The sequence below is a fragment of the Furipterus horrens genome, unplaced genomic scaffold (assembly GCF_987537825.1).
Source record: "Furipterus horrens unplaced genomic scaffold, mFurHor1.1.pri manual_scaffold_2, whole genome shotgun sequence".
In the NCBI taxonomy this organism is placed as follows: Eukaryota; Metazoa; Chordata; class Mammalia; order Chiroptera; family Furipteridae; genus Furipterus; species Furipterus horrens.
The window spans coordinates 214,267,824-214,551,845 of NW_028327172.1; the positions used below are offsets into that span (position 1 = coordinate 214,267,824).

At 54.3% G+C, this 284,022-nt stretch overlaps 2 protein-coding genes and 2 long non-coding RNA genes across 5 annotated transcripts; 2 read left to right on the top strand and 2 right to left on the bottom strand.

Moving 5' to 3' along the window:
• Nucleotides 1-3,964: 3,964 nt before the first annotated feature.
• On the bottom strand, nt 3,965-6,929 carry LOC150020366 (uncharacterized). The gene is made up of 3 exons (XR_016509355.1): nt 6,352-6,929; nt 5,131-5,415; nt 3,965-4,037 (listed from the first exon to the last, which is right to left on the bottom strand). It is a non-coding gene; the product is annotated as an uncharacterized LOC150020366 (long non-coding RNA).
• Nucleotides 6,930-7,631: 702 nt separating this feature from the next.
• Nucleotides 7,632-29,854, top strand: NSG1 (neuronal vesicle trafficking associated 1). The gene is made up of 5 exons (XM_090267086.1): nt 7,632-7,745; nt 8,095-8,249; nt 11,634-11,750; nt 22,662-22,772; nt 28,659-29,854. The coding sequence occupies exons 2-5, from the start codon at nt 8,121-8,123 to the stop codon at nt 28,857-28,859; spliced, it is 558 nt and encodes a 185-aa protein (XP_090123212.1). The 5' UTR covers nt 7,632-7,745; nt 8,095-8,120; the 3' UTR covers nt 28,860-29,854.
• A 339-nt stretch (nt 29,855-30,193) lies between these two features.
• On the bottom strand, nt 30,194-126,334 carry STX18 (syntaxin 18). 2 transcript variants are annotated; one of them, XM_090267085.1, is made up of 11 exons: nt 126,141-126,334; nt 59,760-59,827; nt 53,213-53,328; nt 51,527-51,604; nt 51,294-51,360; nt 41,202-41,317; nt 39,423-39,511; nt 33,802-33,860; nt 33,208-33,277; nt 31,334-31,414; nt 30,194-30,902 (listed from the first exon to the last, which is right to left on the bottom strand). In XM_090267085.1, the coding sequence occupies exons 1-11, from the start codon at nt 126,306-126,308 to the stop codon at nt 30,807-30,809; spliced, it is 1,008 nt and encodes a 335-aa protein (XP_090123211.1). In that variant the 5' UTR covers nt 126,309-126,334; the 3' UTR covers nt 30,194-30,806. The 2 variants fall into 2 exon arrangements, with proteins under 2 accessions (XP_090123211.1, XP_090123210.1); XM_090267084.1 differs by having other exon boundaries at nt 39,423-39,514.
• A 4,723-nt stretch (nt 126,335-131,057) lies between these two features.
• Nucleotides 131,058-134,088, top strand: LOC150020369 (uncharacterized). The gene is made up of 3 exons (XR_016509356.1): nt 131,058-131,164; nt 132,072-132,171; nt 133,176-134,088. It is a non-coding gene; the product is annotated as an uncharacterized LOC150020369 (long non-coding RNA).
• The last annotated feature ends 149,934 nt before the right edge of the window (nt 134,089-284,022 follow it).

Below are 284,022 nucleotides of genomic sequence, written 5' to 3' on the forward strand. Positions count from 1 at the left end.
CGGGCGCATCAGGAAAGGGAGGGACGCGTCTCACCCTGGCAGGGTGGCGATTTCCCAGAGGAACGGTGCCTCTGGCTGCACTTGAGTTTCAGTCAGGAGGGGCCGGCCTGGGAGGGCTTCCACTGGTCCCAGACCCCTGGCTCTGCCCATTTCACCCAGACCCCTGGCTCTGCCCATTTCACCCTTCAGCGCAGGCTGACTCCCTGGGGCGCCTTCCTTCTCAGCCTGGCTCCGTCCCCGCAGGGAGACCACCCCCCTGAACCAGGAGCTGGGCAGCCTCCCTGTGTCCTCTCTCTGTCTCATGAGAGCACCAGTCATTGGATTTGAGGCTCATCCTAAACCCAGGGTGATTTCATCCCAAGATCCTCCACCAATGATATCTTCAAAGACCCTGTTCCTAAAGTTACCGTCTGAGGTTCCAGATGGACATGAATCCTTCGGGGACACTATTCAACTCCCTACAGCCTCGTTACTTCTCCGCCTCCTCCTCCTCCGCCTCCTCCTCCCCCTCCTCTTCCTCCTCTTCCTCCTTTTTATGTCATTCTAATAAATTTGGCAGTCTGGATTCTCTGCTCACAGCAAATTGGAAAGAGCTGATGCAGGGCATGGCAAGGCCCCAGTAGCAGCCCTGACCAGGACGGAGGTCACAGAAATACCAACACAAGCCCAGCGAGCTCTAACCAAGCCTGGGATTCTGGGGACACTCAGCATGTGCGGGTCCCCAGCCTTCTGCCCCTGGTCTGCCTCTGTGTTTAAAGCTGACCCGATTCTTCGCAACGGCCTCTGTTTTGAAAGGCAGGGCAACATGCCTTGCATGTTAGAGCGACTCTGGTCCAAAAGTAGGAAAATGAGACCCCAAGAGGTAAAAATTCAATCTTGAGAAAATCTGTCCATGAGAAACCCACCCCTCCTCCCCAGCTGGACCCGAGAAGCAGGAAGACTGCCAACAGGGAAAAGGTTAGCCGGTGGCACTGGCTGAACGAGAACCACGCCGGCCGCCAGAAGTCCTAGGTCAGCACAGAGCGTGTGGATGAGCCACGTGCTGACTTCACCCCGCTGTCTCCCAAAGCCCCAGCCTCAGCGGTGGGAACAGAGGCATGACAGACAGAAAAGCCCCGTTAGGTCACTGTGGAGCTGCCTGCAATGCAGGCCAGCCCTTGCGTGGAGGCCCCCACCCCCACCCCAGCAGCCCCGAGGACCCTGTGAATTTCAGCCACTCTCCCAGGGACCCTGGCTCCGCAGAGCGTGCAATGAATTGCGCTCATCCATCTGTGGGCTTTTAAAAAATCCAATAATTAATTCAAGCATACAGTGCTGTGACTGTTATTAGGATTTGGCCTTTCTGTGGTTCTTTCCTTTGGCAAAGTGAATTTATAATCATTTACCAGCTAAAGAATTTAATACAAGTTATTGCTACACGCTGGAAACCTGGTGTTCAGCTGGCGCGGGCGGCACTGGGGACCTGTGAGGGGGAAGGGCTGAAGGAGGTTACCCGAAGGGCCCCGGGGATTTCTTCCCTAGGTCGTGGCCAACCCTGGCCAATCCCTTGCTTGACCTCCACGTAGCCTTCGTCCTTGGGATCTGATTCACCCGGGGCTCCGTTCTTGTCGTGGTGAGAGGACCAGATCAGAGGGGCACTGTTCACCGGAGGGGGGGTGGGGGAGACTACATTCCAGCAGCCCAACCCCTCATCTCACAGAAGGGGAAACGGAGGCCCAGGGGGGCCGTGCTCTGCCCAAGGCCACAGTGCTAGCGTGACTCTAGCTGATGAGAAGGGCCTGCCTGAACTCAGCAAGGGGGTGGGGCTAACAGCCAAGTTTAGGGTATCGTCTCTGCCCTGTTTGGGGGCCAACAGCCACCTTGGGGTCCTGAAGGGGGAACCGGAGGCCCAGGGGGTTCCCCAGCAGAGGCCGTCAGCCTCGGGGGCAGAGCTGGACTGGAGCAGAGGGAAGGGGCTGCGTTTTTGGTTGGGACTCTAGCCTGTGACTAGGTCCCGAAGTGCCTGATGTTCTGCAACCTTCTGTGCGCCAGGAGGTCTCAGCGGGCAGCCCCGCGGGCGCCCCGGAGGCGGCGAGGGTCCTGGAAGGCTACTGCGGCGAGGTGGTCCGGCAGGCTCTGCCTCTGCCTCTGCAGAGTGACCGATGCCAGTGCACCCCGGTCCTCGCTGGTCTCACTCTGTGGCGGGGCTGTGGAACCCGAAGATTACCAACCTCTGAGAAACCCTTGACCCTCAGATAAATTTTCGCTCCATTTGTATTTCCTCCCGGGCAAAACCGGCGCTTTTTCTTTGGTATTTGACCCCCTTCTGCCCCTAAGAAAGGGTAACTACTCCCCCAGGAGACCCCGACTAGCCTCTAGTGGGGGGGGGGGGGGCGGGTGCTTCTCCCCTCCCTCCCTGCCCGGGCCACTAGACACCCTTTCAGGTTCCTTCAGCCAGATAGCCACAGTGGTCCTTGCGTGCCTGCCTGTCACCCAGGGGCAATGCTCTGACCTCGCATCTCAGCGTGGGGCTCAGATGGGAGCATCATAAAAATCATCTTTTCTTACAGCTCAGATCTTGGAGCTGAAAAACAGAACACCTTTGTGATCCCTCCCCGGCAGCTGCAGATGGGGAAACTGAGGTGTGGGGGCCGCAGCTCCAGCCACCTTGTTCCTGCTCACCTCCCCCTCCCCCTGCCAGCCCAGGTGCAGGGCCTCACAGCCAGAGCCAGGCTGACCCTAGAAACCTCTGGGGGAAATCAGGGAGTGCTGAGTGGCTCCTTAAGGCCACACAGGCAAAAACAAACACCTGCCCTCCCCCCAAAAAACCTAAACCCCAAACAAACACAGTGTTCTGTTTAAATACATAACAGGTCACCACAGGGTCTGGGGTCCCCTAATACTGTTCATGCATTGTCTGCAAGCACGGAGAAAAGTATCGTTCATTTCTTAGCCGTTTACTGAGGACCTAGCATGTGTCACGTGATGAGGAATATAAAAGTAAATAAAACAGCCCCGGCTGGCGTGGCTCAGCGGACTGAGCACCGGCCTGTGAACCAAAGGTCGCCGGTTTGATCCCCGGTCAGGGCACAGGCCGGGGTTGTGGGCTGGGTCCCAGGTTTGGGGCCCGTGAGAGGCTACCACACATGCATGTTTCTCTCCCTCTCTTTCTCTCTCCCTCCCCCTTCTCTAAAAACAAATAAATAAAATATTTTAAAAAGAAGAGCACTAGGAACTGCATTTATAATTTTGTCTATGTGTTATTTTTTTATTTCATTTTTTAAAAAAAGATTTTATTTGTTTATCCATCATGATCTAGAAAAAGGTACAACTACTTAAACTCGGGACGAGAAGCATAAAAAAGACCAGTTAAGGCTTCAAGGAAGAGGCAGCATTTATCTGGGCTTCGAGGGATGTGTATGAGTTTGTCAGACGGGCAAGGGAGTGGCGGCTGCGTCGCAGGCAGAGGGAAGGGCTTGGCTGAGGCCTGGGTGCAGGCCCTCGGGGGACGAAAGCTTAGCGTGGCTTAGGGTTCAAGGAGACATGGAAGGGAGCCGGGCTGATGCTTCCCACGGGGACCCGGAGTCCCCGTGTCCCTCTGAGTCCGCATCGAGGGCACTGAGGACCTCTGGGACCGGAGTGGTGGGCGGAGACGGGGAGCCCCGCTGCAAAGGCGGGCGTGTGCAGAAGAGGAAGCCACGGTCGGCCGGTCGGCGGGGCTTAGCGTCCCCGCCCCACGCACCAGAGGCGGCGGCCGCGTTCCCCCAGCTTCTGGGGCTCACCGCTTCGTGTTTGTCGGGGCCAGACCGTCCCGTTGGACACCTTAAACTTCCACAGCGCCATGTGTCAGTTCCATCTCAACAAAGCTAACGAATTTTAAGCTACTGTCTTGGCGGTGACGAAATAAAGCAGTCGTTCCGAGGGGCAGGGGGAGAGGGGGACGGGGAGGGCGTGTTAAGGGCACTCGGCTTCTGTCTGTGGCGACGAACGCGCTCCGGGGCCGGTGCTGATGTCTATGCCGCGTGTGAACGAACGGAAAACCTAAACGAGGCGTGCGTCTGAAGCGGAGAAATGCGTGGTTGGTGCATTACATCTCAGTTTTAAAAATAACGAAACAAGTGGGTGAAGCCCCCCTGGAAGAGGCTGCGGGAGAGGGGGCCGGAGCCTCCGGACGGCATGGGGCGGCCGTCCCCCGAGCGGCGGACCGGCTGCGGGGCGAGCCCGGAGCCTGCCTCCCGGCCCGGCTCTCTGGCGCCTGGGCCTCAGCCTTGGCTTCTCTGAGCTACGGAACGACTCATCAGGACCGGAGGACAGAGTCTCCTCAGTCACTCAGCACTGACCCTGCCCATGACAAGTGGCGACCAGCTCGTCCTGGTTCTGACCTAAGCCACCAAGAACAGAGAGCACAGGGGTACTGAATTAGAGGCCAAAGCCATAACCGTAGCCAAAGCAGGCGCTGTTTGTTCTTTAAGATATAATCATGGCTCATCTGATTCTCGTGACACCACGACGTCTGAGGTACCGGCGGCAGCTGCATTTTCTATGTGGGGACACTGAGACACAGAGGAGTTAAGCAACTCGTGTGAAGTCACACAGCTAGGAAGTGGGAGAGTCGGGGTTAGAGGTCAGACTGTCAACCTGCCTCCGGCTCCAGCAGTCTGGGCTTCAACCAGAGGGACAAGGGAAGTCGGCGACAGGCTTGGACTTGGAAATGACAGGGTCCTGAGTGCTGGGGGGCCAGCAGTGGGCTGCCCAGTGGCGGGTGCACCTGCCCAAGCTGCGATGGGTCCGGCCCTGGGATGAGTAACCCTAGAAGTGTCCCTAAGAGTCATTTAGAAAAGCCAAATGCATGTCAAAAACCCTGCGAGGCACTTGGGTCATAGAATTTGGTGCTTAAGCAAAACTGGGGTCCAGGGGGCAACCAGGTCCTGCTGGCTTTACTGTGTGCACAGCCACCATCACAGCTGCCACTGTCCCCATTTCTGTGACCCTGGGCCCTTCAGCCTAACATCTTGCCAAGATTCTGCCCTTCTCAGAACCATCTGCAACCGAGACTTCCCCAAATCACCGCGCCCTTGAAGGCTTGGTGCCTGTAACGAACCTAATGGTGCCCCCCCCCCGAAACGCCCACATCTGATCCCCGAGACCTACCTGTAACCATATCCTATTGGCAAAAGATGTGATTCAATCAAGGATTCTGAGAGAAGAACCTTATTCTGGATTATCTGAGTGGGCCCCAAATTCCAAGTGCCTTTGTAAGAGTCCCAGAGAAAGAGGCAGTGTGCCCACAAAGGCAGAGATGGAAGCGATGCGGCCAGAAGCCAAGGAGCGCTGGAGCCACCAGGATCCGGAGGAGGCAGGAATAGGTTCTCCCTCCAGGCTCTCCAGGGAGTGTGGCCCGCTGACACCTGGATTTTGGACGTCTAGCCTCCAGAACTGTGAGACAATACATTTCTGTTGTTTTCAGCCACCGAGTTTGTGGCCCTGCCTTGCACCTCCTGTCCCCCTACCCGGAATGCCTTCTTCCCTGCACACCAGGTCTGATCTGCCAGCCCTCAGGCTCCCTCATAGACTCCATCCGTTACCCACAGCCCCGGCAGTGGAGGGGGCCCCCCACCCCCGCCCCGTGGGCTCACTGCTTCCCTCCAAGCCTGGCCGGTTCAGTTCCCTCCCCTGTAAGCTCCTGGTGAGCGGCCGTACGCGGTGCCTTCGCGTCACCTGTGTGTGACCGTTACAGAGTCTGGCGCAGCTTGGACACCCGCAAAACCTCACGCAGGACAAAGCTGCAAAGGCCCAGTGACCACACCGGTCAAAACCCAGGACAGCCGCTGTCCGTGGTTATTACTGGTACAACCATGAGTCCTTCTTGTCTTCGTGGTCCTCAGGGACAGACACTTCGAAGGGGGAGAGGGCCCTAGCAACCTGTGGGGATTCTGACCATAGTGTGCGCGCACACGTTCTGGTGGCCTGTGTTGGGGTCTGTAAACCGCCGGCACCTGAGAGGGGGACAAAACCACTTTCTCTCTGGAGCCCACGGGGTGTCTACTGACCCCTGACCTTAGGATGCTAGGAAACCACTCCAGCATGGCACCTGCGCGGCTCTAAACTACTCTCTGCACCTGTTCCTGGGTTCCACGTGAGAAACCTGAACGACACAGGGAGATGCCTTGTCCCTGCGTGAGTCCTGGTTCAAGGGACCGTTGACAAAAGGATGCTGGGGCCAGGCCCCAGGGCCGGCGGCAGAGGTCAGCTTCTGGGACACCCGCCCTCCCTGGGCTGCCCAGAGTCTGGACCTTGTCGATCTGCCCTGCAGGCGAAGGCCCACTGGGACCCTGCTGGGGACCTGAGGTGACTAGAGAGGAAGCCAGTTACCTCCTCTGTAAGAGGGGCGGGGCCGGCCACGCGACCCGCCCTGGCTCTGGGCTCGGCACAGCAGGCCCTGGCTTGTTACCGCTTTCTCCCGGTTTACTGTGTGGGGTTTCTCCTGGTTCTCAGTGGCTGATGGAAAACGCTGGGCCCGGGGACACAGCCAGGCAGAGGGGGAACCCGGGCAAGGTTGTGAACTGAGACTCTGGGGGCCACCCACTCTGTGCGGCGCAGAGCGGCACCGGTGCCTGGGGAGGCGGTTTCCGCAGCGGCAGCCTCCCTCCCCGGTCCTTCCTCTGGCTCCTACAAGCCGGCAGCTTCGCACCTGGGGGTCCTGCAGCCGGGGCCGGTTGGAGTCTGCAACATGGGGCCTTACTGTGGGCAGCTGCGACAGTGGCCCCGCTGGGGGTGAGGAGGGGGCGAGCGAGGCCGGCTAGAACCCCTTCCTTCATTTCAGGTCGTGCCTCCGCTAGAGGCGCCCGGGATGCTGGGGGCTGCGGTTGCGGAGAGGAGGCCTCTGCTTTCTCCTCCGACCAGACCAGAGAAGCCTTTCCCTCTCCCTCCGACGCGGCGCGTGAAGCGCGCTCTCTTTGCCTAGAATACCCTCCTTCCCACCACCCCGTGGCGTCCGGCCCCCGCCCCGACCCCGGGCACCGTCCCCAGCTCTGGAGAGCGCCTCCCCCACATCCCGCATCACCTAACATCGCCCACCTCCTCTCCCGTCTGTGCCCCCTTTATACAGGGACGCGCCCTCTTTTTGTTGCCCCCTCTCCAACCCAGCTGCGCACTAAGGGAACGCTCCAGTCCCTGTCACCTCCCACCGCTTCCTGGAACCGCCACCACCCAAGCCCTTCACCATCCTTCAAGACCCCAGGTCCGAGCGACTGCAGGCGGGGCACCCTCCCCCACTTGCGAGGGTCACTCCATCCCTAAGACATTCCCCTTTTTCACTACGACTCGCCTTGCGCCCCGGCCGCCGCCCCAGCGTTGCGCAGCCCTCTTCCCACTTCCCGCATCCCCGGCCTCTAGGCCCTGGGCGCCTTCCGCCGCCGCGACCCCCCATTCGGGGCGCGCTCCCATCCCCCTCCAGTTTGCGGCGCGGGGTCCCGCGGGAGCGCCCCCTCCCGCCCGCCGCGAGCTCCTTTGTGCACCGCGCGCGCGCGCTGCGTCAAGGCGGGGGCGCCGCGGCCACACGCGCGCACTCACCCGCGCACAATTAGCCCCCGGGAGCGGCAGAAAGGGAGGCGGGCGGGGAGCGGGAGGGGGAGGGGGCCGCCGCCGAGCCCGAGCGCTCGCTCCCGCCCCGGTCGCGCGGCGCCGCCTTCGCCATTGCTGCGAGCAGAGCCCGGACGCGGAGGCTCGGAGCGCGTCGGAGCCCAGACCTGCCGGAGCCGGGCGCGGTGAGTGCGGGCGGCCGCGGGGCCGGCGCCGGGCCCTGCCCGCCGGGAGCGGGCTCCGGGGCGCTAGTCTCTCCGGGCGGGAGGGACGGGGGTCTCGGGGTGCAGCGGCGCCAGGACCAGGGACGCGTGTAGACACGCCGGGGCAGGCGCAGCTCCCCCTCGCCCGCCCGCGGGGCGCCCCTGCGCTTTCTTCCAGCCGGACCAGAGTCTATAAAGACACAGCACCCCCCGCCCCGGGCGGTGACCGCCGCGTCCTCACGACCCCTCCCCAGAGATGAGGCGGCTGGCGAGTTAGGGACAGCGGGCGGGTCTTGCTCGCGGTGACTTCCACCCGGCCCTCCCAACACAGGCGGCAGCCTCGGGTCTCCCGGAACCATGGTGAAGTTGGGGAACAATTTCGCGGAGAAGGGCACCAAGCAGGCGCTGCTGGAGGATGGCTTCGACACCATCCCCCTGATGACGCCCCTCGATGTCAATCAGCTGCAGTTCCCGCCCCCGGATAAGGTGAGAGGCCCCTCACCCCGCGCTGCCGGTGCGCACCCCCAAATCTCGGGCGGCGGCCGCAACAAAAGGAACCCACCGCGTGCTCTGGGGACGCGAAGTGGGGCGGGCTCGGGCGTGCTGGGGGAGCGCCCCTCCCCCCAGGACAGCGTCCCCGCGTGGCCTTCTGGATCTGATGATCCGGGGACCTGAGACTACAGCTTCGTGCAGACAACGGACCGCGCGCGGCCGGAAGGGCCCCTTCTTGATTTTTGTGGGGATCCTCCGGGAGAGATGTCCCTGGCCCCCCAGCTGCGCCCCAGCCGTGCTCCTCCCCGTTCCTGCCTCCTCGTCCCAGGGAGCCCTGGGTCTGGGGTGCCTCCGTGCCTTCGCAGGGGGTTCAGTTTCAGCCCGATTTGCCCCATTGCGGAGGGGGGGCCCCGTCCCCTGGTCCAAGTGGCCCCTCCTAGGCCTGAATCCCCTCTTCACCCGCTGCGCCCGCCCCTCCCAGGCTGGCGGTGGGTGCTGCAGGCTGGGCGCCCTCACGTGCAGCCTTCTTCTTTGTTCTTTTGTGAAATCTCCAAATACGTGCTCCTGCTGCTCAGTGTTGGTGTAACTGGGGACTCCCCACCCCCCAAGCGGCAGAGCGTTTTCCTTTTTTTCCCCTGAATTTAAAGAATCCTGTCTTTTGTTGAATACAGCATCCAATCAAGTGGTTTGTGTTCATTAGGGATACTGTGTTCTGGAGTTAACAGTTAAAATGGTAAACACGATGCTTAGAAGTCCACACAATTGTACTGCAAAACACAAACCTAAAATAATAAACCTGGGTCCCTTCTCACCCCCTCGCTGCTGCTTAGAAGCCGCCTGGGTCCCGGTCCCGGCCCCGGCCCCGGGCAGGCACATTCTGTCCCCGGAGTGAAGCCCATTTGCATTTATTGTGTCATGAGTCCCTGGCGAGGAGGTTCTGACTCAGGCTTGGTTGTTTATTTGGGCTCGTTGGTGACCGCTGGCCACGGGGATGGCGGGATATTCCTGGGGTGGGTCCTTCCCTTCTAGGTGATTCCTTTCCTGCCAGGGTGGGCCCTCTGACAGGTTCACTCAGCCCTCCGGAGTGGGCTGCTCCCCAGCTGCCTTTTCTGTGTTGATGTGGGCACAGGTGCTTCAGGTTAGGCTAGGAGGATCGGCCGGTCCCCAGGCACCCTGGGCTGTGGTTGGAGCCGCTCGGGGAACTGATGGTCCACAGGAGGCTGCTCAGGAGGGCCTTCTAGGCATCACACCTGCCCGGTTAGTACCGCCTGGCCCTCCAGCCTCACCCCAGTGTGGTGGTGGCCTGAGCCAGGAATGACATGTCTTGTCAGGTGACTCCCTCCATCCTGACCCTCCTCTTCTGCGCTCTGTCCTGTTCCAGGATGGTCTGGTGCACAGGCTTCTGTGAGGCAGGTAGGAAGTCCTGGCTGGCCAGGGGGGCTCTGAAAGGTCATGCGTCTCCCGTCTCTGGGGGTGTTCAAACAAAGGGAGCAGCTGGCAGGGACTGAGGGGTGGCGTCGAAGATTTCTGAGGTCACAGATGAGGAAACCGAGTCTCAGTTATGTGCAGGGCAGGAGGGGTCCAAGGTCACTGGGCTAAAGGCTCCTGTCCTCCGGAATGCATAGCTTCGCCCTGCAAGAGCTGGATGTCTCAGACAAGACCCCTCTGACCCAAACAGCAGCAGCACGCTGCTCACGGCCGGGGTTCAGGGAGACGATGTCACCTGTCACATGTGACAGTGTCCGAGGGCTGATGACGTGGTGAGGGTTGTCAGTGGAATCTGTTCTGAGAGCGTGTGCCGAGTGCTGAGGTTCTGGGGGTGTGACAGCGATGGCAGTCACAGAGCGGGCGGCAGGGTCAAGGCCACGTCCCCTGATGTTTGTTGACCGTGTCTTATGCACCAGGCACTGGGCTGTGGGCTTCACAGATTTGAATCCCTCGGCTCTGCTGATGTTACCAGGTGACCACCATTATCAGACCATGTGACAGGTGTGGAAGTTTAAGGGGCTTGCCCAAGGTCACCTCGCCTGTTAGTGGCAGTTGTAGACTGAACCCAGGCCGAAGGAATACTGACCGGTCCCTGCTGGCTGAGGTTCTGTGCAATCCCTCACCTCACGGAAGCCCATCGAGACAGGCCTCACTCCCGTTCCCCAGGCAGGGACGCTGAGGTTCTGCGTGGCCAAGTGTGTGCTCAAGGTCACACGGCTAGTCAGGCTCAGCTGGAATTGAGGATTGATGGCAGGGTGGCACCCAAGTATTGCCCTCAGATGGGTGCCTTCTGGGGTGGGATGCACACTGTCCTCATGCTGGGCACACCCTCCCTCTGCAGAGAGGGGTTGGTTTATAGGGACGTGGCCCTGGGGGTCATTTTCAGTGACACCTGCCATGGGCCCCTTTCTCCCGGAGATGAGTCCAGGGTCACAACTCAGCTGCCTGCCTGGGGGTGACTGTTCTCCTTCTACCCTGGGTCCCACCATCATGGAGAGCAGGGATCACCCCCAAACTATGGGCCGCCCAGGGAAGGGGCATTGTCACGGGGGAGGGCGAGCAGGGGCCAGGGCTCTCTCGGCCAATGCACATCTTTCCTGGCTCCTGCTCTGGGATCGGGGGCTTGGGGATTAGAGACGTGTGACCCCCGGGCGACGCTCCTGGATGCCTGCTTGTGCGGTGGGGACAGAAGTAAACAGTCCCCCGGGCGCAGGATGTGATGAGGGCAGTGAAGGTGAGGAGGCTAGAAGGGGGGCGGGCCAGGGCTTCCTCTGAGGCCAGGTTGGGGGCGGGGAAGGGCTTGTGTAGGACGAAGCAGGGCGGGCATCCTGGTGGGAGAGGCGCCCCCACCTCACAACGGAGAGCAGAGGGGGGGTGCTGGGCTGACAGACAGACAGACAGACAGACCCACGCTCACTTCCCTTGAAGGCTGATGCCTGGTTCTCCCAATGCTGGAGGGAAACAGCACCCTCAGACCGTCTCCTTCACCCATGGCTCCTTCCGGAGACCTGTGTCAGCCGAAGGCACCCTGTGCCCTCTGGCCAGGGAAGGGGTCCGGTCAGCGGATGGAGGACGCAGGTATCCTGCTGTCCCCTTAGCCAGCCGCCTACTAGCTGTGTGGCCTGGGCCTGTGAGCTTAACCTCTCTGCCCCTGAACGGTCACAGCCGCCCCGGGGGCTGTTGTCAGGGTCATTGGTGAGCAGTGCTCTGAAGGTCCTGGCACGGGGGATCGCTAAGTGGTGGCTGTCCTGGTTCTGTTCGGTGAACTACTTCCTGGTGACAGGGTGACCTTGAATACGGGCGAACTCCCACCGTCCCCCTCCGGCAGCTGTGTTGAAAGGCACCCGGCTGCCCCACTGACCACGCGTCTGCTTCTGTTTCCTGGACAAGGTGGTTGTGAAAACGAAGACCGAGTATGAGCCTGAGCGCAAGAAAGGCAAGGGGCGTGCCCACAGAATAGCAGAGTTCACCGTCAGCCTCACCGAGGGCATGTCTGAGAGGTTCAAGGTGAGCAGCCTCGGGGGCGGCACCCCGGGAGGGTGACCTGGGGCGGGACGGGACAGGATGGGACCCCGCTGGCCTGGGCTGGTCCCAACTGGGCAAACCGCCTTGCAGCTTAAAAAAGTTCTTCCTTTCTTCATCTTCCCAAATGATCACGTGTTACTGTGTTTTAATAATGGGGGAAACCCACCCCTAAACTTTCTTTTAGATAAAGATCATAATAAACACGTGCAAAACCGCTCAGCAAACATGAAAATCTCGCCCTAAGAGCTGCAGGAAGAAAAGAGTAACCGGAGGGTGACTCGCACGTCTCACCTGCAGGGCGCAGATCGGGGCCCCTCCCCGGGGGCTGGGTCATCTGCGCGCCCTCCCGCCAGGGCGGGGCGGTCGGGATAACGCATTCTGCAGATGGGGCAGCGGAGGCACGGAGCGGGGGCAGCCCCCCGTGGCGGGGCCAGGGGCCAGGGCGCTGTTGCCCACCTGTCCTGGGCACCCCGGCATGGTGTGGAGGGTGAGGCTTGGCTGGCCCTCAGACACAGGCTGCCGGACGCGCTCCTGCGGGGGGCGGAAGCCCCGCTCTGGGCGGTTTCCCGGAGAGGCGCAGCTGCTGAACGGGGTGGGTCCCTCCAGGCCTGGGGGTTTTGGGGGTGCCCATAGCTGTGTTGGTTGAGGAACAACTTAGGATATTGATCTTCTGGAAACTTGCTCTTGGGGAAACGTGAGAGACGGTGGGGGGTGGCCCCGCCCAGGCTCCTCGGGTGATGTTGGGGTCGCCAGGCCTTGAAGAGTGGCCTTGGCCAGCTCTCTGTGGACGTATGTGCACTTTGCTTGCGCAGGGGTGCAGGGCGCTCACACAGCGCACCCCTGCAGTGCCCCCAGAGCTCGCCCTCGGGGTCCTGCCCCAGCCCTGACAAAGCTGGGCGAGGGTTAGCGGGCAGAGGCGCAGCCTGGAGGTGAGGGCCGTTTTGGGGCGCTGGGCGAAGCCAGGGCGTGATCCTGAGTCCCTCCCCTCCCCATCGTCCCCCCGCTGCCTCGCTGGGCGGGAGGCACACCCTGGAGAGGCCCGCCTGGCCCCTGAGCGCAGGGGCAGGCGTTTCCCTATGTCAGCTCCCTCAGCCCCCCCCCCCCCCCCCCCCCCCCCCCGCAGCCTCCGCAGAGGCGAGTGCGGCTCGTGCAGCCCATTCTGCAGACGGAGGAGTCGGGGCAGCGGCGCCTGCCAGTGGTCTGAGGAGGGCGTCGCGGCCGATGCTCTTCCGACAGCTGCGGCCCGGCTGTGGGGTCCTGGCCGGGCCGGGTCGCGCTGAGCCGAGGTCAGAACCTCCCTTGCACGCCAGCTTAGCCTCGCGCTGCCTGCCGCGTCTGTGCCCTGGGATCATCCCCCAGGCGAGGGGAAGTCACCTGGGTTAGAGGGTCATGGTGGCATCGCTCGCATGGTGGGGCAGCACCGAGAGCCCTGGCCGTCCCGGCTTGACCTTGGCCCACAGGCACGGTGTGGCACTGAATGGCAGTCCCGTCATTTGGAGAGTGTCACTGGGTGCCAGGCTTTGTCCCCCCACCGCTGCGGTCCTTCTTTGTGCTTCTCCCGCACGCCCCCTGGTGCAGGCCCCCATGTCCCTTGTCGAGGGCGTGGGTGGTGCTCCGGCCACCGGGGCTCTCGGCAGCCACAGCGGGGCCTCTGGGTGGTTGCCTGGCTCCCGTTGCCCGGGGCCTGGGCCCAGAGGATCTGTGTCTGTCCCTGGGGACCAGCTGTGGCGGCAGCGCCCTGCGTGGCTGCTGCTCCCACCCCCTGGGAGTGCCTCGGTGATGCGTAGCTGTCCCTTGGTACCTCACATGGGTAGTGAGCCTGCTTCCCTGCCCTAAATGACGCAGGCCAGGCGCGTTCGAGTGCTCAGCTCCTGGGGCCGTTGTGACTGGTGCACAGTCCCCCTGAAGGGGTCATCAGCAGCCCCTTTTACAGATGAAGCTGTTGAATCCCAGGTGGTCACTGGTGGGGAGCTGGGCTGCTCCCCACGACTCCCTGCCTGTGGGGCGGGGGTCTTCCCACCAACCTCTTACCACACACACCTCCCCACGGGCCTCACATTCCAGCTCCCTCACCCCACACCCCACCCACCTCCAGTGCCAGCTCAGAGAGCACCTCCCCCAGGAAGCCCCCGGGATTCACCTCACCCTTCTGGTGTCCCCCTGCCCTCTGTGAGGGGCATTGGCAGCACCTAGCACTATGGTGGGTTCCCACGGGCCACGCTCTGGGTCCTGCATGTGACATGTATCATCTCACTTAGTATGAAAATTTCATGAAGAATGCACCGTGATTGTCTCCATCGTACAGTTACGGGGAGACTGAGGCAGAGGGAACGAACCCAGGCAGCCTGCCCTCAGCTGTGACACCCGAGGTCACCAGTTTGCCTGGGGCTTCTCACACCAGGCCGCCCGCTGGGCTGATGGTTGTGCTTCTAGGGACCCTTCCGACCATGAACCACACAAAGCCTGGCCCCGCTCGTCCGTGGCCATCAGAGGGGTGGCCGGCCCCCGCACCCTGAGCCCTCCCGTGTAAGCGTTCATCCTCCTCTCGCCTCTTTCATCGCGGGTTCCCCGCCGCCCCGCGCTGCCTGCTTCGAGGGGCTGTTCCTGGCCCAGGGCCCTCTCCTGGTGTGCAGCCTGTGAGCGGGGGCCCAGGGAGCAAGGGCCTCTCGCCCTCAGTGAGTGACCTGGGAGAGGGAGTCGGGGCCTGTCAGCCCGAGACCTGGTCAGCCGGAAGTGAAGGGGCTCCTGCTGCAGACCTGTCACCAGCCCCGCGGGGCCAGGCCGGGTGAGAGCGGCCAAGCCTGTCCCCTCGCTGGTGCTGAGTACGTGCAGAGACCCAGCCCGGTGATCGGTGGGTGACCAACAGGACGTGCCGGGGAGAGGGCACTTGGTGAGCTGTCCAGGGCCTGCCCGCGGGGGCGGTGACCGCCTAGGGACACACAGCCAGTGAGGTGGCAGCAGCCCCTGACCCTGGGCGGCCCGTGGGGGAAGCGCCTGCATCCTGAGAGGTACTGCCTGCCTCTGCGCCAGATCCCCCTGAAGAGGGACGGAGGTTTGGTTACCTGCTGTGGGGTGCCCTTCACAGCGGGGCCGGCCCTGGGACTGTGCGCGGTAACGAGCTCCCTAGGTGACCCCTGTGGATGGGGGGGTGTGTTCTAGCAGCAGGGCAGGGCAGGCTCAGGAGGGCCGTGCCTTCTGGGAATCCTGAGTGCTCAGCCTTCTGGAACGTTCTCTTGGCCTTTTGTGCTGTCCTGTTTCTGGCATCCCTGAAGGCGTCCCATGGGAGGTGTCAGCGGGTCCGGGGTGGGGACGCTGTCTTTGAACCCAGGGGCCGACTGCCTTCCACATCACCCTGGGGACGCGGCCGCGCCATGTCTGTCCCCGGCCCAGCCAGCTGCTCAGTTCTTCCTGTCGCCTCCCGTGTGCGACTCTCAGGGACGAGACGGGGCCTTTGTGCCGTTGGAGCAACGTGTAAATAGCGTCTCCTTTGTCTCTAAATCTGCGGTTCAGGAGCGAGGCGCCGCCGCGCGGAGCCGGTCTTTGTGTTCCTTTGGATGGCGTCCTCGAGACGGGCTGCCTTTCTGGCTGTTACTTTATGGTGACCGCGCGGGGATTAATCTCTTGGCCACAAGGTTGCTAGGCTGGTTGCTAGGTAACTGCTGAGTGGGGACAGGGCTTTCTAAGCCGCAGCCACTCTGAGATGGCAGGGCGCATCCCCCAGCAGCGGGCAGACACCTAGGCTTCTGAAGACATTCACGTCCACGAGAAAAGCCATTGTTTCATTAATCGGAGGTGTATTTATGCCGAGAATAAACATCTTTAATTGCACGTTCGGGCTCACCCACGCAGGGCTGAGTGGCAGGACCGCAGGGACTGCCGGTCACAGCCCTCGCCCAGCTTGGGCGATGACAGGCCGCACCTGGCAGAGGAAGGAGGGTCCCAGCAGGGCTCTGCCGACCCCTCTGTGCTGGGACGGAGCTGCTGACGCTCCTGCGGTCCGCACGCCCTCCCTCGGGAAGTTGGGGGTGTGGGGGAGCAGACCGCACCTCCACAGCCCCGCCATGTTGCCTTCTGGGCTTTCATGAGGTCCCAAGGTCGGCCTTGCGTGTGAGTCTTTCACGGTCAGCTCAGAGCTGGGAGGGCCCGACAAGGAGAGACCACGGTCGTGCGAGGGGTCCCCGTCGCGGACACAGGATCCTGTCACCCGCGGGTCTGTGGGTGGTTTGCGCCTTTTCCTCACGCCCTGAATGACCTTGAGCAGACTCCCCAGGAACCCCCGGGTGCGTTTCAAGACGCATTTGTTAAGTATTTATGAACAGCAGCAGCAACTCCGTGGCAGTCAGCGGTGGGGGTCTTCGCGTGGTGGCCTTGTAGCTCCGAGAGGGGCCTCTGGTCACCCCTACCCCCCGCCGAGCATCCGTGGGGTTCGGCCGCCCGGTTCTGAGGGTGCAGAGCCCAAGCTGTCTGGCCCAGCTGGCGGGGGGGCGGGGGCTTGCCCAGCATCGGGTAATGAGTGGGTTGAATCACCTTGGGGGTGGGCGGGTGTCTGTGTGTTCATTTTGGGTGGGTTACCAAAAATATCTAGTGCTGTAGACACTGGACAATGTCAGGATCATCTTATTTTCCCAAGATGTTTTTTACTGCGTTACTCAGCGGGAATGCACTTTTCTCCCCCCTCCCCGAGGGCGGGAGGACAGCGACTGGAAGAAGAACCACCCAGCCGCCCTCGGCACAGCGCCCCGTGGGTCCCCCGCTTCACGAGGACTGTTTTTCAGTCTTAGTGACAGTCTTGAGGGTGGCGCTTGCGGTCCTGGTGTTGTGTGTGTGACATCAGAGAGGTTAAGGAGCAGACTCAAGGTCACCCAGGTCGGCAGGGGTGGGAAGACACGCCTCGCCCCGGTGCCAAGCCCACCGGGCTCTGTCTCCTGCACCTGCGGCTGCGCGGGCTCTGCGGGGCGACGCCGTCCTGCTGCAGACACCAGAGTCCCCACCCCAGCGGGACAATCACTCCCGGGAGGCCCCAGCAGGGGAGGAGACCCCGGGCCGGGAAGAGCAGAGGGGAACATGGCACAGGCCAACGCCACGCCAGTCCCTCATGTGTGCTGTGACTGCTTCCCGAGCCCCAGCTCTCAGCGACCATTCAGAGAGCTGGTTCGTGGGCCAGGCAGGGCCCACCCTGGGCCCCTTGTGCGTGATAGTGGGGTGCCGGGCAGGGCTGTCTCTAGCCCCTTCCTTACAAACTCCATGTCAAGTTCACCCCAAGGCCTGTACCCTGTTTGCTCTCCATTCCTGGCTGTTCTTTCCAGAAAACACCCGAGACCCCTCTTGCCCCTGGCAGGGCGGCTCTAGCGTGGGCTCCCCATCTTGTCCTGACCCTGCCTCAGCCTGCGCCAGCCAGCCTCCCGCCTCCCACCCATCTTTAAAAATGGTGGTAAAATATACATCACGTACAACGTCCCGTTTAAAAGCGTTCAATTCAGTGACCGTCAGTACATTTGCAGTGCTGTCCAGCCGTCACCGCTGTGTAGTTCCGGAACACGTCCGTCACCCCCAGAAGAGAGCCCATCCCGTTGGCGGCCCCTCCCAGCTCCCCCTCCCCCAGCCCTAAGCCACCTCTAATCAGCTTTGTGCCTCTGGAGTTCCCTGTTCTGGACGTTTCATAGGAACGGACCATATGCACAACACGTGGCCTTTTGTGGCCGCTTCCCTCCCTGCACATCCTGTTCTCAGGGTCCGTCCCCGTTGTAGCAGCTGCCAGAGCTTTGTTCCTTTTCATGGCCGAGTAATATTCCACAGCACGGACGGGCCGCCGAGGGTGGTGAGCATCCTTCTGGCTGGTGTGAACACTCACGGACGAGTTCTTGCTTGGGTGCCCATTTTTGGTGGCTCTGGGGACGTCCCTGGGGGTGGGAGTGGTCCTTCACGTGGCGATTTCAGGTTTAACACGTCGAGGAACATGGAGGAAGCCTTCCAGCATCTCTGCGTCCTCGAGTGCGCTGCCGACTTACCCGTCTGTTTCCTTACGGCCACATGAGGGCGAGCTCACTGGGCTGATGATTTTCTCGTCCCTAACGGCCGACGGCGGCGGGCGTCTCTCCTGTGGCTGCTGGCCATGTGGTCTCTGCAGAAATGTCTGCTCACCCTTGACCCTCATTCACTGGGCCGTCTGACGCCGAGCGGTTGAGCTGTAGGGGCTGCTCAGACGTGCCGGGTCCTGGGTCCTTCTCCAGCGGCAGGCGTTTTCTCCCGTTCTGTGGGCTGTTTTTTCACGTTCTTGCTAGCATTCTTTAATGTGCAAAATGGTTTAGTTTTGCTGAAGTGCAGTTTATTCCTTTTGTTGCTTGTGCTCTTGGGGCCGTTATCTAAGCCACCATTGCCAAATCCAAAGTCATGAAGATTTAACTCTCACGTCCTTTTCTAAGAGCTTTATGGCTTTAGCTTCTAGACTGGGGTCTTTATTCCATTTTGAGTTAGTTTTGGTACGTGGTGTGAGGTGAGGGCCCCGCTGCGTCCCTGCGCACGTGGCTGTCCAGCTGTCCCAACCCCGTTTGCCGAGGACACTGTGCTGGCCCCACCAAGTGGCCCTGGCGCCCGTTCTGAAAAGCCATTTGCCCACGGACACGTGGTTTTATTTCTGGACTCTGTTCTACGCCACTGCCTTATATGGCTGTTTTTAATGTCTGTACCATACTGTTTTGATGACCGTAGTTTTGTAGTAAGTTCTGAAATTGGGAAGGGCGAGTCTTCCAGACTGTTCTGTGTTTGCAAGATGGCTTTGGCCATTCAGGACCCCCTGCAATTTCCATTTCTGAAAAAAAAAAAAAAGAGCCTCTGGGATTTTGATCGGGATGGCACTGACTCTGGGGCTGGTCTGGAAGTGTTTCCATCTTTGGGTTCCTTTGGGCGCATTTCCCAGCTCGTCCTGTACACGTCCTTCTGCTTCTCCTGCAGCCAGTGAGCTCGGGGGTGCCAGGCCTGCCTGTGACTGTCACCAGCACAGGTCACAGGTGTCTTCTGTCACATGGCAGTTCTTGGTAAGATCTGGGGACGTGTTTACCATCCTCGTTGCTTTGAAGACACAGTATTTACAGGCTCTTGTTTGGCGTGTTAATAAAAAAGCACACGCGATATAGATCCCAGAGGTCCAGTTCTGCATTCTTTTGGTAACAGCATTTCAGTGTAGTTAGTCCTGTGTGCGGTGTTCCGTGCATTCTGAGCAGGATTCTGAGGACTGATAGGCTTCACCTGGTGGGCAAAGAGGTCACTGTCACCAGCACAGTGGCATCCCCTGCCCACCACTGTCCGGGAAGGGCCACGGCCCACGGCAGTGCCGTCTGGTCCACCGAGGGCCACATGCCAGGGGACATGTGGCAGCGAAGACAGACCCCTGCAGCATAACTGTCATCTCATCCCGTGTCTCCTGCCTTAGGGTGTCACTGACAGGTGCACAAAGGTGACGCCGATTTAGGGAGGACGTGGGACCTGCCCCGACAGCCATCGGTGGCACACGGCGGCCCTTCTGCCCACCGGCGGAACCTCCCAGCACTGCGAGAAACGCTGATTTGTCACACAGGGGCAGCTGCCGCCAGATCCTGCAGTGCCCAGGACGGTCTGGGTTCCCACTCGCTGGTGTGGCCCATAGGGACCTTTGTCACCCGGGTTGTCCCCTCCTGGAGGACGTGTGATGCTCCAGGACACACTGTGTCCTTTGAGGCCTGAGGGCTTTGGCGCAGCCCTTTCTCGCTCTGAAAATGCCCTCTCTCTGCCCTTGCTGGACGCCCCCTCCTGGAAGCCCCCCTCCACAGCTGGGGCCCTGCCTCTGCGGCCCTGCCTTTCCTTTCCAGGTGCTCGCCCTGCGCTGTGGCGAGTTCATGCCCCTGGCAGAGACCAGGGCTGACACTGTGGCGCCAAGGACACTCCAAGGTGACCATGGTCACCCCCCCGAGAACGTCCACTAGCCTTTGCGGACCCCTTCCTCTTTAACAAACAAACAAACGAACAGACATCTTATGTGGAAGGCCCAGGCCGGGTTCCAGGAGGAGTGGCCCGAGGAAGGGGCGCCCTGCAGCCCGGCGGACAGCACCGGGGGCTCTTTTTAACCCTAAACAGATGAGGAACTCTGAGCCAGACTCTGACGAAACTTCCGCATCCAAGGGACCGGTTCAGGATGCCCCCTCTCCAGGACCGGACGTCAGATTCTTCTTTATTGAGCTACTACGGACACAGAGCGCTGATATCGGCCAGGCGTGAAACAGAACGGTGCGGTATCTGTGCATTCTGTGAAACGGCCACCCCGGGAAGCCTAGGTAACACCCATCACCCCGCGGTTATACGTGGGTTTTCCTGTGACGAGAACGTCTGAGTTCTGCTGTCCTAGCAACGGGCAAGTGCGCAGCACAGTGCTGTTCCTATAGTAACCGTGGGCACATCACACTCCCGGGACCCACACCAGCTCCCCCGCAGTCCAGAAGCAGAGGTTCCTTGGAAGCCTTCCCTGAGCGGAAACACGGCGTAAAGCAAAGCAGCCGGGGCTTTTCGTGTACGTGGAAAACTGAGTGTCGTCCCCAGACCCCACGTTCCGGGCCCGCGGGCTGACGTTACGTCCCTCACCACGAGTGACATGCCTCATTCCATCCCATTTCACGCCAGACACAACAGCCTACGAGCGCGCGTGGGCGGGCCCGGGACCCCAGACATGCCTTGCTCCTGGTGCCCGACGGAGAAGCCCAGGGGCTCACGGACCCGGTTCACGGCTCCGAAGGCCGGATGCCGAGGCGCTGAGTGTGGCTCTGGGGAAGGATCCCGGGGGTTCGGGGGGGGGGGTGCACTGCACAACCCACGTGCCTTTCACCTTTGTTTTCATAGAACTGAAAAGTCCTCTTCAAGTCTCTCTCGGTTGGTGAGGGCAGGCACCAGCGTAGGTCTTTCCTAAGAGCGAGGTGGCGTCAAGTGAACGTCCGTAAAGTTGGGGGTACCTGTGCCCGGAAGCTGGCGCCCTTTGATCCCCACTCATCTCACCCCGCCGTGTCCTGCCGTGTGACTGAATTGCTGCTTCGGTCGCACGGTTTCTGGGTGGCATCGTCATAGTCGTCTGTACACGATGCTGTCTGCAAAGAGTGACAGTCCCCCGCTTCCTTCCCAGCGTGGACGCCCTGTGTTTCGTTTTCCTGCCTGATGGCTGAGGCGAGGACTCCAATGCTGTGCTGAGTGGGGGTGGTGAGGGCGGGCAGCCTTGTCTTGTCCCTGATCTTGGAGGAAAAGCGTCCCGTTTTTCACCGTGGAGGACGATGTTACCCGTGGGTTGTCCTATACGGCCTTCGTTATGTCGAGATAGGTCCCCTCCACGTCGCTGAGATTTTATCACAGATGGATGTTGAATTTATCAAGTGTTTCTTTTTCTGCAGCCACTGGGATATCATTTAGTTTTCCCCCTTGATTTCCTGAGTGTCCTGTGTCACATGGGCTGACTGGTGGGTGTTGAGCCCGCCTTGCATCCCCAGAATGAATCCCACTTGATCGTGGTGTGAGCCCCTTTGAATGGGCTGCTGAACTCACGTTGCTCGTGCGGCGCTGAGGTCCTCGTCTAACGGGGCTTAACCGCCGCAACCACGGACCTCTTCTTGTAAGAGTGCTCACTGACGCCCAAAGGGACGTCAAAGGGTGCGAAGGGGGCGCCCGTATTAAATGCTGCTCTCCCGGCAGGGCCCTGCGCGGCATCCCTGAAGCTGCCCTCATGGCCCCGGGGAGCGGCCAGCAGGCGGCGGGGCCCCAGGCAGGGGTGAGGGTGGCGGGGAGTAAGGGTGGGGTGCAGGCTCCTGGGGGACAGGGGGCGGGCTTGGGGGAGGCTGTGCGGCCTGGGCTGAGCCAGCTCTGACCCAGGCGGGTGAGGGGACCGCAGTGGTGACAGCTGCAGCCTCAGGGCAAGTGCTCCCTCCCGCAGCCGCCACCGCGCCCCGGTGCCATCCTCGCCTGTGCGGCACTGCACTGCGTGCGGAGCCTTCCCGCTGGCCCCAGAGCCGGGTCCTCTCACCGCCACGGGCAGGCGGGAGCCCGGGCCAGGAGGAGCTGCCGGGTGACGCAGCGCCTGGCTGCAGGGGCTGCGTGGGGACCTCGCTGCTCCCGCCCCTCCCGCCCCCCCCCAGCCCCGGGCCAGCAGCGCGCCCGCTCTCGTTGGGAATCCCTGCACCTGCGGAAATGCGCCCTCCGATGCCATGTGCCCCTGGGGCCCCTCGACCTCCCGTGTCACTACCTGGACCCCACCACCTCCTGCGTCACTACCGAGCCTCACACGCAGCTCCCTTGGCCGCCTGGAGCCAGGTGGTTGCGTCTCTGCCACCAGAACTGGATGGCACCTTCCCCGTCGGCACGTAGGGCGCCGGGCGCTCGGCCTGGCAGGGAAGAGGCCCTCTGTGGCGGGGCCAGACGCTAACCAAGCACCGGGCACGGTCAGGTCTGCCTTTCCTGCTCAGCGGGTCCCAGCTTGAGGGCAGGGCCGGCGGCCAGGTCTCAGGAGACACTGTGGGCGGCCGATTAGCTGGTGGCCGCTGTGTCACCTTGGTGACTGGCGGCGGTCAGACGGGCAGTCGCCGGCCACGTGCCCCAGTGCCCAGGAGTTGGTCACATTTGTACCTGGAGCTCTCGACAAAGGGCTGGGACGCTGACGACGGCTCGCTTATAACATCAGGGTGACGTATGGCTTGGGGGGGGGATGAAGGTAAGTCGTCTGGGGAAAGTGGGCTCCACTGACATCTCCGGGGCCTCCCGGGTGCCTGGTTTCTGTGCCTCCTGCGGAGCCTCTGCACGCGCGGAGCACACGTGTGTCTGCGTGTGCGTCTGTGCCTGTGTGCGCGCAGACTGCCCGTCGGCCCGCCCTGACGCCCCCTCCGCCCGCAGGTGTCCGTGCTCGTCCTCGTCGCCCTGGCCTTCCTCACCTGCGTGGTCTTCCTGGTCGTCTACAAGGTGTACAAGTACGAACGGCTCTGCCCTGACGGGTTCATCCTCCAGGTAAAGCCCGTGTGCCCCCCATCCCCCCGGTGCTCTGTGCCTGCCCGTGCGGGAGCCCACCTTTGCGAGGCTCCCTGACGTTCTCCGAAGACACGGGACGTCACCCTCATACCAAGCTAGAGGGCCGTGAGCGCGGGACAGCGGAAAAGCAAAGCCGGACTGGGGACGGCTCCTAGACGGCGGTCACGTGTGAGGAAGGCTTAGAGGAGGCCCGGAGGGAGCCGTGCAGGGCCCTGGGGAAGCCCCTCCCTTCACAAGGTGTCCCTGCCCCGGGCTGGGGCTGGGCTCCCTGCCTGCAGGCTCGGGGCCTCCGTGGTGTGAAGGGGCCGACCCGGAGGCTCGCGGGTGAGGAGGGGAGGCCGGCCTAGAACCGGCGAGCAGGGGAGCAGGCACTGCAGGGCCCAGGGCTGAGCGGGGTGGCGGGGGCAGCAGCGCAGGCAGGAGACCACAGGACGGTGCAGGGCACGGGGGCTGGGCCGGGTGGCGAGAGGCGGTGAGACGAGCCGGCTGTGGCCACACGGGACTGCCAGGCAGACTTCCTGGAGGAGGCGAGGTGGCAGGTCACTCGGGCCTGGGGAGGCTGCGGGTTGGAGCCGACCGGCAAGGCAGCAAGATGACCCGGGGGGATGAGGGTCTGGACTGTCGGGCGCTGGGCACAGAGAGGGGAGACTCATGCAACTTCGTCCTGGAAGGGAAGCTGGGTGCAGGGGAGGGTCAAGTGGACCCGACCCGGAGCTGGGTGACCCAGAGGGGCTGATGTCACAGAGAGGGGGCCAGGCATTCCCAGGAGTGCTGACCCAACGGGAACCTGGTACACAGAGGACAGCCTCCCCCGAGGGGGTTGAAGTCCCCGTCCAGACAGACTGCTCAGTGATCACAGCAGGGCTGCGCTTCCTTCCGGCTCATTCTCTCTGGGCCTGGGACCCACTCCCAGCCTGAGCCCGCCTTCCTCACCCTCCAAGGCCAAGGTCAGCTGGTGCCCTGGCCTTGGGAATGGCGCGTCCCTGACAGACTGTTCTGCAGCCGCGTCTCTGGGGACTGGCATTTCCCACCAGCATCTAACGGGGCGGGTGTGCGTGTGCGTGTCCCGCAGAGCACAGCTGCAGGGGGAAGCCGGGAGCTGCGGGTGCCTCCCCTGCCCTTGGCTAAGCCGGAGGACGGAAGGTGTGAGTGCACGTGCATGTGTCACACGCCGAGGCCAGGCGTGCCGGGGCCTTCATCCTGAGATGCCTGAGTGCTGACGGACGTGCTTTGGCACGCCCTGGTCCCATCCCGGGCCCCCCGCACGTCCAGCTTGCTCCCCAGTGCCACCCCGAGCTGGACTGGGGATGGAGTGCTGGGCGGGGTCAGGGCCCGGCCCAAGGAGGTGAGGAGCACGCAGACAGGCACCCGGGCGGCCGGGAAACTGCCAAGTGCGGGGAGGAGCCTGGGGCACCTCCTCCCCGGGGACACAGGGCTCCTCGGGGCTGGGGTCTGGGAGCAGCTCGCTGAAGCAGCCGGACTGGTGAGGACACCCTGACGCCAGAGCTTCTGGGGTGCTGAGGGGCAGGGACCCCCGAGGGCAGGCACGTGAGGGAGGGCTCCTGCTGGGCAGCCTCTCTGAGGGCCACTCCTAGGTAGCCCCGAGCCAGGTGTCATGCGGGGATTTAAAATGGAAGGAGGAGGCTGGGAGGGTATGAGGCGCCTGCATTTTTCCAAAAGGAGTTCTATGAATAGGTTTATTTTTTTAAGTATACTTTCTTGATTATGCTGTTAACAGTTGTCCCAATGTTTCCCTCTTTGCCCCCCTTTGCCTGGTACTCCCCCTTCCCTCCAGCAGTCCCGCCCCTTAGTTCATGTCCACAGGTCACGTGTGTAAGTCCTTTGGCTTCTCCATTTCCTACACTATTCATAACGTCCCCTTATTTTGTACCAACCAGTTATGCTCCTTAGTCCCTGCACCGTTTCCCCATTTCTCCCCCTCCCCCCTCCCAGCTGATAACCCTCCAAATGATCCCCATCTCTATGATTCTGTTCCTGTTCTGGTGGTTTGCTTAGTTTGTTTTTTAGATTCAGTTGATAGTTGTGAGTTTGGTGTCATTTTAAGGTTCATAGTTTTGATCTTTTTCTTAGGTCCGTTTGACATTTCATATAATAATGGCTTAGGTGATGATGAGCTCCTTTAGCTTCACCTTGTCTGGGAAGCACTTCCTCTGCCCTTCCATTCCAAATGATAGCCTTGCTGGACAGAGTAATCCTGGTTGTAGGTCCTTGCTTTTCATCACTTTGAATACTTCTTGCCAGTCCCTTCCTGCCTGAAAGGTTTCTTTTGAGAAATCAGCTGACAGTCCTATAGGCACCTCTTTGTAGGTAACGCTCTGCTTTTTCTTGCTGCTTTTAAAATTCTCCCTTTATCTTGAACCTTTGGCATTTTAATTATGATGTGTCTTGGTGTGGGCCCCTCTGGGTCTAGCTTGTTTGGGACTCTCTCTGCTTCCTGAACTTGTATGCCTATTTTCTTCATCAAACCAGGGAAATTTTCTTTCATTATTTTTTCAAATAAGCTTTCAACTTCTTGCTCTTCCTCTTCTCCTTCTGGCATCCCTATGATTCAGATGTTGGTACATTTAAAATCATCCCAGAGGTTCCTACGCTTATCCTTGTTTGTTTTGCATTCTTGTTTCTTCCTTCTGTTCTGGTTGAGTGTTAATTTCTTCCTTTTGTTCCAAATCGTTGATTTGAATCCTGGCTTCCTTTCCTTCACTCTTGGTTCACTGTGGAGTTTTATTTCATTTAGTGTAATCTTCATTTCTCCCTTTGTTTTTGTGGTACTCAGTGAGTTCTCTGAGCATCCCGATCATCAGTGTTTTGAACTCTGCACCTGTTAGGTTGCTTAACTACATTTTATCTTTTTCTGGGATTTTGTTCTGTTCTTTCGTTTGGGCCATATTTCTTTGCCTCCTCAGTTTGGCAGTCTCCCTGCATTTGTTTCTGCCTTAGGTAGAGCTGCTTTGACTCCCCATGTAGTAACATGGTCTATATAGCAAAGGCACCTGTAAAGTATGTAGGGTGGAGCCTTAGGTAACTGCCAGGGTGGGGCAACCCACTGAACTGCTTTGTGGCTCTGTTTCTGGTGGGGGGGGGCTTAGAGAGGTGACAGTGCTGCTGCCTGGCTTCTGGCAATTTGCCCAGCTCTCACCCCATTTCTAATCACTTCAACCATTTCCCGTATGTGAGCGGCACCCTTCCAGCTGCTGCCCTGGGGTTTGCGTATGTTCTAAGACCATGCGGGCCCTTTAAGAGGCGAAAATCTGGCAGTTTCTTCCACGGCCCCCACCCCCACCATTTTTACAGCCAGAGGTCATGGGGGTCTATCTTCCCAGTGCTGGCACCCTGGGCTGTGCAGTCTGGCCTGGGGCTGCGGTTGCTCACTCCCAGGGTATCCCTCCCGACTTTTATCCACCGCTGCCGCCTGCCTGAGCCACACCACCTCTCCGCCTGTCTCTGTGATTGCCCCTCTTCCCTGTTTGGATGAATGTGGTCTCTTTAAATTCTTGGTTGTCAGGCTTCGGTATAGCTCCGTTTTCTGACTGTTCTGGTTGTTTTTGAGATCTGGTCCTAATTCTGTGGTTGTGCAAGGAGGCAAAGCGTGTCCACCTACACTTCCATCTTGACCAGAGGTCTGTTTTAAAACAGAAAGGGAGAAGGTGCCCCACACAGTTTCATATAGACAGACCAGTCCATGGGCACGCTTCCATTCTTTGGGTGTGAGGAACTAACCATCAGAGACACACGTGTGCCGGAGCTGTTGGGAACACGCTTTCTTGGGTGACCTCACCTGTCCCAATATCCTTTCAGACTGCCGCGGAGGGAGGAGGCGCAGGCCTGGGCGATGCTCTCCTCAAGCCCACCCGCAGGTGACATGGGGCTGTTAGATTCTGCCTTTGTGATGGCTGGAAGGGGCCAAGATGCAGCTTCCTGGGGAGCCTCCCCCCATCTCTTTTCATGCAGCTCTGGGAACCCTCTGGAGCCCCCCTCACCCTGGGGTTCTGGCTCCCAGAATTTTCACCTCACAGCCCTGTGGGTCGTGTGGGCTGCATCCTAACGTCTGTGCGGGTCCCCGTCCTGGGTACCTGGCAGCCCCATCCCGCTCACTGCCCAGCAGGTGCTGACTTCCTCGGGCGTCCTGTAGGACCTCGTGCTGGCTCGTGGCAGGTGAAGGTATGGAGCGAGGGGCCGGGGGCAGTGCAGGCTGGGGCCCGTGAGAGCCATCCCTGGGCTGGTCAGGAAGGCCGTGCTGCAGGCTCGGGGGGCCGTCTGCAGAGCGCCCTGCACTTCCCGATGCCCGTGGCCGGGGCCAGGACGCCGGCAGGGAGAGGGCTTCACCTCGGCGGTGTGCCCTGCGGCATTTCCCCTCTTCTGCCCACTGCGACCTTGGACGTGCCCTGGCTCCGGACCCGAGCTCCCGTACGCTGACTGTAGCCCTCACAGCAGCAGCCTGGTGACTCAGTCCCGTGTTACAGAGGAGGAAACTGAGGCTCAGAGGGAAAGGACGTGAGCTCCCAGGAACTCGGCCCCGCAGCGCCCCCAGCTGGTGCCTTCTGCCAGTGGCTGTGTGCTCACGGGGCGCGGCAGGCCCCCCCCCCCCGAGCCTGGCATCGCAGGGCGCAGTGCGCTGGTGGGAGGACCCGCTCTCACGGGGCCGAGGGGAGGGCAGGTTTCCATCTGCGCTGACCGGGTGGCAGGAGACGCAGGAAGTGGCTCTGGCAACCTCAGCAGGGACACGGCCACGCCGCGCCCGGGCCCTGGTGGGGCGATAAGAGGCACGGGGCCGCCACCAGCATCGCCTGACTTACAGACCTCTGCAAGGTACCGGGGCCTGGCGCCCCCTCCTCCACACCGCGACCCACCCTTCACCCACCCACCGCCTCCCCAGACCCAGGGGCGATGAGCTCGCAGCCTGTGGGCCAGCCTGGAGCCCCAGACCCGGCCAGCGCCCGAGAGCTGTGGGCTGACGCCCCAGATAATGCCCAAACAGCATCTCCCACGTAACCCTAGGGCCTTCCCACCCTGGCCTCTGGCCTCGTCCCCACTGGGGGACACTTGCCCATGACAGCCCCCCCCCACCGCCTCACTCGGGTGTCCTCTTGAGGCCCTCAGTGCCTTCCTGCTCTGCTTGGACCGCAAGGCCACACTCGCGGCTCCCCGCAGACCCCTGCAGGCAGTGTGGCCTGGCCCTCGGCCCCTCCCCTCAGGTCCCAGCCCCTCCTCACTGTCCCAGCAGCCGCGGCCTTCCGGCCTCCCTTGCCCACAGGCTTCTCCTTTGCCTGGTGCTTGCCCCCCTCCGCCCCCCCCCCACACCTGGTAAGGCCTGCCAGGGACCCGGCGCACGGGAAGCCTTCCTTCCCTCCCCTCACTGTTTGAACGTGTTATTTCTGATGGACACATGTGATTTCTGCCCTGGCTGGTGGGGCTCAGTGGATTGAGCACCGGCCTGTGAACCAAAGGGTCGCCGGTTCGGTTCCCAGTCAGGGCACAGGCCTGGGCTGCGGGCCGGGTCCCCAGTTGGGGGCGTGGGAGAGGCAACCGATTGATGTTTCTCTCCCTCTTTCTCCTTCCCTCCCCCTCTTTAAGAATTAAAATCTTAAAAAATAGTTTCACTGTTTTCTAGATGTAACACAACTAGTGTAAGATCCTTCCTGAAGCAGGAAGGCGCATGCTCTGTGATACAGGCCCTGGGAGCCCCACGCAGCTCCATCGTGCCTTCTTAAGGACGGGCTGCGTCACCGGGCCGCGCCCAGGGCAGAAGCCACACCTGCCCCTGCTGAGCGCTGCTGCCCCCCGAGCTCAGGGCAGGTGCACCCCTCCCGCCTCGCCCACGTGCCTCGGTGGCCCCTTGTCTTTCAGAATGCTCAGTGCATCCCCAACGGCTTGGCGGCCTACTACGCGGAGCAAGACCCCCACTCCCCGGACAAATTCTACGCCGTCGTGAACCACTACAACGTGGCCAAGCAGAGCATCGCCCGCTCCGTGTCGCCGTGGATGTCTGTGCTGTCCGAAGAGAAGCTGTCGGAGCAGGAGACGGAAGCCGCTGAGAAGTCTGCTTAGCGAGACACGCACGCTCCTCGGTGTGTCACCGGAAGGTAACAAAGCGACCTTGAGGGACATTTCATTAAGTATAACCACCGATAATTTAGAGGTTACTCATTTATGGTGCAACCGCTTCTGTTCGCTAACGCCGCTTCGCAAATAAAACGCTGCAGACCGCCCCCGGGCGCCGGCTCCGTGCGCATCGGCGCTGCCTAACGGGCTGGCACCCCATCTCCCGTTCTGGGATCTTAATTCGGCTCCTTTGCTGGGACTTACTGGATGTTGTCAGAAAGTAAATTCGCACTGGCTACGCAAGGGGTTCGGGTCTCGGGTAAGGGGTGCGTTTGTGGAAATGATTCCTAAACTGCCTTGCTGTGGGCAGGCTCGCGCCCCAGCCACACCCAGCATGACCCCTGCCTCGCTCAGAGCGAGAGCCGCAGTCCCCGTGCCCGCCGACCGCCCGGACTCCCCGCGGTGAGCAGTGGGGAGCGGGGACAGATGCCTGCCATCAGGTCATTGTCGGGCCGTGGGCTGCTGGAGTGCATGTCAGCTGTGTCAGAGCATGTGGGCTGCGGGAACCCTGGAGAGAGAGGACCCTGGGCCTGGGACGCAGAACGCGCCTCCTCGCAGGGAGCCGTCCGCGCGGTGTGGTGCTGGTGAACAGGAAAGCCACCCGCTGGCCCTTCTGTTCACTTCTGTTCTGAATAAATTGGCACCAACGGCCCCGTTAGCGAGTCAGTTTTTAAAAATTAGCTGGGTGGGGAAAGTGAAAATGTCATTGCTGGTAAGCCAAGGCTACTTTCATTTGAATTCTGTGACGCAGATGTAACTCCTTTGATGCAAGAAGCAGGCAGGGAAGGCCGGGGCAGGGCGGGTGCGGCACCTCTGACATCTCAGCTCCCAGCCTTTGTAAGAAAATTGTTTCAACCTGAATCTTGACATTAAAGTGTATGTTTACAAAATTGCCAGCTAGATAAACTAAGTGTGTAAGACAATTAAATGGAACAAAGTTATTCGGACATTTCCTTCCATGTTATTTGAATGTGTTGTTTCTGGTGGACGTGTCAAGTTTCCGTTTTTAAGTAGATCAAAAATAAACGGCGTAGTGCAAGACCTGTTGCGGACAGCATGGTGACCGCGGGCAGCCCCGTCGCCCTCCTGAAGTGTGCTTCTGAAACAGACTGTGTCCTTATCGAGGGCGCCGGGACAGCGACCGTGACCGCAGGGTGACCGCAGGCGTGGGTGGGCATGTGCCGTGGAGCCGTGCAGAGGGCACACGCAGTGGCACCTACGTGTGACACGGCCTGCCGCACCCCGCCACCTGGGGAATTCAGTGCCAGGGCCAGCCCATGTGTTTTCTGGTAGACAGGTCCTTTATTGACTCACTTCACTCCCATGTAACTCTCGCCCTGGTCTCTGTGCAAGTAAAGGGCACAAGGGTCCCGGGGGGGCCGTCAGCGCAGCATGCGCTTCCTGAGGAGCCGCGCAGGGCTGTCCACACCCAGGCTGAGGTGCCCCGTGGCCACCAGCACGCTCTGCACGCGTGGCTCTGGGTGTCTCGGGCTGCCACCACGAACAGGTGGCCCCATTGCATTTCCTTGAGGACCAGACACACAGGCCAAGCGCAGCAGGCCGGTTCTTCAGCGGCCTCTCCTCCTCTGGACAAAGCTCCGTGGCCCAGAAGCCGGACGCTGCGCCTCCCTGGGCGGCCCCTGCCCCGTGGCCTGCAGTCGGACACAGGAACGACCCCTCCCGCTCCTCCCACCGTGCCGCGTGCTCCCACACTGACCACCTGGATCTGTTCATCGTTTTCATTTTCAGCCAATAAGGGGCTTAAAACCACAGGCGTGGCTGTCCTTTTTGTGGATGTGCGCTCGTCTGCCTCAGGCCCCCTCCCCACCGAACGGCTCTGTCGTAGCGTCTGGTCCCAAGCCCACGCTGCGCCGACGCCGGGACGCGGGGTGCTCAGCTGTCGTACCAGTCGAGGAAGAGCAGGGAGAAGGAGCACATGACCAGGAAGAAGAGCACCCACACTCGGAAGCCCGCGTTGTTTTTAATGGCCTGCGGACAGAGCACAGGTGTCTGCACTGGGGCCTGGTGCAGCCATGGGGGTTCCACGGACGGGCAGTGCCCCACCCCGGCTGTCACTGTCACTGCACTCTGTGCTTCCCTCGACAGATGGGCAATTATTAAGCAAAACCCAAACGTCGGTTTAAAAACCACGAGGACACAGGGGTGGCTTTACCGTCCCCACCAGCCACCACTGGGGGCCCCTGCACGGCTCTCCCGGGATCCCCGACACCCCGGAGACGGGTCCCTCTGTGCAAGGGTGGCAACAGCCCGCAGACACTGCGCACGGTGGTGGCCTGGGCCGGTGTCCCTGCCGATGCAATGCGGTGGCCCAGGGACAGCCCCATGTCCGCCCAAACCCCAGAACCACACTCAGGAGACAGGCCCCCCATCCACAGCAGCGAGGCCCGGAGGGCACCCACCTCTCTGATGTCCTCGTTGCCCTCCTTGATGTTCTCCGTCGCGCCCACCACCAGCTGGTGGATGCTGTCGATGTCGGCTTCCTGAGCAAGGACGGGGCCAAGGACGGCAGGTGAGCACCGGCCCGCCCCCCACCCCGCGCCCAGCCTGGCAGACGGCAGCTGCAGGTCACCAGGGGCCTGTTGGCTCATCGGACCCCGGGAATGCACAGCACCCCGAGAGGTGGGCAACACCCACATTTTACAAAAGGGAAGCCTGAGGCTCAGAGTTGCTTAGTAAGTTGTCCAAAGTCAAAGCTGCCGAGCGGCAGGCCTGGGATGGGCCCGCAGGGCGCGCGCTCCCCACCCCCGCCAGGTAAACGCAGGAGAGCGGCCGATGGCAGCGTGGCCGCCACAGCAGAGGCACCCCCCCACCCCCCTCACTGGTGTTTTGTGAAACCCAGAGAAGCAAGCCTCAGACGCGGGCGCTTTCACACACACGCAGCCCAGCTTCAAAAAGCGCTGTCTCGGCAGAGGGTCTAAGAAACAGGCTAGAACTTAAAAAGACCAAAGTGGGAGGCAGGGGTTTGCAGCACAGTGACCTCAAACGCCTGGGAAGCGTCAAAGCTGGAGCCTGGTCTGCCCCTGGGACGCCCCGCTGATCAGCGCTCAGCACCCCCAGGCAGGGGCAGGGCCGGGGCCCAGGGCGGCAGCGGCTCCTCCCTTCAGGCGAGGGGGAGAGAGTGTGTGTGTGTGTGTGTGTGTGTATGTAAGGGTGTGTGTGTCTCTGGGGAGAACCCCAGTGGTCCGGTGCTTCAGTGGGCAGGGCAGGGGCGGCCGCCTGGGCAGGGAGAGGGGGCTTCCGGGCTGGGAGCCACCTGTCAGGCGCCGGCTCCCCGTGATGGCAGCGGTGGCAGAGGTACAATGCCTGGGACCGCGGTGGCCGCCCACCACACAGCGCTCCCTGGCACGAGATGAGCTGGGTAGAGGGCCCGTTGCCAGCAGCTGCGGCTGTGCCAGGAACACAGGGCACGGCCCGGGTCTGTCGCAGCCGCACCGAAGAGCAGAGGCTCCCACGCTGAGGCCCCGCGCACCGGGGCGGTCAGACACTTCCCCTCCACGGGCTCCACAGGCGGGCGTCAGCCCCGGCCAGCAGGGCACGTATGGACCCGCCGGGACCCACCGTGGGGCTGCCCCTGGCCCGCGCTCCCCCACCAGGCCGAGCAGACTCGACACGAGTAGTGAGCTCTGAGAGGGGCTTCGGCGGTCACTGAGTGGGTGCCAGGGGGCAGGCCGGGGACGGCTGGGCCACACCTGCTTGCACAGGCCCTTCAGAGCGCCGCGCAAGGGCAGCTCGGGGCGCCCGGACGTGCGAACTGCTGTCTGACGGGACGGGCCTCCCTGCGGTCTGGCTCAGGCCGCGCGGCTTCGGGGGGGTCCTGCGGGGAGGGTCTCCGGTCCACCAGCCCAGGGTGACACCATGGGAGACACGCTTTTGTCTTTCAAAGCCTTCCAGTCTGCGGAGGCTGAGAACCAAAGGGCAGACCTATCAGGGTGCAAAGATTCTGCTGGCCACTGGCTGGAAGAATTTCAGAACTGCAGGGAGACACACCATGGGGACCCACGGCGCGGACAATCGCAATTCCTGTGAGGGCCGCACGCGGGGTGGCAGGGACCCGCTGTCTCGGGGGGCGCTGAGCCTGGGCTCTGGTATCGCTTCTAAGTACCAAGCTATCACCCACGCTGGTCCCCAGCCCATGGGGCTGTGTGCAGTGCAGCCCCCAGGGCGGAGGCGGCCCCGGGCGCCGGGGGCTCCCCATGTGCGCACTGGCCACTGGCACCGGCCCAGAACGTTCCTCTCTTAAGCTCAAACTTCAAACAGCTATTGTTATTCTTACCTGTTGTAAAACCTTTTCTGTAAATATCTCTTGGAGTCTGGAAATTTCAACCACTTTCCCTTCAATTTGCCTTCGTAAAAAAATGTTACATATTAACAATTAGTACCTGGTCATCTTAAAAGGAGCGTTACACATTTCAAAAGAACTCTCTTAAGTGAAGGGGTAAGAGAGGGAGGGGCGCCATGGCATGGGTGGGGGGTGGGTACCAGCAGGAGCCGTGGCAGGAAGAGCGAGGGGAGCCAGAGCCGCCGTCTCAGGGCAGGACAAGGACAGCCGCCCACAGGGACCCGCTGGAAGAGCCTGGGCGGCGGGCGGGGGCAGCTGCACTCGGCCTCCAGGGCAGGGTGGGCGCGTCTGAGAGGGACTGAGTGCAAACAGCCCCTGAGTGGCGTGGCCACTGTGCTGGGTCCCCTCTGCAGTCACTCACTGACCCTCTGGGGAGCAGCAGGTCCACGGCTGAGGGGAGCCAGTGAATTCTGGGGCCACACCAGGCCCAGGGGCTGCAATGTGCCCGAGAGCCACATGGGGACGCCCAGGCAGCAGCGCGGGGAAGCGGGGAACGAGGCCACGGGCCACAGGCCACGGCACACACACCTCACTTCGTCGGACAGGCTGTTCATTTCACCGATGAGGCGCTGGTTTTCTTGTTCAAACTGCAAGGAAACAAACACGCTAAGAATGACATCGTACTGAACTCACGTCTCAGAAGCGACGCAGCCGGAGGCACAGACAGGGCCAGCACACGCCTGCACCGGAGCCCCTGGCCCCTCCCTGGTCACCACGCAGCCATCCCAGCCGAGCGGCCTCGCTGGAAGCCCCTGGGCGCTACGTGAGAGCACCCGCTTCAGCCAGTGTACACGCGCACCAGGAGGTCCGGCTGCCACCCGCTCACCGGAGCGCGGGCGCACGGCCGACAGAGAGCAGAGGGGCCCGCCCGCTGCCCTGCGCACGCTCCTCGGGCTCCGGGCCCTTGCCGCCTGCCCCTGGGGCCGCTCCTTTAAGTGGAGCAGTGAGCGGCCTTGCCGAGAGCCAGGACGCGGCAGAGCTGAACGGGGACACAGTGATTTCAGAGCTGCCCGTGGCCGAGCTGCCGCGCCCGGGACAGAGCAGCCCAGAAGCCAGAGAAGCCGCAGTCCTGGGGCTCAGCCTGCGGCCGGCTCCGGGCTCTGTCTGGGGGTGCACAGCCACCTCAAGAGGATCCCTGGAGCCACTCAGCACAGGGGCAGCTGCTCTCCGGCCGTCCTCGCCAACAGACAGAGGCCCTGAAGCACCCCACGGAGCGGGCCCCAACATCTCCGCCCTCGTGTGCCCACGCAACTCCCCGAACATGCAGGCAGCCAGAGACCGGCTCGGCTCCGCTCCCACGTCCCACAGACCCAGCTCAGACGCCACCTTCTCTGCAACACCCTCTGAGCGGGGCTCTTAGGACAGGAACGTCCTGCCCTGCGCCACGCTGTGCCTGTCCCTGCCTCCGGGGAGCCTCCCACACGGCCCCGCACCCCCACGGCCTCCCCAGGCTGCTCTGTGCCCGGCACAGTGTGGGGACGGGACAGCATCCTCGCTGCTGCCTCAAGGTCTGGTCGCTGTGTGCTCAGCAAGGCGCCCGTGGAGGGCGATCCTGGCGCAGAGACCAGGGACGACCAGCAGCCCGGCCCCTCTACACCTGCCCTGTGCACCTGGCCCAGGCCTCTGTGCCCCGCACGCTGGCAGTGGTCTCCCCTTCCCTGTGGTCTCAGCTCCACCCTTAGTCTCCCTCCTTCGACCTGTCCTCCACTCCCTGGTCAAAGTGACCTGCATGCCACCCATGCCACACTGCCCAACGCTGGCCCTGGCCCTTCGCCCCGCAGCTCGGATCTGAGCTGCCATGTCATCTGCGATCCGGCCCCCGCCCACCGCCCCAGGGCACCTCCTGCGCACCTCGCCTCACGTGGGCACGTGCTGGCTGCCAGCCTGGCACGGGGTCACGCTCTGGCGGGTACTTCAGGGCTCCCTCAGACCCGGTGAGGCACCTCTTCCTGATCAGACACAGTCACTGCCTCTCGCCCGCTCTCTCCCTGAAAGGCTCCCCTGCCCACAGCTCTCACTTGCTCGGGACCTGCCTTCCCTCCCGGGGCCGGGGTCCATCTTCCCTGGACCCTGAGCCCAGCCCAGACCCTCACCCACTGGGCCAGAAAGCGGGCGGCTGGCAGAGCTCCGGGGAGGGCGCGGGGCACCTGCAGGGCCGGGCACCCACAGCCGGCTGCTGCACAGGCTGCCACGGCCTCTAACGTGCAGCAAACAAAGGCCATTTGAGGGAATGAAAATTTCACTTTTGAGTTTGAAAGGATCAGCTCTGTTCATTGTCAACGGTGACTTAGAGCCCAGTGTGGAAAAACACAATTATTTAAGCCTGTAGGTGCTAATTTACTCGGGCTAATCCACTCAGGTGCTACTCAGGTGCTGGTGTTTCTTTTGGCAGGGGCATGTCCTTTGAATTGGTCTAATGACAAAATAGGGCCCTGCCCTTTTAAATCTAGTCCTTTCCTGCTTTTAAACGGTTCCCAAGCAGAATTAACTAGGGCTTTGAGGTGATTAAGGGCTGGAATGTTCCTTGGGAACAAAGCCTCTCTGTCTCCTGCCCAGCGGAGGGCCTGCGGCCCCACCCTGCACTTCCCTCCCTCCCAGGGTCAGGGCTACTCCCAGGCCGCCGGAGCGAGCTCAGAGCGGGTGGGACTCGGCTCCATTTCCTTCCTCGGCACCTGAGAAACAGGGGTCCCCTAGGAAGTGGGAGAAACGAACGCCTGAGGGACCCCACAGCGGGGGGGCAGAGAGAGGTCTGCGGGGGCGGCAGCTGTGCGGAGAGCGAGCCGGGCTGGTGCAGCCCCGTGCGAGGCTCAGGCAGCGCAGGGGTCCCCTGGCGCTGGGTTGCAGGATGGCTTCCCAGGTCTCCGGGGCAGAGCCGGACACCTCTCCTCTGGCCTCTGGCCTCTGAGTAGTGCCGGGAGCAGCCAGATGCCAGGGGCCTCTTGACCTCCTTGGGTGACAATGGGCCAGTCACCGGCCTTCTCTGTGGCCTGTCAGCCTCTCTTTGTGAGATGTGATGACTCTTGTCCTTTCCTGCCTGACCCTGAGGGTGGGGAGGGATGGCTCCTTCACCTTCTAAGCTGTGTGGCTTTAGGCAGGTGACTGAACCTCTCTGTGCCTGTCTTCAGCACTAGGATGGAGATAATAATAGTACTCAGTGAATGCACTTGTTCGGAGGAAGACCTGGGCTCACACGCGTGAGCTGCTGACCACAGCGCCACCGGCAGGAAGCCCTCCCACACGTCCTGACTCTCTCTGCGAGCCCCTAAATGCTCAGAAGACCCCTTCCACGCCTCTGGTTTCAAATTCTAGAGGGCCGTGGTGACTCCGGGTGGCCCTCTCTCTCCGCACAGGAGACGCGCCTCGTCTCCGGGGGCCCCAGGGCAGCTGCAGGTTTCTCCCTGCAGCAGGGGCAGCGCCCAGTGCGAGGCCTGGGCCCCATGGCTGGCACTGGGGTGGGGTGCCTACAGGCACTGGGAAGACAAAGCCTGGTCTCTGAAACACTGCATCCACTGGGAGTCTCTGACAGGGGGCGAGAGGCCTCAGAGCGGGGCAAAGGGAGTGGCAGGGCCCCCAGCAGGACAGCAGGACGGCAGCCTGCCCACGGCGGTGGGCTCCCCGCACGGCCCATTCCGCTCTACGCGGGAGTCACATCACAGAGTACAAGCTCCCCCTCAGGGCAGATGGACGCCCAGCCCAGGGCGGCATCGCGGGTGAGTGCGCAGGACTAGGGTGTGTCCTGTGCGTGACGGGGCCAGCGCTGGCCCCTGGCCCACAGCGTGTGTGCCGTGAGTGCTGGGCAACGGAAGGGAGCCTTTCAACGGGGCCTGCTAAAGGGTCCACAGTGTGGCGTGAAGGACACAGGCCCACACTGTCAAGGCAGTTACAGAAATCCTCCCATAACGGCAGCCTCTTCCCCGCAGGTTTGAGAAGAAAATCACTCCTACAAAGGCCTTTGAGGGTAAGGTGAGGCCAGGAGAAGGATTTGCATTGCCAGGAGCCAGGAGCAGCCACTGAAGGAAAGAGGGGAGACCCACAGGGGCCTCCCTGGGCTCTTCCTGTGCCAAACACCTGCCCGCCTGCGGCTCTGCGACCCTGACCTTGATCCCCACCGGTGCCCCCGGGAACGCGGAACCTCTCCAGGGTCTGCACCCCAGCTCTCCCCCACGTGGCGCCCGTTTCTACCAACAATGCCTGTGTTCTCCATGTGTGGGCTGAACCTGGTCACAGAGCACACGCCCTGCCAGCTGGTCACCTGGCGCTTCCGGGGCCACCTCAGGGCACAGGGGCTAGGGACACCTTTCATGCAGATTTAAGAACAGGATTCATATTCATGTCCTTAAGAACTATCGCAAGAAATGGACCAATACAGCTGGTTTCACCTGAGACAGGTACGGTGGCCACGGGCACAGAGGAGGACGCGCCTTCCCAGGGCCGCCCCAGGACACGGCTCGTTGCCCCGGCCGGACCGCACGCCGCGCACGGGTTCACGGCCAGTATAAGGCGGCATATTCCCGGGGCACGGGCGTCAGCGGGAACTCACTGCGGAAATGACGGTGCTGTGCAAGGCCCCTGGCCCGCGTACCAGCTGCTCCTCTGGGTGAAATGACAAATCCCACTGCCATTATAGGGCCAAGGTCATTATCTCACCCCGAGGAAAACTTCCAAAGCAGCGATTATGAACGATGACCACAGTCTGCTACAACACTTCGCAATTTAAAACCAATACTGTCGTATTTCTTTCTTCTCGTTTTCAGAGTTAGGCCTGTGAATAAGACTTGGGTGCTTGGTCCGTCTCTGAGATACGGTGCTCGGCCATTTTCCCCAATTAGGACGTGAACTGACCATGAAGTAGCTTGTCGTGAAAGTCCCGAGCACCACGGCCTCTGCCCAGGCCCCGGCAGTGACACAGCACAGGTTAGGGGCCTTGCTGGCTCAGCCACTCTTGTCACCGACACAGCAAGAAGGCGGCAGGAGCTGGCACTCGTGGGCGTGGGCAGAGGCGTGCTCCCCACGATGGCTCTGCTGGGGCAGGACAATGAGACGCTGCATGACAGTCACGGAGGAAAGAAGAGCCCGAGGACGCAGGCACTTTCTTCATGGGCGTGAGCTGAGCCCTGTGCGCACACACGCAGCGCTGACCGCAGCACAGCACGCCCGCCACAGGGCTCCCGGGGGAGGAGCCGGCCTGCGCTGAGCAGCCGTGCCCTGCGCTCCGCCGGGGGCTCGTACACCAGTCCTGCGTTGCCAGCGAGTCCGTGAGGCTGTGTGTCCTCACCAAATTCCAGTTCAGTGAGGCCCGTCTTCTTCCCCCGAACTACACAGACAGGGAGTGACAGCGGACTCATAACCCAACTCTGTCTAGTCTCACATCTCTCAGGGGACCGCGCACCAGGGTCCCAGATGCCCTTCTCCAGGTGGCCCTCCTCCACGCTCCCACCCAGAGGCGCCAAAGACATGTGACTGCGCAAGTTAACAAACCGCTGCTGCTTGCCGCTGCCCCTGGAGACAGGCCAGACCTGCTGGCGAACACCTGACTGCTGTTACTGGGCGTGCTTCCTTTAGGAAGACAGTGCAGTGTGTTAAACAGCCCTAAACAGCCCGGCTGGTGTGGCTCAGCGGACTGAGCACCGGCCTGCGAACCAAAGGGTCGCCAGTTCGATCCCCAGTCAGGGCACAGGCCTGGGTTGTGGGCCAGGTCCCTGGTTGGGGGCATATGAGAGGCAACCACACATTCATGTTTCTCTCCCTCTCTTTCTCCCTCTCTTCAATAAATAAAATCTTAAAAAAAAAAAAAAGCCGTACACAGGTCAATTCTTCTTAAACATAAACATGCTCTTTCCTAATGAAGCGATTATAAAAGACCATTTAGTCTTGAAGACATTTTACTGCCGCTGAAAAGATACCTAATATTAGTAAAACTACTCCAAGGCAATTTCTTCTCTCATTATGCTACTATAAATTTAAAATACATGAAAAGCATACTAAGACTTAGAAAATCCAGTGGACAAATTGTATCTAAAGTGCTTATTTATAATTTTTAAAACTCAGTATAAAAACCAGGCAAGGGTATTTAGGACCTCCTTCCTACTCCATGAATAGTCTCATTAGAACTAGTTAAACATACGCGATTAGGCAGAGAATAGCATTACCATTTGTATTTCTTCTGGGGATAATTCATCTTCACCTTTGCCATCTCCCCAGGTGCTCAGCTCGGGCTGTGCTCCGGTCGGAATCTTATCTGCTAAAAAAAATTAATAATAAATAGAAGGCAAAATATTCATTTAAGAACAAGCAGACATATGCAAAGTATGGGAGAGAACAAAACCTTAACAGTCTGCCATCTGGCCAGTATTCAGGCTCAGCAGTGTGAGTTTTCCACAGTGTTCAGGCCTGTGTGCATGCGTGTGTGTTTGTGCATACGTGTGCGTGCGTGCGTGTGGGGGCGGGGCGTTGAGGGGACCTGTGCAGAGTTTCAGTACTGCACTGACCTCAGCAATGGCTGCAAACAGTCTTCCCATGTATTTTACTTCAACAGACACACACACCTCCCTCTACTTCTTGAAGAATGCAGAATGTCTGGGCACTTTTGTTGGAAGAAAATCATATATACATGAAGCATCCAGCAACCACCGTCCCGACCCTATTCCTCTCCCAGAAGTGACCTCTTACGCATGGACGTAGCCTCCGAGACGTCACCTAAGCACGCTCACAAACTCACTGTTCTAAAACTTGTTTTTCGTGACTTTTGCATCTCGGAGGCCATCCCACGTGCGGCCACACGGACCTAGGTCACTCTTCCCAATCGCTGCGCTCTCTGTAACCACAGCGCCGCTGGCGACCTTCGGTTACTTTGTGCCACGGGAACAGCGCGCCAGGTGCCGTCCGCGCTGCGCACGTGCTGGCGGGCTCCGGCACAGACCCCTGGGCGTGACCAGCTGGCTGGCAGGGCACGGATGTCTCAACGCCAGCATGGTTCGGTCGCGAGCTCGTAAGCACAGGTCCTCCGCGAAGCGCACTGGGCACAGACCCCCAGAAAGGCTGCGCCGCCCAGGACGGCGGGAGGGGGCCTGTGAGGTTTATCGGGGTAGATGGGAGCAGGGAGTGGATGGAAGGGATCACTCCTCCTTGGCGGGGACCACAGCTGGGTCTCCGATTCTGAAGGTGGCTCTGGGCTTGCGGGTGGGTTGTCAAGTGCTCAGAGGCAGGTGCTGCTTCCTTTTCTGTTCTTCCTCCAACTCACCAACTCCCCAGAGCTGACCCCAGGCCCTGGAGGTGGGCAATGGTTCGGCGTTTTCGTTCCGAGACCAATAAGGGTGCAGGGTATGGTTATCTGGGTTCCATCGTCACCAAAACCCCTCCATGTCACCCACAGCTTTGTCAAGTGCTGAAAAATGGCCGTACGGCTGTTTCTGCCAGAACTGTCACGTATTTATAAAAGACATGTTCATATTTAGTTTTACATGCTATAGACACAGATAAAATATCTGTGATTGACATACAGCAGACGCCTTTACAGAAGACAGGCTGAGAGCGCCCCTGGAAACCGATGTGGAGTTCCGTGTGGCGATGTCCCTCCACTGAGAACACCTGTGCCCTCCCCCGTCCCGCCCGGCCCCCAGAGCCCGTGTCCGCAGTGACCTCGCTGTGGCGCCCACGCCAGGTTCCGCCGCCTCCTGACCCTGAGTCTCCAGCCCCGCCCCATGGTGCACGGCAGTCAGGCCCTGCCTCCTGCCAGTCCCCAGGGGGTGGCCCGGCCGCGGCCATTCAGACCCCCCGCGGGAGAAGAAAGGCTGCGACTCGGGTTCTTTTGCTTTAGTGAATACAAACACCACACTGGGGCTGGGACTGGGGCTTCTTTGTCTGCTTTGTGTTTCTGCCAACAGGTCCCAGGGAAGAGATACAGGCCAGATTTGTATTTTAATTCCCACCTGGATATTCTTCAGTGGCAGGTTTTTCCTCAGAGTCTTTGGAAGGCTCTTGCGAAACCTTCTCGGACGACATGGACTCTCTGGTCTTGGCGTTTGCTTCTGGTTCCAGCTTGGATCTGAAAACAATCAGCAGTCACAGAGCTCACGTAAGCAACACGGTCCCTTGTGACAACAGGGGGGTCCCGTGTGCGCCCGCATGCTGGTCCTGGGCCCCTCCCGGGAGCAGAGCTGCCGCCCCTAGGCCAGCGAGCACCCTGACACGCGGGGGACGCTGCCCACAAGGCCCTGGTGTCACAGCCTGCAGGGCGAGGACGGTGCAGCCCCGGCCACGGCGCACAGGGGAGTGCGCGCTGAAGAGGACACGGGCCCGCCCCACACACAGACACCACACGCAACACGTGGGCAGCAAAGGCCGGCCCCTCCAGGGCCGACACATCCAGAATGCTGGTGGCTGTCCACCAGTGCGAAGTGTTGCTGAGTACACACACGCCCTGCGCTGAACACTATCTGAGTAACGACTGGAAGCCGTTTAAATATAAAAGAACAAAAGTCTTTAAATATCCCCTGGAGGGACCCACTTGTCTCAGGAACTGCACTTGGCATTGCCCCCAGGCCCCTCCCACAGCCACACCTACCGACCGCGTGCTGCCTGCAGGGCCCTGCGATCCCACCCACGCAGGGGCCTTCTCCGCTGCCCCACTAAGAAAAGGCCCCCTCGGTCCCTGCAGCACAGCACCGGCCTGTCCTCTCCCGCGCGGTCACCGCCATCTGGAACGACCCTGTCCGTTGCTCATCGGTGTACCGCCTGCCCCGCCCCACCACAGCGCATGCTCAGAGCGGCGCCCGGCCTCTGCAGGTCCTGTTTGCTGTGCCTCTGCATCCCGGACGAGGGTCTGGCGTTCAGTGCTTAACAACTACATGTTGAATGGACGCTTTATAACTTTCAGTAAGAGGCTAATAAGGGAGGAAAAACTTGGGTTATGAAACACCGGGCCTTGTAATGGCTTTACTGGAATCCATAGTGCTACAAAATTATAGGCAGAGTGCTAAAAAGATCTGTGTTAAAGTCCTAGTAGTAGGCAGAGACTGAATAAAAAGAACCCTGTAAATACATTACAGAGTGGGGGTCCCCCAAAATCCCAGAGCCTGCAGGTTGGGGGATGGGGAGAAGGGAACAGCTTTTAAGATGCCTTTGCATGACATGGCAGGTGGCTAGTGTCTTCAGTATGCAAATGGTTTGGTTCTTCCAAGGCCCCAGGAAGATGGGAGGGGTTTTGACCATGGAATGGTGCGGAGGGAGCACACAGAGCCTGCGCAAGGTTCTGTGCATGGTCAGAACTGGGTACCACGCCCACTGCGTCACAGGATGCAGTCAGGGATTTAAAAATAAGGCAGCAACCATATTAGAGAGGAGAGGAGATCCACATGGTTTGCAGGAAGGAAGGAACTCCATGCGGCTTTGAAAGGAAAAGAAGAACTCTGCGTGGCTTTGAGAGGGCAGAGAGAGAGCCATGCGTGATCCAGTGCAACATGGCATGTGCTTTCCTGGACTTTTAAACGGAGGCTGATGACATCGTACCCCAGATCCCGAAGGACAGAGCTCACAGATAAGGGATGGGGAACTATTGGGCTTGGTTTTGGCTTCTGGCCTTTTGGGGAGCAAGGGCAGTGCTGAGCTGAGGTGCTCACGGCCCTCCCCAGGCTGGAACACTAAATAAAGGCCTGTTCTCCTCAGCACTAGCTGTTGGGTTTCACACCGAGGCGCCCCGTGACGGAACCCCCTTTTGCTCTGTAACAGATACACATGAGGATGAGATCAGCGTCAGCCGACACTCTGTGGGCCTCATTATTACTGGACATTTCCTAAGCACTTTATATGGACGAAGTTGTCTAACAGCACCCATCCGCAGAAGGTGGGTGCTAGTGTCAATGACCTCTCTGCAGAGGACAAAACCTGCCCAGGTCACAGGTCACAGTGGGTGGCTGGGCTGGGAGGTGACCTCGGGCACCTGGAGGCCACGCTCCTAGCATGTGCTCCGTGAAGAGCAGGTTCCGCCCACGTGCTCCATGGGAAGGGACTCCTGAGGCGACGTCAGCCTGAGAAAGCCGAGTCCACGCTTGGTGGCTATTTCACGCCACAGTTTCTCGGGGCCCATAACATGCTAGAACACATTTCGAGTTTCCAGAAAGAATATCTTTTCCAAACACGCTGACCACAGAGGCCATTTTCATCAAGGTTTTCCATTTGAAAAGATGGGAATTCCGAGAAAGGCCGTCACGAAACGCTCCTCCACGACCCCAGTGAGAGACTTTTCAGAAGTAACTACGATCCGACCTCCCCAAGCACCCCGGTGACGCGGGCTAAATGACAAGGCCCCCTGGGACACAGCGCCTCCAGACCGATGACCCATTACCATCGGCCTGTGTTTCTGGGGTCAGGGATCGGGAGCTGCCTGGCTGGGGTTCCCAGCTGAGCGGCCTCACCTGGAGGCTTGCCGGCCGGAGGGTCCGCCTCCATGGAGCCCCTTCCACGGGCTGCCAACCGGGTGGTGGAGCCGCGGGCGTGTGTGACTGGCCTGGCAGCTGGCCCGCCAGCGGGAGCAGCCTCCAAGATGCTGGCCGCGCTCCAGTGCCTTTCACCACTCGGCTCGGAAGTCCCACACTGTCGTTTCTGCCCTGCTCAACAGTCCCCTCAGGTTCAAGGGGCGGGAACGCGGGCCTCCCCGCCTCAGCAGAGCAGTGGCAGCGTGGCGTGTTAAGAACAGCACATGGGACGGGGTGGGTCTGGGCAGCCATCTTTGGAAAATACGATCTGCTGTGCTCAGTGTCACAGAGACACACTGAGCCAGTCACAGGACATTCATCACAGCACTGCCTACAGCAGCAAAAGCAAAGACTTAACCGTTCACCCAAAGCGCCTCGTTTACAGTTCGGAACATAAAATGAAACAGGAACTCTGCTTGCAATGCCAAAACAAAGGATAAAAACTAACGATGAAAGATTAAAAAATAAAAACTGCAGGATAAATTTAATAAGAAAAATCTGAAACCCATATGCAAAAACTAAAAGATGTTCCTAAGAGATACAAAAAATATACTCTAACAAACGAGAAAATATATTATATTCTTGAATAGAAAAAAGAAATATCATAAAGATGTTAGTGCTCCTTAAGTTATAAACGAAATGTGATCCTAATTAAGAAATTAATTTGGAAACATGAAAGAATGGCCAGAAAAGCTGTGAACAAACACTGACCTCTGGTTCACGACTTGCATGAGGAAGAGCTTCTGAAGGGCAGAGTGCTGGTGTTTGCACAACTACACGAATACACAGAAGGGGAGACGGGACAGGGACGTGGATGGTACCGTGTTTGTGGTAACACTCCGGTGGCCGGTATGTGAGTGCTCACTGGGAAATGTGACTCTGCTCTGTGTTTGAAAATGTTTATGAAATGTGGTGCTGACGGGGTGGGACCTCGAAAAATAGCCAGGAAACCCCTAAAAAGAAAGGTGCTATCAGGGCAGGGAAAGATGGACAGACCAATGGAATGGGACAGAACGTTCAAACGGTCCATTCTGAACAGATATTCACTACACAGTAAGTGCGCCGGGACAGCCAGGTGGTCACGTGGGAACGGGCAAGGCAGGCTTCTCCCCTCCTGCCGCCGCCAAGATGAACCCCGAGCGCATCAGAGCCACGGGCGCCGAGCGCGCAGGGGAGCACGCGTTGCTCACTGTGGCTTCCCTTCCCCCGTCCTCCATGATGATGACCGGGCTTCTGGAAGCTGCCCAATAATATCTGTCAAAGTTGTCGCAAAGACTAAATGAAACAGCAGGCCCGCAAAGCAGCATGTAAAACGTAAGTACCTCACAAATCATCAGAGTGCGGAAACTACGGGGGCTTCACAGGCAGGCGTCCCTTAGCCGCGATCTTGAACGAGGGAAAGGTTCTGCCCAACAGGGCGGGCAGGACGCGTGCTGTGTGCCCGGGGAACCTAGGAGCGAGCTGGGTCAGAGGACGGGTGTTTCTCTTTGGAGAATTATTTGGCCGTTCCTAATACAGAATTATGTCATGCTCCAGCGGCCACGCCCTCCCCGACGCGGAAGTTTTACTTCAGCCGCTCCACGCGTGTGAGATGGCACGCGGTTTCCCACGTCCCCTTTGCTGTGCACCCACCACACAGAGACAAGCGAGGAGGCCCGGCCCTCCTGGGCAGTGCCCCTTGGCCTCTGCGTCCGTCCGTCCATCAGCACTTCCTAACCGCAGGGCACCCGGTGCTCAGCCAGAGCCCCGGCCTCACAGTCAGGAAACCCGCACCGCTCCCCGCCCCCCTGTTCTGCGCCGACCAGTTATCTCAGTATGTTCCTCATAACAAGCGGCCAGTTCGGAGCCGCGCTGCGCCCCTGTCCCCCGGCCTGCGGCAGCTTTCAGTCCTTCCCGGGGTCCCACGACCCTGACACACGATGAGGAGCCAGTCTCCCAGCCAGACGTCCTCGGTCCGAGTGTCTGGCCTTTCCTTGCGGGGGATGCAGGTCGGGCATCTCTGGCACGAATCAGGGTTTTCTCCTGGCGCCCCCCTCGCGCCCACCAGGCTGCGCCCCAGTTCCCGGGCCTGCCGACAAAGGCGGTGCCTGCCCAGCGTCCCCACCTCGGGCCACTCGCTCCGGCTCTGGAATCAGTCAGGACTGGGGAGGGGGCGCTTGGACACGATGTAATGACCCGTTGCAAACTCTCAATTTGTTCACTTACTTATTTCTAGCTCGATGGACGCACGCTGACCTGCTTTACTCGGTGGGTTATAACCGGCACTGCCGTCGATTCTGACGCTCTAATGGTCTCTGGTTTGGCCAGCAGAAGCCCCTCAAAACGGCTTATGTCCTCGCCACGTGCTCCCATCATTCCTGAGACCCTCCTTGCCTTCTGGTACAACGAAGGGTTCCAGGCTCATTTCAGACGGACCCTGCCCCAGAATCGGCCATTTCTCCGAGGGGCCCTGGTCCCGGGAAGCTGAAATTGCTCCTTAGACGCCAAGGTCTGAGTGCTACATGTGCTCATGCCACTGGCGTGTCGCTGGCCCGGGCCCTCTCAGTGGGCAGTGCTAGAAGACACGCATGCACCAGCACACCTGCACACACACGCACATCTACAGCCACACTTACCGTGTCTCTGGAAACTGCAAGCCACGAGTCCACACCAGGATCCTCCACTCCAACCCAACACCACAGGGTTCGCTCTGGCTTCTCCCCTCTCCCCTCCCCTACAGCGAGAGACCTGGCTCCCGTCACCCTCACATAGCACAGGGACACCGCGGCTAATGAGCGACCCGCTAACGAACCTTTTGGCTAACGGAAATTTTTTTTGCTGTTTTTCGGACTCAGCTCACGAAAGTCTTAGTGGATGCGCGCGCTAACAAAGCAGCAAACCTGAAGGGTTGGGCCATTCCAGAAGCCTATCTTTCCCGTCTGTATGTGTGTGACAAAGACATGTGATTCCAGAACGAGTTACCTCCGTTAACCGAGGTATCACTGTACTGCCTATGGGACTGACCAACCCACCACCTCTGCTGCCAGCCCTCGCCGGGGCTCATCAGCTGGCGCGGGATCTGACCTGCTCTGTGAGGCTCGCTCCACACCCTGCAGGCACCCACCTCCCTCCCCTCTCTCCAGGGCTGCACGCCGACTGCTCACGGGGGGGGGGGGGGGGACACCAACCACGACTGACAAATAACGGGCTCCTCTGACAGCCACCATCCCTTGTGCCCAGAGCACGCTCATGCACTGGTTTTCTCTTTAAAATGAAAAGGACTGCGATGCAGCAGCCTTGGACAAAGAGCGCTGCTTCTTCCTAGGTGATGAAAACAGATCTAATTACACACAGAACGTCTACTGAAGTCCCTCAGGGAACTTACAAATGATCTAGTTGAAGGGAACTGGAAAAAGGCTGTTCTCGAAGTGGTCAGGGAGATGGTGCACGCCCCTGACCAAGGCAGACCACGTCAGGACTGCCAACAGCAGCTCCTGCCTGGCCAGCTCCTGTTCCCAGGGCCTCGCCCGAAAAACCCGGGCATCCTAGCTGAGACTGTGAAAGAACAAAAGGAAACGGGGAAGAGGGCAGGGCGCAGGTTTTCCAGTGCTGAAACAGGAAAGCACGTGGGAGAAGTTCTCTGCAAACCGTGAAGAAAGCCCTGCGAGAACATGAGAGAAAAGGGACTCAGGCCCCAGGTCCCACACTTCCAGGTCGGAAGAAGGGACACCGCACGTACAGTGTGGTGTTTGCACAGTCGTTTCGAAAGTGGCTCCGGCACAGCACACGCCGCCGTGACGGGCCACCTGCACCATTGGCCGCTCACGCGTGGCACGGAGGGTTATCACGCATGAGGAGGCTCTCGGGCCAGAACCAGACCAACGACCGTCCGGTACCGGCCTGCCAGAGGACACGGGCAGAAGTGAAGAGCAGGCATTTGGAAACATGTATGGCCCCTGACACGGACAGCTAACCCATGGACTCATCTCCAGGACAGGGAGGAGACCAGGTCAGGTGTCACCAAACTGCTGTGGTGGGGCCCCCGCCGCATAAGCTGGGACCGTGTCTTGTGCAGGCGGTGCCCGCTCCCTCCCTCCGCCAGGAACTGTTCATCGCGTGCCCACTGCGTCGCAGGCTCCGGCCGAGGCCCTGGGAGCACAGAGGTGACAGACACAGCAGCCGCTGCCTTCGAAGGCTCCCAGTCTCGCAGCAGGAGGAAGAGCGGAGACGAGGTGCCAGTCACAGCCAGCACCACCCCTTAGGTCCAGCCTACGGTGCTGTCCTTCTAAGAACGTACAGGAAGGAGACACGCGGAAAGACCAGCTGAGACGACTTCTGACTAGCAAGCAGGACATCTGCACCCCACCTGGAGTGCAAGCCCCTTGGTGTGACACTGCCCCTCTGTGGCGGCCACGCCAGCACAGAAGACCTTTCTTCCTCTTCCGTGAAAAGACTTCAGCAGTCAGACTGCTCCTTAACTGGCAAACAGCCTCTTCTTCCGCCAAGAACGAAGCAAACGCAACGGGCAGCAGTAGCCCCAGAAACCACGAGCACTGGGGTCCTCGCATCTGTAAGGGTGACCTTCAGCAATCTTCATCACGAATCAAAACAAAATGACAGCGAAAACTAACCCACCAAACCCACCTGACAAGGAACAAAATGCATCTTCAGGAGCCGGGTCATTCACTCATCAGCAGCCCGTCACGAGGGGTGTCCCCAGACCAGGGCAGGGACTGTGCGGCCCGATGGGCTGAGCGGGTGTGACAGCAGCTGGGCGTGCAGGACCCCTGACCACGACCACATGCGGGGGACCGACAGACACGGCCCGCAGGAGCTGGAAATCTTAGAGCAGGCGGCAGCTCCCTGGGGGCTGGGAGGAGGGACAGGAGTGTGTCTGCCAGAGGCCCGGGGGGAGGGACAGAGACCGTAAGTGTGGTGAAGGGTGCTCTGGGCAGAGAATCAGCAGGGCCCCTTCAGCACACCCCGGACTCGAGTGCGGGCGCAGCCCAGACCCAAGGGGGCCAGCTGCAGAGCGAAGGCTGTGGTCCAGCTGCCAGGGGCCCCGAACACCACGCTGGGACGTCGCCCTTTGTAGGGCACGGAGGCAGAGGAGGGCTGACACGGAATGCGCGTCTGGCAGGCGCTTTGTGGGGCGGGGTGAGCAGAGGCCCGGGAGGGAGGCCGATACGCCGTGAAGGGTCACAGCGTTCTCTCTCAGGGTCTTGTGCTCCGAGTAATTGGCACAGGGCAGCTATTTGGCAGGAGCTGAACTTCTCGGTCTAAATGAGAACAATTCCCATCTGACTGATTTTAATTTGTGAAAACCTCTGCTGAGACCCAGGGACTGAGGACAGGCAGCAGCAGAAGCACCTTCCTTACTGGGGGTGCTTGTTAAGTCTCAAGTCAGAGCCAGCCCCTCCCCCTCGGGTGGGGGTGCCCACCGACCGACGCTCCCCACGGCACAGCACGCATCACCAGAGGCCGGCCCTGCCCACGACTGCCGCACGCCTTCCCCCCCAGGCCCGCACGGCTGGCCTGCTCTCTCGCTGCGGCCCGACACCGCTCTCTCAACACCCAGCCACGGCCACTGGTCGGGAAACCTGCTCCAATTACCCTGAGGTTCCAGTCCTGGTTCAGCTGTGTGATGCCGGGCCAGTAACACAGGCTGCCTGAGCCTCAGTTTCCTCGGGACGCTAACAGTTATTAATAGAGTGGCTGTGGGGATTAAATAAGCGAGCATACTGCCTGACACACGGAAGTGCTTCAGAGCAGGTAACAGTACAGTGACATCCCATAACTGCTCACGCAAGTGTTTTCACCTGTAGCAACTCGCGCGGTCCCCACAGATGTCTCCATCTTACACGGTGAGGACACTGAGGCACAGAGAAGTGAGGCAGTCTTCCCAAAGGCAACCCGCTTTGAGTGGCAGTGCCAGGATTTGAACCCAGGCTGTCTGGCTGCAGCGCCTGGGCTCCAAGGCGCCAGGCTGTGCCACTGGAATAGTTCCATCTCCCCTCTGAGCTGGGCGCTAGCCCCCTCACGGTGACGTACCCTGACTGAGTTAGCTAATTTTTCACGTTTCTAGGGCTGCCCGGCCTGACCGGAAGCCCCGCGAGGGCAGAGCCTTCACCTCTTGCCTCTCCTGCCTGTGCTCGGGGCCTGGTGTAACCAGCCGTCCCTGCTGAGGAGTCACCTGGCCCCTCTACTTGCTCCCTTCCGCAAATGCGTCTCCTGGAGGGCATCCGCAGTTCCTAACCTGTTCCCCAGGTGTGCCCGAAACCGTTCCACAGCAGGCCCGGGCCTGTGCTCCTCGGAGAGGCCTGCTCGTAAGCTTGGCCCTTGGCCGCTGCCCGGGAACCTGGACTCGGTTGCCCCAGGCCAACTGGTACGAGTGGCTCCCTGTGCCGAACTGGGAGTCTGGAGCTTGGAGATTGGCCAGGTAGCAGGTTCTGCCTGACCAGCCTCCAATGAGATCCCTGAGCAGTGAGTCTCTGATGAGCTTCCCTGGGTGGGGGGGGGGGGGGACGACACTTCACGTGAGTGGTCACAGGTCACGTGCTGTGGGACTGCACCGGCGAGGACGCGGGACGCACGCACCTGGCTTCCTCGCGCTCGCCCGTGAGCGTCGCCCCTTGCCCTTGGCTTCGCCCCCCGCCACAGCCACGAGCAGACGTATGCCAAGTCCTCTATGTCCTTCTAGCAAATCACCAAAGTTGAGGGTGGTGCCGGGACTGAGACACAATAAGAATTCAGAAAACTTGTCCCCAAATTAGGCACTGTTATCTTCTGAAAGAACAGCCTAAAATCTTTCCAAAGTCAGAAGTGACCAGAGTCAGCCCTGGACCCAGCTCTGTGTGCTCACGAGGACCCAAACCCAGGCTGGCTGAGCAGCCGCAAGGACCGGTCCCTGTGCCCAGAAGTGGCACACAGCCCCGCAGGGAGGGGGCGGGGGAGCAGACGGGCGCCACGGGAGCACGGAGATCTGGCTCGCCTGCACCCTGGCTGCGCGACCCCTGCCGGAGCCCCCATGTGCTTTCCTGCTGGGGCGGACCTGTGCTCTGGGCGGGAGGAGGACAGGCGCAGACGCCTGAGGACGGCCCGGTGGGGCCACTGCGGCTACGCTCCACCCTTCCCCCAGGGACACACTTTCAGAGACAGCAGAAGGCCGTGTGGGTCAAAGAGGCCCACGCACAACGGCTAAAACTGTGTCAGCCCCAAGGGTTACTCAGACAACAAAATGGGGAAGGGCATGAATTCTGGACCAGGAGCCTGGGCTCAAATCCCCTCCTGGCCGCCGCTTGGCGGTGGGCCCCGACTTCTGAGCCGCAGCCTCTCCCAGTGGTAAAACGAGGGTAGCAGCAGACCCGCCTCGCGGGCTGTCCTGAGCTAATGAAGTGCGGCCCCGGGCCTGACACACGTAAGGTTCCAGTGAGCACCAGCTGCAGCGCTCTGTGCAGAAGCTCCAGCATGGTACGAAGTGATCTACTACATCATCATCATCATCATCATCATCATCATCATCATCATCACTACGCTTAATTAAGGAGCCCCAACAGAGACGATACTTACAGTCTTTTCTTGTCCACCACTCGTTTAACTCGGATGGCTCTTTGTTCGGAGTAAAGTTTACAAACTCCTGTCGCAGGGGAAACACCAGAACACAGACCATTAGAACGGCTCCGGCAAAGGGGTCAGGAGGCACAGTGAGGCCCTGTGGCCTTCAGCTAGCAAGGCTTAAATTAACCGTGCCCCGCGCCCCCGCTGTGAACGCCACGCTGGACCGTTACGCGAAAGGGAAATACTTTTTAAGTAGTCCTCGATGAAGTCCACGACAGCACTCCTGTGTTCCTTCACCTGCTGGGACCGCAGCTCCTTGTGGGCTGAAACAGAAAGGACAGCGCTCAGGTCTCTGCTGCCAACTGCACCGAAGACTCCGGCACGGCCCCCTCACAATGGCTTCTTCACCCCAAGTCCCCTTAGACAGACAGCTATAAAACAGGCGTGGTGCCCGTGACATCACACTTTCCAAAGAGCAGGATTTAGCAGGCTTGACAAGAGTGGGAGAGTCAACCTGTAGGAAAGCTACGCGCACGTAACTTAGGCTCTTCCCAGCGACCCACTTCTTGAGCCGACCCCGCCTGCATTAATGGCGCCCGATGCAGCAGCTGACCTACAAGCAGCACGTTCCAACCACACTCGATGGGCGCAGCTGCTGAGGGTGCTGCTGCTCCACCTGCAAGGCCCCGTCCTCACCCCTCGGCCGCTCCGACCCCGCAGGGCCCGCCGGCCCCGAGGCACCTCCCTTGACCCCTACCCACAAGGAGGCCTTTCCTCTGCAGACTGTCATGCCTTTGAGTCTGCGCCCTGGGCTTTGGTAGGACCGCTCCCACTCCGGGAGAGCTTGAGCATCTACTGTGTGCAGGCACCTGCTAGTGACCCAGGCGACCCAAAAGGCTGTGATGTTCTGCTTATCTGACACACGAGGAAATGGCGCTTCAGAGTCAGTAAGGAGCCCAGGTCGCGGGGCCTGGTACTTAGCGCCCAGGTTTAGCGAGGGTGGCGTGCGGTTCCTAGGCTCCGTCAGTGCAACCCCTGAGGGCGCGCATGCTGCATGCTGGCACGCACTGCAGGGCCGCTTCACCTGCGAGTCAGGTGCAGGCTGAGCGGGTCCAGGGCACTGTGCGTTCATCAGACCCTCCAAGGGGCCCCTCAGGGTCCGGATGGACGCTCCCCCAACAGAGGTCTGCGTCCAGAGCACCGCAGCTCATGGCCACTTTGAACTCTACACCGTTGCTCTGTATCCGCCTGAGCAAATTAAGAAATAACCGAGGACGCCAGGGGACCTGGGAGGCCACCTCAGGGCCTCAGTGAGACTTACAAACCCAATAGTGGGAGGGAATAAAGCACATGAGCTATCAGCCTCGGTCCTGAGCACGCCGCAAGGACTGAATTCTCAAGACAACCCTACGAGATGCTCCCAGTAACTGTCTCTGTCACAGCGAAGAAGCAGCAGCCCCGCGGCCAGGAGCTGGGGGAGCAGGGAGGCTACGGAGCCCTCCTCCTGCCTATGAGAGCCTGAGTGTGCGGTCACCTGATGAGCGTGAGGACAGAGCCTGGAAGGGCCTCTCACCCCTGTCCACACGGGCCAAGGAAGTGCCACACAGAACACAGGCACACGCGCACACAAGTGCATGCACACACGTGTACACGTGTCTCCTCTGGCCCTGGCCCCTTAGTCCATTTTAGGTTCTGTCTGAAGAGGCCTTTCCCACTTCCCTCGCCCGGCCCATTTAGTGATCCTGAATTATGGCCTTTTCATTCCTTTTAACAGCGTAGGTTAAACGCTGGTCAGGAGAGAAAAGATTTTAAAGTTTCCAAACCAGAATCTAACCCGGCACACAGGAAGGGATTCTCCCGGGCTGTGCTGTCAGAACGGCGGGGACGGGACAGGGTGCTGGCGGGCCGGCCGCATCCCTCGGACACCCCACCTTGGTTCCGCAGTTGCTGAATCGCTTCCGAGCAGGTCCTCATGAACGTCTGCGCGTCCTGGTCTATCTGGTCTCGTTCTGCATCTGTCATCCTCCCATATTCAGACAAGACGTGGCTAAGAGAGGGAGGGAGGGAGAGAGAGGAGGGGGTGAGGGGCACAATGAAAGGGCAGCATGAGGGGGCACATCGTGTCGTCTGAACAGGGTGTGGAGGGGAGAAAAGCTTCCCTGCTCAAGGGACACAGCTGAGCCCTGAAGTGGGGGAGGGCCAGGCCGGGCTGGGCCGAGGATCTAGACAGAGGACCCAGTGCTGGGAAGGCAGAGGCCAGAACGCAGCAGGCCAGCGCAGGGAGGCGGGCAGGGCCGTGGGCGGGCGTGGACGAGGGCCACGCAGGCAGCCCCCGCATGCTCTCACACGACGCGGCAGCAGAGATGGGTCTGCAGCAGGACAGGACGCCTGGGCGTCGCGTGGCCGCGGTCTGGAGGCCGCTGAGAGATGTGGGAGAAGCTGTTGCAGGCGCTTTTCTCCATGCTGACCGGCCCTCTTTCAGGCTCACAACAGCCTTCAGCACTCCCAGTAGACAGCCTGAAACGCAGTTCACCTCCCCGACACGCCGTGAAAATCCCCCACATCAGGGAGCTAATAAAGGTGCTCACTTTCGGTAACGAGCACACGGAACCCAAAGTACGAGTTTCGTTCATCACCTTGCTCGTCTTCCTAAGTTCTGGGCAGTGGGGCAACTTTGTTATTCACGCCACTCTGCCTAATTAAACACTGAAACGTACAGCCAACCAACCTCAAGGTGAAGAGAACTCAGACAGCTCACAGACTCAATCACTCCATTCCCCCCACTTCCCGAGAATAAAATAATAAATTCCGCGTGGCCCCCCACCGTGAGCCTCCTTTCTGCCACGGCCTCGCTCCCTGCCCAGCCAGGAACACTCTCCCAGCAGGTGGGCAGCTTCTCTGGGACCCCTGCCTGCTCCTCTGGCCCCCGTGGCCCCCGGCTGCTTGGCCCCAGTGCTCCCTGCACTGGCTCCAGTCCGCAGCCAGGGGTTAAGCTCGGTCTCTCAGCTCCACGACTGGTCGCCCTCCTCTAGGCCGCACTGGGGCCGGGGGCTGCGCTCTCCAAACCCCACTGCTGCTCGACAGCTAGTCCTCACTGGCCTTCTTGTTCTCCAGAGCACTTATTACTCCCTGAAGTTACACGCTGATGTCTGTCTCCTCCAATGAGCACGTGGCTACGTGGAGGAGGGACTTGGTCTTGTTCAAGTCCGTTTCTTTGATACCTAAAATGGCGTTCAGCACGGAGTAGGTGCGCTGATGTTAGCTGAGCACTTAGTATGTACCAGGCACTACACTCGGTGCCTTTCACACATTTTATTTACTCATTAATCCTCGCAATTCATTCGCGCACTCAGTTACACACACCCCTCCCGCAGGTCGGGCCCCGTGGCAAGGTCGCAAGGTCAGAGTCGAATCAAGCTCATTTCCGACCCCCACAAGGGGTGCCGTACAACAGGGGAGACTGACACGGAAAAGGGGAGAGCAGTCAACCCGTGCAGAACAGGGGCCAGGCAGGCAGGGAGGAAGACACCCACGCCGAAGAGAGCCAGAGAAGACCTGCTACAGAGCCCTAGCCTGCGGGTCACGGGCGGAAGGACCACATGATGTGGGGACTCCACCTGGACACACCGGAGGGGGAAAGAAAACATAGGAGTAAACTGGGGGTCCCTGCCCACCTAGCGCCCCAGCCATGGGCCTGCTGGGGCCGGCACACCGGGCGCATGCGTGCAGGCCTGTGTCGTGGAGACTCTCGGCTGCTAGCACATGCCCACACTGCTCTTCAGAGGCAGGCACGTGCCATTATCATGAACAAGATACACATTTACTTAAAATTGTCACTGAGTCCGCAGTAGCTATTTCTCTAGGGTCAATCCAACAAAATACAAATATTCCACCAGACACTGGGAAGGGGTCTGTGGTATAAAAGTTGGGGACAGCTTTCACAGCCACTGGAAGATTTTAAAGGTTTATTTATTTATTCACTTTTAGAGAGAGGGGAAGGGAGGGAGAAAGAGAGGGAGAGGAACATGAATGTGTGGTTGTCTCTTGTGTGCCGTTAACTGGGGACCCGGCCTGCAGCCTAGGCCTGTGCCCTGACTGGGAATCGAACCGGCGACCCTTTGGTTCTCAAGCTGGCGCTCAATCCACTGAGCCACACCAGCCAGGGCTCAACGTCCCACTCTTCGGGAGGCCTTCCCTAGACCGCCCCCTTATCCCTCCCCCGGAATCACTGATCCAGCTCCAGCACCCCGTCTGTTTCACTTCCTGTCCGTCTGCCCCTCAGAAGGTAAGCGCCCCAAAGGCGAGGCCTCCTGCTGGTCTGCTCACTGCTGTGTCCCCGCCATCAAGAGCACTGCCAGCATTTGGTACGCTGATAAATCAGCACGTTAATAACCAAATACGCTTTGGAGGATCCGACTCCATGCGTGAGGCTGACCTGGAGAACAGGCCTGACGCGCAGCCCCACGTGTGCTCCGGAACAGGCCCTGCTGAGCTGGCTGACTGACCCCCCAAGGCCCGCAGGACCCCTCCCAGAGCCTTCCCTGGACCAGGGGCAGGGAATACATCCGTCCTGATGGGGTCCCTCCTGAAGAGAAGAGGAGGAGCTAAGCCTGGGCTCTTCCCAGGCCCGTCCGTCAGCCGTATCCCTCCTCTGCGACCCCCGCCCACGCGCAGCTCAGCTCCAGAGAGAGGTGGGAGGGGGTTCCCGGGGCGGAGGTGGTCCTCCCCTCGGAGAGGAAGAGGGAAGTACTTCCCTGTCCCAACACCCCCCACCTTGTTTTCTGAACCAGCCTGGCTTCACATGGGAACCCTAAGAGAGGGCACGGGCTGAGTGGGCATGCTCAACGCCCCCGCCCCCCGCCCGTCGCCACGGGAGGAGTGAGAGCGGAGAGCAGAGGGCCCGGAGCCTGTGCGTCGGGAGAGGAAACCACCTCATCAGCAGGGGTGGCGACAAGGGTCCGCTACAAACAAAGAGAAAGGCACCTACAAGCCCCGAACGCCAAGAACATGAGACTAACACCCTCCCACGCCGTGTTCTGATGTAAAGGGACCTCCACTCGGTGAAGTGGAGCAGGCCTAAAGGGTAATTTGAAAAAACTGATTACACAATTAAAAGGTGATGCTCCTTTAGGACACTATACTTTAACCTTTTAAACTGGAAATTAACTGTATGGTTATTCTATCAGTAACAACAACAGAAACCAAGAAAGGTTCCCGCCAAGTGGTACTGTATTGTTGCCAGGATATTGCAGAAAAGGTATATCGAGCAGATGAGGAGAAATTATTTTTAAGTAAAATCATTCACGAGATCCGGCCAGAGGCTACCTAGGTTGCATGCTGTTCTGCTCTAGTAAAACTTCATTATTAAACAAAATTAAATGGGGTCAATAAAGTCTGAGCTCTCCATTATGGAAAAAATGACAGCTCCCTAACTATGTCAGACTAGCGCAGCCTCGTGGGTCTGAAGCAGCGTGTCTGAACATGTCCCGTCAGTCCCGCCGCCCTGTCCGTCCAGTCTGCCGCGGGGCAGGCCGCAGCCAGCATGGGGAGGAAGGCTTTCCCCAGCCCACAGCTTCGGGAAGGGGACTTACTGGGAGGGCCGGAGGGCGGCCTCTGCCTAGTCCTTGCCTTTCCGCACCGATCAGCCCCCCCAGAGGGGACACCCAGCCCCCCTCCCTCGGCCCTCCTTCCGGGGGAGGGAGGGGCTCCTCTGGCCGCCAGCCCGGCCGAGGAACCGGCACGAACGTGGACACAGACACGCTGGAACACGGCTGGCCGCTGCTCCTCTCTCCCCTCGTCCTGCCTGGGCAGCAGAGGTTCTGTCTGCTCCCCCTCGTCCCTCTGAAGGGACCCACCCTGCGTCTGTGCTCCAGGAGCGGGGACGGTCCCAGGGGGGCACCGAGGGCTGAGTGAGTCTGTGTGACTCGGGAGCCCTCCCTCACCAAGGCCACCCACACGCAGACCCGAGCACAGCCTGCGCCTGAGGTTTTGCTGGGGTAACACTGATAACGCTTCCATCTGCACCCCCCTTTCTCCCTTGCTCTCTCTGGCAGGAAACAGAGGTGCTTTCTGCTTTAAATGACCACCCCCGACAGCACCATAGGTCGAACAGCGTTCCAACTCAATTACCGCTCACCAAGGGACTTGCGTGTGCCAGGAACTCACACTTAATCCCCGTAAGAACACCGTCCACCTTTCACAAAGCGGCAAACAAGCCCGAGGCTGTGCAGTGAGCTGTGTGCACCCACGTGATTAACACTTGGCGGAGCCGAGCTGGCTCTCAGGTGTGACTGGCCCCAAAGCCCTGGCGCTTCCAAAGGGACCAAAACTGGGCTAGCAATGGCACTCAGAGGACACTGGCTGGCAATGCCGGCTGCGACCGCGAAAAGGGGTGATGGGTCGGTCAAGACTAGGAAAGCCTCAGGAGCTGCAGTTAAACCTGACACTCAAGCCACGCAGCCAGCATATGGCAGCGCAGGGCTGGCCCCAGGGGGCCTGGCCCCGACCTGGCGTCTGCTGCCATCGGGCCGGCAGAGGGAGAGGCCGAGGCCAGCGGCCCGCGCCGGCCAGCACACGGCCTCGGAGGGGGGCTGGCTGCGGTGGTTTGCGGACGCTGACCCTGGGGGGCTCAGCTGTGCCGTCAGGGAACCGCCCAAGTGACGCTGTTCTGATCAGAAGTTCCGGACGCCTGCGAAGTTACAGAGTAACACCCTGCCATGACTATCTTTTTGTAAACCCATTGCTTTTTATTTGGTAACACATTTCAACTCACATTATCTCATCTGAATCTCCCCACCAGCTGGTGAGCGACGACCACCCTGATTATTTCAAGTGGGGCTCGCAAACGTGTTCTGCAAGGGTCACACAGGACGTGAGCCGTTACCCCGTGGGCGTGTGGCCTGTCAGAGCCACAGCAGCCACAGAAACTCACTACCAGTCAACTTCATTAGCTAACACTGAAACCTGAGTTCCATATAATTTTCACGTGTGGTGAAGTGTTATTATTCCCCCAAGCCATTTAAAAGCATGAAGACTATTCTGAGCGCCCTGGCCTGCAGGCCACGGTGCGCGGAGCCCCGGCTCAGAGGAGGGCGTCGGCTCAAAGCCCTCTCCTGGCCGAGGCCTCCTCAGGGCGAAGGGAAGCCGGCGACCGTTCCCTGGAAAGAGCTCCACTGCTGTCGGCACCTAACAAAGGGCCGGGATGAAGGCCGGCGCCAGGGCGCATGAGGTTTCCGAGGTAACTGCAGCTCCCGTTTTTATGGACTACAAAATGAGGACTTGACACACAAACACGCCTTTAGAAATAAAATTTACACTGCCATCTAGTGTTGACTATTTGAATTAAGAACTTAAAAAATAAGGTCTTCTTGGTACTATGTGTTAAAATAATTTTAGTATATTTTTAAATTATACAAATGAAATACACTTAAATGTATAAAGTTGCCTTCTTGTTTCAGCAGACAAAGTAGCAGGGCTTCTGGAAAATTCACTTGCGGTATAATTATTTTCTCCGTTAAAGAGTTCACATAAAATAGTTTCATTTTTGTAGATATTGACAGGGTTTATTTAAGAAGTCAGAGGGTTTCCTTTCTATTTTCCAGCTCTGGGGGAGGAAGGGCTCTGACATGCAAACACCCTTGTTTCATGAAGATGAACTCGTTCAGAGACGCTCCAATGACGTCATTTCCGAGGTCCAATCCGCCGTTACCATGAATTCACGTAACGCAGGTGAGTCTCATGGTGGGAACGGAGGCCAGGAAGAGCCGGGCACAGGAGATCTGTCCTGCAGCTCCCTGTCTGCTGGGAGCTGGAGTCTGTTCCAGAGACCGTTCTGGAAGCCTCGGTTGAAACATTTTCTCTTTTAAAAAACCAACCTAGCTGCACCCTCCCTGGAGGCAAGAGCTCAGCTTTCCACGTGGCATTTTTACGTGGCTTGCGTCATCCCTTCCTCTGCTTAATACATGAGTGAGACGCTGTCTCATGCGCCTCTGCCGTTCGCAACAGGATGGTTCATCCAGAGCTGCCAGGACGTGGGAGCATCAGAGCAGGAGATGCTGCCGTGGGGCTGCCTTGGCTCTGAGGCAGGGATCCGGCAGAGCGCCCCTGGTGTGGGAGTCCCCTGTGCTCTGCGGGCACCAATGCCAAACTGATCTTCCCCGTTTCAACTCTGAGTTATTAAGTACAAGGTAAGCATGTAAGTATGGCCGTGACCGGTGTGGCTCAGTGTGCTGGACAGCGTTCCACAAAGCGAAAGGTCGCTGGCTCGATGCCCAGGCAGGGCACAGGCCTGGGTTGCGGGTTCAGTCCCCGGTCAGGGTGCACACGAGAGGCAACAGGTCGCTGTTTCTCATGTCGACATTTTTCTCCCTCTTTTCTCCCTCCCTTCCCCTCTCTTTAAAAATAAATATTTTTTTGAAAAAAGAATATATGTATAGAAGAGAAGAGTCAGCAAAGTCATGGTAAAAAATATGTACTTACCTATGAGCATTAATATAATCTTTCCTGTGTTCCAGAAGAAAATCTCTCAGTTTGCCAATGTGCGAAATCTAAAATTAAAAGAAAAAGTCTATATAAATGGATGTTACAATGACATGCAATAAGCTAAGTTAACAGAGAACGGAAGGCGGGGTGTAGAAAGATTCGAAAACTACCAACTGGACAGCTCTGGTTTTAGACTCTTGGGTCATCACTCACTTGTCGGGTGACTTCTGGGCCTTGGTCTCTCTTTAATGCTCACTCTCCCTGTACCTGCTGCGAGGATGCTGTGAGGAAAGGATCGCTGAGGGACCTGGAGGTCACGTGACACAATGCGTGTCCAGCCCCTCCGCAGCAGGCGCCCAGTAAAAGCCTACTGCCCTTCTAGGTGTCTTTCTCGAGCGTTTCGCAGACAAGTGCACCAGGAGTGGGCCCCAGGGCCGGGGCTCCTGGCTGGACAGAAGGGCAGTGCAGAGCTGCAGGGCTGCAGGGCTGCAGGCTGAGGGGTCACAGCTCACGGCCGCACGGCCAGCCGCCACTGCCCTTTGGCCACTTCCCCGGGTGAACGAGCCGGACGCCGTGGCTGACTTCCAGCACCATGCAAACCCACTCTAGAGCACCTGCCCGGTATCCAGTGCTGTGCATGGCGCCACGGATGAGAACACAGAATGAAACGAGGGAGGAAGAGACTGAGGGTCACGGTGGACAGGACGGACGCCCAGCCGGTGGCCTGCCCCGTCCTCTGCCCGGTCCCCGGCTGGCTTCCTCCTGATGCCTCTGTGCTCACCCCAAACACACACAGCCTGGCCTGGCAGGGTCTGCTCAGCGTTCATCTTCTCCACAAAGGCTTCTGTCACGGCCGACTCCGGCTCGCTTCTGCTTTGCTCTGAACTTAAAAGCCCTTCTGCATGCCACCCACCCAGTGCTCCATCATAGCCGGCCTGTCCTTGGCCTTCACTTCTACACACGTGCTTGTCAGGGGATCACGAGTCACGCAGGGAGGGCTCCAGACACACCGCAAAGCACGGGTCGGGGGGGTTGATCAGTAAGTATTTGTGGATCAAGCACATGTCTGAACACAAAAATGGTATTTATCACAAAAGAAACTTTCAGTGGTTGTCTGGAGAGAGGTCAGCAGGGGTTCAGTTACTTCTCCTACAGAGTCCAGACTAATCATCAGGGCCGTTCAGAAAAGGACCCTCGGGCTTTTTAAGAGCAGGAATCAAAGGAAAAGCTAAGTGTTGCCGCAATCCTCATTTATTTACCAGATAACAATGGCTGAGTCTGTCCAACATCCTGTCAGCGGGTCATGCCTGCGCCCCCATCCCAGCAGCCCTGGGTGGGCCCCAGCCTCCCCGCCCCCCTTCACCGCCCGGGGAAGGGGACCCCCACAGGGCTACGGGATGTGTTCGAGGTTACACAGTAAGGTGCGGGGGGGCCCGGACTCACACTCAGGACTGTCTGAGCCCACCTTCGGCACCTTCTCCAGTGCACCAACCACGGCTGTTACACCCCACTCCAGTTTTCCACTAAACTCAGTATAAAATCTGGCTTTTCAGTCTGTTGGGGAGAAATGTAAGAGATGTGCAAACAGTGTGTTTACTGCACCATGTACAAATTTGATCAAATTACTGTCCTATTTTAAAAAGTTCAGTGGTCTCCGTCCCCTTACCCAACCCTGCCCACAAAGGGCCAGGTGCCCGGTACAAACGAGTCAAGCAGGGAGGGGCAGCTGAGGACCCCTGGCAGGGCTGGTTTTAAAGAGCACTGCAGCCACAACCAGTTCCGCTGGCTGATCTGCCGAAAGGCAGCCAGTGTGTAACCTCTGGGCCTCACCAGTGGGGTCAAGTCCGAACGCCAAATACACACGCGAGGCCCTTCATAACTCAGCCGCGGAAGTCTGTCTAACCTCAGTCCCAGCACGCTCACCCACGTGGCTCCCCTGTCCCTGGGGCGCCCGTCTGCCTCCTCCCCAGTGCCAAGTCCTCCTCCTGCCAGACCCTCCCTTCCTCCTCCTCCCCTCCACACACCCAGTCACAGCCAGACCCACTCGCCCACGGGCACCCACATGAGCACCCGCTCCTTCGTGGTGATGTGACGAGTGAAGGGCTGGCCTCCCTGCGCCAGACTGCAAGCTGCTGGGGGGTCAAGGGCCCTGTCTCTGTCCTCAGAGCCCGTCGGCGCACAGTTCCTGGCCCAAAGCAGAGCCCCAGGTGTTGAACGAACAGTGGGCGCTGCATAGTCCCCAAGGAGGACACCTTCTGTGGCAGGCAGAGTAACGCCACCTCCCTCCCCTGCAGATGCGCAAGTCCTGACCCCTGCGACCTGGGAAAAGGTTACGCGACATGGCGAGCGGGGACTCGCGGAGCAGATGGGTACGGCTGCTCATCAGCCGGCCCTGGAACAGGGCGAGGACCCTGGACCCTGCAGGCAGGTGGGCCCTGTGTCACCGCAAGGGTCCCTCCCTGTGGAAGAGGGCGGCAGGAGAGTCCGCGATGCCTGGGGAGGGCTCGATCCCACGCTGCGGGTCTGCAGGCAGAGGACGGCTCCGGGGAGCGCGGGCGGCCTCCACCAGGAGGGAAAGGCCAGGGGACAGAGTCTCCTCTAGAGTCCCCGGGGGAGAACCCCGCCCTGCCCACGCCTCGATTTCAGCCGAGGGAGTCCCACTTTGGACCTCTGGCCTACAAAACTCTAACATAATGAATGGGTGTTGCTTCAAGCCCCCGAGTATGTGGTAATTACAGCAGCGATGAGAAACTAATACCCCTTGTCTTAGTCAGTCTGCGCTGCTGTAACAAAATATCACAGGCTGGGTGGCCTCAATGGCATTTATTTCTCCCCGTTTTTGAGGCTGCAAGTCCAAGACCAAGGTGCTGGCAGATTCCGTGCCTGATGGTGGCCCGCCCCCCCGTTTGCAGGCGCCACCTCCTGGCTGAGTCCTCACGTGACGAGAGACGGCTTCTCTCTTGTCTTCCCAGAGGGCACTAATCCCGCGCGTGGGGCCGCGCCCTGGGACCTAGTCATCTCCGGAAGGCCCCACCTCCAAGTCCTATCATACTGGGGATGAGGGCTCCAAAGTCGGTTTGGGGGAGACACAAATATCCAGTCTATAGCATACCTACTTAGGACCGTAATATCGAAAACAGGTTTTTAGGAGTCAAAAAGTTTTCCATAAAAAAGTTTTAAAAGGTCCAAGGAAAGTTTCAGAAGGACTCTAATTCATAAGCTAGACCCAGCTGCCTGGCCCTTAGCACCCCACCCCCGTCCTAGCTCGTTCAGTCGGCCAGGGGAGCGGGCATGGGGGTGTGCCAGGAACAAGGAGGTCCCCCGGGCACCCCCCAAAACATAATTACTAGAGGTTTCACTTAGAGTATAACAAGTGTGATCCCAATTTCCTATGCTCTGCAATGGCAAATTTCTATAAAACGAATTTATTAAAATAGTTAAGTTTATTCAGGATTAAATGGAATTCTTGGTAAGTTAAGAGGTGTTAAGTAATTACTGACTTGACAATATGATCAGTACAGTAACTCGATTCTTAAAATGAGCACAGTGTATAAAGTAATACTTCTAATGCCAAGAATAAAAAGGAAGAAATGGACGTTAAGGTTTCTATAGGTATTTGACTGCTCTGAAATTTTACCAGCTTCCTAAACACACACAAAAATCACAACAAATCAATAACAAAGAAACTATTTCAATAGGCCTTTGATTGACCTAAGTAGACACCCTACCACGCTAACGCCCCACGGCAGCCCAGGACAGGGGCATCTACAGAACAATGACCACCCAGGACAGGGCCACCTCCTACGGAACGGAACGATGACCACCCTCTGTGACAGCTCTTGGCCAAGTCTGACCTGTTCACTGTTGTGCTTCAGTCCCGTTTCTGAGACTAAACTGCCGAAGACACACATTATATTTCACACAATTCTGATAGGCACCTGACATTTTCAAAGTTTGAGAGAGGTTTCACAGCGGCGTGCTCTGGACTCTGAATATCTGCACATACAGCGCCAATTCTGAAGGAGCCTACATGTACCTACAGAGAATGCCTCTCACTTTTAAAAGGGGAAAGGTCATCACTCCAGTGCCAAGTGTGACAAGAAAATCAGAGTAAAATGAAAGCACGTTTGCCCTATAAAAACCTAAAACTAGCGTTTCTTTGTCTTGAGATCACGGAGGGACATGGGGAGTGGGGTAAGGAGAGGGTCCCTGGGGACGTGTCTGTGGAGCCGGGCAGGTACAAGGGCTCCAGGCAGCGCGTGCTCTGGGGGCTGAGCCATGAGATGCACTTCACAGGCTTGGGCAGATGAGGGACACACCACTCTCACAGCTCTAGGCCCTGGTGGCTGCCCCTTCACTGCCTGGAGCAGCCTTCTTCCTTCATCCCAGCCCATGCCACCCAAAGAATCCCTGCACATCCTTCCAGGTTCCGCTTAAGTGCCTCCTCCTCCACGAAGCCCTCCGTAACACCTCCCTTAGTGTTTTATAGATACCTGCCAGCACTTTCCATATTGTATGGGAAGTATTTATAACCCCCACAGCCCCTCACTAGACATTGATTAAGCTCCTTGAGGTAGGGATCTACGTCCTACTCATTGCTGTATCTGCAGTAGTGACCAAATGTTAAAAAGGGGAAAGGAGGGGAGAAAAGAAAGGGGTGGGGACAGAAGAAGGCTTCAAGATCCGATCGCTCCTGACTTATGATTTGGATCAAGAAGGTATCAAAGGTGTCACAAGGTTGCGCCTAGATAACTGTGAACAAACACATGAAGAGCACACTGGCTATTTGTGCAAATAACCCTCCTAGGAAGGCAGGAGTCGCCTTCACAGATGCAGCACCGCAGGGAAGACCTGCTGAGGACGTGCGCCCTGGCACGCTCCAGAGACGGCCATTCTCCCAGGGCCGCCCCTGCCCGCGCGTCTCCCCGGTGCGCTCTGACCACACTGCCGCACTGTGCGACAGGGGTCTCCGTCCGAGGGTCCGCATGGACGAAGAAGAGAGAAGCCTTCATCTATAACAAACCATGGCTTAAAGGAAGAGCTGGAGCTGAGAGAGAAAGAAGAGGAAAGCAGTACTGTTTAATATAACATCTACCCCACTCCTCACTTGCAGTGGGTGATTAATCCTGCCTACCTGTGGAAATGGGCATCCTTCTCAGTGCAGAGAGACCCAAGCCCCGGAGGCCGACAGAGCTGAGACCAGAGCCCTCGGTGACACCAGGCTACGGGGGCTCCCTCAGTGCTGTCACACGGACGGAAACGTTGGTGTGTCCAGTGTCACTTGCCACTAAGGTCGCTGTAATGCCTGCTGTGTATTATTAGTCACCTGGTTTGAAAATCTCCCACTTAACATTTAATGACATTGAGAAATTATAATGAATGTTTATTCAGGTATGATAGTAGTATTGTGTATTATGACTATGTTTTGACTTTTTTTGTTGTTAAAATCCTTATCTTTTAAGGATATATACTGAAGAGTTCACAAATAAAATGATATCCCTGGAATTTGCTTCAAAATAATCCAGAGGGAAGGAGGAGCAGATGAAATGGTTCCTAACTGCTGAGATGAACACACGTGTCCATGGGGATCCCCACGCCATTCTGTCTACTGTAGTATATTGTTAAGATTTCCCTTAATAGAATATTATTTTTTAAATCTCCCATGTAAGCACTTTCTCCTCTTAACATTTTCACTCACTCTGAAGTACAGATTTTCTGCTGCCAAAATAGTGGTAACCCACACCTGAACCAACAACCAGGTCCGGTGCAGGACTTTCGGCCAAGATGGAGGCCTAGACAGGCATCCAGCATCTCTCCACAACTAAGAAGGAAAACAACTACCTCAAACTGGAGACAACCAGAAGTTCCAGAAAACCAAGCTGCATGGAAGTCCAGCAAACAAAGACATAAAGAAGAAATACTCACCCAGACAAGTAGGAAGGGCAGAGCCGGGGTGGAGAGGACGCAGTGTGGTGGTGGTGGTGGTGGCGGCAGCAGCAGCAGCAACAGCAGCAGCGAAAGGCCAGTGGAAAGCGCAGTCATACGTTTTAAAAACTAGGGAGGGACACTGGGGGAGCGTTCCCAGCTCCTCACCAGACCGCATAGCTCATGATCCCAGCACTGGGGAAAATCAAGCGTCATTGCTTCTGACTGTGCAGACCAGTGGGGGTCAGGGCAGAGGAAGATTCTGCTGGTCTGTCAGCAGAGTCCACTTGTTTAAAGAGCCCCCATGGCTCTAGAACATGCGCAAACCCACCAACTCTGGGAATGACGGCCAGGGCAGCAGCTAGAGGGGTGCCAGTCCCATAAGGAAGTGGGAGAAGTGCCTGGAAAAGGGGTGAGTGCTGGGCAGGCGGCATTGTTCCTTCTCAGAACCCTCCCCCACACACAGCGCCACAGCGTGGGGAAATGGGTCACCTTGTACTGAGGAATCCCTAAGGCTCCGCCCTTTACAACGTAACAGGGGCGACAGCTCTACCTAAGACACAGAGGCAAACAAACACAGGAGCCTGTCAGAATGAGGAGACAGAGAAGTATGGCCCAAAAGGGGAAACAGATGAAGGTTCCAGCAGGAGAACTAAGCGACGAGGAGATAGCCAACCTAACAGATGAGGAGACAGACAACCTAACAGATGCAGAGTGTAAAATACTGCTGATAAAGATGCTCACAGACTTGACAGATATGCTTGAATACGGCAAATGCATAAGGGAAGAAGTGAAGGCTATGCTAAGTGAAACGAAGGAAAATCCACACAAAACCAATGGTGAAGGGAAGGAAACTGGGGTTTGAATCAATGATTTGGAACATAAGGAAGAAAAGAACAGTCAACTAGTGCAGAATGAGGAAAAAAGAATTGAAAAAAAATGAGGAGAGGCTTAGGAACCTCTGGGACAACTTTAAATATGCCAACATCCAAATCATAGGGGTGCTAGAAGGAGAAGAGGAAGAGCAAGAAATTGAAAACTTATGTGAGAAAATAATGAAGGAAAACTCTTCATATTTGGTGAAGGAAATAGACATACAAGTCCAGGAAGCACAGAGAGTCCCAAACAAGCTAGACCCAAAGAGGACCACACCAAGACACATCATCATTAAAATGCCAAAGGTGAAATATAAAGAATCTTAAAGGCAGCAAGAGAAAGGCAGAGAGTTACCTACAAAAGGGTGCCTATAAGACTATCAGCTGATTTCTCAAAAGAAACTTTGCAGGCAAAAAGGGACTAGTAAGAAGTATTCAAAGTCATGAAAAGCAAGGACCTACAACCAAGATTACTCTATCCAGCAAAGCCATCATTTGGAATGGAAGGGCAGACGAAGTGCTTCCCAGACAAGGTAAAGCTAAAGGAGTTCATCATCACCAAGCCCTTATTATATGAACTGTCAAAGGGACTTACTTAAGGAAAAGATCAAAACTATGAACACTAAAATGACAACAAACTCACAACTATCAACAACTGAATCTAAAAAATAAAAACAAAATCCAACTAAGCAAACCAGAATAGGAACAGAATCATAGGTATGGGGATCATTTGGAGGGTTACCAGCTGGGAGGGGGAGGGGGAGAAATGGGGAAATGGTGCAGGGACTAAGAAGCATAATTGGTTGGTACAAAATAGACAGGGGGAGTTAAGGATAATATAGGAAAGGGTGAAGCCCAAGAACTTACATGCACGACCCATGGACATGAACTAATGGGGGTGGGATTGCTGGAGGGAAATGGCTATTGGGCAGAAGGGAACAAAGGGAAAAGAAATTGGGACAACTGTAACAACACCATCAATAAATTATACTTTAAAAAAAGGCAACTAAATCCATCTACAATCTCTAGCTACTTCATTTCTAAGAACTTGGATTCTTTGCTTGAAGTTCCATGTGACAGACTCAACGCCACCTAAAATAAGCCAACGGCGCCTGCCGTGGGAGTTTACCAGGACCCAGCAGCGTTCCAGGAGCTCAGCGTGCATCGGCCCACCTAACCCTCCCAGCAGCCCCGTGAGACAGGCCCCACTATCAGACGGGAGAGAGCGTCAGAGTGCAGGTAAGCCATTTGCTCAGAGACACGTGGGAAGGCCTGGATGACACCCAGACCTTCTAAGTATCACGTACAAACTGGGGCGCAGACTCTTGGCAGGTCACACTGCAGCTTTCCAGCACAGTAATCACAGGGGAGGAGCGGGAACTGGGAAAAGCCTCCGAGTGAGCAACGTCCAGCTGTGCTTTTCTCCTCGTATCTGGATTCAACAATGCCCCAGTCACCTGATGCTCCCAACAGCGGCTGCCACGCGCTGAGCGCCAGCCAGGTGCGTGCCAAGCGCAGACTGTTCGGCATTTCTCTGCTACTCCCCAATAACATCAGAAGAATCAGACATCCATCCCCCATTTCCCTTTAATGAACACGGAAACTGAGGCCCACCCAAGGTCACACGGCTAGTAAGTGGCAGAACTGGGATAGACCGCAGGCCTACGCCTCAAAGGCTATTATTTATTACACAGGAGGTCTGTCCAGAAGGTATCCAGCCATGTAAGGTGAAAAAGAGACATTTATTGAAAAAGATACAAGAAACACTGTACACTGGACAATGACCCCTCAGTCCCCTTCAAAGAGGCACCTTGGGAACTCACACAGGTCTTCCAATCGCCATCAGCTGCCCCGTCATATTTTCCTGAATCTCATTGACTGTCTGAAATCTGTTCCCTTTCAAAGGTGACTTTAGTTTGGGGAAAAGCCAGAAGTCGCAGGGCGCCCAGTCTGGGCTGTAGTCGGGCTGAGTCTCCAGGACGATTTGATGTTTCGCCAAAAACTCTGCAGGAGACATGATGCGTGAGCAGGGACGTTGTCGTGGTAAAGCTGCCAGTCACCAGGTGCCCACAGCTGCGGCTTCTGAGTCACCTGAATAGTTTCCGAGGAGGAAAGTTCACGCTTAACACAAAATTTGATGCAGATTCGCTGCTCTCCTCGCTCAGTCATTTTGAATGCGACGACCACACAGTACGCACGCTCACTCAGCGGTGTCTACCGCCCCCACTGACCAGTACAGTGAAGCCGTCATTGTTCCCGCGTGCCCATTCCAGTCCACGCTCCTTGGCTGCGGCGTTACACTGACGTCACCTTGGCTGGATTTTTTCCGGACAGACCTCAGTATTATACCATCAAAAGACTAATAAAACTACTAAGATTTAGCTTAAGTTTGAGGTTTTTCTTCAGAGAAATATAAGCAGGGTTTCAGGAGAGAATATTTCTGTGCACTGATTTTAAACATGCTTTTAACTGCAGTGGCTACAGAAAGGTCTGCAAGACAGGCTACTTGAGTATTTCCATACACAGTGCTCATTTCAAAGGCCCTTAGTGACGAAGCAGAAAAACATGTGTATATCCAGAGGGAACGGTTTCCCTGGCTAAAGTCAACTCCTCGCAGGCGGCTGCTGTTCCTTGTGTTTTGCGACACAGGAGGCCTGGACCTGGGCCCCAGGATGTTGAGAGAAGGCCCACAAATGAGCAAGGAAACAGGAGGGTAGGACAGATGTCCATCGTGACCAGCTCACCCTGAGTATCGATCGGCAAACCACCGGAAAACAGGGTCTAAAGGCGCAATGGAGGCAGCTTCCAGGATGGGCTCCCTTCCCCACGCTCGGGCTCATCTCCGTCCGCCCTGCAGCTCAGGACGGGGTGTGGGCAGAGGAGCAGGCTCTGAGCAAGGCTGTGTATGGGGTCTGCGTGCAGCGGAGCAGACAAGAGAGGGCTGCTAACAAACCCAGGGTGCCGGCCGAGGCTCTAATCTCCATTTTGCCACTGACTGCTGAAGGGAAGCCAGAGTCCCCGTCCTTAGGCTTCTGTGTGGAGGGACTTCAGCCAGACAAGTACCCCTGGCCTCTCCCATCCCGTCACCCACTCTTCTCAGAAGGCGGAGGAGGCACTTCCCTGGTTTAAGGCTTGGAGAAGCGGAAGCGTGCTCGGCACCCAGCCAGCCTGCAGAGGGGTCTCTTCTGGTCTGCGCTCCACCCACATTTTGCCACAATCTGAAGCCAGGCTCTCGGTATTCTGTCTCCTGCAGTTCTCTTTCAGGTGGTTCCAAAACTGGGCTGGGAAGAAAGAGGTGCTTTTATAAGCTCCCCTAAACTCTTAAGCTATGCCAACTGAAATTTCAAGCAAGTCGCCTAACACTCCCGGGCTCTACTACAAAGGGAGGGCAGTAAACATCCTTCCTGAAAACCAGCAGGAGCAGGAGCTAAGAGCCCACGCTGACTGAGAGCTCACTGTGCAGCGGGCACCGAGTTAACCGCCCCACACCCACGGCCTCCCTGACCTGCGGAATCAATCGTATGAGACCGTCCACTGCGGCTGCACTTTACAGGCGAGGCGACGCCGAGGGAGCGCGCTTGGGGTAAGTGGCTCAGAGCCAGCGGGAGACACGCTCACCCACCAGATGCCTGTGCTGCCCCCCCGGGCGCGCGGCGGCTCTCGGAGACCTGCTTGTGCCAGCGTGCAGGCGGTGCAGGCTGAGACAGACAGAGGCCCCGGCGCAGGGCGTTCTATTCCGGTTAAAGGCGCGGCCACAGCTCTAGGACAGCACAAAGCCACGGCCGCCCCGGGCCCCGCCGGCCCCTGGCCTCTTCGGGAAGCTGGTATTGACCAAACCATTAACTTCAACTCCGCTCTGAAATGACAGGCGCTCATCTGACTCACCTCTTTCTCTGAAGAGAAATCGAGTTCACTACTAAGTGGCTACATGTCAATAGAGCGAATTCCCCAAATCGTCACGACATGGAAATTCTCCACCAACCGACTGCGACACAGCAGCCGTGGGGTCCCTACCTACAGCAGACGTATTGGAGGGAAAGGACTGTCGCCTCGCCTGTCCTTACAGAGGTTCTACGAAAAGAGACCAAACAGAACAAATGTCCCAACACGTGCACCTGTGCGGCCCGGTCCCGGGGGAATGGGTGCTGACAGCGGGGACGCAACCCCACGCGCACGTTCTGCATGGGGAAAACCACGGCTGCCCCAAGCACACAGCGTGACCACCTGCATGCCATACACGAAAGGCGCACCTAGAGCTGCTCACCTGTTTGGAGAGGAATCTACATGGCTGCTCCTCAAAACACCGACGGTTGTCTGGGTGGCGAAACTCAGAGACTGCACGTCAAAAATTCTACCGTGTGCATAGTCTTGGCAATCAGACAGAAACGTTGTTAAACAAAAGGTAACTCTTGCCCCATACTTCCCTAAAGTGTACAGTGACCCACAGGGTCCAGTCCAATGCCCTAATAAGCCGCAGCCCTTCATGTCCCCACCCCCCCTCCCCCCACTTCTCCAGGCTCGGCCCTCCCCAGCCTCCCAGTCCCTGTCCTCTGACCTACCTACCCCTCCTCCTAAGATGCTGCTCAGGTGCCACCCCTCCCGGGGTCTTCTCTGCCATCCGCAGGCCTGTGACCACCAGTTCTGAAATGTGGCGTAAGCCGCGCACGGGCCCAGCCTGAGGCAGTTCCCCAATATGGTTTAACGCTCTCAACAGACCGCTCCTGTGTGCCCTTGGGGAACTCGGGGGCGGGGGGCAGGGGGCAGGGGGCGGGGGCGGGGGGCGGTGAGACCGAGCCCGCAGGAAGCGGCGGGTGCCTCCCGTCGCCCACCAGGTGGCAGCACCAGCGCGGCGCTGCAGCGGTAACGGGGGCTCTCAAACAGGGCCCGGTGTTTCCTGGGGGCTCCGCCTTTGATCCGGAATCAAAGGGCTGCTGAAGGTCCCCGGCGGGCACAGGCCGAAGCTAAATGCGCACGCGGAGGAGCCCAAGCGGGGCGGACACGGGGCCGGGGCGCACGGCTGTCGTCTGTCTGTCCCCCGGCCCGGCCCAGCTCTGGGGATCTGTCACCCACCCAACAGCCCTGCCTAGCGGCCCCTTCGCGGGCGCTTTGGAAGTGACCCGAAGGAAGAGGGGTGTCGGCAAAGGCCCTGGCACGGACGGCAGGGCTCCTCGGAAAGGACAACTGGCGTTTTGGCTGCGGGGAGAGTCCAAAGCGGTTGCGAGTGTCCTTTGCTGGTCACGGGCAGCCCCGCCCCCAGGACGATAGGAATTCTCCTCTGCTGGGCTCCCAGCACTTCCAACAAAGACCTGATTGATTATGAAACACTAAGTCCCGATTTGCATAATTTGCCTCTGTAAGAAACAGCCATTGTTCACGATGAAAGAGACTCCAGCAGGTCCCCCCGGCCCATTGTGAAACGTCCCCTGTGCCACAGTCGGTATTTCTTCACTGCGGCCGGGACTCGGCCTGCCGCTCGGCCTGTGGGCAGCCAACGGCACAGCCGGACCCGCCGCTGCTGCAGACACGTCTGCCAGCTGCTGATGAGCCACAACGGTTTTCACAGGGGCCGCGGTCCCCACTTTCACGGGGAGGCCCCCTCGCTAAGTCCCCAGTCCGCTCCCTTCAGTCCTAAGTGAAAAATGCACCACCAGCAGCTCCAGCTCAGAGTTCGGAACCCGCGCACCTCTGGACCGTGGCGGCCGCTGCTGTCTCGGTGGGGGGTCGTCCAGGCCGTCCCTGTCGGAGATGCTCCCCAGCGACCAGGCACGGCTGCAGGCACGGGAGAGGGCCTAGCTGGGGGTCACACAGGCCGGCCGCTATCCCCCCCACCGCCGGAATTTCTGCTGCGTGATGCCACCCCGCAGTGACGCAGGCAACGGAGGGGACGGGCACAGTGGGAGCCCTGGCCACTGCTCCCCAGTCCCGCACAAACCCCCATGCGGACCCCTGCCCCTCCCAGTGCTGCCCTCCCTTGGTCCCAGGACCCCTCTCCCATAAGGGTCCCTTCTCAAACCCCTGACAGCTTTTCTTCCCCTCCATTCCTTGCTGCATCTCCCTCCCCCCACCTCTGAAACTGCCCTCCCCCATTCCTTCTTAACCCCCCCACTCCCCCCCACGCTTTACTTACTACCTACAGAAGAGGCCCACTGGCGCCTCCCTCGCCCTCGAGGCGCAGACGAGTGGACCCCCTGCGCCCTCTCAGTCCCTGCTGCCCCCCAGAGAGAGAAAGCGCTCCCTCATTCCCCGAGTGAGAAAGGCTTTCATTTTAGACGTTTCCTTCCCTCCTTCCCACCCCACAGGGAACTGGTGAGTGGGGCCTGTCCACTCAACTCGCCCACCGCCCGCCACTGGGGCCGCACGTCCGCCACAGCTTTGCCTCCCCCGGCCACCCGGCCTGCGCTGCCCTTCCGTACCCGCCCCTCCCTGCCCCCGGGCTGGAAGGTCTCCTCCTCATTCACTTCCCTCTTTCTCTGCATAAAGCCTTCCTGGAAGCATGTGTGTCTGTGAGTTGAATGTATGTGTTATAAGCATCACATATGTTACATGCATTATATACACATATATGTATTGTATTCATTATATATGTGTATGTTAGTTGAATATGTAAAGTGCTCTATCCCATCAGTCTGGAAATCTCCTTAGAAAAAACACAAGATGATCTAAGACAAATTACATTTAGTAGCTAAATAAACCTGTTGAGAACCAATGTCAACCTTACTGGACTGCAGTTTCCAGAACTGAACATGGGTGTCTTTTAAAAAAATTATCTTTAGAGAGAGGCGATGGGGGGGGGGGCGGAGAGAGAGCCTCAATGGCAGCCTAGGCATGTGCCCTGATGGGGACTGAACTGGTGACTCTTCGGTGCACAGGACGGTGCCGACCAGCTGAGCTGCACAGGCCCGAGCACAAGTGTTCTTTGAGAGAGAGACACGTGCGCACGGGAGAGGGGGCCTGGGTGCCAGCTTCAGGGTCCTGACTACAGACAAGGGGGGTAAACAGAGGCGAGGACAGTGAACACTCGCTGGGATGGACCTGGGGGGTCTAACGTTTGATATTAGCAACTAACTTCTAACAACCTGAAAAGTTTGCTCCTTCCTACTATTAAGCCCCATCCCCTTTTAAGAAATTCAGAAATAAAAAAAAAAAAGTAAAACCTTGCATTCTTAGTGTTGATGACATAATGAAAGAGCTCATGACTTAACTTTTAAAAGTTGATTTGCACCCTAAAGTGCTTAATGACCCGCGAAGCTCAAGGCAACCCCTACTTTAAAAGGGGTCTAGGACCCTTCAACCTCAGGAAACAGCAAAAGCCCACCACGGTCTCAGGCCGTCCCCTCTCCCTTCACATCTCACCGCGGGCACACTCACACTTTAATCCCACCAAACGCTTTCATCCCCATTCCTGGAGCTCCACAGATTGCCTTTACTGGGGGCATTTCCAAAGCGTGGTCCACTCCTGGCTTCTGGGCCTTTCTACTAGCCCAGCACACGCCAGGTGATGCCCAGAGCATGCAAGCGTCTCCCCCCTGCAGTCTACAGGGCAGCGAGGGCCCAGACGAAATGTCCAGGCTCTGTCCCCAGGGAGGGAGCCTCTGCCTCCCCCGGGGCAGCACCCACTCACACAGCAGCGCACTTCCCTCGGTGGCGACACCAGCTACTGTCACCCCCGTCTGAATCCTCTCTGCTCGCTAACCTCAGCGCCTTCCACCCTGTCAAGAATGTATCTCCACTGAATGCAGCCACTCATGGGCCTGCAGCGTCACAGCCCACCTGCCGAGCGACCCGATCTGAAAGTGCACAACGGGGCGGGGGCAGGGCTGTGCTCCCTGGTTAATCTCCTGCTTCGCTGTGTGCTGGGAAACTGTGCTTTCATTGGTTCTCCTGACAAGTAAGACGCAGGATGGGCCAGGCACCACGCAGGATGGGCCAGGCACCGTAAGAAAGAAGGTGATAAAGAGGGAGAGAGAAACGTTCCAGCCGAGGATCTGACGCGGCTTCACACCCAGTCCGGTCTGGAGGATGAGCGCAGTGTGCGTGTGCAGAGTGTGTGTGCAGAGACAGTGTACAGAGTGCAGAGCATGTGTAAAGACAGCATGTGCAGAGCATGTGTGCAGAGACTGCATGTGCAGAGCGTGTGCAGACTGCATGTGCAGTGCGTGCAGACACTGCATGTACAGTGTGCAGACTGCATGTGCAGAGTGTGTGTGCAGAGATCGTGTACAGAATGCAGAGCATGTGTGCAGACGGCATGTGCAGTGTGCGTGCAGAGACTGCACGTGCAGAGCATGTGCAGACTGCACTGCAGAGTGTGCATGCAGAAACTGTGTGTGCAGAGCGTGTGCAGACTGCGTGTGCAGTGCGTGCAGAGACTGCATGTGCAGAGCGTGTGCAGACTGCATGTGCAGTGTGTGCAAACACTGCATGTACAGTGTGCAGACTGCATGTGCAGAGTGTGTGTGCAGAGATCGTGTACAGAATGCAGAGCATGTGTGCAGACGGCATGTGCAGTGTGCGTGCAGAGACTGCATGTGCAGAGCGTGTGTGCAGACACCGCACATGCAGAGCATGCATGCGGACTGCGTGTGCAGAGATCATGTGCAGAGCGTGCATGCAGACTGCGTGTGCAGTGCATGCAGAGATTGCACGTGCAGAGCATGTGCGGAGACTGCGTGTGCAGACTGCACGTGCAGAGCGTGCGTGCGGAGACTGCGTGTGCAGACTGCGTGTGCAGAGAGGCGGAGTGTGTAGAGCATGCATGTGTGCTGCAAGCTCCCCGGGCCCTCTCACTTACCAGCCACACGGCCTGTGCGAAGTCCTCAGCTTCTATGAGCCTGAACCTCTGACGCAGAAACTTGAGACAGTAACTCTGAGGGGGACCACAGGCCGCCCATGAAAACAACGTCGGGCCCACAGTAGGTGCTCAATCGGCCTAAGTTTCCTTCAGCTTCCCCTTCATCGCTGCTTGGGTCTCGCCCAGGAAGCAAGCTCAGCCTGGGCTGTGGGAGGCCACGGGAGGTCACTCCCAGACCCGCAGCTCGAGGACGGGAGTGGGAAGCTGTAGCGTCCGAGAAGAAACACGGGAGCTGGCACATCTCCAGCCCCACGGGAGCACAGGCGGTGGTGATAGCAGTAACTGACGTTTATTGAGTGCTTACTACATGCCAGACACCGTTCTGGGAGCTTTGCACACACTTAACGAACGCCAGCCCCGCAGCGACGTTGTGAGGTAGGCCCTGTTACTACCGCGTGGGAAGGAGAAGAAAATGGGGCCCAGAGCGGGGTTGCACACACTGCCCACGCTTCCACGGCAAGCAGTGACATAGCACACTTCGGGCCCAGAGAGGCTGGCTGCAGAGCCCACCTTAACCGCCTCGACAGTAATGAGTGGCCCCCACGTGTGCCAGGGCCAGGGCCAAGGCAGATACAGGCACAGAGCCAAGGGAGGAGGGGCAGAGGCAGCCTGAGGCAGGCTTCATTCATCCCGTGATGGCGGGGCACACAGGGACAACTCACACCTGCGCACAGCCAGCTCCGAAAACGGGCGGACCTCGGACAAGGGCTCCGCCCTCACCCTGCTGCACACTGGCCACCCCACAGCAGGGCCGCACCTCACGCCACTCCCAGCTCGAGTGCCCACGGTGGAAAGCACACCCCCCACGCCAGACGCTCACAAAGGCCACTCTGGGTTCCAGCATGCACTCCTTTCAAGACCAATCGCGTCCCCCTGAGGTGACACAGGCTGCTGTTCTCCGGTGCTGCACCAGGAGAGGCGGCGGTTCGAGTTCAGGAGCCACGCGAGAGTGAAAGTGCTGATTCTCACACGCAACAGGCAGAAGAGGCCCGCGGGAGACAGAGCCAGTGCCAGGGCTTCAGCGGCTCTGCCCTGGGCCCCCTCCCTCGCTGCCCTGCAGAGGCTGACAACAGGGTCTTTGACTCAGAAATTCCAAGATAACTCGGTGGCCTTCCAGCAACGTCAAAGTTCCCTATGACCACACCATGCTGGTTTCTGTTCACTCCTTTCACGCTTTCTAAAGGGTCCAGCACGAGTCTAACGATCCATGTACCTGGGGTCCTCATTTCTTAAGGTTTTCTGAATTAGGACAATTCAGGTGTAGAACCCTGGTAATGCTGAGCAAAAGAAATTAGGAAGATTTAGATTCTGGCCAAGATGGAGGCGTAGACAGACAGGCTGCATCTCCCTCCACAACTAAGAAGGAACACAACTACCTCAAAACTAGAAACAACCAGAACATCCAGAAAATCAAACTGCATGGAAGTCCAGCGAACAAAGACATAAAGAAGAAATAGTCACCCAGACAGGTAGGAGGGGGGAAACCGGGGCGGAGAGGATGCGATGTGGTAGCGGTGGCAGTGGTAGCAGCGGCGGCAAGCACAGTCAGATGCTTTAAAAAGCAGGAAGGGACATCTGGGGAGCACTCCCAGCACCAGACCAGACTGCACAGCTATGGTTCCAGCTCCAGGGAAAATAAAGCCTCACTGCTTCTCACTGCGCAAACCAATAGTTTGGGGCAGAGGAAGAAACTGCTGGTGTCTCAGCAGAGTCTGCTTGTGTAAAGGGCCCCCATGGTGCTAGACCGTCTGCAGACCCACCCAGTCTGGGAACCACAGCCAGGGCAGCAGCTAGAGGGGCACCAGTCCCATATGGAAGTGGGAGAAGTAGCTGGAAAAGGGGTGAGTGCTGAGCAAGCGGCATTGTTCCCTCTCGGACCCCTCCCCCACATACAGCGCCACAACGTGGTGAAACAGGTTGCCCTGTACTGACGAATCCCTAAGGCTCTGCCCCTTACAACATAACAGGTGAGACAGCTCTGCCTAAGACACAGAGGGAAACAAACACAGGAGCCTGTCAAGATGAGGAAACACAGAAGTATGGCCCAAAAGGGGGAACAGATCAAGGCTCCAGTGGGAGAACTAAGCGACGAGGAGATAGACAACCTAACAGACAAGGAGATGGCCAACCCAACAGATGCAGAGTTTTCAAAACGCTGGTGATAAAAATGCTCACAGACTTGACAAATACGCTTGAGTACGGCAGATGCATAAGGGAAGAAGTGGAGGCTCTGCTAAGTGAAACAAAGAAAAATCCACACAAACCCAATGGGGAAGGGAAGGAAACTGGGGTTCAAATCAATGATTTGGAACATAAGGAAGAAAAAAACAGTCAATCAGTACAGAATGAAGAAACAAGAATTGAAAAAAATGAGGAGAGGCTTAGGAACCTCTGGGACAACTTAAAAATGCCAACATCCAAACCATAGGGGAGCCAGGAGAAGAGGAAGAGCAAGAAATTGAAAACTTATGTGAAAAAATAATGAAGGAAAACTCCCCAAATTTTGTGAAGGAAATAGACACACAAGTTCAGGAAGCACGAAGAGTCCCGGGCGAGATGGACCCAAAGAGGACCATACCAAGACACATCATGATTAAAATGCCAAAGGTGAAAGATAAAGAGAGAATCCTAAAAGCAGCAAGAGAAAAGCAGAGAGTTACCTACAAAGGGGTGCCTATAAGACTATCAGCTCATTTCTCAAAAGAAACTTTGCAGGCAGGAAGGGACTGGAAAGCAGTATTCAATGTGATGAAAAGCAAGGACCTATAACCCAGATGACTCTATCCAGCAAAGCTATCATTTGGAATGGAAGGGCAGATGAAGTGCTTCCCAGACAAGGTAAAGCTAAAGGAGTTCATCATCACCAAGCCATTATTGTACGAAATGTCAAAGGGACTTACTTAAGAAAAAGAAGATCAAAACTATGAACACTAAAATGACAACAAACTCACAACTATCAACTGAATCTAAAAAATACAAACAAAATCCAACTAAGCAAACCAGAATAGGAACAGAATCACAGGTATGGGGATCATTTGGAGGGTTACCAGCTGGGAGGGGGAAGGGGGAGAAATGGGGAAATGGTGCAGGGACTAAGAAGCATAATCAGTTGGTACAAAATAGACAGGGGGAAGTTAAGAATAACATAGGAAAGGGTGAAGCCCAAGAATTTACATGCACGACCCATGGACCTGAACTAAGGTGGGTGGGATTGCTGGAGGGAAGCGAGTACTGGGCAGAGGCGAGCAAACGGGAAAAAATTGGAACTACTGTAACGACATAATTAATAAAATAGACTTAAAAGAAAGAAATTAGGAAGATTTATATCTGTTCACATATCAATAAGGTGTGGGTAAACTAGACAACAAAAGACAAGTTATAACAGGCAGCTAACTTGTACACACTATAAACGTCATTGGGTAAATATGCAAGAAAAATGACGCCAGCACATTTACACAGCACCGAGTGTATGCCAAGCAGAGCTGCGTCACTCCAGGCCTCATCATTAGGACCCTAGGAGGTAGGTGCCATTATTATTTCCCCTTACAGTTGGCGGATGCTACGTCGCTTCCTTAAGGTCTCACTAGTAAATGACAGCTGAACTTGAATCAGAGGGTCTGCTCCAAAGCCTACATGCCTAACTTTTGCTTGCTCTTACGAGTCTTCAGAACTTCAACAAGAGGAGGAAGAGAAAAAAAATTCCATTTATATTTGAGTCTCTCAAATTAAAATCTCAACTATATCCTCAAAATTATTTCTAAATCATACAAAACTAATAGTGTAAAATTCAAATTTGAGTTTCATTTCTAGGAGGGCTTATATTTCTGACCTCTGGAGCGGCCTTCTAGAAAGAATCGCGAACATCCGAAGTCTCCGTGACCTCTCTGCAGGGCACAGAGGCCTCTGAGACTCCGACAAAAGCTATGTGTCTGACCCCTTAACGTAACAAAATGGACACTCCCGCAGACGCAAGCCCTTCTGCACGCCACCGTGAACATCAGAGGCCCTGCATTCTCCGCAGCTCAGATTATGAGCCTCTGATCACAGACATGGTTCACTGGGCAAATACCCAGACCCAGGAGGGTACACTTTTCTGTAAGCTGCATGCGTGTGAGGAAGCACTTCCAGCTCAGCACTGGAGACAGCTGTGGGGTATCCATCCATGGGGTCTGGCTACAGTGACAAGTGACACTAACCAGTCCCACCAAGGGATGGGTGGAGGGGGCCAGCAGGGGTGGGGGACAGGCTGAATGCACTGGGACAATGACTCACACGTCTGCCTTACAACACACAGAAAGCCATCCTCATCCTCATCGATACTTAGGGCACGGTGTTAAGCCCATTGGACAGACAATCTCATCATTCTCTAACCGGTGAGGAAACTGAGGCACAGAGCCAAGAGGTAACCTGCCCAAGGCCACACAGCCAGCCAGCTGGAAAGCCAAGGTCCGCACTGCACATCAGACCCTGGGGGCTGTGGCCCTCAGCTCTCACTCTCCACTCCCAGGCCTGTCTGATAAAACTGGAGCTGAGAACCAAACCAAAGAAGAGCTACCGCGCAGCTTCCTACAGCTTCCCACTCACCAAACGTAAAAGCAAAGCCATCCGTCTTACCCGTCAGCGTCTCCAAAAGCATCTGCCAAGTGCTGTCTAAGCCCCTCTCATCCGTGCAGAAAAGACGAAGCAAAATGGCCACACTTAACTCCAGGGCAGCACACGCCACAACGCAGGAGGGTATTCACTCTCTTCCGTGGTGAGGAATTAAAAGACTTAAAAATCGCATGTCCAAAAAGAATACATCGTGTTCATGCTGGATTCCCGAAGCCCGGCAAGGCGCTTGGCACTACAAACGTCTGGTGAACGAGGGACACACTTTATCAAGAATCTGCCGTTCTAAAACAAGCCCTGGAGAGCGGCTGGGCCTGAAACCGGTGATGACGCGGTATGAAGGTATTTTTTAAGGACGGAACTTTACGCACCGTATTGGCAAACGTCTCGGCACACACAGAAGACCCAACCGCCTACGACAAGCAGCCAACGAGTGATGACCGACTGCTGACCGTCTGCAGCACCCCCACCCCCCATAAGGTGAACAGCTGAGCGAGAGGATGGAGCTTGGAGCAACGAACAGCTTCTGCCCCAAGGCAGTCTCTTATTACTGAGGTCACACACAGACACCCCAAACCATGAAACCCCCAAAGCCTTACGGCTGCCCTATTGACATTTTTACAAAACGATCTTTGTATTTGAATTATAAGATCCACTAGAGGGAGAACGAGCTGGTGACGATGGCAAGGACCAGCGCAGACCCGCGCAGAAGCGAGAAAACCACAAATAAAACGGACGCGTCACGACTGCTCCCGGCGTCACCTCCGGGGGTCCTGGCCCTGGGTGGCAACTGGGCGCTGGGACCGACACCAAGGCCCACGACCTGCGAGCCGAGGGACAGCGCAGCCGCACAGTCTGGTTCGCTCGGCCCGGACCCACGCGGCGGCGAGTCCCGGGCCCGCCCACCAGGTGGCGCGCTCCACCACCGCGGTCCTCCGGGAAGCTCGTGCAGGACATCAGAACGACAACAGCCCGGTTTTAGGATGATTTGTCTCTGGAGGATATACATTTGGTTTAAGTTTCCACTGCAAAGTTGAAGTTCTTAAGATAGGTCATGCAGATCAATTGCTCCTGTAACCTGAAACTCAAAAGAGCAGGTAATATCTAACGGGGGCGGGGGCGGCCTCGAGCCTAGAAGGGTCTGCGAAGCCCGGAGACAGCCAGCCTGGCTGCCTCTAATCTCGTCATCGGAACTGCGGCCTTGTCCAGTTTCTGCTTCACATCAGCCCCGGGGAGAGTGATCAGCAGCGGGGGACACACTCAGCTTCCCTACCTCCTGATGGATGCCAATGACTTACATTCACCAGAAAACGCTGCCTGGTAACGTTGGGAGCCCCCGAAGTGTCAGCGCTTTCTCTAGGAGAACATATTTTTTCTCTGTTCGTAAAAACGAAAGCAAAGACACCAACGTGCATTTTAGCATGACGCACTGAGAAAGCGGGCAGGGTAACAAGATCCAGAGCCTTCCCCGGCCATCGCTCACCTGAGTGAGTGGGAATGAAACGCAGGGCATGCCGGCCTGGAGCAGGAGCACAAACGTTCAAATTCCAGGCAAAGCCCGGGGCCTTGTTTCATCACTCCCTGCCCTCCCAAAACGATAGATTCCGCTCCCTCATTATGGTGTTCTTTGCAGTAAATAGGGCATGAAACTTAAAGTACTTCCGTACACATCACCAAAAAAAAAAAAAAGAAAAAAGAAGTAGAAATATTATTCCAAGAAATAAGTTACAAAAAATTCTAACATTCTCTCTTCTTGAAAAAAAAATGAAAAAACATTTAGTTGTTTCTAAGATGGAAATTACTAACTGATAAGTTTTATAAAATGGGGACAGACTAGTCTGATAAAGTTATTCAAATTTATTCTTAGTTAAGTGTCAAAATAGCATAAAATAATTAGTCCCTAATATAACACTTGCCAGAGAAAAATCTAAGTGTAAAAATAACAAGAAAAACAATGGTTAGATCCTGAGCTGTATATATTACAGATCTTGATTTTTGAGCATCAAAGTATATCGTTTCATCCTACTTTTAAGATTTACTATTTTACTAAGACACAAAAATTTTTAGGTGCTATATTTGAATTTTATATTCAGAGCTCATTTTTAAAGCTTTAAAAGTTACACCAGTGCATACAATTTAAATCCTTTAACAGTTTTTCAGAGCATTAGGTAAAGCCTTTTAAAACACGATACATATAAAAATTTCCATTCTTATCACAGCAACAAATTTCAGTTAAAATCACCTATCAATCTGTAAGCAATAAAAGTGTCATCAAAATGTAACACCGACTGTTCCCCCCAGACGCACGCACGTACATACTTTTAAGGGACAACGTTAACAGCACACCAAAGAAAGGACATTCAAACTTAACAAGGTTCAAGAACTCCTTCGAAACTCTATAGAGTATTAGTCAGTATCTGGTCACATTCTGGCATGACTGTTATTTCAAAAGTGCCTGTGTGTAACAACTGGTAAATATCTTTCTGCACTTACAGTATTATTACAGTAAAAAATGGACAAATTTTCCCAAGAATTGGAATATAAGCAACTAAAAATAGAATGCCAGTCTGCAATAGTGAGGCTAATGTGGTAACGAGATTTACAACAAATTTTAGGTTAAGGTTTAAAAAAATATTTTTTATTTATACTCCATTTGAACCAACTAAAATTTTTTTCTTCCTTGCAAAAGTAAGAATTTCCCTATATGTTAAAATGGAATGCTTATTCTATAAAAAACAGTTTATCTTTCCCTGCCAACTAAGTATGTATTTGTTTTTGAAATGGAATCTATAAATACGCACATAATTTCTGTGCCCATAATTGGAGCGGGGCGTTTGGGGGGCTCCTATGACAATCACTAAGGTTCTCTTTAAAGAGCCAACACCCCTACGGAAGGATTCATGTGTAACCCTTGTCTCCAAGCACAGCCAAGTCTGTTTCAGGCCCACACAGACCGCCACTCTCCCCGCTGAATGGGAGTTTTGGAGAAAACGTTATTAAATGTTACATCTGACTTTAATAGTCTCGCAATTTGCTTTTGCATGTTTATTATCAAACTCTAATCATGACTTTCCCAAACTTATTTATACTTTCACACAAACTTCCAAAGTTTTCCAAACTTAAATAAAAACCCACAAAAACTGTGGGAAATGTTTCGCTTGAAAGATAAAAGTAAGTTTGTCCAAATGCACATTTGCAATAATCAGTGTTTGCTTTCGTTGCTCAAACATTCAGCTTACAGCACTTTCAATATCTGCATTCAACTTAATTTTCTTCTCTCATAAAAAAAGGGAGGGAAAGTAGTTTTCTTTTCCCTCATTTTGCTTTCAAAATATAAACTCATTAAATGCAGAGCATTCCCAGAAAAGGCATGTTTTAAACTACAAGCAAACCTGGTCTCAACAGCATTCATATTACATACGAAAAGCCATTGCTCTCAACACTGCAGTCTGAATAGTTTGTGAATCTATTTTCACTTTTCCTAGGAAAATGAAGGTGTTTTACCGTGAGACCCAATTAAAATTTTAGTAAATGAAAATAGCAGAAGAACTGATACGACAAAACTAAAGTGGGAAAGAGGGTGAGTATTAACTCAATTACTTAAAAAGTGGGTTTCTTTTCCTTTAAGCGTCTCTAATACAGACTTCACACTACATTTATTAAAATATGACAGGCCTTTAACCTGGGAACAATTTACCAGTTAGCATTATTATCTCCTACAAGAGGAAGTATACTTTGGGTAAGTAAAACACTAGAAAGTATTTATCTACCCTTGTTCAAAGCTGCTTAGAAAACTGGGCTAAACACTTCTAAAATAATGATTAAAAACCAGCCTAAAGGGTAACTGTGATATAGTTAATCCCCCAGCCAAGGGACGCCACTGAGTTACAGAGACAGACGTTAGTCCCTCACGGGAGATCTAAGCCATCCATACGGTACTACACGTTCCAGCTAATAAAACGATGAAGAAATCTTTCCTAACAGAATGAACCTATTTTAAAGTCTGCATGATTGGCAACAGAAAACATTTTTTCACTATTTAAAACAAAGTCTCCTGACAAGAGATGCTGGCCTGAAGTATGTCACCCCGGTTCCCCAGCCACGAATCCCAGTTCATTTTTCAAAATGAGGTCTATTTCCTGTAATTTTAGATATTTTAGAGCACAATTATTTTACATTTTTATGATGCCTTTGGGGTATCATTACAAATATTTTTATGTGTTTAAACTTAGGAAAGTAAAATTAAGTAATAGCTTCTCTTAAAGGGAGCTGTCGACTCTCTTCTGAACAAAAATCTTTGTTTTAAAGCAATCTGGAGATTTATGTCCCTAGTAACCATAGAAATTAATCTTAAGCTTTAGAAAAAAACTGCATAAAATGCTCTTTATTTAATTAAAATCAGAGCTCTGCTCTTAGAAATAAGGACCCTCTTTTGAACAGAAGGAACTTTCCACAGAGTAGAATTGTTTTAACCCAAGGTGGCAATCATCGTGATAAATTAATCAAACCCATGTTTAATTGACTAGAATTTGTGCGCACGGAAAGTGAACTGTTTTGTTGGGAAGGGTTTCCCCGGGAACACAGCGACTGAGAACGTCCAGCGAGGACAGAAGCCGAGACACACAGGCCCCGGACAGCGCGCACCGGTCACCCGGGTGCGAGCAGAACAGGAAAGAGCGGAGCAGAGCGCGCAGTCACCCCAACGAGGCGAGTCCGCCCACCGCGGAACCGCCCGCTCTCAGGAGGAAACTGAAAACACCGGCCACCGGGCCGGAACACGAAGCTCCGTCACCACCTCGTAACTCAGAGGGCATCCCGGCGACGGCTCTCACTTTCCCTTTCGCGTGCACTAACCCAGAGACGTGCTGTGAGCTCCGCTTATCACGGCTCGACCCCGAGGCCGAGCTGGGGTGCGGGGGCCAGGAGGGAGCCCGGGGGACGGCCCCCACCCTGATGGGCTGGAAGAATGTGTGCGTTTGAGGGACGGTAGAGACAAGCTCCTCAAATGGTTCTGAAAAGTCAAAGTTTCAAAGCTTATAAAATTCAGGTTTTGATGAAATCTGTGTACTACCAAATTTTATTAACTTTTATAGCTTCAGGTTTTTCTCTGCAGTGACTAATTTTAAAAGTTAAGCCACATTCTGTTTCCATTATAGTTTTAAAAACCCAGACATTTGAACTTTTCTGAAAATTGAGATTAAAAACAAAGAAGGTTAAGAGCTTAGTGTAGAACCGAAGCAAAGATACGGACGATCGGGTCAAAAAGCAACGCTCTGTGTTTGTGAGGGGCTCACACAGGGCACGGCCAGCCCCGAGTCAGTCCCGCTCCAAGGGCTCCTGCTTCCAGGCAATCAAGGCTCCGCAGAGGCAAGAAGGAGGTGTCTCTCCGCGCGCTGGCGGCTGCTGAGAGTGCGGAGCCCTTGTCATCATCTCCTCTAAGCAGCCCCCCTTTTTGGAAAAGACACAGGCATTTCCTCCCCGCACTGTCCGGGGCTAATTTTACAGCCCTACAAAGGAAACATTGCCCAAGCGTTTAAGAGGATCAAGACATCTCAGCAGATGTAATGAGTTGCAAAACAGGTTAGAGAAGGATGAGGCCCTGGCCAGGGAGGCGGCGCAGCTGGTTGGAGCCTTGTCCCTGCACCAAAAGGCTGCAGGTTCGATCCCCGGTCAGGACACGGGCCTAGGTTGCGAGTTCAATCCCTGGCTGGGGAGCATAGGGAGGCAACCAATCAATGTCTGTCTGTCTGTCTGCCCCCCCTTCCCCTCTCTCTAAAAGCAATGAGAAAATGTCCCCGTGGCGGGGCTGGGGGGGGGGGTGCCATGGAGGGAGTGGCATGGCAGAGACGGACGTCTGACTGGCCTCAGGTGGGGCCTCAGGCAGGGCCAGCTAGACCTCACTCCTGTCCCCTCTGGCCCTCTCTACAGGTGCCCCAGGTGACTACCGGACAGCAGCGCTGAGAACCGCTGATGGTGGGGTGCAGGAGGGCGGGCTGTGGGGACAACCGCCAGGTCCCACTGGGCTCGGCCGGTCGCCCGCTGCGCGGCCCCTCCCACGCCACTTAGCCTGGTGAACCCTCTGTCTCTCCATCAGTGGAATGCGAAGACTAACAGCGCGCACCTCGGACCGGACGGCATGAGAACGAATCCCTTCCCGAAAAGGGCTCGGAGGAGCACCGGGCGCACCAGCCCCAGGCAGAGGCCGGAAGGCCCCGGGTGCCCCCGGTGAGCCCACGGCATTCCCTGCTCTGACAGACGGTGGGGACAGAGGGCAGCTCTCCTTCTGCCGCTCTCCCCCACATTTAAGTTGTCTGACTGAACGCAAAAACAAATGGTAACTTTATGCCAACCCAGGACCAGCTCCACCTCCCCCGACCCCGCCGCCTCCGCCTGTGTCTCCATTTTTAAACAGGAAGAAAAACACAATAAAATTCATTTTTAGGTAAAATAATCTCTGGAGAGTAAACTGTAACCTGATTTTTTAAGGGAGGCTCTCGCAGCATCCAGTGTAAGGAAATGGGGCGAGTCAGGGCGGGTCGGAGAGGGCGGAGTGAAAGGAGCAGGGCTGACCCACGGGGCAGTGCCCGAGGGCGCAGCGGTGACCCGACTGCTCCCTCTTACCCCGGCCGGGTTGCACGCTCTGCAGTGAGCGGGGCTTCATCAGGACGCCTGTCTCTCTCCCGCCCCTATTTATTCTTTACATTTCCGAGAGGAAGGTGAAGCAAGTAAGAGTAAGACAGGCTCTTGTTTCAGATGAAGACAGAGGCAGAGGGACTGCCCGAGGCCGCCCTAGCTGAGATGAACGCAGATTTCCTAAACAGCGGCCCCGGGGCACGGCGAGGGGGGAAAGCAGAGGCCCGCGGCCCAAGTCCGGGGACACGCACCGGCTCAGAACGGCGTGGAGGGGCCTGCGGCCGCTGGGCACACTGCGTACCGGGCGAGGCCCACGGCCTGCTGTCAGCATGGCCCCTGAACCCGGACCCCCCCCCCCCCCCGCCCCGTGCAGCCCAGCGGCCTGGACCTTGGAGACTCCTCCCTGCTGTCCCCGCCGGGCAGGCCCCCCCCCCAACCCAGCGCCCTGACTCGCGCGTACCTCCCACCGGGGAAGAGGGGCTGAGCCTGGGGCAGCCACGCCGCCTCCCCGTGGGCTGGGTGGCCTGGGCCTGCGGTTCTCAGCCTCCCACCCTCCCACGGCACAGGCTGCTGCCGGCCATCCCGCGCAGGGCCTGGCACTCACACCGCCTCTCACCCCTCCCGTGCCACATAAGTGCTGTGCTGTGGACTGGGACTGGAAACTAACCCGCCGCCCGCCACAGTAACCCGTGCCACACAAAAGCCGCCGGTTCTGCAAGCCCAAGTGCTCAGGGGCACGAAGAACAGACGCCTGAAAGGGCCACACGAGGCGTGGGAGGCGCCGCTCTGTCCTGGGCAGGAGGGGACGCCCTCACACTGCCAGCACAGCAGCCTGCGACGAGAGCCCTCGGGAGCCCGGCCGGCGGGAGCGCAGGCTCCTTACTGTTCCACAGAGAGACGAATCCCACAGAACCGGGGCGCCCACCAGCACGGTGGCGAGGTGCGCCGGGCCCGCCCTCCCAGATCCGGACTGGCTGCGGGCGCGGGTGGTCCCGACAGGGGACAGCGCAGGTGCCAGACGACCCCTCCGGCCCAGCACCCCCAGTGTGGGGTCAGCGTGGGGCGACCTCTGAGTTTGCCGCAGGGGCTCAGGCTGACCCCCCAGGCCTGTATGGACAGCGTGCCCATAAAGAGCACAGACTTCCAGTTTCTGAGACATTTCTAAGGCGCCATCAGTGGAGAAACACTGGGTGGGGGTGCGGGAGACAAAAAAAAAAACCAGGAAAAAATAAGTCACCATTCAACCTACTCAGTGCTGATTGACCAGCCGTGGACCTGAAACATTATTACTTCATTATTCTGTGATTCATACCAGAAACGTCAGCAGACAACTGAACATCTACCCACCCGCTCACCGGGCAGCCCTATACTGACCTGCGACCATTCCCTCGTTCCTCAGCGCAGCAACGCGCTCACAAGGCCGGCCGGCCGGCCACCCCTTACGCGCAAGGAAACGGAGGCGCAGAGGGGCTCCTGTCCCCAGCGTCACTCAGCTAATGCCCAGCACAACTGGGTTAGAATCCAGTCGGTCTGGCCCCAGAGTCTTTGCTCTTAACTACTGTCCACACTGCCCACCAGGCCAAGAAAAACGGCGTTCGCCGGCCCTCACAAACCCCCGTCACGTCCCGCGGAGACCCACGTCACGCCCAGAACAAAAACCTGTCCTGTGCCTGCTGAGTTAAACGAAGATGAACCCTCCCTTCTCAGACACAAGAGCGCAAGGAGACAACATGCTCCATGTCCTTAACGGTCTCCTGTTAGGTGCTGACATACGAAGGTGCCGGGGGCGTGTCAGAGAGGCGCGACTGCTCAGTCCAGTCTATACGCCAATGCCGTGTTCTCCTCCTTACTAGAAAAGTCACATGGCATTTTAATAAAATACTAAGACAATCAAACTTAATTCTTGCTCCACAGAACCTCAGTGCATACTGTTTGTCACTATTAATTTATATGTATACACACACATATATATTTTTTAAGATTTTTAAAATTTATTTATTTTTAGAGAGACGGGAAGGAAGGGAGAAAGACAGGGAGAGAAACATCAATGCGCGAGAGGAACAGTGACTGGTTGCCTCTCGCTGGCCCTCAACTGGGGACCTGGCCCGTAACCCAGCCACGTGCCCTGACTGGGAATCGAACTGGTGATCTTTGGGTTCGCAGGCTGGTGCTCAACCCACTGAGCCACACCAGCCAGGTCTGTCACCTAAATTTACAACTCATTTATATATGTCTTCCTTAACTTTGGAAGTTTTTTTTTCCCTTTCTAGAATAACTTTTCTCTGGAGGGACCACAGGGGGGGGCAAATAGAGTTTAAGTGACTCCTCTACTCCTTTGTAAACTATAATAAAGCCCAATCGTAATAACAAACCTCAAATAATCATAGTACTGCCGACGTGCCAGGACGGGCTCCCCGCTGGCCTTGCTGGGCTCAGAGACCCTCTGTCTCACCACTTCGTTGTGCGTGTCTGCAACCCTCCGCACGGGGACGGGCACAGCGCCCCGCCGGCCCGGACGCCTGCACCGAACAGCTGAATAAAGGAGGTGCACGCGTCTGCACTGCTTGTCTCACTGGTCCGACCCCAAATCAAAGACTTCGGAACCTTTCCAGCAGAGTCAGCTCTGTGACACTAAGTCCCCAGTGCTCAACGCTGCTGTGGGGACAAAACCACCAGCTCACAGAGCAGAGGCAGGGGACGCTCAGGGAGCATAATGAGAACGATTAGTCTGCATGTGCCCATACGGGGATACACCCGTAACCAAAAATATTAGGCACAGAGCAGAGCAGTGTACGTTTAAAGAAAGAGTTCTACGTTTTATATCAAATGAAAGGAAAAGAGGAAGAAGATGTGGACAGCGAGAGGCGCCACACACCGGCCTGCGGTGGCCTGCCCTGCTCTGTAGGCCTGTAGGAAGAACAGAGGCCCCATCCGCCTCCCAGGGCCCGGGGCTCTTTGAGCAGGAGGACAGAGCTCACCGAGACAGCTCTAGGCCTCCCTGGTTACAGGGTTTGGAACAAAACATACAACAAGGCCAGAGAGGCAAACGGAGGCCAAAGACGGAGCTTCTTAGCAGAGGGGTAACGTGAGGCTCCCACGAACCTACACAAAACAAACATCGCAAAAAATTTTCCCAGTGCCTAACAAACTTCCCGTAAAAGATCTTTTCTTTTAAATTAGAAACAGTAGCTTTATTAATGCACAACCCATCTCAAATCTGAAACACATCTCTGAGCCATACCTTGCGGAATGGAAAATCATAATTGTGATGTGGAACGAGACCAACTGAAATCAATATAAGAAATCTGAAGTAAGCAAATACTTCTTTTTTCCTAGGGGGTAGTATAAAACGTATGAAATTACAGTAGTAAGAAGTTATTAATTTGAAATTATAAAGTGGAATTGAGGACTTCAAAATATTCATAGATTTTTCAAAGAATTCTGAAAGCCAGGAAAACCACACCCTGCTCTGGAAAAGCTTACCTTTCAGAAAAACAGCGCCTGATTTGCACAGCTGCCTGACCACGCTGCACCGCAAAGCCACGGCAACGTGGGTCCCCCAAGCCCGGCGCTGAGCAAAGTTGTATTTTCGGGGTCACAGGTACTCCACTGATTGGCTTCTACACCAACATTCACTATTTAATATCTAACCCGGTTTAAGTATTAAAGCTGACCCAGGTGAGGACAGGAACTGTGGCACGTTACCTGCAGAACAGAATACTCTGGCAAGCAGATTTATGAAACTTTCAGCAATCCCTGGGCAAAGTATCACTGGTTGCAGATCACGACCTTCAAGTCAGGACTAACTTGTAAGCACTCAAGAACATTTGCTGAATGAAAGGAAGGAATGTTCGTTCAACAGGGGGAAATGGCTTTTTGAGTTTACTTTTTCTCAACAAGATGACTGCAGTTACCGTGGGTGCCGCCCCACTGCCCGCACACGGCCCGCCGGTCCCGGCTGCGAGGTGCAGTCGGGGCGCACGAGCAGCAGAGACTGACTGTTCCTTCCCTCAGTGGGACTTTGAAGGGGGGTTCCATCGCTTGGTGTTACTACAATTCCATCACTCGGAAGAACTGGCCTCTTCGACGACATTTTAAGTTTCTTTTTTATAACTTGATTTTCTGTTTAGAGTGGAAAGTTTGTGAAATACGCAAAATATAAAAAAGAAAACAAATTCAACCCATAATATCATCACCTAGAAATAAACTTTTACTCCTTTGATGTATTATTATCCATTTTATGCATATATATATCCTTTATACAACTGAAACCACATTAGATGCATAATTCTATTTTCTACTTATTTTAATTAACATCATAACAAACACTTCCCCATGTAATTAATTACAATTCTTCTAAAAATTACTTTAATGTCTACATAACATGTCATTATTTAAATTTACCAAAATTTGACTATTTCTCTGTTGTTGGACAACTAGGTTGTTTCTTCTCATTTTTCATGAAGGTAAACTATGCTGTAATGAACATCTTTTCACTAAGCCATACAGAGTATTTCTGTACACTAAACATTTAACTGATTTTGTCATTCCTTAAGATAAAGTCTTAAAGAGGAATTCCAAGGTAAAAAGCTACATACACTTAAAAACCTTGACACAGATGGCCAAACCCTGCCCCAAAGAGGAAGGGCCTGGTTGTCCCAGTCCAGGCGCAGGGCCACGGTCTGGGGACAGTGCTGCCCGAGGCCGCGTCCCTCTGCTTGCCTGTTCAGACTGACTGCATTTTAAAACAGCCAACGGCATGCTTCTCCCAAAGCCATTAAACCCAATTCCTTTTGCTTCAAGCTAGTGATCATTTTCTACCTACAGGGCAAATAGGACCGCCGTCTCCACACCTGGACGACGAGGAGAGTCCCACTACGGGGCCCGGAAGGCTCTTCTGAATTCTAACGTGTTATGACCCTTCCCTGCCACTGTGCACACACGCCGCGTGTGGAGGTTCACGGCACACACAGAAGACAAAAGGCAGCCTCGTCACGTAAAGCCAGGCAGCTGTTCCTCAGTCTGGTCTCTCCTGGAGCAAATCATGAACAATAACTCTGCCAATTGTAAATACTTAAACACAATTGCCATACTGTTTTATAAAAAGAGAGATAACATTCACTTCTGGTATTTAAATACATAACCTAGTTTTTGATTCTCAATTCAGGCTCCATAAAACTAGATGCCACAGCTGGAAATTCTGATTCAAAATTATGACTTCACAGAAAACCAGATGCTGTATCAAAGATAAGGTTTCCTGGAGAAGTGTAGCATTTTACGAGGCAATCGAAAATCTGTATTAGATTTTCTGCAGAAAAACAGGCACCTCCGGGATACTACTTAAGCATTAAGAAGCTGCACAGTAACAGAAAAATAAAGCTGTCAATCTGCTTCACGTTTCTCAGCAGCAGTATCATACACTTATCGGACCCATGCGCACGGCCCTCTGTCACCGTGCGGGTGAACGTGCCAGCGAGGACCTGCCGGATTCCTCCGAACCCCTGCAGACAAGGAGGCAAATGACAGCACGCTGCTTTTTAATCTTTGAAAATTATATTAGCAGAAAAGGAACCAAAACTATTCTAAGCATTAGTTCAGTGGAGAATTCAAGCAGAACCTTGCTACCTGAAAATCAGTAAAAGTTACCTAAAGACTGCAATTGGGAAAACAGAGGAAAAGAATTTAGGGAAAGTAGTATTATTATTAAGTCAGCAAGACAGCCACTGCGTCACAAAGGTCACTTGTAAAAGAACACTTTCACCCTTGAACATGAAAAACTGACTTCCCAGCACCAGTGCCATGTAGGGGGTTTAAAGCAGCCCCTTCCTATCTTCCCAGAGGAGCTGAATGGGGCTACTGGATTCAGAGCGGACCGCAGCGAGCGCTACGCCCTGAGCGGTCGGGACGACGAGGCCCACAGCCCCCCGCCCCAACGCCCTTCCCAGCGGCCGCCCCCTCGGCAGCCACAGCGCCCAGCCGGGACAGAGGCCCTCCTGACACGCGGGCGCCGAGCCACCCCGGGGAGCAGGGGCGGTGCGTGCTCTTGGGCCTCCACAGTACCCTCCACGGGTCTGGGTGGGGTCCCGATTTCTCCCATTCAACAAAGTCGGGGAGGCGCTGGCTACCCCAGGGGTCGCCTGACGGGTCACTAGGAAGAAGTTCTGCTGACGGCTCGGCGCGTGCCTCCGAGGCCGCTGGAGGAACCGAGCGGGGTGCGCGGGGATCGTGAACCCCCAGTCTTGTCCACGGACTTCCCTAGGCGAGGTTTCCCGGCCCTCGCGTCACGCGCACTGGAAACAAAGGCTGCAGCTGACACTGAGCCCTGTCACGGCCCAGGAAAAAGGGACGGCCATCCGCTGCCACGTGCCCTGGTGGAAAACAAACCCGCCCATCCCCTTAAGAGGCTTTTTGAATAAAATACTGTATTTTTTGTTTTAATCGATCCACACTAATAATAATTACAAAGGTAACTCAACACAGAACAACTCAGTACAAAAACTCACCAGAGAAGAAATTACAGCCTTTGGGAAATTCTTTAAACATTAAATTCCACCTTGCATGCCTATTTTTGTTGCACAGAAGTGTGATGGAATGAGCACAGAGAAAGCGCACTGGTATGTGGGGCGGGGGGGGGGGGGAGTGGAAATATGAGTTCAGGGGGAAAAGGAAAGTTTGTAAAATTCATGACGGTAAAAAACTTTTTCCAGGGATTTTTTTTTTCAACAAATGATGGTATCAAACATAATATTTTGATCCCGTGAGATACATTCTAAAAAGTGATAAAAAGTTTCACTTTAAAATGTCAAGTTTTATAGTACACTAGAAATTATATCCTTTGCAATTATTTAAATTTATGATGAAAAATTATAGCTGTCAGTCTGAAATATATATGTGAGCGATTACCCAGGTTTTTAAAAATTCTTTTAGAGGGTAAATGAACAAAACCACTTAAAGGGCGCGGGCTCAGGCTCTGGTAGGGTGAAAAACGCTGAGCACACACAATCACAGACAATTAAAGTTCCGTGCAGCAGAAACAGGGACACTGTGAGAGCATAAAACAGAAGCGTCCGAGTCAGTCTGGGGGGCCGGGGGTCAGAGAGGGGCTCTGCCGCCACAAGGCAGCCTGGAGGGGGCAAGGGTCACGCCTGTCTCCTGCACTCTTCCATTCCCAGGTGCAGAGGGGGTGAAGAAACACGGTGCTTCAGCTAGGAAACCAAAGTAAGGAGCTGGGGCCGCAAGGAGAGGGGGAACAGCATATGCAAAGGCTACGAGGCAAAAAGGAACGTGAAATGTTCAAGGACTCTCGCTGGGTCAGGCCATGCTGGACAATCTGTAGGAGAGGCTGGTTTTTTTCCCCAAAGACGTAACTGGAAAGAAATATTTTAATCAGGGAAGTGACCTAATCAGGCTTCTTTTTATATATTTATTATATCTCAGGGGGGAAAATCTGTTGCTAATTAGTAAGAAGTGGAACTCATTCATTCATCCATCAAATAGGAACTGCGTATCTATTTTGTGCCAGAGACAGTATTAGGCTCTGAGGGAACACGAGTAGGAAGACAACGAAGGCCCGGCAGAACCGGCAACCCATCCATCAAGAGAAATGCATTTCTTTTAAGGGAGTCAAAATAGGAGCTAATTTAGAGACTAAGAAAATACTTGTGAGCCATATATCTGACACAGGGCTTGTATCCTGGGTATATAAAGAACTGTCCAACTTAACACTAAGCAAACAACTCAGTTCTAAAGTGGAAAGAAAAAGACTTGTACAGATACCTCCCTAAGGCAGGCAACCAGGCGTAGGCGCGACATCACGCCGTTAGCCCGCAGGGAAACGCAAGCGGACAGCAAAAGGGCGCCGCACACGACGCACTGCCACAGCGGCAGGGAGGACTGCTGACCTCGCCAAGTGCGGGTGAGGCTCTGGCGCCCCTGGCTCTCACCCTGCTGGGGAGCACGCGGAAGGGCACAGCTACTCCGGGAAACAAGCTAGCAGCTCATTTCTTTAAGTAACAGCCCTACTGAGGGATAATTCAGACAGCGCGCGCTTTGCCCGTTTAAAGCGTGCTTTTCCATGGTCTCTGGAATATTCACAAGCTGTGCAGCCATGACTCCAGTCACTCTTGGAGCATTTCCGTCACCCCGCAGGCCCGGCATCCATGAGCTGTCACTCCCCATCCCCCCACCCCCTGGCCCCGGACAACCACCCACTTTCCGCCTCCACGGATTTGCTTATTCTGCACATTTCCTAGGAATGGAGTCAGACAGTAAATACGTGGCCCTTTGCTATCTGACTTCTTTCACGGCACATGATTTCACGGCTCACCCAGGCTGTGGTATCAGCTCTTCATTCCTTTTCACTGGCAAATAACATCACTGTGTCGCGGTACCACATTGGATTCATCCCATTCATCAGCTGCTGGGCATCTGGGTGAGGTTCGCTCCTTGGGCGTCACGAAGAACGCCGCGGTGACCGTTTGTGTACTGCGGGTTCTTTACGACATTAAGCACACACACCTGGGTGTTGGCCCGAAAGAAATGAACATGTAAGCTCACACAAAAGCCTGCACACAAACACTCAGGGCAGCTCTGTTCACAGCCGCTCTAAGCTGGAAACAGCACGCGTGTCCTTCGACAGGCAGTGAATGCCCACGGTACGTCCATAAAATCAAACAGGACCCGGCGGTGGAGGAGCCAGGGGCTACTGACGCTCCTCGCCGTGCGTGACCCTCAGGGGCACCGTGCCGAGCGGCACAAGCCCGTTTCAGAGGACGTCCTACTATGTGCTTCCACTTCCATGCCGTTCACGGGAAAACAGAACTGCAGGGAGTACAGCGAGAAGACCAGGGTGTGTGAGTGCGTGTGCGTGTGCGCGCGTGTCTGTGGCAGGGGAGCTCGCGTGGCTACAGAGGGGTGACATGAGGACATCCTGGGGGTCATGCAACTTCTGTACCCACACTGTAAAATGCTTACACCAGTAAAACGTTAAAATTCTCAGACCTGTACCGCGGAAAGGCCAGCTCTGCTGCGTGTTAAGGAGAAATTACAACGAAGGAAAACCGCCGCTGACTGGGGATGCAGCCCGGCTCACCGCGCTCCACACGTGTGCAGCTCCCGCCCGGCGCCACACAGCAGGGACGCGACGGCCACCCGAACACGGCGTAAACGGTACTGAGCCTGCGTGAAGGGCGTTTTAACTTGCGACACGAGCTGGCTCCCAGGTCAGCGGAGGAGAGTCAGGAACTGGCACTGAGCAAACGGGTCGCAGGGGACACGGCCCCGGGAGCCTCGGGCACAGGAATGCCCTCGCAAGAAGCACCTGCTTCAGGACCTCCCACCCGGGGCTCATGTCCCAGACCACGGCTGTAGAGGGTTTCTTCCGTGTTGCTGTTTGGTCCTGTCTGCTCACGTGTCCTCATGAGCCTGTCCTGTGGGCCTCTGTGCAGGCCCCCATTGGAGGGGCTGGAGGAAGAGCCTGTCCTTCTGGACTGCCCCTTCCCGTCCCTCGTTCACGCTGGGTCTCCTATGTTACACCTGAGATCATCCCAAACTAACTTCCAAACTGGGCAGAACTCCAGGCTTCTTTGTGTCGCATCAGGAACACAAAGCAACCGCAGTTTAATTATGTAGATTATGTATGTGCAGCTCATTGATTTGAAGCGAAGATTGAGCCCAGGACCTCGGGACACCAGGGGTAATAAATCCCAAAGCGTCTAGGTCACTCAGAAGTCAACGAGGAGGAGGTGGTTTGTGACAAAAAAAAAAAAAAAAAAAGGAAAGAACTTGGAATCAGAGACTGCACTTAGAATGATCATGGCTTTGCTTATAATCTACCAGATTCTAGAAAGAGAGGAAACAATAAAGATAATACATATGTTAGAAAGTAACACCATAATAAAGAATTATAAGTCTGTTAATGAAGTATGTTAAATGGTGGTAAGTGTCACGGGGAGAACAGGGCAGGGAAATCTAGGCAGGATTGTGAGGGAAGAGGTGGGTTATGATTTTAAGTAGCGTGGTCAGGCCCCCTCACTGAGGTGACACAGAAGGACGCGTGTGAAGGAGGGGAGGGACGCGTTAGCCAGGGACGCCTGGGAACGGGACCGAGCCCAGGGGCCCGAAGATGAGGGCACACCTGGTGCGTGTGATGAACAGCCAGGAGGCCGCGTGTCTGTGAGGCTCCAGGCAGGTGTCAGGCTGGCGGTCAGACGTAGCGTCGGAAAGGCAAGTCTGCGCTGGGAATGAGAACTTGGGAGATACTGGGATTCAGATAATAGTTAGCGCTGTGGGGCTGGATGAGATCACCATTAATCATTCTTGGAACAAATACTGAATGAGCCCGTGAGTCAGATGTGTGCCAAGGAGGGGAAAATGGGAGGGCGGGGGGAGAGAGAGAGACAGAGAGAGAGAGAGTGTGTCCTCACAAATCTCTCTAGTACTTTCACCAGAGCAATGGGGAGACCTGGGAAAAGACACTGAGACATAATGCCTAGACATGGTTTTTAGAGGGGGGGGGGGGAGTCAAAGAAAGTTAAAAAATAAGTGTGTGAAGTGTAGATGACATGAAACCTGACCCTTAACCTAGATGCTAAGGGCGGAGCTGTGCTGTGTCTCAGACCCCCATTGTGAAGCGCTCACGAACCTCTCAGTCGCCAGCTCGCTGGGAAACCTGGGACTGAGTCGGGGGTGGGCCCGAGGTCCCCGCTTTCTGACTGTTCCAGAGGGGATGCTGCTCACCAGCCCATCAGGCAGGGGCTGGCCGCCCCGGGGCCACCATGCTTGAGCAAGGCCCTTCTGCGACAGGCCTATGTTTGGTTCCACACTGCTAAACGTTTGATTTTTATCATACTTATTCCTAAAAATGAATATTTCACTCCGGATATACAAGTTTAATACAGATCTCAAAAGAAATCGTAAGGACAGCACATTTCTGATGCGACCCTAGTAGCACTTCATGCACAGGCTTTGCTTCAAGAGTTTTAAAGTTTGGAATGTATGTTGAAAAGTACCCAAGAAAGCCTAGAAATGTCCAACTGAACCTGTGTGGTAGGGGAACCCCCAGTCCCCCCAGCCTGGGGGACAGCCTATCTGAATATTAGACCGGCTATGTGCTGGGAATTCTTAAATGTGGGCCTGAAATGGTGCAATCCCCAACCACTCACAGCTGGCTCCTGCACACCCCTCGGTCAGCGAATGTTCTAGCTAGCGCTCACAACGGGGGGGGCGGGGGGCACAAAATGGACACTAAGGTCATCCAACATATTTCAGAGACGGATTAAAATTCCATGTTTATCAAGCTAAGCCCCACTGACATTTTGAGCCGGAAAATTCTCTGTTGTAGGGGAATTATTAATATTTTGGAGGGGAGCCGTCCCACACACTGCAGGACGCTTAGCGGTGCCCTGGCCTCTACCCTCCATGGCAGTAGCGGTCCTCTAGCTGTGACAACCCAGCCCGTCTGCAGATGCTGCCAGATGTTCCCCCAGGTAAGAAGCACCGGTTTAATGACTATAACCCGGGAGGACCGAAGACACAGCTGAGCCTCTCCTACAACTGGACGCAGGCATCTGAAACGTCCCCACAGCTCCCGTGATTCCTAAGCCCCTTTTCCTCTGCATTTGGGCGTAATGTTCTCATTGCAGCCCAGCAGTGGGAACACGGTCAGCAACAGCTCCTGAGTTTTGTTAAAATCCAGGCCTCTGGGGGGGGGGGGGGGGGGCGACTCTTGCTTCTAATTCCAATTTGTTAAAAAAAAAAAAAAAAGAATTCCTAGGGAAGGATTCTGATCGCCTGCTTTGAGTCTGGTACCTGCCCCTGCTCTGCGGCCTGGATGGGGAGGATGTCACGTGGGAACAAAGCAGCGTCTGCTGAAATGACAGGTTCCATCCAAGGCAGGCTGCACCCCCAAAAGCAGGCGGGTGCGGCTGTTGATGGAGCACAGTCTGGGGACAACATGATAGCAGGGGCCCACCACCACGTGATACTGAATGGCAAGGCAGGACATCACCAGTCTTCAGGAGGGTGACCTGGACTTGCTTTCCTGCGTCCGAGGCATGCTTGTGAGTCAGGTGTTTCAGGGAGCACCTGAGTCCCCTGGGAGACCGCTCCTAATTTGGGGTAACTGGCCAAGCACAACACATAATTCCTATACATGGCCGTTTTGTCACCAATGTCTTTTAACATGAATTTCTGGGTGGGACATGTAAGCGATCCACAGATGAAATTTGGGAATATTACTATCACTGTAATATTACTGCCCGCAGTCAGACATGACAAAGAACTGACAGTTGGTATGCTTTGTGGGCTACTAACAAAATACACTTCTAAAATACGACCCTGCCTAAATCAATGGAGGACCATAACTGAACAACCACTGCCCAGTTTGTGGGCCAATAGAAAACCAAATGCTTGCCTTGAGACTTTCCAACTGAGTTCAAGAATAAAGTCCAGGAACATGATAATATACATATCGAACAGACAGGAATGCATTCAATTAGGAATTTAAAGAAGGAAGCAGTCTAAGTTTAAAATTTTTAAGACTTTCCCAAAGACTGAAAGGAGCTGGGAGACAGGAAACCCTTCCCTGGTTCTCTCCTCAGCAAATCGCAGAAAGGATGCCCTGTGCTAATTAAAGGGGCACCTGCCCCTTGAGGGCGGTGATCAGGAAGGGGGTGGGCTCTGACCCAGGTCCCTGCCTCAGCTGGGCCTCAGGCACGCAGGGCTCAGGGGGGTTTGCCACTCACCTCTGATCCCCTACCAGAGAAGTAGGCTCAAACCCTTGATTACTCCCTTATTCAGAAGAAGCACCCCTTCACTGGGCCAAGACCCAGTCATAGTCAGATAAAGGACAGAGGAACCTGTTCGAAGCAACAGAGGAGAAGTGTGAGGACTGCACCCCATGCAGGCAGCTCAGTGGCCTCCTGGGGGTCGGGCGAATGGCCACAGCCCCCTCTGCTCTGGCCTTGGATCTCACCGAGTTATAGCTGGTTTTAGGGGCTACGCTCCCCAGTGAGCAACACACAGAAATAGCAGTATTTTCAAAGTCCTTTTGTGGGTTACTTACATGTGGCACCCGGAAAAATCTCTAAAGCCCCAATGTTAGTAAAAATCACATTCCTACATTTTACAGACACCTGACAAAAAGGAATAACCAACAGGATTCTTAATCCTCGGCGGGGTGGAAAGGACCCCAGCAGGGTTCACACGTTCCCCGCAGAGCCAGAGGCCTGGCATGTCCCCGTGCCAACGCAGTGATAACATGCTCGGTGGCTGCAACCCAACAACTGGGCATGTCTACCTTCTCTGATAAAAGACTGATGTCCAATCACTGCTCTTATAAATGGCATGACTTCCTTCCATCTCAAGCTGCGAGCCTGGGGGAACCAGGCAAAGCCGTAGGAGTGAGGCCCGCAGGGACAGCAGCGAGAGGCCCCCTTCCGGGACCCCAGCCTGAAGCGGCGGAGCTCCAACGCCGAGCGGCGCCCCTGCGCACCGGCTCCCTGTGGACGGACCGAGGGGCTGCTTTTGCGAGGCTTCGCTACGGACCGGGAAGACGCATAAACGCACAAGCCAGAGAAGAGCTGCTCAGTCTTCTCACTGCAGCGGGGCAGGCAGCCGCACAGATACCGCCGCAAGCCGAGCAAGCCGTGCGTCAGGCGCAGCAGCAGAGTGCAGCTTCGATGGGAAACGGACGGCCTCACTACCACCGTCTTACCCTGGAAAAGTCAGAGTGAACAAGTCCTTCCTTTCAGCTTTCTGAATACGGCAGGGAGAGAGCTTAAATGTTACTTACATGTGACTTCTCCCACCAGTCCTTCTCTCCGACCTCTCAATACTAAGAACCCTAAATGGGTGATCCAGTTGGCCCCCATTTTTCAACACACCATTTATTTAATCCTAAACCCTGACCACCTGGCTTCTCTCTTAACTCTTCCCGGAGACTATTCCCTACATGATGACCACTTAAACCCTGGCCGAGCCTCCTGGCCTTCGCCCCACCTCATGACACATAATCGATTACTTATGAACTCCCCCTTCTTCAGGACCCATGGGGTTCTGATCTGTACTCTCTGTTCTCTGCGGGCACGCCCCAGGAGCTGCCCCCAGCTCCCGGCTACCACGCCCCCCTCGGCACCTCTCTGGAGTGGGACCGGCACGGAGCCCCGGGAGAGGACCAGGGCAGGCCGGCAGGGTGCGCGCGGGTGCGCTGCTGCCCCCGAGAGCGCCCTTCTCCGGCCCCACGGCCGGGGCTCACCTCCTGCGCTGCGCGTTCCCACGCTGGCTCCCCGGTCATCCCAGCAGCGCCGCAGCCCCTCCCGCTGTTCTGACAGTTACCCACAATTAGGCACACTGATGTGATGCCTTATGCATGCCTGCCCTGATGGCCCCGCGGCCTTATGAGCTCTACGATAATAAAAGCCAATGCTCGTTGAGCATTTACCATGAGCCAAACACCGCTACATAGAGTTTATTCTTGTATTATTATTGATTAATTATTGCACTATCTCCCACACGAACACCTGTGCACCTCCTTTTGCCGCAGTCTGTAGGTAGCAGCCCCGTGAGGCAGGCGTTATTATAATCTCCACTTCACACACGAGGACGCTGATACACACACAGGCAACACAGCCTGCCTGGGCTGCACAGGCTGGGGCCTGACCCTCGGCCGAGGGAGCTGCAGCAGCTCTGTTCTCATCCGCTGCACGGGACCGTCACGGGACCGTCTCCACGGGCCCCACGGCGTTCCTTCAGGTCACACACGCACAAAGGCGAGCATCGCCTTCCTCCGGGCCACTTTCCCAGCGTCTGGCAGAGGGCTCTGAAGAGAATCAGGGTGGCCAGTCTACACCCAGGAAGGATCTCTACTTCTGTTGCCTCTCTTCTCTTTCTTACACTCACCGACGAGGCCTTTCGCGTCCTACTGGGGCCGGGCACTGCGGACCGGCGGGCCCACAGGCCACGGCCAGTGCCCTTCAGGAGGTCACGAGGGGAAGAGAGCCCGTAACTGCAGACAGTTCGACACGGGCTGCGACAGACACCCAGGCTGCGCTGCACCAACCAACCACCAAGCCACACAACCCTCCGGGTGTCCAGCACGCGTAGAAAAATAAACTCAGAAAATCCTTACAAAGCCTCTTGATGCACCAGAAAGAACATGGGGTTTAGAGCGCATTCTAATCTGAACTCTTGTCCTGATGCTTTGGGGCTCACGACTCAGACAAGTCAACTTGGGTTCTCCGAAGCCCAAGTCTCTTCCCTCTCCAACAGGGAGGCCTTCCTAAGAGGATGCTGAGAATCAGGTGAAAATGGCAAACACCGGGACGCTTTAGAGAAATACTCGGTATCCGCGTACTTAGCCCTCAGGTGAGCCCCACAGCGATACAGCCCAGAAGACTAACTGAGCCAGGTCGCCGCCCCAGCAAGCCACACCCTCACCCTGAAAACCGCAGGTCTGTCTCCGAAGCGAAGCTCCATGAAGCGCAAACACCAGGCAAGGAGAAGTGTATGAAAGAGAAGGTGCGGCCAGAACAGTCCGGCTTCCGAGGGGCGGCCCGTTATTTACAGGAAGAGCGACTGGCTGGCCGAGGGCGGCCGTGGAGGCTGCTCCGGGCAGGGCACCGGCAGGACGGGAGCCACGTGCAGGAACACGAGCTACGTGGTGGCGCGGCGCGGGGGGACAGAGAGCAAGAGTAGCCGTGGGTTAGGTTAAGGAGGACCCGGAGGGGCCCGGAAAGAGTGCGGCGACGGAGACAGTGACGGTGACGGCGCCGGGGGCCCGGGCTGCCCCGAGCCCGGCACGGGGTCCGACGCTGCGGCAGCGGGAGAACGGGCACGGCCCCGGCCCTGGGCCCGAAGGAGCCGGCGGGTCTGCGGGAGCGGCACAGACGGTAATGCACAGACAGAAACCCAACCCGCGCTGCCCACACATCACGTGTCACGGAGCAGGAACGAGGGGTCCCTGCCGGTGCGGGGAGAGGGGGACGGGGAGCGAGCGGGACAGGTCAAGGCTCCCCCAAGCGCACGCTCAGGGGGCCGCCGCCCGCCTTCTCCGTGAAGAGCCGCAGGGGCGCCGGGGCGGGAGGGGAGCCAGGCTGCCGTGCGCCGGGGCTGGCCGTAACCAACGTCTCCGGCGACACACGGTGAGTCCCTACAGGCCTCTGGAAGCCCCGTTCTCCCCACCCCGCGCCTCGGAAAAGTGCGTTCCCGCAACGGAAGAAACCCACTGTCTCCCCAGGACGGGACCCTTAGGACTCCCCCGGACGGCGAGGCCTAAGTGAACACGACTTAAAAAAGTAATACAGCACACTGGCGATGGTTGTAAAGTTTCTTCAAAAATGCACGGCCTAATATTTAATGATTACATCCAATAAATACCTCGGACCGTTTGTTTTCCGTGCTAATTGGAACGAAGGACGAGACTACCACCAACCGGCGCGGGGGAGGGGCCCTGAGCCCTGCACAAGCCTTCTAAGGAACTGTGGCCACGTTTCGTTTTGTGTTTCAAGAAAAACTTCAATTTCCAAGATTCCTAACTAAAATTTTAATATTTGAACTGGCCACAGCCATTCACGGTCATTCTCACAAAGACTCATCCGATCGTGAAACACTTGAAGAGAAACGTTTTGAGGGGGGTTGTGAGTATTACCCACTCTCTCTCATGGACACCAGCCTGATGCCTGACGAGCAAACGCAGTAAAACCGTACATGGAGGAAAAAACCTGTAAGACGTGTGAAGAGAAAGATTCGTCTCAGCAGTCCACGGGTGTTTTAAAAACCATCTAACTAAGTGTGCAAAGCAACTGAAAATCTCTGAGTTGGAGAAAATAAATTATTTTTCCCAGCACACAAAACGGAGTTACAGTCAGCAGCAACGGCAACATTCTAAAGGCCACTTTAAAAAAATACTTCTCACGGGTACAGTCCCCTCCCCCACCCCATGCAGCCTTTTCTCCAGTGCAAATTATCGATTTGCAGACAAAAATAGGTACAGTATTCAGAAAACAAACGTCTGATTACAGTATAAACTATCGCTGATACTAAAAGCTTTTGTTACGAGAAAAGGCAGTATCTCAAATCTAAGAAAGTAAAACACCAAGTAGCCAAAATGAATCCTTTAAGAACTATCAAACTAAACAAAAAACAAAATTAGATATAAATTCAAGTTTTAGACTGTGGTCAATTGAGGTCTAGACAAAACCCTATGTTTGTTCACTGCCGAGTCTCCAGTCTGCTCCAAGTTTGAAAAGGTAATTGAACACAGTCTATAATTACTGGATTAGACACAGATGGGCTCTGTACATTTCAGGGGGAAAAAGCACTGTTTTGATTCATTTTATGATTGCCTGTAAGGTCAGACTTTTCAAAATGTACTTTCATCTGTTAAATGGTTTCTCAGATTCCCTGGGGTATATCTTCAATAACTGTGATGTTTTAAGCAATTTGGGCCTATCAGATCCTGTCTTTGAATGTAACTAGCTGCCCATTTTCTAGCATTATAGATGTGCATGTAGGTTAATTGCTACATCTCTTACATATTTTCTGAAGTTGCAGTTCTGGGGGGAAAAAACTGAAAAACTATGCCCTTTTTCTGACAGGAACCGGTCATACTGATGAAGATTTTCAGGTAAGATAAAAACAACTTAGCTATTTAATAACAAGTGATTTAGTGTCATCTAAAGTCCATGAAAAATATTTTGTAACCAACTCAAGAGAAAAACAAAAACAGGAAAACATCAACATTTTGGATAAAAGCAGGAAGCAAAGTTCGTTCAGATTTCTTGCAACTGAATAAGTTATAAAACATACTTGACTCAGATCCTCCGCGTTTTTATTTAGTAACTACAAATAACTGAAATATGTTGTCTGTGCTAACACACACACAAAGTACTTCCTAATCTAAAAGAAGGAAATCTCTAGGCATGGCATTCTGTATCACTTACAATAAGAACGAAGTCATTATATAGAAACGTATTATACATTCATGGTGGGAAAGGGTATCTAACTTGGAGAACTCAGTATCTGCTCCATTCAGTGCAGAGCTCCCCTATTTCCAAACATCCCCTATTAAAAACCATGTATTGAAAAGAGCTAGACGTCAAAGTTTTAAGTATAAAGATCTGCGGATGCCCGACAGTGTGGGTCAAAGGCCTTCTCTGCCCGGGGTCCTTAACCACAGGAAGTGAGTTCCGAGGCGAAGGCCTCGGCGGGAAGGGCCGGGAGAAGCGCTGGGAAGGCCCAGGGCTGCTGGGCGAAGCCACAGAGCGCTCAGCTCACGCCCGCCCCTCCCGACACCGCTGCGGGACGTTAGGCGCTCCCACGCTCTGACATCTCCTTTCCAATTACAGCCGCATTTTCTACCCCACAGCCTCACTCTGGCTAGCTACTCCATGATTCTGAAGGAACAGAAACATCCCAGAACCAGAAAAATAAAAAGAAAGGTAAAGCAGAATAAGGAATAATCTCAAAAAAGTTTTTATATGTTTTAGGATGTTGGTTATGTGTGTGTATTCTAACACACATGGAAAAGGGGGGTGTGCAGCCACATAGGACCCAAGTCGGTCTTCTTCACAGTCACACGTGCAAGTAGGAAGTATTTATACTTAGACACAAAGACCGCCACGTTCAAGGAAACTGAGCGATTTTCCTGCCACTCTCTGCAAGCTGCATAAATGAGATCTGCTTAGAGCCTCCTCTTGTCCCAGGCCAAGGAGGTTCTAAACAACAGATACTCGTGTGTTTAAAAAACACGCTAATTTGAATAGAAAAGAAAATTTTGTGTAAACAAATGTTTATATCACTATTTATATGAACACAGCAATCATTTCATTTGTGTCCCTATGTTACAAATATAATGATCTCGCATGTACTAAGTGATTTTTAACATTAAATCTATTATATATTTGTTATATCTTTATGCAAAGTGAACAGCTGCTTTTATTTTACATTTCACATATATGTGGATTTTCTTATAATGGTTTGTTAAACATAAGATATATCTGTACTAAGCGACTAGAAACCCAGAGTACCATGGAAATGCTACAGAAAATTCATCCTTGCTCTCTTTAGAGCTCAATTCCGATACTTTCACAAAACCAAGACAACGTCAGAATCAGTAAACCACGTACAGTAACCATGGGAGAGCACAGGCCTCATGCCGGTGCCGTTCTGCGCCTCCTTGGTACGGGCGTACGTAAACCATGTGCAGCAAGCCGCCCGAAATGGTAAAATAGCCAAGGGAGGAAGTTTCTTTAAGTAAATCTATTGGGGAATTTAAATATGAGTTTCTCAAGACCGGTTACTAAAAAATTCATCTAAATATTGATTACAGACACACAACAACCTAAGAGAACATAAGGGTTGTTTTTTTTTTTAAAGATGTACACGCTGTAAATGAATTCTGTCCTCCCTCCCTCCCTCCCTCTCTTCCTTTCTTCCTTAATTTCATTTCCGAAGTCACAGACAGCATGCTTTAAAAGATCACACTGTAAGGAACCTGAGCTATATTAGTCTGAATCCACACCGGCTCCAGCCTCGCCCCAGCTCTCAGCCACCTTCACTCACGGACACGAGCACTTTACTTCTGAACATTAATGCTCTAAATGAATTGTGAGCTTCAAGTCATGAAGATGAATATAAGAAACAAAAGCAAGCCCAGAGAGGTTTCTTCTTAGCCTTTCGCAAAAAAGGCCTTTCCCTTTTTAAACAATTTACATGATGTTTTATGGTCCTTTTAGAAGAGAATTATAGTAAATGGCACTCCGAGTGGGTTGTGTGAACCCACAAACCACTTCTCATAAAAACTGCTATAATTTTCCAGGACAGGGACAATAAAATATCATACATAAGCCAAAACTAAATCACGGTGTGACCACAGTTAACAAACACATTATTTTCATGAAAATTTAGCATGATAAAGCTAACAAAGAGATGGGAGAGGAAAAAAGCTTCTCAAAGATTTTCCCAAGCATTTCCAGAACTTTCTTCCACTTACTAAGTGGCCTGAAATCCGGGTGCTAATCTAATACCCAAGTTTTTATACGGAGTTCATCAATATTCAATAAAAGATTAAGAAAGTAAGTGACTTCAACTGTTGCTCAAAGAACACTTTAAATACACCAATCAGCCTACCTAAAATTATTAACATTTTGTTTTTAATCAAATGTTATGTTTTATACAGTTTTAATGAAATTGTCAAGAGATGCACTTCCCATTTCAGACCACTAGGGACTGTCTGCCGTTCCCAAATCAGTGACTTAATAGTTAACAGAACCAGCAGGCAGCAAACACTAGCAAAGTCCTCCCTTCTCCCCAGTACAACCAAACTCATTATCCGTAAAACAGCGGAGAAGATTCCAACGTAGCAGAGAAAAAAAGGGATGATCAAATAGGATTTGTAAAAGGTGAAAGGAGTTCAGATAGTGTAATTCTTTAATGATCATTCCGCTGACAAACTTCCCACTGTTCCCTTCCCCTGGCAGAGTTAGTACGCATTACACTGGAAACAATGTGAGACCCGAGCTCTTCTCCCTCGGGGGTGACTGCAAGCCCACGCTGCTGGGGGAGATAAGCCCGCCTGATACGACCCACTGCGACCCACTGCGGCAGATCTGCGGCTCAAGGCCAGGTCAGGCATGATGCTGAAATCAGGGCCCGTGAGCCACGCCAAAGCATCTATAAAAGAGCATCCTTCGTAGGGAGTTATCTTAAGGTGCAGTAATAACGATAAAATGAAACAGCATTTTCTGCTTAACTCTGCTATTATTAATTCTGATCTGAGAGAACTATTTAAAATATTTATAGCACTCCCTTAGAGCAGAACTGGAATGAAATAATAGAAAGCCTCCAAACAAGTTAACTGATGGAAAACTTAACAGAGATATTTTTACTGCTTTTCAGAGTCTTCGCTAAAATGAATGGCTCCTTCTAGAGTAACAAATTAGGCTAAACTTATATAGTATTTTTGCATATAAAATTCCTAACTTTCCATCTCAAATTTCTAGGAGAATATGGCAGTGATTCAATTAACCTGCGAAGACATCGTACACAGAAATTTGCTCTCTCTTCTCTCGTCCACACGGGATAAAATAATTCTAAACCAGTGAGCTTAGAGAACAAAAGTTGAACACCTGAAAGGTACTCATAAAATCCTTTCAAATAAAAACACACTTTTTATATTAAAAAATTTTTTGCTTCTAAATCAAACTTTAATAGGACATTTTAAAACTATACTATTAGAGCAGACAGTCACATTTAAAGAGTGTGCTATTAAAAATGAATTTAGTATTCACAAGGTTAAAGTTTTATATGATAAATACACCGTCATATTTGTTCTGAGGAGCCTAGTGGCCCTTTGTTTGTGTTTATTGGAAATGCCTTCCATATACTTGGGCCCCAAATCAGAGCTTCCCAAGGGCAATTGCGGAGGCAAAAAAATCCCCAAATAACACCACCAATCCCCCACACACAAAAAAGACTGTGCAAACAATGCATAGTTCCAAGATAAATAAATCTATCCAAACCAACTAAACTGTTCGTTCCTCCAGGTTAATCAAAGACTCCGTTCTAGCAAAATATATCTTTCAGAAAACTTACGATGTCCATATGTCAAAGACTTACAATTAAAATGATCTTCAGAATTAAAAAAAAATTCATTAGCCCAAACACAGTAATGAATTTATCTAGTCTTGCAAACAGATCTGAAGTCTTCGAGGATGCAAAATGGCCTTCGCCTCAGCCTGCAGAGCCCACTCCGACCCCTCCTCAGATGGTCAGTCACCCGCCCACCCCTCCCCACCGCCTCGGCTGGGCTCTGTGTCAGTTGCCTCACATGGCAAAACCCTCCTAAGCAAAAAGAAGAATTTGCTGACTCTCTTCTCGCCCCAGGGCCTGCTTTCCCCGGCCCCGCCGCAGACAGCCCGGGCCCCACAGCGCGGGGGTGCGGGCCAGCGGCGCTGGCTGCGCAGACACGTCACGGAGCCTTCACGCCGGGCCACACAAACGCAGTGCCACCACGCAGGTCAGCCCGTGCATGCACATGCCACCGCAGTGCTCACGTGGGGGCCCACTACAGACAGAAATCGAAACGGGGAGAGTCCTACCCAGCGATCCTAAAATTATCCCAAGGAATCAAGGCCCAAGAATGCATCACGAAATCAGAAGAGTTTTGAGAGGGGAAAAAAGAAAGTGAAAGACTTTAGAAGAGGCAGCAAAGGTTCCCGCCAGTCATTATATCATCGAACGGGTTCAAACGACAGAGGAAGTTACAATACAGAAGATTGTAGAAAGGGCATTTAAAATTATTAACTGATCAAAAATTTGTAGTTGTCATAAAAAAAAAGTACAACTTAGCAATTCAGCTCAGAAAGAAGACTATCCCCAGGAACATACACATCTGTTTAATATTACAAGCCAACTGTCAACATCCTAAGTGAAGTTTTAATTTAATATTTTTTCTTTCTTGATGTTTTACCTTTAATCAATGCCTCATGAGAGTATCAGTTTTCTATAAGAAACTGTTAAATATAAAGAAATGTTATTGTAGCATGTTTATAAAATCATAGTTCGAGAACTTTTTATTTTTCCAAAGCCTGACCACAACTTAATTATCCGCAGGACATTCCAGGCCCACAATTGCAAGCTCCAGTTCCCAAGCAATTTTAAACAGTATCTACTGTACAGGACAGAGGGTCCACAGCAGACCGCAACACGGGTCTATTTCCAAAGTCAGCATCAGGCCCTTTAGACATGGTTTTTATTTTCATTAAGCAATATTTGTTTCCTCGCTAATCATTAAATGGTTTTCATCACTGTTGCCTGTTTTCCCTTCACATGGCAGTTGTCAGCATCAGTGTTTGTGTTCGTAATAAATAAAAGGGACCCACCCAGTTATTTAAGAGTGAACACACACGACGCCTGTGCCTCGATGTCAGAGATTCGCGACGCGCTCACACCCTGCCTGCTGCCGTGACGCTTTAATCCAGACTTTTAAAAACGCGGACGGAGTCACAGACTCTACTGTACGCCTTTAAGCCAGACTTAAGCTCCATGTCTGCTTACGTTATTGTGGGCAAACAGATCTAATCAGTGGTTGGAGACACGGACTTGGGAAAATGGAAGGAAGAAGACAGGACAGCGGGTTCATGTTCCTGACCGTGATGGGGAGGGGCTGGAAATGCTGCCAGTTCCTACGGATGGACGAGAAAAGTCGCCTGATTAAAAGTAGCATGCCAGAAACTGACCGAAATGTGGGGGCGCAACTAGCACAGCATTCCAGAACTTTAGGAATAATTCCAGGGAAGGAAATTTAAGAAAAGAATAAGAAGAGGGGAAAGCTATGTGCTATGAGGCGTTATGAGCTATTTAAAAATATGTTAAGTGTGGAAGAAACAAAAATAAGTACATCAAAATCAGAGGTAAAATTAATAGGCATCAGAAAAAACAGTCCAGTAAATAATGTGGAAAGCGTCCAGAAGGGAGGGCCGGCGCTGCCGCGCTGGAGCCGGGGACCTCTCCGGAGAGCACATGAGCGAAGCCCGACGAGCCGCGCCGCCTTCGGACACAGAGACACAGGCAGGTGCACGAGTGCGGGGCCGCAGAGGCTGTCCCCGGTTTCTGTCTCTTTATGGAAGAGCTTTATTCACTGCACCCCCCAAAGGAGGTCCCACTTTATTTCCACTGTCAAGATCAGGAGACGAGGCTGCGGAATCTGCCCCCCGGTCACACCCCAGGAGGCAGCAGCGCCCAGCCTCCATGTGACACCATTCCAGGGGACGTCAGCTCCACCGAGGCAAAGGGAGGTCAGGCACGGGGAGGGCCCGCACACCTGACGCCCCCACGGCCCTCTCTCCGACGCCTGGGCCTCTGCCCGCCTCCGCCTTCTCCGCACTTACGCCCGCGTGGGCCACCCCGCGCCTTCCGCAGGCCTTCCGCGCCCACCTACACACTGATGTCCCTCCGCCCACGGCTCTCGCGTGGAAACCGCTGCTGAGGTCTGGTTCGGGGTTGCCAGCCGCCTCACAAACAGGTGTCCCTTGGGTGTCAGCAAGCACCTCAGATGACAACAGAAACCGAACTCACCTTGACCAGTCACCTGGTCACCCACAACTGAAACCCTGAAGTCCCTCAGAACCACTGATTTTCAGCGCCCACCCCCAACAAACCCTGCCCAGTACACGGGAGGCGTCTGGGGTCCGTCCTGTCCCTGCGGGCACTGGCTGTAGAGTTCAGGCCGTCACGGCGTCCCCATTAGACTCGGTAACCGCACCAGCCCCCCTGCTCGGCCACCGCCCCCCCCCCCCCGAATCCCCCCTCCTGCTGAGCCCACTGACGGCCAGCAGACCGCGCTTCCTGAAACCCACCCACGCCTGACCCGCTGAAGCGTTTGGTCCCCCGTGGCCTTCAGGAGAAGGCCCTTCCGGTCCATTCTAGGAAAGCCCCCCTGGCCCTGCAGGCTCCGCCCCGGACTCACTCTGCCCTGAGCGCCCCCGGGCGCGCCCCCACGGACCCCGAGAACGCACTGACCGCAGCGCGCTGTAAGTGCCCGCCTGGCGGGCTGTCCTCCCAGCAGCCGAGAGCTCCCCCGGGCCGGGCGGCCTCGCACAGGCCGGCACACCAGCACGCGGCCGCACGCCTGGCGCACACCAGGTGCTCCGTGAACGGCGACCCGGCGAACGAGGGGTCCGTCCTCAGAAAGCCCCTCGGACGGAGTGTTAATGACCTGTCTCGGGTGGGGTGAGGGCACAGCTCCGGGAACGATGCGCGTCTGCTCTCGGCGCCATGCCCACTGCTCCCCGCTGCGGGGCCCGGCCTCCCACACCCCCCGTGGCAACCCTCCTCCCCTGTCTCAGCACGCCAGGCTGCGCGGCGCATCCTTCCCCTCTGGAGACGGGGGTGCAGGAGGGGCGAAGGGCCCCGTGTGAGCCCGTGAGGGGTGGCGGAGCCCCAGGTTCCGGGGGCGCCGCAGAACGGGGCCCCTGCTCCCCCGGGTGCGGCACCGTGGGAAAGCGGGCCCACAGCGTGCGTGCCTCTAGGAGGGGCCAGCAGGGGGAGGGCGCGGCTGTCCTCGGGGCCCACGAGGCTGCTCGGTGATGGACACACACCCACAGATTCCCCTGATCACATCTGCTACCTTCTGTTGGGTTCTCTGTAACGTGTAACCACGAGACTCCTGACACGGCACGTAGTATCTGTGGGAAGAGTATCAAGCTCCGCATTTAAAGAAATGCACAAAAAGGGGGGGAACAGAGCAAAGAGAGGTGAGAAGTGGACCCTAAGTTGTATCTAATAGGCAATAAAAAAATAAAAATAAGTCAACAGGATACTGCAAAACACAAATAAGAGACTGGGATTCAAGATGCCTTCCATTCCAGACAGCGTTAATCAGCCCTCACAAGGGTACCCTGTGGTACATTTATGAAAAAAATAAAGTTTTATAAAGAGCTAGAAAAAGAAATAAAAAATAACGAATGCTTCTTTTTGAAAAGGCCTTTATGAGGAAAAAAAAGGGGGGCTTTGGGATAATTTAATCTGGAGAAAGAAAGTCCCAGAGGCAATTTCACTTGTTGAAGGGTTATTTATAAGGAGGTGCCTAAAAAGCTCGTCTCCGATTTCACAGGGAGAAGAATTAGAGGAAATTGAGTCCCATTTCGGTATGAAGCTGAAGGCAGGCAAAAGGAAGAAGTGCTTTAGGGAGAACTGTTAATGATGAAATAAAGCTCCATGAAAACCTGGATTTTTATGGCTTTTAGAAGACATTAACATCACCTACGCTGCTTCTCTTAGGGAAACCACCGCACAAATGCTCCAGAGAGTCTTTTTCACATCCACTGCTGTGGACCCGGCACTGTACCGGGCACGGGAGGCACAGGGGCGGTCAGGAAGTGGGGACGGTCCCGTCTCAGCGCTGCCGCACTAGCTCCGGAGCCCCGAGGGAAACACCAAGCAGCCCCACCGCAGAGTCCTGCCCGCTCCTCTCCCGACGCCCATGCTCAAAGCCAGCAACAGCGCTTGGAGGACGCCGTAAGGGCCCTTGGGAGTCAGGCAACAACAAGACCATGAAATCACACGAAGCCAGAATGCCGAAGCCGTCACCACTGCGCACAGGTCCTGGCTCAGTGGGTATCACTGGCAGCGAATGACCTGGATTCATAGGCGATGAGGCCAGGTCAGACAGTGCCCTTAAAGGTGGGCTGGGTTTGAGTGAGTAAGGAAAGCGGGGCGTCTGAGCACGAGATGAAGCAGGACGCAAACGCGGAGGGGAGGCCTGGCACGGAGACGCCCGTGAAAGCCGGGGGGATGGTCTGGGAAGCGCGGGGTGGAAAACTGGAGAGGAGGGAGGGCTGGCTTTATAAAGACCTCTGAACGCCAGCCAAGCAAGCGAGGGTTCCCTGTGCGGGGAAGGAGCAGCCCTGAGCGCGTCTGCTTCGGAGCCGATGCTGAAAGCCGCGCTTCCTGCACAGTGGCGCGGCGTGGGCTGGGCCGGGCTCAGGATGGCGAGGGTCTGCCCCCCACCCCCACAGTCACAGTGGGACGGCCGAGAAGGGAGGAAACACAGGGCGTTTAGTCACTGAATTCATGTCACAAAGGCGTGTTAACTCTGTGCTCTGTGCCGCGACGGGAGTGGGACACAGTCCCTGTCCTCCGGGGCCAGGAAAAGGGAGGTGGACAACCGCGAAAATGGTGGCCAGTGTGGACGAGCGTCTGCTGGGCTCCGATTCCCAGAACTGCATTTGCATAAGCCGGAACTGCAAGGGAAGGTCAACATATAAACAGAAAAACCAAGTCTCCGAAAACACCACCTCATGGGTATCATGGGAGATTCTGATTTTTCCTGACAGTTGAGTCATGGAAAAGTGTAGAAGCAAATATGCCTGTCCCCACTGAACGGTACCAAGAAATAAATATAAAACAGACTTTGGAAAAGAGAGAGGAGGCCTTTTTTAGGACAGAAGTGTTCCCAGATTTCATCTCCTGCCATAACTGAGGTGCCCTCACAGATTTCTCACTTGCCCACACATAGGTATTTAGAAGCTTTCAGAAAATTCATCACCTCTCCTTGATATACTTTTTGTTTCCTTCCCTTAATTTAATTTTGATTTAACTTCCTCTTGTCACTGCTCGCTTACAAACCACGGCCTCCGTGTCTGGAGGCAATTAGTGCTATAAAGGGCCCCGCCACGCCTTCATCTGGGGACCCATTTATATATATTTTCTTATTTCAAGAGGTAGAACTAAATGCCTGGAACTCCAAAAGTTTCCAATCAACCATCACATTCTATTCTTTGGAAAAGTATGCTTCTCTCCACAGCTAAGGAGAAGACATCAAACTACGTATTCTGCAAGAATATTTCCTTTCCACCTGTATAAAGATGGATTGTGCTTTGGGAATCCATTTGCAAAAAAATGGGTTGAGTGTGTGTGATACATGCTTAATAGCAATAACATTAAAAAATCTTTCTACCATTTAAAATTAAATGTAATTTCCTTATTACTTTAATGGAATCCCTTGGAGTTGAAGTATTTAACTAGTCCCTTCACATCCAGTATTCATTATATAATTCCCTCCTAATATTAGGTGTATTAGGTATGCAAACTGCCCGCTGACAGAATAAAAACATGGTTCCCTGAAACAAAAACAGGAGGAAGACAAGGCGGCTCGATTCAGAGTCTGATGATGGCTTACAGATCCCCCCCAGTTCAGACTTACAGGCAGAAGCGCCACGAGAGCCCTTTACCACCTCTAACCTTCTAGGTCATGTTTGGGAAAAAAGTATGAATTGCCACATCACTAGGAGAAAATCCGTTTGAGCTTAGATTCTTGACATTTGTCTATTGCAATGTTAAATTGGGGGGGGAGAGGGAGGGAGGGGAAGAGAGGGAGGGAAGGGGAGAGAGAGGGAGGGAGGGGGAGAGAGAGGGAGGGAGATGGAGAGGGAGGGAGGGGGACAGAGAGGGAGGGAGGGGGAGAGAGGGAGGGAAGGGGAGAGAGAGAGGGAGGGAGGGAGACAGAGAGGGAAGGAGGGGGAGACAGAGGGAGGAAGGTAGGGAGGGACGGGGAGAGAGGGAGGGAGGGGGAGAGAGAGGGAGGGAGGGGGAGAGAGGGAGGGAGGGAGGGGGAGAGAGAGGGAGGGAGGGAGGGGGAGAGAGAGGGAGGAGGAGAGAGATGGAGAGAGAGAGATCTCTGTCCTATAAAACCATCTTAAATAAAAAGGCAGAGCCGCGATGCTCTAGGTCCCACCGTGGAGAGGAATCCCGGGGCCCTGTCTTTCAGGCGCGGACGGGCTGCAACGCAATCCTGTCTACTGCCGGCTGTGAAGCCCATCCTAACCCACAGATGCTTCACACACACAGGCGAGCCCTGGCGGGCTGATGGGCTGACACCTGGCCAAGTCACGGACTGTCGCTGCACAGCCACTGCCCAGGTCCCAAACCGACACCCCCCACCCAGCCCTCCAGCCCTCCCACGTGCTGGAGACTGCCACTGGCTGAGCCCACCCGTCAGCGAGCGCAGGGGAACCCAGCCACACCTCCCAGAGGGATCGGCAGGCGGGGGCAAGGGCAGAGAGGGGTCAGTGAGGGCCGACGACCCGCTTCTCCCCGCCCCAGCTCCACGAGCACCCCTCAGCGGGTGTCCCCCCTCTGCAGCCCGTCAGGCTCCTGTGCTGCTTCTCCTCTCTGTTCCCACGCATGGGAGTCAGCGAGGCCCACCTGAACGTCACCCCTTCCACGATGTCTCCTCGCAACCCCACCCAGAAGTCAGCTCTGCCCTCTGAGTTCTTCAAGTTCCGCTGCTGAAGACCCTCTAATGGCATGAGTCCCTCTCATCCTCACGCGGTTCCTTATCAGTACCTGCATAAGCATTTTATGTGTCTGCTTGCTGGTTTTCTGTACGTTTTCCATGGACTGTAAACCTCAGGAAAGCAGGGGTTCTGTCTTATCTTCGCTCTATCCCCCAGGGCAAAACCAGCGCCCAGCCCGCAGCAGGTGACAGTCCCCGGGTGAATGACCACCAGTGTGTGGGCGGCCAGGTGAAGACCTCGCTCTGTGTCTATCCCAAGCAGCGACCCGGGTGCCCTCGGTGCTCCTAGGCTCCCCTCCGACACTCAAGCCGGTAACAAGCACCTGCAGTCTGGGGAGACTCTGCGGCCCACGGGGAAGAGGCCAGCAGCTTTGCAGGGGGTCTCGGGCGACCCCCACAGCCGCCCTCACCGGCTGTGCGGCAGAGCTGGGCCTTGGGGACGAGGCCCTCACTGCCCTGGGCCCCCAGCAGCAGGGGGCTGCCTTCTCCCCCCCTCACCGAGAGGCCCTGCCCTCGGGGAAGCCCACCTCCCACGGCGGCCAGGGCGGCGGTTTCAGAGGCCGGGCCCCTGCCCCATGGGGCAGTTCTGGAAAGTCACCTCCGCTCTGAAGTTCTCCGTGGGATGGCTACTGAATGAACAAATAAAGAGAAGAACAAAACAATGTCCCAAAGACAGAAAAATAACTATTAAAATACAGAGGCACAAGTAAATCTGCATTGGAAGGTAACTGTTGACTTAAAAAAAGAAGAGTCTGGTTGGGAGGCAGCTCTATTCCCCCAAGAGCTAGCCAGGCCCTCCCAAATGTCTGTGATTTACGGCCCGAAACATGCCCCTGAAGACCGCAGATGTCCTGACGACACGCGGGGAGAAAATGACCAGAGGTGCGGCCTGTGGGACCGCAAATGGGGCGCAGCTCCAGCGCCCTGGGACGGCGCTCCCCGCACGCACACCCGTGCGGTCCCGGAGCCCGGGAGCGGGCGGGCGGGCAGAGGCCCAGGGCACAGCCCCGCCATTGCTACGCCGTCCCGGGCAGGACCCAGAACCTTCCGAACCCCGGCTTCTTCGTCAGCACAGGGACCTAACTGGCGGGAGAGTCAGCTCAGTTAGAAAGCTTTCCGCCAGCGCCGGGCAGAGTAGGTGCCCAGCAAGTGGTAGCCATTATTGCCGTTTATTATTTTTTAGAATGACAACCAGAAAGCTACGGCATCAATGCAACATTTGTGGGTGATTTTCTTACACAGGTTACGGGAGTCTGAACTGCAAATCTGGCTGAGTTACAGGAAAATTGCTCCTTTTCAAAAGGTCTCACCGCAGACCTCCTTTAAATAGGGACCCCCTCCGTTGTGCGTTTAAAATGTAATTAGATACTGCTCACTCATGACATTTTTCTAATCAAAAGATATTAATATTCCATTTCCTACTGCAGTATCTCAGCAAAAACTCATCTTTCGAGAGCTTTACTTTGTTCCATTCTGCTTTTCATTTCAGAAGTAATACGTGCTCATTAAAGAAATTCAGGATGATTGAAGCAGAAAAATCAATCGCCCCGTGTTAACATTTTTAGGGTACTCCCTTCCTATCGTGACTTCCGTACCTAGAGTCTTTTTTATTTTGTAAACACGGGCTCAGGTGTACCTGGTTTGGGTCGCAGTTTTTTTAACCTAACCTGATAACACAGCAACTCTTTTCACGTGATGACACACCTTCCGCGTGCCAGGCCGCCTACCACGCTCTGCGCCCGAAGCCGGGCTACCGCGTGCCCGTGTGAGCCGCCTGTGGCCGCTGCTGTCACTGCGACCCTCGAAACCGTCCCCGGGATGACTCCTCTGCTGCTGCTGCTTAGACTCAGAGAGCCCAGCTCCTTCTAGAAGGCACCTCAATATCCACAGTCATTTTCTTCAGTTTCGCTTTTACAATAAAATCCTTAGTCCATCTAACTTTGTATTTTAATGTGTGTATTGTAAGAGATAAGTACCTTAAAAAACCCACCCCTTTCTCCCACCCAAGTGCTAACCCATTACCCCCAAGCCGTCACTGAATAAGCCTTCTTCCACCGAGCGCCAGCGCCTCCTTCCGCACGACCCGCGTCACACGCCCCCCTGGCCTCATGGAAGGGCCCAAACACGCACACACTGCTTTCGGCTCTGACACGTCTTGATATCTGCTAAGGCTGGTGCCCCCCTCCAACCCACAGATTCTTTCACTCGTCTTCAAAAACTGATGGGCCATTTTCACACATCTGTTTTCTAGATGAATTTCAGAATTACTTCTGAGGTTCCTCTCAAAAAAGCTCTGCTGAAATTCTGACTAGAGCTGCACGAAATCTACAGATTCGTTGGGGAATAACTGATGTCTTTACAACCGTTTGCTCCCTCCTAGGCACACAATGTTCCTCTCTGCGTTCAAGTCTTCCCTATCTCTCTACAAACTTGAGAGGTTTTAAGAGGGATATTCACATGGGTTACCCAGGCTGTGTCTAGAAATGCTTTGCCATTACTGCAAACGTTCTCATGAGATTTTAGGTGCTCACCAACTAGATGCAGGATGGCCACCGACTGGTGTACATTTCTCCTGCACAAAGGCTCTGGGGACCCGGCAGCCTGTGGACCATGGAGCTCCTCCCGAGGTCCCTGCCCACTGCCGACCGAGAAGCGCCGCTGGCCCCGGCGGCCGGGTTCCCTGTCACTGACACGCACACGCCTCTGCCCACCTCCTCGCCAGTTCCACCCGCTCTTCCGGACTCTGCCCTCACGTGAGAGCTTTCCTGACCAGTCCGCCCCTCTTACCACCCCCATTTCTACCTTTCTCCAACACCAGCAGGTTCTAATACATTTAACGAGAAGTTAGGGATGTTTTACTTGTATCAATATTAGGATACCCAATTTTTTTTTATATTTGAGAAAAGGTTAAAAAGGAAATGACTCAGGTGAATTTTTGATCTTTTTGCCTTTTAATAGATTATAAATTTGAGACAAATTTGGTAAAAATGTACTGTTTATTCAAATTAGTGATAAGCTCGGAACAGCCTAAATATCTTTCAATAGAGGTTCAGGCAAATTAATTGTGTGATATTATTTTTAATGTTATGCCGCCAGGTAAACGGGTGACACAGAACTGTATGTACTGACACAGAAAAATGTCCATAACACAACAGCATCACAGAAAAATTCTGCTTGTTTAACAGGAAAAATGTCGGGAAAGATATACACTAAATTCTAACAGTGGCTTTTCTGGTCAGCAGTATTATAGGTAAACTTTAATTTCTTCTTTATTCTGTTTAATGAGCTCTTAGTACTGTACTTTAACAACCAGATTTTAAAATTAGTCAATCTCAAAAGCATGTCCCACTGACAGGAGTCCATTATAAAAATATACAATCACTATTAAATCAGATACATTTGTGGAAACATGCCAAATGACAACTTTGAAAAACAAGCTCATTTTTTCACCTAGGTAAAAATTTCTGAGGACACGGGGACTTAGGGCAGGGGAGGAGGGGAAGAACACAGAGCACTGATCGGGTGCTAGCAAAAAGCAATCAGAAATATATTCTGGGACTCTCATGAAAGAGTACCGCATCATGAAACCCTTGGTGAAAGGCCATGAAAGGTCCTTAAAGATTATCAAGCCAGAGCCCCTCATTAAACAAATGAAAAACGAGGGGGAAAAATGAGCCAAAAACTAAAAAGAGGGAAGTTCTCTAAAGTCACATAGGTTAATTAATGGCAAAGTCCGAGAGTATTCATAATTCAAACTTATGCTTTTAAATTATTTTCTCAATTTCTCAGAGTCAATACTTGCTGCTATCACATCTACTTAAGACTAACAGGCAAATGTTCCCTTTACAAGGGTTTTCTTATCATCTGTCTAAGAGTAAGCAGAATGGCCCTGACGGGTGTGGCTCGGCCACTTGGGCATCGTCTCCGAGGGTCGCGGGTCGGATTCCTGGTCAGGGCACACGCGTGACGTGCGGGTTCAGCCCCCAGTTGGGGTGCATAGGACGGGCAGCTGATCAACGTTTTTCTCTCACGTTGATGTTTCTCTCCCTCTCTTCCTCCCTCCATCCCCCTTTCTCTGAAAAAATTTTTAAAAAATTTTTAAAAGTAAACAGGAATTTGTATAATAATGTGAAATGAAGACTCTCTTGGGGGTTGAATATAGTTCATGGCCCCATAACGAAGTTCTGACAAACAGGCATATGTTATACGGTGACAAGGAGCTGGCAAACTAGTATTTATAGACTTTGAGACCCCGAAAGTTGGGAAGAAAAAAGTGTTATTGAGTTTAAATACGACTGTGCTACAAGCTTTTCACATATGAGTTACAGGAGTTCCTTCAACACACCACACTCCCGTCCTTCTGGTTCATCCACCCTCTCTTAGGCTCCGAAGGGGCCTTGAAACCTAATATGTTTTAAACACATTAAGTTTTCCATAATACAAGCCATAATTAACCATTGTAAGCTTTGCTGATACTTCACCCACCAGAGGGAGCCCACACAGATGTCCATGTAAAAAGAAACCTCAAATATCAAGTATGAATTCTAGAATATTATTCACAATACAATCACTTAATAATATATTTCTAGCTCCCAGTAAGAAAAATTAAATGAGATCAGGTATGTAAACTCTTCAACAGAGTTCCTGACCTGTAGTAGCAGCTCAAAAATAAATTGACTTCCCAAAATTTGTATCTGGAGTATTACAGCCCTCAAATAAACAAACTGATATTCCGACTTTTACTCGAGTTGATGAGAGCGTGGTCCTCGGTATGCTGGCAAATCTGGTTCTCAAGTTTGTGAGGCAGACCCAGACCCGGGACAGGAAAAAAATGCCACCCCGAGGAGACATGCTTCAGCAGCCTGACCCTAGTACATGATACAATGAACTGTTGGTGACCTGCCAACTGGAAACTGAGGAAGGGAACTCTGACCCAATCTCGGTTTTTCTTGGCATGAAGAAAACGAACTGACTATCCCAGGGAACCATGCTTCTACAGTATGTGATAAGATCACTACCACTAAGATGAGTTTCTTTCAAGAAGACAGACGGCATGCTGAGAAGACGGGACTCGGTGTGACAGCCTGGCATGTACACAGGCCCTGAGGAGTCACGCGGTGGCCTTGGCCTGTATTTCTCCCCAGGCGAAGGCAGCCCAGCCCTGTGTTTGCAGGATCTGAGAGGCAGGCCTCGGATCTCCACGCAGCCGGCTGACCCTTGAATAGAGCAGGGGTGAGGGGCGCCAACCCTGTGCTCAAAAATTCGGGTGTAACTTTGACTCCCCCAAAGGTAACTGCAGTCATCCCCATGTATCTGCAAGAGATTGGTTCCGGGACCTCCCCCAGACCCCAAGATCTGCAGATGCTCCAGTGCCCCTGTAAACGGTGTAGAACGGCCAGCCCTCCGAATCCAAGGATTCCTCACCTCTGATCGGAAACACTGTTTGCTAACTGAAGCCTGGGGGTACAGAATCAGGGATTTGGAAGGCTGGCTGCTATTTATTTTCAAAAATCTGTGTGTAAGAGGACCCATGCCGTTCAAACCTGTGTTGGTCAAGGGTCAACTGCACTGACCATCTTATCTGTAGGTTCAGCTGCGTCCAAGACCTACATGTGGCCACACTGGGGAGCCCACTGGGTGCCAGGCTTGCTCTCCGGTCCCCACGAAGCACTGCCACTGGGAGTTACCCACCTCGTGCCATCTTAGCGAAACCCCAACACCCACCGGCTCCTTGGGTCTGTTCTCTGCTGTTTAGACAGGAAAAGAAAGCATGAATAACTGGCATTCTATCCTAACTCTGACAAAGATGTCACTGTGATATCCGTTACCGCTTAACTTTGCAACCAGGGCACTGGGCGTTATGTTACCCCTTACTCTTTCTAACCCCCAAAATTAGGAACATAGTTGAGTGCCCCTCCTAAATACCCCCTTCATCCGTCCGCTCCTGCCCAGTCCCACTGTCGCTAGCTCACTGGCTTTCCCCCAAATGGCTGGAACAGCCTCCTAATGAGCGCTTCTGGGTCAGTCTTGTCACGCTCCAAACGCATCTTCAACGCTGCCCATTATCCTGAAACACAAATGTGACCCTTTCCTGCCTCGGCTTGCAAAGCCCAGAGCGTGAAGGCCAGACCCCTCAGAGCACTGCTGACCATGGTCTCACCCAAGGGTGGATGTGACGGGCCCCTGCAGGCCTTGGGAGGTGACGGCTCGGGCCCCTACAGCACAAAAGCGTCCACGGCCTCCGTGTAAACAAGCGAACACGGCTGCCCGCCAATAAAACTTCACTTAGAACGGGCAGCGGGCAGACTTGGCCCGTGGGCCCAGGTCGGCTGCCCCTGCTCCAACCCAAGCCAGCACAGCCTCCCCCCCCCCTGCCATTCTTCCCGCACCCTGGCCTCGCCCAGGAAAGGGCTCCCGCCGCCGGTCCTGTCTTTGACCCCGCCGTCACCCCGCCAGTGTGCACCGGCGCCTGCGCCCCCACTGCCCTGAGGTAGGACCCAAACGCAACTACGAAACACGTCCGCTGCACTGGAAAGTAAAAGCCGCTGTGGCTCTGACGTCCGCTCCAGGTGTAAATGCGTGCCGTGTGATACTGAGGAGCGATGTCCAGGCCCCGGACCTAGGAGGGGCCCCGGACAGAGATCAGTGAGCTCCAAAACTGAAAGCGCACGACCCAGGCACCAACATTCATCAAAGCAACATTTATTGGGTGTCTGTGTCCCTAGAACCTACCAGTTCAGTGCTAAACAGCACAAAGTCTTTGTCTCCATGAAGCACGTGTTCTAGTAGGTAAATGATAACTAAATGGATACCCGACATGGGAGATGATGAAAAGGACAAAGCAGAGTAAAAGACAGAAAAAGGACGCGGCCTTACACAGGGCAGGCGAGGAAGGTCTCACTGAGGCCACCCCTGAGCAGAGCCCTGAGGCTCACGCCACGCAGCACCTGGGAGACAAGTGTTCAGGCCCCGAGGTACAGAAGTGCCTGGCGGGGTGGGCGCGGCAGAGGCGAGGGTGCAGGAGGGGAGTCGGAGCGAGAGGAGGTGAGGTCAGAGGGGCCGCAGGACCAGACCACCCAGCTTTGGGTCACTGCAAGAACTCTGAACTGCAGTCAGGAACGCAAGATAACCAAAGCCTAAGAAAATGAAAAGAAGTGACATTTAGCCTTCACAAAGGCAATGTATATATAATAAAGGGAACCTCATCTGCTCACCTACTCTGAATACAAAATCCCAGCGACTCAGGGTCTCTATTGCCTCATCTGTGAAAACATCGTTGTGTAACAGGAAGCCCCTGCAGTCACCTAGTCTCGGCTCTCAGTCTCACCGCCGTGGGAGCTGAGGCTCAGGAAGGTCACATGGCCTTCCCAGTCAGTGGCCAGCCCTGAGCTGCAGCACGCGGTTCCTGTGCCTTTCATCGGCCCCTGCTGCCCCTGGACAGCTGACAGGGGTCTGCTTTCCCTGGCCTCTGTAACCTTTATATGTAAGAAAACGAAGAGCTGCCAGTATGAGGCACCCCCAGACACATCCCGCACCCCAAGTCTGTCATTCACAAACTCCCACAGTCCAGCTTTTCATTCCCCATAGAGTTGAAGACCACCAGGCGGGTAAGGTGACGGCATGTCAGGCACTGTGAGGACGGCTTTCGTCGGTGTTGCTGCCCAGCGTCCCTTACTCCATACATCTAGAAGGGGCACCCCTTTCCCAAGGTTCTGGGAGGCCAGCAATCACAGTATCCAACCCACCTATCTGAGCGGACACATGACCCGGGCCATCTGAAGAGCCTTATCCCTCTGATGCCAGAAATGAAGGTTCAGGATCCAGGCAAAACCAACTAGAGCCCTTGCCTGGGGTCGTATGGATAAGAGCTAGAGAAAGACGCTCCATCCCGTGTTTCCCAGCTATGGGAGCCACAGCTCTCCCGTTGTGCTCAGGTTCCCTTACATTGCTAGGTTACTGTCACCTGCAACCAAAAGAATTCGCACTCCTGCAGGCACCTGCACACCTTTCCTCATTGCATCTGCACAGCAGCTTCATAAGGTTGTTATTACTCTATTTAAGGCTAAGTATCTCGCCCAAGTTCATACAGCAAAGGCATTCCAATCCAGGTCTTTCCACTCTAAATACCATTCAGTCTCCACTTTTGAATTCGGTATTATCTTAAGAAGAAGACTCATGGCCATTCCAAAACCAAAGAACTGAATTTTTGGTTTAGAATTATTGTGGAAATTAAAGGCCGGAGGATGGCCGGTGGGATGCGTAATCAATAGCATTGAAGCCCCTGGCCTCTACTGCAGGCTCTGTCCCATGCCCTCAGGTAGCAGGGCGCCGGGCCGGTCGTTCCACTTACCCGGGTGTTCGTTTCCCCACCTGTGAAATGAGACGCCTATACAACATGAACTTAAGACCCTTTTAAGTTTGTAAAGGAAAAAGCCCATGGGTCAGCTTTAGGAATACAGGGTCTGTGTTTAGCACACGTCAGGTAAGATGCCAAGCAGATTTCAACTTGACTGTCAGGCCCCATAATTGGTAACGGCTGCCTGGGGCGCAGGGCGGCAAAGGATTCTGAGCTATACAGATCTGCTGGGAAATTCGCAGGGGCTTCCACGGTCACGGGGAGGAAGAGATGGCCCACACATCTGCCAGAGAGTTTCACCTTGCCAGAGGAATGCTGCCATCTCCCCTCCGGAAGCTCCGGAAGCTCCAAGTACCTGCACGAGGTTTCCACTGATTCCTTCCTGCACCTCCTTGGTTCCCCTCTGTGAGCAAGGGATGAAAGTAGAAGAAAGCTACGCGGTTAGGAAACACAGCTTGGCCCCAGTGATGGAAAGTCTATACAGCCTAGGGGTATAGACTAGGGGTGAAGGCGAACAATAATCACCAGTACAGTTCTTTACGATATACACACGGCCTCATAAGATGCTAATAACCTGCTCATCAGTTAAGTAGGATATTATCATGCCCATTTTATAGGAAGGGAAAATGAGACTCAGGTAGCAGGGCTTGCCCAGGTCACCCACTTCTAAGTGGCAGAATCCAGATTCAAATGCAAGTCCTCCAAATCCAGACCTTACTCTTCTCTCCACTCCCAACGCCCCCATTAGTCCCAGTCCAAGTAAGTTAACTAATCAAGCTCATACTGCAAAGCGGTATATTCATCACTGTTTGGAGTTGTTCAGATATAAGTTCCCTCCCCCCAAATTTGAAAGCTTATTCCCATCCAATTTGTTTGAAATTTAATGGGCAGACACGCACTGAGTATATAAACCGAGCATAAAAGTGACCGATCGCCACATCTTTGTGCACGCCCTTCTCTTAGCCTGAGAGGCCCTTCTCCACCTTGTCTTCCAACCATTCCTCGTTCAAGATTCGTTTCAGGAGTCACCCCCTCTGTGAAGCTGTTCCCGGCACTCAGGAGCAACGGCACACGCTTCCTGTGTGCCCTGCCCAACAGCTGCCAGGCTTTATGGCGCTTGTTTGGTTCATGTCTGTTTCGCCCACCAGTCCTTTCGAATTGCGTCATTCTAACGCAGTGCTGGTCAGACGGCAGGTGCTTCGTGGATGGTTATTGATAGGCTGAATGGCTTCCTCTGGTCGATCTCCCTCCCCCGATGCCCAGATATTCTGAGCAAACTGCCACTCATTAATTCACGCAGACATGCAGTCGTTAAAAAATATCTGCATGTCTGCAAAGTACCAGGTGTTGAACTGTGTGCCAAGCAGGAGTGGCTTTACCAAGAAATTAATGAAGTTAAAAGCTTCAGAGCCCCTTACTTGCGCCTCCCAAAGCTCTGAACCGTTTTTTGCGAGTTTGTATTTTCATTTCTTAAAGGAGACAGAACTGTGTGAGCATCAACCTACAGAGAAACAACATCCACCCTTGGTGCCGAGGACACAAAAGGGAACAAGGCCAACTTTATCGCGCCCCGTACACAGTTCAGTGGGGAAGACAGACGACCATTTGTTCGTGTTTTGCTTTGTTTTCCCCATGCGACAACCAGACACTAAGCAGTGCTGAGCGCAGCACTGGCGATTCCCCCTCCCTTACGCGGAAGGTCCCTGCTCTCCCGGGAGAAAGCCCGCTGTGTCCAGGGCGCAGAAAGCAGTCCACGTAACTGTACCACAGGGTGTTCGTGAAAACTACCCGAAACCAGGCTCAAACGGACCTACAGGTCCCTAGCGGGCGCCCTAATCTACCGCGGGAGGCCAGGGGCAGGGCGGGGGCGGCTAACGCGACCTCTGGCCTCCATGCGGGGGGGGGGGGGGGGACGAGCACGAGGCGGTTCAGCTTTAGAGGCAAATACACTGTGGCCAGTGCTGCGACGGGGAAGCCAAGGGCCGTGGCGACACTTCCGCGGCGCCCCAGCCGGCGGTGACAGCGAACTCCCCGTCCCACGGAGCAGTCCCGGAGATTTCCGCGCGTCTCTCCACCCGCGTCCCCAAGACCACGCTGCTTCCCAGAACCCCTCCCATCAAACGTCCCCACTCTTCGAAGTGAGGCTGCCCCTTCCCCGAGGCAGCTGTCGGCTCCCTGGGACCGACTCTCCTGTCCCCACTAGAGACCACTCTTCCCCACGCGCCTCTTTCACACACTGCTTACGGGACAGGGTCTGGTTTGGGGTCCGGGGTCTGCGTCGCGGGTCCGCCCCCCCCCCACCGCCGGCCCGCCGTTTCCATAGCAACCAGCTCACCACTTCGCGCGCCCGGCAAGAGAAGTCGCCCTTGGGCCGGGGGCTCCGGCGGAACAACTCGTCGCGGCTGCCATCAACCCCGCCGCCCACCGCCACTCCCAGCGCTTTGTTCCGCGTCTTCACGGTCTTGACGCTGGCCCGGAACAGCAGAGTGATGTCCACCGCCATGACGACCCGCACCTACGGCCCCGGCCCCGGCCGGCCCACGTCAGCAGCCGGCGACCAGTTTGCGCAGCCGGCAGCCGGAGGGCCGGTCCGGCTCTGCGCGCCTCCGCCCGCCAACGGCGACGCGAGAAGAAAGGTTCCGGCCTCGGCTGGGCCCCCGCGGCAACAGGAAAAAGGTTCCGGCCCCCGCGCGCGCCGGGAAGCCCCGCCCCCGAGAGCGGACACCTGTGCCTGCAGCGCGGGGGTGCCCGGGGCCCGGCTGGCGGCGGTGGGCTCCGGGCGCGAGAGGATCGGGAAGCCAAAAGGCTCCGTCCCTTTTCGTGGCTGCCGCACTGCCTGAGCCCCGCCCCGCCGCGCGCGTTGCGGGGGACCGAAGGCGACCCAGCCTGACTTGTGACCCCAAGGGCCCACCGCGTGCTGGGCCGAAGCTCGTGGTGACCATTGGGGTGCAGTCAGTGCTGCGGCCGAGCAGGTGTGCACGGCACGGGGCTTCCGCTGCTCAGCCTTCCAGCACCGGGGAGCGCGAGGGGACACGTGCAGCGCGGCGTTGCCCGGCCCCCCGGGAGCCACGCCGATCAGTTACCGTCGTTCACAACGCGACTGCTGTCGTCGTGTTTGCGGCGAGGGGCCCTGGAGAGCAGGCGTCGCTGCCAGAGGGAGGCGGCTGGAAGGACGACTGAGTTGCTCAGACGGAGACGGGGGCGGAAGCCTGTTACCGACCTCTGTTCACCCGGGATGTGTCGTTTTTAATTAAACGGTTCTAGTTCCTTATGAAATGGACTGTTAGCCAACGAGTTCTTTCTGTAGTTTGGAGCAAGGTTCCAAGTTAATTCACGATCTCCTTGACTTCAAGTTTGTTTTCTTTTTAAAAAGAAGATGAACAACCCCAATATGTGTTAAATCACATGCAAGGTGCGGTTAAGTCCGTAAAACTGGGACGTTATTCGACTTCTCACTCCTTCTCTCCCGAGTGGCCCGCACAGCGTTGAGTTTTCCAGAGGCTGTGATCCTGCAAAGCAATGAATGCAGGACAGCTGTCTTCTGTCAAGCCGCAGACTTTAGAGAGGTTTGCAAAAATGTAAAATGCTGTCATTCTCACCGAGGTTTTTAAATTTGTTTTGGAAATGTATTTTTCACAAAAAGATGCCACTTGTGTTAATATGTGATGTATTCATTTTTGTCTCTAAATGATTGAATATTAAATTTTGTTTTCATTCCTAATATGGTAAATAGCAATAGATAAAACCCATATAAATGTATAAACAAAAGTTAATATTTTGGGCCCTCAATAATTTTTAAGAGTGTAAAGAAGTTCCGAGACCAAAAGTTTGAGACCCATCGTGTTAAATGAGTTTATCAAAAATAATGTCAAGGAAAGACCTAAGTAGCTGAAAGAAAGAGGGGAAAACCCAGACTCTAGCCACGTCAGCCTTCCTGTATGAGGAAAATACAGCTCTCTTCAACCTACGGAGTAAGAGAGAAAAAAATGAGAAAGAAATTACAAAACCTCTGCCAGTGATTCTGTGTTGCATAAATGCTCCTTTGTTTTATCGAGACATTAATGAGTCCTCTTCAGGGGAAAGGCTAGGGGAGTAAACCCCGACAGAAAATCCGGAGCCGGAGTCCCTAAGGCGGTTTGACGTTGTAGTCAACACCGGCAACTCCTGCGGCGCACCTGAAGCCAAGCTGTATTGACTCCGTCTTTCCCTTGGGCCCTTCAGCTGCGAAGAGAGGGGGGGTCTGCTGCATGGGCAACAGCAGACCCTCCATATCACCCTGCCCAGGCTCTGTAGCTTCAGCTTCACTGGAGAGGACACTCCAGCATCATCGCAAGATGTCGATTCAACACGGGAGGAGACAGATACCGTGTCACTCCCGAGTCGGACTGCACAGCCATTCTCGGCGGTGCAGATAGACTCTTAAGAAGCTACACCATCGCCTCTCGAGACGGACGGCTGCCGACGAATGAGTCCTTGACTACGCAAAGGTAAGCCTGGGGCAGAGAAGAAGAGAGTTAAATACCTCTGCGTAATGTAGTGAACGGGATTGAATTAAGGGTAAGAGGGAGAAGCCAGAACCAGGGAGGAGGCCGGTTCATTGGGAAGCGTTTTTGAGGGGGAGAGGGCTGAGCTATGCAAACCCTCGGTGTGAGTAGTGTGTTTGGAGCTGTTGGTGTTTGGGGGAGGGAGGTCAGAGGCTGGGCAGAAAGATCTGAGTTTCCTCTCTTGATCTGTGAAAGCAGAGAAGATTGTGGAGGTGAGATCTATGTAAGCTCTCAAAGGCACAAGCGACCACAAGTCCATAATATTCCTAGAAAAGTCACTGAGGAGGCCATTAGTCTTCCCACAAACCCTGGGACATAAGCTTTGGCTTTGATTATTATTCTCTTTATGTTATTCTATTCACCTCAGAGAGCAAGGAACCTTCAGTTGACAGCAGACTGATAACTATTTGAAACCCCATGAAGCTGAGAGGCAACATGGATGAAAAGAACAGTGTGGAGAGAGACTACAAACTGCCCGGTGTAAGGCAGTACATAAAATAGCAATGTTTCATTCATTGGGCCGGGTATTCTCTTGCAAAAGAGCAAGGCATCTTGGGATTCCGAAGGACAGCTCCCTACAGCCACACCCTCTGTACCCTCAGGATGGAAGCTGGTGCCTTGTAGTCACTGGGGGACTCGCGCGGGCGTCCTTAAGCGCAGCCTAGGCCAGAAAGAGCGTGTATTGCCTATCCAGACGCGCGGCCCATGCGCCGTGAGTGAGAAATAGCTGTCAGCCACCGAGATGCTGTCACGGTCACATCCTTTGGAAAGGCCGGTTGGATAGCCCTACTGCCTTGGGAAGGATGGGGCGGCCTCTGCTGCATGGAGGGTGAGTTCTTGCAGGCGGCACGGGGACCAGAGGTTTCTGGGCCCATGGACTCATGACCTCGCCGCTGTAATAAGTGACTGGAGACTCCGCAGCAGCCTGATTTGTTGTTCTCCACAGTCAAGGGCCTCTCCCCAAGAGGATTACAGTTCCTTGATCTGTCGATGACTGACTTCGCCAGGTGATTCTTTTTAACCACAGAAACGACATGTGTAGCAAATAAGATGTGCTTCACTGCTCTCTTTACCCTCTGCCATGACAACCCATAATATTCCAGCGTTGTAGCAGCCTGGTCCCTGAGTAAAGGTGGCAGGGAGCATGGCCGACCCAGGATGTGTGCTGGCAGTGAGGAGTAACCCTCTGCTCTTGTGGTCCGTGGGGTTTGGGGTGGGTTGGCACTGCAGCCCGAGTAGCCTGTCTTGCTGGATAAAACCCAGATCCAGATATCTGCCCAAACACGACTACTGCATGCGTTCTTCACTCCCCATCGTTCCTGCGTGGGAATTGCAGGCCTGGACTTGAGGCAGAGGCAGAGCCCACGGGCTGCTGAGTGCCTGGGGTCTGCCACCGTGCACTCCCCAGGGACCACGCAGATGGGGTCACCAGGGAGCAAATGGCTTCCGAAGGGAATGGGAAGCGATTGTTCTGTTCACCTTCATCCATATCTGACCTGTAGCTTCTGGACACTGGAAGGCCCAGACCAGCCTCAATTGAGTCACGCATTCGCGGTTCTCCGCTCTGCGTGGGGGGAGCTGTGAGTGTTTTAATCCCCGCGGAATGGGTGTAGGGAACGGAAGAGAGGTGATGTACAAAGAGATCTCTGAGCTCTTTAGTTTAAAAAAGAAGAATGAGGAATAGGAAAAGCAAACAAACAGAAGTGCTTGAGATTTGGAAACAAAGACTTGAGTTTGAATTCCAGCTTCCCTGCCCCTCACTGTGCGACTTCAAGTGAGTTACTCCACGTCTCTGAGCCTTCCTTGTCTGTAAAATGAATGAAAGACAGGAACGTCTAGGAAGCTCTCCTGACTCTGTGCGGAGGAATGTCCTCCTGAACACCTTTTCCGCCTCCCCACGGAGCCGGTATTAGTCTTCCGGTTGTTGGGCAACAGCTACCAATCTGCGTTTTTCAGTCGGTCGGAGCTGACCTACTGAAGTTTCCGAGCTGTGGACTTTGGCTTTTTCGCAGGTGTCAGTGGGAGGGGGTGACTGGGTGAGGGCTCTGACGCACACATGTACTTCACCTTGGAGGGGAGCTAGAAACTAGAATACCACCAGACCTCTCTCCATCTCTCTCTCTCTCAATATGATTGTCTCTGCAAACCAGCCTTTTCTGCTTCCCAGTTCACGTGGCTGAACACGGGCCACCGTCAGCTACTGAGCTCATACGTCGTGAGTCTGGTCGCAGCTGGATCAGTTCCAAGCCCCGATCCTGAGCATGCAGGGAGAAGTTGGCCAACTTGGAGCAGACATCCACCCCTGGCCCATCAGCTATGGCTCAGCATCCACAAGCATATGGTTTAAACATGGCTGTCAAGACGCACTCTGATGGTTGGGGGCTTAGGGGCTTTATTAGTTCCCTGTGACAAATTTGCGCAAACTTAAGTGGTCTGAGACAATGCAAGCCTGCTCTCCTGTAGTTCTAGAAGTCAAAATTCCAAAATGGGTCTCACGGGGCTAACACTGGGGTGTGGGCCGGGCTGCACACCTTCCCGAAAACTCAAGGGGAGAATCCACTTCTTCGCCTTCTCCAGCTCCTAGAAGCTGCCTACATTTCTTGGCTTCTGGCCCCTTCCTCCATCTTCGAAGCCAGCGACAGCAGGTTCAATCCTTATAACCCATCCCTCTGACAACAACTCCTTTCTTTTCCACATTTAAGGGTTCTTGTGACGACATGGGGCCCATGCCGGTCATCCAGGGCCACCTCCCCATCCGAAGGCCAGCTGATTGACGGCCTTAACTCCACCTGCCGCTCCAGTTCGCCCTCGCCAGGTAGCAACACATCCACACATCCCAGGCCTTTGGTTCAGATGTGATTCCGCCTACCACCGTGCGCGGGGATGGGGGCCCCGACAGAACGGTGAGGTGGTTATGAGCTGGGCAGACACCCTTGGGGGTCTTCCTGGATGAAGAGAGAGACCCACGCGTGATTTTCCACTTCCCAAAAATGTTTGCGGGCCTGCTCCTTGTAACACTTCGAGGGTCCACAGAGATAAGGGAAGTGGAAGCAGTGCCCTGGAAGGGTGTCCTCTAACATGCCCGAAGGACCAGGCAGCCCTCCCCTGAAATCTTCTGTCCTGTCCTTCTGCTCCCAAGGAACTATCCCACTTCGCGTGAGTTGTCGTAAAAGAGACAATCGCGACAGTGTAATTAACAGCTTCTGAAGTTCAGGTCCTCTTTTCTCCCTTCACCCCCACAGCTTTGGGAGTTGATGCCACTTCTTCCCAGCACTCACTTGGTGCACCCCAGGAGTTTCATAAATCACCTCATAAAAGCTCATTTACTGGTTTCCCCGACATAATGGCAGAAATAAACTGCTGATGCCCACTCGGAAACGCCCTTCGGAAAACGTGCGCAGCGTTTCTTCGGCTCGGCGTCTGGGTGTCCCACCTGGACTCCTGTCACCTTTGCTCTCTGACAGCGTCTTCCCTAACCAGGATGACGGAGTCCTCTACTTTTTATTGAGTTGGATGGCAAATCACAGAACAAATGCTTTCCTTTGCACTTGAAAAGGGTTTAATAGGAAAATAGTTTTCCTACATCCTGTTTCAAGGGGAAAATGTGATTTTAGGGGACATTTTATAGTTCACAACAGGATATTGAAGGGCATTTGGTTTTGCTTAGTTTATTATGACTATGTTTCTCCAGCATGACATGGTGTTTTTCTGTGATTATTTAGATAACTCTGATTAAGGTGGGTGGAGAGCCATCGAATTATGGGAATTCAGGACTGGAAACGGCCTCAAGTATCATCCACGCCAACTCCCCTCGTATTTCAAGTGAGAAAGCAAGTGACTTGTCTAAGATCCCACCTTGAGTTTTTTTGGGGGGGAAATGAGATTAGATTCTTTATCTACCAACTGTTCAATGGGGGGATGACATGCACACAAAGAGATCCGTGTGTACTGTCCCTGTAAGTACTTTTGAATTTGAGAATTGCAGTAATTAGTAAATATGGATTCATGTGTGTTTCATCCATCCACCTTCCATCCATCCCATCATTCACTCATATTCCAAACGCATCGTGAGTGTCTACTCAGCAAGTGGCACTGTGCTGTGGTACTATAAATATAAAAACGGACCTGAAGCCCCCACCTCGGAACAAGTCAGACTAATGGGGCAGACAAGTATATACATCGATAATTATAATTAAACATAATAGGCTCAAAAATGAAGTTTGTCGTTTTTAGACAACATCTCTGAAGAATTAAATTTTAAAAACAGCTTTAACCCTGGTTGGGTGGCTCAGTTGGTTGGAGCATCATCCCATAAACCAAAAGGTTGTAGGTTAAATTCCTGGACGGGGCACATACCTAGGTTTTGGGTTCAATCCCCAGTCAGAGCATGTACAGGAGGCAACTGATCAATGTTTCTCTCTCTGTCTTCTCTCTCTCTTCTCTCCCACTCCTTCCCTCCCTCCTTCCCTCTTTCTCTAAAATCAATAAATGTATCCTCACGTGAGGATCAAACGCAAAAACAACAACAAAAACAGCTTTACGCATCACCTGCCCGCTCTCTGTAGATAGAAAAAAAATCACGAATGTGAACATGAATTAGAAAGGGGACTTGACCCCAGAAATGAGGCTCCAGTGAAGGCAGTCTTGTCCCTTCTGGATGTTTTAGTCATCCCAGTCCTGACGGAAGTCAACAGAGCCAGAATCAGGTCCTCCTCTCATTGTGGCAAGAGCACGGGGTCTGAGTTCAAATCCCAGTCACTTATCAGTAGTGAGATTTTTAGAAGATATTCCTTCATGAGTTAAAGATTAAAATCTCTCTCTAACAGGGTGGCTGTGGGTATTAAGTGGAAGGATCTACTCAGAGCGTGTAGCAGCTTCTGACACAGACCTACTAATAAAAATATAACCGTTGCGGCACAGAAGGTGCTGAGGATGATCACAGACAGAGTAAACTTTACAGCTGGAGGGGTGGAGAGTCTTCTTCAAATCTTGGACGGAGCCTTGGTTTACTTCAAAGGAGGAATGTTCACGAGGAAGGCGGAGACAGGGCCTTGGATGAATGCTGGAATTAAAGGAAGCACGTAGAAAATAATCGGCCACCGTGGTTTGGGTCAGTCTCAGAGAATGTTCCTGGGAGTTGGAGTGTTTACTCTGGAGACAGCAAGACTTCAAGTGGACGAAATAATGATCCTCAAGTGTGTGAACCAGGGGACGAAGAGCAGCTGTTCCCTATTTCTGTGCTGGGCTAAATGAGAGCAAATGAGCTTACACCGAAGCAGGAGGGATCTGGGCTCAACGTTAAGAAGAATTTCCCAGATGCTGGGGTTGTCGGGCTTCGGGAAGAGTGGCCCAGTTCAGCATCAGACAGTGTCCCCCCTGACTGTACGTCTTTACATGGAGGAGCACTGGCTACGTGTAGGGACGGCTACACTCTCAAGCTCTTGCCACACAGGGGCGGCCATGACCCTAACCGAAAACTCCAACACAAGGCCACGTGTCTCAGGCCACCTCCACCCACCGTCCTAGACCTTGGTCTCTCGTAAGAAATGACTGGGGTACTGGCTGGATGATCACCTCTGGCAATCTACAGTCTGAACATTCCACAAATACCACAACTGCTTATGTAGGCTACTCCAGCCACCACGCACCTCCCCGCTTTGAAATTTATTAAGGAAGTCTCTGTAGGGCTTCTTTCACCAAAAGTGCATTTAATAAAGCTTGGAATTTCCTCACAGCACATTTATTCTTGTTGCTATATTTTTAGGTCTCCATTATGACTTGTCTTCACCTTTCTGCTCTGTTGGCAGGAGGCAGGTCAGCACAGCGGGCCGCCAGGAGTTATCAATACCCGGGAATTGGCCACACTGCTGGGGTTCTCCCCAACCCTCTCGGAAAAGCCAAGTTTCTCCTGGTTAATTTAGGAAGCCTTTAAGCTGGCCACTGGTTTTAATAATTATTCATTAAAAAGGCAGGCAAATTGCAGCTCTAAGTTCAAAATTGAACATGGACGTCTCACTGTGACCATCAGTGGGAATAGTTTTGAGCTTCCCCCTGCCGACCACCCCCCCAAAAAAGGAGCCTCTGATGGGTTAGGTTTGTGTTTTAAAATAGATTTAAAGTTGAGTGGCTATAACTTGGAAGAGATTTTAAACAAAGAACCCGTCCGTATATTACTGGTCACTCAGCTGTGATCAAATATGCCCCTATACACCCCAAAGTATTTTGTTGGCAGTGCCTAATTTATTATGACAATACATTAATTTAATTTATAAGATCCCTAATGATACCCAAAGGGCTTTCACAGGCCCGACGCCCCCATTGTAAGGCGTAATTACAAACAAGCCCCATCCGGCTCTCTACCCCTTGTGGAAGGAAGGAGCCATGGTTTCCATAACCAGACAGACTTGCTGGTATCAGGCACGCCTCCCACAGAGTCCAGAAAAGCGTGCGAGTCCTTCGCTTCCAGCTCCTACCCACACACCGCTGACAGAGGGAGGAGAGGCGGAGGCAGCTGCTTGGTCCCGCCATGGTCCCACCCCTGGGGCCAGCAGGGACCTTCCTCCTCCTTTCCTAAGGCGCCCCCATGGCCACACTTCCTGTCTGCCCTCCGATCTTCCTCTTTCTTCCCTTCCCCCTCTCCAGCTCCTGGGTCTGTAGAGGCCCTGGCGGTCCCCTGATGTTTTCCTCTCTCCCCGGGTTGTCAATCATCTTCACTTCCACAGGCTCCTGCGAGGATACAGGGCGGTTGCTCCGCCCCCCAGCGTGGCCGTGGAAGCTGCAGGCCTTCCACCTGAGCTTCCAGCGTGCGCTCTGCCGCCTCCTTCTCCACCTGGGTCCCCTCCCCCTCCCCTGCAGTTGTGGCCCCTCTGTCTTCACCTTGGGAAAGTAGGTTCCAGAAAGGGGAGGCTGGGGGTGCAGTGGAACATCCCATTCCCCACAGGTAGATAAGCTGAGCATTCTTGCTTGGGTGACTGTCATTAATAGAGGCAGAGGATGATGAAGAAGAAGATGATGATGGAGGTGATGATGACAACGATGATGCTGAGATAACACGTAGCTGTCAATCACCGTTTTAAATGCTTTATGGCGCACCTGAAGCCAAGCTGTATTGACTCCGTCTTTCCCTTGGACCCTTCAGCTGCGAAGAGAGGGGGGGTCTGCTGCATGGGCAACAGCAGACCCTCCATATCACCCTGCCCAGGCTCTGTAGCTTCAGCTTCACTGGAGAGGACACTCCAGCGTCATCGCAAGATGTCGATTCAACACGGGAGGAGACAGATACCGTGTCACTCCCGAGTCGGACTGCACAGCCATTCTCGGCGGTGCAGATAGACTCTTAAGAAGCTACACCATCGTCTCTCGAGTCGGACGGCTGCCGACGCCGACGGATAATAAATCACACAATCCTAAGAGGCAGGTAATCGTATCATTGCCATTTTATAGATACGGAAAATCAAGGTACAGAATGCTTAAGACACGAGCCGAAGGCCATGCAGCTAGTAAGTCCAGTAGAAGGGCAGAGTGGGACGGACCCAGGCAGCCCAGCTTTGAAATCTGGAAGGCCTACCACGAAGACGGCCATCATACTGGGAGTGTCTGTGGGTCAGAGGCCCCCAAAGACAGGGCTCAGGGGCCATCTCTCCTCCCAGGCTCCCGGCCTGGCCAGACCTCCCCACAGGGCTGCTTGTCCAGCTCTGCCTTGCTGGCGGGATCAACCTCCCCTCCTTTTCTCCACTTCACTCCCTCCCACCCGCACACCCTCATTAAACCCACCCAGTCCCAAGGCATGTCCAGGCCTCCTTTACACTTCCGGCCCTCAGAGTCACCCCGGTGCCTAGATGTCCACCTCGCCATTGTTGTGTGGCCCGCCTGTCAAGCCTGCGGCTCCCTTTCCCGTCAGCATCCCCAGAGCTCGCATCTGCGGGCAGCATCCCTGGGAGGAGTTGGGTTTAGAGAACAAAGCAGCTGCAGTTAGAGTAGCCATCTCCCTGGGCCAGCGCCTTGTCACCAGGCAGCTCTTCTGCTTCATTCTGCTCTGCCCATCTCTGCTCCGGCTGCTGGAGCTGGGAGATGTGTTAGCCCCATTCAAAGAATATAATTTACATAAAATAGTTTCCAAGGTAATTAAGGGAGCAGACAGCGAAAGGAAACCCGTAATTAAGGAGTTTTGCATGCATCTGATATCTTTCCACCGGCTAAAGTATCGTCTTCCTGAATGAATGAGGTCTGGACAAACACTGAGTACAGAAGTGCACACCCCTTTCAAGACTTGGGGCGTTCATCATCGTGGGTGGGGCAAGCATCGGGGGCCGACTTCACAGGGAAAGGTTAGAGGCTGATCCTAGGTGGTACAGACAGAAGAAGGAGCCTACCATCCATCATCCATCTATCATCCAGTTAACGCGCTACCCGCCCATCCTTTTAATAAGTATATTCTACCTTGTTTTCAAAAGCCAGAGATCTGGATCCAAGGACAACCAGGGAAGAATGGGCAGACAGGTAGCAGGAAATGCCTAAGATCACCTTGGGGCCAAAGGCCACCCTCTCCTGAGTGACGAAGAGAGATCACTGGGTTTGGAGTCAGGCGCCGCTGATTTTGAATCCTGACTCAGCCAGTTACCACCACGGACTAACTAGTCCTTCCTTTCATTTCTTTGTCTCTAAGATCAGAATCACACTTAACCATTAATGTGTTCGTAGATGAATGGTACCGTTAACAGGATGCTCATGACATGACATCTGTCATCAGGGGCAGATCACGACTAGTTGGTCCATTCTCTCAGTATTCCCGGAGCACCCGCTGTACGTCAGGCACGGCCTTCACTGAAATTTCTTCACGTACTTATGGGCCTTTGCTCATTAAAACCCCGCACCCACGGTACAGGATAATACACAGTTTTAAACTTTGCAGACCAAGCGAGTAAAGAGTATCAAGACCCAGAATCTCAGGGACACATGCTCGTGTGATTTCATCACAAAAAATAACAGGAGGTTTTGCTGTTTGCTGTTGGTTTTTTAGGAAACTGATAACTGTTTATAAAAAAGAAAAAGTAAATACAACTCAATGTTTCAGCTTCAGGCGCTTTTCTCCTGAAACGCACAAAGGGTTGTTTTCACTTCTCCAGAACGTCCCTCCCTCAACCCACCCCCGTCCCCGCCTTCCTCTTCCCTCCAATGGAATAATGTAAACAAAACTCTACCTAAGAACATCGTATGAGAAACATACCAGCCTAGAAAACACATCATCCCTAACCGTCCAAACAGCGCAGGATTCACCCATTGTTCATTCATTCATTCGACAAGTGTTTACTATCAGGTAAGATGGCTCTCGTAGCGCTTAGTTGTCTTTAACTTCATTCTAAACAATTTGGTTAGATAGTATTGTGACAGCTGTCATATCAGCGTGCATTAAAAAAAAAAACTTATCGAAATTGGTGAATTTTTATGTAGCCATTTTACACAAGGTTTTCAGCATAGGATGCTTTATCACTTCCAGAAAGGTAAAAACAGAACTGGAACACACACACACACACACACACACACACACACACACACACACACACACAAGATCTGTGCAGTGTATGGAGAAGGTGCTATGACTGGCCAAACGTGTCAAAAGTGGTTTACGAAGTTTTGTGCCGGAGATTTCTCGCCGGTGGGTGAGGCTCCACAGTCAGGTAGACCAGGTGAAGTTAATAGCAATCAAATCAAGATGTTAATTGAGACAATCACCGTTCTACCACGTGGGAGATAGCGGACATACAATATCCAAATGAATAGTTACTGGTGAAAATGAAAAATTTCTTTTATTTTATGGAAAGAACTGAACAGACTTTTTGCCAACCCAATAGTATGTGTTAGTAACAAAATGGCATGAGACAAATGGTACACAGGGAGACAGCGAACTTGTGCCACAGTGACACTAACGCGGTGACGCACAGAGGCAGAGGTGGTGAGTCTCCTCCTTGGGGGTGGGGAGAGGGAAAACAGCTTCAGGGGGTCAATGTCCCTTGCATTGGCCTCTGTTCCTGTCTTCTTTCCTCCCTCCCACTGTCCTTCCTCCCTCTCTTCTCTCTGGAAATCACTAATACAAGGGAACTAAGTGTCTGATAAGCCAGACGTGGTGAGGGCATTACTGTCTAGACTTATGGAATAAGATCCTCAGGACTAAGAACTTAGCTTCTAGTCCCAAAACGCCGTTGGATGCTTAGCTCTCTCCTTGTGAGGCAGAACAGGGAGGAGCTAGGAAAATCCTTTGCTCAGTGGAATGTGGAAACTGAGACGGAGCTGAACACACTGGCCAAGCAATTTACATCCAGATGCAGAAGGTCACAGGGGCAGGAAGTCCAGGGTGCTTAGCAATGGGTAACTCTGGTGGCCTCTTCTCCTCTGGCATATTGTTGGCCATGTGGTTTAAACCCCTGACGTTTCCCCGCTAGAGAGAACACCTAGGCCTCAGGTGCATTTCAGCTCTAGGCCCAGAAAAGCAACAAAACCAGGCAGGTGATGCTAGAACCAGCTGCAATGACTAACGGCCCCCTGCCCTGGCGCTGAGCAATCAGTAGAGGCCACGACCCTGAAGGGGCCCACCTGGGGAAGCTGATGAATATTCTATTGAGACCTTCCTCTAAGACCGCCCCTAAACGTCCAGCCTTTAAAAACCCTCAAAGCGAAGGCCCCAGTGCGTGCCCTTCCTTCCCGGAGCACGTCCATGCCTTTCTTCCCCCACAGGCATGCACCTCCTAAACTCTAAGGGACCCCATGAGGCTTGCAACCAGGGGAGCAGCGGGCAGCAGCAGTGTGCCCCAGGCTGGCCCCCTGATCCTGTCTCCAAGGCCCCCTTTCCTCTGCCTCCCCAGGGAGCTGCCAGCAGCCCTAAGTTCCCTTCTTTCCATAACGTTTCCCGGGAGCCGACGCAGGCCCAGCCTAGGCTCTCTCCTGTCGCTGTGTCTGTCCTAATCCCTTCCTTATTTCACTGTCCTCTGCTTTCCTAAACGTACTCTCAAAAAGTCATCCGGACAGGCGAAGGGGGTGGGTTTGCTATCTGGTCAGGGCAGATAACAAGAACCAACCAATGAACGCATCAAGCAGTGGAACAACAAACTGTTTTTCTGTCTTCTCTCTCTCAAAAAAAAAAAAAAAAATTGCCTGGGCTCTTTGCTGCAGGAAGTCAAAAACACCACAGACCTGCCCGAGGCAAACCCTCTCTGGGTCTCGTCCCTTTCCAGTAACCGTAGAAAAACTCCAGCAAGGGGGTATTTTGTACTTAAATACCCCACGGGTGGGTAACCCTCTCTGTTACGCGTCAGCACTCTGTTCAGGGACACTCCAACCTGTTCACCCAGCGAATGTCTACCAAGCTCTGACGTGTTTCTGGTCCTGCACTGGGCACTGTCCCTGCTGTGCAGCTGCTCCCAGCCTTCTTGCCGCTTCACGGCCACCTCTTCTGCCCCGCTGTCCCAGTTCTCTCCGCTGTGTCATGGCACTTTGTTCAGTCACCGCTGGCCCGTTTCTCCCCAGAACTGAGCCGCAGACTTCAGGTGCGGTCTGACTGACTCACGCGCCTCTCGGGTCTCCCGTTCTGAAAACGGCGCTTGTACTAAAGCGGCTCAGGAGCTCGTTACTATTTTGGCAGCTGAAACACTGTCCTAGTCCTGACCCGCAGGAGCTGGTAGCCCTGTCCTTTGGTGTATGCAGTGTTGTGAGGTCTGACCTCCCCCATCGTCTCCCTGGGGAGGGCAGTCGGGCACAAATGTTCTGACTCCAACACCTGCCCTTGTTAAACAGTCTTATTACATCAGTCCCCTTGTCTTAGCTTCTCGGACTTTTGAATCTTGTTTCTGTTACCCAAGACCTCAAAAGCTCTGCAGCTCCTACTAAAAAAGTGTGTGTTTGCATACACACATGTGGGTACAGTGCTGAGGAGCCTGCCCCTAGCTTTCTGCACACCCCATGAATGCAGCTCATTCATACACAGACTTATTCATTTTGCAATGCTTACTCAACATCCCCTAATGAAACTGTTGTTCTCTTGAGAACTCTTTGCCTAAGCATTACAAAGGCAATGGAAGCAAAGTAATCCATCCTAGGGAGGGAGTGATTGACAGTCCACACTCTTAACTATCCCAGGGCGTTTGCTTGTTAACTCAGGTGGAAACCCTTGTTGCTGAAAGGGCAGACAGCAATACCGGGGGGTACGTATGTGTGCTTCACATTGCATCATTCAGCTGTGATGGAGACCTGTCAATGTGCCACCCAACCCTCTCCTCAGTGGGAGCTTCTGGAGAAGGATACAGGAGTGTTCAGAGAATCTCCGGTGTGCCCTCTGCTCACCTCAGCTACCCACCAGTGAACTGCATTAAGCTTAGAACCCCGAGATTCTCAGATCTTCCTTCAGCCGCAACTCACACATTTCTCCCTTGGTATTGGAAGGGGTGGCCGGCTTGGCTCAACGCTCTGTTCCTCCAGGCGTTTTCTTGCCCAGACCATCCCCAGCTAGAGTAAAACTCCAGCTTATCATGTGGGGGTGAGTGCAGATGGCCTGGGGTTCGCGCCTCGGGAGTCTGGGTAGGAAGGGAGTAGCAGAGCTTTAGAAGATCCAGCCTTGGGGGGAAATCTAATGGGATAATAATACCACTTTCTCAAAGGATTACTACGAAGATTAAATGGCCTCAGGGCAGGACAAGTTGGAGGAGTAACTTCCTGGGGCAGAGGGGGAGCTCCCTGCTGGGTTGTGCTGAGTTGAGCGAGGGACGTGGCCTACCTGCTGTCCTTGTGTGTGCCGTGCTCCTGTCCTGCTCTGCTCCCCCACTCCCCTCCTGCCTCCTCCTGGGAGCTCTTCCTTAGTGAGTCCCTTGTCTACTAAGGATCCGCGTCCCGGAACCCTGGTCCGAGACTTTGTCTCCCCAACAGCTCTCCTCCCCGCTGCCTGGCTCCCAGGTGAGGCTGCTTGTCCCGCCCGGACTCCAAGCAGCTGGTCTGGCTCCAGAGTTCCTGGGCTCAATAAGCCAACGCAGGTGCTGAAGGCAGGCCACAACTTCTGGGGAGCGGAGCGGGCCTTAGAGGAAAATGAGGGGAGGAGCCTTCCAAGGAGAAGGAATTGAGGGGCTGATGCAAAAGATGAAGGATCGAGGACGGTTAGTGTGATGGGAAAGGAGAAAGGCTGAGTGAGTCCCGGCTTGGACCGGCCCCCACCTTGTCTCCGTTTGAGAACGACCCCTCCCCTGCGTCCCGCCCGCTCCACACACCGGCTGTCCTGAGCGTCCCTGCCCACCAGTCCGGCCAGGCCGGGACAAACACTTACGCAGGCACTTTTCTCTCGCCCTAACTCTTCTCCGTGGGCCTCCAGGGGCTCCTTTGGTCTCAGAAATAGCCAGGGAGGCCCACTGTATTTCCGAAAAGAAGAAAATGAAGATAATTATGCGCTCGGCTTGACTGAAACGGCCGAGACGCATTTCACCACCGACCCCCTTTGGGGAAGGTGTCCCTCCAGCCTCGCACCAAAGGGGCCGCTGTGAACCGCGAGCCCCGACGCCCGCGCCCCTCGGGGTCCAGAGCGCCGCGGGCAGGGCTGCCAGCGCGCCCTCTCGGACCGTCTGGCCCCGTCATCGCCTTCGGAGCTGGCGGGTCGCGCGGGCTTTGAAGTGCGGACCGGTCTAATGAGGGACTTGCTGGGCAGCGGGATCAAGTGTCAGCGCCGACCCGAGACGCCGCTGGGCAGACACAGGGCTCCCGGCCGCCTCGTGGCTCGGGGAGGAGCGGGGCGAAGGCGCAGACGGGCGCGCGGCGGGGTCCCTCGCGCCCCGTTCCGGCCCCTGGGCGCCCCGGCGCCCGGCCAGCTGTCCCCGGAGCCCCCCACCCCCCAGGAGCTTTCCCGAGGCCGGAACTGCAGCTCAGAGTACCCCCAACCGCAACAACCGCGCGCTGTTACCCAGCCCTGGCTCGAACGCAGTTGTTTGTGACAGCGCGACCTTGAGCCTGTCCTACAAGGTGTGACGTTCTCACCCAGGGCAGTGCTTTCTCGGCCCCGTAACAGAAAGGCTTTCCAGCGCCTGCTTTGCCGGACGCTCCTCTAAACCCCATAACTCGAGGCAGACGCAACGGCTGGCCCCACTGTGCGGAGGAGGAAACCGAGGCACGTGGTGCCACAGGGGCCTGCGATTGCGCTTCTCTGGCGTTCCCCCGACTCCCACGCCCGCCCTTTATTTGGCTTTTTTTCCCTTTATTTTTAAAATATTGCATTAAACTACTATTAAGTTGTCTTGTGCCCTCTTTAAATTCTGCATCCCAAGAGTGTGGGTCTGCCCTGCTGGAACCCACCCTCCTCCCGCCTGACGCCAGGCCCTCGGGTTCTCACAACAAGCTCCTGCAGTTGGGGTCACTGACTCCCCTGCATGTTTCAGAAGGGGGGGAACCAAAGTGCAAAGCGGCTTGCCCAAGGGTTTCTGGGAGGACAGCGTGTGACACCAGGCCTGAGCTAGTTAAGGTGCCAGGTTGTGGGGAGCAGCAGCCCCCTTAGCAGCTCTGCTGTGGAGGCCCCAGCCCCCCTTCGTAGCAAGCGCTTGCGAAGAGCAACACCCCACACGCCGCATATAGCCTTCTTGTTTAAAAAATTTAAAGGATTTTAAAAATAATTTTAATTTTGCTTTTACTTGGCTATGGGGCCCTCATTTACAATGGCGGTGATTTCTGAGGACCGATTGGGCAAATTGGGAAATTCTTGCAAAGTGAGAAAATCTAAATTGTTTTCCCACGTAATGAAAATTTTAGGCGTAATTAATTTAGCAATTTAAGGATGTTGACACGGTGCTACCTTCTGTAGACATTTAATTAAACATTTATTAATTTTGACTGACGCAGTTTTCTTTTCTCATGCCGGAGCCAAAAATTACTATTCCAGGTCTCCCACATTTTTGTTGGAAAGCCCTCCTAGCAACTTGTGATTCCCAGGCCCTTCCCCTAAAGTACTCAACTCCTAGGTCAGTCTTGCCCACCCTGGCCCCGCCCACTCCAGCTCCGCCCGGACACTGGTTGGGGGGGCGGGGCACCTCGCTTCCTTCCAGTGTGTGGCTTTCAAGTAAGCAGAACTTGCTTGGCTCAGTCCTGCTAGGCTGTGAGCTCCCCCAAGGCTGGGCCTAACGGTGACCCCGTTTCAATCACCTGCCTACCCCAGATAGAAGGGGGACACTTGTCAACATTGGTTGAACTGTGACTTGCTCATGGGAGGGGAGGAAAATGGGTGTGAGATAGAAAGTGTACCAGGAAAGGTGGGGGGGGGGGGTGTCCCAGTGCTACTGCTGATATGGTGTGTCTCCATGGGGGTCTCTGGCCCTCTCTGGTCTCCGTTGCCCCCTCTGGGAAATGACAATGGATCAGGAGATTGTTAACCTGCTGCTCCTTTCTATCTACTGATTGGCCACAGCTTTCAGGAGAGGAGACGGACCTTTCCTCCTTACTTTTCTCAGTCCCATCTCCCCTCAACCCACCTGAACCGAAGGCTCTGACCAAAGGCAGCCGTCTTGTCAGGGAGCCTCGGGGCCCCGGTGCTGCAGCCAGCTCTGGCGCAAACATGCTCTGTGACTCAGAGCAGCCCCTCACCCTCTCCGAGCCTTAGTTTCCTTGGCAGTGGACCAGAGGCTGCATAAGAGCTGGGCACGTCATGTGAGGATCTGGTAAAACAGTCTGATTCTGGCGGTCTGGGGCGGGGCCAGAGAACTGCGTTTCTAACAGACTCCCGGGTAATGCCATCAGTCCTCCCAGTCTTTGGACCAAGTTTTAAGTAGCAAGGACCCCGGGGGACTTCTGAGGTTACTTCTGGCTCGGAAGGGCCATTGAGCCCTGGCAACGGGCACGTGGAAAATGACAAAGAGTCGCCTAGATTTGGGCCAGCCAGGGCAGGACAGAATATAAAATGGTTCTGGAGGCTCCTCTCAGGCACCAGTTAGAAGCATCGTCACCGTCGTCATCATCGTCAACAGACATTTGTGCAGCGCTTTTCATTGGCCAAAGCAGCTGTCACACCCTTGAACCCGGGGGACCCTTGCATGCACCCCGGTGGGAGAGGAGGGGGGCGGCTGGGGAATCTATTCAGTCTGAGCCGGAGGATCTGGGCAGGAGCACAATAGCCTCCCAAACCATTGTTTCCCAGCGGCCCTTTGATTTTTTCAGCTTTGTTTTTGTGGTGCCTGCTCTCTAACCCGGTCCTGCTTTGTTCTCTACCGCGCCTCCTCCCAGTTCCTCAGGCTCCCCTCCCCCGACACACGCTCTCACACAGTGTCAGGGGGGAAAACCAGTGTATCCGCCCCCACATTTCCCACTTTTGATCCTCTCCCCTCTGACCAAATAGAACTCAGCTCAGAGGCTGGAATCCTGGCTCATTTCCGGGCGATCCGAGGCAACTGACTTCATCTCTTGAAGGTCCTCTCGTCTTATCTGTAGTGATGGTCACGTCCCCCAAGGTGACACCTGTGGAGGGTTTATAGTATAAAGGACACCATGCTCAATGAGTCCATCCTTCCCACAGCCCTAGGGAGTAAGACCTATGACCACCCCCATTTATTGGTGGGGGACCCAGGCTTTAGGGAGTTCACCTGCTTAAAGTCATCCAGCCGGTCCGCGATGGAGTCAGGACGTCAGCCCTTGGCTGATCGACATCAAAGGTTATTGTAGATCCACGTGCAGGTGTCAGAAATAACGCAGATCGTGTGCACCATCCATCCAGTCTTCCCAGTGGAAATGTCTGGCAACGCTATTGTATGCTGTCACAACCAGGGCACCACATTGATACAATCCACCAGGCTTACTCAGATTTCCTCAGTTTTTCTTATACTTGTGCGTGTATACATTCACGTATATATTAAGTCAGACTCATGTGTGCATACATATATTTAGGTCTATGCACTTCTAGCATCTACATAGGTCTGTGCATTTAGCACCACAGTCAAGGTCCAGAACAGCTCTATCACCAAGGACTTGGGGTATTGCCCACGTAACACCTCTTCCTTCCCCCATCCCCATCCTTAGTCCCCACAACCACAAAATCTGTTCTGTTTCAAGAAGGTCCTATAAACAGAAGCATACACGTGTATGCTTCTGCGATTTTTTTTTTCACTCAGCATAACTCCCTTGAGATTTGCTCAGGTCATGTGTGTCAATTATTCATCCTTTTTATTGTGGAGTAATAAGTATTCCAAGATATGGATGTACTAGCGTTTATTTAGCCATTCACCCGCTGAAGAATGCACCCCTTCATAGCCTCACCCACTGCGTTCCCCTCCTCAACTGCTGGAAGCAGCTAGTCTGCTCTCTATCCCTATGTTACTTGTGAATGTCACCTTAGTGGGATAACACGGTGTTGTCCTTTTAACCCTTTGAGTGCCATGCATAATTTGAAATCTGGATCAACGTGAGAAAAAATTATATCAATAGATAACCTGAGGTGTACAAAAAAAAAGGACAAAACATAAAATATGAATCCATTACTTACATTTATAGCCAACCAAAAAAGTCACTGGGAGCAACGCTGACACTTTTGGGAAAATTTGTCACCGTTGCTCACAGCGACCTTGGCACTCGAAGGGTTAAGCTTGGCTTTTTCCATTCAGCATAATTTCCTTTTTCCACTCAGCATAATTTCCACGAGGTTTCCAAGTTTGTCCCGTGAATCAGTAGTTCAGTCCTGTTTATTGCTGAGTAGTATTTCACTGTCATGGGTTAAATTGTGTCCCCAAGCAGGTAGTTTGAAGTCCTAAACCCTGGTCACAAATTTGTAAAGTTGTTTAGAAATAGTCTTAGCAGATGTAACCAAGTTAAGAAGAGGTCATTAGAAAGACCCTACCCCAATATGACCTGTGTCCTTATAAGAAGAGAAAACAGAGGGAAGGGGCCATCTGAAGGCTGAGGTTAGAGTGATGCTTCCACAAGCCAAGGAATGCCTGGGGCCACCAGCAGCTGGAGGGGGCAGGGATGGATTCCCCCTAGGAGTTTGGGAGGGAGCAGGGCCCTGCCAGCACCTTGATTTTGGGCCTCCAGCCTCCAGAACTGTGAGGGAAGAATCTTCTGTTGTTTTAAGCCACCCGGTTTGTGGCCCTTTGTCACGGCAGCCTCAGGACCCTGCACATGGTACAGAGGTACCACCGTCTGACCATTCACCCGTCAAAGACAATGTGTGTCGTTGCCAGTCTGGGGCTATGATGAATAATCTGCTGTGAACGTCTGTGTACAAGTTCCTGCATGAAAACAAGGCTTCATTGCTCTCAGAAAAATGCTATGCTTGTTGTTAAAAATACAGATCATCAAGTTAAGGAAGCTTCCTTTCCTTTCCAGTTCGCTGAGACTTCTTATGAATAGGTTCTGAGCTTTATCAAATACTTTCTATCTGTTGAGATGATCATAAGACTTTTCACCAGTATCTTTTTAGTCTAGTGAGTTATATTGATGGGTAATTGAAGGGCAAAGCAATCCTGAATTCCTGCAATGAACCCAACTCATTTCTGAGGTACTTGTTTTATGCTATAAACATCAGATTTGATTTCCTATCATTTTTCTCAGGATTTTCCCCCTCTATGTTCACAACACAGAGTGGCCTGTAGTTTCACGTTCCTGTCACGTCTTTGTCAGGTTTGGAATCAGTGTCATGAAGGTCTCATCTATTGGGACTGTCCCCTTGTGTTCCAGTCTCTGAAAGTGTTCGTTCAGATGAATATTATTTGTACTTTAATTATGGTTGGATTAACTGTTTCAGTCATGTGGGTCTGGAGGTGGCTTGGTGGAAACGTTTCATTTAGACTCAATTTCTTGAATAGATATAGGAAACTCAGATTTTCTACATCTTCCTATGTACCATTATGAAGTTTTAGTTTACAGTCTGTCCATTTAATTGTTTCCAAACTTACCAGCACAAAGTTGTTCGTAATGTCTTCTTGTAATCTGTAAAAAAAAAAAAAAAAAAAAAAAAAAAATCGCAGAATTTATCATAATGGCCCCTTTTAAAAAATGGAAATGTGCTTTCTATCCCTCTTTTTTTTTTCCCTCAAAATGCTTGCCTTGTCTACCAGCATATGTGCCATCAGTAGGTTCCCAAAGGGTCCTGGGGACAAAAAAAGGCAAAGATGCCATGATCTGGTCTGAGAAGCTGAGTCAGCCTGAGAGCAGGAAGGTGTCTTAGTTTTCTTGGGCGGCCAAAATAAAACCACAGGCCAGGAGGCTTAAACATCAGACAAAATTTATTTTTATCGCAGACCTGGAGGCTGGAAATAAATCCGAGATCGAGATGCTGCCATGGTCGAGTCTGGCGAGGCCTCTCTTCCCAGATGACAGGTGGCCGCCTGCCCGCTGGGTCCTCACAGGGCTCTTCCTCTGGGCAGGGAGAGAGGAAGAGTAAGTGAGTGCCCTGGTATCTCCTCCTCTTCTTATAAGAACATGAGTCCTATCAAATTAAGTCCCCAGCCTAATGACCTCACTGAACCTGAACTATCTCCTTAAAGACCCTGTCTCCGAATACAGCCCCATTCCGGGGTTCTGGAGGTTAGGACTTCACCATACAAACTTTGGGGGGACACACTTCACCTTGTTGTAACATCAAGGCTCTCCGAGATTGTGGTTAGTGACAGAAATGAGACCGAGGATGGGACAGCCCCTGGTGCCTCCCCAACCCCAACAGTGAGTGCCCCATGAGACAGCGCGTCTCCTCACATCGAGGAGCTGCTCGGTGAGCATCTTATGGGGCCGAGTGACATGAGGAGCCGTCACTGGGAGCTCTTCTCACTCTATAGCCTTATCCCTTTCCTGATGTAACACCCGAGGCTCAGAGAGGGTCCGTGGTTTGCCTGCGCTCACACAGCAAGCTGGTGGCTGGCACCCAGGTCTCCAGCCTCCAAGCTCAGTGCGTCCTCCCCTGGCCTCGCCCCTGCTGGCCCCTGCTGCTCCCCCCACGTGGGTCTCTTCCAGTCCTTCACTCCCTGCTAAAGTCAGAAAAGGGAGCAGCTCTGAGCTGGGAGGCAGCACCAGCTCATTTCCTCTCACAGGATATTTGTGCTTAACTCTGTGCCGGGCCGGGCCAGGGAGGAGAAATCTAAGCCATGTGTGTGGGTTCTGCAGGGCCCGGGTGGGTGGGGGGGCGGGGGCCCAGGGGCAGGGGCGCCTGGGGAGCGGACCTGCTTGGCCCCCTGGTTTTCCCGCCCCCGGCTCCAGCCTCACTTTCTGATATTGGTGTGAGCGTGTGCAGAAAACTACACTACAGTCTTCCAGCCCCAAACCTGAGATGCGAGGAAGGCCAAATTAGCTCACGTCTTCATATCCAAGTAATACTTTTAAATAATAAGTGAAAGAGAAATGTTACTTTTTCCCCTGAACACTGTAAGGACTTCGGTCTCTAGGATAGAATTGAGAACAAGACCAGTCCAAAGCGGACAACTTCCCGAGGACAGGAGCAGACCTCTCACTGCGGGCTAGAGCTGCTGAGAAGGCTTCCTGAGCCTTCCACGTCCTTGCCAACCAACGGCCGGCCGGCGTTTGGTGTGGCACGTGTCCCCTCGGGGCTGTGATTTTTCTCACAGGCATTAGTCTGTCCCATGGATGGGCGAGGTGTTGAGGGTCCCTCCTTGTGGTACAGCACAAGCCGTACAGGAGCGCTCCGTGACCTTGAGTAGTCCTCCAACCTCGCTGTGCCTCAGTTTCCTTGTCTGTAAAGGGGACCACGCCAGTATCCACCTTCGAGGGTTTCCGAGAGGATGAAGTAAGTAAAGCTCTCCGGTGGCGCGTGGCACGCTCTCAGCCCCAGCCCGGGAAGGCTCCAGAAGCGTGCTCGGGGGATTGAACCGCAGTTCGAGGCCTGAGCCTTTCCTAAGTCATTGGCTCTATGGCTGTACGTATTGTTTTCAACTCTGTCCTGGAGACAGTTTTTTCTTAACCCTTTAAGCACTGAAATCAGCATTGGCTACTAGCCCACTCTCCCAGTTCACACCTGCACTCAGGAAGGGTGGGAGGGAGGCCCGTGGGTGATACGCCACAAGGACCGACTCTGGCCCCATAAGCTGCTGGCTGACCTCTAGCAGGACTATCATAGCTCTTAGAACCCACAGAGAGGCCGAGAGCAGGCTCTGCGGGAAGGATGGGGTGCAGGCGGGAGCCCCCCATCCAGAGCAACGCCGGTCAGTGCTGCCGGGCGTCTCCCCCTGGCCCTTTCCCATGGTGCATCACTGTCCCAGACTGAAGTCTAGTCGAGGGACCGCGTGATCATGAGTTTCCTATGGCTTTTGTCACAAATGACCACAAGCTAGTGGCTTGAAACATGAGTGTGGGGAGGAACAGGCAGAGCCAAGAGGGTGTGTAGGCTGATGAAACCACCCTGCAGGATACCGTGATGGTGGGCACGTGCCATTATACACTGGTCAGAGCCCGTGGAATGTACACCACCAAGTGACCTTCACGGAACCTTGGGGCTGACTGAAGGACTCGGTGCACGTGCCCACCGCTGGCAATGACAATCGTCAGAGCCGCTGCAAGAGCAACGGAGACACACAGCAGCCGGGCCCAGCCCCCAGACTTTTCCGTTCAGCGGGTTTGGGGAACGGCCTGAGCATTTGCATTTCTTCCCGATTCCAAAGTGATGCTGAGCTGCTGGTCCCAGAACCACACTGAGAGCCGATGGGCTAAGAGAAGGTAGAACTCCTCACTTGGGGAACTCTCTCACGCGGTCTACAGAGGGTAGGAAGAGGAATTTCCTGAACAGTCATTGAGATGCAGGAGCCGGGAGAGATGGCGGCCAGGAGGCGGGGCACAAACGTCCAGGCTGTTGTCTAGGGGACAGTGTACCACCCAGTCCGCAAGGATGGGGTGCTCAGAACTGGCAGAGGGGGGCTGGCAGAGATCATGTGGCCATGGAGCCCCCCAGGGTGGCGGGTCCTGAGTCCCGGCTGAGGGCCCAGTGGCCTGGCCACAAACAGCCCCGCAGGCCTGTAGGCCCAAGGGGGGCCCCTGTGTAACATGGGCTCCCAGGGACGCCATTGTTGGGACAAGTTTACCTGGATCTTGAAGCCAGAAAGCAAGCCAGAGGGAGAATCTGCTTTTAATTCTTGGAAACAAGGAGCCTGGATCGAATGACCTGTGGGACCCGCCGACGGCCCGGCCTGCCATCCTGCGAGCTCGCGTCCCGGAGCTAATGATGCCAGAGCCCCGGGCGGCGTGGGCGCTGGGCGCTGTGGCGCTGGCGGATGGGGTTAATCAGCGCATGTTAACATGCTGATGATCCTGAAATAAAGACGGCCATTTCAATCGGCCACTCCGGGCTGAGGGACTGAAGCAAAATCATTTGGACTTTTACAGAGGTCACGGTTGAATTATCACAAAACTTCCTTTACTCAAAGCAGATGCTTATTAAGATTAATTTAGTGTGAAAAGTGAACCAGACTGAGTATAAAAGACATTGTCTCCTCAATTATGTAATGGGACACCTCCTCATTGTCCCCTGCTCGCTGAAGATGATTGTGCTCTTCCTCGGGGACATTTCAGCGCACAGCTGAGTCGCCGCGCAATCCCTCTTTTGGGGGTGCTCCGTGACAGCTCTGTGTTCGCACGCAAGGCGGGCCCAGACAAAGGGGAGCAGCCACGGGGAAAACGCGGGCTGGAGACAGAGCCCCTCTTTCTGCTAAAACCACGCACTCAGCAGTTCCTGGAGATGGGCCCCTGTGTGAAGGCGGGACGCAGGCACGGGGAAATCACATTGCCTTCCCGGCCAGTAAGAGGCGCTCCGGTGATGGGGCCTGGGGACTGCTTGGGGACTGTGGGCCCAAGGAGGCGCTCTGAGCAGGGCACCTGGCTAAGGTCACCTCCCTTCTGGACCCCTGCAGGGGGCAGGGGTTACCCTCTGCTCTGCACCTTCTTTTTCCACTGTTAAGTCAATAAGTTTCCCTCCCGTTTGTGTTCCAGCATGCTCCTTCTTGAAGTTCTTTAACCTTTGCTTCTGAGGCCCTCTGGGGCCCTGGCCCGCCTCCTACCTCTCGGCCTCTCCTGCTCCCTTCCCTGGATCCTCTTCCAAAGGGGACGCCTTGGCGACTGCTCTTCCCCAAGGCTCCGCACTGTGTCTGCTCATGGGGAACGCGGCTCTTCCTGGACTCAGCTCAGCCAGCCCTGTGGGTTCTACTGCGACTCGGAGCCTGGAGATGCCAGGAAGGCGGTGCTACTGCCCTTAATAGAATGAGACAGTCTCCCAGGTTAACAATGATGACTGATAAGATAGAACAGCGACAACAACATACTGTAGTACTTATGTGAACGGCCTTGGGGCCACTATTAAGTAAAATAAGGGCTACTGGACCCCAAGCACTGTGCTATTGCAACAGTCAATCTGATCCCCTAGCCGGCTGTTAAGTGACTAACAGTGTGTGTGTCTTGGGGGCGGGGGGCTTTCCAGGGTCAAGACAAAGCGGTGGTTCACTTCCTAGATGGGAGGGAGCAGTATTTCATCACACTACTCAGAACGGCGCACAACTTACAACGTATAACTTATTTATTTCTGGAGTTTTCCGTTTAATATTTTCAGACTCTGGCTAGCCATGGGTAACTGCTGCCGTGGGAAGCAAAACCACAGATAAGGGGGGTGGGAGGGCTACTGTATGTCCTGGATGCTACCTGACTTTTATTCTTCTGCGTCAAAGGTGCATGAGGCTAAGTGCTGCCATTTGAAAGCAAGAGAAATCCTCAGTGTAAACCTTCTGTCTCTCTGACTCTTGCAAATGCCAAGAACTTACTGAGCACCTTTGTGTGTCAGTTTCCTTATCTGTGAAATGGGGATGATTATAGTCCCTGCTGCCCGGGGTCATTTTGAAGATCAAATGAGCTAATATGGGTAAAGAGCTAGGACAGGACCCGATTTGTACCATGAGGGCCCCGTAGCTATTAGCTATTGCCATCATCATCATCATCATCATCATCATCATCATCATTATCATCATCTAGCACAATCACTTTCATCAGCATCTTCATTTTATGTCCTAAAGATGGGCAGAGGTGAGAACAGCCCCATTGTCAAGGTCCTATAATTCTCAGGTCACTTATGGTTTTTAGATATCTCCTCCCGACATCCGTTGAAGGTAGGTAAAATCATGCTCCTTTGAGGACACAGGCTCAGAGAAACTGCCTAAGGTCCGTAGCGTGTAAGCAAGCGCAGGATGGACACCCAGGTGCCACCCAGATCCCTGTCCCCAGCTGTTGCCCAGCTGCTGTCAGCATCCAGTTGGCCCTTTCAGAGGAGCGAGTCCCCTCGCCTAGGGTCACAGCCCCTCCCAGGGAGGCCTGCATCTGACTGATCAAAGAGAGGGGGACCCAGCTCCAGCAGCGGTCCCTGGGGCTCCTCGGGGGTACGGCTGGGCCTGCATCTATGAGGAGTTGGCTCACGTGACTATGGGGACCGAGAGGTCCAGGCCCAGGTGAGCCAACGGTGTCGGTTCCAGTCCTAGTTCGAGTCCAAAGGCAGAAGACCAAATGTATGTCTGCCCGGAACCTCAGAAGATGACCTTCTTTGGTAGATGTCAGGGGAAGAGGAGGCCACAGGAGATTAGGGTGGGCCCTGCATCCAGTGATGGGCGTCTCATAGGAGGAAGGAGAGGAATTTGGACCCCGAGACACACAGAGGGGAGGAGGCCATGTGATGACACAGGCAGGGATGACAGTGACGGAGCTACAGGCTAAGGTCACCAAGGCCGGCCGGCGCCAACAGCTGCTGGACGAGGCAGGGAAGGACTCTTCCTTCCTTCCGCTGACACTTTGATTTTGGACTCCCATCCTTCAGAACGGGGAGAGAAGAAATTTCTGTTGCATTAAGCCACCAACTCATACCATGGGGGAAACTAAGGCAAACGGAGGTCAGGGAGCCTGCCTGGTTTGTTGTTGGAGGACGTGGAGGTGAGATTTCAAGGCAGGCCACGGGCCCCAGGGTCCGGAGGCACCCCCACGCCCCTGCCTGCTGGTCCACCGGTTTCACGCAAGCAAACGTTCCGAGCCCGCCCCGCAGCCAACAATCCTCTTCCGGCCGACTTGCTCTCTCCATCCTTCCCCAGGCTCTCCCAGTGAAAAAACGGAGGACCAAACGCCCTCCCGGGTTTTTTAACTTTCAGGACTTTCAGTTCATAACTCAGGCTCTATCCAGCCACCTGCCAGCTCCGTCTCCCCCATCTCTAGCACGGCTGTGAGCCCCCGTGAAAGCAGCAGCCAAGGTCGCCACATACACTTCGTAGCCGGAAAACACCGGCACGAGAAGGAGCTACCTGGTACCGACCGGGCCCGGCCTGGAACACCCCCCTTCGCCCTCAGCCAGGTGAGTGTCCGTCCTCCCACCTGCACACCCGGCCCTCAATGCCAATGACAGGGGGTGATAGAGGAAGGGGGGGGGACGAGCGACAGCCAACTCCTACTACACAGCCGCTGAGAAGTGCGGCCCCTGGCCCATCATCATGGCTGTGGAAAGAGACGCACAGTGTCATAACGCGAACGAGCCGCTGGCCAGGCCGCGCGTACCATACACATCGTCCTTACGAACTATAGACACAGACCTAGGCACCAGAGGCCACGCGTGTGGGTGTGCACACGGGAAAGAGCGAAGGGGGCCTGATGCCGTGCTAATAACGGCTCGACGTCAAGGGCCAGTTTTGCTACTTGATACTTTCTGCCTGAATTGTTTTCTGGGAGTGTGTATTTACGTCACAATTAGAAAACAAATAACAAAACTCCTTACATCAGGGCGGGACAGGAGGCCTGCAAGGTCCCGGGTGTTGTGTGTGTCTTGTCCTGCGGGTGGGCACCAGGAACCCCCAGGTCACGGGGTCCTGCCCGCTGCGCCCAGTGGAAGAGAAGCTCATGTTCAGGGCCACAGCAGCCCAGAGGGTCCGATGTCAGCCCCGTGTCTGCCGCACAGCCATCTCCCATCAGCAGGCCTTTTCTATCTAAAATGCAAATAAGCTCCTCAGAGGTAATCTGAACCTCCTGCCCCAGATAAGCAGCAGGGAGATGCAAGAATAAGAAAGGGCCTACTAAAAGCCAGCAGGGACTGAGCATTCCCAGCTCAGGGCACCGGCCCGTGAGAGGGCACGCGTGCCAAACGGCCTGAGTGTTCCAGCGGGAGACGGTGGCCGGCATCCACCCGTGAGGGGGCAGCAAGGCCCAGGCCAGGATTCTTTCTGCATGGCAAGGACTGGGTTCATTTCCAGTGGCCGCAAGCAGGTGATTTAACACAACAGACATGTATCTTCTCGCAGGGCAGGCGGCCAGAAGGACAAAGTGAAGGTGTGCTCACAGCCACACGCCCTCCACAGACTCTAGGTTAGCATCCTTCCTGCCTTTCCAGGTCCCAGTGGCCCCGGGGGGTCCTGGGCTTGTGGCCGCATCACTCCTGTCTCTGCCTGCATCTTCACACGGCCGTCTCCTCTGTGTCCTCTTCTTCTAAGGACACTGTCGTTGGATTTAGGGCCCTCTCTAATTCAGTATGACCTCACTGTAACTTAATTACCTCTGCCAAAGTGTTATTCCAAAGCAGGGTCCCTTCTTAGGTTCTGGGAGGACGTGGATTTTTAGGGTACGCTATTCAAATCGGTACAGAGACATACCCGCGTTTCTGGGACCACGATGGCTACTTCAGCCCACCGTGAGACTACGTGTCCTGAAACCCGCATCCTAAAAGCAGCTGTGATGTGACACAGTCACCCCTTTGAGCAGCTGGTCACCCGTTCAACAGTCACCACGCTGTGCTGAGCGCGGCCGGAGGACAACCCGGAGGGTGAAGGTTAGACGCCCGCAGGTGTGTGTATTCACGGGGACGGTTCCTTTCAGGTGTCAGCTCGACAGGGCCGTGTGGTGGCCAGGTATTTGGTTACACGCGATGCTGGACATGTCTGTGAGGGCGTCTCAATGACGTTCACATCCCAGTCAGTGGGCTGAGTAAAGCTGACTGTCCCCCCCGGGTGGGTGCGCCTCACGCTGTCCATGGGAGGTCTGGACGGGTGAAAAGGTCGAGTAGGGAAGAATTCCTTCTGTCTGTCTTCAAGCTGGGATATTGGTCTTCTAACTTAGGGGAATGAGTTCAAACACTTGAGAACTGCGACCGGCCCTACGAAGCTCTCACAGCGGCGGCCCCTGTGGCACGAGGGCCCTGTGACACGGCTCAGAGGGAAGAGTCCATGCCAGTGGCCAGTGAGGCCAGCTCAGGCCACGCAAGCCGGAGTTTTCAAGCCTTTGTGTCTTACGCGCCAGAATCAAGTTTTCCCCTTGCAATCCTGCCATTAAAGAACGGTTTATCTGTCCATTTGCTTATGTGTGGAAAATGCATAAAAATTTATAAAATAAACCCATTTATTTCCAGACGAAGGTTAGCATTTCGCCCGGAGTGAATTTTTGTGGCCGAGTTATAAAATTCCGCAAGTAAGGGTTTGTAATGAAACTGTGCTCCCCTTTAATGAACATCACTGCCCTCGCTATAATGAAGAATGTACAATATTTGGCATGATGCACTCTGGAAAAATCGCCTAATATGTAATATAAGTGATTGCCCGTTCTGGGAGCCAAGCTCTGTTTCCATTTTGTGGGGTAATTCAGCTCAACAAATATTTATTGAGCTCCTACAAAGTCTCAAATCCCTGTGCTGGGAGTGGGAGGGGGTCCAGTTTTGTAAATAATAATGAGTTATTGACTGGGTGTGTGTTGGGCACTGTTCTAAGTGCTTTGTGCACCCACATAACCCTGACAGGGTCCCCACGTACAGATGGGACACCAGAGGTACAGAGAAGGCAGGTCCAAGCGACTGCCTGCCATCATGGTTCACGCACATCCGGGCAGCTGGGCGCCAGAGTTCACGCTCTTCACCCCTGCCCGGGGCGACTTCACTGGGGAGTCACAGTGCGGTGGGGTGGGCACAGGGGCTGCGGAAGCTCACAGGCTCCTTGGAGGGGCATCTTTACGGAGAATCGGAGCCAGGGCTGATGAAGGAGAGGAGACGAGATACTGAAGGCCAAGGGTCTAGCACATAGTAAATGTTTAATAAGTGGTGGGGATATGTTAATAGTCAAAACGTGCCTTCGATACCTAGGTCAGGCCCTGGCTGGCTTGTTCAGTGGGTTGGAGCACCAACCTGTCCACCAAAAGGCTGTGGGTTCAGTCCCCAGGTGGGGCACATATAGGAGGCGACCAAGCGATCTCTCTCCCTCTCTCTGTCTCTGACATCAATAGACATATCCTCAGGTGAGGATGAAAAAACCCATCATTTGCCCTCCGCTTACTTATCCCTCCCCTGCTCTCCCTTACCCAAGTATTTAAAAAACAAACAAAGAAGCAAACGAAACCTAGCTCAGGCCTCCCCTCCCCTTGAAAGCTTTCCCTCCTTGGCCCCCTCTGTGCTTCCCACACACGGGTGGCGGCTGCTTCTCACGCTGGGTAAGAGCTGCCCTCTGCCTCGTCCGCCCGCCTCCCGGCACAGGACAGAGCTTTCGGTGCTAACCGGTCGGGCCCGTAGCAGCGGTCCGCAGGAAGGGCGGTAGATGGTGCGAGGCAACAGAAGGAAGGAAGGTCATTTCAGAAAGAGGCCTATTGTCACGCAGGGGCATCCGGGGTCTCTGGCAGAAGAGGGCAGGAGTGAGCAGCGGTGCCGTTTGTGTGGGAGGGAGGAGCAGATGGAGGTTTTGGGGTGAACAGGGGTGTGGAGAGCTGGGGCACTGTCCTGGGCGCACCCATGGACCTGGCAGGGTTGTAACCAGGGAGTGACGCGTTCAGATTTGCTCAGGTCAGGACCCTTGACTGTGACGTGGAGATGTCTCAGCGTGGGTGAGTCCGCAGGGGCCCCGGGTCCCAGCCCAGCCTCTGGCTGACTCAGAGGGCTCAGCTAGAGGATGGAGGTTGTTAATGCCCCCACAGGTGGGCTCCAGGGACTCCTTTCTCCCCTTCCCCTAATGCGAGGCGGACGCCGGGCCTGGAGATGGGAGGCTTTCTTCTTTTTTGTCCTGTGATCATTAGGTTTGCTGATAAGCAGTATCATTAATTAAAGGGATGAAGTGTATGCTCCCAAGGGAGATTACCGTTACTGTAAATCACACTTAATAGCAGCAGAAATTCATTAGGGATTCATTTCCTAATGATAACGAATTGTTTGGAGCAGATGTCAGACGTGGCCGTGACCGTAATTCTAATTCCCGGCCCCAGGAGGGGACAGTGTCCGGGACGGAGGAAACGGAGCAAGTGCCCTTCTGGACGCGTGAGCCTCGGCTCTGTGGCCAGTGCCAGGTGCCCCTCTCCATGGGCTGCTCCTGAGTACCTCTGGGCCTTTGCTCTTCACGTGCCTCCTTCCAGGCCACATGCTTGCTGCCTCGTCACCTCCCTTGGAGGTTCTCCCTGACTGCTCCCTCGGGGTCAGGCCCTGGCTTACACGCCACATCTGCACGCCAGCCCCTAAATCACAGTTGGTTCTGGGAGCGAATGGGTGATAAGTGAGCATGTACATGTTTTGCTGAACGCATCCGACATGGCGAACCCTGCAGCAAACTGATTCTATTTGGTACTGGGGACCCGAGAAGAGCCACCTGGTTGCCTGGAATATTAGGTCTTCCCATGTGGGCCAAGGTGAGTCTGGATTCTTCCTGGACACGTGGATCCCTGGACTAAGCAGGTCCTGGGTCTTGTGAAGTCCAAGGCGATTAACGTTGGCAGAAGAGGTAAAGGGCCCAAGTGCGTCGCTCACCTGTGCAAGGATGTCCCCTGTTCTGTGAGGACATGAATGAAGGCATGTCACACTCAAGCACTTAGCACAGGGCTAGGTGCCTGGTAGGCGCTCGGCCAATATTGGCCATTATTATTACTATTATTTTGCTGAACTGATGAGGCAGTCACCGACCTGGTGACGGGAGGAGAGCAGTTTTGTTTGGAGACAAAGACCTAGGCCCAGGCTTGGGAAGGATGCTGGCAAGGCGTAGGAGGGAGGGGGAGGAGCGGGGAAAACAAGCAAACTCCGGGGGGCCATCACCTGGCGGGGGAAGCATAGACGGGGTCCGGCCCAGTCGGTGTGCCCCGTGGCAGAGGCCATAGTCCCTGCCGGCCTCTGGAGCAGTCTGGTCAGGGACATCAGCTCAGTGGATGGAATGATTGTCTCTAACACGCAACGCAGCCCCTCTGTGTCTGCTCTGTCCAGCCAGGCGCTTGCAAAGTGAGTTAGTCCAGGCTAGAGTCCGGCTCTGGGTGAGGAACCAGTTCAGCGAGGCTGAGCGACGTGGCCGCAAGTCCCCGAGACCGAAGCCCTGCCTCTCTGCCTGCTTCCACGTCTGCAAACCTGACCCGCTGGCCTCAGAGGAGGACATGAGGCTGACTCTGTGGCCACTGAAGTCCTTTCTGATACTGCTTTCCGTTGCTGGGCCAGGAGTTGACATCTGGGTCCAGTGAATTGCCAAAGCCTCTTGAGAACGGCCCGTGCAAGCATCTCTCCACACCTCAGAAACACACGATCCCTGTGACACTGACTCCCACTCTGGGAATCTCATCCTGCAGAAGCGGGAACCCCAGAACGTAAAGCCATCGGAACCGGCTGCGTATTGTCGCACGTCGGTGGTGGCCAAAACCTGGAAGCAACCTCAACGTCCAAGAGGACTCCAAAGGTTCAGTGAATTAGGATACTTGCCTTTTGGGAATATCAACATTTTTAAAATTACATTTCTATGTAATAATCTGGAATAATGTTCTCAATATGTTAAGTAAAAAACAAACAAAAATCTCCAAGTTAGCCAATAATGTGAATTACGCGATGCCATGAAAACGGTAAAGCCACGTATGGGTATCTCTGTGAGTTTCCTGGGGCTGCCAAACCCTGTGCCGCAGACAGGGGCTCCAACCACGGAAACCCACTTGCCCGCAGTTCTGGGGGCTCCAAGTTTGAGATCAGGTGTCGGCAGGGATGAAGACTGGGAGTAGCTCGGTGTCACTGGGTTTTAGGTGACTGTACATGGCAGGGAAATGTGAGGGAAGGAGCCTGAGACCAGGTTATGTAGACCCTGCCCCTGAAGCAGGGGTCCCCAGCCCCCGGACCACAGACCATGCCAGTCCGTGGCCTGTCAGGAGCCAGGCTGCACATCAGGAGGTGAGCGGCAAAGCTTCAGCTCCTGCCCCCCCGCCCCCAACCCCATCCGTGGAAAAATCGTCTTCTACCAAACGGGTCCTTGTTGCCAAAAAGGTTGGGGACCGCTGCCCTAAAGGATAAGACTCAGAGAGAGGACAGAGAGGCGTCCCTGTTCAAAGAGCCTTCCACATTTTACCTCAGTGCGGTCTGACAACAAGGAGAAAAACTAGTATTGTCCCCACTGTACAGATGAGGAAATTGAGGCAAGGCAGGGTACAAGACTTGCTAAAAGTCACTCGGCTAGTTCCTTGTAGGTGAGCATTCTGCCCCAGGCACAGTTCAGGGGCTCTTTGCCCGGGGTGCCCAAGTCCCTCTGTCCTGAGGCATCTGCAGTCTTCTCATGGGAGACCTTGACCAGGGTTTTAGGTCCCCCATGACAGCAGCTGCTACATCTGTTGTACCCAGTGCTGAGCCTGGTACCCAGCGGGTACGGGTTTCATTCTTCAGACTTGGAAGGACGAATGAACTTTGGGACCGAGGACAGGAGTACTGTGCCCATTTCGCAGATCAGGACACCGGGGCTTTGGATACTTAGGCACTTGCCCGAGGTCATCCTGGCAGCTCCAGGCCCAGGATTCCCCCCTCCCCATGTTGCCTTGTCGGCTTCCCAGCAGCCCATCAGAGGTGTCTGTCTGTCCCCCTGCAGATGGGACACCGGTGACCCAAGAGGTTAGGATTCTGCCTGACTTCTTGCAATAAGTGGGAGGAGACAGTGGGCCAGTTGGGTGCCATGGGGTCCCACCTCATCCTTCAGAGGCACGCTGTCCTCATGGCACATCTGGATGTGGTTGGCAAAGGCCCCTGGCGTGAGGGTTTTCTTCCCAAGTGACTTTTTATAGACTTGTCATGAAATTCTCCGGGCTTTGCAGATCCCAGCTGGCTGCTGCAGAGATCATTCCTCCTCCAATCGGGAGACAGGGGCTTTTTGTTTGCTGTCCTCACAGCCGGTGGGACAGGTGGACCTCTCTGAGGCATCTCCACTGCGGCTTGGAAACTAATCCTCGCACGGGACGGGGAAAGAGCGGTTGTGACAGGAGGAAGGTCATGCGTGGTGCGTTCGCTAGGATGTCATTTAAGGCTCCTGATGTCTCTGCTATTAGGCATTGCTATCCTACCGTGACAGAAGAAGAGACTGAGGTTCAGAGAGGCCGTGGTTCCTGCCCAAGGGCAGGTGCTCAGTAAGCAACAGAGCGAGGCTTGCTGTTGGAATAATCGTGAATCCCGACCTCCACCGTGTTTTCTGTGTGCGCCTGCCTGAGTCCGGGACCTTTCCTCTGGACCAGTTCACGTCCTGGGCTCTGAGCCTCTGTCTTCTCCCTGCCCCTTGCCACTGCCAGGTCTTCCTAAACCACCAGTCTCTCCAGCCATGTCATTGCTTCAGTCACCGATACGTCCCCATTGGCCATCTCTGCGCCTCTTCCATTTGGAGGGAGCACTTTCCAAAATGGGTTTTCATAGGGGTCATGCTTTTAGGGAAGGGGGACGTCAGGACAGGACAGAGACAACGGGAGAGTAATACTGACAACACGTAGCGGGGGATCCCGGATTTGCACACCGCTCTTCAACAGGAGGAGGGAGTGTGACTCCCCCGTTTTTTGTAAATGACCAAGACTGTGCTGCCGGGTCGCCACGGAAAGGAGAGAGGGCACCAGTCTGACAGCCATCGTCTCTCAAGTCTCTTCCATACCCGTGCGTCTTCCCGGGGCAACATGGTGTCTCCTAGGCCGGTGCTTAGGCTCTGTTTCTTCTCCTCTCTTGGCATCTGCAAGGGTTGGGGGCGAGGCCTCCATGACCCCATCAAGGCAGGTGGTTGGGCGGTCCCTGGGCCTCCTTGGCTCTGTGGTGACATGTCCAATGTGCTCTGATCCAGTGCCTGGGCCTCTGTGTGGGGTTAGTGAGGGACAACTGAGCCCAGCTGGTCCTCTGGGCATCCTCCGGGCACTCACTGCCGACGGTCTCGGCCGTTTGCTCTCCAAGCCCCTGTGTTCTGTGGCTCCCTCCTACTGACGTGGCCCCTGCTGGTTCTCTTTGCCTCTGAATCCTCATTGATCATGGAGAATGAGCAGTGCCTCCTGAAGGTCACGTGTGTAGACATTTCCTCTGTCCATGCTTCGCTGTTGCCCTTGACCTTCATGCGGTAGGTTACACCGCTGCTCCTAGAGGCTGCGGCCCATCTGCCTCTACCTGGGCAGGCAGTTCATGAGCCTGACGTTCCTCCAGATTATTTGGGCATTTCTACCTCTAGGTCATGGGCATATCACTCCTCTGTTCTACTTCTTTCCCCCTCCTCAGAGAGAATCAGATGGGTTTGTTTTATTCTCCTTTTTGCCTAAAAGGGACTTCCCTAGGTCAAGGCCTCTTCATCCCACGAGGGCCTCTCCTTCTGCTATTCCCGGGGACCCTAAAGCAGAGTGGCTACCGAGGAATGAGATGTACAGTAAGACGAGGGGGATGAAACATACATCTGCATAATGCATACAAATATTCATGTCGTAGTAGACGAAGTGAGCCATTGAGCTTCTCGGTAGCCCGGGGCGGTTTGAAGATGAGGAAACATGGGCTCATAGAGATGAGGTGCCTTCTCAAGGTCACTCGGAAAGTTAGTGAGGACCCCAAACTCCGCCCTGGAATCCTGACTTCCCGGTCAGTGCTCGCTCCACTAGACAGGGACAAAGGGATGTGGGGGTCAGTGAGCAGAGCAGAGACTCGGGGGTCAGACAGACCTGGGTGTGAATTCTTGCCCTCCCGCCCCATTCTGGGAAATGACCCTGGGAAAGTTGCTGAACTTTGCTCAGCCTGTTTCTTCAGCCAGTAACTGATGCTATTAATCCTTCAGAATGGGTGTCACAGGTAAAGAGAGTCGTGTAAAGCACACACTACAGGAATCATTAGGGTGCATTTGGGTCTAAGTAAAAACCTCTCCTCAACTGCCTAATCAACAATTAACTTACGTTATGTGAAAGCAGTCTGCACGCGGAGAGGCCTCAGGGCTGGCTAATTCAGCCTCTCGGCCATGCCGACAAGGACACTGGGTACTGTCTATCTTGCCTCTTGGCCACCCATCCTCCAGGTTTTCCCGGGATCCCCCCATGGTTGCAGGATGGCTGCTGGAGCTCCAGACTTCGGGTTCTCACACACCTGCGTCCAGAGGCAGAGGAGGCAGAGGAGGGACATTCACCCCTGGGCATGTCTTCTGAAGAGTAAAGAAATCTTTCCCAGACCGCCCCATCAGCCTTCCACTTAGGTTTAATTTGCCGGAAGAGATCACAAGTTGTCCTGGGTACCTACAGCTACGGACGAAATTGTTTCGAAACTCAAGTGACCTATAACCACAACAATCATTTATTTGGCTTAGAAATCTGCATTCGGCGTAGGGCTCCGCAGGCGAGGACAACTGGACTTGCTCCGTATGTCAGCTGGGGCAGCTCCTTTAGGAGCTAGAGGACCCAGCTTCAAGATGGCTCGTTCACCCAGCTGACAAATGGCTGCTGGCTCTTAGCTGGGGGCTCAGTTGCATCCCTCTTACGTGGACCCTTCCATGGGCTGCTTGGGCTTCCTCAGAGTCTGGCCCCTGTGCCCCAAGAACAAGCGTCCCCAGAGAATGCAGCGGACACTGTGTTACCCTGCATGACCCAGCCTCAGAAGTCCCAGAGCGTTTTTCTGCCATAGACACAATCCCACCCGGATTCAGAGGGAGGGAACCCAGACCCCTGGCACGTCAAAGTCATCGGCAGAAGGACGGGACATTATACTGATGCAACCATTCTCAGAAAATGCCATCTGCCACGCATTCTTCTTAGCTAACCAGTTACGAGGAGGAAGAGACCGTCCAGTACAGCTCAGATCTGCCTGAATTTATTGGAGTCGTGGCGGGACAGGACCTCAGCCGACGCGGAAGACGCAAGAAACTGTAGTTAATTAGGGGACCCAAGGGATTTGCATTAAGAGCTGCTTAACAAATAATAAATGTCATTATCACGGGTCATCTAGTTCTAAAACTCGGTGAATAGAAGTTGAGACTCCTCCATGCAGCTAGTTAGAGCAGGAATATCCTCCCAGGAGACTTTCTTGAGGGGCAGCTTGACTCCCCCCCATACCTAGAGGGTTAACGTTTGATGGGTACAGAACATTCCAGCGGGGCAAGTTCGTGGCGAGTGGAGACTTTTCTGAAGCAGGTCCCCCCGTTGTTCCCTGATGCCTGTCTATTTCCTCGTAGCTGTTTTCGGGTGTTCGAAAATTGGATTAAGCTTCAATCGCATTTTCCCCTAAACACAAAAGTCCAAAATTAGTAGCACATTTCTAACAGACCTCACTTAAAGCCACATCAAATTAAATAGAGTTGTTTTAAAATGGCCCTGTATATATGGTGCAGCATGGATTGAAAAGGTTTATGAAGTGAGGTATGTTTGTAAATACTGGAAAGCTCAAAATTGTTTTGACCTTGTGATATTTGAACCATATTCTTGTAAACTGTATTCAACTTAGAATTGACATCCTGTGGATTTACAGTCCTTTCCCACCCCTTACAGATTACTTCGGAATTTTATTACAAGCTCGTTTGATGATGTTTTGTTTTCGTAAATGCCGATGTTATCCAACGCTGCGTAAGATCAAAGGAGCTTGAAGATAGAAGCCTTCTGTGAGAGCTGTTCCTCGGCTCTCAGAATCCTCTCATCTTAGGGATGGGTAAACTGAGGCCCAAGGAGGTCGGATAAATAACTTAAGCCACCTGGAGTCTGGGCCGGGCAGTAAATTCAAGGCTCCTGAATGCGGATCGGGCGGCTGAAATGGACGCATGCTTTGAAGACATGGGCAGCTCTGAACTTCAACCAAGCTGCCTCCCTTACTAGCTGCGTGACCTTGGCTGCCGTTGGGAGCCTCTCTGAGCTTCCGTCTCCACTGCCCCTGGGACGTGTCCTTATCTGGGGGCGATGGAGGACTGAGATGAGATGATAACATATGTGAGGCCCAAGGCCCAGAACCTGATTCCAGAAGGTGCCCACGTCCTGTTCCTTCCCTTTCCCTAATGGTTTCCTGTCCAGTACGTACTCCACTAAGACGGGCCGGGGTGGGGAGGGGAGGAGGTGTGCTGAGGTGGGCCTGAGGCAGTGGGGAAGGGCGCCCCGAGTAGGAGAAGGTGGTGGTTCATTTAGTCGCCTGAAGTAAAGGCTTGTTACAGACGAAAGGGGTTCTTTCACGGAGCGCCTCCGTGTGAAACCCAGCAGCTAGTGCTGAGGAGAACAGGCCTTTATTTACAGTGTTCCAGCCTGGGGAGGGCCGTGAGCACCTCAGCTCAGCACTGCCCTTGCTCCCCAAAAGGCCGGAAGCCAGAAACATGCCCAGTAGTTCCCCATCCCTTATCTGTCAGCTCTTCGGGATCTGGGGTGCGATGTCATCAGCCTCCGTATTACAGTCCAGGAAAGCACATGCCATGTTGCACTGGATCACACATGGTTCTCTCTGCCCTCTCAAAGCCACATGGAGTTCCTTCCTTCCCGCAAACCATGTGGATCTCCTCTCCTCTCTAATATGGTTGCTGCCTTATTTTTAAATCCCTGACTGCGTCCTGTGACGCAGTGGGCGTGGTACCCAGTTCTGACCATGCACAGAACCTTGCGCAGGCTCTGTGTGCTCCCTCCGCACCATTCCATGGTCAAAGCCCCTCCCATCTTCCTGGGGCCTTGGAAGAACCAAAGCCATTTGCATAACGAAGACACTAGCCACCTGCCATGTCATGCAAAGGCATCTTAAAAGCTGTTCCCTTCTCCCCATCCCCCAACCTGCAGGCTCTGGGGATTTGGGGGGACCCCCACTCTGTAACAGGCTCTTAGCCTCAGGGGGCTGAGAAGTGAGGGAGCCTAGGGGATGGGTGTCGCAAAGAGGCTATACACTGAGGTGCAGGACGGAGTGCCTGCCTGTGCCTTTGTCGTGGGAAATCTTTTGCCACCATATTTACCTCTCAAGACCCCATTCAAACGGCAGCTCCCCTCCCCCAGCCCCTGGCAACCACCAGTCTTAGGCTTTCTGACTCTGTAGATCCGTCTATTCGGTACCTTTTACATGGATGGACTTACGTAATAGGTGACCTTTTGTGAGTGGTCTCTCTCACTTAGCCTGGGTTTCCGAGGTTTATCCGTGTTGTAGAATCAGAACTTCATTCCTTGTATGGCTGGATAATACTCCATTGTATGGATATACTGCATCCTGTTCAGTCATTCATCCATCGATGGACCCGGGGCGTCTCCACTTCTTGTCTCCTGTGGATAATGCTACGATGAACCTTCACATACAAGTTTCTGTGTGGACATATATTTTCAGTTCTCTTGGGTATAGACCTAGGAGTGGAAGGGCTGGGTCACGTGATTACTTTATGTCTAACTTTTTGAGGTACTGCTGAATTGTTCTTTAAAACAGGCGGACCACTTTGCAGCAGTGCAGACGGGTTCCAGCTTCTCCACATCCTCCCCGACACTTGTCGTTATCTGTCCTTTTGATGACAGCCGTCCTAGCGGGTGTGAACTGGAAGCTCATTATGGTTTTGATGTGCGCTTGCTTCAACACTAGGGATGTGGAGCATCTTCTCTTGTGGTTATTGCCTATTTGTATAACCTCTTTGAAGAATAGATCCTTGGTCCACTTTAAAACGGAGCTGTTTTCTTATTGTTGAGGTGTAAGTGTTCTCTAGTGATTCTGGACACTGGACCCTTATCAGATATATGATTTGCCAACATTTTGTCTGATTTCCCCTTCTCACTAATTAGTGCACAAAAGTTTTTAGGTTTGGTCAAGTCAATGTATTTATTTTTCCTTCGGCTGCTTGTCCTTTTGGTATCATATTAAGAAACCATTGCTCAGCTAAGGTCGTGAAGATGTACGCCCGTGTGTTCTTCCAAGAATTTGTTTTAGCCTTTACATTTTGGTCCTTGATTTATGGGAAGTCAATTTTTGTAGTAGTTGGTGCGAGGTAGGGGTCCAGATTTCTTCTTCTGCATGTGAATATCCAGTTGTTCCTGCACCACCGGTTTAAAAGACTATTCTTTATTCTTTCTCTCATTAAAAGGTTTTGGCACCTTTGTTGAAAATAAATTGACTGTAAATGTGGGGGTTTATTTCTGAACCCTCCGTTCTGTTCTTTTGATCTATATATCTATGCTGAGGCCAGAACCGCAGTGTTTTGCTTACTCCAGTTTTATAGTAAGTTTGGAAATTGAGAAGTGTGGGTCCTCCAACTTTCTGCTTTAAAGTTTGTTTTGGCTTTTTTAAGTCCCTGGCTTTCCCATATGAATTCTTGTGAGCTTTCCAATTTCTGGGGAAAAAAGAAAAGAAAAAAAAAAAAAAAGGTTGTAGAGTTTCTATAGATTAATTTGGGGAGTATTGCCATTTTAACAATATTAAGTCTTCTAGTCCATAAGTACAGGGGACCTTTTTACTTATTTAGGTTTTCTTTAATTTCTTTCAACTGTGTTTTGTAGTTTCAACCTACCAAGTGTTCTACTTCTTCGGTTAAATTTATTGCTAAGTGTTTTATTCTTTTCGATGGTAGTGAAGACGGAATTGTTTTCCGAGTCCAGTGTTCAGGTTGTATGATGAGCCACTGGAGGGCAGAGTCCGTCGGCAGAGTGAGCCAGTGAGCAGGGTCCCAACTCGGGGCTCCTGCTCCCCAGGCGCTGAGGTGTAGCCCCGGCCCTGCGTCAGTGTGACGCGGACAGAGGCAGCCCGCTTCGGGCCCGGCCCGTACAGCTAGCTCCTGGCATCATCCTCCGCACCGTCCGTTCCGTCTCCCGGCCAGAGGTCAAAGCCCAGGGTGACTGTGGGAGCCACTGCGGGAAATGACAGAGTTTCCTTCTGAATGACCCAGTGGGGACGAGAGGCCCCCATCCCAGCAGACAGGTTCATCTTTGTGAGACTGTTATGGGAATGGGAAACATTTTATGAAGTCACTGAAATGTGGGGGGTTTTGTGACAGGAGCTAATATCACCTCCACGGAGACAAACCGTCTTATTTCTGAACCTCCAGCATCAACACGCGTCCTACATAGGGGTGCTCCATGCTTGTTTTTGCACGCATGCATTTTAGGCCTTCCTGGCTTGACGCTTCCAAGATGCTTTTGCTTTTCTCCTTTTCCCTTTTCTCCAACAATTGAGCAAAGTAACTCATCCCAACATTGTCTGGAATACAAGAAAATAACATTTGGGAAAACATGGACAGCAGACATTTGCGGGTGACAACAAGAACCCTTTCATTTGCAAAAAACTTCAGGTGCAGTTTAAAAATTGCTTCTCCGTGTATTTTATTATTTGTTCCTCATCCTATTCCTATGAGTAGGTACCAGCTACCCCATTTGTCTGATGTGGAGACTGAGGTCCAGGAATATAAAGCAATCCGCCCAAAGTTATATAACTAGAAACTAGGTCACTTCAGAAGGAGAAGGGGAAGTTGGGTCCCCCAGGATGCTTTTAAAGGACCCAGGATGAGAGCGGCTCAAACTCGTCTACCCATACTTCATTAGCCAAAACGCTGTCCTGTGTTCCCCAGCTGAACTGCAAGGGAGGCCAGGAAATGCAGGGCCGGGAGTGTCTGGGAGGAAGAACCTGGGACCACAGCCTTGTCTATGCCACGGCTGCCATGTTTCCCAAATCTTGTATCTCGACCAGAATCCAGTAAAGGCAGATGGTATTTTGGAGAGAACGGGGCATGACTATGCTGTTGGTATTTGAGAACATAGCATTGCCAGCATCGCAGGGGCCGTTCCCTTTCCCCTTTTGACACTTAACTTTCCCACAGATCAAATAGGTGGTCCTCCATTCTGTGGGCCATGGGTCCCAGGAGGACGGGTGCAGACTAAGGAGTGAATCTGAGTCTCAGACTCCTCATGCCAACCTAGCACTGCTGTAGACGGAATGACTGCCGATGTTACAGGGACTGAGGAAACACACTGCCTTGAAAACTCACTGTTTTCTGTCATGGATATTCTCAATTAGCATGAACAGGGAAACATAATTTCTATCAGGTGAGGATTTGTGAAATACTTCCTTATGTAAGAGGTCTTTATAATAAAAAATGTCTGGAGCCACAGAATTAGCTTATTTCCATCAACAAATATTGATTGAGAGCCTTCCATATGCCAAACACTGTGCTTGGTTAGTGAACTAGAAAATGTAACTCCTGTCCTGAAGGAACTCAAAGTCCAGTGGCAAATGTGTGTGTGTACTGGTGGGAGGGACACACACATGTAAACAGACCATTATAATTGGATAAATATTGTGATTGAGGGAAATACCTCATCCTTAGAAACAGCAGGGCACCTATTCCAGGGTGGGCCTATCAGAGAAGACTTCCTGGAGGAAGAGGCATTTAAATAGAGACTTGACAACTTATAGAACTTAGTCCAGGTAAGAGGTGGAGGAAGAGCATTCTAGGTGGAGGGAACAGGTGAAGACTTAAAGGCAAGAATGCTTAAGGAACACAGGCAACAAGACAAAAAAAAATAGATAAACTGGACTGTATCAAGATTATAAACATCTGTGTTTCAAAGGACACTATCAACAAAGTGAAAAGGGAACCCATGCATGGGAGAAAGTATCTGCAAGTCATCTATCTGTAATGGGCTAATATCCCGAATAGACAGACTCCTGCTAGTCAACAGCAAAAAACCTGATGAAGAAATGGTCACAGGAGATATAGAAACGGTCAGTAAACAGGAAAAGACGTTTAATATCACTAATCGTCAGGGAAATGCAAATAAGAACCACAAGGAGATACCATCTCACACCCATTAGGGTGACGACTATCCAAAAAAAAAAACAACCCACCAAACAAAGCAGGAAATAACAGCTGGCGGCAGGGCGCGGAGGCCCGGCAGAGCGCACACCCGGTGGGCGGCACAGTGGCACAGCTGCTTTGGAAAACAGTCTGGTGGCTCCTCAAAGTTCCGAGCAGAATTACTGTGTGATTCAGCAATTCTGCTCCTGGGCGCGCACCTGAAGGAGTGAGGCCTGGCCTCAGACAGACGCGGGTCTGCCCGCATTCACACCGGCCAGAAGTGGGGGCCAGCCAGTGCCCACGGACGGGTGCATAGGGACACAATGTATTCTCTCTGCACAGTGGAATCGCACTCAGCCTTAAAAAGGAAGAACATTCTGACCCACGCTACCACCGGGATGAACCCCGAGGACACTATGCTGAGAGGAAGAAGCCCGTCACACAAGGACAAACACTGTCTGATTGCACTTCTGAGGTCCCTGGAGGAGTCAGATTCATAGGGACGGAAAGCAGAACGGTGCAGCCAGGGGCCAGAAGGAGGGGGACAGGGCAGTCGGCGTTTACTGGGGACAGAGTGTCAGTTTATAAAGCTGAGGGGTTCTGGAGATGGCGGTGGAGATGGCCGCACAAGGATGTGAGTGTCCTCCTGCCACTTACTAGCTAAAAGGGTACATTTTATGTTACGTATGTTTTACCACAATAAAAAGCGGGGTAGGATGAAGGGCCTTCTGGTGACACTGAGTGCGGCACATGGTGGCGGCTGGGGGTGGTGTCTGAGGGGCAGAGGGACACTGTCCCTGCCCTATGGGGCTTGGGGACGCATCCTCCCACTGCCTCCTGCTGAGAGATCCCAGCCAGCCTCTCGTCTCAAAGGCATTTCTGAAATGCCTCGCTCCAGAGGGCACCGCTTCCTGCCTCCCTGACTTGGGGCAGAGGGGGGTGGGGGGTGGGGATCATCCAGGGAAATTGTCCCACAGAATTGACCTCTCTGGCTGGCTTTCTTCTGTCCGGTGCCAGGCGTCATCTGGAACCTCTAAAAAGTTCATTTAGCACAAAGGCAGAGGCTGTGGCATTCAGGGTCTGCCCCTTATAGGGAGGCCAAACTGCCCTTTAAAAAAGAATTAATTCAAAATAAGGCCTTGGGATCACAAATCATTAACAGACATGTTCCAAAAATGTCCCAATAATTTCAACTTCAGGGGGTTCTGAAACCGTCTGCGTGGTAAATGGGAGGATTGTTTGCGGATGAAAGGGGAGGGAGAAGCTGGACCAAGATTCCAGCGTCAAATGTGAACTTTTTTCTTCCTTATTTTATTCTATTTTATTTTTTGGTTAAAGCTAGAAGAGGTATTTATTGAAGGTATCTTTGTTCCATTTTCCTTTTTGTATCTTCTGGCTTCAGAGGGGGTGGCCACCCCTGTGACTCTCAGCCTGTGGGTCGCGGACGGATGCCAGGAATCCGCCAGTGGGGAGATAACGGGGCTTGATCTTCGGGGTCAGGGAATCGCGTCCCATGGAAGTTCCAGCGTTTCCAGCATTTTACAGACTGACGGATGGTGGTGATTTGCCTCCAAACGAATTATCTTCTAACGTTCCCATCGCCTAGGAAGAAAGACACACCAGGGCCCCCTTGAGCTAGAATGGGCTAGATTTCAATCCTGGCGGACCCCCAAGAGGAGGAGCCCATTTGATTTTAAACCACGTCCTGCAGTGGCCAGAGTTCTGGCTCCAGGCCTGCCTCCAGGGTCCGACTCCTGGTGATCTGGGAGGTTTGGCTAGACCTCCCCATCCCCACTTTGCCCTCCCTCTCCAGACCTCCAGTTCACTCTTCACCAGTTTCTTAAAGGTGCACAGATGACATTTCAGCCTAAGAGGGGCAGCCAAGTTGGGGAGTCTTCATGAATGTGACCCCTAGTTGCGTACACCAGCGCTCTTCTAGGTCCAAGGCCAGCTGGGTGCCGCAGAGCAATTTCCGCTCCATGATCTGACAGTGACTGTTGGCTGGGACCTCTCTCTCTGTCTCTGTCTCTGTCTCTGTCTCTCTCTCTCTCTCTCTCTCCCTCTCTCCCCACCCCCCAACGCCCGCATTGCCCGGGACTTCTCAACTTTAAGGCTGATAGGGTCCTGTCATAAAGTCTGGCTGGAATAGGCTGAAGGGAGACAGAAACTGATAAATTTCCTTTTGATCTGCAAAGCCACTCAGAAAAAATAAATGGGTCAGAGTTGGTGGAAACCAGAAAAGATTCTTTCTGGAGCTCAGAGTTCCTTGATCTCCTGGCACATTTCATATCCAAAGGAGGCAGTACAGCTGGGGAGGGACCCCCCACCCACCTCCCCACTCCCCACCCCACCCAATCTCAGGGCAAGGCAAGGAACCTAATTAGGTGAAAATCATTTAAGTGGTTTTTGAGGCATCGTTTGATTTAAAGCATTTATCACCACCTAACGGATAATTAACAGCAGGACAAACGACGGAACAAAAGCTCTCTTCTATTCAGAGGGATTATGTTAATTTTCATTAATCTTATATATTGCCCTCTCTCCCCAAATGAATGTTATCTTATAGGCCCAAATGCCTCCTTTGATCTTGGGGAAAAGAAAAAAAAGAGAGAGAGAAAGAAGAAAAGACTGTAACCTGCGTTTGTTTGGAAATGACACTTTAACAACAGGCTCCGAGTGCAGGATCAGAAGTTTTCGGTATTCAAGAGTAAATCCAGCCTCCGGGAGAGGGGACCTCTGTTGGGCAGAAGGAGGGCCCAGCTTTTCCTGGGAAGGCCCGGGGGTGGGGCTGACTCAGTCCCATAGGGTCTTCTTTAGTTCTGATGGTTTATTCTGGTTCCACAAGAATGTGCTGGAACTCTAAATTCCAGGCTCCCTTATATGATTTTGTAACAATGCTACCACAGGGCAGAACCGTACAAGGGATCACGCTGCGTCATTTCTTATACCTGCCCACGAGTCTGCAATGAGCTCGTAAAAAATGTCAGTGAAAAAATAGAAATGAACTAAACTTGTGTTTCTCTCTGCAAACGCATCGAGGAGCTTCATTTTGTATATGGGAAATGCTGGGAATAAAGGGATCATCAGACCTTGTTCGTGCCTAGAGGAAGGTAATGAATTAATAATCATAATGATTAACTACATGTATTAAGCGCGTGTGTGTTAGGCTCGGTGCTCAAGCATCGTAACGATCTCCACAGCAATCCTATCACAAGATTGTTTACAAGCCGAAGAGACTGAATCTCAGAAGAATTAATGAACTTGCCCGAGAGCACTCAGCACAGAAGCTGTAGTGGTGGTGGCTGTGGGTTTTGACATTTTTCTTCAGATCAAACCAAGGCTCCCTGAGCACCTCCAAAGTCAGGGCTTTCTGTAATAAAAAAAAAAAAAAAAAAAAGCCTCAATCCTGGCTCAATCTGGCGAGGCAAGCAATACCATCCCCACTTTGCAGATGGGAAGACTGAGGCTCACAGTAGGAAGAGACTTGATGCCAGCCGCCTCGGTGGAATGCTGTTCTCCCAGCCCAGCCCGTGGGGTCGCCTGGGGCTGAGGGACTGCCTGAAAAGGGAGGGGTCCGGACAGGCCTGGTGTGGAGGGCAGGGCCTAGATAAGCCCCAGCGAGCTTCAGAGCTGAGAGTGGAGCGTGAGAGGAGCCGGGAGCTGTTTATTCAGCTTTAGGGGGAAAGATTTCATCCAGGGCCTGGCTGGTGATAAAGCCGTTCTGTTTTCAAACCAAACACACAGCCTTTCCTTGGAGGACTGGGAAGTTCGGGAAGAAAGATACAGCCTGTCTCTGCGTGGCTCTTTCCAGCCATATCACCAACGGGTATCTCATTGGGGCAAAGTCGAAAAGGATTCCCAAAGAGACTCGACCCACCCGCCGCGGGGGACTTCAAAGGACAGTGATCCAGGAAGCCCAGGACAAGTCCGTTAAAAAAGAGGGCCTGGACACATGGCTGGTCTGGCCCCCCGGCCCCTGACCGGATGCCTCAGAGGGTGGTGGCAGAGTCCGCAGAGACGGCTCTGGGGCGCGATGGAGCAGAATGCCTGCACCTCACCCTGCGTCCGCCAGCACCAGGCCTGCGAACTTTCTATGTGTTCTCTCACTTTAGGGTTCAGGACAGTCCTGGGAAGGAAGAGTTTTTATCTGTGTTATGAAATCAGAACATCAGGACAGAGAAAGGTCTCATTCACAGTCACAAGACTTGTGAGTGACAGATCTGAGTTGTTTCCGAAGCTGGTTCCACTGTACCGAGCGGCACTGGCCTGACTGGTCATAGACATTGACAATGTGATGAAGACTTCTCCCCTACCCTCCTCTTCCATCCTCTTTTCCTCCTGCTCCTTCTTATGATTGTAATATTGTGACAGTATATTCTAAAGATCGCTACAACACTATCCCATTCCACGTGGTCTTCTAATAATGTGGACACTCCCACGGAGTGGTGGGGTCTATGTTCCCTCCCCTTGAGCCTGGGCAGAATTGTGACTATAGCAGAGGTGACACTGTGTGATTTCCAAGGCCTGATCATTAGATCGTAAAATGCCGTGTGCATCCGCCTGGCTCTCCCGGGACGCTGTCTCTTAAACCCCAGCTGCCACGCTGCCAGGAAGCCCGGTGCAGCCCACAGGACAAGGCCACAGGACAGGCCGCACCACCCGCCAAACATGGGCGTGAAGATCCCTAAAGATGGTTCCAGCCTCCAAGCTCCCATCCACGTGAGCCTCCTGCCGGATGCCCAGAGGTTGGGGAGCAGAGACAAACCCTACCCAAACCCTGACCCACGGAACTGAGAGCATATTGAAATGCCTGTTGCATGCCACTGCGTTTCAGAGTTCACTGGTTCCTCCGCAGCGGTAGCTGGAAAAGACACAACCATCGTGGTAATAAGAGCGAACATTCATAGAGCGCTTGCTGCAGGCTCGGCACTGTGTTAGCGCTTGTGGAGTCAGAGGAGGAAAGTGCCCTATTTCTGCGCCAGGGACTCTCAGCCCTGGGGAGATGGAAAATGTAGGTTTCCAGGCCCCACCCCAAACCTGCCGAGTCAGCCTCATGCTGAGCCTCCCGGTGGCCCTGAGCTCACTGGCCAAGGCAGGGTCAGAACCCACCCAGGCAAGGGACAGGCCCGCTGGAGCAATGCCATGCAGCAAATATTGATAATAGTCCTTATCCTTCAGAGGGGCCTGGTCGTCAGAGCCGTCACGTGTGGCAGAGGACAGAACACGTGGATGAAGATGATGATGGTGGACAGGAGAAGGGCGCCGCCACCGTGATGACTTCCCAGGCTCTCACAGGCTGCTTGCCTGCTTCCTGGAGACGCCAGGCTGCTCTGGAGCCTTCTCACAACTGCTTGTGTTTGAGGATGGCGAGGTTGATACCGTTTAAGTAACTCTGTTACATCCTCTGGCTGGAAAGCGACCGGCCAGGATCCACCCCTGTGCCCGCTCGGCCACACGGCCTGCGTCCGGCTTTGTCCCCGGCTGCCTCCTGGGGTCGGAGCGTGGGGAGGTGCAGGTGCCCACGGAGCGCAGCAAGGGCTCAGGGAAGGAGCTGCTGTTTCTCAGCTGTGGGGGGCTGGGTCGGCGCGCAGGCTCCACGCTCCCTTCTTTCCTGCGACGGACATGTCGCCGCATGGCCCGGCCTCTTCTGCTAGGTGACCAAGTGAACGGGCTCTGGCTCCTGAGATGCAAACGTAAGTCTTGTGTGGCACCTCTGGAAAGCTTCCTGCGAGAGAGGGCATACACTCTCCTTCCCAGCTGCTTCAGAAGCCTCCTGTCAGGAGTGTGGATGTGATGTCTGGGGCTCTAGCAACCATCTGAGTCCACGAGGATGAGTGTGCACCCGAGGGGTGACAGAGAAAAGCCAGAGGAAGCCTGGGTCCCGGGCGACCGGAGAGCTACCATACCAACCCCTGGCCGTCCTTTATGCGAGAGGCACTGAGCTCCTATCTTGTCTGGGCCGCTGTAGTAACGTCTTGTTGCCTTCCAGAGGCATCTGATCCTCAGTGACACAATGGGCAGAAGCTAAGGCTTTGAGGGAGGACGTGCACTCGGGTTAGGCTTTGGGAGACGGATAGGACTCCTGAGGCACGCAGGGATGGGGGAAGCTGTCCCTTACAGGTGCTGGGAGCAGCAAGAATGAGGCAGGTCCTTCAGGGGGTGCGCAGGGTGATGGCAGGGAGGTTTAGGAGCTGAGGGGGTTGGGGCAACGTTCTGTAAAGAGCTTGGAAGAAGGTAAAGTTTCAACGTTTAAGCACGGGGAGCCGCTGAAGGTGTTTGAGCGCAAGAGGGACGTGTCCAGAACTGGATTTTACCTTCATGCAGATCCATAGGAGAAAGGAGAGTGGAGAGCCTGGGCCCAATTAATTACATTAATTGAGGTGGGAATTGGTTGGAAAGGAGGTATGGAGACCAGAGGCGGGTTAAGGTCGGTGGAGGCCCCGGGCGTAGAAGAAAATGGTGGGGCCCTTAAAAAAAAGAGAGACAGGGAAAATAAAAATACATGTTAACCATATTTTTAAATACATAAAAAAGATTATGTCCTATAAATGTTTTATTTCCAATAAAATTTGAACATAATGGATAATATAATTAATAATATAATAAAGTTTTGAACTAATAGTTGAACGTATGTAAAAGTATAATTATCATTAATGATAGTATATGTATAATAGGAGTCACAATCAGAAATTTGAACAAAAAAGTCATAGAATTTTACTTGAAATTAAAATTACAAATGTGAAAATATTTAAATTTTTTTCTTGCCTTTCATTTTGCAACCTTATTAACGTTCTCATCACAATCACTAATTAAAACTGCATGTATGAAACCAAACTTGGTGTCACGAGAAAAAGGTGTAAAGTCGGGGTTTCGCGGGGCCCTTGGGCAGTCGGGGCCCAGGGTGCGGGCCCCGTGCGCCCGCCCTTCAGTGCGCCTGTGGCGGAGCCCGGCCTTCCCAGTGGCCTGCGAGGCAGCTGACCCGACGAAACAACGGCGGGGTGACACCACGAGTGATCTGGCAGCCCCCACGCTGGTGCCGTACAAGGAGGTGCGGCACTGCTCGTGATATGTTGTTATAGGACAGGAAGAGGACCCCAAACAGTGTGCACAATACGATCAGTTCCTGAAAACTAAAAAAAAAGCATTTTTTAAAAGCCCCAAGGTTACTCTCCAGTTGTTAACAAGGTACTGCCAGGTGGGCCTCTGCAGTGATGACTGTTGTCCCTCTCTCTGCTGGCTTCCTCTGCGTCGCTGGGGCTCACACGTGCAGCTGGACACCCCTGCAGGCTGACAGAGCTCTGTGCCAGGGTCCGTGCTGTGACACTTCTTCTGATGCATGAGCTCTTGGGACCCTCACAATACCCCCCAAGGGAGGGACTTTCATGCTGTTTTTATATCTGTGGCAACTGAGGGGCAGGGAGTAGGGGGCCTCGGTCAAGGGGAGGGAACCACCGAAGAGAGGGGGACAATGGGTGAGGGCGGGGAAGCCCCCCTGGAGGGGAGTCCTGGGGGAAGGGGGGACAGCACTATCTCAGTCCCAGGGGACGTCCGGACGGGCCTGGACAGTGTCCACAGCACATCCTTTCGTAACGACACACTTGTTAGGAATCACGCTCATTCTCAAGTGATGGGAAAGCAAACGGGCTCAGCTCAGCCCGCTGCTCAGGAGAACAAAGTGGGGGAGTCAGGGCTGGACCCCAGAGCTCTCTGCCCAACCCCAGCTTGCCTTCTCTACCACACTCTGCCAGCAAAACCAAGCCCTGCCGGTTTCCATATTTACTGGGAATTTGACTCTCGCCCTCCTGGCATCAGACTCGGCACCTGCAGCTAGAACCCCTAAAGAAGAGACCTTTGACCCCCGTCTTTTGGCCGAAGTCTTGGTGTTAAACAGCGAGGCCTGACTTGTCTGCATTTCTTGGCCCAACTAGACCCTGGTTCTACCTGCTTCTGTCCCATGGTCTAGGCTCATTCCTTGAGCCTGTCCATCCAGCCTACTTCTCGGCTACTTTCTTGACCAAAGTCAGGGCTGCCTTTGACCTCCTGGGGTAAAACCTGCCTGGCTACTGGGCTCCCAGCCTCGGTTTGAGCCCCTGCCGGGTACACCCTGGGCAGGTAATGCTGCCTGGCGGGGCCCAGCCAGCCCGGCATCTGACTCCCCCCCCACATCCCCCCCTTTGCCTGCCACATTCTGTACTTACCCAGGCCACCCCTCCAGGGGAGAGGCCCCAGAGAACACCCTGTCCCTCCTGTCAGATGCTCCCCTAATTCCCCATGGCCTGATTTTTTGCTGTTTCAGTTTATCACAAAGGATTTTCCAAGCCAGTGGATTTAATTACATTACACTTAGGGAAATTGGTGCCATTTCTTAATTACTTTTAGAGTTGGAAAGCAATTACTTAGCAATCACATGAAGGTCTTCTTGTGTTTCCCAGAGCTGGGCCGCCTTAACAAATGTCTGTGGGGAGCCAGAGCCTGCTTTGAAGGGACTGGGTTTGTTCCTTTTGGGAACCGTGGTAATTGGGTCTGGGGAGAAGAGTCAGTTTTGTGGTATAGCACGGGGTAAAATTAAGATGTTTTTCATCATCGACCCAGTTGTTTACGCCAAAACCTGGCAGTCACCTTTAACATCTCCCTTTTCCACTTTCTGCATCTGGTCATTTATCACGTCCTTGGATTCCCCCTCCTGGTACCTCCTAAACCTGCCATGACTGTTTGTCCCTGTCTGGTCCAGGCCCCTGTCCTCACTGACCTGAAGGACAGCAGTGGCCTCTTAATGGGTCTCCTTGTGCCCACCCTGGCCCCCCTGTAGAATGATGGTCCCCAAAAGATATATCTATCCAAGACCTGAGAATGGGACCTGCTTTGTATAAAGGGCCTTTGCGGGTGCCATGAAGGATCTTGAGATGAGATTATCATAGATTACCCAGATGGGCCCAAAGCCAATGAAAACTACCCATAGAAGAGAAGAGGAGAAGACACCCAGGCTGCTTTCCCAGACTCCTTTGCAGCCAGGCGTGGACACGAGATCAAGCTCCAGTCAATGGGATGGCAGCAGAAGTGATGTATGCAACTTCTCAGACACGCTTTTAAATCCCAGAGCACACTTTCCTCTGTCCCTTTGCGTTTTACTGGCTGGAGGGTGGAGGTGAGGGCAGGATCTGGCGATATCATCTTGGCCCACGGAGGCAGAAGTTTCCTATAAAGCAGAGGGAGAAGATGGATCCCTGAGAAGAGAGAAATGGGTCTCTAGCTTGTTAAGCTACTATCATTCTGGGTCTTTGTCAGAGCCCCCAAGCCTGAAAGTCTGGTTGGTGCCCTTCACTAAACTGGGGGGCTGTGGGGAGGAAGCTACACATGGGGGCTGCAGGAAGGGCCAAGCTGAGACGGGATCCAAAGCCTCTCTGAGGAGGTGACATTGCATCTGAGCCCTGCAGCAGGCGGGGGGCCGGGTGGGGAGGGAATGGAGTTGCAGGCAGAGGGAACAACAGAGGGCGGCGTGTCTGAGGCTCGGGGAGCCGGTCAGCAGGAAAGTGAGACTTTTATACCAAGAGAACCCAGCCCGGCCTCGCTCCCCATCTGGGGAGTTGCGGTGGGGGTGGGGGGGATAGGAAGTGATTGGCTGTTGAACTTCAGGAAAGAGTCTTCCTAGACTCAGTGCCTGCAGATAGCCTTCCACAAATGAGACACCTGCCCGGGTCTAACTTCCCTCCCAGCACCAATGTTAGGGCACACCCCAGGGCGTCCCCATGGGCCTGTAGGGAATCCATTGCATCGCCACTCCTGCCGGAAACAGCAGTCCCTCGGGCAGGTGTGGAACCTATAAAGGCAGAAACTCTCCTTCAGCGACACAGACTGATCTTAGGCACAGACCCCAGAGCACGGGCCCAAACCACATTTTCAGGTCTGGCTTCTATGCACCAAGTTAGGGCATTCGGAGGGTTTTTCTCTTTATCTTTGCCTTAGAGGCAGGCGAGGCTGGGGCTTTCCTTCCTGCTTCTGTTCCTTGGCGGGGCTGTGATCTTTGAGGGGACGTTGAGTTTCGTGTACTGTATACATTTGGGGAGGCCGTGGGGACCCACTTATTTATCACTCATGTGTTTGTTCAGCACACGTCGATGACCTGTGGGCTGGCAGAGAGATGTGTGCAGGGAGGCGGGCAGTCCGCGACCTCATCCCCGGTGTGATGTTGGTCAGTCCTGCAAATGGACAGCGGCAGCAGAGTGTGACAGGCTGTGTGAGGGCGGTGGGGACACACAAGGCTGGCTGAGGGTCAGGAAGTCCCCAGGAGCCTTCAGTGGGTCTTGGGTAAGAGTTGGCCAGGCCTAGCCATGGGGGGTGGGCTGCAGGGAGGGAGGGCAGCCTGGGCCAAGGCCCCGAGGTCCCTGGGGCAGGGCCCCGGCCGCAGAGGCCACAGGGCAGGGGGACTGGCCCCAAGACGCCAGCGAAGCTGTGGAAGACGCTGCCCTACCCTCCACGTCACGGGGCCCTGAGTCCCCATGGGAGAAGGCACGAGTGGCCAGTGCTGAGGTTTCAGTCTCCTGGGGCTGGAGTGACACAGGCCTTTGCTCTCCAGAGGTCCGGAGGCCAGACGTCTGAGGCCGCGGGGTCGCAGCTCACGCTCCCTCTGAAGGCTCCTGGGGAAGGCCCTTCCTGGCCTCTTCCAGCTTCTGCTGATCGGCTGGCCATCGTTGGTGTTCCTGGCCTGTAGCCGCATCACCCCAATCCCTGCCCCATGTGCCTCTGTGCCCAAACTTCTCTCTCCCAAGGCCACCAGTCTATAACCACCCAGGCCCGCCCTAACCCAGTGCGCTGTTCCCCTCACCTGGGTTCCATTCACAAAGACCCTGTTTCCAAGTCACGATGAGTAAGAATAAGGAAGGTCACCGTTGCAGGTTCTGGGGGCTAGGGCTGGCCCATACCTTGTGGGGGACACTATTCAACCCACAACAGGAAGCGAGTGAAGCTCTCCTCCCTGCCGTCCACTTGAGCTCTGAGTCTACCGGAGTCCCAGTACCAGCTTGGTGGCCCCCACAGGCTGGCATTGGCGCTGCCTCCATGGCCCCAGAATCAGACCATTCACCCCCACCCCAGTCCAAGCCACCCTGCAGTAAAGGGGGGTGGAAGGGACCACAAATGTCATTCTGATGGACATGGGCCATGAAGCCAGAGACATGAGAGTGGGGTGTCAGGGCCAGAGATTAGGGATAGGAAGGCTCCAAGAACAGGCACTACTTAAGCTGGGGCAGCTTGCAAGGAGCCAGAGAGAAGGGTGCAGAAGGAAAGCGGGAAGGACGTCTGCAGAGGGGTGTCAGCTGGGGGAGCAGCCCCCACCCCGCCTCCCCACGCTCCTGCCCCTGGGAGGGGCTCCCTCGCCATCAAAACACCTTGCGCTGGATTAAAGAAGGCAGCCTGCCACTGTGATGGGTGACCTGTACAGGATAAAATAGAGCGACCCATCCCCCTCGTCCGCCTGGGACCCGCCTGGGACCCGCCTGGGACCCGCCAGTGCCCGACCACGAGAGCGGCTTACGGGGTTCTGGCCTCTGCCCCGCAGGCCCGGCGCCCCAGCAGGAGGCCGGCTCACTGAAGTAGCCTAGGCTGCAAGGTTGGGCTGTTTGCATTTCTTGACAAAGGAAATTTGTTGGGCTTAAGCTGCCAAGGGTTTGCATCTGGATCCTATGATGTCTGGCTTTGGGAGGGCTGTGCGCAGAGCGGCTCCTCCGGGCCTCCACCGGCCTCGTGTAATTAACTTAAGTGGCCTGAAGATGAAAGCTTATTTGCTTGATCCTGGATTAGGGCCTGGGCCGAGAAGGTAGGCAGAGCAGGCCATGCGAGTTACCTCCTGCTATTGAAGTTTCCAAAGATACCAGCGGTGGACAGTGGAAGTCAGGAAGTTTGGGCATGTTGGAATTTATTAAATTTGCAGTAAAGAAAAAAAAAAAAAACCAAAACCCAAAACAAAACCAAAGCGCGGTTCTGGATGCCAGCGCAAAGAGGTTAAGTGGAAACACAACTTTACATAATGAAGTGGTTAATCGTATTTCGCTTTGGAAACACTAATATCACAAATGGGCCTCCGAGTTCTGTGCTTCCAGCTTCAACAATAGAGGAGAGACATTAATTTCCTGGTTTGGTGTAACTTCTGGGGTTTTCCTCCTGCGCCTCCTCCCCCTCCCCCCCTTACCCCTCTGCTGGAAGGGGGAAGATAGCTTTGATCCTTGCTGCTTGGGGGCCGGGTTGGGGGAGGTGGAGCCGGTGGGGGGGTGGGGATTCCCACAGGTGATTTTTAGGCCTGAATTCCATTGTGACAGCAATGATTTATTTTAACTACTAACCCAGGAAAGCAGGCGCCACCAGGATGAATACCTCTACTAGCCCCTAGCAGACTAATTTCACTGTTTATGAATCACTAATATGTTTAAGAGGGAAAAAAAGGGGGAGTACCATTTGAGATAACTAAAAATCAGGCTTCGAGAAAAGACCCCACGGTGCCCAAACAGTCCCACATGGGGAAGATGGCTTTGGCTTCCCAGATAGAGAACACATGGGGTCCAGATAGCTGCCCCCCACCTCCACGGCGGGCACAGGCTACTGGCACATGAAACACTTTCATCTCTCCCAGGGAGATAAACTGGCTGCTCTGGATCGGCCTCTTTATTTACAAAAGAAAATTAAATCCGTTTTAACACTTGCACCGTTCATAGGAAACACATGTTGGCTGGTAATTGTTTTGAACTTGCTTTTGAGCCTGCTCTTGCGTTTTCACGCTGGCGTGGGATGGCCGTGGAATTTGCATGAAATTTCTTCCCATCTAGCGCCTCTGTGAGGGGACAAGCCTTGGCCAAAGTGGCAGAAGAGCATTGTGGGGCTTCCTGCCTCTGGGAGAAGGGCACTTTCCCCTTATTGCCAGAGGCCCGGGACTTCTTATCAGGAGCTCGAGAAGGATCAAAGGACTCGCAACCCTAATTGAGCCCGACGGGGTTTTCACAGAAAGAGAAAGAAAAGCTTGGGTGATTTTCCTAAGAGAGCCTGGTAGTTTTACAGCTGCAAGGGGCTGTCACTCAGAAACCAGGAGTCACCCAGCCCTCGGGTAGGGCTGTGGGTTGTGCCCTTCAAATGTTAATATGCCTGCGAACCCCTGGGGATCCTGGGAAATGCAGATTCCGATTCAGAGACTCAGCAGTGCCAATGCTGCAGGTCCCGGGGCCATGCCGGGGGCCACAGGACGGTTCTCATGCTCTCCCAGCACCAGAATCCCCGGAGGGTTTGTTCAAGCAGACTGCTGGGCCCTGTGGGAGTGCCTGATTCCTCAGGTGTGGGGTGAGACCCGAGACTTTGTGTTTCTGATAAGCTCCCGGGCAAGGCTGGAGGTCTGGGGACCACACTTTGAAAACCACTGTCCCAAACCAATGCCCTCTCTGGACAGAGGCTCAGACTGATATTCCCCCAGGTCACATTGCTCAAGGGTGGCAGAACGGGAGCAGGAACCCGGTCCAGTGTTCGCTCTTCTGTCCGCAGTCAAAGGCGGGAAGGCCGGTGAGTAGAAGGAAGCCCATCTGGCCATCGGGGACCCCCCACTGTCCGGGCATTAGCAGCGGCTCTGCTGGAGGACAGGCTGTGACATGACAGCACCTAGGCCGCTGTTTCTCCCCTGGGGGTCGAGCCAACCTTCCGCTTGCTCTGGAATGTCCTTTCTTCTCTCCTGGATTCCTCACTTGAAAGGCCCAGGGCTCCTTTCCTCTGGCCTAAGTCTGCTCTCTCAGTACCTCCTGCCTCTCCCTGTCATCACAGTGGCAGGGCCAGTCCCCTCCAAAACAGCAGACAAGACAGACAATGCTGTGAGCAGGTGCATCTCACATGCATGAGTGAATGCGTATCTTCCCAGTGGCTTGCCTGCTGTGTGTCCTGGGAGAGGTTACTGACCCTCTCTGAGGCTTGGTTGCCCCATCTGTGAAAGGAAGATGCTAATGTTTAATCTCTAATAGAGATAATATTTGTAAAGGACCAGGCACAGACCACAGACAAGTGATACATGCAAGATCGCTTTTGTTTTTGATGTTTTTATTATTCACCATTATTATTGCCTTTGCAGGGGGTTGGAGGGGAGGTCAATATTTTTATCCTGAAAGGCCCTCTCTTGATTAAGGTTGTGTTTTCCCTCAAGGCCCCAGTTGGCATGCAAATGTATGTGGGGAAAGTTATTATCTTACTCCAGCCATCGATAAGGGAGAGGACCGGGACTCACGCGCACCCCATTTCACAGCTTCCCCAACGGCTTCCCCACGAGCTGAGACGCTCAATCCTCATGGAACTCCAGTGGACAGACCGGTGTCAGGCTGCGGCCCTGGGAGGTGGACGCACGTGCCGCATCCACACCGGCTTTCTCCTGCCTCTGTGCCTCCAGTGCGGGGAGGGGCACCCACCTGCCCCTCTTCCCGTCCAGCTCAGAAAACAGGTGCACAGAAAACACGTTCTCTGAGGACGGTGGATGCCGGATATGCTTTTTCTCTCCCCGAAGCTCCGGGACCAGATGCACTTGGGAGCCTCCTCTGCCAGCCTTCGGATGGGCTGCCAGCCTAAGGCCCCAACTGTCCCCCGATGAAGAAAGCTGGCACACTTGGCCTGGACTGAGCATTTTCCAGACTCAGCCCCTGGGGCATTCCCTGCCCCCCGCTGTCCCCTGTGATGATGACCGTCACTGGGCACTGGCTCTGTTCCCCTCACCGACAGCAGCCTGTCATTGCTGCAGGTGTCAGCGCCCCCCCCCCCCGACCCCCCTCCCAGGCTCAGGATGACTGCTCTCTGCCGGGAATTGCTGCCCATGCCAAGTCTCTGCTCAGAAGTCCTCCCTGCTGTGAAAGCGTGAGCGCAGCCCCTGTATCTGTCACACAGTTCCCTTCCTCCGACTCAGGACCTGCTCCCTTTGGTTGTCCGACTGTGCCCCGCAGAACACAGCTTTACACGGAACATCTCTGTCCTGTCCTCCGCTGTCCTCCCCTGTGCCTGGGACAGCGCCCGGCCCACTGCAGGCACGGAGTAACCACCTGTCAACAGAATGCATGAGTGGTGCCGGAGCAGTCGCATGAGTGGCACTCAGCGTCTTCCCAGCCAGGGCTCTTGCCACGGGCATCTGGCACCCAGATTCCAAGGCCAGCTCCTTCCAGGCTCGGCGCTGGCTCCCGGCAGCCAGGAATACTCTTCCTTACTCTGCATGGCTGACTCCCTCCCCTCCTCCGCGTCCTGCTCCGGGGCCGCCTTCTCAGCCGGGACCGTCTGTACGTATAGAGCTCCCCCTGGAAGGCGCTCTGACCTCTATTACGGGCTCCGTTTCCCCTCAGCACCTGCGCCCTCACGTGTCACACAGGTCACTTCCTGTACCTGTTGACGGTCCTTCTCCCTCCGCGAGAATGCAGCCCTCCACCAAGACAGAGTTCGTATGCGGTTTGCCTAAAACAATGTCTGTCTGGCCGTAGTAGGAAGTCAATTTATATTTCTTAGATGAATGAATAACTTAAAGAAAGTCCTTTTTCCTCCCCCCAGGACCCTAGAGGCCTCCCAGCTCATGGAAACCAAGCCCCTGCCCTGTGGGGGAATTTCTACCCCCCACTCTCAGGGAGAAATGAAATACACAGGAAACCAAAAATCCCTTGGCCCTGGGTTCCCCCCCTCAAGATATGTCCATAAAGCACGAAGCGCAGTGTGTGACGCGTAGCAGGGGCTCCCCCAACACGGTCCGCCTTCTCTGCCCTGGGAGATGCGTCCCTTAGAGCGTCTGCTGGGTGCAGCTGCCTGAGGTCCCAGAGATGGTGGACAAGTCAATTCCGTGGGCACTGCAGTGGGCCGACTGATGTCCCCCCCCAAATCCTTACGTTGATGTCCTCCCCTTCAGGACCTCAGAATGGGACTGTGTTTAGAGATCAGGGCTTTACAGAGGTAATTCAGGTAAAGTGAGGTCATTAGGGTCACGGGGTCGTTAGGGTCCTAATCCAATATGACTGATGTCTTTATCAGAAGAGGAGATGGCGACACAGATGCCACAGAGGGACGGCCACGTGAGGACACAGGGAGAGGACAGTTGTCTACAGGCCAAGGGGAGAGACCGCAGAAGGAGCCCACCCTGCTGAGATCTTGACGGTCCTGGGCTTCCAAGCCTCCAGAACGTGAGGAAATAGATGTGCGTCTTCTAAGCCACCTGGTCTGGTATTTTTGCGGTGGTGGCCCCAGCAGACCGTGGGCTGATTTTTCACTTACAGAGCTGCCCTTTTCCGAGTGACGACCTTGTGGCTCAGGGAGGGGAGGAAGCCTGCTGGCCTCTAAGCCACCCGGGAGCTCCCACACCCTGTGTCCTTTGCACCACACCTGTCGTGGCTGGAGTTCTGCTGGGGGGGCTTCACCGGGGCGATGCCCTGTGCTTGGAGGCGTCCGCAGTCCCGCCTCCTCGGGGCGCCTCCCTCCCCAGGAGCAGAGCTGTGTGCGCAGGCGGGCGCAAGCCTTGCTTTCTGGTGGGCTTTGGGGACGGGGTCTGTGGGCTGTTCCCTGCACCCCGCCCCAGAAAAGACGTGCAGGCCCTTTTCCTCTGGGCCCTGGGATGACTGCAGAAACCAGAGCTCCCCAGAGCGGCTGCAGGAATAAATTCTGAACGTGTTTACCCTGAGAATTCCAGGCCTGATTTATGGCTCCTCCACACAGCACGGGGCTCACCAGCCTTTTGGGTCATTGTAAGCAGAGCTGCGTCTTCAGGTCCCAGAATATAAATACCTGCTGTCAGGAGAGGGCGGGGCAGCTTAGGGGGTAGGGGTGATGGCCCAGGGTCTGCCAGGCTCCCAGTTCCTCCCTTCCAGCCCCTTCCAGAGGACCTGAGGATGCTCCTAGCAACTCCCAGTCGAGATGAGATTGAAACCTCGTCAGCCCCCAGGGCTGCATCAGGCCCCGAATTTATTGACGGCAATTTGTAGCACCAGGTAGAACACCCATAAACAAACCCAATTAGAAGGGACCCCTGCCTTGTTAGGTAATGGTGAGCGAAGGGCCAGCGTGCCACAGCACCACTGCCACAAATGTGTCTGTGTCCCTGGGGGAATTCCCCAGGGTTCAGTGACTTGGGGGCAAAGACGCTGGTTTTTTTTTTTGAGAACTTAGCAGCTCAGAAGTGTCACAGGGACACCCAGGAAGGGGAGCATACAGAGCAGACAGACCTAGATGTACATCCTGGCTCCCTGTGTGCAGTGGGGCAGGGGGGCGGGGCACGTAAGCTTTTGCGGTCACTGAGGTCAGGGTTGGGGATGGGGGTCTTACGCAGGTGGGTTGTGACAGGCGCACAGGAGGTCCTTACGATGGGAAGCCCCTCTTTCCTGGCACAGTTCCTTGTAGAAGCCTCATCCTTCCACTCCCCACGTGAATGTTGTCATCGATCACTTGATGGATGCCTCCGTCCCTTCGTGTCCTGCTCAATGTGTTGCTTCACTCAGCGAAAGCATCCTCACCGTGTGCGGCCAGACGTGGGGGCTGAGTTAGCCTCTGGGCAATGTGCCAAGGTAACCGGCGCCCTCTTTTATGGTTTGAATGCTGCTGCACTCTGGGAAGGTCATTCCTAACAGGTGGGGTGCCCCAGGAGGGCAGAGCAGGAGACCTCCGAGTGTCGTCATCCCCACATGGGGACGGTGCCTGGCGCACGACCAGCATGGGGCTCCCTTTGGACATGTTTATTGCGTTGGCTGTCATCTGCTCCCACTAGAAAGGAAGCTGCAGGAGAGGCAGGGATCTGTCTGTTCTGTTCACCGACGCGTCGCCAGAGCCTAGAGCGGTGCCAAGGCAGCAGGCGCTCAGTGAATATGTGTTGACTTAGCGGGTCCTATTGATAATTACTCACGAGCGACTTTCCTGGCCAGAATGTTTGCGGCCGGTCCTCTCTCATTTTAAAAAGTCCCTGGGACAGCTGCTCTCCATCCTCACGCCATCTCCACAGCAAAGAACACCCTGTTGGTGATTTCGATAATACGTTCAATTTTGTAAAGCTTTTAACTGATTTCGTCTCCTCTCTGAGCCCTTTCCTTTGACTTCAATATCTGGCCTGGCCTATGCACCTCAGGAAGAAGAATCTTCATGAGTACTTACTAAAGCTGCTTCCAGGAATCCAGCTTGGACCACATCCATTCTTCCCGACCACACCCACCTCCCCTTCCAGACCATGCCCATCATGCCGAAAGGCCACGCTCACACCCAGGCGGGAGGTATTTAAAATGATGTGAAGCTGATTTCAGGTCATGTTGTATCCCCACTTTGCCCTGGAGTCTGTAGGGCACATTTGGGGGTTGGGTTTGGGTGTGTTTTAATATAAACAGCACATATTGTATGGGGGCATTGCTATTAAAGGAGAGAAAACAGTTACCATACAATGTATAGTTCTAAGAACTTCCCAGAAACCACTCTAAAATAGACACAGAAAGAGAACGTCTCAAAAAACTAAAAATAAAATAAAGAATAAAAGAAAACAGGCATTTTAGAATTAGATCTGATTGGTATCTAATATGAAGTCAGTAATAACAGGCCCCAAAGGTGGCTTAACAAATAATGAAATTAAAAAACAAAACAAAACTAGTTTCTCGGCTAAAAACAAAATGAAGAAAAGGGTTTACTGTCACGGAGCTGATGTTCTCGCTTCAGAAAGCAGACAGTTTGAAAGACAGATGCAGGTCCCTGCAGGTGTAACTTCTGACTCAGGGGACTGGAGCCTGGCCCACTTGGGTGCCTCTCCACCACCCTTGATAGCAACACGCCCCCCCCCCCCCCCCCGCAGGTCCTGAGGGTGACTTTGGTATCAGGGCGATGCGCACTTTAGAGAGAAGCCCTTTCATGAGAGTTAGCGCAGGACAAGCCAGACACAAACCCATGGGAAAAGATCTGGTGCCAGAAACACCCCCATTGTGGGTCTGCCTCCGGCCCCTGCCCGTGGGGATCACAGCCACGCCCTCCCACTCCCGAAGCCAGCAGTGACTGATCGCAAGCTTTCTTCGGGGGAGATTGGAAATAGGTCGTTTATTTTCCGAACCCCACGTGGCCGCCTCCTGTTGCACCCATTCCTCGGTACTCGCCTGTAGTGCGGCTTTGCTGGAGCTGCTTCTGTCTCCGGTGCTCTCTCACAACAGCCCAAACAACCCGCTGATTCAGATTCTCTCCTTTTGGAGAAAAAACGAGGGCATCCCAAGACGGGCCTTGAGAGCCCACATCTTCCCCTGATCCCACAGGGGATGGGCTACCTCAGCAGAACATGTATTTCCAGAACTTTCCAGAAAGGCCTTCAGCTAACCCTTCAGAGGAGTCTCACAACCATGGCTTCTCCAGGGCAGCCAACGTCTTTCCCAGAGCTACAGTGAGGAGCCTTCGCTGGGGCCCAGGGTCCTAGCTGTCCCCACGGTGGGACGTCCTGCAAGGGAGCCTCATGCCTGAAAAAGGCACCTTTGCAAACACACTTACGCACTGCAATCAGTACTCGCACATTAGTCTTTCTCCTCACTGACTCTTTCTCGAATGTCCCGCCTGTTAGCTTACACAGAATTCCCTCTTTTCCTCTCTCTTTTCCTAGCCCTCAGATCTTAAATAAATGTTACTAGAAATTATGGGTTCTTATTGACTAGGATATATCTGTCTGTCTTAAGACTTTCTAAGTGTCTTGCCTCCCCAAGTAAAGAAGTTCTGTCTTGATAAGAATTTCCTTGGTACTGTGAGCCAGGGAACCTTGTCCATTGGCAGGCGAGGGGGCTCCCTCTCTGCGTGGGGTGCAAGCAGCCATGGGGTGCAGGCAGGCCCTGGGGTGTGGCCGTGTTCCTGGGGAAAATTTAAATTTAAATCGGCCACAAGAATGAAGCCAGTAAAAGTGCCACAGATGCCTTCCCTTTGAGGTTAAAAACCTCTTGCGTTGATATTAGTGCTTCTGAACCACAAGTAGTAAGGTCTGCAGAAATGTATTTTCACGGGCAGGAAATCCCCAGGCTAAAATGTAAATGCCCTACCCCGGTGCACTTCTCCGTCAGGCTTTTGAAAACCAAGACGGGAGATGAAATCCCAGATCACTTCAAAATACGCTTATTTCTCTTTGGGGGCGGGGGCGTCTCTGCTGAATTCTTTAGATTCTCAAGCAAAAGATGTCTGTGCTGAATTAACTCTCTTCCCGCCCCCCCCTGCCCCTAACTCCGGCAACTTTCCAAGTGTGTCTTCTCTTTTCGTGAAAAACTGGAGATTCTCCCTCCCCGCGCGTTGCGCAACCCAAGCCGGCAGTTCGGAGAGGTGGTCAGCCGCATAGCTCCGTTTATAGCGGCCCTTTCCCACCCCTCCCAAACCCCCAGCAACCCAGGGCGGATGCGTATCTCTTGGCCATTCCGCACTGAGTTGGAAATGCTTGTGGCTGACAACAAAAGAAGAGGTCTTAGGAGACAGACTTTGCAAAACATGTGCTTCCCTCTGCAAAATGGAAGGGCTGTCTCCGGCCAGGGATGGCCGGGGTTGGCTTGTAGTTCTCGGGTCCTACACCAGAGGGCGCTTTGGTATCCCCTTGAGCAAGACCCTGGAGTTTCTGGGGGGGGTGGGGGTGGGTGGTTGGGGTGGGGGGGTGAGACTTCTAATAAAAGTATTTCATACCCCGGGTCTGCTTACTCTTGGCGAAATTGCTTCTGACCACAGTTGAGAGGAGGGAAAGTTATATGTTGCAGATTCCTTCTCTTACTCAGCTTGCATGGAATTTTGTAGTCCCGTGGCTCAGTTTCTTAGAGCTCCCGTCTTCTAAGGAAGGAGCCAGTGCCGTATCCAGCGGTGTTATATCGTCTTACACAGAGACCACCGGCGGCCAAAGACAGTCACCCCGTCTCCTCATGAGCCCCGCCGCCTCCCCAGACTTCATTCTCTTCTCATCAAAGCCATGTTCCTACCAAAACCCCTCCGTGTGCCCCTGTGTCTGAGGTAGAGCTAAGCCAAGCTTGAAGAGGGAAAAAATGAATAAATCTGATTAAATTAATTCCCACTGAGGTATAAATTAATCACATTGCTCCTACCTGAGCCCTTTCAGAATTAAAAACAGAGAAACAAAACTTAGTTTGAAAGACAGCACCAACTTTAGACTATAAATAATAAACACTGGCCAAGAGCTGTGGATAAAAGTGTTCGTGTCAGGCAGATGTGGGTTCAAATCCAGAGCTCATCACAAGGTGACTTGGGAACAGTCACTTTTCTATAATGTAGTCAGTAAATATTTATGGAGTGCCTATTACATGCAAGACACCAGGGATATAGTAACGAGCAGAAGCAGACAGGACCGTCTTCCCAGGATCTGTGCTCCCAGGGAAGACAGACATAAATCAGTCCCAGAAATGCATGTAAGTTCACAACTGGGGCAAATGCTACTGTGGAGGGACCCAGTGAGGTTCTCTGAAGGGTGTGTCCCCCCCATCGCTTGTCAGACCCATGGTAGGACTGCATTTTCCCATCCCCTTTGCAGTTACACCTGCCCATGACTCGCTTTGGCCAAGGAAATGTGAGTTTAACGGTCATGTGTCTCAGTGATGCGTGAGCGGGAGCTTGCAAGCCGGTCACCATTTGCCCCACAGTCCGTTCTCACTGGGAATGTGCGGAGATGAAGCCTCTGCTAGGCCCAGGTCCCAGGGCGACCGTGATGAGTTAGCCCTGCTCCCCAACCCCTGCCACCCCACAATGAATATGCAGCAAGAGAGAGAAATAAACCTCAGTAAACCACTGAACTGAAGGGCCTGTTTGTTCCTGCAGCAGAGCCTGGCCTATCCTGACGGATTCGGCTCCCCTGGGCAGGTACACGGTGTTGTGAAAGGGTCAGTGGGGGCGTGGGCTGGGGAGCGGAGGTTGGGAGGATGTCTCTGAAGATGGAACAGCTGAGCTGAGATCCGAGGTAGAGGGCAGAGGGCCTGGACTAGGGGGCAGAAGTGTGAATGGAGAGAATGGGATGGATTAACCTCTCTAATTGGCAAAACGGGGCTGCTAGATGTATTGAGAGGGTAAGCAATAATAGAGTGAGTGCACCCAGCCTGATCTGGGGTGCAGTAGGCGCTCCATGCATAGTGATAGCGCACACTTCCCCATGCCAGGTACTGTGTGAAGGGCTGATCACGTATGTACTCATTCCGTCTTCACACAGTCCGGTGATTTAGGTGTTATTACCTGAGTCGTGAGTGGGGCACAGAGAGGTTAAGCAGTTTGCCCAGCATCACTCAGCTAGTGAGTGGTCAAACCTGAATGTGAATTCCGAGTCTGTGATTTCCTGCCGTTTTTGTTGCTGTTATTGTTATGACTGTGGTTTTAAGTCAGAAAGGCAAAGGGCCTTTTTCCCCGCAACAAGCCATATCAGGAGTAAGTCATTGCCAATGGAAAGCCCTCTGTGTGATGACGTACAAGCACTTCTAAGGCCCATCGGTGCCCTGTATCAGTCAGCTGTGGCCAGATAATGCTGTGTAACAACCAAGCACAAAATTCTGTGCTATTCAGCAATCCGCATTTATTTCTCATGGTGTGTGGTCCCTTTGAGGCAGCGTCGGCTCAGTGGGAGGTTCTGCTTCTAGCTGAGCTGAGCTGGCGGAGGGCCGGCCCCTGGGGCCCCATTTTGGGTTTTCTGACCAGTGCAGGATGGGTGTATGAGTCAGCCAGGGCTGCCATAACAAAGGACCACAGAGAAGATGGTTTAAACAACAGAGATATATTTTCTTAAAATTCCAGAGGCTGCAAGTCTGAGATCAAGGTGTGGGCTGGTTGGTTTTTCCTGAGGCCTCTCTCCTTGGCTTGCAGATGGCTGTGTCCTCCTTTTGTCCTTATGTGGTCGTTCCTCTGTGTGTCTATGTTCTAATCTCGTCTTCTTACAAGGACACCCGTCAGATTGCATTAGGATTCACCCATAAGACCTCATTTTAACTTAAGTACCTCTTTCAAGACCCCATCTCCAAAGGCAGTCAATATACTTCGTTGCTAAACATTTCTCTTTTCTGAGTTCAAAGTGTAACATGCCCTCCCTAGGAAACTTGTCACATTGTAAGAATCCCATATGAAATCGAAAACCGAGATTCCACAGCTGGATGTTTTCTTTAAGCGATGTTCTTTCCGCATTCTCCCTCTGCACATACATTTTCTTTGGATAATTATTGTAACTTGATGCGTACTATTTCTATCTTGTTCTTTTCTTTCCTTTTCTTCATATCCGCCCAGCCTACGTTCACACCATTATGCTGCTTTGTGAACAGATGTCCCATCGTCTGAGGTGAGACTGACTTTCCCATTGCTGCTTCTGCCTCTACAGGCCACGCTTGGGTTCCCATCCACGCCCTGTGAACTCCCCGACTCCTCTCTGCTGGCCCTTTTCTCCCTTTGAGTGAATCACCTGTTCCCGTAGACCCTTTGTTCTTAGAGAATTGTAGAATTTTATGGACATGTTTTCTCTCATCCCACCAGGGTCTCAAAGACTCGCAAAGTCACTTTGCCTGGGAACCTAGGTTTTTAAAATTTTTTAATTAAAGAAAATTTTTTTTAGTGGGGAAGGAAGGAAGAAAGGGGAGGAGGGAAACATCGATGTGAGAGAGAAACATTGATTGGCTGCCTTCCTTACACACCCCGACCGGGGACTGAACCTGCAACCAGGCAGGTGCCCCGACTGGGAATTGAACCGGTCACCTTTCACTTTGCAGGATGATGCCCAACCCACCGAACCATGCCAGCTGGGGCTGGGAAGGCAGATTTTATTAACCCAGCAATTCCGTTGAGTGAATAGGTATGAAATATCATCAGCCCCATTTACAGGTGGAAACCCTGAGGCACAGAGGGGCTGTTTGCTTCTCAGCAGGTGATGTATACATTTGATCTTGGAAAGTAGAAGGAACTGACTTCCCCTTTCCAGCTGGCTTATGTCCTCATCCCCCCACACCACCATTAAGGAGAAATGCTTTAGCTGCTTTTCTTTGACTGCAAACAAAGGCCAGAACCGGGTTCCCCACCCAAGCTCGGCACCGTCACAGGAGAAATCCCAGGAGCACGTGAAGAGACGCGGCTCCGTTCAACCTGCCCACCCGCCGGTTTCGCTTCCTCCGAAGTCAGCCTGCCTGCCTCCGGGTCTCAGCCCCGGCCACTGACACGCACGCCTCCGGCCGGCATGTCCGGGACCCTCCTCCCCGGACCGAATCCTCGCAGCCACACCTGAGCGGTCCCTGCTCGCGGGAAGCCTTCCGTGCCACCAAGCAGGAGTTCAGCCCCTCCACGTGCTCGTGTCTGACCACACCAGCTGTCGGGCTCTGCGGCCGCGACCCACCCCAGGGCTGTGCCTTCCTCCCCCTGAGTTCTCATCGCCCAGGGCAGGGTCTGGGGCCCAGCAGGCACTCAATGTGTCCGAGTGCGTGAGCCACCTCTGTCACGCCTGTCTGGCCACGAGGGGCTTGTGCCATAGCTTGGAGAACAGAGACAGAGGCAGAACGAGATCTGGGGAGGGGGAAGGCGACATTGCGTGAGACCATGATACACACCCTGTACCACTGGCTGATTCACGCGTCTGGCCCCCCTACCGTTACCTTTCTCATTGTGGGAGGACACGAGGCGTGTCGTGTACCCATCCCCGTCACAGGAGTCGGTGGTTCCAGTGAGGTGGTCCCTCCTCTGTCCTCTGGCAAGACCCAGGATGGTCTTCTTCAGGAACTCTGAGCCAGGCGACTCCATCAGGGTACCAGGGCCACGTGAAGCTGTGCATGGCAGCCAGATGGCCTCTCTCTGGGACAGTAGCCTTCCTTTCCCTCTCCCTTCTCCCTTCTCCCCCCCAGCATTCACCAAATTTGTTAGCACCTGTGGCAGACGGCTTCCAAAGATGCCCCTGGCGACCCCCATCTCCTGCCCAGGCCCCGCCCCTCGAGTGTGGGCTGGACCGCGTGGCTTCCTCCTAACCTTAGAATAAGGCAAAAGCCATTAGGTTCTGAAAGACTGATGTCCATCCTGTTAGCAGGTTCTTCTGCCCACCCCATCCCCATTTCTTCCTCTGTGCAGTGGGGTGGCAACAGCCCCTCACTCCTGAGATGCCTGCGAGGGTCAGCTGTGCAATGCCTGTGGACGCTCACGGTAAACACCCCGATATCCGCCGTCATTGTCACTGCCCCGGGCGCCTCCTTCCTGTCAAGGTCAGACAGGTCGCAGGTACATTTTGCCGAGAGGACTGACTGCTCGATAAGTATTTGGTGGAAGGAAGGAGGAGGGCTCCCCGTGGAGGCCGCCCTCAAGGCTGGCGTGTCAGGAGCTGCTACACACACACACACACACACACACACACACACACACAGCTGCTACACACACACACACACACACACACACACACACACAGCTGCTACACACACACACACACACACACACACACACACACACACACACACACACACACACACACACACACACACACACACACACACACACACACACACACACACACACACACACACACACACACACACACACACACACACACACACACACACACACACACACACACACACACACACACACACACACACACACACACCCCCAGGGCGCCATCCCCTGCCGCGGGAGGCGCGCGAGGACAGCTGATCCTTCCAGCAGGAGAAGCAGCCCCGAGCCTCATTAGCCTGATGAGGCCCTGAGCCGGCGGGATTTGTGTAATCTTGTTTCCCTTCAGCTGGCTTCCCGGGACGCCACGGTGCGGGCCCCGCAGCCTCGGCAGCTCCATCCGGTTCCCCGCGCCCGGCGGACACCGCCACGTGTCGGAGCCCCCTCTGCTCACGTGAGAACCCACAGATCGCCCACCGCTCAGTGCTCGGCCCGGCCGGCGTGCCTGCCCCCTCGGCCTCCTCCGCCTCTCCCCTGGGTCTGATGAAGCGGGGCGAAGCCCCTAGTCCCCACTCCGCTGCTGCCGAGACACTGGGGGTGCATGTGGGATGGAGAAGGGAGAGGAACTCATGTTCCACGAATGTCCACGTGAGCCCACCGTGGGCTCATCCTCTGGCTACCACATGGGGAGCCCCTTCAGGATGACTTCAGAGACATTAGGGGGATCCCCTGGAATTCCAGAAAACGGAGCAGCCAGAGGTCATGGATGGGCACGGAGCTGGGATTGGCTGCCCAGATTTGATTCCTGGCCCCCTCTCTTCTGGGCCAGGGAGAACTTGTACAATTTCCTTGTCTCCAGTTGTTCATTGTGAACCCCACTGTGGAGGGTAAGGGTGAGGCGAGGTGACGATGGCCCGCAGCAGGACCTCATAAAGTGTGGTCTCCCTCCTTCTCACTCATTCATTCATTCATTCATTCATTTGACGATTTGGAAGTTGTGAGACCCCAGGCCTGGCGGTTGAGCGGTGCTGGGACATGTGGGTGACCTTCCCCTCGTGAAGGTTACTGATGAACTGGGACGATGGCCACTAAGTTATACTAGTAGTTTAGTGGTTGCCAGCGTGATGGGCACCAGCAGGGCGACTCTACAAGTGGCTGAGGGAGCAAACCGGGGGCTGCCCCGTGGGGGGTGGGTATCATGGAGAGGCCTCGGAGGGACCTTAGGGACATCGGTTCTGTTTTCAAGTATATTTTATTGATTATGTTGTTACAGTATCGCAATTTTTCCCCCTTTACTCCCCTCTTCCCAGTACCCGCTTCCATCCAGCAACCTCACCCCCCTTAGTTCATGTCCATGGGTCGTGCATACAGGTTCTTTGGCTTCACCCTTTCCTATGTTATTCTTAACTTCCCTCTGTCTATTTTGTACCAACCAATTATGCTTCTTAGTCACTGCACCATTTCCCCATTTCTCCACCTCCCCTCCCAGCTGATAACCCTCCAAATGATCCCCATATCTATGATTTGTTCCTATTCTGATTGTTTGCTTAGCTGGATTTTGTTTTTATTTTTTAGATTCAGTTGTCGATAGTTGTGAGTTTGTTGTCATTTTAGTTTTCATAGTTTTGATCTTCTTTTTCTTAAGTAAGTCCCTTTGACAGTTCATATAATAATGGCTTGGTGATGATGAACTCCTTCAGCTTCACCTTGTCTGGGAAGCACTTCATCTGCCCTTCCATTCTAAATGATAGGTTTGCTGGATAGAGTAATCCTGGTTGTAGGTCCTTGCTTTTCATCACATTGAATACTTCTTGCCAGTCCCTTCTTGCCTGCAAAGTGTCTTTTGAGAAATCAGCTGACAGTCTTATAGGCACCCCTTTGTAGGCAACTCTCTGCTTTTCTCTTGCTGCTTTTAGGATTCTCTCTTTATCTTTCACCTTTGGCATTTTAATCATGATGTGTCTTGGTGTGGTCCTTTTTGGGTCTAGCTCGTTTGGGACTCTCTGTGCTTCCTGGATTTGTATGTCTATTTCCTTTGCCAGATTTAGGGAGTTTTCCTTTATATTTTTTCACATAAGCTTTCAATTTCTTGCTCTTCTTCTTCTCTTTCTGGCACCTCTATGGTTCAGACGTTGGCACGTTTAAAGTTGTCCCAGAGGTTCCTAAGCCTCTCCTCATTTTTTTCAATTCTTGCTTCCTCATTCTGCACTGGTTGACTGTTTTTTTCTTCTTTATGTTCCAAATCATTGATTTGAACCCTGGTTTCCTTTTCTTCCCCATTGGTTTTGTGTGGATTTTCCTTTGTTTCACTTAGCATAGCCTTTGCTTCTTCTCTTATGCATTTGCCGTACTCAAGCATATCTGTCAAGCCTGTGAGCATCTTTATCACCAGTATTTTGAACTCTGCGTCTGTTAGGTTGGCTATCTCCTCGTCGCTTAGTTCTCCCACTGGAACCTTGATTCATTCCCCCTTTTGGGCCATACTTCTCTGCCTCCTCATCTTGACAGGCTCCTGTGTTTGTTTGCCTCTGTGTCTTAGGTAGAGCTGTTGCTCCTGTTACGTTGTAAGGGGCGGAGCCTTAGAGATTCATCAGTACAGGGTGACCTGTTTCACCATGTTGAGGCGCTGTGTGTGGGGGAGGGGTCTGAGAGGCAACAATACTGCTTGCTCAGCACTTGCCCCTTTTCCAGGCAGTTCTCCCACTTTTGTGTGGGACTGTCACCCCTCTAGCTGTTTCCCTGGCCATCATCCCCAGAGTGGGTGGGTCTGCGGATGTTCTAGGACCGTGGGGGCCCTTTAAACAAGCAGACTCTGCTGAGAGACCGGCAGGTACTTCCTCTGCCCCAACCCCCACTGGTCTGCACAGTCAGAAGCAATGAGGCTTGATTTTCTCCAGCGCTGGGACTGTGAGCTGCATGGTCTGGTCTGGAGCTGGGAACGCTCCCCAGGTGTCCCTCCTGACTTTTTAAAATGTGTGACTACGCTTTCTGCTGGCCTGCCAATGCCGCCACCACACCATGTCCTCTCCGCTCCAGCTCTGCCCCTCCTACCTGTCTGGGTGAGTATTTCTTCTTTATATCTTTGTTTGCTGGACTTCATTGCAGTTTGATTTTCTGGAACTTCTGGATGTCTCTAGTTTTGAGGTAGTTGTGTTCCTTCTTAGTTGTGGAGGGAGACGCAGCGTGTCTGTCTTGGCCTCCACCTTGGCTGGAAGTCCGGGACATTGACTTTAAGCAGAGACCCACCTGTAGATTGAGGAGAGTTTGCTCCTGATGAGGGGTGGGGTTGGGACAGATGGGGGTGCACTCTGCCAGAGGGCAGCCTGTGCCGGGCCTGTGCAGGGCTGGGAAGTGACAGAAAGCCGGGGTGATGGAGGGCAGGGGGCAAAGTGGGGAGCTGTGTGTGAGGGAGCAGGATGGACTCCAGCAGCTTCCCCACCCCCACGCCTGCCTCCCTAAGTGGGGCTGGAACAGCTGCGGGCCAGCCTTAGGAGCCCTTCTCAGGAAAAAGCCCTATTTACAAATCACATTTTCTCAGTAAAATCTGTCTCTGTTTATTCTGATGGCCGGCACCATCCCCTGGGGCCTTCGGACGGGGGTGTTTGCAAATCGTCCTTTTCTTTCTCTGCAGTCTGTGCTGCTACAAGCAGACATTTCCTGCTGGAAGCACAGCTACCACAGGATCCAGGTGGCCTTTGTCCGGGTGTCTAAGATGGGCGCTGCTGCGTCTTCTGCCTTCCCTAGGATGCTCACCCAATGCAGGAGTGTCCCCAGTGGGTCCCCGTTGCTTTATAGCGTGGATCTCACTGACTCCGCTCGGTGGCCCTGCCTGCTGGGACTGTGATTACCTCCGATTCGTGTTGCGAGTACTGAGATCTAAGGTTAAGCAGCTTGCTGAGCATTGCCCAGCTCGTAAGTATTGAACCCAGGTCTTTGACCTTGAGCCTGAAGGTCAGTAAGTGGAGGGTCATTCCAATAGTGGCAACTTAGTACATCCTCCAGCGACACCAGGCTTTAGGTCCTGGGAGTGACCAGGGAGTCACCTGGGAGTCACCAGGCGAGGCTGAGAGCTCTTCGGGCTTCTTTCACAGAGAAGGGAAGGGTTAGAAGAAAGTGACCCAGCACTTTGGTCTCTCAAGTTCAGCCATCACCTCCTCAAACACAGAATTTTCAGCCCTGGCTGCTGTGTCTCAGTGGATTGAACATCGGCCTGCAAACCAAGTGTCGCTGGTTCGATTCCCAGTCAGGGCACATGACTCGGTTGCACGTCAGGTCCCCAGTTAGGGGCACGAGTGAGAGGCAACCACACAGTGATGTTTCTCTCCCTCTCTTTCTCCTTTCCCCTCTCTCTACAAATAAAAATAAATAAATAAACAAATAAATAAATAATTAAAAATAGATAAAAATAAAAGTGCTTGAAAAAAAATAGAATTTTCGACGTGGAAAGGATGGTCATGACTTCCATCTGAGATTCTGCTTCGCTGTTGTGGATGAGGCAGACCAGGAATGGTCCGGGAACCTGCTGCTATCACCCAGCTGGCCAGGGGTGGGGGCGGCTGGAGTTCACGATTTCCTCATCCCATCCATTGGCTTGCCACCCCAAGTCCACGTCTGTAACACTGACCCTACGGAGGCGGCCACGTCCCACTTCGTGCCCTTCCTGGAAAAAATAACTGCACAAAACATCCTGCCATGAGACAGACACCTCGCTAAGTGACATTCCGTCCCGGAGATCATTCTCTAAGAAACACTTGATACTAGGTTTTCAGCCCTAAATCCCTCTTGTGTCAAGAGGTGCTTCACACCGAAACATGAAGTTAGGGGAGAATTGGCTGGTAAGAAGGCAGGTGGCCAAGGGAGCGGCCTGGAAGCATGGATGCAATTTGGGCTCAGCAGTTGTGTGAACTTGGGAGGGACAGGAAGCTCTCCTAAGGGCAGTGGCGGTAAAAATAGTTCCCGTCCCCTTGAGTCCTGTGGTAGCCTTGACAAGTAATCAGTGAGCAATAATCATGGTTTTCAAGGGAAGGATGATTTTTCTAAAGCATTGATATGATCCGGTTACTCCTTTTATTAAAACCCTGCAGTGGTTTTCTGTTGTCTTCATTCATTCATCCATCCATCCATTCAACACATATTAAGCATCTAGTATGTGCCAGGCGCTGTATTAGGCACCAAGGACAAAGCAGGGGACAAAAGAGACAAAATCCCCGTCTTGAACTTACAGTATAGTAGAGAAGACAATGAACTTGGGTGTTTGGGGAACACACGACGCCCTTGGGCCTCTAGTGAGCAGGTGGGTAGAAGCGTAAACAGTGAGCGCTGAAAGGCAGCGACAGGATGGGCCATGTCACATGTCACAGTTTCATTCTGCATGGGATGGAGAAGCCACCGGAGGGTGCCGAGCAGAGGAGAGACGGGATCAGGTCGTGTTCTAACAAGCTCGCTCTGACTGCTGGCATTGGCCGGGCCACTGCGGCGAGGGCAGGGCAGAAGCGGCCATTTCAGGTGGTGTCGGGAAGACGGCAAGGGGCAGCAAGGACGACAGTCCTGGGATTTGCATTTGGTGGCGGTGGCTGACACACTCCCTTTGTTTTGTCACTGTGGAGCGGGAGCGCGTGCTCAGTGGACATGCTGCAGCTGGGGCGGCGGGACACATTTCCAGGGAGAGTGGGCATGTGCCCAGAAGCCCGTGTGCATCGACACGGGGCTTCTAACTTAATGTCTAAAACGGCCAACGAATATTGGTTCATGGTCGTAGGGAGCCTGGCCCCGGAGGTTAATTCTTCCGCTTCCAGGTTCTTCAGCCACATGGCGAGGGGAATTGCTGCCAGGAGATGGGAGTGCAGAGAAGCCGTGGGGACGAGTCCTTCAGGAGGACAGGGTTGAGAGAGACCAGCTCATTGGGCAGCTCCCAGGGCTGCTGATACAGAACATGTAGAAGTTTAAGGTGAACAGTGCCTTGATTTGATGCGTTTGAATTTTGTGATCTATCACCAAGGCATTAGCTAAGCAGTGTTCGCGTTCTGTTTCTTAGTTTTGGGGCAACGCAGACTGTCCATTTTGAGGAGCTTGAAGGGTTTCCCTTGTTGTGGACGTGACTCCTCGGGGTCTGACATCGGAGGAGGGCAGCCGTCTGATCTCTTCTGCGCTGTGCGAGCTGCGCCGTCAGCCGAGCCCACTCTGCTCAGAAATCAGCCTTTTTCCCTGTGGCTAAACGCACACCCACATCAGTAGAAAGGAGGCCCAGGGAGCCTGTTTGATCTCCGTGGAGAGCTGGCCCGGGCTGGCATTTTGACATTTGGAAACAGTGAATACAATTACCCATCTGTGGACCAAAAGGGATTTTTTTTCCTTGAAGAGAATTGAAGGTATTTTGCCCATGGTAGCGTTTCTCTCTAAGAGGCCCCTTCTGGTTTGAGCAGCGTGGCGGATCCTCCACAAAGTTTAACTCAGGGGAGAGAGGGAAGGGAGAGGGGGATTGTGCTAGAAAGTTTGTCTTCCTCTGGAGCTGACCTATAGTCAGAGGAGGGTGGGCTGCAGGTCCTTCACCCGCCCTCGGGGCAGGTGTGGTTATTGCATTGACAAATGAGGTTCAGGAGACCAGACCTGACATGACAATCAAAGATCACACAGCCAGCCGGGGGCGGGGCGGGGCTGTGAACTCGCATCTCCTGACCTCAAATTCCGTTCTTTCCGCATTCGTTATGGGTTGACTTGTGTTCTCTTAAAATTCATCTGCTCAAGTCCTGATGCCCCGTATGTGACTTATTGGGAGCTAGTGTCTTTGCAGATCTAGTCGGTGAAGATGAGGTCATACTGGAGTAGGGTGAGTTCTTATTAAAAGAACCCATGTGGAGAGACAGGGACGCCACATACAGAGGGAGGACAATGGGAGGATTCAGGAGATGATTGTCTGCCAGCCAAGGGATGCCTGAAGGCACCAGAGGCCAGGAGAGACACCTGGAGCAGATTTCCTCTCACCATCCTTGGAAGAAACAAGCCCGTGACACCTCAACTTTAGACTTGCACCTCCAGAACGGTGTTTTACTTAAGCCACGTTGCTATGGCAGCCCCAGGAAACTACCACACCATTCATCATAGTAAAGGCTATTGCACTTCCTGAGGACCCACTCTATGTGGCAATGCAATTTATTGAGATTTGTGTTTTGTCTTCCTCATACTTTCCTTCCCAAGATAAAAAGGCAGAGACGGCTAACTATTCTCTAGTATATGTCCTTCTTCCTCTGAGTAACGGAAAACTTCTCCCATGTGTTAATATCTGGAGACTACATTTACCAGCTTCCCTTGCAGCTAGGCGTGGCCATGTGACCATGTTCTCACCAATGAATGTGAGTAAAAGCCTTGTGTGCCGTGGCTGCAACACTTCCCTAAGAGGAAATTGCTTGCCCTCCAATTTCTCTCATTTCTGCCTGGTATGTATCCATTAATATCTATGGATTATCAACTCCCATCATGTGGGCATGAAACAGCAAGGTGGAAGGGACCTTGGTCCCCGGGTGACCTTGTGGAGTGAGACCCCCGCCCACCTAGGGCTGCCTGCCTTCCTCTGGGCTTTCTTGAGACAGAGTAAGAAGCTTCCCTCTTGGTGAAGCCGCCGTGTTTTAGGAACTGGGGGTTGTGGCAGCTTCACGTACATACCCTAACTCATGTGTGTGTTTGCCCTTCCTGCCTTCGGAGATGGTGTGGAAGCCGCAGTTGCACCCAGATGACCTATGAACTTCTTTTAAAAACAACCTCCTTAGAGTATAATTGGCACACAGCCAACCGTGAAGATTTAAAATGCATGATTTGGTAGACTTTGACATGCGATGGGCCTGTGAACCCAACATCACAATCAAGATGACAAGCCAGCCCTACCTCCTGGATCAGGAGAGAAGAGATGTGAGCACTTCTGGGAGCAGTCAGAGGGACGAGGGGCCCTGGGCCTGGGGAGGGGACAGAGAAAGTGGGAGCCCTGTGCAATATTTGGAGGCGGAGCTCCAGAGGACCTGGGGATCTGAGTTCTCAGAAGGGCTCTCAAGTGCTTCTCCTGCACAGTCAGGCTGGGGACAATCTGGTCGCCAGCCTTTCCCTGGGAGACGCAGGGAGCGCGCACCCACGTGGCCCGCCTGAGCAGAGAGAGCATTAACTTCATCTTCTGCAAAGAAAACAAGGAGAAAAAATGTTATTCTTCTGATTAACAGCGAAGCTGTCCAACTGGCTACACTTGAATTATATCCCCTGAATATTAAACTCGGGCTTCCGTAGCTTTCATTTATTTTATTGGACTGAAAGGAAATGTTTTAAAAGGGGAAGGCAGGGGTGGGGTGCAGGAGGATTCTGGGATGGGGGCTGATTTCGCCACATGTGGAAAGGCAACGTTGCTTCTTGAAGGCTTAAATAGACACAGGGATTCCTTCATGAAGTGAACGTTTTTATTTTTTTCCTTCTGAAGAATAGCTGGGCTCCTGATTTATAGTAAGCCGGAGGAGTTTCTGGTTATCGATACAGAAAACGCATTCTTTGCTGCTCAGTTCTCGCCCTCCCCACCCCACGGCAGCAGTGTGGCTGCTTAGGATATGAATTCTTGGAGCGTCGGCCGAAAACCGGAGGCGCTCATGGTCCCCACCGCCCCTAAACCACTGTGCTTCTCAAAAACACCAGCAGCCTAAGCAGGGTTCTCCTTGTTTTGATTTGTCACAGAGAGTTTGCCAGCCTGCTTGTATCATCCCAGAGGGTGAGCACGGCAGCCTCCGGGAGCAGACTCTGGGAGCTGCCTGGTGTGCTGGGGACACGCACGGTGCCTGGCGCCCTTAGGCCCCCGTGTGTCCGTCCTGCAGAGGCAGCGTGGACCTGCAAGTCACTAGCACCACATCTCCAGCAGAGCCAGCGATGGCACCTTGGGGGAAATTTCAAGCAGAGATGTAGTAGAGCACACAGGACTGGTGACCACTGGGGATGCTGGTGCCCCCACTGAACTGGACACTCCAGGGAAAGGCTTCGGGACAGGGACCCTGCCCTCAGGCGGCTCCACAGATGGAGCCGGAGGGCAGGCAGCACCACAGCTGGTCAGGAAGGGGGAGGCTTGGCCTCAGCGTCTGCCATCTGCTCTTCCGTTCCCTCCAACCAGTGGAGACTTGCAGACCGGGCTGGGCTCTCAGGGGAGGAACGAGCCCCAGAGCCTCCTGAGTTGTGTGTCTTCCGCACGCCGCCTTGCGACTTGGGGTGACTTCTCCCTGCCTGTACCTGGCAAGCGGATGGCTTCTCCATCCACGCGCCTGGGACGCAGAATAGAGGCCCCTGGTGGGACCCCTAGGACTCCCTCGTCCCGCCTGCCTTGCTCCGAGACCGAAGCGGAAGCAGAGACCCTTGGTGGGACTTGCCCCCAATCACGCACAGAATTCTTCCGGAGCAGGGATGAGGTTTTACAGTTTTAATACCTAGCTAAGGGCCCTTTGTCATAACCCACGCTTACTCCCGGGTCCCGAGTTCTCACCTGAGCTGAGAATGAGATTTGTCTTGTGTGTTCATTCTTCCCAAGTCTGTAAAATGTAACCTATATCTTCGCCCATTAAATGTCATTTGGGTCAGAGCGTATGTGGACCCAGCTGAAAGGATCGATAGTTCTCTGGTGCTTGTGAACCGCGGCCCCTGCTGCCCGTCCCTCGCTCCTTCTCTCTGGAGGCCACAACCCGCCACTCTTTTCCTTTCCTTCTCTGTACTTCCCTTCGTATTCGGGAAGATCCTGCTTCTGCTGCTGCCCCCTCTGCTCCGGTCTTGCCCTCCACCACGGAAGACGGCGGTTTGGTTCTCCTCCCTCCGCGTCTCTCGCCTCCCCGCTCCTCCTGACCAACCTTCGACTTTTTCCCAGCTTCCCAGTGCATTTCAGTCTTCACTTTCTTAGATTAATATTTGCCTTCCCGTTATGATGATTATGATTATGTCAGTGCTCTTCAGACAGATCAGGTATTCTACACACTTCTGTCCCTACAGCAGCCTCTCCTGGTGGGAGCCCGTCTCGGCTTCGTGCACAGTCTGGGTCCTTCCTTCACCGTGGCCTTGGGGACTCTCGTGGCTTCTCTCCTGGGATGGATCCTGTTTTCCCATATGCCACAGCTTTTTCTTAATTGGTTTATTCCATTTTTTAAAGAAAAAACGCACATCCTCATGTAGCTTTCTAGGAAAACGCATATGCAAGATAAATGTTTAAAGACCTTGCATGGCTGAAGAGATTCTGTGCTCATCCTGGACAGAGAACTGGGCCAGGTGTGCAATTCGAGCTTAAAGCTTACTTCCCTTTGGAGCCTCAGCTGTCGTGGCACCTGGTCCTTTGCATGTGATCTACTCTATCCTCTCTGGAAGACCGCGCCATCTTCTCTTCGGCCCTAGTGTTCTGAATTTTCATAAAGATGTGTCCTGGCTCCATGGGACTGGGTGCTCAGTGGACTCTTTCGATCTGCACATTCATGCCTTCAGTTCCGGAAAATATTCTCGGAGGGGATGTCTTTGAAGGTTTCCTCTTCTATTTTTTTTCTCACTATGGTCACTTCTATTATTCTCACACTGAACTTCCTGGACTGGGCTCTAATTAGAGCCCTTTCTTCCTTTTATTTCCTCTGCCATTTTCCTCTATTTTTCTTTGTCACTTTCCTCTATTTACCTTCAAAACCTTTAAGTTTATTTCTGCTCCTCTACAAGGAGGGGCAGAAGTAGGTGTGCAGTTGTTCACATGAAAAATAATACCAGACCTAACAAATAATAACGTAAGAACAAACTGGGTTTTGTGCCCTGACATGGCACACCCCCTTTAGCTCCACCCTGTGTTTTTAAATCCAAAGACAACTTCTCCCCTCGTTTTGATTCTCTAGCTGCACCTTTTACACAGCAGCCTGTCCTTGTCTCATAGATGCGCTGCCTTCCATAGTCTGTGTTCTCAACACTTCCCCCACGCCCATTGGTCTGTGTCCCTGGACTTTGTCTTCAAAGGTTCGTTGGCCATCCGCCGGCGGCTGCCCGCCGTCTCCACTCTGCCTGCGCCCCTGCGACCCTCTCTGAGCCGGCTCACCAAGTTCAGTCTTCCTCTTCCTCGTCCCCTAGCCCCTTTGGCACAATCCTGCCAAACCAGACTTTCTTGAACGCCAGTTCACTATGTGATTCCATTAGTGAAAAGCCTATAATGGTTCTGTTTCCTGCTTTATCGGACCTACATTTGCCATTTTTAACTTTCCTAGACTCTGAGCCCACCCACGCTGTGCAACGCATCACCTGTCCTTAGAATGTGGACACTCGGGCGTGGTCAGAATTGGAAGTGAAGTAATAATTATGCTAAGAATACTAAGAATAAGAGTACTCAATGATGGGAAAGACCTTGAACCTTTAGAGACATATCGACCTCTACCGGTTCTATGATGCTCACATCATTAGGCTCATCTTTTTTGTTTGTTTGTTTGTTTGTTTCTTTTTTGTTAGAGAGAGGGGAAGGGAGGGAGAGAGAGAAGGAGAGAAACATCCATCAGTTGCCTCCTGCATGTGTCCCCGCTGGGGGCCTGGCCCACAACCCAGACAGGTGCACTGACCAGAAACCGAACCAGTGACCTTTCAGCTTGTGGGATGATGTCCCACCCACTGAGCCACACCTTCATCAGGGCAATGCCCACCTTGCAGGTGAGGAAATGGAGGCTCAAAGAGGGAAAATGAAAAAGCCAAGAGGAGGGAAGGCAGCAAAGCAGGGCTCGGTCCGTGTGTCAGCGCTCTGTCCGTGACACTGTCTGCTCACTGGCCCCGGCGACCATCTGGGTGAGGAGGCCGCTGCAAGGCCACACGCCGGTCAGAGGCACCCCTGCGCGCCCGCGTCCTCACTGCGCACCGGCTCCTCTGTCTGTACCTGCTCTGTGTGCACACGCTGTTCCTCGCTCGCAGTGTGTGAAAAGCCTTACTGTCCGGGCCTTGGGCCAGTGGGAGCTGCTCACCGTCTTTGAGGACAGTCGGGCTTGGCCTCCTGCCTTCTTTCCATATAATTTTTAATAACATCTCTCCAGGCAGTGCCGACCTCTGGCGTGGCCCAAGAAACCTGGATTTGTTTAAGAGAACATTAATCTTCTGCGAGCTAGGCTCACGGGCCGTCTCCTCCCTAATGAACAGCCTCACGGCCTTTTCAAAGCGCGTGTGTTCGTCCACACACATTTGAAGGTTACACAAAGTATCGCGGCTGTCCTTTCTGGAAAGTAGGGTCTTTTGGAAGGGGACCAGTGACGGACCCCGGCGCTTGGTCACTTCTCTGGTGACACCACAGGACGGCTGTGTCAGTCCTCACCCCACACATGCCCCACCCCCCGGCCTCCTACGCTTGTTTTTCTGGGCTTTTGGTAAATGAAACACGTTAAGAGTCAATGCCATCACTTCGTGGAAGGTAAAATCAAATTCAAACCTTGCTTTATTTTAGTTTAGTTTAGTTTTGGTTGCTTCTCTCCCTCGGAGTGGACTTCTGGGAGGGGACTGGAGCAACACCCAGGAGATCCAGGGTCAGACCTGGATGGTGTTAGACAAGACCCTGGGGCTCAGGACCCCCGCTTCTTGATGAGGTTAAAGGAGCGACCCCCAACCCAGCTCCGAGTCTGCGCACTAAACAGCTTTGCTCCTGCTTTCGGTCTCCATACAACCCGGAGGCTGGGACGGCTGGGAACCGTCCGTCAGGTCACCGGCAGCCCTCGGTGGGAGGCTGGTGGGGACCCTGTCAGGACCCTTCCAGGACCCCTTCTCCGGGCAAGAAGGTAAAAGTCACTTTGCAACAGAGACTGCCTTTGTGGCTTCTACCCCCTTCTGACTTTCAGCACCGTGGTTCTGCTCCGCGGCTTTGGCTCCCCTGTGAATATAATTTAGTGAAAAATGTAACCAGTGCAATTATACTGAACTTTCATAAGATGAAATGTTAATAAAATGAATGTTTGACCAATAAAATACTTGATGCCAAATTAAACGGCCTGAAGGGAATTCTGCTTTGGAACAAACTCCATGGGAAACAGAATGAAAAGGAAAATAAGATTTTGGAGCAACTCTATGAATTTCTCCAGAAATAAAAATATATAAATGCAACATTTTTGGCTGGTCTAGAGAGAATAAAGCAGAGTGGACAATGTTCTGGAAGCAGAGGATAGCTTTCTTGAGTTCAAATCCCAACTTTGCCAGTTCTTGTCTGCCGGACGTGGGCCAGTTACTAACCTCTTTGTGCTTCAGGTTTCTGTCCATAAATTGGGGCCAATAACAGTATTTTTCCCATAATGTTGTTACGAGTGTTGAGTTTCTCTAGAGTAGGCAGTTAGTAAGCCTGGGGCCCAGGAAATAGTCACTTCATTAGCGATCATCATTGGAGAGGCGCAGACTGGAAATTAAGTGTTCTTGAGAGATTATGAGTTCAGGTCTCTGCCTCGGAGCACAGGCCTTGCTTCCCTCTTTTATCCGGGAGGCACTGGGGCCCTTGAACTGTTCAAGGACGACCCCAAGGCCACACAGCTGGTCTGGGTGGGAAAGAGAGGAACACCAGCATTCAGTGGCCTGCGGACTCCGTGATTCCAGCCGCTTTGTACAGCAAGAAAGGAATGATCCAGAATGCTCAGGAAGAAACATCTGGTTATTTAAGCTTCTGCTTAGCTGACAATCACTTCTTTGGGTAGATGGAAAAAAGCCACCTTGCCCAGGCCCCATCCTCTTCTTGGGGACAGTCCTCACCCAGGAACTGTTTGCTGGGGGAATAAAGGCCTGTTCCCCTGTCTCAACTGTACTTGGTAAATTTTACTGTATAGAGATGACTGAGTGAGGCCGCTGAAAGGTTCTTATGTCCTTTCCTGAGAAGAGGGGGAACACCATACTGCTCAGGGCAGCGGGGGAGAGCCCCAGGGTCTTCAGGAGGCAGATGAAGGAGTGAGGGGAGCGCCCAGGCCAGAGGCTTTCTGCGGTTTCTGCGGAAAATGTGTGGTGGGGCGGGGCCCAGGCTGGCACAGGACTTTAGGATGGGTGGCTTTGAATAATCCCACCGGGCTTCAGGACACAGTGGGGCTGCCCCGAGCTGTCTGGCCCCTGGTCCTGGGCGCCTTGAGGCAGCGGGAACATTGGCTTGGTGTGTGAGAGGGAGGTGAGGAGGTGGCTCTGGTATGGGCTCAGAGTCACAGGGACGCGTAAACAGCTCCAGCCGTTGGCTTGGCCCTGTGATTGATGGGTGCCATGGAGACAAACCCACCACCTTGTCCCGGAGGTTGTCCCAGCCCCAGTGCTTGACCCTCTGGGACTGGCTGAGGCCTTTTCTGAGACCGCATTGCAGGGCAGCCCCCACCTCCCCCTCTGTCCCGCTCGTCCGCTCCCTCACAGGTCTGACCCTGTGACTCCCGGCGCTTCCCGCACCCTGCAGCTGCGTCCGCCTAAATAGTTAGAAAAAGGAGCGAAAGAGCCCAGATAACGGAAAAGGAAGGAAACAATACAAGTAAGAGTAGAAATAACAAAAACAGAAAATAAACACGCAATGGAGGCAATGTGGCCCGAAGCGTGTGATTTGGACAGGCTGATAAAATTGATAACTCTTGGGAGGCTGCCTAGCAGAAAGTGAAAAGCCACAGCCAGTTACTCTCTGGAGTAGCCACAGATCCTGTCAACAAGAAAAATGCAACACAAGGACCCTGAGAAATCAGAGGCAATGCCCCAGAGTATCAACGTTTGCTCAACCTGGGTGGTGGGAACGTGGGCGTTGTTACATTGATCTGTGAGTGTGAGTCTATGTGTGAACAGCCCACAACTGTGAAACAAATGAATGCGTATTTTAAAAAAGAGAAACTTGGGTTACTTAATCCAGATTTTCTTCTCCTGCTAACGATACTGTTCAGTTCCTTCTTTTGTAATTATTGATGAAGATGACAGGCATGTTGAGCGCCTGTGATGGGCTTGGTCCCACTGTGAGGCCTTCCCTTGTTATTCCACCGAATCTTCCGGTCGCCGGGGAGAAGTCCCTGTCCTGTGTGTGGAGCAGAGGGGTCAAAGGAGACTCAGAGGCCAGCTGCTCACAGTTATGTGGCCACAGCAAGTGTAGGAGCTGAGATCTGAACCCGGGGACCGATGCCCAGACCCTACGTGTTTAGGTATGAAGGTGTATTTACTGTTCACCACGCCCTGGGGGCGTCAGGCAAACAAGGCCAGTGTGGTTCTGGCTCCACCGGAGCGGGGGCTGAACCCTAAAATATGAGAAGCAGGACCCTCTGTTGCTTCCTGGTCCTGCTCGGTGGGGAGATAGTGTGTTAGGGTTTCCATTTGCTGGGGGTGTTGTTAGTGTCTCCTGGCCGTTGTAACCACCTGCCACAAACTAGTGGCTTAAAACAACAGAAACGTTAAAATGACAGAAATGTATTCTCTCACAGTGCTGGAGGCCGGGAGTCTGAAATGAAGGTGTGGGCAGGGCTGGGCTCCCCCTCTGATCTCTGGGAAGGCGGGGGTGGGGCTGGTGCAGGGTGGCTCTTGCCTCTTCCGGCCCCTGGTACTGCGGGCAGACTAGCATTTCTTGGCTGGTAGGCACACCGCTCGACCTTCTGTCTTCGTTTCCCTCTGCGCCCCTCTTGTTAAGGGCCCTTGTCATTGGATTTAGGGTTCACCTAGCCAATCCAGTAAAAGCGCTCCTCTTTAAATCCTTCACGTGATCCTACCTTTCGCCACACAAGGTTACACCCACGGGCCCCGGGGACCACACGTGGATGCATGAGTAGCCCTCCAGGGGCCGGCGCCTGTGGCGTTGGGGCTGTGTCCCCCCGGCCCGCGCTCGGCAAGCCTGCTGGGGTGGGAAGCAGGTGCACAGCGCGGCCGGACGTGGGAAGGGGGTTTGGGAAGGAAAATAGCCGTGACTGCCTGGGTCCGCATTTTGTAGTCGGGGGCACCTGCAAACCACGAACGTGTCTGATCTGTGGCACTCTGTGAAAGTGTTCAGAGTCAAAGAAAATGGCTGGAGGTGCATCGTTTTCCCTCAAAACAACACAGTTATGACAAAATGATGGGCGGTTCCAATTGTCCAGGTGGAGTTACTTTCATGTAAAAACAAACAAACAAACAAAACACACACACACAGTGTCAGGTCCTTTCATTACAATGACATGATGGGGGGGGCATATGGGGACCCTAAGTCAGACCTGAAAGTGAATCCTGCCTTCATCCCTGACTTGTGACGGCCCCTGACACGTCTGGCCTTTCCAAGCCTCAGTTTCCTCACCTGAAAAACAGGATAATCATAACGTCCACCTCTTGAGAGTGTTTGGTCATTAAGTGACATCACACATGACACTCCGGGCCAGGGCCTGGCACGTCCTGTTACCTCCTGTCCCTCCAGGCTGTCATCTGGTTGTCTCGGTGCATGAGGGTCCCTGAGAATAGAATGGGGGTGGGCACGGGAGGGGTGTTCTACGAAATCCACTCAGGTTTGGAAGAAAGAGAGAAAGGGAGACAGAGAGGAGCAAGTCAGAGAGATGTTGCCTGAGCCCCGGCGGGTCCACCAGCCGCAAACACGTAAGCGACCGCCGTAATGACGACCAAGAGGCCAGGCGAGCCGCCCGCCCCGTGGGCATCTCTGTCCTGACTTCCAGGGCGCAGTTAGAAGGCTCCAGCAAAGGGCCGAGTGACGGGTTTTGAAATATCTGAAGCCACAACGTGCACTGGACCCTATTCAGCGTTTCCTGGTCCTTCCTCTCGGAGCCTCGGAGGCAGACAAGGGAATGAAAGGAGCAGCAGCAGGGGCCGTCCAGCCCTAACTCTGTCCTTCTCTGGCTAATCCAATGGCCTTTCTCTTGCTCAGCGACAGAGAGTCGCTGAGGCTCCTCTGGGTGCTAAGGACCCTCAGTGGAGGCGGCACCCCCCGAGTGCGGAGCTGGTGTGGGCAGGAACGTTTTTGCACAGAGACCTTGCGTTGGCCAAGGGCGTGGTGGGGGGAGCCTGAAGAGGGAGGCAGCGAACCTCATTTTCAAAGTGACTGTCTCGGGGGAGCACTCTGCCTTGCAGTTTTATAATATTTTAAGATAAGCTGTTTCATAACTTTATGGGAGGCTTTGGCCCAGCGCTCTCAGCCCTACCTTACCGATGTGGAAAATGCAGATAAGAAAATGCCAGGATATTAAATGAGTTGTCCGTGTTTCCGTAGCCAGTGGCGCCAGAGCCACGAGCACCCTCTGGACCTCGGAAACGCTCCGGTTAGGAAGGTGTTAGCAGCACTGGCCTCGGTCCCTCGGAGCAGCCTTCTACCCCTGCAGCGGCCCCCAGGGGTGTCTGCAGGACTGGAGCTTGAGGACCTCAGGCTTCAGAGCTCTCTCCAGTCCTGCCTCCCATCCTCAGTGAGACTCAGGGAGACGCAGTGACCTCTGCAATGTCACACAGCTAGCTCATGGCACACTGGCCCCAGAGGTCTGGGACACAGTCAGGACTTTCTCCTTTCCCAGAACAACCAGATGGAACAAATGCTGAGGTCGCTATGAGGTTTATTCAAACACAAGAAAGGCAGAGTGGAGAGAAGGGTTATTTTTTTCCCATCTGGAAGAAGCATGGCCATTAGGATCTCTGGGCCTCCATCCGTTTTTCATAAAGGGATGTTGGGGAAACAATAAGATAAATAATAGATAACATCAGATTTTTAGTTCGGCATTCTGGTCGACGTTTGCTGGGAGTTAATGGCTTGGCACGGCTAAGCACACTCCCTAGAAGCTGTTTTGTTCTTGGCTGATCAATCCAAAAACGGTTTTAAGAGTTTGGAGTGTAGTCTGGCCCCCGAGATAGCCAAAATAGGCTGAAGATTAAGGCACAAATCCAATTTTACTTTTCTATTAAAAATAAGATTTTTATTAAAATGTTGTTATGGCCTCTGAGGGGCATATTAGCTCTGCCACTGACCGACAGAGTGACCTTGGAGCAGTGACTCCCTTCCCTAAGCCTCCTTCTCATTGGGAATGTGCCACAGCCACCTCCCAGGACTGGCAGAGAATGCAGGCAGCTGGGGAAGTGGATGGAGAGTACTCTTAGTAGGCCCACTGACGGTCCTGCCTCTTGCTTCTGGCCCTTGGGGGGCGGGGAGCAGAAAATCTTGCAGGTCTCCTCTGGGTTTGTAATGATGGCGGATGGGCCTCATTGCTCAGACAAGGAGGAGGAAGGTACCACTTTGCTTCTGTAGCCCTCAGGCCCAGGTCCCTGGGATCCTGAGCTGAAGAACACTCCGGAAAGACCGAGGTCACCCCCATCAGGATCTGCAGGCAGGAAAAGGCATCGGGGACCTGAAGGAGAACTTGCTAGGCAGTCAGGGGAGTCAGGCCTGGTGAACTGGCCGACACAGATGTGTGTAAGATGTGGGTGTATAGAGAGGGAGCTTTATTTTAAAGAATTGGCTCCCGTGGTTACAGAGGCTGGCAGGCTGGACGCCCAGGGAGGAGCCGGTGTTGCAGTCTGAGCCTGGAGACTGGCTGCTGGCAGAACTCCCTCTGACTTGGGGGGGCCGGTCTCCTGTCCTATTCAGGGATTCACCTGAGTGGGCAAGACCCACCCACATTATAGAGGGCAATCTGTTGTATTCGTAGCCCACTAACTTAAATGTTAATCTCATCCAAAAATACTTCCGCAGCCCTGGCTGCTGTGGCTCAGTGGATTGAGCGTCGGCCTGTGAGACAAGTGTCGCTGGTTCGATTCCCAGTCAGGGCACATTACTAGGTTGCACGTCAGATCCCCAGTTGGGGGCACGAGTGAGAGGCAACCACACAGAGATGTTTCTCTCCCTCTCTTTCCCCTTTCCCCTCTCTCTAAAAATAAAATAAGCAAACAAACAAACAAAAAAAATACTTCCGCAGAGACATCCAGGGTGACGTCTGACCACATACCTGGCGCGGTGGCCCAGCCAAGCCCACACATAAAATGAGCCATCACAGAGGGTCAGCAGGGGCAAAAACTGGCTGGAGCAGAAGTGAAGACGTATTCTGAAAAATCGGGACCCAGCCCCGCCTTGCACAGGGGTTATGTTTGGGGAGCAATGGCTGAGATGGGAATGCAGGAGTGAACCTCAAGACTTGCTTCGTCGGTGCTCAGCGTGGGTACCGTGACAGCTCCACCCAGCGAGGGAGCGCCCGCGGCAGGGCGAGCACGCACCAAACTGCCCCAAGCCCGCCTTCAACAGTGACACCTGGTGGCCACGAGGAACAATGACAGCCGTGCACAGAGGGGACTCCGCTTCTCCAGGGGGGCCTCGGAGGCAGAACAACCCCGCGGACTGAGTGCGGCTCCGGGGTCCAAACGACCGTGAGACCGAAGTCGGGGAGGTTCAGGTGAGCAGAAAGCGCGACGAGGACTTCGTGCTCGCTGAGCGCAAGGCCCTTCCGCAAGTCGCTGGGAAAGAACGGAGGTGCCAGCTGATTGTCCAAGGTGCCTTGTCACAAGTAATAAATGGCCACGTCGTCCCTCACTGCCCCATACACAGAAGTGGCAGAAGCCCCACGGCGGTCCCCGCGGTTTAGGTGGCAGAGCAGACGGTGTCCCCTGGGGGTGGGGGAATTGGGCATGTTTAGGAAGGTCAGAAAAGGGACACTGATCGAGGCCTGCCACGTGTCAGGACTGGGCGAGGGGCTTGACCTCTGTCACATTTCTTTATCCCCCAGCCACCCTGGCAGGTGGGTCTCAATGCTCCTCTTTTACATGTGGGTAAACTGAGGCACAGAGCCGTTTAGTAACTTATCCGTGGTCCCAAACGCCACGGGCGGCAGAACCCGGAACAGCAGGTGGTTGCCCTCACCGTCGGTATCCGAGCACTGGGATGGATTCTGTGGACACTTTCTTAGGGAGCACAGGAATACCCGCTCCCCCCACCCAGGGACCCCTGGGCACGCAGACAGTCTTAGTCCCACCACAGCCATTTGCTTTCAGGATTTTTCTCTGAGGCCCGCGGAGAGACGCGGGTATGATTTTTCGTGTCTCAGTTACCCAGCCATCGGCAAAGACAAGATGGTGGGCACGTTTCCTCTTACTCGGGTAACGAGGAGCAGACCCGGGGCGTTTTTTCTGAAAACCGGGCTTAGCGGCAGAGGGTGGGCTTTATCCTTCGCCCCTCGATGCCACAGACCCTGCAAGTGGACGGGGCATGGGGTCCCATCACAGAAAATCACACAAAAACCACTAAGTCTCTTCCAAGTCTGTTTTGGAAAGGGAATACGTTATAATTTAGGGTTGATTCCTCGTATAAAAAGACCAAGCTGCTTCCTACCCATCATAAAATATTTTTTCCTCCCAATATAAAACGTCTTCATTTCATAATGCTTACGTAGGCCGTGAGCTTAAACATTCTGGAGTTAAAAGTCCGACAGACACGTGCCACGTGAGTAAGACATTTAACCTCTCTGGGCCTTGGTTTGCTCAGCTCTGGAAGGGGCCTCACACCCGCTGCCCTGCTGGCTGTGGGGGTTGATGGCATTCCCGGAGGTTAAAAATCCGTCAGTGGTGAGAGCTGAACTCACGTGGACAGAATAAGGGAATTTTCGCCCTTCTGGGAACTGGGCTCTCTGGGATGGGGGAGTCAAGACCATCTCTTGGGGGACCGTGGCCCGGCAGGGACAACACTGAGTGTTGGTCCGACTTGGGGTCCCTCGCGGGAGAAGAGCCCGGCCCTGCCCCACCGCCCTGCCTGGCCCAGACCCCGCGCCTCTGCGCCTCTGCGAGTCTCCAAGCCTGAAGCTCCACCCCTCTTTCTGCCACAGATGAGCCTCATCTGGGGGCTCACCCTTGGGCTGGCCTGGTCCCTGCTGTTGGGGGACATGTCCCAGCCTTCACGTGGGTGGGCAGCGAAGCTTTTCCTCCTCAGTCTTCCTTGGGTGGGCCGCTTCTGTCAGGGCGAACACACACCTCTGGGATCCGAGCGTCCGCTTCCTTGTCCCCTGAAGCAGGAGTGCAGGCCGGGGCCACCTCCCGGCCCGTCTGCTGCAGAGGGGCGCTGCTTGTCTTTAGGGACCCCATAGTCTGTTTCCACCTGGAGGAAAGGTGCTTTGTCCTGGCCAGGCCGGGGCCCTACCCTTGGGAACACCAGGCCCCCTCCTTCTGTCTGATTATGCTCTGTGCGCACTTTGGCTGGGAACGGTGATGGCTGCTCTGAGTGCCTTGTTGAGACCCAGAACCTTCCTCTGAGGGTGCTGGGCTGGGGAGGGAGCAGGCCGACTGCCACATCTGACTGCCACTGCTCCCTGCTCTGAAGCCACCACCGTCTGAGCTGTCATTCACATCAGCACCTGGCTGTCCCATTGGATCCTTTCCCTCCCTGGCACCCTGCACCCACTGATCAGCGCCGTCTCTTGAGTCAGTTCTTGCTCAGTCATTCAACAAACATGCCCTGAGCTTCTCCCGTGTACCGGGCACTGCGCTGGGCACTGGGGGTACCACACGTTCCTCTGCTCCCGAGCTGGCGGTCCGGAAGGAATCGAGACCCAGAGAAGGTTGAGTCAGTAAGCCGTACGCTGTGCGCCCTGAGTTACAGGGACAGGGCGGGGGGAGACTGAGGCTCACAGCAGCGGGGACGCCCCCTTCCCTCCACCCGAGATCACGCGGTGTCACGGAGTGAGCCCCGAATCCGGCCACGCTGGAAATCGCATCTGTCACCGGACTGTGGGGGGTCCCCCGGCACGACGCTAGGATGGCTTTGCAGGGGTGGGCTCGGTGGCCCCCGTGGGCTGTTCCAGCCCCCGCATTTCCCGGGCCAGGATTACATGTTAATTTACAATGGGCTCTGCTGTGTAGGCATCTCTGGTTGCAGGCTGCAAGGCAGATTACTCTGGAATCTCCGTGGAATGAAGCGGAGGCCTGTGCTTGGCAGCCAGCACCTGAGGCTTAACCAGGGAAAGATGGCCGTGTACGCTGTGTCGGGGGAATGAGAGCTTCTTGTTTCACTGCCAGGGGAGCACCGTGGGCAGGGGCCTGCGGACGGAAAACCGAGGCTGCGTCTGCTGGAAAACTTTTGTTTTTATTTATGAGACTGATTTGTGTACGTTAAGGCCAATTGGTAGAAATTGGTCCATTTGCAAATTGGCAGACGGAGAAAAATCTTGATTTAGGACCCAGAGCAATGAAGCTGAGGCAATAAAAAGGGAATCACTTTCATTAAGTGAGAAAGAAGAGCCTTCCTCAAGTTCTTTCTTCCTTCTAAGGTTCTTTTTTTTTTTTAAGTATATTTTATTGATTATGTTGTTACAGTAATTCCAATTTTCCCCTTTGCTCCCCTCTGCCCAGTACCCCCTGTCCCCCAGCAGTCCCACCCCCCTTAGTTCATGTCCATGGGTCGTGCATACAAGTTCTTTGGCTTCACCCTTTCCTGTATTATTCTTAACTTCTCCCTGTCTATTCTGTACGAACCAATTATGCTTCTTAGTCCCTGCACCATTTCCCCATTTCTCCCCCTCCCCCTCCCAGCTGATAACCCTCCACATGATCCCCATGCCTATGATTCTGTTCCTATTCTGGTTTGCTTAGTTGGGTTTTGTTTTTATTTTTTAGACTCAGTTGTTGATAGTTGTGAGTTTGTTGTCATTTTAGTGTTCATAGTTTTGATCTTCTTTTTCTTAAGTAAGTCCCTTTGACATTTCATATAATAATGGCTTGGTGATGACGAACTCTTTTAGCTTCACCTTGTCTGGAAAGCACTTCATCTGCCCTTCCATTCTGAATGATATCTTTACTGGATAGAGTAATCTTGGTTGTAGAGCTTTGCTTTTCATCACATTGAATACTTCTTGCCAGTCCCTTCCTGCCTGCAAAGTGTCCTCTGAGAAATCAGCTGATAGTCTTAAAGGCACCCCTTTGTAGGTAACTCTCTGCTTTTCTCTTGCTGCTTTTAGGATTCTCTCTTTATCTTTCACGTTTGGCATTTTAATGATGATGTGTCTTGGTGTGGTCCCCTCTGGATCCAGCTTGCCTGGGACTCTTTGCTTCCTGGACTTGTATATCTATTTCCTTCACAAAATTTGGGAAGTTTTCCTCTATTATTTTTTCACACAAGTTTTCAATTTCTTGCTCTTCCTCTTCTCCTTCTGGCTCCCCCATGATTTGGATGTTGGCACGTTTAGAGTTGTCCCAGAAGTTCCCAAGCCTATCCCCATTTTTTAAAATTCTTGTTTCCTCCTTCTGTACCAGTTAACTGTTTTTTTCTTCCTTACATTCCAAATCATTGATTTGAACCCCGGTTTCCTTCTCCTCACCATTTGTTTTGTGAGGATTTTCCTTCATTTCACTTAGAATAGCCTTCACTTCTTACCTTTTGCGTTTGCCGTACTCAAGCATATCTGTTAAGCCTGTGAGTGTCTTTATCACCAGTGTTTGGAATTCTGCATCTGTTAGGTTGTCTGTCTCCTCGTCTGTGAGGTTGGCTATCTCCTCGTCGCTTAGTTATCCCACTGGAACCTTGATTTGTTCCCCCTTTTGGGCCATACTTCTCTGTCTCCTCATTCTGACAGGCTCCTGTGTTTGTTTGCCTCTGTGTCTTAGGTAGAGCTGTCGCTCCTGTTACATTGTGAAGGGCGGAGCCTTAGGGATTTATCAGTACAGGGCGACCCGTTTCAGCACGTTGTGGCGCTATGTGTGGGGGAGGGGTCTGAGAGGGAACGATGCCACCTGCCCAGCACTTGCCCCTTTTCCAGGCATTTCTCCCACTTCCATGTGGGACTGGCGCCCTCTAGCTGTTGCCCTGGCCGTCGTTCCCAGAGTGGGTGGCTCTGCGGACATTCTAGGACCATGGGGGCCCTTTAAACAAGCAGGCTCTGCTGAGAGACCGGCAGTTTCTGCCTCTGCCCCAACCCCCACTGGTTTGCACAGTCAGAAGCAATGAGGCTTGATTTTCCCCGGCGCTGGGACCGTGAGCTGCACGGTCTGGTCTGGTGCTGGGAGCGCTCTCAGGTGTCCCTCCTGACTTTTTAAAACATGTGACTGCGCTTTCCGCTGGCCTGCCACTGTTACCACCGCTGCCACTACCATACCGCATCCTCTCCACCCCAGCTCCACCCCTCCTACCTGTCTGGGTGAGTATTTCTCCTTTATATCTTTGTCTGCTGGACTTCCATGCAGTTTGATTTTCTGGAACTTCTGGTTGTCTCTAGTTTTGAGGCAGTTGTGTTCCTTCTTAGTTGTGGAGGGAGATGCAGTGTGTCTGTCTAAGCCTCTATTTTGGTCGGAAGTCCCTTCTTAGGTTCTTAACTTCCCTCATTGCGAAAGGGTTTGAGATCCTTTCGGACACACAATCTGATAGGACAAGAACAAACAGATCAAGAAGTCAGGGAGAAGGGACTATAAGAGGAAGATGATGGAATGACGCTAGAGAAAAAGATCATACACAGAAATATGTGATACTCTCAGCAGCATTCAAAAGTTAATTAATTTTTAAAAAGCTTTTATTTATTTATCTTTAGAGAGAGGGGAAGGGAGGGAGAAAGAGAGGGAGAGAAACGTCGATGTGTGGTTGCCTCTTGCACACCCCCAACTGGGACCTGACCTACAACCCAGCCATGTGCCCTGACTGGGAATCGAACTGGCGACCCTTTGGTTCACAACCTGCTGCACAACCCACTGAGCCACACCAGCCAGGGCTCTTTTTTATTTTATAATTGACGTATAACATACATGAAGTACAGAAGTCTTACAGGAATAGCTCAGCTTAGTGGGTTTTTGCCAGTGAACGGACCCAGGTAACCACCGCCTGGAGAAAGGCGGACACTTGCAACATCCTGGTAGCCTCGCCTTCTAGTCAGTGTCACAGACAAGAGAATTGTACTTGAACTTTCCCCACCATATATTAGCTTCCTGTAAATACAGGCAGTGAGTACCCTTTTGTGTCTGGCTTATTTTTCTTGCTAAGTCCACCATGCGGTTCGTCCACGGGGGCACCTGGAATCGTCTTCTGTTCTTGCTCTGCGCCGTGTAGCCTGGGACCTGCATGGGGGTCCTTTGCACTCTCCTGGGGCGGAACCCGAGACAGCGTCAAAGGCTCGGGGACGAGGGAAAGTGAGATTGGAAAGGGGAGACAGTCATTCCCGCTGCAAGAGCAGAGACAGGCAACTCAGAGTCCACCCACCCAAGGCCGAGGGGGCCAGGTGTTTGCACTCCAACTGCAGGAACTCCCAACACCTCTAGCGCTTTCTGTGGGCCAGAGAAAGCCTGCAGGCGAGGAGGGACAGTGCTGGAGTCAGGAAGCGGGCAGTGAGAGCTGTCAGCAACCACCCCGAGGACGCCACTGTGCGGGACAGAGCCCCCGCTCTGCAGCCGGCCTGGGTCTACGGCCTCTTCTAACCCTGTGTGACTTGACCCAGTTCCCTTTACGGGATGAGCTTGCATTTGCGCGTCCCTGAGATGCCACAGCGAGCCTCACCCGCGGTGGCCGCACCCCGGAGGGCCGTCAGCTGCGGGAGCGGGTCAGCCCCGCACGCGTCCCAGGGCCGGCCTCCCTTCAAGCCTCCCCCGCGCCCCCCCCCCACCCGAGGCTGTCCCTTCCAGCAGGCTTGAGCCACACTTCTGCTTCTCCTTCAGAAGCTCAGCTGATGGCTGATGAGTGTGAAGCAGAGCCGTTTAAAATGCAGGGGTGGGGGGAGGACATGTCACCTCTAGGCTCTTCTAAGGGTCCTCACTCAGCAACCCACCTTCCCCACTCACAGGCCCCGAGAACCCAAAGCCGGGGATGGCTGGTGGCCAGGGCAGGACTAGACCATTTCTGAAAAGTCTTACGCAAACCGATTAATAAGTATCCATTCCCCCGCGCCGCCGGAAGGAGAACGCCTTCTCGGCTTAATTTCTAACAGCCCCTCTCTGTGGGTCCGTGGCCACAGGACCCTGACTGGGCTTCCCTCTGCGTCCTGCAGGGGACAGTTGAGCGGCCTGGGGGACAGCTTCGCTCTCCAGGACCCATAAAATCGCCGTGACGCCTCCAGGGCACAAACCCTTTACAGTTTCAAAGCCTTTTCCTGTCCAGCTTCTTCTTTGATCTTTGAAACCAGCCCTACTGTGAGCAGGCCAGAGCGGCCTCATTAGATTCCCTTTAACAAGGATCAGGGAGGCCCAGAGAGGCAGAGCCAGCCAGCCACTGCCACACAGCAAGGTGCCCAGAATGGGGATCCTGCCTCCCGGAGAAGCGCTTTTCCCACGGTGGCCCTGTGTGCACCCCAATATCAAACCCTGAAGTTCTGGAAGGGAAGCCATGCCCGGCCCTTCCTGCCTTTTAAAAAGACCTCTTCTCTTGTCCCCGCCCCCTTCTTTTTAGTAAGTAGAACCATTAGTTTTTACTGACGGGACTAATGCTTTTCATTTAGGGCCAATTACAATAGGAAGGGAGACGCTTAAGGGTAACTGGGTGATGAAAGGCCCCCATTAGGGACAAGCTCAGGGGCTGCTGTTTCCCATTTGTCACGCTGGTTCCACATGCCACTCACATCCAGGCCGGAGCCAGTGGCGCTCAGGGAGCCCTCGCGGGCCGCCTTGAGAAACCCAATACTTTTATCAAATCGCCAGATGGCCCCGTATTAGAGAAACCATTTATTTAATTTATTTTTTCCCCTCAGAGCTGCTCGGATGCTCAGAAGCCAGCTCCGCCTCGCCCCGTGGCCCTTCCAGTAGCCTCCTCGCTCCTGCTTGAAATAATTGTCCGCTGGGTTTTCCTGGCGCCCCCATGGCTGCTTGTAAACTTCTGCTCATTTTTCCTGCCTGTTTGTTATTTTGTTTTTTTGCAGTTTTGCTCAGGACGGGAGATGGCTCTGTGGTCAGGGCTTCCCGGGTTCTGGGCTTCCCCCCTCTGTTTGTCTTCCATCATTTGGTCCTTGAAGGTCCCTTCAGATGCACCCATTTCACAGATGAGGAGACGGAGGCACACAGTGGTCCCGGAGCTCGCCGGGGAGCAGCCGGCTTCTCTGCCTTTTTTCAGGGCTGCAAACAATTTGGAACCGACACTAAAAAGTCCTAATAGCTTGCTGTGTTGTATATTTACATAGTATTTCTCCCCTTTAAACCAGAGACTTGGCAGGCCCCATGATTGTGCAGAGGAGCCCAGATGATTATGGTGTGGTGTCTGGGCTTCGCAGAAGGCTTTGGCGTTTGTGGCTGCCAGTTGTTTTCATGTGTGTGTTTCTTTTTCCTCTTAAGGTTTGTGAACGTAAACCAGCGCTTGCCTGAAGGGGGCTGAGCAACTGGGGGCTGGAGGGCGGGTGGGCTTGGGAGAGCGTGGGCTGGAGGCCCGGGTGGGGAGGGCGAGCATCCGCAGAGGAACGAGGACCATAAACAGCACTTCAGCCCAGGACAGAGACCCCCAGGGATGGGCAGGAAGGGAATTCTCGCTGGGGTGGGCGGAAGGGGGAGGAGGAGATTGCCATCTGTTTTAGACCCTGCAGACAGACTGACTTCGGGGCTGGGGGGCCGGGGGGCCGGGGAGTCCAGAGTGTGTGTGGACCTCTGCTTGAGAGCCCTTCCCTGAGCAGGGGGCGAGTCCGTACCCAGCGCATTGAGAAGAGCGGGTGCCCGGGAACTGCAGCGAGGAACCCACATTACAGGGACAGGGCAGGCAAACAATGGGATGATGCCCTAGGCGTGTCCTGGGGCAGAGACGGCAGCCCAGAGTCGGTTCCCATGGCATCTGCATGAACCCCCTTGGCAGCACTGGAATTGGTCTCGTTTTAGAGACGAGAAGGTTGAGGTTCAGGGAGACTGAGTCATTGGCCCCATCGCCTGGTGAGTGAGTGAGAAGCTGTGATTTGAACCCCTCGTCGCATCGTCAGACCCCAGAACACAGCGCTCAACATTGCACGGAGCTGCCTCCCAGGCAGCAGGCAAGGAATGGTGAGAAGGCAGTGAAGAGGGAGGAACTCAGCCTCAGCAGTCAGGGAAGGCTCCCCGGAGGCAGTGATCCAGGACCTAAGTGTTGGCGGATGAATTCACCGCAGATGGGAGGAAAGGGCATTCCTGGCACAGGGATGGAGGCCTGCCTGACTCTATCCAGTGTGTTTGGGGACCTGACTGGATGGACTTTGGTGAGGCCAAGGCAATGGAAGATTTTGGGGATGGGACAGAGACGGGAACCCAAGCAGCCCTGCCTGTCACCCAGGCTGGGCAATGCAAGCCCCTGGACTTACCTTGAACTTCATTCTGTACGTGAAGTCTGACGGGACCAGGAGCAGTCCCAGGAAGAGAGGTCTGAGGAGGAAGCCGCCCTCAATGTCATCCGCAGGCTCTTGGAAACAGTGACTTTAAGTGAAATGACATCTAACGAAGCCAGCTTTACCAGACTAGTTAATTCCAAAAAGAAAACAAAGAAGAGGAAGTTTCCCATGGCATATTTCTGGTCACAAAATCATCACCAAATTTCTAAATAAAGACCCAAAACACTTCCAACATTAAACAGTGAAAGAAATGTGAGCTACCCATACATTTAAGAAAGATGAATAAAAAGACATCCGAGAATTATTTTCCAACCCACTTATTCCGGTTCAGGGTTGTGAGTGGCCAGAGCCTCTCCCAGGAGCTCAGGGTGCCAGACGGGGCCCCCCTGGACAGAATGCCCTTCCACGCATCACAGGGCCACTCACACGCACCCACACTCACTTAGACTGGGACAGTGGAGACCTGCAAACTCACTTCATTGCACGTCTTGGGTGGGCGAGGAGCCCGGAGTCCACAGAGGAAACCTGCACAAACATGAGGGGACATACAAACTCCATAGACTGTGGCCCATCTGGGAATCGATTTCTTTTTCTCATTAATGTTATAACAAAGCAACGCTGAGTGAAAAGGCATTCGATGTTTGAGAATCTGCTGTGCAGTACGTGTGTTCCCCGCTGTTCTTAGAGGCCCTGTCTGCATGTAGCACCCACGAGGCTCCTGGTGGGCAGGCAGCCGTCACGCGCTTGGCCGCAGGCATGGGGCTCCGTCTAGGAGGTCCGGGGGTGCTAGCAGAGATGTACCTACTTGCCGGCTACTTGGGGCAAGGCTCCAGGGACCAGCCAGTGCAGGAATCAGTGTCAACCCTCTGCACCTCATCTTCTCTTCCATCCAAAGGGTCTCTAAGGTCACCCCAGGCCCAAGCCACTGCCCCTGTATGGGTGGCCCTAGGTTGGATGAACCTTGTGTCTGCTCTGGGGAAGGGGCCGGCTGGTTCAGAAAAAACAGACCAACCCACAGTTCGGTTCGTTAGCGGAACAGGTAAGGGACCTATTTGTAAATATTCGCTCACTGTCTGTCTGACAGCCACTCAGCTTCAGCATGAGGTCCTGTCCTCGGGGACCTGAGGAGAACACAGAGATCGGCCACCACTACACAGACATCCAACACTTCCCGGTTCAGGACACTTCCACTGTCATCTTCTAAATCTTGCTACCCTCTTCATGTCACCCAGGAGGAAACTGAGTCCACAGTAAGTGATCCACTCCAAGGGCTTCAAACTCACCTTGGATTCAAGCCTGATACCGCTCCCCTGAGGACAGTTTTCCTACCAGGACACAATATGGATGTGTATATAGGTATTTATAATTATATATACACATATTTAAATATAAATTTACATGTGTAAATATATATATTTTTTCATTAATTACTTTTCACTCATTCATTCATTCCTCAGGGCTGGCCAATGAGACAGAAGGAAAGATTTGCGGGGGGGACACTTAGTCAAAGATTTTGCTCCTTGAAAGAAAGCAAGAGTGACATGTACCAAATATCTCCCTCACCCCCACACACCCCTACACACACACACGCACACGCACACACACACGCACGCACACACACGCTCTACTCCCCGTCTTCAGCTACCGGTGTACACTCCAGGCCTCACAACTCAAACGGAAAAGACGGGTCACACCCAGCGCCGCTGAGTTTGTACAGCAGCCGGCGCGCACACTGCTGCAGGCACCGCGGAGAACGCAGCCACTCTGGGAAGCATTCTGGCAACTTCTCAGAAAGTGAAGCATCCCCCCACCACATTGCCTACCCCTCCGCTCCTAGCTGCTCACCTGGGAGACGAAGGCACGTGTCCGCACACACACGTGCGCATGAGCGTTCACGGCGGCTCCGCGTGTCACAGCCGCAAACTGGGAACACGCAGGTGCCCGACAGCAGGCGGGGGCGCGAACCGGCTGCGGTCTGCGCGCGCAGTGGGGTCCCACTCGGCGCCAGCAGGAGCGCACTCCTGACACACACAGCGTGGGCCGCAAAGGCACTGCAGGCGGAAGGTTAGGCTACAGCGAGCACGCGTGTAGGATCTCAGGGACATGAAATTCTACAAAAGGCATGCTAATCCTAGTGACAGAGAGGGGGCTGCAGTTGTCTGAGCTGGGGGCGGAGAGGGCAGGCGAGAGAGTACGAAGGGGTTCGGGGGTTCAGGGGTTGAGGAAAGTTCGAGGACCATAGGTTATTCCTGGATTATGGGGATACCTTCACAGGGGGTGGGACTGCTGTAACCTTAATTAAACTTAAAGAGGGAAAGACATGGTGATGGGAGGAGACCTGACTTGGGGTGGTGAGCACACAGTGCAATATACAGGTGATGTGTTAGAGAATTGTACACCTGAAACCCATATAATTGTATTAACCCACGTCACCCCGATACATTCAATTAAAAAACAGCGTAAAGGTTACTCAAACTGTCCACAGTTTATTGCACGTCATTTCTACACAATGAAGGTAGAAGGACACCATTGGAACGACGCTAGGCACAGTCAATGTCATGGATCACGGGTACTTTTCCGGACATGGTGCTGAAGCCCAGAGAGAGAAGGTGACTTAGCCCCACATCCGTCCTGTGTGTCCCCTTGTCCTGCCGTTCATTCGCTTGTGTGACAGGTTGTCCCCCCGACATTCAGCGACTTAACATGGCAACCACCCGTCGGCAGGGTGCCTGGAGGCGCGCTGAGTGCGGCCGGACTCGGCCGGCATCTTAGGGTACAGCTGGCATTACTGAGAGGGGCAAGAACAGGTTTTGGAGGGCGAGTGGCCTCCGTGTTGGGCCAAGGACGTGTCAAGTGTGAGGGAGCTGTTGGAGGTCCAGGTACAGGTGTCAGGCAGGAAGGTGGGTGATCGGGCCTGGGCCTCAGGGGAGAGGACGAGTCTGGGGACAGTGGTTTGGGGAGGCTCTGCAGGTCTTTAAAGCCTGATCTGAGAGCCCTGACCAGTGCGGCTCAGTGGGTTGGGCAATGTCCCACGAAGCAAAAAAGTTTGATCCCCCGTCAGGGCACAGGCCTGGGCTGTAGGTTCAGTCCCCGGTCAAGGTGCGCGCAAGAGGCAACGGATTGATGTGTCTCTCCCACATCGATGTCTCTTTCCCTCTCTCCCTCCCGTCCCTGCTCTCTAAAAATAAATAAACAAACAAATAAATACACGTATGTATATTAAAAGTATGATCTGGGAAGAAGTCAGCAAGGGAGAGCACGTGGACAAGAAGAGAAGCTACCTGAGCGTGTCCCAGGCTGGGGCAGGGCGCAGTCTTGTGTGTGTGATTTCACCTCCATCACCTCCGTCCTGAGAGCCTGAAGGCCACCCGAGCCAGTGGAATTGATTCCAAATGGTGGCCCAAGGGCTGGGCTTTGTGACGCTGCACAGTGTTTTCCAAAAAACCTTGAATGAGTCAACAACACTGAACAATCAAATCATTTCACCAAAAAAGTCTAGAAAAACATTGAACAATTACATCCAAAAGTCTAGATTTTCAGCTTCTCTTGACAGATGAGCTCTGGGCCCGGCGGGCCTGTGTTCCTGCCTAGCAACGCTCAGTCAGCGCTGAGGAGCGGTTGCCGTGGAGACAGGCCTGGGCTCCCACGGCCCCACCCTCCCTATTGCCTGGGGCTGACCCACTTTGCTCACTGGGGTTTGCTAACCCCCTGGGCCCCGAGTCAGCCACACCCTCACTTGCTCTGGCCCCGGGATTCCTGTCTGTCCCCGGCCTCAGACCCCCTTGGGAGGTCACGGCCCCCTGGATACCTGACGACTTCTCTTTGATGGCTTGGAGCATGGGTTCCTCGTGGAGGATGTGGCGTGCAGACCTGTGTAAAATGTTTTGTGTGAGAAGTAGGGAGCGTTCCTTCTCGGCTGTAAACGGGCTCTATCGGGGCCAAGTCTGGAGTTCATGGTCAGGACTGAGCTCCCCCAGCGCCCTTTAGGAGATGAAACAGGGTGAGCGTGAGGAGGAAGGGAGAGGCCATTCCCCTGCAGGGCCCAGGCTGCTGTGGCCTTTCCCCGGGCCCCGGCCCGGCTCTGGGGGCATCGCCCCGAGTGACCGCAGCAGGAAACGGCAAAGCAAACGCTTTTCCCAGGCACTGTCCTCAACCTCCTGGAGGCCCAGAGGAATTTTAAATGGCTCTGAGTTGGTGTACTTGGCATAATTTGCCGCTGAAATACAAAACAGATTTCAGCCGCCACAGCTCCAGACCTCTGTGTGTGCGGGGGCGGGGTGGTCCTGGGCCTGGAATGTCGGCGGGACCAGGAGCCACCGCTCAGCTCATGTGGGACAAGACGGGAGCACCCATGGGAGACTGGGCTGTGGATGAGTCACAGCCTTCACGGGCCAGAGACGTCACAGCACCGCGGTCAGCGGCCAGTCACTTCACCGGACCGCAACGTTCTCATCTCTGAGATGGGAGAGGAGTTGCTCTTGGTAACAAATTCCGATGGGCTCCAGGACGCTTTCTGGAAGGATTTCTGCCTGTACACTCAGCGCAACCCTATCAGACGGTGTGAGCAGTGTGTAGGGGGAGATTTGGTACCAGACGGCCTCTGCTTACATACCGGCTGTGTGACCTTGGGCAAAGCGTTTGACCTCTCGGTGCTTCAGTGTCTTCATCTATAAAACAGGGGTGATAACAGTCCCTACGCAGAATCGCTGGGATGGTGATAGTCCCGCCTCTTGGTGAGCATCAGTCACGGTGATAAGAACACGTACTGCGTCCCAGGCTCTAAGCGCTCTGTTGTGTGCTCAGCACGGCGCTGGCATTTCAGGTGCACTCGGTACCTGTTAGCCATTGTGCAGGGTTGACTAGCATCCCCTCAAAGTTCATGTCCATTGGGACCTCAGAGTGAGGCCTTATTTGGAAATAGGTCTTTGTAGATGTCGTTGAGACGAGATCTTACTGGAGTAGGATAGGTCCTAACCCATGACTGGTGTCCTTATAAGGCGGCCACGTGAAGACACAGTGACACCAAGGGAGACAAGGGGCATGTGATGACAGGGGCAGAGATGAGGGTGATGCTGTCACAGCCCAAGGACCACCTGGAGCCAGCAGAAGCTGGAAGATGCAGGAAGGATTCTTCCCTGGACATTTTCAAGGAAGGACGGACCCAGTGATCCCTTGGCCCCAGACTTCCAGCCTCCAGACCTGTGAAATAATACATTCTGGTCATTTTAAACCACCCAGTTTTGTCACAGTGGCCCAGGAAACCAATAGAGCCATGATTATCACTACAAATAAAGGAGGGAACAATCAGAGATGCGGTGTATGTGTGGGGTGAACACCAATAAAGAACTCACAGTTTGCCAGCTATTTGCAAGTTTTAAAAAAGGGCAGGGAGGGAAAGGGGGAAGGGAATCACTATTTTTGGTAGGAAAATGTCTGCAGCATTAGGCATTTTACTACCCATGATCTTATTCCAGTTTCACATAAGGGCATCAGGGCTCAGAAAGGTCAAGCAACTTGCTCCTGGCCACACAGCCAAGGGGAAGAAGATGGGGTTGCAAACCCTGCTCTGGCAGATCCAGGGACCTTGTACCTTCTACTTCACACCCCTCCCCTGCCCTGCTAAAATGTGGGCTCCCTGGGGACCAGGTCAGTGCTATTGTAGGGCCCGGCACCAGGCGACCAGCTGTACACCTGGGCTGACACGCAGGCGAGTGGGTGGGTGAATGAAGGAATGCGTGAATGAGGGCATACCTTGAGTTCATCAATAGCCCTGCTCTTCTGAGTCTCTAGTATTCCCTCCTGCTCTGCTCTGGATTTGATTGCCAGACTCCAGCTGCATGGTCACACCCCGGAGAGACAGTAAAGGACATTCCTCCTGAATAGAACTGTAGCCCCCAAATTGTGGCCACTCTGGGAACAGCCCCTCAGCTGTCCCTCCGGTGGGGGGGTGGGGCAACCGTAAGGGGTGAAGTTGGCTGCACCTTCGGTCTGCAGGCCTTTTGGAATCGGCCATAGGACCCATGTCCTGGCCACACTCCCTCCCTGCAGGCGACGGCTGCTCATGATGGGGGTGCTGGGGTGCAGAATGGGCCACCCTTGCCCCATGCTCCAAACGCAGCGTTTTATTCATCCACAGTAGCCTTTACTTATGCAGCCACCCAGTGAGGACAGCGAGGTGGCTTTCAACACAAACATTTAAAATAAGAGGTTCTGTCTGAGACTTGCCCTCTTTGCCTCCCTAGCTCATTTATTTCTGATTTCTGAAGTCCATTTGCATCCTCCGCATTGAAAGTAATTCGCATTTGCAGAGATAAATAGTTGCAAATGGTAACACTTTTCAAACATCTTGCCTAGTGGTCTGGACAAAATCTAGTTAATCCGGCAGACCAAGTTGTAACACATTTGTGGTGGCCTCTGGTCCGTGCAAATCTGGTTCTCCGTCTGCTCGAGTGTGTGTCAATTTTTATTCCATTTCTATAATAGTTAACAACTGTATTGCATACAACACTGAAATATGAACCACAGCTCTGCAGCATTCCTAGAAAACAGTTTAAAGTCACTGGGTGAGATTTTACTAGGGTCCTTCCCGGCTCCCACAGCTTGCGCCGAGAGGACTGTTTTCACCGCCCCAAAACACAGCACACGGGCTGCCCCAACACTCAGGGCCTTCACAGAAGCAAGCATTTCTTTCTCTCCTAAGTGCGCTGGGCTGGCAATTCAGGCTGGGCTCAGCTGGGCGGTTCTTCTGGTCTCAGTGGGGGTCCCTGTCATTTCTGGTGGCCGGTGGCAAGTCCGCTGACCTAGAGTGGCCTCAGTGGGACAGCTGGAGGACTGGGGCTGCTCCACGTGTCCCGTCCTCCAGGAGGCTAGCTCAGGTGTGCTCACACAGCAAAGGCAGAGTTGCAAGAGCAGAAAGAACACTGTCAGCACTTTTTCAAGCTTGGACACTTGTCATATTTGTTCCCATCCTTTTGACAAAAGCAGGTCACATGGATGCACTCAGGGGTAAGGAGATAGACTCAGTTTCTTCAGTGAGAATAACTGGAAAGCCACATGGCAAAAAAAAAAAAAAAAAAAAAAAAAAGCTCCCCTCCTGAGTTCCTTCACTGGCCTGTCCGAGGAGGGAAATTCAACAGAACTGACGTGGCAGGGTCTCAGGGGTGTCTTCACCCTTTACGGGTAGGTAGTCCCTGGCTGTTGCTCTCCCACACCAGCCTAGTAAGAGCGAAACGCCTATTGTGACTGAGGCATGTGGCTGCGGTTTTTCCAAAGAAAAAGGGTCCACCCCCTTGTTCTCTGTGTCTCTTGCCCCACAGATGCCTGTCCTGGTGCAGAGTGACTTCACCACGCACTTCCTGTCTTCAGAAGAAGGACCCCCAGGGGGTCTCCCCATCCTGTAGAAGAGTGGGTCCCCACGCTTCAGCTCCCAGCCTGGGACGCAGTGGATAAGTCCATTTGGGGTTCAGGCCTCAGTGCTTATCTTCCGACCCAGTTCCCTGGTGGTCCTGCCCTTTGGGTCATGACGTCCATACCTCAGGTGGGACTTGGCCTCTTTCTGTGTGTGTCTCCTACCCGAAGGCAGGGAAGGTAGCTGACAGGCCTGCCCCACTCTGTAATTATCCCACGACTGCCCTGGGCACATCCGGGGCAGGCTTCTCAGGGGCTCTCTCAGGCTGGCCGCTGAAACACATGCCCACTTCTCTGAGCCCTGCTTCCTCGCTCCCTGTGGTGATGGCGAAGTGGTCAGGAGCCCTGGCGGAGCTCTGGATACGCCAGCCAAGCACCACGCCATGCTCCCCCCACTGCCTGGGCCGGGGGGCGGGGGGGGGGGGGCGGGGAGGGCAGAACTGTGGGAAACGCTGCAGGGGAGCCATGTTTGGTATCAGATATGATCGTCTCTTAATAAGGTCATGGCACAACAGAAGGGCAGAAGGAAAACTGGGCGGTGGCTGGAATTCCTCCAGGGCTCTCTGTCACATTAAGGCGGAGAGGAACAATGCACAAGTCCCCTGGGATGACCACGTGGGCAAACAAGACTCACTGGGTCTGGCAGACAGACACCAGCCCGGGAAAGCTCAGCTGTTCCTGGTGCGAACACCCGAGAAGACCTTTTTCCTCACAGGTCTTCAAATGGGGGGCTTAGTGCAGTGGAGCTGGGAAACCAGGAGTGCCCCGCTTTGCGTGGGGGGCTGCAGTGGGAGAAGGCCAAGCAGGAGCACACCCCGATGCCAGATGCAGAGCCCTCCCTCCCTGTGCTGGGGGGCACCCTGGCTTGACCTCAGCTTCAGCCCCTTGTTCAGTCCTGGGCACCTTTCTGAGTCGGAGGAAGAAGCAGGTAGCCGAGCCTACCCTGGTGCTGCCAGGGAGGAGGAGCAGGTTAGGGGAGCCCCTGGGTCCCTGGAGCCTTCCGGGCGGGGAAGGAGGGCCCCCTGACCCGAGGCAGACAGAAACGTGGGGACGGGGCTTCTCTGGGGGTCTCTCCCTGCGGGAAGAGGGAGCCGTTCGCCCTCAGTTTGAGATGAGCTGTTTACAGAATAGGTGGTGTCCAGAAAGGCGGACTGTGGGCGTCATTGCCAACATCCCCTCTCCTTTCCCCGGAGAGTACGAAGAACCCCCTCTTTCCAGCACCTTCGAGTCCCTTGGGGCCATGTGACTGGTACTGGCCAATGGGAGGGCGTGGAAGAAGCGGCCGCTCCGCCCCCCACACTTTCCAGGCCACGCCCTCTCCGAGGCCACGCCCCCTCCTTAGAGCCTGGAGGTCCGGGCGCTGCCTCTACCTCCCTCTTCTTGGCGTTGACATGCAGAGACCCCTGCTGTAGGCACAATGAGTCCCCAGGCCATCGTGTGAAACTCCTGCTTGGAGAGCCACCAGGCCCGCAGGGCACTGTCCTAAAGCAGGGGGAGAGGAACCTCAAGGCGCACGTGGCTGGGGGACCATGCGGGAACGCTCCGATCCGGTGGGCTCGGGAGCCTGTCTGCCTCCCGTGAATCTCAGCTCCGCCACCGACTCGTCTGTCACCTTGAGCAAGGAATGCACCTTCGGTGTCTCCACCTGCAAATGGGAATAATAATAATAGTGCCTGCTGGGTAAGGGCCAGTGAGGATTTAATGAGATGCTCGATGGGAAACAGCCCCGTGAGCCCCTCACACGTGTTCGCTCGGTCATGTATGTAACGCCTAGCACAGGACCGGGCACAACTGTTAGCTCCCTGTCCCTGAGCAGACACCCACTTCTCCAGCTTTCCCTAACCCTGTACCCTGTGTGGACGGAGAGAGTCAAAGATGAACAGTAAACACAGCGGGCACGAAGGGGTGTTCTGTGCTCAGTGCCCAGCAGTGGGAAAGGGCTTCGTGAGAGGGACCTGCCAGGGTTCATGCCAGGCAGCACCGCCTGGCTGTGTGACCTTGGGCAATTACATAACCTCTCTGTGCCTCTGTCGTCTGTGGAATGATGCCTCGCTGCAGGTGTTCCGTGGCACTTTTGCTGTGCCTGTCTCCTCCGTGGCCAAGAGCAGGTCCGTGTAGGGGCTGTGGGAGCCCTGGCTTCACTGCCTGCACATAGCCCATGGGAGTCGGTCCAAAGCTGTGCCCGATACAATCCATGTGAGACTGGATTCAGTCTTCTGGTCCTGCAGCTGCCCTCGTGGCCCTGGTGGGGGAATGCATGAGGAGCCTTCATTTCTGAAGATTGAACCTCAGCGCCTGCATTTCCCCAACTTTGCAGGGGCCAGGGCTGAGAGACTTTATCCTGCTTCATCCACGAGCATTATAGCACTTCACGACAAAGATAAATATTTAATGACTGCTGAGCATTCCATTGGCTAGATGACCCTAAGTTTATTTAACCAGTTCCTTATGGTTGGATGTTTACGTTATTTCGATTTTCAAAAACATAAATAACACCACAACGGATACTTTTATTCCTAATTTTTATCCAAATAGCTAATTATGTCCATTAGATAGATTCCTAGAAGTAGAATTCCTGAGTCAAAATTATCTAAGACTTTTTGTACAGATGCTTGGATTGCTTTCTAGAAATGAGCCTTTGCTTTAGGGATACAGAAGTGAGGACCAGAGAGGCACTGTGGCTTGCCTGTGTCACAAAGGGTGGACAAGAACTCAGTGATGCTGATGTTCTGACCAGTACGTGTCTGCTACTGGCGCAGAGGGAGAAACTCGGGTTTTGCTGAACCTGGTCTCTGACAGCACCTTGCTTAGGGTGCGGTGTGGTCGGGGGTGGGGGTGGGTGAGGACAGCAGGACCTCATACTGTGGGGACTGCAGACTCTCAAGGCATCCCCTTAGCCGTTGTCATTAACATAGGCTTTGGCTTCAGAACCAGGTGTGTGTGTAGATCAGTTCATTCTTTCAGAAAAGGAGCAAATAAGCATATTTGGACAGAGAATCACCCAGGTGTCATCGGTATCAGAGAAGAATTGGAAATCACTTCCACGTATCGCTCTGGTCCTGAAGGTGAGGCCAGGGCCCTGAGGTCCTGCGGCCCCGCCTGGCATGGCTATGATGTGGCTTTGCCTCTGCTAGGGACGCTGGCCCAGAACCCCACTCCAGACCAGCCTCCCCCACCCCCACCCAGAGCAAGGCACAAGGGGCCTGGCGCCGAGGGGACAGACGCCCAGACCAGCCTGGGCATGTCCTGGCTCAGGCTGACTTCCCCCTTTCCCTTCTCACAGCCTTTGCCCAAAGACAAACAACCCAGCCCTAATTTATGGTCCTGTTAGCGTGACAGCGGTGAAGAGACATCTTTTCTGGGCAGAGTTGCAGCGGGGCCCCGCAGCTGGGGAGGGGTCCCACCAGGGCCACCCCCAAGGGGTCGTTCAGGGTGCATAAACCAAATGGCAGCCCCTCATGCCGTTTGTGGGCTGAGGAGAGCAGAAAAACCACCAGAGTCACTTGTGCGGAAAAACCAGGGCGCGATCGACTCCCAGAGGCAGGGTTTTATTTGTCCTGTTTCCTTCAAGCCTGGGGCCCAGGCAGGCAGAGTCATATATTAGCCCTGCTGGTTTAACTGGGCAGCAGCATGAGCTTGTAATAAGGATGTGGTAATACACCACGAGAATCTGTACGCTCATAAAACTTGACCTTATAAATCCCTCGGGCATCAGTTGCACACAGCAGCCACTCCCTGCGGTGGAAGTCCCAGACTTATAAAGTCGCCCTTGATAACAGAACAATTTATCCTCACCCCGCCTCCCTTCTTTTAAACTCCCCAACACAGTCTAATCAGGGCACATTAATAATTTCTTTTTTAAACCCGTACGCCACATCAAAACACGCAAGACTCCCCCAGCTGTTCCCTGGGGTCGGGGAGTGGGGCCCTTCAAGGTTAAACCAGCTCATTAACAATTAGGCTAAAATGCTCCCTAAGCAGGTTCCTCTCCACGCACCGTCCCCCCCCCCAGCCCCCAACCTTTGCTCAGCCTCTTCGTGGGTGGGGGCACCACTGCAGGGCCCTCTTACACGCAATCAGGGTTTGGCAAACGTTTTCTGTGAAGGATCAGATGTAAATGTTTTAGGCTTTTCAGGTCTTGCGGTTTTTTTCACAACAGGCCTAGAGATATGTAAACAAATGGGTGTGGCTGTGTCTCAATAAAACTTTATTTACAACCCACGGCAGGTGAGCAGGATTTGGCCCGAAGGCTGGGGTTTGCTAACCCCTGCTCTGAAAGGTACATCCTTCTCCTTGAGCATATTTGCCACGTGCCACTTGCTCTCTGAGTGACAAGGGGGCCAGCCTATGGCATCATCCGTGTTGGCACCTGGGATTCCCCGGCATGAGCTATCAGGACCCAATGACACACCGGATGGTTTCCTATGTAACTTCTCATTTGGCCCCAAGAGAGATTGCCCCCTTCCCATTTGACAGAGGATGAGAAAACTGAGTCTGAAGAGGTGCAGTGGCTTCCCCGAAGTCACAAAACCAGTAGGAGCAGGGATGGGATTCGAACCAGGTGCTCTTTTCTTGAGTGTACAGATGGGCAGAAAGGTAGCGGTCACCAGCAGAGCCTGACTTCGGTATTGTCACAAGGATTACATGACACACGTGGGAAACTTCTTGGGAGATGCCAAAACGCTGAGTAAATGTTGGTTTATCTAATTTGCTTAAAGAGTCCAGGCGAATGGCCTGACAGCCCTCGCGTGTCGATTACGAGGCTCCGTGTTGGCATCCCCGTTGGGCCGAACCTGATTCTGGCAGGAGCCCTCCGCAGGGGGAGCTGAGCGGGCAGCTGATGCACGTTCCCGAGGCTCAGCCGGAAGTGAACGCGAGCTGCGCCGGACAGCTGGCCCCAGAGGGAAGGGCTTTGAACCCATTTGAACAGACAGCCGGGTGCAGGGGGCGGCTCCCTGCCGTCAGTTAGAGGAGGCTCCCGGCAGCATGGGGTTCTATTTAGGGCAGCCGTTCCTGTCTGGGCAGATGGCCTGCAGGAACGGGGCTCGGCTGATCTGGTTTCAACTAATTCTATTAAACGAAAAGTTCTGCAGAGCAGATTCCTTCGCAAGCCTCTGTCCACATGGCGATTTAATCAAGTAAATTAAAACATCGTTGCTTTCTGTCCACGTGGCTGCAATGGCCTTGTGGGGACAGAGTGGGGGAGGAAGGGAAGTCTGGATTTGTAGGGGCTTTGGCCGGAGGCGGGGGTGCTGAGGCCCCTGGAGACAGAGGCAGGCTCGGAGTGATAAGGGGGATGGCAGGAAGAGGGCTTTGGTGAATTCAGGGTGAGGGTTGCCAAGCACGCAGGGTGCTCCCACACCACCCAGCCCACTTCCCAAGCCATGACGGATGGGGAAACTGAGGCCCAGAGAGGCGAAACAACTTGATCAAGGTCACCCGGGGTGGGCTGGAGACAGGAGGGCTGAGAGCTGAGAGTGATCGTAGCAAATCAGATGCACGGGACGCTTGCCTCTGGGGAAACTCAGTGGGCCAGTGTGGCATTGTCAGAGCCTGGGAAAATGGTGTTTTTGCTTTTGTTTTTTCCTTTTTATTCAGCAAAGAGCTTGGTTTCTTCCTCTGGTGGCCCGCCTGAGGTTATTTATGGGGGTCTGTCTCCCCCACAAGTCCACCAGCGGCATTGTGTGGTATTGCACTGTGGCATTCAGACCTACCTCCCTGTCAAGGGCTAGAACCTGCCTGCATGGCAATCTGACGACTTATAAAGCAGGAAGGAGCAGGGCTGAGCTGGGAGACCACCTTCTCTGCCCGCTTGGCCCTACCCCTTTGCCGCACGCCCTTGGGCGGCCTACGGGGGGTGCCCCTGCTCACCCCCACCCTGGGGAGCCCCATTGGAAGCATGTTGGACTCGGGATTTGCTCACACATTGCTATCACATCAGGTGAACTGAATAAAGATGTGTTGCCTTAAACCCTCTAACTCTACAGTATTTCTGATAAAATAGCAATGCCTTTGAAGTAGGTGCTCTTGACGGTTTGCAGAGCACTCTGCGCCCATCATTTTCCCTCTTTCCTCCGCACCCACCCCTCACCCCCCTGAGATAGCCAGGCCTGTGTTAGTGCTGGGCTCATTTCGCAGATGACAAAGCTGAGGTTTGGAACAGGGAGCCGACTGGCCGGCAAGCAATAGGCAGGGTTCGAGTCACGGCTGGCGGCTGTCATTGGGACTGGTTGTCCCCAGCCAGGGACAGAGGCAGCTCGTTAGGGCCCAGGGCACGGGTGGACCCGGGGGGTGTGAGGTCAGTGCAGGGTCGGCCCCAGACAAACTGGGTTTCAGTCCCCCCTCTCTGCTCTAGGCCCCTCGTCTATGCTCCGCCCCTTCCAAGCTGTCTGTGGGCTGAGTTGATAACGAGGCTGCTGAGCCCTTAGGAAGAGCTAGCAAGACAAAGGGGAGGGGGGGTGTCGCATTGCCCTGACAGAGGGCCACCCACTGTTGCCTGCAGCAGGAGCGGTGCCTGCACTCAGAGGGGCAGAGGCCACCTGCTTTGGCTTCCTCCCTGCCCCTCTCGCTTCCCCAGAGGCTGGGTGCTGAGAGAAGGCGGAAGAGCCCGCTGCTGGCTGCCCCAGGCCCTCCCCCCGAGGGATTGCTGCTCTGCCTGGGCTCCCGCGAGGACCTGCAGAGCCGCCTGGGCACGGTGGACCCACTTCCACGGGCAGGCCCCAAAGGATGCTTTGATCCTACTCATCGTCACCAAGGGTGCGACTGGGTGGGACCAGGCTGCTCACCCTGCACCAGGCTTCAAGCCTACAGTCCGTGGACCTCGGCTCTTCTTTATACCGTGAAGGGTATTTTTATCTCATGCTTAATATGAACCAGGGGCATTGCCTGAAGAGTCCTGCATCCGCAGAGGGCACCGCGGTGTGGCCCACGAGTGTCCACCGCGGATGGGCACGCCTCTCTGGGCACATCAGGCTAGTGACCAAGGAGGAGACTGAGGACCCATCATTTGCTTACGCATGTACGGCTGTTGGCACTGAGGTCCCTAGAAGAAAGGGACTCAGGATTCCAGGACTCAACGACAGTCTTACTCAAATCCATGCCCTGAACAAAGCCACGTGGGCTTCTTGAGGGACTATGGCTTCTAGAAAGGAAAATGACATTGCTTCCCATGAGCTCGCGGGCCCGGGGGCAGCCCTGCAGGGGACCCCCTAACAGTGGGACCCATGGGGGCATCAAGGACGCTGTTCCCCCAGCTCCAAATCTTACCATGGCGCCCCCTCCGCGTGGACATCCCAAGAACCGGGATTTCAGTGGTGACATTCAGGGGATGAGCCGGCACCCTCCCTGCTGAGGACACAGAGAGGCCACAGGGATGGTGGGAAGAGGAGCTTTCGCAGAACCTGGAGGAAGAGGACTTGATCCCAAGATGTCCCCTCAAGACTCAGACGTGCTGCGGGGCCAAAATCTCAGCCACCTGCGTGAGCGGAGGGTGGGTGTCGGGAGCCAGTGAACCGTGAGGGTTGATGGTGGAGAGTCCCCTGCCTGCCCCTCCGATCTCCAGGTCACTGGGATTTGGGGAACACTGGGTCCGCAAAGGGGTGTGATGGCTAGTCCTCAAAGCATCCTTTCACAGTTACAAATGAGGGCCCCAAATTCATTCATTTTGGGGAGCACATTATTGGGGTTCTTTTTTTTGACCCCACGGGTGATAGCACAATACGCACCACACCAGCTCCGAGAAGCAGCGTGAAGCAGGAGCTCCGTGCACGGCTGAGCCGGAAAGATGCGGACGGAATCCTGGGCAGCCCCTGGTCGGGTGGGGCTGGGAGCGGGTCCCCACCCTCCCTGAGCACTGGCAGCCGGGTCCGTAGCAGAGCAGAGGGATGCTAATACCCACCACCGGGGCTCGGCAGAGGGGTCAGCAGCCAGTGCGAGGGGCCGACTGGTACCTCGGAAGCACAGCGTGGAAGGCAGGACGGCTGGCCAGGGGAGCCCGGGGCGGATTCGGCCTGGTGGAGAGGAGGCCTGTATTCCTCACCTTCTCCTGCACGACACCTGTGGCCTAGGCAGCAGACGTCGCTCCGCTCAGAAGCCTCCTTTGTCCTTGGTCGCTGGAAGGGCTCTGTTCAAATCTCTCTGCTGCATTAAAAAGCAAGCCCTGTAGAAACCTTTGGCTCAGGCGCAGAGAAAACACACAAGTGCCGATGTCCCTGTTGATTTCATCAAATCCATCACATTTTTAATTGTCCTCGGACTGTCCACACTGACCAGTGAGGCCCCAACTGTGTCCAGACACTGGGACAGCAGGGCTTGGGAAGCCGGCACCCTCGTGGTGGATCTCAGACCAGTGCGGCCGTCAGTGCGAACTGCATCTCCACAAGGAGGCATGGAGGAGACATCAGTCCGGCCTGGCTGTCGCCACCGGGACCAGTGGGTTTCTGGGGAACTGAGTCACAACAGTGCCGATCCTCGCCGTCCCTCGCGCGTTGGTTATGGTGGCGCACTTATTTGGTGCTAGGCAAGTGTGAATGGACTCAAGACGTGGTTCCGCTAAAGCCCGAAGCTGCTGCCTTCGGAACCTGTCCACCTTGTTCACTGCGCATGTCCAAGACGGGTTTCCAGTTCACGCGGCCTCTGGCAGACTCAGAAGAGGGTTCTGGCTGCCCACACAGCTGTGGATGGCCTGCAACGCTCTTCGGGGCTCCCTACCCCGTTCCACAGCCCGAACGCAGCGAGGCTGGTTTTAGAGGCAGACATCCCAGTGGTCCAGCTCTGCCACTTTTGAAAGTTTTGCCTCCTGCTCAGAAACCCTTCACCTTCTGTCAAATTGCAAGCACTAAATTTACTCAACATCCTTTCGGAGACTCACGTTTTATCCGATTTTAATTAACTCATTCTGAAGCCTTATTCTTGCCCCCCCAATATTTTATTGGCATTTCATTACCATTGTTTTCCTTGGGAAGGCCGCCGATACTGCGGAGGAGGGTCACCAAGCAACATGGCTTGGCATTTGGACACTCTTTTGTTCCCCTGTCCCCGCCAGCCCTCTCGGGGGCTCCTGCATTTACTGTTAAAATATTACGGGGGGCCCACCCCCGAGCGGCCCTAATCGCTGATGCTAGACTGTCTCTAATTGATTTAATTATTCATAATTGCTCAGCTGGGTCCATGCATACTTGTGCGTGATTATGGCGCACAGGCGGGTCTGTGTCCCTTCCCGAGTAGCAGGGGTGTCTCGGAGGCGCTGTGGGCCTCGCGTGGCCTGCAGACATGTGGACGGCACCCTGAGGACGTTGGAATGGAACCCCTTAGGGCGCTGGCTTCAGCACGGTGCCACCTTAGAATGTCTGCTTAACGTGTCTGGGAATTTAGAATGTTTGGTACCAATGGAACTTAAAAACAAAGGACAGAGACAGCAGCCGGGGGGGAGGAAGGGCAGAAGTTTGTTAAAAGAAAAAGTAGGAAAGCAAGATAAGTGATCTGTGCAAACAGATGCACATCAACTTGACCCTCCACCCCTCCCTCCCGGGCTGCGTGTGCCCCCAACGACTGTAGACTCGCTGGTCTAGTCCTCCAATATATGAGAGGCTTTGTTTGGGAAAAACAAACCTGCCAGTATTGGGGCGGGGGGGGGGGCAAAGTGGATGCAGAAGCAAATTCCATCACAAGGAGATGTCATCAGCCTAAAGTTTCTCTAATTGTCCCCATCCTAGTCTCCTTAATTAATTCAAGACGAGTAAGTGATACGAGGTTTGTGTCCTTCATGGGGTGGCTTCCTGGTGACTAATATTCAAAGCAATAAAAGGAAACGGAGGCTCTTGCGCCCTAATGGTCCCCTGTCATCCTCGGCTGTGACCCAGCTCCAAACAGCGCTGGCCCCTCCGGCTTCTTTCGGAAAATGGCGCAGACCTGGGGTGTGATGTTTACGGCCTTCCCTTTCCTTGTCTGTGCCTGGCAGATACTATCACTCCCGGCGGTTCTGGGGGAAGGGGTGGGGGGAGTGGCCTGGCTGAGCCCTACTTCTGAGAAGAAGAGGGAGGATTAGAACCCAGACCGGGGCACACTTTCCCTTCATGGGTCACCTCCCTCCAGGCGGAAGTTTTGGAACAACTGGGATATTTCATCCTAGGTTCTGTGTTCCTGGATAATGACTCTGGTCTAAGGAGCCAGGGAAACGGGGGGCACTGAACACAGACCCCCAAACAAGACGGAGGGAGGAGGAGGAGGAGGAGGAGGAGGAGGAGCAGGAGGAACTCCTCACTTACCAAATGCTTTTATGTGCACTTTCTCTTAGTCTCCTCAGCAGTCCTGCAAAGCAAGCCTTCCTCTAGTCCGAGTTCAGTAAATGCTTGTGCCTGACTAAATGAGCCCCTCGTTTACAGTGGGGAAAACTGAGTCTGGGAGAAGCTAGGGAAAGGCCAGAGGGGAGCCAGGACCTGACAGCCGAGCACTACCTGCTGCCCTGCACCCCTCCAGGGCCCTGCCAGGCAGCAATTTAACCTGAAATAATCCTAAAATAGTCTGCCCCGTGAGGAGCGGGTCCCAGCTCTGACTTGCCCTCTGGGTGCCTGGGAGGATCTCTTCTCACAAAAACACAGAAATGGTTTTCAGCGTCCAGCTGAGGGCACAGCCCCATGAGCCTGGGGACAGGCAGCTGGACAGGCAGCCGCGGCCTCTGTACCCTGAAATGGATTATCAGAAGGAGGCAATTACAAGTATTTATGTACACAGGCCTGCGATGGCGCTGGAGCGAAGAAAAAAAAAAGAGAGAGAGAGAAAAGAAGAGAAAAGAAAAGAAAAGAAAAGAAAAGAGAAAAAAAGGCTTAAAAACTCTGGACAATAAGCAATTCTTCACGGGACAAAACTATTACAATAGCCAGCCTTTGATCTCGCCCGTCTCCCGTTGCCAGTTGTGGTTTGTCACCCTGGGCTGTCACCGCGAGGGAGCACTTTTGAATTAAACAGTCTACAGCAATTTAGTGTGCACTGGCTTTGAAGTGCCAACATCAGTCAGGCCAGGACTAACTTTTTTCATTAAAAATTTTTCAACTTCTCTAAGGGGGCTTGTTGCTTTTTTTTTTTTTTTTTTTTTTAAGCCAGCCGGGGCATCGAGATAAGTTGAGCCTCCAACCCAGTGGCCCCAAGACATCAAAAGGCACTCGGCCCAGTAATGCTGGAGGCAGCCGCCATTAAGCCCTAATGGAGTCCTTCATTAAGGTCCCTTCAAAGGGCCCCGTTTACAGACTCGGAGATTGACTAATTTACACATTGTGGGAAAATTGCTACCAGCTCTGCCCACACCCCCGCAGGGGGAGAGACGCCCTCTTACTTTGAAAGGCGGGAACTGCACACGGACCTTCTAATTGCACGAGGGGCCGTTTTCCGGGGGGAAAAGCAGACCCGGCCCTAAATTTTGGAGCTGGTGGAAGTGTCCGCCCACCCACCCCAGGGTTGTGCGTGTCTGTCCCGAGGCAGCGTGGGACAGACGCAAGTGTGTGGACTTTTGAGCTGACACACTTTTGAGCTAAACACACTTTGAGTCCTGGCTCTGCCTCTACCCACCTGGCGACTTTGAACAAGTGACCAAATCCTTCTGGGCCTCAGTTTTCCTCATCTGAAAATGGGTGTGATTAACTTTCAAGGACGAGAGGTAAAGCTGAAGGAAAGGAGCTCCCTGCATGAAAAGGACCTCTTCTGACCTTGGCCTAGATACTGCAGGGAGCTGACTGATGGTTCCAAGCAGGGGCCACGTTTCCACAAGCGCTCCTTCAGAATTATTAATCTACCTGAAGGTTCTCTCTGCTCAGGGCTTGTGCTGCTGTGACCCGGCCCCCTGGATGTTTTAAGGACCACCTTCCGTGGCCTCGAGGACAGCCCGTCATGGTATCAAGTCATGTCCTTTTTCCTTGGTCACCAAGGCGATCTGAGACGGGCATCATGAAGCGCGCTCCTTTTGGGACACTTTCATGCATACACACCTGATGTCTGCAAATAGTTCTTGGTCACCAGCAGCATGGGGTTGGGGGGACCCCGAGCAGGGTGAGGTTGTCGTGCCCCGCCCCGCCCACAGCCTGGCTCCCAGTGTGCTGTGCAAACCAGCCACTTCACCTGCCCTCTCTGGTCAGCAGAGACTTGCTTGGTGCTGAGAGGGGAAGGACAGATATGCCTAACACCTCTCTCCAGCCTGATGACTTTAATGCTCCCGCCTCTTGTGGCTCACGGTGTGGTCTAGCAACCAGTGATATCAGCATCACTGGGACCTGGAGAGGAAATGCAGCTTGACCTCCTGAATGGGAACCTGGGATCTGAGTTCAAGTGTGGGTTGAGGCGCACCGTTGTAACCCTCCCTTTGGCCCAGGAAGACCCCAGGGACTATCGTTTCAACCAAAGGCTCCAGCCCGGTGACTCTGGCCTGGGAAGTCCTGATTTGGGGTACTCACCACCTGGCCTCTCCCCTACCACCCACCTGGAACCCAGCGTCTGCACGTCCACATCACGTCCCTTTTGCTCTCTGGGGTCCTCTAGGAGCACAAGGGAACGGAAGGAAGGAAGAGGAAGCACCGCATGGTTCACTGAGCACCTACTGTGTCCCCGACATTCCGCCAGGCGCATCAGACATGGTAAGTGACCGAGGTCCTTAGGGACTGCAGCTTCCGGTGGGATCAGCTGAGCAACAGAGAGGCCAAGCGTCTTGCCCAGGGTCACACAGGCTTCCTTGCAGAAAACAGCGCCCCACATTCACGCCCCACTGCACAGAGGCCCCGGGGCACCCCACTCCTCGAGATGCTGGTCAGCATGGGACGAGGAGGTGAGCCCGCAACCCTTGCGGGAGGGTCTCATCCCCCTCCACGTTCTGTTTGTCCATCTTCCTAATTCGAGAAAGAAATTCTACAGTCACTTCCTCTATTCAACCTTCCACTTAAAAACGAGGCCACTTCCACCCCCACCGCTCCGTCCCAGCCTCGAAGGGAAGCCGCCCTGGCCACGGGCAAGCATCGCAGCAAACCACTTAGCAAACCGCAAATTTCAGAGGCCTCGTCACATCTGCGTTTTATCAGCTTTTTCCGGATAGTATTACCCCGAGCAATTGTCTGCAGATCGGCCGACAGCTGAGACGTTCAAGCGCTGAATTACGGAGAAAGGGCCGGAGATAAAGCCCAGCACATGTATCCCATCAAAGTAATGAAAGCCTCCTGCCGCCAGGCCGCCCCGCTGCCTCCTTCCAGCCGCCCAGCAGGAAGGCTGATTAACCCTTGCGGGGCAGGGAAGAAGAGCAGGGGTCATCCAATACCCAGGCTAATCAGGGCCCGGCAGCGGGGAGGGGGTGGGCAGGAAGGAACAGCGGCTGCAGAGGGCCGCTCTGGCCTCGGGAACAGCCCTGCTGCATTTCCTGTGGCAGGACAGGACTGGGGGAGGGTGGGCGAGAGACGGGGGGCTGCTGCCAGAGCACGCATAAAGAAAGAGCTCGGTGCTGCTCCAGGGACACTGGGTGGTGGCGGTCCCCGGGGGTGAGGGCACGCGGCACGAGCCTTGCCTGGCTGCAGATGTCAAAGTTTGCAAGAGCTGGAACTACTGTTTACTGAGCACCTACTACGTACGGGCCAGGCCCCGGGGGTCCATCTGCTCCCGTCTGCCAGAGGAGGAAGTCACGGTTTGCCCAGAAGCTCACAGATTCCACTTGCCTGACTTCAGACACAGTTAAAAAGTGGCAAAGACAGGGATTGGAATGAGAAATGCAAGCCCTGTTCTGTGACCTCAGACAGTCATTCTGTGCCCTCACACCCTGTGGCATGTGACACCTAGAGCCCCTTCCTCCATAACCCAGTGAGGGGTGGGCTCCAGGTTGTTCCCAGTCCCCTGTCCCCATGACCAATGTCACTTAGGCATCTGTGTCCTGCCCCACTAGGGGCCTGTGTGGCGGCTGCCCCATACGCATAATTCCTGCCCGGAGTGGAGTCTCAGGGACCCCTTTACCCACAAGAGAGCGTCGGGCTTTCCAAGCCATTCCAGCCAACTGGGCTCAGCCACTTAGGGGACGTCCCCTGTCTCACAAAAAGCCAAAGCTGTGCCTCGCACTTAAGATCACCATGTCACTTGTCACCGATGAGCTGAAACGTCTCCTGGGAGGCCTCTCTTCGGGCCCACGTACATGTAGTTTTCTATCAGATCTTCTGTCTTTTTTACCGCGTTGTGAGCATTGCTGTATATTCTGAGTCGTAACCACTTGGCAGTCTGGTCTTCGCCACCAACCCAGCTCTGGGAGGTGTCCCTTGCAGACAGGCACCCTCCCTTTTGAAGCGGTCACGCCCATCACTTCTGCTCCCTCCTGTCTTGCACTTTGAGGGACTTGGGGAGGAGAATCACTCTTTCCTTAGAAACAAAGATGACTTCTGCTTTCTTTGATTGGCTTTGTGATTGTAACGTTCACATCTAAGGCTTTAATCCATCTGGAGCCCACCTTTTGAAGGCTGAGGGGAGAGACGCCATCTTACTGAAATAAGACAACTCAACCGCAGCGTGATGTTGGCTGAAAGGAACCTCTGGGTTCTGGGCGGCGACCTCAGCCTGCTGTGGGGCCCCATGACGCTCCCCAGGTTCTCCACCAAAACTCTCGGGAAGAGGGGTATCGTCCGGCGGCTCGTTCTCAGCCCCCTCCTCTCCACGCAAAGCATCTTCTCTGTTTTGTATCAAATCACGATGAGCACAAAAGAGGCCGAGATGATGAAAGGGTGCCTCTGGGCCCTGCGTTTCTAGAGACGGTGCTGCCCAGCACGCAAGCCTCCAGCAACACCATGGAGTACGCTTTCCGCTTCGGGGGGTGGGGGGTGGGGTGGGGATTTGTCCCATGTCCAGCCTCAGGCTGGGTTTTGAAGTCAGGACTCCTCCCACCCCCATCCGCCATCCCTGCGACCAGCCTGGGGACCCCTCTGCTGGGCCTTCTCTTCCTTCTGACATCCCATCTGGGGGTCCATCTCTGCCCTCAACGTGGGCTCATTCCATCACCCACTTATGCATCTGTTAAAGAAAATATGGAGGTGTTGTACCCGCCAGGGTTCTTTGGAGGCAACAGAAAGGGACTCTGGCAAACCTTATGTGACAGAAGACTTTGTTCCATAAGATCTTTCCAAGATTTGGGGTAGTTCACAGAAGTCAAGAGACACTGAGCCCCCAGGCCTCCGAAGGACAGGAGCTGGGAAACTCCAGGTTTCTACACGGCCACCCAGGTCACTCCGCCATGCCTCCGAGTCTCGAGGGAACATTCAATCCACCCAGCATGGCCCATGTGCCCAGTTCATGGTCAAATCAGGTCAGGGACCATGAGTGCAGGCTGCATCCCAGACGAAAACTGGGCACACGGCTGCTGGCAGGCCAGACGCTGCCATCCCTATGGACATTTTATCCCAGATGCGGCCTCATGAGTGCTGGGGACCAGGGGAAGGACCCCACCGTGCCTGCTCAAAGCGTTCCGCCCAGTGGGGGAGGCCGCTTAAACAGAAAGCAGTTGGAACTGGGTAGAGAATGGCATCACAGAGGGGCGGGGGGGGGGGCATCCAGTTCAGGCATCAGAGAAGGCTTCCTGGAGGAAGGGGTGCTGAACTGGGTCTCACAGATCTGTAGGAGCAGGTTGGGTCCAGGAGGGGAGGAGGGGTGTTCCAGCCAGTGAGAAACTGGCAGTGAGAGAAATGGGCACCTGCTGGAAATGAAAGCCCCTGTCCTAAGAAACAGGAGCCTGGAATGTTCTACGTGGCCACAGGGGTTTCTGGGTCCTCTCAGGGCGGCGATGGTGGCGGGAGAAGCCCAGATGCCAAGCACGAGGGGACTGCCCACGTTTCTGATCTGGCTCAGTCGCTCTTCGGTGGCCCAGAAGGCTGGGGGCTCTGCCTGAAGACGTTAACATGACAGCCGCAGATAGCTAAAGTGACCACTGGGGCCAGACCCCATATGAATGATTGCGTATTAGCTCTGTGAGCAAGAAAAAGACTCCAGATGGAGGCAAGTCTGTCCAGAACGGGCCTGCCCAATCCCATCCTAGAGGCGAAACTTGGCCTCAGTCTCCCCCTCCGCCATTTCCCCAGAGCGCATCGGAGAACCCGGAACGCAGACGCACCGCGTTCTGTGGCAGAGGGGAAAGAGGCCAGAGAGGCTCGGGCTTTGTCTAGACGCTGAGTCTCCAGAGCTCACAGAGGTCAAGGCGGAGGGCTCAACAGTTGTGTAGAAAAAGGATTCCCATTTTAGCTTCATTTGAAAGCCACGTTGCCACCCTTCCACGCCCACTAGGATGGCTGTAGTCCATGTATGAAGAAGAGCCAGCGTTCAGAGGAAGCGGAGACACAGGCCCCCCGCGCACCGCCACCGGGAATGTAACATGGGGCAGCCGCGGTGGAGCACAGTGTGGCCGTTTCTCCAAAAGGTGAACCTAAAGCTACCGTGTGACCCAGCAATTCCGCCCCCAGGTGTGTACTCAAGAGAAAGGAAAGCGGAAGTCTACAGGGAAACGTGTACACGACCATTCACAGCAGCATTATTCAAAACGGCCCAGAGATGGTGACCACCCAAATGGCCATCAAGTGGTGGGTGAGTAGATCGACAAAACGGGGTTCGTTCATGCTGTGGAATACTATGCAGCCAGAAAAAAGAACGAGGCGCGGATCCCTGCTCCGGGTGGACGAACTTTGAAATGGGATGCTCAGTGAAAGGAGGCAGACACAGAAGGACAGCTAGTGTCTGATTGCACTTACAGGAAAGGTCTGGAGTGGGCAAATCCACAGGAGCAGGAGGCGCAGTAGTGGGGGCTGGGGGCTGGGGGCGGGGGCGCGGGGAGTGACAGGTTACAGAGCATGGGATTTCCCTTCGGGCCGACGGGCAGGTTTTAGAACTAGACTGTGGTGGTGGATGCACAAGATTGTAAATGCACTCACTCAGTGCCTCTGTCTGGTTACTTATACTCATGTGCTCTGTGAGCTTTATCTCGGTAAACATAAGAGCACGTTTTTGCAAGTTATTTATTGGCTTAGTTTTAAAACCTCCATTGAAGTATAGTTGGCATAAAAAAATACATCCTTTATGTCTGAAGACACTCAGACCCCTGTACAGGTTGAGGACAAGAGGAAGTGATAACCGTACTTCCTTCAGGGCAGGCAGTTATAAGCCCTTTATAGCAACCCTACCAGGGAGCTGAGGTCTGGAGGTTAAAGTAGAAAGCCCGAGGTCATATGAGGAGGGTGGAGCCGGGATTTTAACCCAGGTAGTTCAGCTCCACAGCCCCTGCGCTAAAGCACTGGGAAGCAGCCCCCAGGGCACAGGTCCTGGCTTTGAATCAGCACTCTGACTTGGGAAAGGCACAGAAGCTCTATGGGCCTTGATGTCACAGCTGCTGAGCCGGGTGACTGTGCCTGACCCTGCAGGTGGTGGTGAGGATGAGCTCCTGTAGGAGGGACACCTGGGCCATGGCCACTCCCCCTCCTTGCAGGTGCCTTCTGTCCCTTCCCCCAGGGCTCTCCAGGCAATCACATTAATGAGAAGACAGGGCCTCTCGTTTTGTTTGCTGAGGGCGCTGTGACTTCCCCTTCTGCCCCTGCTGTGTGGTGGGCAGCTTGTGGATTCCTGTGTGAATTCTGGGGGGCCCTGTGCAGGGGATGGACAGAGAGAGAGGCCAAGTCCCAAGGTAGGTGGATGGATAGTGGTGGGGTAGAGGAGAGTGACCCACACCCCCCACTGAAACAGAGTTCAGGAGGGGGTCTGCACTGGCCACTTCAGCCTGACCATCTCTCTGAAGCCACTCCTGAAATTGTATTTTGGATGGGGAGCGTCTCTGGGGCTGGTGGGGAGGTGCTCCCTCGGGCCTGGGGTCATGCCTTTAGACAGGGAAGCCAATGTGGTCCGAGGATGTGCAGTCTTCTTTAAAACTAAAAGTTTGCTTTCCCATCTTGGCACTGAGTCTTTCTCAAGCCCACACGTATGGAGCTCCTCCATAAAAACATACATTTTGTTGGGAAGGAAGGACGGAAACCCCACAGTCTGAGCCTCCGCCCCCAACTGCGCTCCACCTGGGGCGGGGCCCCGGCCTATCGCATCCATCTGAGAACTGGTTATTTTGGCAGGTGGGAGCTTGAGGCTCGGGGCCCTGTGCGCGGTCCCAGAGCGAGTGGGGGTGAGATGAGGAAACGGACCCGTTCTGTGTGTCTGGACGGTGAGCTCCTCCACTCGCCTAGGGCTGCCCAGAGAGGGCTGGGCACGTGCCCTCGGGGAGCTGTAGGGTCGTGGGCTTGGCGGACGGCTGCTTGAATAAGTGATATGTTTCATCTTGGATACTCCCAGCCATTAGAAACAAATCTGTTTAAAAGGATCCTGGACTGGAGGTGGGAAATGCTGTGCCTGGCATTATGGGGACAGTCAGTGGAATTTGAATAGGGAATGTGGATTAGATAATGCTATTGTGCCGACGTTACACTCCTTGCCTTTGATCACTGCACAGGGTGTATGAGGAAATGTCCTGCTCGTGGGAAATGCCCACAGACGTCCTCAGAGACTGGCTCTGTCACCTGTTGTCACTGCCTGACAGGGAGGCTCCCGATGGCAATTATTTACAGCATCTCGCAATCCCGCATGTCGGCTGGGCTCAGCGGGGCGGCTCTTCTGCTTGTGAGGAGTCGGCTGGGGCGGCTCACCCGGCGGCATTCAGCGGGGAGCTCGGCTGGGCTGGCACTCTCCAGGTGGCCTCGCTTCCGTGTCTGGGGCGCCAGGGCCAGCGGGGGGCTGCCTGGGCCTCACCCCCTCTGGGTGCTCTCTCTCCATCCACGGGTGAGGCTGAGCTTCTCTACATGGCTCCCAGGCCTGAGAACTGGGAGACCTGAGCCAGGGAAAGTGATCCCTAGCCTTGAGGGGCTTGGCTCCACTTAGGATGACCACAGGGTGCCCACCATTGGCCCAAGAGGAGGGTCCTGTGGTCACAGGTGTCCGTGACCTGGGACATGGCCACCTTAGGATCTGTAAGAGGGACCCATTCCTGGGAGCAGGGGACAGTCTTTGGATGCCTCTGTCAGGAGAATTCCATTTCAGAAAAACAACCTTGGAGAGCAATTTGCAAACTAGAGAAGGGGCTCAATTCCTTTTTCTGCAGAAAAGGAGCTGTAAATCCTTGTTATCATTGTCATCATCATCACTATAGTAATCATCATCATTGCAACATTTCTCCTATCGTCACAATTAACATCAGCATCACCCTCTTCGTGGCCACCATTACCATCACCATCACTATTTTCTTCATCATCATCACCATCATGATCAGTGCCACCCTCATCACTGACATCGTCACTAGTATCACAGTATCAGCATCAGCTTCATTACCATGGCATTACTGTTCTCCCCACACCCACCAGCATTGTCACCACCACCACCATCACCATCATCATCATCACAACCATCACCATCACGACCACCGCCACCACCAGCAGCATTGTCACCACCACCATCATCACCACCATCACCATCACCACCACCATCGCCATCAGATGAACTGCTGATGTCCCCCATGTGACAGAGCTGCCTTGGTGAGTCTGCTTAATGGCTTTAGGGTTACAAGCTGATTTTCTCTGGCTTGCGGTCCTTAAAACTACCACCCTGGCATTCTTTCTGCTGTTTATTGTTTTAGAAAATCAACTAGAAAATTGTTTTCTTCCCAATTTGGTTCTCAAATACCCAGCATCAGCATTTTCCACTGGCATTTTGGAATGTTCTCATCAGAAAGCTCCTTCAAGGCATGGTCCTCGGGGCTGGGAGCTTTGCTCAGGGGCGGTCTGGGAACACAGAGTCAAATGCTAATATTATCTGCTCATGAGCAGCTCTTTCCAGCTAGCCAAGGACTTCCAAGCCCTACAAACCAGCCCTACAAAGGTCTTGGGAGAAGGGTCTGGAAACGGTGTATCAGTTTACTGTGGCCACCATAACAAAATACCGCACCCAGGAGGGCTGGAACAACAAACATGCATTTTCCCAAGGTTCTGGAGGCTAGACGTCCACGATCGAGGTGCCAGCAAATTCGATTTCTGGTGAGAGCTCACTTCCTGGCTTGCTGTCCTCCCAGGGCTTCCCCCTGTGCTTGCTCCCCAGCAGGTAGGCGCTTTTGGTGGTAATAGAAACAAGGCTGGTGATGAGGTGCACGGGCGTGATTTTGCGATGTTGTGGAATTAAAAGTGTCAGCATTTGGAGGATCTCCTAAGTCAGTGAGCCAGCATTTTGCAAGCGATGAATGCGTGATGTTTCGAAATCCCCTGCGGGTCAAAGATCCAATGGATGCGCAAAAGAAACTGGATTTTAATGTAACAAAGAACAAGTTCATGGCTGTGTTTTCAGATTCCATGTCGCAATGGTTAAAATACAACCACTTGTCAAGTTTTGTGTAGTTTCAGGAGATTATCTGAAAAGCCTATTAAAATACTCCTCCCTTTTCTAAGTACGTATTTGTGAGGCCAGATTTTCTGCAACTAAACAACCTTTTGCCACAGATTGAAAGCAGACGGTGAGATCTGCAGAAAGAGAACAGAATGCCAATCTTTTCACTGAGATTTTTGGAAATTAAAAACATGTTATTTATGTTAACATGCCAGAGATTTGTTATTACTCTTCAAGGAATTAATAAATCCTCTAAAACTTTTCCGTTGTGATTTCTAAGGGTTAGCAGACACAAGGCACACAAACAAATGCTCTTTGGGGTCCTCAACAGTGTTAAGAGGGCAAAGGGGCCCGGAGACCAAGAAGTTAGAAAACTGCTGCTCATGCCATTTTGCAGCTGAGGAAACGGAAGCTCAGAGAGGCTAGAGAACAGGGCGGAGATCACAGAGCTAGGACATCGCCTGGCGCGGGGGACGCTGTGGCACCGCCCAGGCCTGCCCGCTGCTAGAAGACAGACCTCGGCTGCAGGCCCCTTTGGGGACGGCCTCAGCTGAAGGACACTGGGCCTGGACTTGGGCTAGATGGAGGAGTCCGCTGTGATACCGCTTTCTAGGGTCAGCCTCCATCCAATGCCTGGCCTTTGGGGTCAGTGAGGGAGCACCTGCCTGGGGTTGAGCTCAGGCTTCTGTGGAGCTCGGATGGGGGTCAGGCCACAGTCAGCCCTGGGTGTGGGTGCTGGGCAAGATCAAGATGGCAGCCGGTCTCCGCCTGCATTTGGGAGTTCAGAGTCAAGGACAGGGCATTTACATTGAGCAGAAGAGCAGCTTTGCTCTTACAGTTCTGGGTCTTTCTGCCTGCATTCAAAATACCACAAAAAGACGTGAGAGGAGAATACAAGGGATTGTTCTTAGAACCGCCATCTCTTGGGGGTAGGAGCAGCCTGTATAGCCACTCCAGGAGGCACAGATCCTCCCTAGGACTTCCCAGTCACAGGTGCGTGCAGCCCTGCTTGCATGCCTCCAGGGACAGGGAGCTCACCACCTGTCAAGTTGGCTCCCTGGTTTTCTGGGGAGCACTGTCTATTCTCGTGAAGGCTGAGATCTTCCCTTTGCCAAGGGCCTTTCTCTTTGTTTCTCTTATCACTCTTGCGTTTATTGCAACCCATTTCCCCTCCAGACTTGCCTTCTTATTGACTTTCTCTCCCCATATCTTTTGCCATTTTGCTCTTCCTGTGCCTCCCTTCCTGTGTTCCCCAGCCCTTCTCCCCTCCTCGCCTCTCCATGGCTAAGCCCTGGAGTCTCATTCCCTCCCCATTTCCTGAGCCCTTCCTGCGTGACAGCCACAGGCAGATGGGTTCAGCAGATCAGTCCTGGCCTTCACAAAGCTCACGATCTTGTGGGACCATGGCCAAATGGCCACTACGATCCATGCAATGCCACACGGTGTGTGAGGTGTCAGGAGAGAGGCCAGACACCGTTTATAAGCATTTCCAAACTGAAAGCCTGGAAAACCATGTCCCGGAATGAACAAGGAATTGAAACCCAGGTCTACCTGAGTGTGAGCAAACCTCCTCTCTCTCCCACGCCCAACTGGGTACAAAAATGAGTTCACTCCTCTGAGCCTCAGTTTTCTTATCTGGAAAGTGGATATAATATTATTGACCTCCCTGGCCTGTGGTAAGGATGAAATAGAATGATGTGTGCAAGCCCCCAGCACACAGTAGGTCCACACAGCCAGGAAGCTGCGGTCCCACTGCCCACCCTCAGCAGGCCCTCAGAGCAGCCCTTGCATCCTAGCACCTGGCAACGCTGGCAGGTCGGATTAAGGACATATGTTAGCAACTTTCCAGTCAGCAGAGGTCTGCTCAGCAATTGGCCCTGCTAGACTCTGGGCTTCCAGTACGATCTGGATGCAGCACAGACCTTGGCTGATCCTCCCATGACCCACGCCCCTCCCAGGTGCCCAGGGAGGAGCTGCGGCCCTCCAGGGATGTGGCCAGGGTAACCACGGGGGACAGACGCAGGCCTGGGCAGCTGGGCGCATGCTACCAGTCAAAGAGCAGAATCAGTCAGCCTGTTCCTTTATTTGTGGCTCTCCGGGCCCAGGGCTCCTCGCCACCTTCGAGGGGTGGCTGGGCTGTTGTACGTGGCACACCTGGGTTTGAGCCCCATGCTGCCACTTTCTAACCATAGCCCTCTGGGCAAATTGTGAGCCTCCAGTTCTTCTTCAGTAAACTGATACCCCAACATGCTGTTGGGAAGACGAAATGAGGTAGGGTGCGGCGGGGTGTCAGTGCGGGAATGTCACTGTGGGGGTCTCCCACCAACACCGATGCCAGGGCAGTGCTGGAGGGCATGATCTCTCCCGTCCAGGGCAGCAGTGGATGGGCCACATGGATGGCAGGGCTTGGTCGGGAGAGGAGCTGGAGGCCTCAGCGCGCACTGGTTGAGAGAAGCAATAAGAAGTCACCCAGGAGGACCTGGAATCCACCTTCCACCTCGTGTAAGGAGAAGCCACATTGCTCTGCAGGGGCTAAGGCATAGCTCAGAGTAAGGAAACCACTTCCCGCCTCCGCAGAGACAAGAGCGCGTCGGGGGAGTGCGTTCCCCAGCACGGAGGGTGCACAGGCCCGGCTCTGCTCACTCACAGGTGCAGGCAGATGGGAGGACTCCCTCCATCCCTCTGCAGGACAGCCTCCTGGACGTAATCACTCCCGGAGTTTTCCTTCCACCCCCAGAGGCAAAGCCCCAAGAACCACATCACACGCAGCTCTGTGAGAGAAATGCCAGGGTGGGAACACTTAGGGTCAGAGAGGTCTGGCAGCTTCCCTGCGGTCACAGAGCTGGGTGGAAGAGAAGGGATTCTAGCCCAAGTTGGTCGGCTTAACAACCCATCTTTTGAGACCTTAGCACAAAACTTGCCAGGAGACCCCATTCAAGCTCAGCCTCCCCAGTTAGCATCCTAAGAGTCATTGTCTTCCCGTCTGGGCGGGGTCCGTGGCCCCAAGTCCAGCACGCAGCAGGCTCACTCATGGAAGGAGCCCCAGCGCAGCGGTTAGGGGCACGGACTGAGGGGCAGCCTCTGCCACACTGTAGTACCCACGGGGCAGCTCGCTTAGCTTCCCGGTGCCTCGGTTTGCTCACCTGTTAAGTGGGGATGACGAAATGCCATGTCAGGGTGACTTCTGTTCCCACCTGTGCCTTGACAAGGGTGATTCCTAATGGCTCATCAAGCTCCTCACTCTTGTCAAATAGGTAAGACAAAGGTGTCTTAAGTTAGACTTGTGAATTTTTGCTTTCTAGGGACTGGACAAGAAGTCCAGCCGTCTCAGCTCTGGGAAGGGCGTTCAAATGGAGAGAAGACTGAGTCTAGAAATCCAACTGCCTTCGTTTTACAGACGGGGGCCTGAGGCCCAGAGGAGAGAAGGGGCTTATTGGGAGCTTCCGGCTCCCTCTTAGAGAACCCTAAAGCCCGGGCCTGCGCCTCGCCCTCCCTTCTCGCTTCCGGAAGCAGCACCTGCCTGCGGTCCACTTGTGTGATGTAGGCACATCGAGGCTCAGACGGAGCGGATCCCGGGTTGTGATGGGACAGCCTTGCTGCCCTTGGGTTTTCCTTTTACTCTCATATATGAATGAGTCTCCCTTCTCCTGGCGCCCGCCCTCTGCTCCACTCAGCCCCTCTCACGCTAAGGCACGAGAGTCGCAGAACTTTGGCCACATGGTCCCTTTGGCAGCAAGGGGTCCTAGACAGCACCTGTCAGTTCAACAAATAGTCACGAGGCGCAGGGCCCTGAACGAGGGGGTTCAGCAGTCAGGGGCACGGGCATGCTTTCAGCACCGCGGTCAGGCAGGGAGACGGAAGCTAAACAAACGATTGTAATCGAGCCTCGCCCTTGACCTTGAGCAAGTCCGGTGACCCCCTTGAGCCTCAGTTTCTCCATCTGTACAGGGGGATGAATGACACCTGTTTCCCAGGGTGGGCGCGAGGATGGCCTGGTGAAGGTGGTGATGGCGCCTGACCCCTTTGTAGAAGTTGCAGGAAGTGGAGTCCTTTCCTGTTCTCTCTGGGGAGAGGGGTCCCTGCCCTTGCGTCCCTAAGGCTGCCGCGTAACTAAACAAGGAGGGGGGGTGGAAATCAGCCGGAGAGCCTGTCCTGGGCCCGCGGGGCCAGTGTGCTCCCTGCACCCCCGTCACTGCCCCTCAGAGCGGTTGAAAGTCAAGGCTGTGGGCTCCTAATGGACCACGAAGCCTGTCCATTCTCCAGATAATCCATATCCTGTGTCTGATAAAGTGGGATCAAAATCAGAAACAAATTCCCCAGAAAACGTTGGGAGAGGTGTTGTCCTTCCCGCGGAGCCTTTGACAGCTGCCGCATGGCTGTGACTGGCTCCTGGTGCGTGGGGTAGAGCCACGAGAACGTGGCCCAGCGGCTTCCCAGGTGAGGGTGGGCGGCCGCCAGGGCCCAGCGTCCCTGAGCCTCAGTTTCCTCCTCTGGGAACGGGGAAAGAATCCCCTCTGCTGAGCAAGGTCGCTGATACGCAATTGACGCTGAAGGCAACTGCAGGTTGTAAGTTTACGTGAGCAGGGGCGCCGTTTCGCGGAACACCTGCAGTGCTTGAAATAGCGCTCAGAGCATTATGGGTGCTCCTTAAACGGCTGTTAAATGAAGGGTACAGACTAGGTGCTCGACGGGTGTTGTTGAATGGGCGATTGAATAAATTTCGGTATGTAAGTACTTCCCCCAGCCTTACAGCATTTCCTGGGGCTTCTTTCCCCTCCCTCCCTCCCTCCCTCCCTCCTTCCTTCCTTTGTTCCATTTTCTTTCTGAGATATTTGGACCGAGAGAGGTTTAATAATGTACCCAGGCTCACAGGCCTAATTAGAGTCTGCCTCTGATGTTTGGGCCTGGTTTTGTCTGGCCCCATGGACCTTATACTTTCCACTGAGTCTGGAAGTTTCTTAGAAGCCTCTGAAAGTACCAATTAGGAAAGCCTTGGATAATAGCTTAAGCAACACAGACATGCACTTTCCTCCCACAGGAGCGGTGAGAGGGGGAGTTCGGGCCCAAAGCAGCAGCTGACCACTGGCCTCCCAGAATTGGGCTCTTCCCATCCTTCTGCTGTGTCTTCCTCAGACAGCTGGGTTTTTGTCCTAATGTGCGTTGCTTTGTGGTCACAGATGGCTGCTACAGCTCCAGGTGTCACTGCCAAATTCAAGGCAGGAAAGTGGGGGCACAGCTAGAGGAGGGGCATTTTCTGGAGTGGTTTCTCCTTTGATTGGCAAAGGAAAAAGGTACCCAGAGGCAGATAGCTCCAAGAACTTTCCTTCATGCTTGTCTAGATGGGTCACATGGCCAAATCTAGCTGCAAGGGAGGCTGGAAAAGGGAGTGTCCAGCCAAGGCTGGTGAGCTGACCAGGGTGGCCCCGATCAATCCTTGCTTCTGAACAAAATCAGGGTTGGGATGGTGAGGGGAGGGGACTGTTGGGGAGTGTGCCCACCAGTCCTGGGGCAGGATCCAGGACTTAGTGACATGATCATTTGACAAGTGAGGAAACTGAATTCAGTACACTCCTCAAGGACAGATTCTATCATTGTACTGACTCTGTGAAGCAGTACAGCCCCGGCCAGGGCATCTGGAGATGTCGCCCATGAGAGATGATGACTCACTGTGTACACTGATGGAGCATTTCCTAACCACGCAGTGGGAGAGGGCCCTTTCAATGTGCTTTCAATTCCTCCATCGGTAAAATACATCCTTGCATCTTGGAGAAAGGATAAATAAATTCAATGAGTGATCCTTGATGGTACCCTGGATTTAAAAAGAGAAAAAGCTCTCAAGGACATTACTGAGTTAAGTGAGTGAGGGGGAAATTTGAATGTGGATTATAAGTGAGATCATAGAGTTGAGTCAGTGTTCCATTTCCTGAGTGTGGTAATTATTACTGTGGTTATGTGTAAGAGAAGGTCCTTGTTCTAGGTGATACATTCTGAAATACTTCAAGTCAAGTGCCATTGATGTCTGTAAATGGTTCACAAGAAAGTATATACAAACATATGCATCATATACATATAACTATATATACATATATGTATATAAACATTCCATATGTACTATAAATATACATACATAAATATACCATAATATAAATATATGTATATAAATATAACATTTTATATATGCATGTGTGTCTGTGTATATATATATAGAGAGAGAGAGAGAGAAAGCAAATATGGCCAATATTAACATCATGCAACCTTTTAATAGGTTTAACATTTTTCAAAATAAAAAGTTAGAAAAATGTTACATTACAATTTTTAATAGAGTGGAAATTTTGAGAAAAAATGTTAAATACACTTACTGGACACTCACCAGACAAAATCCCTCCAAAGCCTCTGATTTGGAGGCCACTGATGTCAGCTGAGAGGGCCCGTCTCAGCATCAGGTAGACCCGAGCTGGAATGCCCTGCTCTGTGAAATGGGGACACACTTGACATCCTCCTGGGATGGCCAGTCCTGGCCTCCCCAGAATGTGGCGAGAATTGTGTGAAGTAACGCACATGGAGCTCTGGGCAAAGGCTGGCACAGGAGCCAGGTTATGGGGAAGCCTCACTGTGATGTGTGTCCCACTAAGCGCCACAGCACATAGTAGGTCTGTGCAGGACTAGTTGTAGCTGGCTCAGAAACATCAAGTCGCCAGGTTCCCCTACTCTGCTCCTGCCTTCGTTTTGTCCTACAGTTTGGGGGATGGGTATCTGAAGGCTGAAAAAGACACCCCCACCCAACACCACACACACACACACACACGATTATTATCAGTTCCTGACATCGTTGGGCCCAGAGATCCTTCATTGGCAGAGAGTCCAGGGCCGAGCCTACAGTGCATTGGGGTGAAGCTAATTCCATTTTGCGGTCCTTGCATCCCTTGGGGGGGTTATGGGCGCCCCGCCCCCTCCCTGCCTCTGCAGCCTGGAGCAGTTCTTCCCCACAGTCACTGTCCCGGGCAGTGTCTGACATGCCCACTGCACACGAGGCTCTGCCATGGGCCATGCTAATCCCATTACCCACAAATGAAGATGTAATCACCGCTCTTTCAAAGGGCCTCCGAGGCTGATCCCTCTTTGGAAAGAGAAAAGAATGGGCGATTGTCCGAGCCCCTGACTTCTGAAGCTCCTGCTGCGGTGAGGGGCACAGAAGTTATTTGGGGCCCAGCGGCCTCTCAGCTGGGAAGGGGCAGAGGCATCCTGAGTGTGGGGGTGCAAATCGGGGGCGGAGGTGCGCGGCGGGGTGCCAGGGGCCCGGCTGGCCTCTGCTAGAGCCCCCAGCTCTCCACACCTCCGTGGGCGTCTTCCAGGTGTGTGTACAGGACCTGGCTGGGTGAGCAACTGTGTGTGGAGGTGACACGTGAATGGTGCTGCCCACGCAGATGTCGGGGGAGCGTTGGCATCAGTGATAAGTTATGTTAGTGGGAATAAAACTTATAGAGCGCTTCCTACATGCCAGGCGTTTTTCTGACGCTGTTGTGGTTCCCATTTTTCAGATGAGGAAACTGAGGCACAGAGAGGGCAGGTGACTTGTTCAAAGTCACTGGACTGGAGCGTGGGGACTGATTTCAACAGCCAGCTAAAGCAAGGACATAAAGCTGTCTCGAGCTGTTGTTGCTTTTAAACAGAAACAGGTGCCTGGCAGAGGGCAGAGAATCAGTCTATTCTTGCACGAGAATAGGGCCATCCTGCCCTCGGCTGGCGGGGGCTCTGAGGTTAGGGTGAGAGGGCTTATCCATGGCCTGAAGGGGAAGACGTGGAGCCGGGGTGCAGGTGCCCTCAGTCCCCAGGCCTGGCCCTCATGGCCCTGTAGTAGCCGCGGTGACAGTCATTGCTGACTCTGTGTGGGGTGTTGTGTGCCAGGCACCGTCTCGTGTACATTGTATGCAATCACCAGCGGCTCTATGGTAAATGCTTACCAACCAGCCAGCTCTCCAGGGGAAGCCTGATCGGTAGCATTTACCAATTTCCATGGTGTAAACACTCCTGTCTCCCACTGCGGCCGATTCCATGTGATGCCACTGACGGGCAGTCGGGGAGAGAATGGGTTTTCATGAGCATCCCCTGCACCCCAATAATGAGGAACTCACAGCAGCCTGGGGGCGGGGGGAGGCTATTTTTATGTCAGTTTCATAGAGCAGGGAGCTAAGGCCCAGAGAGGTTAAGACGGTGCTTCCCAGGGTCACTGCCCACTGAAATCCTTGTCTCGGGGTCTCGGGGCGCCTTTGAGGACCTCAGATGACAACACTGTCCCTGGAGTAAAGGTCTGTGTCTAAACTCCTCCTGACTTCCCAGCGCCAGGTTCACCCCCATCTCGACAGGGGTCTCAAGGCACGGAGCCAGGCACGATGCATCAGCACCAGGCTCCCCAAGGAGCGGGAGATGGGCGAAGAGTTGCGCCGAATGCTCTGGTGTCCGTTGAAGTAACTGCCTTGACTGGACGCCAGGACTCCGGGCTTGGAGGGAGGACGCCCCACGCGGCGGTTTTAGACTGAATGCTGAGGTGATGTGCTCATCTGAGAAAGGAGGTGGCATGTGCTGTTTATTCCTGGGAGGGAAGTAGAGGGACCGGGGGTCACACTCAGGCTGTCAAGGCCCCTTGCCCCGCCCCCGCTTTGTCATCGCCGTCCAGAGCAGTGTGACCCGATCGCTCCTCTATGCTGGGGACTGGCCAAGACCCAGGTCACCAAGGGTGAGATTGGTGGAGCCCTTTCCAGTTTTCGAGGTGTTTTACTTGCAGGCTGTCAGGTTCCGGAAGCTGGGGCACCCGGGATGAGTCATCGGTGGTCAGGGACGTTTCAAAATGTTTCTTTTCATGAGTTTGAAGTGTTTCCCGCACACGATTTTAGGGAGGAATAGGTTTCGTTGCAATCGACACAACAACAGAAGAGTTTTCCTTCTTTGGTGGAAGCGGAGGGCTGGCACGGACCTCCACAGGACCGAGGCCCCACTGTCTCCTGCGTGTTCCTCTGCGGGACTTCTGTCCTCAGCGTCCCCTCGGGGCCTGTGCTAACCGCGGCTGGTCCGGCCACCGCGCCTGCGTCCCAGACAGCAGGAAGCGGGACAGGAAAGAAAAAAGATACATTTCTCCCCTTTATTGCAGACCCTTTGTTGGCCTGCTGTTGACCAGGATAAGTCATAAAGCCACCCTTGGCCAAAAGGGAGGTCAGGACGGGACGTTTTTGTTCTAAGCAGCCCTTTGGCCTGGCCCATAAGTCAGGGGTTCTCCCACAGGCAAGAAAGGGAGAGCGATTTTTGAGGAAGAGACGTTGGTCTTTGCCCTACACACACTCACACTGCGACTTCATCGCTTTTATTGCTCAGAATGAGATTAAAGTTTTTCAATGGTGGGGTGGTGGGGAGAACATTGTGAAGTAAATTAAGTCCAGGTGGCACCTGGGTGTGGTAACAGGCGTGAAGGCGGTAAGAGTGGGGCGCGACGGGGCAGCTGCCGGGGGTCTGCGGTGCTCCCCCGGGCCCCGCAGGCGGCCATGGTCCCGTCGCTTCCTCCTTCTTTCCACGGAGGAGAGGCCAGGCGCATGCTCCCCTCCCCGCAGGGCCTGTCCTGGGGCTTCAGCAGGCACTGGCCGGCGGCTCCCCCAGCAGCACCTGCTTCTTGCCGGGCCGTCCCCCACCACGGAGGCTGCAAAGATGGGGTGCTCACTTCCCCACCTCCCTGGCAGCTCGGGGTGGCCCACGGACCCGGTTCTGGCCAATGAGATGTCAGCAATAAAAGCCCACAACAAAGCGGGGAACTCACTGATGTTGGGGACTATGATCGGGACTGCTGCTGGCTTGGGAGTCCCAGCCGGTGTCAGGGCCACACCCCCCCGAGGAACACCCACAGGCTGCCCCCACCAGCCTGAAAAGAAGCTCGTCCGGTCGCTCGGACCTGAGTGGAAAACCAGAGGCCCTTCGTAAACGTCGGTGTTACACACACCAGCTCAGCGCCCGCCGTCTGTACTCGCTGTTTCATTCGATGAGTTCAGTGTGTGCAGAGGCTCAGACCGGGGCCTGACCGTGGCTGTTAGTTACGACCATGGTCATCCTCACAGCATTCTGGGCATTGCCATCGCTTATTCACTCAACAAACATCGGCTGCACACCCATGTGCAGTTCGCCAGTGAGAAAGGGAGACTGTCCCCCCCGCCAGGAACCCAGGCCCCAAGCAGTCCATCCCCCATGTAATTAACCAGCCTGAGCTGCATGCCAGGTGCGGTGACAGGGTGAGGCAGGGGCGCTGAGCTTAGCTTAGGGCTCCCTAGGGGGCAGCTGTTACGCACCGAGACCTCGGGAGCTCTGGCCTGAAGGCCCGCGGACCAGCCTGGGACGCCCCGGCTCCCGGGCCCAGAGCTTGGGATGGGGCCAGGCTGGCTCCGGGCAACACGGGCCGATGCCTCGGCACGGGGGGCTGGGTAGTGCTGGCCTGGCCGCCTCCCTGACCTCCCTGGGCACCCCCTTTGTGTGACAGCTTCCCCATGCCGAGCCCCTCGGGATCCAGCTTCTGTGTGTTGTCCCAGAACAGCAGGCTCTGTGGCGGGCTCCACAAAGTGGTGGCCCCGCGTCTCCGTGTCCCACCCTGGAAAGAATCACGGCGCATCCATGGACAGCACCCGTTGTCAGGCCAACATCCAAGGTGCTTCACTGACTCGGGCTTAATTAGTGATGAATGAATGAATGAATTAATGAACGCCGGGTTCGCCCGAGACCCCAAGAGAACGGCTGGGGGTTGGTTAAGAATATGAAGGCCTTTATGGGGGTGATCCCTTCAGTTGTCACAAGGTCCTGGGTGTGACAACACAGGATGGGAGGAGAAAATATTTGATGACAAAATCCAGATTCATCCCCCGTCTTCCATCGACCTGAGCTGCTTCTCTCCTGCTGCTGACATCAAAAGGTGCAACTCCAGACCTGCCGGCGAGACGCTGCCTGGTTACATTTGGAAAGAGGTCCCCGTTCCTTTTCCTGTCCCCAGCATCCTTTGACAGAGGCCCCTGAGGACCGGACCTTCCTCGTCCTGGGTAGTTTAGAGAGTCTTCAGTTTATTTTTGTTCCCAGGGAGTCCGGCAAGGTTTCTCCGAGTGCTGTCTGTGGTTTCTGAGGTCACCTGATGTGGTTCTGTAAGCATTTCATGGGCACCAGCCAGCGCGCCACGAGAGCTCGTTAGGAATCCCATGGAAGCTGAGGGGGCATCCCAAGCAGGGCTCCCGGGACGTATCTGTGTGAGTTCATCGGGAAGCACGTGGCCACCCCGGTGACGATTCCTGAGAACGGCCCGGGTCCGCGACTACGCCATGCGACGTGTGGGGGAGCACGTGAAGAAGAGGCAGAGCTGGTGGGAAATCCTGCGAGTGCCCCCCAAAAGTGCAGAGGGCTCCCCGTGGGCTTATAAAGCACTCCACAAGGGTCCTCTGCACCATTCCACGTGCTCTATCCAGGAATCCTCCAGGTGTTCCCTGACAGCATCCATGGCAAATGTTCTGGAAGACGTGGCATTGCTTTAGGCCCGCTCCCACATCTGTCGTCTGTCTTGTCGTCTGAAAATTTTCTTTTCACTAAAAAAAAAAATGAAAAGAAAAGAAACAAAAGAACTTGTTAGACATGTCCTTACTTTGGACACCTGCTGAGGGTCTGAAAACAACGGGTGGGTGGCTGGCCACGCAAAGATCACACAGGAGGGGGAAGGGCGGGGCCTGCTGAGAGAGGAAAGGATCTTCAGGTCTTCTGCTCTCTGAGGGTCCTGGGGGGATGGTCTGATGTCAGGGCCAAGGACATGGGAGCAGGGCCAGGAGTCCCTGGTTCTAGCTCCAGCTCTGCCATTGGCTCACTGCGTAACCTGGAACTAGTCTCGGGTCTCAGTTCCCTCTCTTGTAAAGTAAGAAGTGTTCCTGCCAGGGCTCCTCCAACCCTGATCGTCTGTGCTTCTGCAGCATGATGGTGGTGACGGTGCTGGTGATGGTGGGGAGGCTGACGGCAGTGATGGTGGTGACGATGATGGCAGTGATGATGGGGATGATGACGGCCGCTGAGATTATGATGATGGTGATGATCATCACTCAGCACTTACTACTACTGTTATACTCTGGCGTTGTGTGAAGCTCTCATATTCTCTTTTTTAATCAATCTTATGAGATAAGAATGATATTTATAGATAAGCTAACTGAAGTCACCAGAGGTGTGCTCAAGATCACATGGCTGCTGACCCTCGGAGTCAGCTTCGAACCCATAACTGCCCCGCTGCCCAGCCCTCCCCTGGGCACCCCACCGCACTGTTCCTTCTCCGCGTGCTGCCCCGACCTGCAGACTCCAGGGGAACCTCTCCAGGGTCTCGTGCAAAGAAGCCAGTTGGACCCGTCAGAGCAAAGGCCTCCCAGGCTCGTGATGCTCGCACCCACGGTGAACTGCTTCCTCCGTCCCTCACTCCCTCGTCCCTGCTCCACCATTTTGGCCTGACTGGCTTCTTTTGTTTACTCCTGCCGCCTCCCTCCTGTGGCCCATCCCGCACACGCTGCCCGGAGAGCTTCCGTAAGCCTCCTGTACTTGTCAGCACGTTCTCATGCTTGGAAATCTCCAGTGACCCCCACAGATGGCGAAGAGAGCAAGCTAGATTCTGGAGAGCCCCCTGGCGTGTCCTCCCAGGGCCCCCCAGATCTGGGCGCTTCTCACTTAACCAGTCCCCTCTCTTGCTCCTTAACACCGGGGACTAAGTTCCACCTCTGTGACTTTGCGCCTAAGGATCCTGCCTCCCAGCTGCCTTTCTCCTCCTCCTCCTTCCTGATTCCTTCAACAATGAGACTTCCCAGACTCCTCCAGTGTTCTGCAACACTGTGTTCTAGAACATCCACACAGTGTCCATTACAAAGTCGCATGTTCTGATGTAGGTCTGCGTATCGTTTGGGCTGCTCTCTCTTACTGAACAGCTGAGATAAGTCACTGAAGGCAAGGACCGCCCTGCCACTGACGAGCCAGGTGACCTTGGGCAAGTGACTGTACCTCTCCCAGCCAAGGTTCTCATCCACTAAAGGAAGGAACGGAAATAACAAATCCTAGCTGGCAGAGGTATAGTGAGAAATGAAATGGCATAAAACAGAAAGATCTTCCTGCGAAGCTTTTAGGGTTTGGAAGACAATGGAAATGGCCATCTCTGAGCCCGCTGCCCGACATGGTGAGTGGTTTCCTCCACTCCCTCCGCCTCCCCGGGCACAGCGCCGGGCACTCGGTGCCATCCCAATCAGCATCTGCAGCCCTCTGGGCTCCTGGCCCTGGGCCCACAGCTCGGCATCAGGAGCACATTTGGTCCCTCTCTTCTCCTTGATGGCCCTCCTTCCTCTCAGGAAGGGGCACCACTGTCCCTGTACTACCGCGGAGAGAGGAGGCTCTGTGACAGCGTTCGAAGCGGCACTGGTCCACCTGCCTCCTGGCCGCCTGGCTGCTCCACCCCCGCATACGCGCCCGGGTGGCTGTGTGCTCCCTGACGGAGCGGACCTGCAGGTGCCCCGGCCTGAGCACCTGCGCGCAGAGGCCTGGACCACATCCTTCTCCTCAGGGACAACCTCGGGGCCCAGCTCCCGCAAAAGGCGGTTCCTAGTCCTCAGTGGGAGAGGAGGCTGGCCTCCACGTCAAGTTTAAATCCCCCTGGCTAAGAAGGGGGTCCCTTAAAATTTCTACATCCCTGTACAGGGCTAGGGGAAGTCTGTGCCCTTCCTATAAAGAGAGCTTAAACTGCATGCAATAAAAACTGACAGAATTGAAAAGAGGAATAGACAAATGTACAATTAGTCACAGATTTGGATACTTTCAAAAACTGCTGGAACGAGTAGGACAAAAATCACTGAGAACATAGACTTGAATAGTCCTACCATCTAAGTTGACCCAACTGATATTTCTGGAATACTCCATCCAACAAAAGCAACATACGCGTTTTTCCCCCAAATGTCTACTTATGAAAATAGATCATATTCTGCGTCATAAAACAAATCTTAATCATTTTAAAAGGCTTCATATCATAGAAAGTATGTTCTCTGATGATAATGAAATTAAGTTAGAAATCTGTCTCAGAAAGATATTTAGAAAGTAAATATTGCTCTTCTAAACCACCAATGGTTAAAGAAAATATCAAAAAGGGAAATTAGCAAGTATTTTGAGATGAGTGAAAAAGTAAAACGCAGCTTATTGAAATTTGTGAGATGCAGTCAAAGCAGAGCTCAGAGGAAAATTTATAGCAGTCAACATCCATTATAGAAAAAGAAGGGTCTGAAATCAATGGTCTCGGCTTCTATTGAGCCTGTGAAGTGCCATTCAGATATGTCTCACACATGCTCCATTTATTGGTTAGTATTGATTAGCCTACAACTTAAGTCCTGATCTATTTATTATATTAGTTCTCCAAGATTTACAACCTAAGATGAGACCAGCACCCTAAGGAGTCAGGAGTGGGGGAGGGGGTAAATCCAGGAGTTCATAAACAGCTTTATGAGATCACTTAACAAAGCTCCTCCCTCTCCATGGTATTAGTCCGAGTACGTTCCAATTCCCCGGCTTTCCTTCTCAGTCCTCTGGCCAGAAAGCTGGGACTGCAAGGAACCCACTCTCCCTCACACCCCCTGAGCAGCAGCCACATCCAGGGCCCACGGCAGAAGGGGAGCGAGAGAAGAAAGCAGTGGGGCTGCCCGACCTCGGGACCACAGCTCCCATGACAGGGAGAAAAGGTCCCCCCACTCCTCAGGGTGGGCTCCTGCGTGTCCTCGTTGCTAGCCCTTCCCCTGATGTCCTGGGGCTTGGGGGAGGGGTGTGAGAGGATGGAAGGACCCAGAGGATTTCTGTACGTGCCGTGAGAGCTACAAGTTCTCTTTCTTACCTCAGGAGCTGGAGGTGGAGGGCTTCTCCCAGAGCCCTCTGTACCACAGCACTCACTTTCACGTTTCCAAATGCTTTTCAAAAATGGGAACTCGCCATTCTGGGGTGCTTCAAATTCCAGTGTCTTCCTGGGTCCTTCATTACTCTCTCCTGCTCAGAGTCCTGCATAGCGGCTGTGTGCATCCTGTCCAGGTTTTATGGCTGCGTTCAGTGCAAGAAGCAGGAGCTGACTCTGTCGGATCTGGAAGGAGGCCCGACAATTGATTTTTGCCCAAGTGCCAAGGCAATCCAACAAGGAAAGGATAATCTTTCAACAAATGAGGCCGTAACAATTGGAGAGCCATGTGCAAGAAAACGAACCCTGACATTTACCTCAAAGCACATGCTCCAACTGGGGTGAAGTAGATTATAAATCTACATGTAAGAGCTAAACCCATAAAACTTCAAGGGGCAAGTGTAGGAGATAATCGTTGTGATCAAGGATTTGGCAAAGTTCTCTTAAATAGGACACAGAGGCCACAAACCATAAAAGAGAAACATCAAATTCTATTTCGTCAAATAAAAAGTTTTTGCTTTTCAAAAGACATTCACACAAATGAAAAGGCAAGCCACAAACTGGGCAAAGTTTCTTGCAAAAACAGTTATCCATAAAAGGACTCGTATCTCGAATGGATAAAGAATGCCCCCAACTCACTAATAAGGCCCTCAGACACACTGATTGGAAGTGTCACTTCATCAAACATAGGCAGATGGCAAATAGTCACATGAAAAGATGCCCCGTGTCATTAATCATCAGGGAAGTGCAAATTAAAACCCCAAGGAGGGCCTGCTGCCCCCACTAGAACAGCCAGATTTAAAGAGCCAGACCATGCCACGAGCTGGAGAGAAGGCAGAGCAACCGAGTCTCGCGCCCTGCTGGGAGGAACATGGAAGGTTCAACCACTGGGGAAAGCAGTTTGGCAGTTTCCCCAAGTCACACTTATGCCATATATGACCCACCCAGTTGGCTGCTAGTATTGAGCCAAGAGAGATAAAAGCATGTGTCCAGACAGAACTATACCCAAATGTTAATAGCAGCTTTATTTGTAATAGCCCAGTGATCATAGTAACAAGCCACCTGGCCATCAGCAGATGAATGCATAAACAAAGGTGGTACAGCGATACGATGGAATACTACTCAGCAATGAAAAAGGAATGAACTGTTGATACATGCAACAACGGGGATGAATCTCAAATGCATTCTGCTGAGTGAAAGCAGTCAGACAAAAAGGCTATATCCTGTACAATTCCATTTACATAAAATTCTTGAAAATCTGTAGACCAGAAAGATCAGTGGTTGCCTGGCGTATGGAGCAGGGAGGGACAGGAAGGAATTCCAAAGAGGCAGCAGGAAACTTGGAGGGAGTGATGATTTTGACGTTAATTAACTTCATTATGTTGATAGATTCATAGTCAGATACATATGTTAATATTTTGTAAAGCTGTACATGTAAAATGGATGCAATTTATTTCATGTCAATTCTATATTGGTAAAGCTAGTTCAGAAAAGAAAAAAAAGAAACAAAGGTTGTCAGGAAGAGAAACTGAACTAATGGATAAGAAGGCAGTAACAACATGAGTTATGAATTCCAAACAACATTCTTCCCAGTGAGAAGGAAATTGTTCAAAGGCAAAATGGGTCCCTAAGGAGAGAACCAATGAGATCAGACCTTTAACTGCTTTTCCTGCGCCAGGTGTGGCCTGAGAAGTCTTCACGAGCCAACTCGATAAATCCTCTCAGCAACCTCCTAGGTAGGGGCTGTGTGGTCCCCATTTTTCAGATGAGGAAATGAAGTCACAGAGAGGTGAAGTAGCTTGTCCGAAGTCACACAGCTAGAAAGTAGCCAAGCCCAGAATATGAATCCAGGGAGTGTGGCTCAGCAGTCTGGGCTTCTGACCTTGAGACCCTCTACTGCCTGCCTGTCCTGTCTCTTGTCGCTCCATATTCAGAAACTGCAATTCTAATGACAATCTTACATCACTCGTGGGTTCTCTGTGGGGAGCTTCACGGTCCTGGTCACCCACCCCCAACTCTGGGCTGCACTGTACTTTCCCTTCCTTCTCTTTCCGAGCTCCCTCGTGACCACTGCACCCCTACAGAACAGTTTAGAGTTCCAGAACCTTCTAGAACCTTCCAAGCTCTTTCATGCCTCTGTGCCTACACTCTTGGAAACCTCCTGCCTGATACATGCCCCCTGCTTGCCAGGGAAGCCAGCACCTCCTGTCAGGATCAGCTCACCTGTGCAGTCCTTCTGACCCAAGGCCTGCACCTACGGCAGAAGTGGCCCCTCTGCCCCTGCTCCTGTGTGTGCCTCACTGAGACTATGGCACAGTTCAGCTTCTCCCCCGCCTGGGGCTGCTCCCCTCCCTCCCCAAGGGTGGTGTGGCCTTGTTCGCTGCTCAGAAAATTGCCTTGGTGCAAATCAGTGCTTCGCCGATCATTTCCTGGGACCCTCAGCAAACCCAGCAGACGCTACCATTGTATTATTGCTCAGGCCAGGGAAGTAGGTGGCCTGGGGCGCTGGTCAGACTTCATCAGAGAGAGACGTGCGGTCGTGGCTTTAACCGAGTGCGTGCTGGAGTTGAGTAGGGGGGGCTGCCCACTGGGGAGGACATGTAAGTGGTCCTGTCATTGGAGTCTCTTCCTGTGAGGAAGACGCCGGGTCCCACTGCCACTCCACACCTCCCAGGACTTGGATACTGGCCCGTGGGTGGGGGAGTGCCTCAGACTTGTGTTTCTGCGTCTGCACATGTCCTCCAGCCCAGTCAGTGCTGCCATCTGCCAAATACCTCTAAGTGACGACAGTCAGCGCCACCCGGGGCCTAAGAATGGCCCGAGAAACCTCACCCAGATCACGGCATAGAAGGAAATCTCTGTTTTAAGCCGCTGAGCGTTCTGACTGGAACTCTGATTCCCTCCATTTTTGGACGGTCACTCACTCACAGAAGTGAAGTCGTAGTAAGTGACTGGCACGTGCCACTGCAGAGAGGGCGGGGGATGGGAGGTGGGGGCGGATCAGAAGAGCAAGAAAAAGTTTGAGACCCACTACGTGCCAGGTCGCACTCCAAGGGCCTTCAGCTCTGGTATCTGCAGGAGTCTGCCATGCGCTGGGCCGGGTAGGGATGCCTCTTCCTGTTCTACAGAGGCCTGCGGGGAGCGGGGCGGGGGCACCATGCTCAAGGTCACGCCACCGGTGAGTGGCATCCCAGGACTGTGCGGGCACTGATTCATTCGTTCATCCAACCAGGGCCTCTCGGGTACCTCCCGCAAGCCAGGCTGCACACGAGGTGCTGGGGAAGTGGGTGAAAAAAGGGAGAGTGGAGTCGGTCGCAGGGATTGGCAGTGGCTGGGTGGGGGTGGGGGCATGGGGTGGGCCGCCCTGGCAGGGGGCGGTATAAGCCAGGCAGCCTGGGTCCCAAACTCTCCAGCTGGCAGGGGACGGATGGCCCTTGAGCTCTATGCCATGACTTGAGAGACGCATGCCCCCTCCGGCTGTGCTGGGCACCAACCCGGGGCTCAGTCTGGGGCAGGGCTGGGCGGGCCGCGTGGCACCAGATAATAATGCCTCCTTCTCGCCCACATGGGCACAGCAGCTCCAAATGCCATCCGGTGGCTCTGTGTTAATTGCTCCGGAGCACAAGGGGCCATATAATTTGGATCAAAAGGCCCCTCCTGGTGAAGTCTGAAACGAGGCGGCGGTGGGGCAGGCAGAGCCACGAGCATGGCCTCGGGAATCGGGCCTCGGGGGCCCTGCCTCTGCCTGGCACTTGTGGGCGTGTGTTGCTTAAACCTCTCAGGGCCTCAGTTTCTTTGCCTACAAAATGGGAGTGAAAAGCTGCCCCTGTCGACCTGATGGCGCGGTAGGTGCAGATCAAGGCAGGAAGTTGGTGTGACAATAATTCTATAAATACGTTGGAATCCTAAGTTCTAGCTGTACTGGACAACTCGCTGTTTTGTGAACGCACCCTGCATATTCATCCCTCCATGATCCATCCATGCATTGGCTCAGCCAGCCAGCCGCTCATCCATCTGTCCGCTGAGCATTTCCGGTGTGCCGTTTAGCGCGAGGCAGGGGTTTGCAGGCTGCAGATGTGACTAGGACGGAGTCGCTCGCCTCTAAGAGCTGACTGCCTGGCGAGGAGACAAGCCAGGAAACAGGAAAGGACAAGTAGGGAGAGAGCTACAGTCTGCAGAGGGGGGGCATTTGGGGCTGGGCTTTGCAGCTCAAATAGGAGTCTGCCCTTTGAAGAAGTGGGGAAGGACATCCACGCAAGGGAAACTGCAGGTGCAGAGAGGCACAAGTCACCATGTGTCGGGAGTGCTAGGCAGAGGGAGGTGGCCCCATGAGTGGGAGCGGGGCGTGGGTGATGAGGCTGGGAAGGCAGCGTCTGGGATCCAGGGACCTCTGCAGGCTGGCAGGAGAGTCTGGCCTCTGTCCTGCGGTTACTGGGGGCCCTGGAAGGATTTTCAGCAGAGGAGAAACATAATGAGCGTTACTCGGGGCAGGGAGGGAGGAGTATCCCTAGTAACAGCGTGGAGGGGGAAATGGTGAAAGGCTGGGGCAGAACCACCTGTGGGAAGCAGTTGCAATTTTTTAGACAAAGCGTCATCCATCCATTCTACAAATACTCACTGGACACCTACTATAAGCCCCGCACTGGGTAGGTGCTAGGGGTACACAGGACAGCGCTTACCTTCTGGTGGGAGAATTTGATCAACATAACAAGTCTGTAAAGAAGCGTGGGGCACCCACAAGAGCCGTAGAGAAAACCACGCAGAGCTGGATGGGTTCACGTGTTTGGTTGGCTCCCAGCAACCCTGCTCACCCCCTCCTGCTTCCTCCACTGCAGGGGCTGAAGAGCTAAACACTGCATTTCCCAGACTCCCTTGCAGCTAGAGCTCTGAGCCCAGTTGGGTTCCACCATGTAAATACAGTCGCAGGAGCAGAAGAAAGCACTCTTTCCACTGCTATGGGCCACCTTTTGGCAGCCAGGGTGTGTTTCTGCAGGGAGCACTGCTATAGTCAGTCTGGACGGGGACAAAGGGCAGAGATGGTGTCCTTCGTCTGTGTCCCCGTGTCGAGCACTCTGCCTAGTGCACCAGGTTGGGGGAACTGAACCGTTGACACATGGGTATCTCCAGCTAGATGATGAGCCGTTGGTCTGCAGGGGCTGTATCTGAGTTATGTGAGTCCCTGTGGACCAGCATGGAGGGTCTCATCCCTCTCCTCTGGCAAAGAGAATGTCGGGAGCATGGGCCCCCCGTCAAGGGGACAGGTCTGTTACCCTGGAGCAAGGGAGGAATGGCTGGGGCAGGCCACGTGTCCAGGAGCTGGCACTGAAATCCATGCTGCCTTGTCCACATGCCACGCTCTCCTGGGCCCGGGCACCCAGGGTGTGCTCTCTGATGTCGAGATGCGCGCTCCTCTCCCTGGAAGCCAGACAGCCTTGCTTCCATCCCCTGCTCCCCCACTTTCCAGCCCTGGGACCTTGAGGGAGCTTCGGAAACATCTGTGCCTCAGTTTTCTCCTTTCTGAAATAGGGACAGCCACTCCCAGTGTTTGTCACAGGTCTGCTTCCCTGGGGAATGGACTCTCGTGCCCAGGAGACGCCAGCAGGAGAGAGGCGCCAGGGAAGTAGGACCGAGCAGCATCGCAGGTGTGGCACGGGCTCTGGAGCGCGACCCCTCAGACAGAGGCCTGGAGAGGGGCTCAGGACAGAGTCCCGGCCACCACCCTGGACGATGAGTGTCCCAACTCGCAGCCCAGCACGGGCTTGCTGGGGGAATTAGCGGAGGCAACTGGTTTGTGCTGGTGACTTCAGCAGGTACACCTCTGCTGGTGTGAAAAGTTGTATTTGTAGGGGGGCTGTGTTTGGGAGAGGCTGCCCAGCTCAGGCTGACCACCCCCCAAAGAAGCAAGGAAGGTGAGGAAGGCAGTGACCTTGAGCGAACACAACCTTTTGCCCAGATCCTGGAAAGTGCCCCAACTGTGAGCGGACAGGCCTTCGAAGCGAACTTGGGGACGACCCGAGGGGCGAGCCGGTGGCTGGGGCTGTCTCGGGTCCGTCCGTGTTTCCCAAATAAACCAGCTGCACACCAAGCAATTCCCCACTGAAACCCGGGTTTCCCGTGGAACATAAACTGCAGCTTAGCATTTCTTGGCAGCCGGTGGTTTCCAGAATTTCACGCAGGTTAAAAATAAAAATGCGAAGTATTTTGATAATCCTCGGTTCTCACGGAACTTCACAGGTTGCAAAGTGTTTCAGCCACGATCCCCGCAGCAGTCTTTGGAGGCTGGTCGTTTTACCCCTGATGACAGATGAGGAAACTGAGGCAGCAGTGGGGGGCGCAGCAAGAGGACCAGGACGGGCCAGGCCCATGGGCTCCACGCGTTGTCTGGGTCCCAGAGCGAGGCGTCCATCAGAGGACAAGCTCCTTGTGATGCTCTTGTTGGTGTATTAGGTGGTGTTGGGAAAACGTCCAATCGCAAAACCCAAAGCCCACTGACCCAAAGAGGGCTGGAATTGGCGTCCTTCTCATTTGCGCCTACACCGGGGGGTACTTTTCGGTCTGTGTCATGCTTGGTGTTGTGCCGACCAGGTACCAACAGGAAAGAGATGGTATCGTCCAAGTGGAGTGATCTGAGGACATTTCCGAAGGAGACTGTCTACAGGGACAGGGCAGCGTGCCCGGGGGGTCCCGTCGGCCACTCGGCCGTGGCTCCAGCCTGATCCGGGGCCAAACTCCGGGAACCAGGGGAGGAACCCACTCCAGAAGAGAGAGCAGGAGGCCTGTGATCTCCACGGGTACACTGGGGTCCTTTTGCCACTGACCAGGGACTGTGCAGCCTGGGAGGCCAGACCAAGGTCACAGGCTGGGGGACGGGTGGACTCAGGAGGAGGGGTGTTGAACAAATAAAGGGCTTGCCAGAATTCATGTCTCCACAGATGGCGTCTCAAGGAAAGACCAGTCCCACAGCTGGGACCAGGAGACAATGGGACTCAGGGTCTGTGGCCATCACTGCCAGATGTTCATGAAACTATGGACCGTGATGGCTGGAGACACCGGCCTGACCATGCATCCTGCAGAGCTGTCAGCCCAAGTCTCACCATCGGCTTTCCCACTTGCCAGCTGTGTGGCTGTGGGCCTGCTACTCAACCTCTCTGAACCCCATATTTCTAATCCATAGTGATGGACTCTGTTTGTGGTTGATAATCTAGGGAGAAAGTGAGATATTCTTAAAGTGCACTCCTAAATAAACCTCTGAGAAAGAAACGTCATGATGGGTCATACTGGGGTGATACTGTGGGGAGCTCAGCCATGCACAGGCATAGCAAAATAATGTAATTCCTGTCTCCTCTTCCAGGAAGTCCTCCTTGACTGATGTTATCCTCCAGCTGGTGAGGCATCTCACATCCTTTGGACTTTCACATCCTCCCCTGCCCCATTCTTCTTTCTTAGCATTAGCCAGTCACATCTTCAGGGTCCCTTTGTCTGCCTTCCCTCAAGACTGTGAGCTCCTTCAGGGCAGGACCTTGGTGTCCTTTTCGCCCTGTGGCCCCAGAATGACAAAGGAATGAAGGAGTGAATATGATCCTCCAGCAATGCCATGAGGCAGATGGAATAGACAGTATTACCGCATCTTATAGGAAGGGAAATGGGGGCTCTGAGGATTGGAGAGACTCACCCAAGGACACGTAGAGGCCCGTAGGTACTTGACTTTGGGGGAGAACATTTCAAGGACTTCTGCAGGACAGTAAATCCTGGTGTTGTCTTGTTTCTAAGTGACAAGTCAGAGCGCTGCTCCGTGACCCCTGAGAACTCCTCCCTGCCCGAGAAACGCGAGAGGAGGCCCAGGGGCCTGAAACGGGCCAGGGGAGCAGGAAAGGGCTGTTTCTCAGAAAACAATGGTTCGCAAATCCCTGTTCACCTTATTTAATGCTCCAAATTTTCTGAGAAGCCTAATTGAACATTCCTCTGCGGAACCCTCTAGGTGGAACAATTAACTGGCCTCTTAGCAGCCAGCAGCTCTCCGGGTAGGCCCCAGATTTATGTCTCGTGGGGAGGCAGCCTATTAGCTGTGGCCATAAATCTCGGGGCCCTGGCTGGCAAGGTGGATTTTAATAAAATCATAGGGGACGGAGCCAGGCTGGGGCGGCAGATTTCCGGGGGGAGAGCCAACATTTGCCCGTAATTAATTGAGACGCCTTTGAGCTCTGGGGAAATGCCCAGGATTTTAATGAAAATTCAGGAGCTGGAGGCAGTGACCAGTGGCAACCAGTCTCCCTGCTGGGTTGGGGATGCAAGTAACTAGGGGGAGCCCAGGTGACCCCTGCCAAGGGTTCTCGAACTTGGCTGATATCCTGTGAACACTGGTTAAATTCTTCTGGTTATTTAACTAGGAGAATACTTTTATACCAATTGGTAAATTGTTTCCCCAAGCCCCCGAGGGCCTCCATCTTTCCAGGCACCCTGGCCCAGGAGCCCCAGACTTCCCCGTAGTGCAGAGGCAGGAGGGTAAGTGCCTGGCGTCGTTGTGACCCGGGGCTTCCCTCCTCTTGGTGAGTGCTCAGGGCTTGCTCTGAACTGTGCTGACCTGTAAGCCAGACCTCGCACGTGGGAGGGCCCCAGAGACCCGCCCCAGGCCCCGCCCCCATCTCCCCTCTTGTCTCCCCTCTGAAGGTCCTGCACTCTGGGACTCCTGCCCGCACCCCTCCCTTGAGGTCCAGACTCATACACCCAACTGCTCCCCAGTACGTTGCGCTGGCCTCTCCTCTCCAACACGGGCAAACCTGGACAATTCCTCCTCCGCCCCCTTGCCTCTCCATCCTCGCCTCCTAAGACGACCCACCTTCAGTCCCCTTGCACAGTCCAAAGGCTCAGCGGGGTCCTGACCCCTCCCTCCATTTCCTCGTCCCTCAATACATCTTCCCTGATCTCCCTCTAGACCGCATGTAACCATCTCTACCAGCTCCACCCCGGTCCCAGTCCCTGCCTGGGTCAGCTCAGGCTGCCACGGCAAAATACTGCAGATCAGGAGGCTAAGAGAACAAATCGCATCTCTCACGGTTCTGGAGGCTGGGAATCCCAAGATCAAGGTGCCGCTCAATTGGCTTCCTGATGTCAGCCCTCCCTGGCTTGCAGATGGCCATGTTCTCATTATTGGAGAGAGAGAGATCACTGGTGTTCCCTCCTCTTCTTATAATGACACTAATCCCATCATGGGGGGTCCCACCCTCATGCCCTCATCCAAACCTGTTCACCTCCCAAAGGCCCTGCCTCCTAACACCGTCCGATTGGGCCCTAGGGCTTCAACATGTGGCTTTGGGGGACACACACATTTAGCCCACAGCACCGCCATCAGCTCCCGCCTAAGTGACTCCTACTCTGTCTTCTTGCCCGCCTCTTTCCTGCACACAGCAATCCAAGAGAACGATTAAAAATGCAGAAAAGGTCATGCCACTCCTTTGCCAGGGACTGTGAAGAGTCTGGGATTTTAACCTACTTGCAAGTTAACAAGTTGGCCTGCCACCATGTCACGGATGCTGCCAGGAGACACGAGACCCCAGATCAAAGACAAAGAACAGTAACATTATTGATAGCAGCAGCAATGGCCAGGAAATCAGTGTCTTGAATCCCCCAGTTCCCATGGGGCGACACAACACAGCTAAGAAGTTTCTGCATAGATAGTGGGTTGCATTGCAGGAAAGGAACCCCAAACTTGGGGCACCTGAATCTTTTATAACAAGCTGCAAGCAAACCTGCCACCTGTTGTCCCGGAGGGAGAGGTTGGTTTTGAACAAACAAACGTGCCCTCTTCTTGGGAGGCAGAGGCTTGTGTCTTCTGAGGCTGTTCACTGTACGCACATTTTTTAAAAGGTAATGTGGACCAAAGGTAATCGGGGCTTCTGACTGCAAGACATGCAGAAGCGTGACAGCCGTGTACAGAATTATCTCTGGACTAGTTATCTGCTGCCATATTACTACAAACTTAGTGGCTTAAAGCGGCATTTGTTATCTCATCATCGCAGACTTCTGAGTCTGGAAACGATTTCATTGGGCCCTCTGTCGGGCTGGGTTCTCATGTGGAAGCCTGGCCAGGAATGGATCCACTTACAGGCTCGCCCGGTTATTGGCGGAATGCCGTTGCTCAGGCTTGCAGGCTGGGGGGCCGTTTCTCGCTGACCGTCGGCTGGACGCTGCCCTGGGCTCCCACACGTCACCTGCAGCACCTTGCCCGCACTTGGGCTTCCCCCAAATGGACACACCCCTCGTGAAAGCTGGCTGGGGGGCGTCGCTGAACAAGATGGGTGTTCCAGTCCCATGTAAACTCTCCGTGCATGCATAATCACCCACGTCCCATCAGCTTCGCTGCCTGCTCTTGGTCAGGAGCAGGTCATCGGTGAGTCCCGCACAACGGAGGAGGAGAGCCCACGGGAGTGGGGATACTGGACGTGGGGATAGTGGGACCTGTCTTAAGGGCCTACGGCTCTTGTCTCCCGACATCCCCTACTTAAAATCCAGTGGCTTTCGGAGGGTGGATTTTACGGGATATGAACTGTATCTCAAGTTAAAATGAAAAGCAATGGCTTCCCTCTACCCTTAAGATGAAGCCTGACCTCCCTGGCCTGGCTTCTCAGGCTCCACAGGCTCTGGCCCTGCCCTCAGGCTGACCTCACCCCCTGGGGTCTGTCCTCCTCACTCCGGCTGCTTAGCATTCCGCCTGCCCCAGTGCCGTGGGCTTTCCTGCCTCTGGGCCTTTGCAGCGGCTGTTCCTCATGCCTGCAGCCCTGCCCACCCTCCATACAGGGGGCCCTCCGCGCCGTCCCCAGCTGCTTGCGGGCCGGGGCCCCCACCAAGCCCTGCCTGGCTGGTGGCAGGCGGCTCCCGCTTTGTCTCCGTGCCACCCTCTCTCCTCGCAGGCCTGGGGAGGGCTCCTGTGCCACTCTCCGTGACAGCCTCCCTGACATCCCTGTGGTCATAGCCATGGCCGCCCCCCCGACGCTTCCAGGGGGCACGGTACTCTCCCAGCTGCCTCCCCTGCCCCTCATGTCATCCTCGGTTGTACTGCTGTCATCCCGTTTTCCCCATGAGGAAACTGAGGCACAGAGGTCAAACAACTTGTTGAGGCCGCAGAGATGGTCATCTGGCCTCTGCCCACACGGGCCTCCTCCCACCGGCTCTCAGCCCCTCACGTGGGAGTCTCCGGCCTGTCGTCGGTCACGGGCCGAACACGGCTTCTCCGTGGGCCTGTGTGGTGCCTGCCTCCCAAAGCCTGTAGTCTCCCAAGATGGGGACCTTGGCTCCCTGGTCACCAGCTCCTGGTAAGCAGTAGGTGCTCCATAATGACGTGTGAGCCTCTCACCTGTTTCTGCTGCTACTCCGTCACCATGTCATCGTGACAATCGGTGCTCAGGCAGCAGCGGGCGCCAAGCGGGAGAGGCAGAGGGGGCCTGAGTTTCATGGAGGGAGGGTCCGAGGAGGGGGCCCGGGAAGGATCATGAGACAAGACGATGATATGACCGGGCTGAGTGGAGCAAATGGCACATGGTAGGTGCTCGGTGGCAGGAGTCCTCCCAGTGCCGGATGTGGTGTCCAGTCATTCAACACACCACTCACCCCTGTTCCCCTCCACTGCACCCAGGTCCCCGCAGCCCTCGTCCCTCTGTGAGGGGCCCATGGCTCAGCGGCCTCCACCACCTGCAGATCGCTTTCTTTGCTCCGAAGAAACGGCCATGTCCACCGCCACCGCGAGGTCTTCCACGCTGGGACCTCCGCCTCGCTGCCCTCTGCACCTCCACCCCGCAAGGACCTTCACTCTCAGCTGTCGCCTCTCCTGGGAAACGCTGCGTGGCCACCTCCCAGGTGAATCTTGTCACCCTTTAGTTGGGCCGATCGCTCTGCAGGTAGATCTACCTCCATAGCAGACCTGGGCACCCCCAGAGGGACTCCATCACCCCTATGGGTGACCCTGACCAGTCTCTCATTTGCTCCCTGCTGACCTGCATCCATCCTGCGTGTCTGTCTGTCTGGCCCAGGCCTGCTGGGTCGCTGCGTCTCTAGGACTCAGCAAAGCCAGGACGCACCCAGGGGCCTCGGGTGGTCTTTCAAAGTTCTGAGGGACAGATCTCCAGCTCCAGGAGTGGGTGCTCCTTTGATGCACCCCCGGGCCAGATAGTTTCACTCACAAGCTGTGATGCCTCCCCTGCTCCCCAGGTACCCACTTAGCTCCCGGCTGGCCCCCTGTCCCACCGCAAACCCGGGCAAGCCCCCCACATCTGCAGCGAGGAACCCAGCCTTTGACATGCCTAGTAAAGCAGCAGAATTATATCTTCATAACTGTTTTGCAGCATAGGATTTATAATTACTAAATGTGTGATAACTACTCCTTAAATGCCCATGCTCTTTAAAAAACCCAATTTATAATTTAAAAAGCTGACACTTCTCCCAGCGCTTTATTTTATCTTGTCAGGAGTAATGGAAGAGTAAGTTATTGAAAACCTTTATTTTTCATTAGCCTTAAATTCAACGACAATTAATGTGCCCAATTTGATTATAAACTGCACAAATTAAACAATAAAGAGCTGTCTAATGAGAAATTAATTATGAGGAAGGGAAGGGGAGCCGGGCTGGATAAAAGCAATAACTTATGGCCCGTGGCAGGATGTGTCAGGGTTTAAAGGAGATGAAGGGCCCGCGCCTCAATGTGTGTCTTTGCTGATAGGACCCATCACAGATCAGTTGATCCAGAAACCATAACAGGCTAGTAATTGAAACTGCCAAAATCAATAGTGCTGACAGCCTTAATTAAATTAAATATGGCCGTGATGGGCTCCCAGCGCCCGGCGGTGGCGGGACACTTGACCCTCCGGCTGAGCACGCCTGACGGAGTGCAGCCGCCACGTGATGGATCTGACCCCAGGGGACAGTTGGGGACTGGGCTTCCGTGGAAAGAGGCTCTCGGGGGGGTGGAGCCACCGCCCCCCGCTGCCCCCTGCTGCCCGGCTGGGCCTGGTGCTGAGCGGGGCCAGGGTCCAGGATGCCTTGCCCCTGAAGAGCCAGCTCTGTTATGTCAGAAGCGGGAGGTCTGTGTCCTGCGGCATCTACTTTGGGCCGCGGAAGCCTCCCGAGTTCTAGGAGGTGGGAGCAGGAGAGGAAAAGTAAAAGCACTGGCGCATCTCTTTTTGACAGATCATGTGGACTGTCCCCTCTGTGAGAAGCGCTTCTCACTATAGCCTGGCAGGGGAAACTCATCAGACAGACCTGGGCTCTAATCCCAGGCCGGCCATTCAGGACCTGAGGGGCCTGAGGGGCCTGGAACAAGTTACGTAACCTTGCCAAGCCCCACTCCCCTCTGCTGTGAAACGAGGGCATGTGGCCAGAGAGCCGTGAGAGACGGATGCGTGAAATGCACCACAGGGACGCAGAGCGTAGCTCAGAGTGTCGCCCGACGAGCCAGGGAGCGCACAGCTGAGCCGTCGCTGCCCAGAGTGCCACCCTGCTTTGCCACGGACGAGCTGAAGCCCAGGGAGGCAGCATGGGTCATTCAGATCACACAGATGACCCAGACCCAGGCTCCTGCCTCCATCACCGTGGGGCCAGCCCAGGACCACACATGCCTGGTATCTGGCGAGTGCTTGGCTGTTCACACACAGAAAGTATGGGGATCACCAGCTCTGTTTTGCAGATGAGAAAGCTGACGCTCAGAGTGGTTAGGGAACTAGCCCACAATCACACAGCAAGGACCAGAGCGAGAGCTCAAACCGTGCCAGCTAGGACGAAGCCCAGAGATTGAAACCAAGGACAGAGAGAGGAAGCCCAGGCCCCCGGCTGGGTGGCCCCGGTAACCACCTGGCACTGCCGAGCTCCTAGCATCTGGAACATTCCCTCTTCCCTTAGAGCTCTGATAAAGGCCAAGAAGAAGAAATACCAACCAACAACAACTAATTTTTGTTTATCTGGCTGCTCTGATCATTCTTTGTTCCAAAGAACACCATCAAGTTAATGATAATAAAAAGCCACGGAGAGATCAAGGACACACACACCCCTCCTTCCCTGCTGTGACCTTGGGTTGAATGCATTGGGTTCCTCAGATGCCTTGCAGCAGGGCACCAGAGCACAAGGGAGCAGCAAGAGCTCTGGACTTCTTGCCCCGGCTGGCGTGGCGCAGTGGATTGAGTGCTGGCCTGGAACCAAAGGGTCGCCGGTTCGATTCCCCGTCAGGGCACGTGCCCCGGTTTCAGGCCGGATCCCTGGTTGAGGGCATGTGAGAGGCAAACACACATCACTGTCTCTCTCCCTCTCTTTCTCCCTCCCTTCCCTTCTCTCTAAAAATAAATAAATAAAGTCTTTTAAAGAGAAAAAAGCTTTGGACTTCTCACGGGAAGCCTTGGGTGGATTCCTGTCCTGATTCCATTGTGTGCCAGCTGTGTGACCTTGGGTATGTGTCTTACCCTCTCTGCTTTCCTTCCCCACATCTGCCTATGAGGACAGAGTGGATCCCCATCTTCCACTCAGAACTGACGTGTCCCTGAAGCAGCGATGCCCAGGAAGGGCTCCAGTCAGCTGCAAATGGCTCCTCCCTGGGGTTCCACCTGCCTTAGCCGTGGGCGACTGAAGGGGAGAGCCTGCGTGATCACTTTCTGAGATATTGTTCTTTCCTTACCAACGGGGAAAAAGAAACTGATGACTACAAAAAGATCCCGGTCTCATAAACATTGGTTTTCACCCTAGGAAGCCGCGCAGATAAATATCTTCACAGTTTGCTCGGCTGTCAGCTGGCTTGAGCTGACTTCTTAAACGACATGATGAGGCAGCTCGGGTAACCCAATGTTTATGTCAGCGCTAACAAACTGTCCCTTCATTACAGGCCCGCGGGGATCAGAGGCCCAGAGTATTGAAGGAGACGCCTTTGAGATGCCCAAGCGGTTGCCGTGACGACATCGGAGAGGCGAGGAGGACAGCTGGACTGGGACAGGCTCCGGGCTCTCCGCCCCGGGCTGCTTAGCAGAGGGCTCCCTGCACCGTTGGCTCCTCGGCTGGCAGCCCCCGCTGCCCCCCGACCGTGGCGGCCTCGGAGAAGGTGGAATCTCAGAGAGCGGCGGGAGGCCGACAGACCGTGCGGTCCAAGGGCTGTTTTCGTCACGCTGATGGAAGAGCACTGTGGGTAAGATTTCCCTATGAGGACGGCCATGGCTCCCGCACCGTGACAAGAACTGGGGCTTTGCAGCACGGCTCCCTGCGTTGTGTCCCGGTCCAGCTTTGTGACCTTGAACAAAGTCACTCAGCCTCTCTGAGTCTCAGGCCTAACAGTTTCGACCTCATAGGTTTGCTGTGAAGGTCATGGGCGCTCTCGTCCCGAGCACCACACCGAGGTCAAGCACGCCGGCGCTGGGGCCGCACGGTCCAGCTTAGACAACAGCTCTGCCCTTTGGCAGCGTGACCTTGGCCAAGTAATCCTCCCCAGCCTCCATGTCCTCCTCTAAAAGAATGCAGATAACCACACCTGACTTAAACGAGTCACTAGGTGAAAAGCGGCTGTATTATTGATTAAGTAATCATGATTACTCAATATCAGAACCATCAGACAGGGAGGGTCCTGATGCCCCCAGTCTACACCCAAGAGGAATCTGAGGCTCCCAAGGGGTGGGCGCCTCCTCCGGGGCTCATGGAAACGTCCCCTGGCTGGAACTTACACCCCAGCGTGCCTACTGCAGAGCTGGGCTGTCTCCTCTGGGAACCCCAGCTGCTGCGGGAGGAGCGATAATACATCACATGCCCACGCACCAGTGAGATTATGGGTCCACTGGGGGGGACGGATTACAACAGGGGGAAAGCAGAACCAGACCTCACTGAGTCTGAGCCATCACTGGGGTCCTGCCCTCCCGGCCGTGGCTGGGCGATGGGGAAGCGGCCTCTGCTCCCCGGCTCTGCAGCTGCACGACCCGCCGCGCCACAATGCAGAGCACAGATGACTTCCATGGGGAGCAGCGCTGTTCCCGGAGCGTGGCTGATGGAACTCACCTGAAAATCCCTCTGCAAACTAACGCGTTCATTTAGCTCAGCTCCACGGAAAGATTTCCAACTTTTTCCCTCTCACGGCACACATAAATGAATCGCCAGAATTCTGCGGCGCGCCAAAATATTCCGTTGGCGGGTCTGACAAAATAGGTGTAATGTTGGTTGGTTGACAAAACAAAAGTAGGAATTACCTTCCCTTTTTGCTCCAAAATGACTTTTTAAAAAAATCAGGTGCCTGTATTTGTTGTATATAAGGATTTCCGAGAGCAGGAATTAAGCAATCAGATGCAACCAGATTATGCGCCGTGACCAGTAAGATGCAACTATTATAAGACTTCAAGACTTCTGTATTTATGGCTCAAGGCAGGGGGTTCCCACGGGACGGCTGCTGTGGGGGGGGGGGTGTTGTCAGTTTTCTACCTGATGGTCAGAGGGGAGAGAGGTCAGTGCCCCGACTGAGTAGTTAGCTACCGCATGCGTTAACAAGCCCGGCGGCACACCGGTTGGAAACCGCTGGTTTAGCTCACTGTTACTGCGCGCCTCCTCTGTGTGGCGTTGTGCCAGCGCTGGGGATGCAGGTGAACAAAGCAGGTTCCTTCCCTTGAGGAAGACCGACCACCAGGTGTGAGAAGGAGTCTGATGTTTAAATCCCAATGAGGTCTCACCTCGTCCCACTGGGAAGGCCACTATCAATAACCAAACAGAACACGTGGAGGTGAGGACGTGGGGACCTGAAAGCTGACAGGCACGCAACATGGTGCACCTGGCGTGGAAGCCAGGAGGGAGGGGCCTCAGAAAGTTAAATCCAGAATTAGTACGCGATCCAGCAATTCCACTTCTGGATATTTACCCGAAGGATTGAGAGTAAGGACTCAAACAGACACCTGTATACGCATGTTCATGGCTCAGTCACAGCAGCTGAAAAGTGGAAACCAGCTAGTGTTCACCAGCAGAGGAGCGGGCAACAAAATGTGGTCCATCCACACAAGAGACTGATGTCTCCCCTTAAAAAGGAAGGAAATTCTGGCACCTGCTACAATGTGGACGAACCATGAAGACTCTGCTGAAGGCAGTAAGCATACATTTGTCACAAAAAGATAGACACTGTATAGGAACCTTGTTTCAGAAACAGGGAAGTCCAAAAATCCCCGGAGTTTGCAGCTGGGGGATGGGGAGAAGGAAGCAGCTTTCAGAATGCCTCCACACGCCTGAGGCTGGTGGCTAGTGTCTTTCATTATGTAAAATTGCTTGGATGCTTCCAAGGCCTCAGGTGGATGGGAGGAGTCTTGAACCAGGGGACGGTATGGAAAGCACACAGAGCCTCCCTGGGGTTCTGTGAATGGTCAGAACTGTTGGCAACACCCACTGCGTCAGAGGATGCAGTCAGGGATATATAGGCAGCTGCAAACACTTTAGGGGGACGGCGCGCTCTGGGGCTGTCTCCCTCACTGGTGGGTGTTTGCAGGGGTGCTCTGGAGAAGGAGAGGAGATCCACGCGGTTTACAGAAAGAAGACAGTTTGCAAGGAGGCTGAGAATCCCGGCGGTTTTGTATTGAGAGCTGGAGGGCACCACAGCACAGAAAGGACCTCCCCAATCAGATTGAATGATTGGCAGCCGCTGGTAAAGCTGAACTGTGTTTGGGAAGTAGGGAAACGGTGTTTCTGACCTTCCTAAGACTGGGCAGGTTTGGTAGGGGGGAGGCAGGGCTTTGTGTAACTGCTAAATAAACAATTTTCTTTTCACTCAACTGAAGTATTAAGAGTTGTAATTCTGGCGGCGGGCAATCGGACCCCTAACGAAAGAGCCCGTGGGTTTGTTTGCAGTTGGAGCAGCCCAGGGGTTCTGTAACAACCTTATAAGAGGTCCCTAGAGAGTCAGCTTCACAGAGACAGAAAGTGGAATGTGGGTGCCAGAGGCGGGGGGATGGGCGATGGGGACTCAGTATTCAATGAGCACCGAGTCTCCGTTGGGGAAGATGGAAAGTTCTGGGGGCTTAGGGCGGTGATGGCTGCCCAGCAAGGGGAATTGCTGAATGCGCTTAATTGTGTATTTTACCCCAATTCAGAAAAAGAAGTCTGGACAGGAGAGAAAAGATACAGTGAATGGAAGGGCTCGTTGTCTAACATCCGGGGCTAGACAGGGATGGAGTCATCACCGAGCAGAACGGATGAGGTGCCTACTGCGTGCCACAGCAGGAGGCCCAGGGGCGGTGAGCAGGGTGGGGGGGCCAGCTCACCTGGCCAGGGGAAGGGCTGCCCTGCGCCGGCTTCCACGCCCTGAGGTCCTGAGCAGCGTCTGCTTCTGTCCCGTTCAGCAAGGCTGGGCTCTGCGCTCTGCACCGGCTCCCGGGGACACTGAAGCGCCGCTGCCCCACGCGCGCACGTTGATTGATGGCCCTTCAGAGACTCCCCCGCGCCCCGGCTCATCTCGCCAGGGGACCCCGCGTTTGAATCGCTGCTTCACTGCTTGTGGGGGCCAGGGTTCCCCAGAAAAACAAAACCAAAGGGTCTGGCGTTGGTGGGG

What these genes read in the sequence shown, in the direction of transcription:
- NSG1 (XM_090267086.1), top strand. Translation starts at nt 8,121, where the DNA reads ATGGTGAAGTTGGGGAACAATTTCGCGGAGAAGGGCACCAAGCAGGCG. An exon ending in AGTTCCCGCCCCCGGATAAG is followed by an intron (nt 8,250 to 11,633) that starts GTGAGAGGCCCC and finishes TTCCTGGACAAG; the next exon opens with GTGGTTGTGAAAACGAAGAC. An exon ending in GCATGTCTGAGAGGTTCAAG is followed by an intron (nt 11,751 to 22,661) that starts GTGAGCAGCCTC and finishes CTCCGCCCGCAG; the next exon opens with GTGTCCGTGCTCGTCCTCGT.
- STX18 (XM_090267084.1), bottom strand. Translation starts at nt 126,308, where the DNA reads ATGGCGGTGGACATCACTCTGCTGTTCCGGGCCAGCGTCAAGACCGTG. An exon ending in AGCCTGTCCGACGAAGTGAG is followed by an intron (nt 33,278 to 33,801) that starts GTGTGTGTGCCG and finishes TTTTTTACGAAG; the next exon opens with GCAAATTGAAGGGAAAGTGG. An exon ending in CAGAAAAGGTTTTACAACAG is followed by an intron (nt 31,415 to 33,207) that starts GTAAGAATAACA and finishes GTCCTTGCTCAG; the next exon opens with GAAGCCGACATCGACAGCAT.